Source organism: Aquarana catesbeiana, linkage group LG04, assembly GCF_042186555.1.
Source record: "Aquarana catesbeiana isolate 2022-GZ linkage group LG04, ASM4218655v1, whole genome shotgun sequence".
Classification (NCBI taxonomy): Eukaryota; Metazoa; Chordata; class Amphibia; order Anura; family Ranidae; genus Aquarana; species Aquarana catesbeiana.
In genome coordinates, this window is record NC_133327.1 from 641,246,148 (window position 1) to 641,534,505 (window position 288,358).

The window sequence follows — 288,358 nt, forward strand, 5'->3', positions numbered from 1 at the left end:
CAGCATGTAATCTGGGAGGAGCTCTTAGAACAGTGATTACATCATATCCTCTCTCTCTCTTCTACACTATAATGAGAACCTCCAGGGTCAGGGATAGCTTACATCCTTCTGTATGTAATGGATTGTGAGGCATGGTGGGTGTAGAGTAGTTAAAGTTATTGGGCACCAGACACTTCTTGAATACAAAAGAAAGGTTTTTTTTTTCTCTTAAAACTTTTTGGAGTAGAGAGGGTTAGGGCCAGGACACCCCTAGGTAGTTGCAAGATTAATTGGCAGACTCCGAGACTTCAACAGGACAACAGCCATGCAGGGAAAGGCATCCAGCATAACGCCGCATGTGCAGGAATGCCATCTCCTATGGCAAGTCTTTTTTTTTTTTAACAGTTCCTAACACAAACATAACAGTTCCTTAACATTCACTACAATTGCTCCTTGTAGTTCTTCAGCACACTGAGCTCCCGGTCTCCCACTAGACCCACTAATTCACTGCCACTGAAAGCCTTGAGCTCCTCCAATCTTCACAGTGGTATCGCTCAAGCGTCACAACCGCTTCCCTGCTGGGTCCCTAGCTTGGCACTCCAGATACCTCTCAAGCTTCACCCCCCGCTAGCCTGCTTGGTCCCTGGCTTGACACACATGGCTGCTCTGCAAGCGTCACCTCCGCTGGCTAGGTCCCTGGCTTGATACCCACTGCAGTTTCCCAATTCTTCACCGTCCCCGGTTGGTGAGAATACTGCTTCGGTACTTGATTCAGTTACACACTGTGGTCCCTGGTAATTAGGCGGCTAGTCCCTTACTGGCAACAGCTTCTCCTCTACCTCCGACCACGACAGGTTCTCCAGCAGGCAGAACCGTCACTTTTGGTTGGATAGGCCCAATCTCCAGCCTAGCAGCCCAGGCAAAACGACACACATCCACCCAGGCATCCGTCATGGTAGAACAGGACACAGATCACCTAACACCACCCAAATATATAGGTTATCCCAGCAGGCCAAGGGATTCAAGAAAACCCCTGCCCATTGGGTGAGATGCCCCATATACCCATAACCCGACCTTGCCCTCCTCTATCTAGTACCACCAAGTACCCGGCCACCTAGTGGTAGAAAGGAGAAGTGCAACAAGGCCAAACTTGGGGATAAATCAATAGAGCTCTAACAATCAACTAGGATAATTGTTCCTGGCAAGTCAGTTTGTGAGGAGCAACCCTGCCTAAACTCCAGTGTGCTATACTAACTTACTAATCAATAACAAAATAATGGTGGAACACTCAAACGTATGGAAATCTCAACAAGCTTCAATATTACCACAATACCGGTCTCTGTGATATGCAACTTCACATATAATACACATCACACTGAAATAAGACATAAAAAAATGACTGCAAACTCTACAGGGATGGTGAAAACCCCTCTTATGGATGTTTGGCAGTGGACCGTGTCCACTGCTTATCAGTGCAGCTTATCAACGCCCATCAGTGCCACCTCCTCAGTGCAGTTTATCAGTACAGCTTACAAGTGCCTCAGTGCAGTCATCAGGCAGCTCTCCTAACAAACCCGTGCAGCCTGACAGGTGAGTGGATGGTTGGCGAGCAGTTGGCGGGGGGTGTTGGTGGTGACTGGCAGAGAGGATGAGGGCACCACCTCTATGGGCGGTACATCCCTGCTTGCTGTATATAGGTCTGTAAAGTCTGCAGGCTACTACAGAGCTCAGAAGAAGATAGATGGCATAACTGATGAAGGTAGATCAGCAACAAGAAAATAGAAAAAGAAAAAGTTTTTGCCCGGAGTTCTGCTTTAAGCCAGCCATACATGGGTCGAATTCCAAATTTTCTTTCGAAAATCGTAACCAAGAATTTGCATTCAAATTAGGCAGCATTAGTGAGCTGCAGCAACAGCCAATTTCCGTGCAGCCATCAAGTTTGAGTGATCGGGGGTGTTGGAAATTTTTTGAAAAACAAATTCCTAATTAATGATGGGAGAATCGTGCAAAAAAATATAATCGAAAAAGATAAGCGGGTGACCTGGAGAGGAAAGAAAATTCACGGTAAGAAAAGATGATTCACGGCCACAAAAAACTTTTTCTGTAGCAACACGAGGTGAAATTGAAGGCTTGGTTGGTCGAACTTCTAAATCAAGTGTAGCCCCATCAGATCACAAAGAACACTACATTTTTGATTTTCTAAAGAAAATTCTTTAAGAATCTGACCCTTGTATGGCCTGCATTAGTCTGTGTGCATCCAATCCCGAGGTTTTTGTGCACCTTGGTGGTACAGCGTCCAGCCCTGCTGCCTACAGTCTTCTCAAAGTCTATGGCAGGCTGAAATAAGCTGCAGCTGTACATCGCACTGAGCAATTCTCACATTTAGCCCCGGTTTACACTACCATATCGGCATGTGATTCACACAGGAATCTCAACGCATTCCTGTGCAAAGCACATGCGATTCTGGGTGGTGCGATTTGAGCCCATTCAATTTGAATGACTCACATTGCACCGCATCCACATACAAAAAAGGTGTGGGCAGCTTTTTTTTTGGTTTGCACTGGACCTGGATGGCATGGTTCTACATACCCATGCAATCCAGTTCAGGCAAACACACTGCGTCTTGCAAGCTGCTTTTGGGGTGTCAACTTTTAATTCACACCCGCAGCAAATTGCATGAACAGTGTGATTGATATGTAGTGCAATGCGGGAAACGCAATAATTCCTGTGCGTTTCCCACATCACATCATTTTAAATAAGGGCTGAAAGTTGACACCCCAAAAAGCAACTTACAAAACGTGCTGCGTTTGAACTGGATCGCATGGGTATGGACAACTATGCTATCTTGTTCCAGTGCGAGCCAAAAAAAAGCTGACCACACCTTTTTTATGTGGGTGTGGTGCTATTTGAGCCATTCATAATTAATGGCTCAAATCGCATCATACAAAATTGTATGCGATTTACACAGGGATGCGATGCGATTCCCTGTGCGAATCACATGCAGTGTAACATTGTAAACTGGGGCTTGACACCTGCAAATTGTATGACAGCACGATGGCTGTGCAGAAAATGCAGCGATTCCTGTGCATTTCCCACATTGCATCAGTGTGAACCGGGGTTTAGGACCATATGCACGCAAGGGCGTATTTCCAGAACACAGGTGTTAAAGAGTTTGTTACGCCAATACTGCATATTCCTGATATGTACTTGTATGAGAAAGTATCCTGTTCTCTTTGAACTGCTTCCTTTAAGTGAAATCCCACCCCCACAAAAGTTCCTCTCCCCGACCCAAGCCCCCCCCCCCCCCCGCACAGCCATTCACGGGGAAGTTCAGTATGCTGCTGCTTCTCCTCCCCAGCTCTTATGCAGCTGAGAACATAGGGAATGGGATTCACTTCTATATAAAACTAAAAAAAAAAAAAAAAAAAAAGAAGAAAGAAAGGCATTTAATAAATCTATACAACAATATTTTGCCTTTCACTTATTTTATAAACCGAATGGTTTAACAAGATGATCGCTTACAATCACTTTAAGCGTTTTAGGCGTATGTCCATGAAAGCATAGGGCTCCTGAAGCTTGGATTCACACTATTGTATTGCAGCAAGCAGGAAACGCATGTTATGTCATTGAATAGCAACCCAGCATGCCGCAAGGCACGATTAACATGCAATGTGGGAGGCTGCTTTTCTAACATGCACTTTGTGTTCTGGTACGCTGGCAGCCCAATGCACTAGAATGCCATGGTGTGAAAGCACCCCTACAGTCCTGAATATTATGTTCTGCAAAACAACCAAAAACACACAGTATTTAAATGATATTTGTATTTACATGAGTTAATAACATTAAGAAATATAAACAGGAAAATATTAAACATTCATCTGGTGTGTCCAGAGACTACATTAAATAATCTTGGCAACCTGATAAAACTGATAACAAAGTCCTAAAACTAGGATAAAAACAGGAAGGCCATATATTCATTAAAAGTCTTGTAAAAACATCAATGAAAAACATTTTAACTGGGGTGAGTGAGAAATAAAGCCAATAACACAGGCTTCAAACCTGGCAGGTTTTAGTGAAAGGTGAGGCTTCTCTTGCCAGCAATTCTCCTTTAAAGGAGAAAATACATAAAAGCTGCTAGGCTGCGATTTTGAGCTACAGACTTCAATATTTTGATTCAATGATCCATAGATCATTAGATATATGGACCATCAAATATCTCTCAATACAAGTTTCCTTTAAAACAAATGAGAGGTAAAAACTGGCCTTTATGTGTGCCAAAAAATTGTTCTAGCTCTCCCCTTCACTCACTTTGACTGCCTATAGACATAAAACAGAAGCACCTTTGTTTTGGTCAGATCAGGAGTTGAACTCATGTCTATAGAGTGACACAAATGCTGGAAGAGCAATCAGGAGAGTGCAGTCAGATTATACCAGCGCTGGGACAAGGAGTGGGCAAAAGGGACGACTGCCCTTGGCGCAGCATGTATTGTAGGGATGAGGGTGCAAGTTCCTTCTACTGTAAAGCTGACAGGAGTAGCAACAGCAGCATCACTTCTCTTCTCACTGCTTCCAGCGCTGGGCTTTCAGGAGGAGAGAGGCAGGAGGAGGTGCAAGCTGTGCTCTATATCTCTCCCCCTCCTCATAGGCTCACACATAATCAAGAGGAGGGGGTGCAATTTGTCATCTTTGCACTGTATGATCTTGTCCCAGCACCGGATTAGACATGTATCCAACCACTCTTATAACCTCAACACTACCATGGGAGAATCTAATCACTTGATATGGGAATTAGTCTCCCCGACTACATACTTTAATTTAAAAAATCCAGTGACATTAAGGTAATTCTCCACTTTTAAAACCCTGATCCTAGGCCCATGTCACATGGCCTTCAGCTTGTATAAGAGCAGTGTGAACAGCAAGTGTTGACAACGTATTAGCAGAGCTTTCAGCATGCTTTGAGGCTGGGTTCACACTGCCGCACGGAGCAGCTTGCAGCAGGGGGAGTGCATCCCCATTCACCATTTCAGGTCCGATTTCAGTCTGAATCGGGACCTGAAATGGACCAGAAGACGCACAGCACTGTGCAAATCGCTCCCCGCAGCCACTCCAGAGATGTGTGAACCGGCTCCATGGAGAGCCGTCACAATCTCCTGACATGCGAATTTGTATGCGGGTTTCCCTGCATCCAATTCGCATTAGTGCGAACCCAGCCTTAAAGCACCATTCAGCTCCAGTTTATAAATGTTGAGCACAGATCCCAAGGGGAGTGTTTGCCACTTTAAACAAGCTGCTAGCGGGCTTTAGAACTTCTTGAAAGCATGCTAGCAGCTTGTTTAAAGTGGCAATCAGCACCCCCATTGGGATCTATTCTCAACATTTACAAACTGGAGCTGAATGGTAATTCAAAAAGTTTTCAGAAAGCTTTGTTGAATTTTTTTTTAAAGGTTGTTGAAAGCCTGCTAGCAGCTTGTTTAAAGTGAAAGTCAGCACTCCAATTAGGATCTGTGTTCAACATATAAAAACTGGAGCTAAATGATACTTTAAAAGTGTCAAAGCTTGCTGTTCACTGTTCTTATACAAGCTGAAGCTCGCGTGAACAGCCCTAATTGATGCTGATCCAGTGTCTTCAGTAATTTAAATCCCTGACCAGAAGCAAGAATGTAGATCCAGAGTTTTGAATTCACCCTGATATTGCCTGATGCAGGTTTCAAATGGGTAACTATCCATTATGGGGCGTACACACGGTCGGACTTTTCGTCTACAAAAGTCCGACAGACTTCCGGCGGACTTGCGGCAGACTTTCTAACGAACGGACTTGCCTACACACGACCACACAAAAGTCCGACGGATTCGTACGTGATGACGTACACCAGACTAAAATAAGGAAGTTCATAGCCAGTAGCCAATAGCTGCCCTAGCGTGGGTTTTTGTCCGTCGGACTAGCACACAGACGAGCGGATTTCGGGGTCCGTCGTAGTTACGACGTAAAGATTTGAAGCATGTTTCAAATCTAAAGTCCGTCGGATTTGAGGCTGAAAAAGTCCGCTGAAAGTCCGGAGAAGCCCACACACGATCGGATTACCAGCCAGCTTTAGTCCGTCGGCGTCCGTTGGACTTTTGTAGACGAAAAGTCCGACCGTGTGTACGCCCCATTAGTAACAGAAGCTAGGAAAATAAAGTGCTACATTTGGGGAATTTCCCTCCTCCGGATTACTGGATTGTTAACAGAACTGACTGGATGCACTGAAGTGACTTAAGATTTGCTGACATGACTGAGGTTTTTGCAGAAATTTAAGGTCTTAGGCTCCTTTCAGACGTGAAAAAAAGATGTGCGACTTGCAATGTGACTTTACACTCTGGACCAAAGTCGCATCAAAAGTCAGACCAAAGTATTGCAGAAACCTTTTCTGAAGTCGCAGCAACTACTGTAGTGTCAAGAGGAACATCTCTCATAGAAATACATTGAATTTCACATATCCTGCGACTTGGGGTCTCAAGTCAGATCCCAAGTCCCACAAAAGGAGCCTTAGGTCAATGAGCAGATAAGCAGCCTGGTTTTAGCTCATTTATCAGATGCTGAGATTAAAGTTTATTCGCAGGTGCATTTGACCAATATGCCGCGTCTACCTGCCTTTGCATTCCTATTGATTGGTAAAAGGGAGAGAAGCAGTTTTAATGCAAGTAAAAAAAACTGTACACATGCACTGCCAACTTGTTTTTGATAGTGTAAGTTCCATATTTTACATTCTGTTTGTGTCAAAGTATGTAAGCAAGAATGAAGGATGACAACCATACAGTTTTACCACCCTTAAAATATACCAGCCATAGTAGCTTCCATATGCCTATCATGACAGGTCCCCTTTTATGCCAAGTAGAACATCCATTTCCTCAAATTAAAAAATATTCTCAACTGTCAGTGGAAATACATCATTCTAGCGAGAATGAAAACCGGCAACAACTAAACGTGATATGTAGGTTCCCAGCATAGTTTCATTAGAACAAAATACCTGTCAGTGTGGGAAAATACATTTCACCCATTTAGGAACCTTTGAAACCAGGGAACGATAACTGGCAATTGGGCACAATAAACTATCGTTCAGCTGTACAACAGAACAGCAAGGAGGATTCTGGGAAGGATCCAGGATGCATCAGATAGCAGCATGTAAAAATACTCCATTGTACAGTAGCTTACATATACACAAACTATATAGTCCACAACCTTGTGATAGACCAACAGTACTAACATCAGCTGAACTAGGTTTGCTGAAATACTGTATGAGGAAATAAAAATTTCTCTTCCGGATAAGCTGCTTTACTCTGAAGACTTTTTACAGAAATATGTTGAAATCTTTTTTATGGATCCTGGTGTGACGGGAACCTGGAAAGAGAAAAAAAAAAAATTCTGAGAATTAGAATATGCTAGAACTAGCTACAAATGAGTCATAATTCATTTCCAGCGAGGTGTTGCCCATGACCCCCTAGCAGTCACATGTATGGAAGAATGTGAATATTGAGCACGCGACCCCTCCTCTTCCTCAGCAGGTCATTACTGTAAATAGTGGAGCACAGACACAGAACAATGAGTCCCAGAATTCCTTATAGATCCAGGTCAGTGACCCAAAGAACTAAAACTAAAGCATTAGCATGACAGCCAGGGGGAGGAGGAGGAGGAGGAGTCAGCAATTGCAAATCCCATATGTTTACAATAGTCACCTTAAGCCCAGGTTCACACTGACTGCGGGAATGAAATTGTGCGAGTTCAGCTGTCAGTCCCGACTTCGGGGGCGATGTCAGAGACCTTTGTGTGGGTTTCTGCACAAATGTCAATTGAAATTGCACCTTGAAATCGTCAAAAGTAGTACATAAACTACTTTTGGGAATCGGTGCGGCGCCGCAAATGCAGCGTCGCACTGATTCGGACGCTGCCATTGCCGGCAATTTGGCAAAATCGCATCAATGTGAACCAGGGCTTAGAGATGAGCTAGCCAATAAGGCTTCATGGACACAAGTGTAAACTATGCTTTCAGGGGCGTTTGGATCTTTTTGTTTAACCCCTCCGAACACAGCTGTATGTTAACCAATGTGGCCATGCAGGCATTTAAAGTAGAACTATAGGCAACCCCCACTTTGTATAAATCTTCTGTGTGCCACTGGAGAGATTTCCCTGCACTTCCTGTTGTCTCATAGCTAAACAGGAAGTGAGGAATCCATGAAATAAATGGAATCCCTTAAGGGTCCCACAGGTAACCACTATTGTCCCTATCGGAGGATTTCCCCTCTCTTACATTTCTGGGTACAAGCCAAATTTGGGATTTTCTTTTACTTTCAATGATAATGGTAAACAGAACAAATAGAGAGGATGAATCTCCCTAACAGGGGCACAGACCTAAATAAAAACACAGGGGTTCCAATTCCTCTCCACTCTGCCCAAAAGAGCCCCGGAAAGTCCGATTCAGGGACCACCTGATCACCGTGATAGCTACAGATTGGCCATCACAGTGATCACTGTAAACCCTGACCCTGTGTTTTCCATCTCTGTGAATGGACGAGACAGATACATTGCATCTTTCTCTGTACTTGCAGAAATAGATGGGGAAAAAAGAACTAAAAATGTCAAGGTTTGATTTAGGTCAGCCCCAGGGCTAGTGTTTGGGTCAAGGATCAAGGTCAGCATTTTTTTTTTGGACAGGGTTTTTTTTTTTTTTTTAAATTAGTATCAGTGTGTTTTAGGCAAGATGTACTGGTCTGTACTACGGGTACAAACATACACACGTGGTATCACTGTGATCGTCAGGAGCAGGAGAATTTATTCTGGATTGTTATTTGGCAGTAGGTTATAGTAGTAGCAAGAAATATATTTCTAGGTACTATTTTGGGCCAGTTTTCCTTAGATAATAATATGCCTACGTCTCTAAATACAATTCACATGTAAAATGTGCAAAAGCATGCCAAAATTAGCATTTAAGCTGGATTTTACTGCCGGCTCCTAGCAGAAGGATCCAGCATACATAGGAGTATTTTAGTATGCCGGTGTGCATGAGGGTCTTACCCTTCAGGTGGCCCCTCTCAAAAGTGGAAACATTTGGGTTTAGACCTCTCAAAAGCTCTGCTAGACTAGTTTTCAAAGTGGTAATTTTTTTCCAGACGGCAACTTAGACCCCTTTCACACTGGGGCGGTTTGCAGCCGTTATTGCGCTAAAAATAGCGCCTGCAAACCGCCCCTAAACAGCCTCCGCTGTTTGTTCAGTGTAAAAGCCCGAGGGCTTTCACACTGAAGCGATGTGCTGGCAGGAGAAGAAAAAAATCTCCCGTCAGCCGCTTCTTTGGAGCGGTGTATTCACCGCTCCTGCCCATTGAAATCAATGGGACAGCGCGGCTATACCGCGGTAATACCACGGCTATAGCCGCGCTATACGAACGGTTTTAACCCTTTTTCGGCCGCCAGCGGGGGGTTAAAACCGCACCGCTAGCGGCCAAATACAGCGGTAAAACAGCGCTAAATATAGCGCTGTTTTACCGCCAACGCCCCCTACCGCCCCAGTGTGAAAGGGGCCTTATACTTTGTGGGGGCGTGTTTGGATATTTACTCAACGCAACCACTTTTTTTTTTTTTTTTTTTTTAAATAAGAAGACCCAAAAACAAGAATGGATATTCCATTGTCTGTTTGCAATAAAAGCAATTTTACTATATTTTCTCCCGAAAATGTGTTTAAAGCGGTTGTATACCCGCACACACAAAAAAGAAAGGAAAAAAAAAAACCCTGTAAGGCAAAGGCATAATGAGCTAGTATGCACCATATACTAGCTCATTATGAAATACCTTAGAACGAGGTCCCTGTATTGCAGCCCAGTCCACCTTGAGGGAGCTGACATTTTGCCCTCGGAGTTTCTTCCGGGTTCGCGGCTCCGGCGCTGTGAGTGACCGGAGCCGCGATGATGTCACTCCCGCGCATGGGAATATTCTTCCCAACAAGGGCTGGCAGCATCTGCTGGACCTTCAGCCGGACATCGTCACCTGACGTCAGCGGCTGCATTCACATTGAATATCTCCTATACTGTACAGGTTAAGGAGATATTAATATTACCTACAGGTAAGCCTTATTATAGGCTTAGCTGTAGATAAAAAAAAAATAAGAGTATACAACCACTTTAATAAACAGATGCTCAAATATCAAGCACACACCACACACACACTTATTTTTTTTTTTTACATAATGTTCTGTGGGGTTTAAGTAACTTTATTGTGTATATATATATATATATATATATATATATATATATATATATATATATATATATATATATATATATATATATATATATATACACACATACACATACACACACACATACACACACACACATCCATACACTCTAGGGTAAACTAGTTAAGAATTATGTAGCTGCATTAATCTTTTGTCATCTGTGTGGAGCTTTAAAAGATGGTGGGGAGGAAAAAAAAAAAAAAAAAAACATCTGGCACAGCTTCCTCTTGACGAAACAAGGTTGAGTTAGTTGAGAAGTGTCTGCTAGAGCTGAAGTCAGATTAATTAGCACATCTTACAAGCACCTTCATGCTACTGTGTAGGAACAGAACAAGGCAGAGGCCAACCCGATGCATCAGCTCCCACAGGCATTGCTGGCTGTAAATGGCATCAGATAGTTCAAAATTTCATCAAGCACATGCCTCATGGCCATACTGTTCTACCAGGAACTATGCAAAATGATCATATGACAAATGGGGCAGATCCTATCCTCCAGTAAAAGAATTAGAAGTTCGTAGCCAGCATCTTGTGGCAAAAGAAAAAAAAAGTAAAGTTACCAAAAAGGTCACGTAGGCAATTAATACCAATCAACAGGTTAATCATATGATCAGAAATGTGATCTACTCGTTGCAGCCAGTTTTGTCCCCATTTGCACAGCCCTCTACACCTGCCAGCAATGATGCAGTGTAATAGTGACAAGAAGGAACAAGGGAGAATGCAAGAAGCATAGTCAGTGGAAAGGTCTGTCACACAGAGGGGAGCCAAATGGGTCTGAAACAACATTACATGCAGTCTGTTCATTCTGTTTGCATCCCCACAGCTTACTTCGGCATAAAAAAAAAAAAAAAAAGAAAAGAAAAGAAAAGAAAAAAAAGAAGGATTAAGATCCCCTGACAAATCCTAACATTACATTGGTCATCACCAACAGTGCAAAAGCAATGGGTACCGCAGTTGGGTACTTAAGACTGTCATATACGCTTATGTAGAGACTTCGGTTAAAGCCTTTTGGCATGTGTCCCTGCTGGGCACCATCTCAACCAGACCTGCAGACAAACTTCCCCAACAGAGACATGTATGAGAAAACTGATGAAGGCTCCAACCCTTTTCTGCTCTATCCAGAATTAAAGAATACCTTTTAGAGCTGGCTTTTATATAGTGCACCAGTGGGAGCATTTTGAAAACCTCAAAAAGGAAAAGGGCAAGGATACTTACAGGTATAGGGGAACTGGTTATAGTTCTTGGTGGGGCCTTTTTGGCACTCCCACTCCTTGGTGATGGGCGACTGGTAAGGTTTTGGTTTATGGACTTGTCAGATTTCAGTTTGTGTCCAAAAGCAGACAGCCAATTCTTCTCTGGAGTGCTGTTCTCTTTGTTGTGCCTCAAATGACAGGATGTCCCAATGGGGGACTGTGTTCCAAGGGCCTCTGTGGGGAGTTGGGAAGCAGAGCTCTTTTCATGTTCCTTGCTGAGATCAGCCAGACTTAGACAACTATCAGCATTTACATCGTCCTCCATGGAGCCCGGGTCATGCTTGGCCTTCTTTTGCCCGGGTTCCAGCTCGGTCACACAGTTACAGTCACTAAAACACTCATGTTCTGCTTTATCACTGCTGGTATCTAGACGTCTCTTAGCCTTCTTCTCAAACACAGGGGACACCCTAGAACTAGAAGCTGTGGGGTACTGCTCTACTGGGGTGAAGGCCTTTCGAGGAGATGGAGTCTTCATATCCACCATATCTGACCTCGGAGTACGTGTGACCCAGGCCTTAATGGACACCTTAGAAGCAGACATCTGTTTAGGAGATGAAGTGGAAGCTTCGGCTTTCTGCCTTGTTGGCGTGTGGCATTTAGGAATCAATGTGAAAGGAGAAGTTGGGGTGCTGGATGACATTGGGAGGTCCCCAGTGTAACTTGGAGCACAGGTGGCTGGAGTAGGAGAAGCCATCAAGCTGGGGTTTTGCACTGGGGTTGATTTAGCAGGCGTACATATTCTTGAGCCTGTTAATAGAAGACACATTTAGAGAGTATACTGTGATTGCACAAGCCTACAAACATTCTTGAAGTGACTAATGCCCCATGGGGAAGGCACTTTACATCATCAATTAGACCATTATATTCAATTCTTCTAACACATATACAATATAATTTAGCTCCAATCGCATGCTCCTTAGTCTTTCAAGATGTTAATAAATTTGTTTCTCTCAGGGTAAGCCAGCACCATATGAACTGTTCTCTGTGTCTGTAGTAGAAAAAAAAAAAAAACGCCCTTTGCTTAAATCTTGTTTCTCAGCCAAACCTTTTAGTTCCAGAGGCTCAGCATGTAGTCTTGTGGTATTTGAGCCCAGTGCTGCTGGGGCCGGATATGACAGTCACGGCACACTGCTCAATGGACTGATAGCGCGCCGTGAATCACGGGAGAGATGCACATGCGCCGGTGACATCAGTACAGATAACTGGATGGATTACCAGCAAACCGAGCAAGTAAGGTGAGATCTGAGGACAGCAATCAATCATGCTTTTAAAGAGGAGCTCCCATTTTAACAAAAAAATTAAAAGTCAGCAGCTACAAATACTGCAGCTGCTGACGTTTAATAAACCGGACACTTACCTGTCCCATGGTCCAGCGATGCGGGGGATAGAAGTTCCGCTCATCTCTCCCCTCCGCGGCGCGATTGGCCGCTCAGTCATCTGGGACCTGTAATGTGTCCCAGATGATTGACAAGAGGGAGGGGGCAGAGCTGAGCCCTTCCTGCCCCGAGGGGCAGTGATGTCACCAGCCCAGGCACTGAAGGAGGCAGACTACGAGGGACCCCCTAGCAACAGCCATTTAGAGGGGAGTAAAAAAAAAAAAAACACGTTTCCAAATCTTTTTTTAAGGAACATTCAGGTTTTTTTTTTTTTTTCGGTGGAACACCACTTTAGTCAGATTTATATGGGCTAAGGTGATGGGAGAGAGTTCACAACCACTTCAATACATAATTACCGGTACTCTCTGTAGTGGGAGTGACCTGTAACCAAAATAGCTTCCCCAGCTGGCTGGAACCCATATAAACAATAGTAAATGTTTCTACACACTGAGGTTTTACTGTATTGGAGAATTGGGATAATATCTGTGTTATTAATGGTTCTAAAAAAGAAAAATACGGGGTCCAAATGAAAACATGAGATCCGGCACCAATGCAACCAGAAGAGTTACCGCTCCTAAGTGTGCATCCGACTGCACTCTTAAAATATGTTTTTTCTGTGGCCTCGATCCCCATGGGAAAGATGTCATATCATTCACTTTCAATGTAACACTCAGTAACAGGAAGCAAATGAAAATCCTCAATGGGGACAGAGGAAAGAGAAGCCAGACAGACGTGCTAACTGATCCCCCACTCTTCCCAAACGTCAGGCTGGGAATGGGATTTAAATAAATAGTTAAGAGTCAGAAACAGTATAGGGCCAACTGTGACAGCTTCTCTTTAACCACTTACCGACCGGCTCCTGTACATATATGCCGGCACTTTAAAGATGGATATCTTGGTAACGGTAGCAGCTGTTGCCACAACCGAGGTATCCATCTTTTCAGGAGCCGGTCGTGTTTACGATAATGGTGGTCTCTGCGCAAGATTGGCCGCAAGATCATTGTTATCGGCAGCGGGAGAGGTGCCACCCCCCTCTCACGCCCTCTGCCGCTTACAGGAGCCGTCCGTAGCGGCGGAGGCGATCGGGACCTGTCATGTCTGTGGTATGGAGACGAGTGAGGGGAAGATGGCCCCACCCGTCTCCATACCATAGGAGGGCGGAAATGACGTCATGTCAGCTCCGCCCATACGTCTTAAAGGGCCATTTTTTTGCCATTTTTTCAAATGACAATTTTTTTTTTTTTTTTTTTTTTTTTGCATTTAAGTCCAAATATGAGACCTGAGGACCCCAGATCTCATATTTAAGAGGATCTGTCATGCTTGTTTCTATTACAAGGGATGTTTACATTCCTTGTAATAGCAATAAAAGGGATCCAAATTTTTTATTTTTTTTTTAAACAGTGAAAAAATATATAAAAGTAAAATAAATAATAATAAAAAAAAAAAAAAAAAAATGGTTTTTAAAGCGTCCCTGTCCCGACAAGCTCGCACGCAGAAGCGAACACATACATGAGTAGCGCCCGCATATGAAAACGGTGGTCAAACCACACGTGAGGTATTGCCGCAATCGTTAGAGCGAGTGCAATAATTCTAGCCCTAGACCTCCTCTAACTCAAAACATGCAACCAGAATTTTTTAAACGTCGCCTATGGAGATTTTTAAAGGGTAAAAGTTTGACGCCATTCCACGAGCGGGCGCAATTTTGAAGCGTGACATGTTGGGTATCAATTTACTTGGCGTAACATTATCTTTCACAATATAAAAAAAAAATTGGGCTAACTTTACTGTATTACTTTATTCAAAAAAGTGAATTTTTCCCAAAAAAGTGAGCTTGTAAGATCGTTGCGCAAATACGGTGAGAAAAAAAGTATTGCAATGACCGCCATTTTATTCTCTAGGGCGTTAGAAAAAAAAAAAACAATATTTAATGTTTGGGGGTTCTAAGTAATTTTCTAGCAAAAAACCCCAAAAACTTTTAAACTTGTAAACACCCAAATCTCAAAAGGAGGCTGGTCCTTAAGGTGTAACATTTCAGTTGCTGTATGTCCATGGAAAGAACAGTGTTCAAGATGGCAAACTGCTGAAGAGTTGGAAATAACTACAAGCGATTGATTTAATGAAAGAATCACCATTACACAAAAAAACACATTAAATGTCTGACATGACTACTTGGTCCATCTAAGACACTTGCCTATTGGAGTACTATTGCTCTTCTGACGTGTCCAGCCAACACAGTGTACTTGTTGCTCTCCGTTCTGGGTGGAGCTTCTCTTCAACCGCCAAACCCTCACAGTGTTGTCATCAGAGCATGTAACAATCTGCACAACATGGAGGCATACATCAACACTCAACTGAAGCCTAGGCATTACTGTAATGTATTCAAGCTCCATAAACCTTAATAAATTTGGCTTTTAACATATGCTGCAGAAAGTGTTAAAACACCCTGGAGAGTCAGACTCGTTCTTTCGCACACAAGCAGTGGCCTGGGTCTCCAGGGGTCCGACACTCACACCACACAGTGCTCCAATCAACAGCCTCTGCTTAGAGCACCATGAGCTCTGTTAATTGAAGCAGTGTACTGATAAAAAGGTAGCTGTATTAAGGACTTTTACTTTTTTTTTAATCTATAGATCAGTGGTTCTCCTATCCCCGCCAACAGGCCAGGTTTGCAAGAGAACTGAAATGCATCACCAGGCGATATCTTTTTCTGCTCAGTGATTGCAGTATTCTAGTCTGCATCTCCAAGGTAATACTTAAAACCTGGCCTGTTAGTGGGTCCTGACCACAGGAGTTGAGAGCCACTGATCTAGTTTTCTACATATATATGCAGGCCAAGTGACAATGACAGGAGCAACTAGAAAACAGCCAGGGTGCTTAAAGTAAAAGTTGGGGTAGTCTACACACAGATCCATGTGCCATGGGGGGGGGGGGCAATCAGATCATAAGCTGTACATGGACTCCCGACATATTGAAGATGTGGAAGTTTAGCCAAAACGCTAAAGCTACACACTACCACATTCTAATCCCCACTCTATCTAGCCCTGTAAAGAAGAGATTGCTATACTTAACGGTTTTGCAGCCGCGCTGGTCCCAGGCTGATCCATTAGTGGCAGCTTCAGTGTGTGTGTGCAGGAGAGGCAGCCAACATCTTTTCAGGCATTTCCCAGCCGTCGCTGTCTCTCTACACAGCAGCCACTGCTGGAGACCAGACCAGCTTTGGAAATGGTATGTATATCAATTATTTCTTTACAGGGTTAAATAGATTAGGTTTAGAATGTGGCTGCCAGTAGGTTTAGCATTGGGATTTCAGCCAAAATCTAATTTAAGCACTGCCTCTCAAGACACCAAGTGCTGCCCAACGCTGTTCAACATTTGTTTAGAGGAAGATACATCTCTGGCTAATAAAGTTAACAGTACGCATCATGTGGTGCATTATTTTAGGCAAGATTGAATGTAGATGTGCAGTGGACCAATTCTTTCCAATGCATGGTCCATATGTCCCTGGATGGCTAGAGGATGTGAACCTGCTTGGGACATTTAGAATATACAAGCAAAATAAATAAAAATATTAACAAGCAATCGTAATGCCACCTACCTTGGTGAAGTCAGCTGTACACCATGTAACGGAAGTGACCTCTTGACTGTGCCCCTGGAGCATGATCGGCGGAGCCTCAGGAGCTGACACCTGGGGGAAAAAAAAAAAAAAAAGTTTAACTATATGGCATCTACAAAAGACTGGAACTGTAGTTAAAAGGGGTTGTAAACCTCAGACTTGAAACATGAACAAAGCTTATCCCTATGTAGTGTGTACCCGTCTCAGTCCAGAGCACTAAGTGTTATTTTTGTCTGCTGCTTCCTCCCTCTATCAGCACGAGTCACTTCTGACAAGTTTTCCTGACACCAAGTGAAACATGGTAACAGGAGAGGGATCGCCAGCTGATTGACAGCCTCAGCTCGGTTCCTGTGTGCAGGGGGGACATGTCCCTTCCCTCCAATCAGCTCTCCTCACTGTTGTAACTTCAGCTCTCCGCCCCATGCTTTTCAGAGCTGAGGTTTCCTGTGTAAATTTTGCCCTTTGAATGGCTGTACAGCAGATAATCAGGTACAACTTATGTAAGTGGATTAGTTTCATCTGAGGCCAGTCACTTCACTGGGTATATGTAAAGGTTTACAACCACTTTAAGTTTAGTTTTCTGCAATCAATTTTTAAAGACAACCTAAATGGTCTCTCTCATAATGCACCTTTCCAGTTGGTTATATACTGACCATTACCTACATTGAAAAAAGCAAGTTTCCATAGCACTAAATCATGTTGCAAAGAAAGGATAAAGCAGGCTTAATAAACCTTTTGTATTTTGCAGTAACTCTGCTTATTTGGTATAAAAGCATTCTCATACATTTCCAATATGGTGGGCCGGCCAGGGTGTTGACCTGCCCTAAGGACTGGAATAGATTTTTTTTGCCCAAATCCATACGCGAGTGTGAGAGATCGCTAATACAAAACCTTAACAGTTTTAATAAAAAATTAGCATTACATATTTCTGGTTCTTATAGATTTTTAACCCTGTTGTGTTAGGGCTCATGCACACAGGCCTTGTGAAAAAAAACTCCAGTGCTAAAAAAAACCCCGTTTTAATCGTGCTTAGCCGCTTCTTTACATTACTGTTAATGCAAATTTTCCTGCGTTTTTTTGGCATTAGCGGTTTTCATTAAACACCCCCTATAATGTAAAAACGCTTAAAACTCCAAAACGCAGTTTTGGTGTTTTCTGTTTTACATCTCATTTTTACTGCTCCTGGCAGCACGGGTTGTAGTTTTTTTTCCTACTGCCCCTAAACGACTGACAGTTTGTGTGCATGGACACATAGGCTAAAAATTGAGGGGCTTTTAGAGGCAGAAAAAAAAAAAAAAAAGTCAAACGCTCCTAACAGCTGCTGTAAAAACATCCTGTGTGAATGAGCCCTTAGGGTTAGAGCAATGTTAAGAGGGTTAACTGAGAACTTAAGCTGTGTGATGTGGTTACACCTTTGTAGTGGCATAAAGGTTTTATTTTGGAGAGATGTCCGCTTTCCAAAATATGCACACGAGAGCAGTTTCTTCTGCAAAAGGTTATGCATTTCTGCCCATCCAGTCTTAAGGGTATAATGGATACATTTTATTTTTATTCATTTGCCCTCTTTCTGGATTGGAACAGAGGAGCCAGATCCAACCATTCCCCATGCACTGGTGCTGAAAACAGGTCACTTTGATTTTGGGAATTGACGGGAAATATTTATATTTTACATTTAGAAAATATTTAGGACATGACAAGGATTCTCAAAGCACTATGGATTAGCTGAACAGACAAGTACAGTGGAATCTGTTACATTTCACATACTGCCTGTAATGAAGCTGTAGGAATGGTGGAGGAGACACTGAAAAAAGGGGCCACGTGTGTAATTTACTTTAAACTAATGTGCTCTGGAAAGTGTTTTTGTTTTACATTGTGAGGCCTGCACCTGCTTCTGTACATCACAGCTGTTAAGATACTATGCTTATTACACATCAGACCATGTCGTTGGGTAGATCTATTGGCTAAGGTGTAACAAAGCTTCCTGTTTGCACTCTAGACGTACGCTTGTGGTTAGCTGGCAGGTAGTGAAGCGGTTTATATGTGCAGCAGAGAGCAGCTTATCAGAGCATCTTGTCAGGTCTTGTGATTCTATATGGAGATCTATCAGTCTTCTTGCAGAAAACTGATCTTTCAACTGGTTTGGAAATTTAAGGTGTCCCTAATTGACCTGTGTAAAAGCCTTATCTAATAGTCAAGTGTACAAATGTGAATTTAGTAAGCGTCTTAAATACACAAAAAAGGATCAGCTTGGCTTCCAGGCAACTGTCATGGTCAGTAGAAAACTCTATAGTCACCGGCTGATTTTCATGGCACAGCTTTGTTTATTTTTTTTATATTCAGTATTTTGGGGGGGGGGGGGCGGGAAAGAGGATAAAATGTTTCCTCATTTTCAACCATTAGGTGGAGCTTTTGGTTCCCTTTCACAATTTCTATTTTTTTTTTCTTTTTTTATTTGCTTACTGCTAGAGGAATAATAAAAAAAAAAAAAGTTAGTGTTTTAATAAATTAGACATGGGATACTAGATAAACCATCACTAGTTTCACCCTAAAGTTCTCTGAAGAACTGTAGCAATTCAATGTTACGGTGCAGTCTTGTCCTCAAGTTGTGTTTAGCAGGCAACAGAAAACAATTCTGGTCTCAGTTTAAAATTAACTACATGTGGATATTGATAGTACTTTTGGGAGATTCGGTGACAGGCTTGAAGATACTTTAAGCAGGCATGCCAGGATAATAGGGAGGTCTGAAATGCTCTTTTAAAGAATAAAATTGCTTCAGGCACCTTCTAATGCCAGTAATGTGAACACAATTCACTGCATTTGGTCACATGATCTTTGCTGCAGAAGAGCAACTCAATCTGATGAAAAGGGATCTGGAGCAGCATTGAGGGGGGGGGAGAGCTACTCTAGTCATCCCAGCATGTATTAACAGCTTATTTAAGTACAAGTTTATCTTACAAGAACTACTCCTGACCAATGGGAAAGCCGGCCATTTTACAACAAAATTGCTGTAAAAATAAACTCCGAAAGTAAACGTTTACCCAGCATGCATGAAATAAGAGCTTATAAATGCAGAATTTGAGAACCCTGCAACATGTTACTACACACACTGGCATTTTGCCATAGGACATGTAGCAAAGAATGGTTTAATTCGTGTCCACGGGCCATTTATCAGCAGCAAACCAAGAAGTTTTGCTTAACCCAACCTCCAACAAAAGGACTTTTAGGGCTCAAACTTTTCCAGGTCACTGCAGTACGTATTGTTACATGTGCTATTTTAAAGGCAGCCTGTAATGAGTTGCCAACGGCCAGATTTATTTATTTATTGTTTTAAATAAGTGTTGCCCACTGGTGTAAATGCGTTGGGGTGCCAGTCAAAATAAATGACTGTTTTTAGCAGGGTCGGGGGTCATGTAGCCTCATAGGACAGCCAGAGAATGAAAACTCCTCCTACAAGCTTTAACCAGACACTAATACACAAGATTGCTCTGCTGATTGTTGGCCAATTTATGTAGCATATGCTATATCCATAGTTTTTTTTTTTTTAAAACATGAATGACAGATGGGACTCTGAAGGCTGCGGTTGATTGTAATGTTTACGCTGTTGGATTTTGTCACCTGTTGAAAGTATCCTGTGAACTTTGTTCTGTGGGACTCAAATGCATCTCTCTGGATGGACCTAGTTGCTGTGGGACCAACTAGAATTATAATTCTACATCAATACGATGAGAAAAGGTATTTAGCAGTTTATATTTACTAAAATAATTACATTTCCATGTTCTGTGTACTGTGGGAGACCGGATATAGTAAATGCAGGGTCCTGGGTTTCGTAACACTTTAAAGAATCCACACTTTGTACATGTGTAACACATGGTAAAAATAGGCATAGTGTGTGAGCAAAAAATGAAAAAACGCCTGTAAATGAAATGCGGCTAAACACAAGTTACCGCGCTTGGGGTCTCAAACTTCGGCATCTGAACTCAAAAAATAATATAAAAATAAAAACGCAACTGCCTAAAAACGACATTAAAACGAACCTATGTACACATAAGATAACATTGGATGAGTTCAGGGGCAGGTGAAAAAAAGCATCCAACTGCCTCTGAACGTCGGTTTACCAGCAGCATTGTACATGAGGCCTAAGTGAACAGCTTCAACGTTTTTAGGATGTGAACTAGGCATTTGTGAACACACTTTTGTATAATAATTAATGCAATGAAAGTGAAGTTACTCCAAGCCACTGAAGGCCAACTAGACCGTAATACCAGCAGGCAATTAGCCGGTTCCCAGCCAGCACAGCCCAATCAATGTGAATACCTCCGTAAACCTTTTATTATATATCTTTATTACATCATATTTCCACAAAGTTCTGGTTTAGCCTTCTGTTCCTTTAAATCATTAGACTACTATGACAGCCATTTAGGGGACGTGTGAAAGCATTACTATGCTGCTGACATGTGTGGCCGAGTGCAGAAGCCATCTGCTTCCCAGCTGACACACACACACACACACACACACACACACACACACACACACACACACACACACACACACACACTCTCAGTGTTGATAGAAGAGGATCAGGAGACAGAGACCTCAACAACTGCTCAGCTGTCCTAAACCCAGAATTCAAGCAAAACCCATCCATTCATTAAACCTCTTGTGTCATGCTGAGATCATGACAACAGCACATGACTGCACAGGGTGCGCTATACTGTGACGGCGTGCCCCCCCCCCCCACAAAAAAAAAAAAAAAAAAAAAAAAAGAGTTATGCGAGACGTTAACTATGCAGCAACGTTAAGGAGGCAATTCTGTACTTTAAACACTTTTTTTGGTCTACACAATTGGCATCTATCTTAAGACTAAATAAAATTGACTCCAAAAATAATTCTGCAACTTCCACATTTTACATTTCAGGATTCAATTGTTACATCACATAACATACATAGATCTGTACAGCCACCTGCCAATGGTTATCTGTATTTCAGTGCATCCACTAAGCATTCCTAATCAGCAACTACAGAACTCAATCTGCAGCCACACACAGCTTTTGCTACAATACTTTCCTACAATTCAGAGCTAGCCCTGCCGCCCCCGTCCCTGCAGTAATCCTTTTCCACTAGATGTTATCAATCTCCATTTCATCTAGATCGCGTGAACCCAGGGGGTCAAGGACCAGCTGTGTGTACATGCATGCATTTACACCAATCAGCCAAAACATTATGACCACCCACCATAACCAGTCGAGGCATGAACTCCACTAGATCTCTGAAGATATGCTATGGTATCTGGCATCAAGCCATCAGTAGCAGATCCTTTAAACCCTGTAAGTTGTGAAGTGGGGACTCAATGGGATCAGAGTTGCTTTTTCAACACACCCCACAGATGCTCGATTGAATTGAGATCTGGAAGAATTGAGGCGAAATAAACAAAACTTGGACTCGTTCTGTTCCTCAGACCATGCTTGAATTCAGCAGACAAGGCAACCTTCTTCAATTGCTCCATGGTCTAGTTCTGATACTCACATGCCCATTGTAGGTGCTTTTAGCTGTGGACATGGGTCAGAATGGGTATCCTGACAGGCCTGCAGCTACACCACCCCATACACAAACTGATTTACTATTTTTTGACACCCATCAGAACCAGCATTAAACTTATCAGCAATTTGAGCTACAGTAGTTCTTTAAATTGGATCAGACTACATAGGCCAGCCTTCTCTCCCCATGTGCATCAATGAGCCATGGCTGTCCATAACCTGGTCCTCCTTCCTTTGACCATTTTTGGTAGGCCCCGACCACTGCAAACCAGGAGCATCCCACAAGAGCTGCAGTTTTAGAGTTGCTCTGACCCAGCTGTCTAGTTATTACATCTTGGCCCTTGTCAAAGTCTCAAATCCTTACGCTTGCCCCTTTTTTTCTGCTTTCATATCAACTACAGGGACAACATGTTCACTTGCTGCCCAATATATCTCCACCCCGTTTCAGAGGCCATTGCAAGATAATCAATGTTATTCACCTTACCTGTCTGTGGTCACAAGGGGTTATAGATGATCGAGATTGTATAATAGCTCACTCTACCTTCACAGGGAAGCCTATACTGTCTTCAGCCAATAACCAAACCTATTTCTCCCTTCAGTTCATCCCTCACAGTGTTACCTTTTGTTCCACCAGCCCCTCCCTAGTCGATTTTAAGCTCACAGGAACAGGGCCCTCAAGTCTAGTACACATAGGCTGAATGTTGGGCGGCATTGGTCGGTTCAATAGAAACTGGCCGACATTTGGCCCCTGCAGCTGGGCCAGCTTCTGTCGAAGGAGCATGACCGAAAAAGGTCTGCCGATTGGCAACTGATCAACGATCTTAGCCAATGACAGAGCGCTGACCAGAGCCCACCCCCCTGACGGGACACAATAGCACAACAGGGGAGATTGCTGTACACTGTGTGTATTGTTAATACAGCAGCTCCTCCTGAGTTGTCTTTTTAATCCAGGCCTACTGAGCTGAACGAAAAAAACAAAATAAATAAAAGTGTACCAGGCTTAACACTCTTGTATTGAATTGTATTTTTGCTGTATTGCCTCCCTTGTAAAGCGTTGGGCAAATTGTTAGTGAGAATATATATATATATATATATATATATATATATATATATATATATATATATATATATATACATACACACACATACATACACACACATACATACATACATACATACACACACATCCAATTTGTAGCACCTTATAAATTTATCAAGAGTTAAAACCTCATAAGGTTACAACAGTTTCAGATCTGTCAGGATCCCTTATCAGGTAAACCAGCATGAAAGTCAAACTCAAAATATACTCTTTATATATCAAATTTCTCCTGGACTGGAAATAAGCAACACCTGAATCACTTAAAGATATATTTTTGAACTGGATTAAAATTATATAAAATAATATATATATATATATATATATATATATATATATATATATATATATATATATATATATACATATATATACATATACATATACACACACACACATACATATATTTCAAGTTTGGCAATAAAACCTGGAAGCCAATTGGTTTCTATGCAGAAGTGCACCAGTGTGTATTATATGTAATTATTTATATACACAATTACATATAATACACACTGGTGCACTTCTGCATAGAAACCAATTGGCTTCCAGGTTTTATTGCCAAACTTAATTGAACAAGCTGAATTTAGAAGCTGATTGGCTACCATGCACAGCTGCACCAGATTCTGAGGGCTCCAGTTTTAGTAAATAACCCCCACTGGCATCTAAATATCTGTTTAGTAATAAATTCCTGACAGAGGCCACATTTTCAGGACGCCCCTGACAAGCATCGCGTTCTGGAACAGCCCACACATCACATACAGCAAAGATTAATTGAAAAGTACAGCACAGGTGACTGGCTGGAGCCAGTAATCCTGGGTGACTGGCCTTCTGTTATCCTGTAACCATGCCAGACTCTTATGGGAAGGAACTGCTCTCTAGCAACTGTCTCATAACATATCAGTCAAGCCTCCCCTGACTTCTCAGGTGTCCTGAAGTCGTATTGATCCAGAGAAAAGATTGAAGAATTAAGCTCTTGCTTGACAGGATAAACAGATCAGTTGCTACACATACTTAAAAAGGATGGAGTTACACTTTCAGATCGATGTACATTGTATAGAGAGGGTGGGAAGGTAAACTTTCCAGTCAGCAACAAATTTTAAAATGGTACATGAACTTACATAACTGACCTTCTAAAATGCTAGTTATCTGGCTGTCATGTTCATTTCACAATTTCAACACCAGCTTAGTAAAAGAATGCTAAAATGTCCTGAATGTACTCAGACTTTGCTTAGTGCATACTGGCACCAGCTTCAATGACTGAATCCAGAGACAGCTAAGCTATTACCATTATAAGCCCCTTTAATCATGACAAAGTCCCTTTAACTACTTCGACTATCATTTGTACAGAAATAAATGCTAGATTTTTAAACATTTTTGTTAAAAAAGGTCAACTTTTTATTTTTTCACCCAGGGGGATGCAACCCCCATCTCTCCACCACTATAGAGAAGAACATCTGAATTAGTTATACACAGGCTGCTTATAAGCATGATGGCAGTGCTAAGCATTGTTGCATACTCTGCAAACGGACTGCCATTGCAAACGTCTTCAGTAAATGTTCGTTCCCTATTGTGCAGATACAATAAATTCAAGTTTCTGGCTTTCCGGCCTGAACAACTGTGTTAGAGATCAGCAATGCAAACCTGATTGCACCCAGATGGTCAGTGTAACTTATCCAGAAGGGGAGTAGTGGTGGCAGCCCCCCAGGTTTCTCATGAAAAAAAAAAAAAAATTGCTATAAAAAAGGCGCTTCGTGTGTCTGGATACAATGGTGGGGGTGGTCACAAACAGCATGGCTCCCACGGACTGTGAAAGCGGGGTGGGCACAAATCATTTTGGGAAGTCTGGTTTAGGAGACAAATATATGTGAATATGCAAAACACCCATCCTGGCTTCCGAAACAGTCAGCATGAGTAGATTATATTTATATGCCCGCCATGATGTTATAAAATTAAATTATAGAAAGAATTTGTTTAGGCCAGAGATTTTTCCGGGGAAATTTCAGAAGGGCTTCAATAGGCTGGAACAAAACACAGTTTAACGCAAAATTACATTTTCCCAAAGTTCAACAGTAAAGCCAGCCATAGACAGTTCAAATCTCAGCCATTTTATCAAGAACCGGCCGAGATTCGAACCATGTATGGTCGGGCTGATTGTACCCAAGTTCATCAATTTTAGTACAGCCAATCTGTCAGATTTTCCATGCGATGCCAGCGGCTATAGCCACTAGCAATAATCACTATATCCTTCCGGCAGGGATGGCTCCCACCACCACCCTGCTGGGTGAACACTATATATCTCCATGGGAAGTATTCCCCCATCAACACTGACTGTGTTGATGGGGGAATCAAGCAATTTTCGTACCATTTATGGTCGGTCTAAGACCGAGAAAAACTTAATAACCCCTTTGATTCAACACAGATTCCTTCCCCATGCCCACTGTATCAATCATCTGGAGGATGTACAGCAGAATTTACAACACTAACCTGCCAAATGTAAGCACTGTGGTCACTAGAGCCACTGAGCAGGAACTGGCCATCAGGGCTGAGACTGGACTTTATGTAGAAGGTGGAGTTCAGGTGACCACTGAAGACCGACACTAAAAAGTAGGAAAAAAAAAAAAAAAAAAAAAAAAAAGTGTTATTCAGGAACTGTTTTTTAACAAAGTATTAGATAGATAAAAATACAGATATAGAATATATATTATATCTCAGGTGTGTTAAATTCGGTGTTATCGCTCTCATACTGGTCACTGGAAGTTCAACATGGCACCTCACGCCAAAGAACTCTTAGGATCTGAAAAAAAAGAATTGTTGCTCTACATAAAGATTGCCTGGGCTATAAGAAGATTTCCAAGAACCTGAAACCCTAGCTGCAGCATGGTGGCCAAGACCATACAGCGGTTTAACAGGACAGGTTCCACTCAGAACAGGCCATGCCATGGTCGACCAAAAGTTGAGTGCACATGCTTAGCTTCAAATCCAGAGGTTGTCTTTGGGAAATAAACGTATAAGTGCTGCCAGCATTGCTGCAGAGGTTGAAGGGGTGGGGGGTGTCAGCCTGTGAGTGCTCAGACCATACGCCGCACACTGCATCAAATTGGTCTGCATGGCTGTCGTCCCAGAAGGAAGCCTCTTCTGTATCATTCCTGATTTCTGGTGAATGATTTAAACACAGCAGAGCACACTCAGCACTGGAATTACTTTGAATACACAAAAGATTTATTTTAATCAGATCACAGATTATATATTTCAGGGCTATATTTATTCACTACTTAAGACTTTTTTTTGTGCATTTATTATCACCACAAAGCACTGCACACAATTTTTTGTTTTATTGCCCTATCTGCATGCTCACTGTGTAGAGGTGGGGCGGAAGAGCAGAGATGTCCTCCATGCGGCCCCCTTACCTGGCTTGACATGCCACGGCTCCACTCTCCTCCTCGGAGCTCCGTGCTCCACAAGCCGGCCGCCGCCACTCTTAGCAGCAGCAGCTCCAGCCACCGCACAGCGTCGCTCCTTGCAGGGCAGCAGGGGGATAACGTCAGTCAGGGGCAGCAAGCGGGAAAAGCCGGCGCGGCGTACTCCCGCGGCTCTTGGCTCCATTCGGTCACGGAGGCGGGGCATAACGCGGCGCGAGGATGACGTCATCCTTAATAATCAATGCCGCATCGTGGACGGTCGAATGCCAATGCATCGATTCGGCGATTAATTAATTTCAACAGCCCTAATTAATATTATATATATATATATATATATATATATATATATATATATATACACACACACACACACACACACACACATATATATATATATATATATATATATATATATATATATATATACACACATACACACACACATACACACACACACATACACACACGAAATAGTGAGGATTCACTATTTTATAGGGAAACAGCAGCGCACTTCCTGTGCCATTGAGCGCATAGCTGTACATCTGCTCCCCTGTGGGAGATCACATAAGGCACTGTACCTCTGTCTGCTAGTCCTTTGATATTTGGCGAGGTCATTACTCTCCTGCTCATTGTTTTCCTTCCAGGAACAGAAAATAGAGTTAGGTACCTGGTAACTCTTTTTCTAAGAAGTCTTCCAGGGCAGCATCTGAGAGATAGGCTCCTCCTCCCTGAAACAGGAAACACATTAGTCCACCATTATAAATTTCACAGTCTTACCTGCGTGCCTCATTTGTATTAAAGCACCAAAGGAAATCTCAGTAAATCTTAAAAGCTCCCCCGTTGTACTTAGTATTTGTCTTTTCAAGGGTGGGAACTAGTGCTGCCCTGGAAGACTTCTTAGAAAAAGTTACCAGGTACCTAACTCTATTTTCTCGAATCGTCTTCCAGGGCAGCATCTGAGAGGATGTATCAAGCAATACTTACTAGGGTGGGGATAGAAGCTGGAGCACCTTGCGACCAAGTGCCTGGTCTTAGTCAGACAGCTGGTCTATGCGGTAGTGCCTTGCGAAGGTACTGAAGCTCGACCATGTCGCTGCCCTGCAGATCTGCTCCGGAGTTACCCCTGCTTTCTCTGCAACCGAGGTAGGCCAGGCTCTGGTAGTGTGTGCTCTGATCCCACTTGGCGGAGTGAGGCTTTGTGCCTCATAGGTCATCTGTATGGCCATTCTTATCCATCTGCTGATGGTATTCTTGGAAGCCTGTTTCCCTTTGTTGACTCCTGCATAAAAGGACAAAAAAGGGAGATCGTTCTTTGCCAATCCTTTGTTCTTTCGAAGTATGTTTCCTACATCGCGTTTGTTGTGAGTGTGTCTCTTTTCGCTAGCCATAGTTTTTGGAAGCAAAAGTATGATGATATTTTGGGATCTATGGAATGTTGAGGGGACCTTGGGCAGAAAGGCCGGGTCTGGAGAGAGAATTATTTTGTCTAAATGTATTAGGCAGTATGGTTCCATTATAGACAGTGCTTGGATTTCGCTCACGCTTCTGGCTGATACTAGGGCCACAAAAAGTACAGTCTTTAAGGTGAGGTTTTTGTCTGAGCTATCTTCCATCGGTACAAATGGAGGGGAAAGAAATCCTCTAAGTACTGTGGGCATGTCCCAAGTTGGAGTTCTATTCATTTTGGCTGGTCTAGCTCTTTTGAGTGACATCAGGAATCGCTTTATCAGCGGGTCCTCTGCTAGTCTTGTGTCTATGAACGAGGAGAGAGTGCTGCAACATGTACCTTCAGCGTACTTGGGGAAATATTTTTGTCTGCTCCACCTTGTAGAAAATCCAGGATTGTTGGGATTATTCCTCTTTTGGAATATGGTTTGTTTCTGTTCCAGGAGACAAACTTTTTTCTCTCACTTCCTCGTAGATCGCCCTAGTTCCGGGCTTCCTGCTGTTTAGGATGGTATCGATCCCATTGTCTGACAATCCTTTGTTCTGAGGTCTCACCCCTTCAGTACCCAGGCCGAAAGCTTCAGGCTTCTGTGGTTCGGGTGGTTGACTGGGCCCTGCGATAGGAGATCTGGCTGGTCCGTCAGTGTCAGCTGAGGCTGGATGCTAAGGTTTTTCAAGTGGCTGAACCATGCCCTTTGTGGCCAGTGTGGTGCTATTAGTATCACCATTGATCTCTCTCTGCCTTTATTTTTTTGAATCGCCCTTGGTATTATGGCAGTTGGAGGGAATGCATAGCATAGTTGCCATACCCAGCTCTGGTTGAAGGAGTCTACGCCGCTGTTGCTATCTATGGGGTCCAGAGAGAAGAATGTTGGTGATTTTGCAATCGCTTTGGAGGCGTATAGATCTACCTCGGGTACTCCCCACTTTTGAGTGACTTGTGCGAAGGTCGCTTGGTTCAGAGACCACTCCGTCTGTTTTATGGTCTTCCGGCTCAGGAAGTTTGCCAGCGTATTGTCTGTTCCTTTCAGATAGATACCTGATATTGACTTTGTTTGATTCTGCCCATAGTAGGATTTTCTCCGTCAGCTTCATCAAGCTTCAGGACTTTGACCCACCTTGCCTGTTTAGGTATACCACAGTCATGACGTTGTCCGATTGTAACTTTACGTTTCTCCCCTGTATTGCTGGTTTGAACGCATTTGACATTTGGAGGTCAATTTTCCCTGTGAGCAGAGGCCCTCCAAGTGTGCCCCCCCAGCTTAGGGCACTGGCATCGGTGGTGATCCCGATTGGCTTGGATTGGGCCCATTTGCGTCCTTTGATGTATTGAAGTAGATTGAGCCACCATAGTAGTGTTAGTTTGACTGTGGTTGGAACAGGAAAGGACCTGTCTAGGGATGAGTGGCTGCCATCCCACTGGGACAGAATGTAGTTCTGTAGAGGTCTCATGTGAATCTGTGCCCAGGTGATAGCTGGAAAAGAGGACGTCATCAGTCCTACCTTGTCTGAATGTTATGGCGTTGGTCCTTATTAGGAAAGTTACTGCCTGTGTGATTTTTTCGTTCTTTTCTTCCATTAGGAAGGTTTTCGTTAGTCTGGAGTCCAGTGCATATAGCCCAAATATACCACTCACTGGCTTGGGGTCATCTGTGATTTTTCTGCATTTATTATCCATCCCCGGTTTTGCAGATAGGCCATACTTGTGCACAGGTTGCTTTCTAGGGCCTCTGCTGAGTCCACAAAGAACAGTAAATCGTCTAAATATGGTATTATGCCAATACCTAGTTGTCTTAGACCTTTTAACGCTTCTGCCATTATCTTTGTGAAGATTTTTGGTGCAGAGGAGATGCCAAAAAGGAGAGCTGTGTATTGAGGGTGCGGCGTAGTTGCTGGCCCTTGTACTGCGAACCTCAGGAATTTTTGGATGACCCTCCTTTATGGGGACATGTAGGTAGGCATCCTATAGGTCTATGGTCGCCATAAATGTCTCCCGTGGAAGGATGTCATGTCTTTGGAGTGTGGGAGGAAACCAGAGTACCTGGAGGAAACCCATGCAGGCACAGGGAGAACATGAAAACTTCAGGCAGGTAGTGTCGTGGTTGGGATATGAACCAGCGACCCTTTTTACTGCTAGGTGAGAGTGCTACCCACTACACCATTGTGCTGCCCTCCCTAGGTGTGTCACTCTCCAGAAGTTCTTGAAGCTGGGTTAGCCAGATTGATAAAGTCCGGGCTGTGCAGGTGGAAGCTATTGCCGGATTTGCACGGGGGTCACTTAAGGTACCGGCGTCGTCAAAGGCCAAGTCAGATTTATTTGTGACTTTTGCCAGAGAACCATCCACTTTGGGGCATTTAGCCCAGGTTTTGGTGTCCGTCTCTGCAAACGGGTCTGCGTTTGACTGTGGCTGGCATGAAGAGTTTCTTCTCTGGGTCTTCGCACTCTTTTTTTAAATATATCTTTATGAGTTTGTTGTACAGGGAATGTACTAGGCTTTCTGGGTTGTAGCTCTTTATACATCTTGTCATGTATTGTAAGTTCTGCGGATTTATGTTCTTTAATACCTAGCGTGTCCGCTATGGCTTTTAGAAGGCTATTCGTATCTCCTGATAGAAATAATGTTGCCCTCTGAAACCGCATCTTCCTTGGAGTCTGAGCAAAGTTCATTCTCCGATTCGGATTCATCCAAATCCTCTTGTTCTGTCTGTTCCCTGAAGGAACGCATATCCGGTGGTAGACGGGGTATTGGTCTGACTGACGCTTGATGGCGCTTCTAACTTTTTAATAGCTGAGCGTAGAGGCGCCATGGTGCTCTGTATTTCTTTCTTGAAAGAGCTGAGCAGATCTTTCAGATACCCTTGCGATTCTTTGGCCACCATTTTGTCTATACATTTTTGATATAGGGGTTTTTTTTTTCCCATTCTGGGGAAAACCGGTGGCTGCACAAAACACATGTTTTGTTGCTTTCCACTTCCCTTTCCTCTGGGGTCTTTGCCTGAAATCAAGCACAAAAAAGGTCCCCATGAGGTAGGCGGGTAAAGGCTGCCTGTAAGTAGGCAGTTTTACAGTAAGGTTAAGACAGAGGTGACTCTTGAGTATTCTGGCTTACCTTGGAGCTGTCCTGGCTTGCAGGATCTGCAGGGCAGGGTGGAGAAGTGTCAGACATGGTCAGCCACCAGGATCCTCTGCTTAGAGGGGCCTTTTTAACTGCTTCCTGCTTAAGCTCTGGCCCCGCCCCCAGCTGACCCCGTGCAGGTTGGTGGATATACCTGCACATGCCGCTGCAATTGGTATCCTCCCTTCTGGGCCCAATAGGGAGGGGGACTCTGCTGCAGTATGCATGTATATTGATATATTTGCTATTATTAAAAATCTTTTTTTTTTTTTTTTTTAAATTCCCGCCCCAGGAAGTGAGGTAACCGTAGCCCATTCTGTATCCCTGGAAGCAGGCTCCAGGAAAATGGCAGCTAACCCGGAAGTGTCTCTGGCGCCATCTTGGTACACCCCACCAAGCCTCCATGAGGAGAGGCTTGTTTTGCGGTGTGTAGAGGACGTTGATCGCGGCAAAAAAAAACGGCAATCAAGTGGGCGGCGGGTGTGGACATAACGGGGGTAGGAGAGGAACAAAAAATAAGCCGTGAGGCACCTACCGGTCTGGCGCGGCAGCGGCTGTAATCAGGGGGTAAGGCATCCATGCACCCACACCACTGTACGCTCTTCATGTCTGGGAGTATGTTGCCAGAGTTTGCATATGGAGTTCCCTGGTGAAAAAACTGCAGTAGGTCCCTTGAGCAGCAGCATGGGGGAAATGTCAGTGCATTATTGCAGCTTGGGGGGATGATTGCAGACCCCTCTGTAGGGGTGAAATCTCAGGCAGCGCAATACTGCTCAAATATGCTGCCCCTGCTCGCCCTCCCAAGGCCCGCTGGGCTGGATGGGATGCTGGCAGGGAGTCTCCTGCAACTAGCACAGAGACTGAAGTAAAATAAACGTTTCTTTTGCAGCTCCTGTGGGTCCGGAGGAAACACAAACAACTGAGGCACGCAGGTAAGACTGTGAAATTTATAATGGTGGACTAATGTGTTTCCTGTTTCAGGGAGGAGGAGCCTATCTCTCAGATGCTGCCCTGGAAGACGATTCGAGAAAGTTGTATCCAAATACCCGTCTCCGCTTTATTCATATAGTGTAAATCTGTATTCTGCACCCCTCTGGCTGCTGCTTAAAGATGAACTCCAGATATGGGCATTTTACACATAGCTACAGTACATTGGTTCAGCTTGGGTCCATATGACCAAGCAATTACTATATACCCAGCCAATGCCTTGAAGCAGGAAATCAGTGTAGCAGACACTACTACTCTAGTGACCTTCATTGGTTTCTGGGTTTCACACACAGTAGCTGCCCTCCTGTATTCTGAACACAGGAGATCAGATGCTTGGGCACAAAAGCCATTCACAGCTGAATTTCGTCATATAATGTGAAGAGCTCTCTGATTAGACAAGATAGAAAGTGTGAGGTCACCCCCCCAACCTCTCCTTGTCCAATCATAAAGCACTTTGCTTTTATTAAGAAAAAACACAAAGCATTCTGTTAATATCACCCATGCAGAGCGGCCAACCTCCTGTGTTCAGAATGCAACAGGACAGCTGATTGGCATGGGACCCAGAAGCAAGTGGAGATGACTGGAGTAGCAGTGTCTACATCAGCGATTTCCAGCATCCGGGAGCATTGGACAGGTATGCTATAAACAGTACTGGTATTGGTCCAAGCTGGACCAACGTAAGCATGTATAAAAAGAGCCATACCTGGAATTCTTTAATTATCCCTCTATGAAATCACCAGTCATCAGAGCAGCACAAGGAAGCAAAGCCTGGACTCTAACAAGATTGCCTATTCCATAGAGACAAACACCACGCAGAACACGTCACAGTAAAGAAGAATAGATCAGTTGCACTCCGTACTGGTGTCCAGTCCTTTGCCTTATTTTTTTTTTGGACAGAGCTTTCGAAGTTTAGGTCCTTTTTGATTATGGCCTTCCTTGAACTCAGCATAGCAGGACTGTGAGCCATTAAAGGTAAAGCTTTTAGCCCTACTTCTCCTGTGGGTCATTGTTCTAACAGCAAAGTACAAAGTTTAGGCCTGTACACACGATATGAAAATCAGATGGGAAAATTAGTACAACAAGCTGTCTAAACGATTTTCGGATCGTTGGTACGGTGCTTTTGACAGTCAATTTAACTTTTTCATCAGACAAAAGCTGGATATGCAGACTAACATTTTTGTCAGATGTGAACTTAACATCTGATTTTTGTTTTGTTAGTACGGTTATCGTTCGAAAAAAGAAAAACGTAAAAGACTACGCATGCTCAGAAACGAAAGAATACATACAAAAAAACTATTCAACACATTAAGTCACATCTGACATTGTATTCTGTCGTATGAAAATTTTCGTAGTGTTAGTAACCTCTTCACTTTCGACATGAGACTAGAATGGCACAAAAAAACCCCCCAAAAAAACAAAACAAAACAAAAAAAAAAACGTTCGTCGTCTGAAAATCTAAGCACGTGTTCAAGGCTTTAGACTGACCCAACTGTGCCTTCTGACATAAATTTAATATTTTTTTTTTTAGGTTAAAGCAGTTTGCTCCACTCTGCATTTTACAGCTTGTTTCATTAGAGTTCTACTTTACTGTAATTCTTAAAAAGATGCAAATTATATTTCCCTCCACCTTACAAAATTGCTTTTCATAATATGAGCCCCTTTTGAAACTTCAAAAAAATGGATTATGTGCTAGACAGAAAAACAGAAGCTTGCTTTGAGACTTGAGAACTGGCATCATTGATCCTGTTTTGCATGCCTTCATAATCTTCTCCAATCACCATTACAATGCGGATCAGTTTAGTTTTTTTTTTTTTTGTATTTTAGACTGCTGATGAAACCAAAGAAAATTGGCCTGACTCCTGCACAGATCGCGGTATCTGGAGCATTAGAGTCGATGTGTTTACACCAAACCTAAAAAGAAGTTTAAGGATGGCTGTAAAATCAGTTGTGAAATAACAAGCAATCTAAAAATAAGTTGGTAACCAGGGCACACCGCACTCTCCCCTGAGAGCAGGAATTCCTGTGATGCAATAAATCTTCTATAGCATTCACTGCTACATGAACGCCAACCTGCAAATTCCCCTCAACCTTTATTCAGCAATTTGACCTCAAATCAGGGAAGAAAGGGAAGGTTTTGTTTAGGAATTTTCCTAGTGCATATTTAGAGTAGGCTAGAGTGCCATCTCCTGGCAAGAACACAAAACTACATGAATTAGGCAACATGGGTAATAACTAGTTCTAATTTAAAGCAACCTGTAGATCATGGCCAGGTGAATGTTAGATCGCGGTCTGGGCTTGCTGACCCGCCATCCTAGAGCAAACAGAGTGCAATGCATAGGGACTACTTGTAAAGTTGGAGCTGTAGTAGGGAGCAAGAGCTGCATAAGCTGATGCCTCCTCTGTAGTACCAATTTCTGTCCCATGTGGAGTGAAACCAATTGCACTCCACCTCTTATCCCAGCTAGCGGTCTAAAGAGTGGTGCCAGCAGCAGGAAAGAAGAAATATTCAGGTCAATGTGCAGCATTACACAAGGCATAATAGTATAGGGCTCCTTTCACATTGATGTGCTGCGTTTTACCCACACCATGGGTGCAGTGCAATGTACCTGCAGCTTTCCTGCGGGTTAGCCATAGACTTCTATTATATCCTGCAGGTTTGGTGCACTTTCTAAATGCAGGAGTTTTGATGCGCTTTCAGAAAGTGCACAACACCTGCCAGATAGAATAGAAGTCTGTGGCAAAGCTCAGCTAATCCAGGTTCGCCCGCACCCACCCCTCCACGGATACCTCAGCTTCTCCCAGCCAACCCGATTCGTCCCGATTGGCCAGGAGGAGAAACCAGAAAGACGATAGCGAATATTAACTCGCTATTGTCAAAACTCACAAGTAGGTGGATTCGAGGTGGGTGCAATGCTATGCGCCCGAGTCCAACACTTTTCAAGCCAATAAGAGCCTAAACATGTCCATTTACATCAGTCTCTCCATAGAGAACAATGGTTGGTGCGATTGGGCCCGCCTGAAAAATGGACAGGCAGACACGATCAGTGTGCTTGTGTGAAAGAGGCCTAAGGCCTTGGTCTTTCACAAATTCTGAAAGCTGTAAGTTAATAAAAAAAAAAAAAAATATTGCAAAAATGGCCTGGCCATCTGAGTGTACAAAATGGAGCACAGGGCCTGGCAACGAAAGGGTTAACCTATTATATTGCCTCTCAACTATGCCACATTGAAAAAACAGAGAGAAGTGAACCGAATGCCACTCTGCCCACAATGGACACAGCTGACCCCAGATCCACTTTGCACTATTGCAATGGGCACTGGAGGTGCTGAATCTGAGGGAGATCACAAAACTTTTATATCACCTCTTGGTGTATATGAGACCTTGCTTCTATTAAACTAGGGGTGCCTCCACATAATGACTTTACTCCAATTTGGCACACTAAGTCACTCCCTGAATTCTTACTGATTATTAATGCTGAGATTTGGTGCGCAAAAGGAATATTTTATTTGTATCATCTCCCCTCGGATGGAGCTATAAAACCATTTGATACTCTTAAAAATGAGTTCATGCTTCCAAACCATATATGTTTAGATTTCTACAAGTTCGCCATGCCATTGGTTCCCAGTTTCCTCTATCCCTTCCACAACCTACCTCCAATGCCATTATGGAAGTGGTTAAAAGTACAGACCCCCAAAAACTCATCTCTGCTTTCTACAACATGCTGATTACCCCTTCCGCCACTAAATTGGCATATAATATTAAACCACGTTGGAAGGGGGGGGCGTGGCCTGACGCAGCATGGAGTAGGACGCATTGATATAGAGCTCCGTCTATCACTCCTAATCCTCATCAATCCTGCGTATCCTGTACCAGTAATTCGGCTGGATTGTGTCCCTGGGACACCTGGAACAGAACTATCCGGTTCTTGTGGGGAGAGAGCGCGTGACGGCCCGAACGGAGCGGCGATCTCCTGCCCGGCGGCTCACTAAATTTAGACCGCGGCTTCGGCCTACCACCGGAGGTCGCGGCCATCTTGGTCCTCCTCATCTGCGGCCCTGCCTGAAGCCTACAGCACCATACAGGTATCTAGCTGCGGGATAACCCCCTGGGAGAACGCTACTGCACTCATCCCCCTGACTACCAACCTATATACTAATCAAAGGCCCAGAGAAAACGGCCTGGATTGCGGCCTAGATCCCTGTGCTGAGACCGGCGGCCATTTTGGTACACCTACCTCCTCTGCCTGTACTGTAACATAGCCTGCGGTCCTGCTCTCCCCCTCCACCGCTGCATACTCGGCCCTCTGTGTCCCACAGGGCATAGCTCCAGTCTGCCAATACCGCTGAGAGAGGAGGGGTAATACCCCACATACGGACACAACAAGATTAACTCCTGTCCCCACTTTCCCAGATACCCTAACATCTGGGCAAAAAAAATCATGTCGCCATCGAAATCTCAGAAAGCTGCCGTATCTAAATTGGACCAATACCGCCGTCAGGACAGGGAGGAACAGGCAGAAAATGATGGCGGCAATACACATGGCGAGGAGCGCACAGCGGGAGACACAGAAAAGCTGCTGGAAGCAATAAACCTCTGCAGAACATCACTTGCCTCACAGATAGAAGAAGTCAAGGTAGACATATCCTTGATCAGACAAGACTTCCACAAACTTCGAGACCGCGTTAAAGAAACTGAAACCCGCATCAGCGATATGGAAGACACCATTCCCCCAATGAGAACGGAGGTGCACCACATGAAGCAGCAAATCCAACAACTATTCTCCAAGCAAGAAGACCTTGAGAACAGAAGCAGGAGGTGTAACCTCCGCCTCATTGGTCTGCCGGAGGGGGCTGAGGGTAAGGATCCCACGCTTTTCCTGGAGCAGTTGCTCATCAAAACCTATGGTAGAGAGGCCTTCTCCCCCATGCTGGCAGTTGAAAGAGCCCATCGCATGCCCGCCAGACCGCCGCCACAAGGAGCCCCACCACGTACTTTTATAGCCAAAATGCTCAACTACAGAGATAGAGACGCTGCCCTGCGACTTGCAAGGGAAAGGGGCAACATCCCCCTAGGCAACGTTAAAATTGCGGTGTTCCCTGACTTTTCGGCGGAGGTGCAGCGACGCAGACAAAATTTCATGGAAGCAAAGCGCAAACTTAGAAGCCTCAACATGAAATATGCCATGCTGTTTCCAGCGCGACTCCGAGTGGAACACGACGGCCGAGTTTCCTTTTTTGAAGATCCTACTGAGCTGGTGGCCTGGTTGGAACGCAGAAACAACCTGGAAAAGGCGGATTAAAGTGTCTGTGAGTATGTAATCATGCGTTAATCTTCCACATGCACACCTCTGACACAGATGCAACAACAATCCACTATTATTCTCCACTGAATACCCACCCCTATTTACTTCACCAGTTGTTACCGTTGTGAAGAACAGCCCAAGGGGTAGAGGGACACAGTGCCTACACAAATATTTACATATACTCCCCTCTTGTGGGCTTAAATCCAGTTTGTACTCTGCGGAACATTTCTGTTACACAATGCTGGAACTTTTCTGGGACAAATCCCTAAATGATCGAACTACACACATTACTTTTTACATCTCAATGGAGCTCTGGACTACTGTAGTCCTACAGTCCACAAGCAGAGTGCAGCGTACTCAGCCCCCATACAAGTCTGAACCTGGCGGCCCAAGAAGAAAATACCACAACAACACCAATCTTGATAATGTGCAAACTCCGACTACACACCTGAGTGAAGAGAGGCTAGTCCTCTCTGTGTTTTTTCTTCCATGGAAAGAGAAGTTTGGAGGGGCACAGACAACCATCCTACTTCAAGTACTTTACTTTCATTATTTTTTGCCTCAATATGCCGTCAGGGCCGAGACTATACAGAAAGTTTTGTTATGGGTGAATGCTAGCATCAGTTGGGGAAGATGCAAAGCAGGGAGGGGGGAGGGGGGAGGGGAAACCTACAAGTTAAATTTCAATGTAAGTGTTTTAATGTTTAAGCGTATGGTGCTGACATACCTTTTGTTTCACTGGTGTTCAGATGTTGCATATAGTGAGTTACATCACACAACCAGAAAGAATATAATCATTTCTGTTTTCCTCCAATTAAGGAAAGTAGGGTATAGATTGAGATCACAAAAGCATAGTCTATTACAACTCCCGTTCCTATATAAATATGTTACCCTTCAATATAGTGTCAAGTCTAGGTTTGTGGGGAAAGCATTGTCATGCATACACACCGAGACCAATTGGAGAGAATATGTATCAGGGGGGGGAGGAGGGGGAAACTAAAAAGCCAGATCCAACTGCACGTGCTCCGGTTAACCTGTGTGTGACAGTACTGTATCCCACGTTTAACTGGTGCTCAGTCGTTACCCATAGCATGTTATACCGCAGATATATTGGAAATCCGACACTTTCTGTTCTGTTTCTTCTAAGGAAAGGGAGCCTCAGGCTGGGTGCACAGAAATCCGTCTCATTTTATTTATTGCCCCTTTATTATCTCTTCTTTTATCACGCTATTAGATGCAAAAACATAAAGAAAAATCTGTTACTGATACAGGCTGGCACTGACTGGATGGGGGAGGTTGCTGGGAGGGGGGAGCGGAAAAGGGAAGCTGAAAAACTAGGCTTAAACGTGCACACTTTAACTGCTACGTCCACAACACCAGCGCGCCCCGGTCCCATCGGGTGCTTACTGGACAAATATAATATGGTATATCACACATCCCTGCTGTTTAACCTTCCTACATCGTCCCGCTACAATGGGGCTAAAAGCTACATTAACATACTAAAATATAAGCACAAACAACAATGCCTAAAATATCACTGAAGTTCCTTACATGGAACGTGAGGGGATTACGTGATAAAATTAAACGGGCGGCAGCCCTTACATTTATTAAAAAACAAAGAGCGGATGTGGTGACCCTGGTGGAGACCCACATTGAGGGTAGACTTCAGATGACACTGCGTCGCCCGTGGGTGGGTTGGGCATTCCACTCAACTCATACATCACACTCGAGAGGTGTCTCGGTACTTATCGCAAAAACAGTGCACTTTGAATTATGTGAGCTACACACTGACCCACAAGGTAGATTTATATTTATATCCGCTAAATTACACGGGGAACCCTTTTTGATCTTAGCTGTCTATGTCCCTCCCCCATTTTCCACTTCCATACTACTAGAGGGAATCTCCTTTATAGCAAAATACCCAACAGCTCAGATAATATGGATGGGAGATTTCAATAGTACACTCAATGAGGAGCTGGACAGACTGAGACCAACTTCACCTGCTACAAACCCCCCCAGAGATACTAAACTTGCCAGGCTTTTCTCACCTTTTCACTTGATAGACACCTGGAGGCATAAACACCCGCACACGCGTAAATACTCCTGCTTCTCAGCAACACACAATACCATGTCAAGAATTGACTTTATTTTTATATCCCAAAATCTGTTAGCACGTCTCCTTGAGACAGAGTTTGGTCCTAGACTGCTCTCGGATCACGCTCCATATTGGATCACCCTCACCTTCCATATAGATAAACCACCAATTTCATGGCGCCTTAATCCGTTCTGGCTGACGTTGTTGCCAGAGGATGACGACTTGTCGGCCGAATGGGAGACCTTCTTTCTGGAAAACACAAGCACTGCCTCTTTTCCGATAGTATGGGAAACTTTTAAAATACACGCCAGGGCTACCCTAATAACTCGCATCAACAAGATCAAAGCAAACTCATCAGATATATATGAGAGGGCAGAGACTGAATTCTCACGCATAGAACACATATATCAAAATGACCCATCCCAAGCAAATGCCTCCCACTTAAAATTACAATCCAGGATCATGAACCAACTCCAATACGAAAAAGCAAGACAGAAATTATTTTTTGCCAAACAGAAATATTTTGAGCAGGGTGAGAGAGCTGGAAAACTCCTGGCGTTTCTAGCTCGGAATGAGGACAAACCCCCAGTGGTAATTGCACTGCATAGCCCAGAGGGGCAAAAAATCACAGATCCTCCTGTTGTGTCATCCAAATTTAGGGAGTTCTTTGAGGACTTATACAATTCTAGGACCCAGGAGGGACCAGATGATATGATCTCCTTTCTGGAAGGAGTAACATTCCCGCAACTTACGCCTGAACAAAGGGAACTTCTAGAGGCCCCTCTCACTAAAGAAGAAATAGACGCCGCAATTGCAAGTTTCGCCAAATCTAAATCCCCTGGCTCAGATGGGTTACCCATAGAATTTTACTCACATTACAATGAAATAATCACCCCCAAACTGCTCACCCTTTATAATGTCATGTTTCAACAATTCACCCTCCCACCCTCTATGGGTGAGGCCACAATTGTCTTGATACCTAAACCGGGCAAGGACTTGGGTCACCCGGAATCCTACCGCCCTATCTCATTACTACAGGCTGATATTAAGATTCTGGCCAAAATTCTAGCCATGAGACTCAATCAAGCGATACTCAACCTTATACATGCTGACCAGGCTGGTTTTATGCCGGGACGTAACACTTCCTTTAACCTACGGAAATTATTTATAAACCTGCAGGCCACACATGAGAATGTGGGCACAAGGGTGATAGTCACCCTTGATACTGCCAAGGCTTTCGACTCGGTTGAGTGGGGATACCTCTGGTGCTGTCTTGAACGATATGGTTTTGGTCCAAACTTTATTCAATGGGTACAATTACTGTATCAGAACCCCACGGCCAGGGTGGTGGCAAATGGATGGCCGTCTCAGAAGTTCGACCTCCACAGAGGCACGAGACAGGGCTGCCCATTGTCCCCACTGCTGTACGCTCTGGCTGTGGAACCACTGGCTGTTTCTATCCGGACAGACCCAGAGATCATAGGATTAAAAACCGGAACCCTCACAGAAAAAATCAGCATGTACGCTGATGACACACTACTATATCTGGCGGACCCAGGTCCTTCCCTCCACCGGGCTCTCCAGACAATTGAACGTTTCGGGAAATTCTCGGGCCTCAAAATAAATTGGGGGAAATCCCAAGTTTTACCAATAGACACTTTCCCACCCACGGAATTCCAAGCCACCCTACCATTACAAAGAGTAGACACAATTAAATACTTAGGAATAAATACCTCCAAAAATCCAGCAGACTACATAACACTAAACATTAAACCATTATATTCCCTTATTAAAACTAAAACACAATCGTGGACTAGACTACCCCTAGGAGTGTGGGGTCGCATTAACCTTATAAAAATGATATTACTCCCTAAAATATTATATATACTCTGGCACACCCCAACATACATACCTCTAAAACACTTTAAAATAATGGAGTCCCTTCTCAAGCCCTTTGTGTGGGGAAAAAATAGACACAAGATTGCATGGCAAACCCTCAAAAACCCAACAGACATGGGGGGTACAGCACTGCCGGACCTTAATCACTACTATATTGCGTCCCAACTCTCCCAACTTTACCATATAGATAAGGTGGACAGTGAAAGATTCCGGATGCTAATCTGCCCACAATGGGCCCAAGAAACCTCAGATTCCATATATGCTATCACTGTGGGCACTAAGACCAACGAAGGTAACACACACAAAACATCCCTGTTGTATCAATATAGACGCATCTGGGAACTCGCAAACAACAAACTCAATATACCCAGACACAACGACTTCACTCCCTTATGGTGCAACAGAGACCTACCAGAGCTCCATAATATTCATGACCCGAGACCTTGGTTGGAGAGGGGTATACTCTACTTACACCATGTCTGGTTAAACGGAACCCTTAAAAACTTTGACACCCTTAAAGAGGAATTCCATCTAGCCAACAACATGGTATTCAGATTCCTCCAATTGAGACATGCAATACAGGCACAATTTCCGCAACCCCCACCACAGTCAGCCCCCAATCCTCTAATAGCAATCATAAAAGACACAGACCCAAAAAAATTAATATCCTGTTTCTACAACATGCTCACTACCCCAATAGCCACAAAAATAATATACGGCCTCAAATCCCGCTGGGAAAGGGATCTGGGTAACCTAGAAAATGAGGAATGGGAAGAAGCACTGGATACATGTAAAGAGGTATCTCCCAAACTGTCAGACAGGTTGACACAATTAAATATAATACACCGTACATACCTAACCCCGCATAGGATAGCCAGATACAAACACAACTATCCAGCAGTGTGTCCAATGTGTAAGTCCACAGAGAGTTCGTTCTACCATCTTCTCTGGTCATGCCCTCAGATACAGGGCCTATGGAAGCAGATAGTAACCTTTCTTCATGACAACATGGGTTCACCTGTGACACTGGACCCCAAACAATGCCTGTTGGGTGTGTTCCCAAGCCCAATGGAAAAATACACCAAGGTATTTCTGCAGGAGACCCTGTTCTCATGCAGAAAGTTAATAGCTAGGAAATGGATGCGTCCCTCACCACCCGAGATTAAAGAATGGAAAGCAGAGGTAAATGGGACACTCCCATATAAACGGGTGATATACATAAATAGAGGATGCCCAGACAAACACAATAGAATATGGGATCGATGGCTACAGGACTCGGAAACTTGCTCATGACCAATATAAATTTCTATGTACTGGAGAAATACCTCTCCTCAATGAAAATACTATAATTATACCCTATATTAAACGATAATATCAATAGAGAACATCAGAAGAAATGTACTACAGACCATTCATGTATGTAACCATCTTTATAACACGTACAATTACATTGCAATGTATACATGTATAAATACGTGCAAATGTTATGACTTGTATGTATTCTGATTCACAATAAAAAACTTTGTTGGGAAAAAAAAAAAAAAAAAAACCACGTTGGAAGAGGGAGGTAGGGGGCAATGGAGGATGAAGCAAGGCATAGCATACCTGCAAGGCTGTCTCACCCAAACTTTGATAGATTGTCCCAGATTTATATTCTACACCGTGCATACCTCACCCCTTTGAGACTAGTTAGATTTCGGAGGGGGCAATGCACCACTTGTTTGATGTGCTCTCAAGAAGTAGGCACGTTCTTTCATTTAATATTGGCTTGCCCACAGATGCAGGGCTCTTGGAAGCATATTGTGGATTTCCTTCAACATCATGGGCTCTCCCCTTACCTTATACCCGAAACAATGTTTGTTAGGGATATTCCCAGACTCAAATAAATTGATACGTTTACAAAGTTTTTTTTGAACGAAACTAGTCTCTTATAGGGAAATCATAGACAATGGAGGAGACAGTTACCTCCCCACTTTAATGATTGGGTGATAGACAAAAATTCATCCAAATACAACAAAATTTGGGACCGCTGGTTACAAGCAGCAGAAACTTGTATATGAATAGCGCCTTAGCCTTCTTGGAAATGTTATACTTAAGTTTAATTTAAGCCTCACCTCTACTGATGCATGGGAATTTATATATTTTCCTGATAGGAGCTTTTGTTCTAATGTTGTTCTTAGGGACTGATCTGTATCCCAGACGTATTATTGTTTTTTTAATGTATTTGATGTATTGCATTTTGAATACGCATTATGTTGCTTTTGTATATTGTTTAATAAAAACCCAAAGAAAAAAAAAAAAAAAAAAAAAAAAAAAAAAAAAGGGAAGGGCAAGGGTTTTTTTTTTTTTCCCAAAAACACAGTATTTTGTAGTTTTTGCTATAATAAATATCCCATTTTTTTTTTTAATTAAAAAAAAAAAAAAACACAAAAAACACAAAAAACAAAAAACAAAAAAAAAAAAACAATTTTTTCCTCAGTTTAGGCCGATATGTATTCTACATTTTGTTTTTTCTTACAAAAAATAAATAAATTGAGCAATAGGTGTATAGTTATTGGTTTGCGCAAAAGTTATAGCGTCTACAAAATAGGGGATAGAATTTATGTCATTTTTGTTTTTTTACTAGTATTGGCGGTGATCCGCGATATTTATCAGGACTGATGTTGCGGTGGTCAGATCAGACACTTTTGACACTATTTTGGGACCACTGGCATGTATACAGAGCTAAAGATATTATACAGATCAGAGTTAAAAATAGCCATTGATTACTGTATAAATGTCATTGGCAGGGAAGGGGGTTAACACTAGGGGGCGATCAAGGGGTTAACTGTGTTCCCATACAAATATACGCTTATTGGGATTTTATTTAAAAAAAAAAAAAAATTATGTAGCAGAATACATATTGGGCTACATTGAAGACATTTGATTTTTTACATTTTTTTTTCTTAAATTGGATGAGTTTAAAAGCAGAAAAGTAAATATTGTAAATCTTCCAGAGCTCAAGTGGTTAAGATAAACTAAGAACCTTGCAGTGAAACGGGATCAATTATACCCCACAAATCACAAAAGAGATCCCACAGATGTAATGAACAAATATGACTCTACAAATAAAATGGGCTGTCCACAAGGTCTACCTACTTGGCCCATCAGGATCATTTGTTTCTAAATCATGTCATCATCACAGCTTGCAAGTCATTAGAATTTAAGTATATGATCAGTCTCTTACCAGGATCCCTCTTCAATCCAACGACATTAAACATATAAATGTTATCATCAGTGCAGCTGGCAAATAGGTTAGTTCCCGTGGAATCCAGAACCAGACTGGAATACCCTGAAAAATTGACACTATGATGAGTGAAACTTATCAGCATGTTCTCTTTTTGTATAATCGTCTAAAAAAATCTCAGTACTACAGAAACGCAAGTAAACATCTTAGTTAGGCTGTATAAGGTTTAATGGATGTTATCCTAAAATTCCTTTATTTCAAAAACTGTTCCATTAAACATCTCCCAGTCCCATCAAGGAAAGCGTCAACAAGTGGTCTCCATATTCCTTTGGCATAGCAAACATCCCTGGCTTCAACATAAATTGATCACATTGCCCAAAATATAGGTAAGAGCTGGTGCTCCTTGATGGGGCTTTTTACCAGAGAGTACAGAATTATTGATAAGTTCCACCATACTTCTAAAAAAACAATGGTTCCAACTTGAAAATCTTAGGACTCCAGCAGATCTTTTGGCTTTACCTTGGATTTTTCCCTCAGTTTGATCTTCTACAGAATACCTTCCTGATATCCTGAAGCCAACGGTTTTTGTTCGACCAAACGGTTACAGACTTGTGGAGATCAGTATTGTGGTCCCATGACACCCCTTCTTTGATAATCCAGCCTTTCCACTTGCCTTGCACAGCAATACTTTTGGCTCTTGGGCCAAAAGAGATCACCACAGAATACCTCAAGGTCTTTAAGCGGATCCCTCCCTTCTACAGTGGGTATAGAAAAAAAAAAAAAAAAAAAAAAAAATCACCCCCCTTTAAAATAATCATATTTTGTTTGAACATATTAGAACACCGGTCAGGTTTTTACTGATGTGTGTGTCCCTGTTATAAACAGTCAACTGCTCTATTTGTTCTGTTTACCATCATCATTGAAAGAGAGTCAAATTTTGGTTTGTCTCCAGAAAATAGAGGGGAAATCTTCCAATGGGGACACTGGTTCTGGTGACCTGGGAGTCCCCAAGGGATTTCCTTCATTTGCAGAGAATTTATCCCACTGTCTGTTTTGGCTGTGAAGGTAAATCTCCCCAATGGCACAACTATGGCAAACAGACAGGAGTTATTGCTTCTTTAAAAAATATCTAGTGTTGACTGTGCTACCCCCAATGATATAACATCAAAACCACCACTTTACCTAAATAGGTCATAAATGTGACATAAATAAATCTACATATAATACATTGATATATAATCACTATTGCTCAATAACACCAATTATAACTTCCAATATCTGTGTATTAAATTCTATTACATATAGTCCAATTGTGTTAGTGTGCCAATTGGACTATATGTAATAGAATTTATTACACAGATATAGATGTCACATTTATGCCCTATTTAGGTAAAGTGGTGGTTTTGATGTTATATCATTGGGGGTAGCGCAGTCAACACTAGATTTATATTTTTTCACCTATTGGAGGAATTTGTTTTTTGACTGCAGCAACTAGTTTATACAGATTTTTAGGTTTGCTTATTGAACCATAAGCTTTTTTTTTTGCGCCGGTGTCACACATACACATTATCCCTTCTTTACTCGATATAAAATGGAAAAAAAAATAAAAGGTTTTGTCTTTAGTTCTACTTTAAAGCTTTCGCAAATTAAAAATGCAAGAAATCGCATTCAACACATACCAAGTTTACGTGTACTGCTCCCAGGATACGGAAAGGCTTTTGCTGGTATCGGATCCTGTCGGTAAGCAGTGTAATTCTTTCTCAAATCCCACATTTTGATAATACTACAAAGAGAAAAAAAACCTTTACAACCAACTTTCATTAAGTCTGCAATGATAGTACATCTGCTTCAAAAAAAGGGAAAACAGATTGCCACCCAGTGCTAAATTTGCCTACAGTAAAGTGGTTCTAAAGGCTGAAGGTTGTTTTACCTTCATGCATCCTGGGACTCCCTCATTGGCTGAGAGAGCAGCAGGAGCCAGTGGCAATCACAGCCAATGAGAAGAGAGTGGGGGTGGGTTGTGTCATGAATGCACAGCTAAAAGTCAACTTTTAGCTGTGTAATTGACCACTTGTCTGGAGTTGTGTTGTGAAATACAATTTATTTTTGCTTACCCATCAACAGCTCCTGCTGATATGATCGTGTGTTCGTCCTGAAAGAGGACCACAGTCACACTCTGTTGGGAATCCTACAAAAGAGTAATTTAGTGTTGTGTCATTATATGGAGAATTATCTGGTCCCCACCTAACTGTACATTTATTTTCTCCATCAGCACATCCCTCCACAGTTATTACCTCTTGAATCCCTTGACCCTCCCTCTTAGAATGTAAGCTCTAACAAGCAGGGCTCTCCGATTCCTATTGTTTTAAAAAGTGTATTGTAGTTGTACAGCCTACCCTAAAGTTGTAAAGCGCTGCGTAAACTGTCGGCGCTATATAAATCCTGTATAATAACTTGAAGAAGCAAATCATTTGTAAAGGCAGTGCCTGTATAGTATGCCAAAAAAAATAAATAAGAAAAGAAAAAAAGAATCCACAGCCCACACATTGTGTTCAGAGAAAATATGGAGGCCACCACTCCTGAAAATGCTGTCATGTTGACCATTTTTTTTTTTTTTAAAGTACTGGAAAGCTTCACTTCTCTCAATCGCGAGTTACAAGCTGTTGCAGGCATTTGAAATGCCTGTGAACATCCGTCCTGAGAGCATTTTTTTGCTTTACAAAAAATGCTTCTAAACTCAACTGCCTAGAAAAGACCCTGTGTACATGTACTGATACGATAACATCGAGGAGAGTTCAGGGGCAGCTGGAAAAAAATGGGGGCTGTGATTCAACTAAACGTGCACTGTTTTAGGCAACCCCTAGTTTGGCGATTTCCAATTGTTTTCCTAATATAAGCTGTGACACCACAATGAAATGTTGAAAGTAGTAAAAAAAAATAAAATAAAAAAAAATAAAAAATTGCTTGGTTATGTTTTCAATTTGACCATGGTGGTCTAAAAATTAGGGGGCTAGAAGCACCAATTAAAACCATGTCAGATGCTCAGGCATGAGCTTCTATTTCTTTACAAACTTGTCCCCAAGAGATAGAACTGCAAGTTACCACAGATGGGGCAAGTCCTTTTACAGCAGGTTTCTTCTTCTTCATCTTCAGTGGGGTTTGTTTATCTGGTGCATTGTGAGCTCCAGTGATCTGGTTCACTTGCCTATAGAAACCATCTGAAAGAATAAAGTGTGAAAAAGTAAGATAAAACTCTCTGGTGCTCTGAATCTATTGCCCTATGTCAGTATTTCTCAACCTTTTGTTAGTCAGGGCACCATTTAAAATTATGCACAATTTTCGAGGCACCACATTCTAAATTGTAAAAAACTAAACTAATAGTTTTACATAATGCAGCAAACTTCCACATATCAGACACTCAACGTTAGAGGTGATTTTTTTCTTCAAAAAAAAGAAAAAAAATACACCTTTATACAGTGGTACTGACTAGTATTGCAATGTTTTTCTCACTTAGCTAATGTGATCCCAGCGCTAACAGAGAAGGGCAAACAAGTGTGCTGGGCAGGCACCAGATGTCCTTATCACTCAATGTCATTGTAATGGTGCACAATAAAAACCTGTGGCTTGATCCAGTCGGCTTGCATACAGTTTTTGGGCAACTTAAGTATTTTGCCACCCCTGAAGAAACTTGAAAGTACCCCGGTGTGCCTAGGCACCCTGGTTGAAAATGGCTGCCCTATGCAAATCAACAGCTCTCAAAAATGAAACCAACGGGAAGATATCCCCTCGCTTCCTGTCGCACTGACCACACACGTAGTACAGAACAAAAGAATTTGTAAAGTTTTTTTTTTTTTTTTATTGACCACACAAGTAGTAAACCTGTACTCTGTCTCATCTGGGACGCGACACCAAAATACAAAAAGAATACTCAACGACAAAATGTAACCCTTCCCTACTCCCATTAAAAATGTAGTGCTACCATGCTCCATTCGGAAACCTTCTGATCATATAACTCATTGATCATTTGTCTCAACACATTAAAATGAAATACAACTGCCTGTGTCAACTTGCTTTAAAACCTGTACTAAATAATCCTGTCTTCTGCACAGACTCACACTAAAAGCACATGTTTGAAGCAGCACAATTACCTTTCTTGCTGCATCGGGTATCCCAGACCATGACATTTCCATCCCGACCTCCAGTACTGAACACAGCTGTGTAGAAGAAAAAAAAATAGAAAGTTTTAATCAAAACCAATTTCTGAAAAAAAAAAAAAAAAAAAAAAAAAACACACACCACACCACACACACACAAAAAATAAAATGCAACACATTTTTTGCAGATTAAAGGAAGCTTGTCATGAAAGAAATATAGAGGCTGTCATTGCTTTACAGCAGCTTTACTCAGATAAGTCTCCAACGAAAAAAAAAAAAAGCCTATTATTACACTGGTATCAGCACCATAGCCCAGACTCAAAAAGAATACAAGGCGTTCAGAGGATCATCAAGTCATATACATAAAGAAGTCATAAAATACCTTTTTCAAACTTGGAGAAAGAAACCGACTTGAGGCTGCACTGGTGGCCTCTAAATTCACCAATCAGCTCTCCAGCCTTAACGTCATACAGCTTAGCTGTCTGGTCTCCTGAAGCTGTAACCTGCATTAAACAAGCATATTGTTATCAATAAAATGTAAGCCCTATCAATGTGAAGCCATTATACCTCATTTTTGTTTTAGATCCTGTACTGGTTTAACAGGCCCTAATACCCTATGTGATTAAAACCATAGGAGACAATACAGGATAAATTCTCCTTTGTACAAAAAATGCTGCCCTGGAAGACGATTCGAGAAATATATATTATATAAAATGCACATCTTTTTGCAGGTAAAACAAACAAACAATGTGCATTACTTGTATTAGGAGCCTGTAAAGCATTGTACCAGCGATCAGCAGATTAACAATGCCATGCAGGTCTCCTCCATACTGTCAGTGTATCTGCTCCCCGTACAGGTAAGGAGATACTCACTGACAAAGACACAATGAACTACCACAGCGCCATGGTAGTTCATTGAGAACTTTAAGTGGATAGCTGACTGTCGGGTCTTGTAGCTCATTCATACAAATTCAGAGCTTTGTGTATGAATGGCGTGCCTGTGTGGGCGGAGGGGTGGGGTACAGCTCCTGCAGCACTGGGAACAGTTACATGTTCCACCCAAGATTCTGTATGTTATTACTGCAGGCCTTAGAATACTGTACTTTAACATTTGTCCCTGCCCTCAGTCTAGGTTCACACTGCTGTGATGCAATATTGATCCAACTTTCAGGGCAATTATGTAGTGCTACTTGGATAAGGTTATTATACTCTATGGGGCCAAAAATTGCACCAAAGTAGTACAGGAACCTTTTCCAAAATCACTTTGTGCTGAGTCGCACTGACTTGAACAGACAAAACAATGCGATTTACCTTGTCATGCGGTTCCTTGCGACTCAAGTCACATTGGAACTCAGTGTGAACCAGGACTCAAGGAGTTTAGGTTTTAAGGTCACAATCTCAAATGGATACATAAAACCACTACAGCACTTCTGTATGGGCAATCATTGCAGAGCTGTAAGGTAGTATGAATGAGCTACAGGCGTGCCGAGGAGCACGCTCGCAGTTCATTCAAACTACAAGCACGACTGGTGCTCCGCCTGGCGATACTTGTTAACTCATTCACAAGAAACTGAATGAATTTTGCAGCAGGGTGGGGGAGAGGAACCTCCGCTTGCTGTCACAGGGAGAAGGTGATCTTATCCTTTAAATACCCATCTAACTAGAACTTGTAGAATGGCAGTGGCAGCCCCTGAATCTTGATCATGGCAGTTTTACTTCATACACGGCCTAAAACTCAAGTTTAGATGGATTACACAAAAGATAAGAATCATTACCACCCTATTGCTTCAATCGTGTTCAGCTACAAACTAAACACAATTTACAACATAATCACTGTACTGATGAAGCTTACAACAGAAAGAAGCCACATCGATTCATTGGAGCCATATTAAATAGTTGTTTGCTCTCACCTCCTGGGTTAGTGGGAAGATCATGATTGCTTACCAATTTGTGCTCCCCTGGGACCCAGGCAAGGTCAAATACTGCATTAGAGTGTGCTTGCCAATCTATAAAAAATAAATAAAAAAAATTACATCAGAAAAGCAGTATAGCTACAGAAATGTATTGTCTTGGGAAAAATACCCCAAGGAGTACACTTTGGACAACTGTACCTTCATACAATTGCCTACAACAAGCCCCCTCCTCCAAATGCTGCCCACTAGGTGAAATCCCTATATGGAGACACAGTCCAGCAATTTTCACTATGTGGCTCATCTTGGAGCCACATAGCCTTTCTGCCAAAAATGGGAACGTCATACTAATGGTAGACTCAATTGATCGGTTTGTTGGGGAGGTTTGCCTTCACTTCCAAGCAAGAAATCCCTTCAGACAAGTGCCACTGGAACAGGCGCCCCAGTTAGATGTTCCCCCACATGTCGCAACTTTAAATTTCCCATCACCACTGCACCTGAGACAATGGTCTCCAATAAGAAAGGAAGGTGAATCTTCCCAGCTTTGACACAGAGAACAATAAACCTAACAGTTTTGCAGTCTGTAGTGGATTGCTTCATTCAGCTTTATTTTAAGCATCAGCAGACAGCTCCTATCTTATTCTGCCAAATAGAAATTGAAATATCTAAATATTTTTACATTAATGATTATGGTGGTAATAAAGCATGCATACCATTTTACAAACAAAGATGAATAAAAAGGCCACAGATAGAAAAGCTTACCTTTCAGGATTTGTCTCTCTGTGTTCTGACATTCTGTGTCGTACAACTTGACTATGCCTTCCTCATTGGCCACTGCAAGCACGTGCGGTAAATCCGCAGCTGAAAAAGGCACCAGCACATCATTCGAGTTAGTATTCAAGAAAGGGCAGAGATTGTACTTGTCCCAGAGGTAACAAGAGGTCTGGGCTTTGGCTCGCCACAGGGTCCTACAGGATAGACGCTTCTTTGAGGCAAGGCGATGAATATGTACAGTTAGAAACACTAATAACTTAATGCTTTATGTTACAGCGAGTATGGCTATAGCACATCAAAGTCAAATGCCTTTTCAAAATTTCCTAGGGGAAAATTCATAAAAAGGAGATTAATGTCAGATGGTGAGGTGGTGTCAACCACCAATATAAACCAGGGAACAAAACACTACATTATGCTAAAACAATACTGTCCATAGGTAAACATTCAGCTGGTGGGGCATTCATGTAGAGGTCTAAAGCAGCAAACCCGTAAGCTTTTGAAGAGGATTATTTGCATAGGTTTCCCAAACAGCACTTTTAAATTTTAGTGAAGACAATGCAGTTACACCCCACGTGCTGACCATGAACACCAACCATGTACTGATGAAGACCACTAATGGGTAGGGTAGAATAAAGACTTTAAAGACATGTCCGCTGACACCCACCGCCACCCGATCTGATCCTGCCCGCAAAATCCAGATGGATGGTGGTCCTATTTTCGATCCGTTTGGCGCGGGGGTCAGCAACCTGTAGATCGCAAACTACCAGTAGATCACGAACAGGTGACTGGTAGATTGCGGTCTGGGCTTGCTGACCTGCCATTCCAGACCACCAAACAGAGTGTAATGCAGAGGGACTACTTGTAAAGTTGGAGCTGTAGTAGGGTGGAAGAGCGGCATAAGCAGATGCCTCCTCTGTAGTGTTGGCTTCCATTCCATACTGAGTTATACCAACTGCACGCAGCCTCTTATCCCAGCTAGTGGTCTCCACAGTGGTGCCAGCAGGAAAGAGGAGATCTTCAGGTCTCCATAGTTGAGACGTGTTTTTGTCACCACTGCCCCAACTCAGCCCCCTTTAGCTGTAGTGGCCAGGGGTGTACACATATCACAGCCGCAGCAGGAGTTATGTGCCCTGTCATGGTTGGTGGGTGTAGCACATGTCCAGCATGACCCATTCAAGTGAATGAGGCCACTCTGCAAGTGCCCTGCAACCTTGTGCAGTACAGCAAACAAGGGGTTAAAGCGGGCAGCGTTGTGCTGCTTTCTCACCACCTGCTTTAACCTTTTGGACCCCGCAAAAGGACGCAGTTGTGGAGCACATGCAGAGTGGTTGGCCCCATTTAATTGAATTGGTCGTGATTGGCAGCCATGTACACTCTGCACAGGGGAGCGGTCAGGACTTGTCACTTACCTGCTCAGTGGGGATCAGCGGAGCATTCTCCCGCTGAGCAAGCAGAATCCCCAAGATGGAGGCACCCATGTGAAAGTGGCCTTACACTGCTACATAGGCGTGAAGATAACATGGACTGCGATAGGGTGCATTCACCAATCAATAGGAGTGGAAAAGGAAACTGCTCTATTGCAAGCTGTATTCAAGACAAGTCTCACCTGTACTGAACGAGCAGCCAAATGGTGGTACTGGCATCCCAACCTGACCATAAGAAGTATGTTCATCCTGTCTGACACACTGGAAGCCTGGTAGCAAATTCTGGAGAGGGTACTTCTGTGACGCTACAACAAAAGAAAACAATAGTAAAGAAAAAGCACCAGCAGCTATCCAAACAAATAGAAATCAAACACGGTTACATCAGTCCTGATTTAGAACGCTGGAAAAAATAAGAAATTTACACTACCAGAGGCAGCCAGTTGCCAGCTGACATTTTTCTACGGTGGAATAGATGAAGAAAAGAAAGAAACAGATCTGCTTCAAGAAGGGCACCGCTGGTCAAAGGCCAACGGGTGAAGACAAATGCTATGCTGCAGCTGGACAGCAAGAAACCATCTAGACCAGTCATTCTCAACCAGGGTTCCACCAGAGTATGCTAGTGATTCTTTGAGCTGTGGCTGTTTGACCTCTCATCTGATGGCCAATGCCACTTAGCAAAGCCAGTCAATAATGATCTTGCTAGCTGTCTGATAGGGTGGCATCCTAACCACCACTGGGGGAGGGGCAAGTCTTCCCACTGACCAGTTATGCAAGAGGCATTTCCCCCACTGACACCCAATGAATTTTTGAAGGCATTCCCTTAAAAATGAATTTATAAAAAAGGGGTCCGCAGGGGTAAAAAGGTTCAGAAAGGCTGATCTAGATTCCAGGAAAAGGTGGTGAGAGGGGTTCTTCAGTAACCTCCTTAGTGTTTACTGTAGGAGGGGGGAACCAATCATCTCATATGTTGCTGTCCTGGAAGATGACTATGGAAAGAATGAACTGAACTGGCTTGTAGGCAAGTTGCCTAGTGTGTTCATTTTAGCCAGACTAGTGTGGCTGCCCAGGTTAAAGCAGAGCTCCACCCAATAGGAGAACCTCCGCTTGTTCACATCCCAGACGCCCCCCTCCTCCACTGCCACATTTGGCACTTTGACAGTTAACCACTCCCACTTTTGGGCAAGATTGGCCTACGGCGATCTATGACATATCCGGCCCATCCTCCTTGCCCCCGCTGCCTTCTAGGACCTGGCGGGACCATTCAGAAAGTGCAGCACGACTGGCATGTGCAGTAGGAAACTGGCTGTGAAGCCTGAAGGCTTCACTGCCAGTTTGCCTTACCTACAATGCCAGCCCTGCAGCTGAAGCTGATGGACGAATCTGCTTGGGGTGCCGACATTGAAGGATCCCTGGACAGGTAAGTGTCCTTATGTTTAAAGTCAGCAGCTACAGTATTTGTAGCTGCTAACAATTCTTTAATTTTTTTCCCCAGATGGAGCTCTGCTTTAAGGGGGAAGGGGTTTATGCTGCTTAGCATTTCCGGCTCACATTTGCAGGCTTTTTGGGGTCCAGCCTCTTGTCCTGTGACATATAAAAGGCGGAGGTTCAGGTCTCAAAGCGCGGGGCTGCGGGCTAAAGAACAAGAACCTTGCGGGTAATGCTTAGACTGTTAGTCTACAAAGCACCAGCCTCAAAAAAACATCCTAGCCATGCCAGCTATGGACTTCACCAATAAAGACTTTACTTACCCAGGTACTCTGGGGCAGCTGCTGTTAGTAAAAGGAAATTTTACCATGCCGAACTTTCAGTTAAAGTTGTTATACTGCACAAAGCTTGGTCTGAAGTTACGCAAGGGGTGCATGTGGTCGATAAAAGGGATGTGTCTACAACCGCACACAAATGGTTCTGGTAACATCACACCAAGAGGTTACACAGCAACCAGTGTTTGGCGTGGTACCCGGTAAGGTGACAGGTTCTATGGTAGCAAGAGGGTTCAGTGTTACGGCTCCCTCCCTAGCAGTCCACTCTGTCTCCATCGGTCCCCCGGAGCAGATTAGCGTTACAAAGATTTATGGCCTGATCACTAGGAACCAAGAGTTAAATAGAACACGTATGAGGTCCGTGCTGTGTGCTTGGTGAGACCCCATTCTGGTTCTGGGAGTGAGGTAGCAGAGGAACGCTGACTGGTGGAGTGAGCATAGGCTCTGAATGTTCCTAATGCAACACAAGCACGTGTTCAAGTGTGTAGGACATGGGACGCTATCTTTTGGGGGAACTCCGCATACACTACACACAAGTGGCTCATCTCCGAGTTGGGGGACTGCCTTAATGTTTGACTTTTACATGACCGCTAACCCCTTGCCTGGTCCTGGCATTGATGAGTACGCCTTGGGACAAGGTGTAACCCCTGTGCTATAATTAATGACTGTTCGTCGCCCAAAAGAACCCACCCTGGGGTAGGCCTCCTGTGTGAACCACACTTGGAGCCCAACATATGAGAGGAGATGTAATTTGCTTATTGTAATACAAGTCCTACCCTTAACCCTAATAAATACATACCATCAGTCTTGAACGAAGAAAAAAAACCAAAAAAAAAAAACCAAAAAAAAACCAAACGTTGACTGGGGAGTCGGTTGGCTGCTGGTTTTCCAGCATGCTCATCCCACAGAAGCCGAGTGGACAGCTTCTGGCACACAGGCCGAAGCGGCCGATGCCACCTGGCATTTGGCCAATGTGTACTAGGCTTTACAGGCTGCTTACCTAAAAAGGTCTGAAGAGCATTATATGAAGTGCAAGAAAAACTATTCCTCTAGCCAAGGTTCGAAAAGTGCAGCATGGACCCGAAAAAAAAAAAAAAAAAAAAAAGGAAGTACCTGATTGATCACTACAGGCAACAAGTCCTATCAAAGATCTTAACTACAAGGGCCCATTGTGTTTATAGGATTTCAAACAGGTCTAACCGCATAAAATGCCAAAACAGACATCTGCCTCTTGGCCAATTAGAAATACTCTTCCACCCCCTACTTGTCAAAAAGTTGTTTGGGATTTCAGTCGGCAGCAACTTTATCAATATTCAAGAAATGGAGGCCACACCAAAATAGAACGTCTAATTTTACCTCTGGCAACAGACTAAAGCTAGTCATAGACAGAGAATGGTTGGACATGCTGATAAAGTTTGACCTTCTTCCCTCAAATTTAACACCAGGATATTACTCAATGCAAGTAAAAAAAATAAGCAAAGGGTTATAAAAATTAGCGGTTTAATAGTACAAGTCCTGCTTCTGGAGAACAGTTCTAACTTGTGCCAGCTTTTCTATCCTTATTCAGATTCTGCTCATTTCCTCTTGAAGATGTATCCCTACTGTCACATGACCGTAAAAATAACACTAAACAAAAAAAACAAAAACCCGACAAGCCCTTCCATAATTGCACGCAGTCAGTTTCTTCAAACAGCACAGCCCAAAAACACTTCCATAAATATTTATAAAGTCCTCAGCATCTACTTCCTTGATGAGGGCAGACATGTTTGTTCACCATGATCCTTCTGGAAATGTGAAAATTCTCCCCTGCAGTGGGGCTGTCCCCACATTGTTAAAGTTCACTGCCACTGTGGGACCCGCAACCACCCACACAGAGAAATGCGGGACCCACAGGAGGGTGCCATTAATAGTAATGGCACGCTGCGCGCAGTGAAAAATCACAACTGTACTAGGAACTGAGGTTCCTGTGCGGGCTGCGATTTCAAAAATAGTGCAGGGACTTCTTTTCTGCGTGTCTTGGGGCATGGCATCCCATTCAAATAAATGGGCTCTTGTGGCCACACAGCTGTGAACCTAGCCTGAGTGTTAACTGCTTGTTTAATCTAGGGGAGAGTAAAAACTATTCACCTAATCCTCTGCAACCTCAGCAGATGGAGCTTGCCTATACTCCAGCAGTGGACAGTCCCTTGGCATCATCTATGGACCCTGCATCAGTCACGATGACGTCACAACCTTAGACAGCAAGAGCATAGTGTATTATATGGTTTGGGGACGGACTAACGGCATGGACAAGCAGAGGATCAGGTTAATAAATCTTTTCTATTTCCCCTAGAGCTAAACGAGCAGCTAACCCTTGCAGCGCAAGCGCAGCCTCTCTGCAAAAGAGAATGTTGATGTTTCCGAGTCGGGTTTTAAAGTAGTAAAGCCAGCGGATCAGCAAAAGTGACTAATATTTTCAATACGTGAGACATAACACCAGCCCACTAAAACATGTACACACGTTTTACAAATTTCTGAAGCAGGCAAATTTCAACCCATCTATGGCCGGCTTAAAGTGGTTCTAAAGGCTTTTTACCTCCATGGATGAAGTAAAAAAAAAAAAATAAATAAAAACCTGTGTGTAGCACCCCCCCGCCCCCCATCCTTACCTGAGCTCCCTCTGATCCAGCGATGTTTACGATAGCCTTAGCTGTCCCGGGACTCTCCCCTCCTCATTGGCTGAGACAGCAGTGGGAGCCAATGAGGAAAGAGTGTAGGGGGGGCTGGGGATGCAACCAAGCCGTGGCTCTGGATCTCTTATGCGTGCATAGAGCAGCAACTCAGGAGCGAGCAGGCAGTGGTGCTCCCAGGGCAAGCGGCTTTCTCTGGGGGCACTGCTCGAGAGGGAAGAGCCAGGAGCGCTGGCAGGGGACCCCAAAAGAAGAGGATCGGAGTTTCTCTGTACAAAACCACTGCACAGGAGCAGGTAAGAATAACGTTTGATATTTAAAGGAAAAAAATAAACAAAGCGTTAATACCACTTTCACATTTTTCCAGAGAGGTTTCTGTTGCTCCTCCATCAGAGAAGAGGCACCCTAAGAAAGGAAGTGTGTTACAGATGGATCACAGAGTTAAAACAAAAAAAAAAACAAAAAAAAAAAAAAAAAAAAAAAAAGGGGGGAGCACACAACTTACCTAAAAAAACTGGTGAGAGGACAGCGTGAGTAAATCAGCACTGTTGGGGACTGACAAGGGGGAGACTGCCACATGTAGCCAGTCTCACTGAAGACAGCGGTGTGCTCAAGTCTTCACCCTTCCCTGAAAAATCTCAAGACACACAGCCGGGCGGGCTGGCGAAGAGAGAGAGACACACAGCCGGGCGGGCTGGCGAAGAGAGAGAGACACACAGCCGGGCGGGCTGGCGAAGAGAGAGAGACACACAGCCGGGCGGGCTGGCGAAGAGAGAGAGACACACAGCCGGGCGGGCTGGCGAAGAGAGAGAGACACACAGCCGGGCGGGCTGGCGAAGAGAGAGAGACACACAGCCGGGCGGGCTGGCAAAGAGAGAGAGACACACAGCCGGGCGGGCTGGCAAAGAGAGAGAGACACACAGCCGGGCGGGCTGGCAAAGAGAGAGAGAGAGACACAGCCAGGCGGGCTGGCAAAGAGAGAGAGAGAGACACACAGCCGGGCGGGCTGGCAAAGAGAGAGAGAGAGAGACACACAGCCGGGCGGGCTGGCAAAGAGAGAGAGAGAGACACACAGCCGGGCGGGCTGGCAAAGAGAGAGAGAGAGACACACAGCCGGGCGGGCTGGCAAAGAGAGAGAGAGAGACACACAGCCGGGCGGGCTGGCAAAGAGAGAGAGACACACACAGCCGGGCGGGCTGGCAAAGAGAGAGAGAGACACACAGCCGGGCGGGCTGGCGAAGAGAGAGACACACACAGCCGGGCGGGCTGGCGAAGAGAGAGACACACACAGCCGGGCGGGCTGGCGAAGAGAGAGACACACACAGCCGGGCGGGCTGGCGAAGAGAGAGACACACACAGCCGGGCGGGCTGGCGAAGAGAGAGACACACACAGCCGGGCGGGCTGGCGAAGAGAGAGACACACACAGCCGGGCGGGCTGGCGAAGAGAGAGACACACACAGCCGGGCGGGCTGGCGAAGAGAGAGACACACACAGCCGGGCGGGCTGGCGAAGAGAGAGACACACACAGCCGGGCGGGCTGGCGAAGAGAGAGACACACACAGCCGGGCGGGCTGGCGAAGAGAGAGACACACACAGCCGGGCGGGCTGGCGAAGAGAGAGACACACACAGCCGGGCGGGCGAAGAGAGAGACACACACAGCCGGGCGGGCTGGCGAAGAGAGAGACACACACAGCCGGGCGGGCTGGCGAAGAGAGAGACACACAGCCGGGCGGGCGGGCGAAGAGAGAGACACACAGCCGGGCGGGCGGGCGAAGAGAGAGACACACAGCCGGGCGGGCGGGCGAAGAGAGAGAGACACAGCCGGGCGGGCTGGCGAAGAGAGAGAGACACAGCCGGGCGGGCTGGCGAAGAGAGAGAGACACACAGCCGGGCGGGCTGGCGAAGAGAGAGACACACAGCCGGGCGGGCTGGCGAAGAGAGAGACACACAGCCGGGCGGGCTGGCGAAGAGAGAGACACACACAGCCGGGCGGGCTGGCGAAGAGAGACACACAGCCGGGCGGGCTGGCGAAGAGAGAGCTGCAGCCAGGTAAATTGGAAGTGCCTGAAGAGATGGTGCTGGGAGCATTGGCCACAGAAGAGAAGTGACAAGCTGTTTCACTACAATTTTGCTAAACAAAGGGCTCCGAGTTCCTGTCTGTAAAGGTCTATAGCTACAATCGGACTGGGGGCCTGTCAGATTATCTTACAGTGTTCAGCTGGAGCAAACAAGCATGTGCAGAATGCAAGTGAATGAGACTGTATATAGGAAGATGTCCCTAAAGTTGTTTAAGTCAAGTGGGCATCCCATAACCTCCCATCCCTATCCATGTTGTTAACCCTCTAAAACAAAAACAAAGTCACGGACTGTGCTCCGACTCTGGGTGCTTGTGAAAACCCTAGTTAGACTTACCGGTAACGGTATTTCTACGAGTCTTTCAGGACAGCACCTGGAGAGAGCGCAGCTCCACCCACTTTCCCAGGAAACACTGCAGTCAGTTTCTTTAAAGACCGGACACTTCCACCATGGCCTCAGTTGTTCATAGAGTACCTCCAGCCATGCTGAAATTAGATAAGCAGAACACAGCAATAACACATCTTACAACCTCAAAACTTAGGGCGGGTCATCGGCGCTGTCCTGAAAGACTCGTAGAAATACCGTTACCGGTAAGTCTAACTAGGGTTTTCTCCCTTCGTCTTTCAGGACAGCACCTGGAGATGATAAAAGAGTACTTACTCTAGGGTGGGACCACCGCCTGCAGGACCTTCCTGCCAAACGACTGTTCCGCTGCTGATAGCAAGTCCAACCTGTAGTGGCGGGTGAAGGTGGAGAAACTTGTCCACGTGGCCGCTTTACAGATCCGACCCGGGGAAGCCCCTGCCCTCTCCGCCCAGGACGTTGCTACTGCCCTTGTTGAATGGGCTACTACCCCCTTAGGGGGCTCTGCTCCTGAAGCTTTATAAGCTTCGCTGATGGCCATTCTGAGCCATCTACCTATGGTGCTTTTGGATGCTCTATACCCCTTCCGTGGACCAGAGAAGAGAACAAAGAGCGAATCTGATCTTCTAAAATCTTTCGTTATCTCTATATAATGTAATAAACACCTTCTCACGTCCAGGGAATGGAAAGACCTCTCCTTAGCACTGGACGGGTTAGGACAAAAGGTAGGGAGAATTATCTCTTGTTCCCTATGAAATGCTGATGCCACCTTTGGCAAGAAACCCGGGTCAGTTTTTAGCACTACCCGGTCTGGAAAAATATAACAAAAGGGTTCTCTTATGGAAAGAGCTTGTAACTCGCTTACTCTCCTAGCTGAAGTTACTGCTACTAACAGGACTATTTTTAACGACCATAGCCTGATTGACGCTTCCTCTGGAGGTTCAAACGGCCCTTTGATTAGACCCCGCAGAACCACAGACAGGTCCCATCTAGGAAAAAACTTAAAAGGTATTGGCCTAGCTCTGGCCAATGCCTTGAAAAACCTAATAATAAGCGGCTCCCTTGATAACTGCCTCTCAAGAAAAACCGATAATGCAGCTACCTGCACTTTTAGGGTGCTAGCTGCCAACCCCATCTCCATTCCCTCATGGAGAAACTCTAGCACTGAAGCGATTTCCTGTGGCGAAAGTATCCTAATCGCACACCAGCTATTAAATCGTTTCCACGTTTTGAAGTAGATGGCCCTGGTAACCTCTTTACGACTGTTCAGCAGGGTAGAGACCAGTTTATCTGAAAGGCCCTTATTTTTTAACATCTGCTCCTCAGTAACCAACCTGTCAACCTGAGATGCTGGGTATTTGGGTGATGAAGGGGGCCCTGCGTTAGGAGGTCCTTCCGAAGCGGAAGCTCCCAATAAGGTTCCACCGCCATCCCCTGTATTGTTGCGAACCAAGCCCGTTTGGGCCAGAAAGGAGCCACCAGAATCATCGTCGTGTTCTCTTTCTGTAGCTTTCTTAAGACCAAGGGGATCATCTGAAAGGGGGGAAAGGCGTAGCACAACTGGAATTTCCATGGCTGCGCTAATGCATCCAATCCCTCTGCCTGATCCTGCCTGTTCAGTGAGAAGAAGGCCTCTACTTTTGCATTCTTTTGGGATGCGAAAAGATCTATTTGGGGCATTCCCCATCTTTCTGTTAGTTGTTGAAAAGTCTCTACATTTAGACTCCATTCTGCTTCCAGTACTCTTTCTCTGCTCAGAAAGTCTGCCATAAGGTTTAAATCTCCCTTCAGATGTATCGCTGTTATGGAGTTTAGCCTGTCTTCTGCCCAGGCTAGAATCTGGAGTGCCAAGGATAGCAGAGCCCTGCTCCTTGTTCCTCCCTGCCTTGATATATAGGCCACCGCTGTGGCATTGTCCGATAGGACCTGAACATGATGGCCCCGGACTGTTCTTTCGAAGGCCCATAGACCCAAGAGAATAGCCCTCAGCTCTCTCCAATTGGAGGACTTTCTGGCTTCCCAGTCTGTCCAACTCCCCTGAGCCATCTGCTCGTCCAGGTGGGCGCCCCAACCCCAGGAACTTGCGTCTGTTGTTAATCTTTTCTGCAAAGGAAAACTCCAGAGCAGACCCCTGTTCAGGTTTGAGTGATTTCTCCACCACCAAAGCTTCCTCTGAACCCGCGCAGGTATCCTTATTAATTTTTCTAGGGACTCTCCATAGGACCAACTCGTTAAAATTGTCTGCTGGAGCTCCCTTCCATGTAGACGTGCCCACTGCACCGCTGGAATAGTCGCAGTGAGTAGCCCTAAGACCGACATAGCTGCTCTTATGGAGATTGGCATATTTGTCTGCGTCTTCTTCACTGCCTCCTGAAGCTTCTCCCTCTTCCCTTCGGGGAGAAAAATTTTCTCCTGGATGGAATCTATCGTGTAACCCAAGAATAGTATGGTCTGAGATGGAATCAAGTTTGATTTCTCCTCGTTGATTATCCATCCTAGACCTACCAGGTGTCTCATTGTCTTTTCCAGATCTCTCACTAACAGGTCCCTTGTTTTGGCAAAAATTAGTAGATCGTCCAGATAGGGCAGGACTGATACCCCCTCTACTCTGAGTGGGGCCAAGGCCTCCGCCAGGACTTTTGTAAAAATCCTCGGAGAAGATGACAGCCCGAAAGGGAGAGCTCTGAACTGGAGATGAAGGGTAGATTCCCCCAGTTTTATCGCAAACCTTAGGTGTTTCTGAGATGTTGACGCTACTGGTACATGCAAGTATGCATCTCTCAGGTCTATGGAAGCCATAAAACATCCCGGGGTCAGGAGATTCTTTACTGAGAATATTGTGTCCATCCTGAACTTCTTGTACCTGATAGCCTTGTTTAGAATCTTCAGGTTCAGGATGAGCCTGAATTTTCCCGACGGTTTCTTCACAAGAAATATGTGTGAATAGCACCCCTGTTCTAATTCCCCAGGGGGTACGTTCACTATCACTTTTTGTAGCATCAAGTCCTTCAGGATAGCTGTCATTGCTAGTGACTTTTCTGAGTCTCGGGGAGCCTGGGTTATGTAAAAACGCACAGGAGGAGGTTGAGAAAATTCCAGCCTGTAACCCTCCAAGATGGTCCTGAGGATAAACTGGCTGCTTGTTATAGTCTTCCACTGTAAAAAGAAGGTCTGTAACCTTGCTCCCACAGTTGGCTGACCGTCACTGGGTTTTTGGGCTTGTGGTTGGGGGGCGAAAAAGTACTCCTGACTTACCCCTCCCTCTTTGAGACTTCCAAGGCCTTTTGTAGCCTGCCTCTTTGGTATCTGGGGTCTTTCGAAAAGCACGAAAATTTCTGTTGCCTTGCGGAAGTACCTTCTTCTTTATAGGGAAAGCCTTCTTTTTGTCAGCTGTTCTGTCAAGAATAGCTTCCAGCCCAGGGCCAAACACTAGATCACCTTCAAAGGGTAAACCGCATAATTTTGTCTTTGAAGCAGTATCCCCTGTCCATGTCTTGACCCATAACGCCCTGCGAGCTGAGTTTATCAGAGCTGTGGATCTGGCTGACATCCTGATTGACTCCGCTGAGGCATCTGCTATATACCCTACCGCCCTTGATAACACCGGTAGCGTATCTAGCAGATCCTTACGAGGCGTCCCTGCCTCAATGTGGATCTTCAGCTGCTCCAGCCAGTGTTCCAGATTTCTGGCTACCACAGTTGAGGCCATGGCAGGCTTCAAATTTGCTAAAGAAGAATCCCATGCCTTCCTTAATAGGGAGTCTGCCTTTTTGTCCATGGTATCTTTAAGGATACCCATGTCCTCAAAGGCCAGGTCAGTATTCCTAGATACCTGGGAAAAGGCTGCGTCTAGTCTTGGCTTTTTATTCCAAATATGCGAGCTATCCTCATCAAACGGAAACCTTCGCTTGAGGGATTTAGAAAAGAAGGGGGCTCTCTCTGGATCCTTCCACTCCCTTTTAATGGTCTCTGATAGGAATTTATGTACAGGAAAAACCCTGTGTTTTTCCTCCCCGAGGCCTTGGAACATCTTATCGTGTAGGGATAGCTGAGCCTTATCCTCTGTGATGTTAAGGGTAGTATGAATTGTTCTTAGTAAATCATCTACCTCCTCAAGGGATAACTTGTACCTAGAAGAAGGAGAAGAAGCTTCATTTACTTCTTCTGCTTCCTCCTCCGAATTTAGTAAAATGTTACTTTCCTCCTCCTCTGAGTCGCTGCCCCCTCTGGATGCTGAAACAGAGGATTGAGAATGTGGCACCACACTGCTATGCGCCGTTGGACGCCTATCTAGGTAGGACCTGAAGGACTCAAAGGTGTCTGCCAGTTCCTTCCTGAAAGAGCTTAGCAATTCGCTTTGTTGAGCTGCAGGACTAGCAGGAGCTGTCTCCTCCTTAACTATGTCCGTAATGCAAGATTTGCATAATACTTTGGGCCAGGAATCCCTCAGTAACCCCTTACAAGAGGGACACTTCCTTTTAACAATAGGGGAGACATGCTTGGTCTTCTCCTTAGCCTTCTGCAATATCCCAAGGGAAAAAAGACAATAGCTGAACCATATTTCACAAACAACAGTTTACATGCTGTATAAGGAACACAGAAAAAAACACCACCAAGGAAGTTAACCCTTTAACACCTATGATCTGTTCCACAGCCGGTGAATCACCCCACAGATCCACCTTAAAACATAATTAATCACTTATCCCTCCTTTAGTACTCAGGACCAAGTGATCTGCAGGCTCCCCACTTTTTTTTTTTTTTTTTTTTAGGGAAGGGATAATAACTAAACATTATAAATGCCCATAGAGTAAAAGACAGAGACCAGTATCCCTGCTTACCTGAGCCTGGCTGATTGTTGTGGCTCCTGCTCCTGCCACCGCCGTCTGATCGTCCTCCATTATTGACAGGACACACAGCGGCGTTTGTGCTCTTTTATTTGATTTTCCCGGGCCGCTCACCGCTGTGAGGGCCGGAAATGAAATCAGCCATGGAGACCGCCCCCCCCTCCTGCGTTCCAGCGGCCGGAACCGGAAGCCGCGTCGCGCCGCTCGAGGCCCCGCCCCCGGTCGGAAATGACACGCTTGCCATCCGAACCCGGAAGGCGTGCGGCCCGTGGAATAGACGCCGCTCTACTCCACAGCCCTGCCACCGGTCTGTAGGAGCGGGACCCTCGCAGCCTGGCTCTCGCCGAGCATGAAGAGGAGGAGGCACCGGAGAATCCCCCACACGTCAGGGAGGATGCTGGGCTGTCTTTGGAAAAGAAGAAAAACGATCCGGTATGCCCTAACCTTCACCACCTGGAGAAAGCGCAGCACACCCCTGGTTCCCTGCAGCGCTTCCACCATGGCGGAGGAAACACTACAACTGAGGCCATGGTGGAAGTGTCCGGTCTTTAAAGAAACTGACTGCAGTGTTTCCTGGGAAAGTGGGTGGAGCTGCGCTCTCTCCAGGTGCTGTCCTGAAAGACGAAGGGAGAAAATTCGGTATGCCTTGTTGTGCAGGAAAGGGGGATCAAAGTTCATCCGCAGCTCCTGTGAAGGTGCGCTACAGATGCATAAGAGACGACTGTAAGCAGTTGCGAGAGAGAACCGAACATACACCAGAACACATGTAGGTGCTATACATAATCCATGGCCGCCTAATGCAACTCAATGGGTTGCTGTACCTGGTCGCAGCGGGTAGCAGGCTCTGCATGTGTCAGCTCTGTCAGCTCCAGTTTTTAAGATTTTATTGTTTTAATAAACTTATACCTTTTGGATTTACGCTATGAGGCTCCTTTTTTCTCATCACATATGGATATATTCCGGTGGAGACCACTAAGGGGACAACAGTGACATACGGGGAAAGGAGACCAGGAAATCACAAAGAGGAACACCGATCGATAAGGAACATCGCTACTGGATTCACATTCACATGCCTATTACCCCTGCAGGGGTTGGGCGCTCTGGTGAGTGAGGGCACAAGTGGGGGTACAATAGAAGACGGATAGCACCAGTCACAGCAGTAATCAAGACCTTTATGGGATTATTTGGATGCACACACCGTTATTTTATCGCAGACTTTTTCACATTCATAGGACAATTTTTATTGGATTATTTGGATGCACACAGATTTTTTCTATGGAAATTTTTTTTTTCTTCATATTTAAACATTTTTTGTTTTTCATTTCACATACTTTTTTTTATAATTTTTGGGATTTTTTGCCATTACTAGAGGATAAATAGATGTCATTTTGATATACGGTGTCACACTGTTTTGAACATTTATTATTTGGACTTTCACAGTGGATGCAATGTTTAATTTTCACTATTTTTTGTGGTGTTTTGCATGATTATAGCTTATGTGGCACACACATTCCATAGGTTCCAGCACCTTTATAGGATTTCTATTTATTTTGTTGACGCACCTTCATGTACACACACCTTTTACTTTTAGTATATACAGATTTTTTTGAACAGCGCCAAAGGCTCTGCATTATGTATGGCTGTGTTCATGAAGACAAAAAAATGTTAAAAATGCAACCGTCACTTTAAGGATTGGTAATTTACATTATATTCATTGGTTTTCGGATTGCGATACACTAAAATTCCTTGTAAAAGACATTCCATACAGTATGTATACAATGATCACACACATCTATATAAGACAGGGCACTTAAAATATAACTAAAGGCAAAATATTTTTTCAGTTTTGGATCGAGTAGAGATGGATTAGTGTGTTTGTCAGTGCCCCCATTTGGGAGATTCACCTCTCTATTTGTCCTGTTTACCATTATCATTGGAAGAAAAAAAAAAAAACAAACAATAAAACAAAAATATTTTTTGGTTGTACCCAGAAAAGTAAGATTCTGTCAGTTTTGTCGGTGGACCTGAACGGGCGCTCCATGCTTGTCTATGGAACGACGGATATCAGCGGTGACATGTCTGCTGACATCCGTCCCGGATGAAAACGGACATGCTGTCCCATCTCTCCATAGAAACCAGTGGCGCTCGACAAGCCCCGCCCCTCAGTGAGCAGAGAGGGACCTGTCATCCGCCAGCTCAGCGGAGATCAACTGAGAAATCTCCCACTGAGCCGGCGGACCGAGGCGGACTACGAGAATGAGGCCTTAAAAAGGAGGTCCAGAATCCTTCAGAAAAGTACATACTGTAGCTGCTGACTTAATATTAGGACACTTACCTTTCCCTGGATCCAGCGATGTCGGCACCCCAGCTGATTTTTACATTGGTAACCAGCAATGAGGCCTTGCAGCGTCACAGCCGATTCCCTAGTGTGCATGTGCAAATCGCAGTTTCTGAATGGCCCAGCGGGGGGAAGGAAGAGGGGAGCCAAACTTCCACAAGTTCTGACCGCAGTAAGGTCTCTTGGAAGTGGGGACGGGTACATGTCAAAAACAGGTACTGCCCCCCAAAAGTGGCACCAGAGGGGAAGGAGGAGGCAAATAAGTGGAGCTTCCACTGTTGGGGCGGAACTTCACTTTAATTTGCAGGGATTTCCTATCACTTCCTGTTTGGCTATGGAACAGGAAGTGAAGGGAAATTTCTATAATGGGACACAGATGACTGAAAAAATTCTGACAGCGGATAGAACCCTCCTTTGCTCTATCCAAAATGGAAAAAAAAAACAGTTTTGCCTATAGTTCTGCTTGGAGGTGTTATTTTGATTACATGTTGCACACAGCAACCAACCAATCGCTTCCTCACTTATTTCTGCAGATCGGAATTATTTATGAAAAAAGGATTCTAATTGGTTGCTCTGGGACACAACATGTGATCTTACTATCTCTTGGCAGCTGTTTTAGTCTCCCACGTTCATTCATAAGGGGACTTACCGCGGTCCGTCCAGAGGGCCCGGTGCTGCAGACTCATGAAGAGAGACATGATCGGTGAACGGACGATAGATAAGATCCGGTACAGTCCGCTCCTCTCCTCTCTCACAATGATCTCCCGCGAAACAAGGCCGACCTGCAGATAATTCTCCCGCGAAATGCCAGCCGCGTCGCACATTGGTCAGCGCCTCCTCCAACCACAGCTCACCTACACGAAAGCGAGCGCCAAAACCGTGCTAGCCAATCACAAGTTGCTCCCAGGACTGCAGGGAGCAGCGGCCCGCATGGAGCATGCGCTTTGATACTGTCATGGCGGCTTCCATGTTAATCCGTACAGCCAATCTACATTGAATTGTGTGGGGAGAGCCGGGGAGAGCCCGGGAGGGATAGAACAGCCATGGCGACCGCCGGGGTTGGAAGCAGGTCGTTTCTGGCTGATGCCGGTCATGGGGAGCAGGAGCTGGACGCCAACTCCGCCCTGATGGAGCTGGATAAAGGTAGAGGAGAGTATGAGGCCTGGTCTATGGATGGAGGAGAGAGAGCAACACAGACAGTCCTCACTTCATACATAGAGAGCAACACAGACAGTCCTCACTTCATACATAGAGAGCAACACAGACAGTCCTCACTTCATACAGAGAGAGAGAGAGATCAACACAGACAGTCCTCACTTCATACATAGAGAGCAACACAGACAGTCCTCACTTCATACATAGAGAGCAACACAGACAGTCCTCACTTCATACATAGAGAGCAACACAGACAGTCCTCACTTCATACAGAGAGAGCAACACAGACAGTCCTCACTTCATACAGAGAGAGCAACACAGACAGTCCTCACTTCATACAGAGAGAGAGAGATCAACACAGACAGTCCTCACTTCATACAGAGAGAGCAACACAGACAGTCCTCACTTCATAGAGAGAGAGCAACACAGACAGTCCTCACTTCATACAGAGAGAGAGAGAGCAACACAGACAGTCCTCACTTCATACAGAGAGAGAGATCAACACAGACAGTCCTCACTTCATACAGAGAGAGCAACACAGACAGTCCTGACTTCATACAGGGGGAGAGAGCAACACAGACAGTCCTCACTTCATACAGAGAGAGAGATCAACACAGACAGTCCTCACTTCATACAGAGAGAGCAACACAGACAGTCCTCACTTCATACATAGAGAGAGAGAGAGCAACACAGACAGTCCTCACTTCATACAGAGAGAGAGATCAACACAGACAGTCCTCACTTCATACAGAGAGAGCAACACAGACAGTCCTCACTTCATACAGAGAGAGAGAGATCAACACAGACAGTCCTCACTTCATACAGAGAGAGAGAGAGAGAGAGAGCAACACAGACAGTCCTCACTTCATACAGAGAGAGAGAGAGCAACACAGACAGTCCTCACTTCATACAGAGAGAGAGAGAGATCAACACAGACAGTCCTCACTTCATACATAGAGAGCAACACAGACAGTCCTCACTTCATAGAGAGAGAGCAACACAGACAGTCCTGACTTCATACAGAGAGAGAGAGCAACACAGACAGTCCTCACTTCATACATAGAGAGCAACACAGACAGTCCTCACTTCATACAGAGAGAGAGAGAGCAACACAGACAGTCCTCACTTCATACAGAGAGAGAGAGAGCAACACAGACAGTCCTCACTTCATACAGAGAGAGAGAGAGATCAACACAGACAGTCCTCACTTCATACAGAGAGATCAACACAGACAGTCCTCACTTCATACATAGAGAGCAACACAGACAGTCCTCACTTCATACATAGAGAGCAACACAGACAGTCCTCACTTCATACATAGAGAGCAACACAGACAGTCCTCACTTCATACAGAGAGAGCAACACAGACAGTCCTCACTTCATACAGAGAGAGCAACACAGACAGTCCTCACTTCATACAGAGAGAGCAACACAGACAGTCCTCACTTCATACAGAGAGAGCAACACAGACAGTCCTCACTTCATACATAGAGAGCAACACAGACAGTCCTCACTTCATACATAGAGAGCAACACAGACAGTCCTGACTTCATACAGAGAGAGAGAGAGATCAACACAGACAGTCCTGACTTCATACAGAGAGAGCAACACAGACAGTCCTCACTTCATACAGAGAGAGAGAGAGATCAACACAGACAGTCCTCACTTCATACATAGAGAGCAACACAGACAGTCCTCACTTCATACATAGAGAGCAACACAGACAGTCCTCACTTCATACAGAGAGAGAGAGAGATCAACACAGACAGTCCTCACTTCATACAGAGAGAGCAACACAGACAGTCCTCACTTCATACAGAGAGAGCAACACAGACAGTCCTCACTTCATACAGAGAGAGCAACACAGACAGTCCTCACTTCATACAGAGAGAGAGAGAGATCAACACAGACAGTCCTCACTTCATACATAGAGAGCAACACAGACAGTCCTCACTTCATACATAGAGAGCAACACAGACAGTCCTCACTTCATACAGAGAGAGCAACACAGACAGTCCTCACTTCATACAGAGAGAGCAACACAGACAGTCCTCACTTCATACAGAGAGAGCAACACAGACAGTCCTCACTTCATACAGAGAGAGCAACACAGACAGTCCTCACTTCATACAGAGAGAGCAACACAGACAGTCCTCACTTCATACAGAGAGAGCAACACAGACAGTCCTCACTTCATACAGAGAGAGAGAGAGATCAACACAGACAGTCCTCACTTCATACATAGAGAGCAACACAGACAGTCCTCACTTCATACATAGAGAGCAACACAGACAGTCCTCACTTCATACATAGAGAGCAACACAGACAGTCCTCACTTCATACATAGAGAGCAACACAGACAGTCCTCACTTCATACAGAGAGAGCAACACAGACAGTCCTCACTTCATACAGAGAGAGCAACACAGACAGTCCTCACTTCATACAGAGAGAGCAACACAGACAGTCCTCACTTCATACAGAGAGAGCAACACAGACAGTCCTCACTTCATACATAGAGAGCAACACAGACAGTCCTCACTTCATACAGAGAGAGCAACACAGACAGTCCTCACTTCATACATAGAGAGCAACACAGACAGTCCTCACTTCATACAGAGAGAGAGAGAGATCAACACAGACAGTCCTCACTTCATACATAGAGAGCAACACAGACAGTCCTCACTTCATACATAGAGAGCAACACAGACAGTCCTCACTTCATACAGAGAGAGCAACACAGACAGTCCTCACTTCATACATAGAGAGCAACACAGACAGTCCTCACTTCATACATAGAGAGCAACACAGACAGTCCTCACTTCATACAGAGAGAGCAACACAGACAGTCCTCACTTCATACAGAGAGAGAGAGATCAACACAGACAGTCCTCACTTCATACAGAGAGAGAGAGAGCAACACAGACAGTCCTCACTTCATACATAGAGAGCAACACAGACAGTCCTCACTTCATACAGAGAGAGAGAGAGAGAGAGCAACACAGACAGTCCTCACTTCATAGAGAGAGAGCAACACAGACAGTCCTGACTTCATACAGAGAGAGAGAGCAACACAGACAGTCCTCACTTCATACAGAGAGAGCAACACAGACAGTCCTCACTTCATACAGAGAGAGCAACACAGACAGTCCTCACTTCATACAGAGAGAGAGAGAGAGAGAGCAACACAGACAGTCCTCACTTCATACAGAGAGAGAGAGAGAGAGAGCAACACAGACAGTCCTCACTTCATACAGAGAGAGAGAGAGCAACACAGACAGTCCTGACTTCATACAGAGAGAGAGAGCAACACAGACAGTCCTCACTTCATACAGAGAGAGCAACACAGACAGTCCTCACTTCATACATAGAGAGCGAGATCAACACAGACAGTCCTCACTTCATACAGAGAGAGCAACACAGACAGTCCTCACTTCATACAGAGAGAGCAACACAGACAGTCCTCACTTCATACATAGAGAGCAACACAGACAGTCCTCACTTCATACAGAGAGAGAGCAACACAGACAGTCCTCACTTCATACATAGAGAGCAACACAGACAGTCCTCACTTCATACAGAGAGAGAGAGAGATCAACACAGACAGTCCTCACTTCATACATAGAGAGCAACACAGACAGTCCTCACTTCATACATAGAGAGCAACACAGACAGTCCTCACTTCATACATAGAGAGCAACACAGACAGTCCTCACTTCATACATAGAGAGCAACACAGACAGTCCTCACTTCATACAGAGAGAGCAACACAGACAGTCCTCACTTCATACAGAGAGAGCAACACAGACAGTCCTCACTTCATACAGAGAGAGCAACACAGACAGTCCTCACTTCATACAGAGAGAGAGAGCAACACAGACAGTCCTCACTTCATACAGAGAGAGAGAGAGAGAGAGAGCAACACAGACAGTCCTCACTTCATACAGAGAGAGAGAGAGCAACACAGACAGTCCTGACTTCATACAGAGAGAGAGAGCAACACAGACAGTCCTCACTTCATACAGAGAGAGCAACACAGACAGTCCTCACTTCATACATAGAGAGAGAGAGCAACACAGACAGTCCTCACTTCATACAGAGAGAGCAACACAGACAGTCCTCACTTCATACAGAGAGAGCAACACAGACAGTCCTCACTTCATACATAGAGAGCAACACAGACAGTCCTCACTTCATACAGAGAGAGAGCAACACAGACAGTCCTCACTTCATACAGGGGGAGAGAGAGAGAGCAACACAGACAGTCCTCACTTCATACAGAGAGAGAGAGAGAGCAACACAGACAGTCCTCACTTCATACAGAGAGAGAGAGAGCAACACAGACAGTCCTCACTTCATACAGAGAGAGCAACACAGACAGTCCTCACTTCATACAGAGAGAGAGAGAGCAACACAGACAGTCCTCACTTCATACAGAGAGAGAGAGAGAGCAACACAGACAGTCCTCACTTCATACAGAGAGAGAGAGAGAGCGCAACACAGACAGTCCTCACTTCATACAGAGAGAGAGAGAGCAACACAGACAGTCCTCACTTCATACAGAGAGAGCAACACAGACAGTCCTCACTTCATACAGAGAGAGAGAGAGAGCAACACAGACAGTCCTCACTTCATACATAGAGAGCAACACAGACAGTCCTCACTTCATACAGAGAGAGAGAGAGCAACACAGACAGTCCTCACTTCATACAGAGAGAGCAACACAGACAGTCCTCACTTCATACAGAGAGAGCAACACAGACAGTCCTCACTTCATACAGAGAGAGCAACACAGACAGTCCTCACTTCATACATAGAGAGCAACACAGACAGTCCTCACTTCATACAGAGAGAGAGAGAGCAACACAGACAGTCCTCACTTCATACAGAGAGAGCAACACAGACAGTCCTCACTTCATACAGAGAGAGCAACACAGACAGTCCTCACTTCATACAGAGAGAGCAACACAGACAGTCCTGACTTCATACAGAGAGAGCAACACAGACAGTCCTGACTTCATACAGAGAGAGCAACACAGACAGTCCTGACTTCATACAGAGAGAGCAACACAGACAGTCCTGACTTCATACAGAGAGAGAGAGAGCAACACAGACAGTCCTCACTTCATACAGAGAGAGAGAGAGAGAGAGCAACACAGACAGTCCTCACTTCATACAGAGAGAGAGAGAGAGCAACACAGACAGTCCTGACTTCATACATAGAGAGCAACACAGACAGTCCTCACTTCATAGAGAGAGAGAGCAACACAGACAGTCCTCACTTCATAGAGAGAGAGAGCAACACACAGTCCTCACTTCATAGAGAGAGAGAGCAACACAGACAGTCCTGACTTCATACAGAGAGAGAGAGCAACACAGACAGTCCTGACTTCATACAGAGAGAGCAACACAGACAGTCCTCACTTCATACAGAGAGAGAGAGCAACACAGACAGTCCTGACTTCATACAGGGGGAGAGAGCAACACAGACAGTCCTGACTTCCTACAGGAGAGAGAGAGTTGTGACTTCCTACAGGAGAGAGAGAGTTGTGACTTCCTACAGGGAGAGAGAGAGAGTTGTGACTTCCTACAGGGAGAGAGAGAGAGTTGTGACTTCCTACAGGGAGAGAGAGAGAGTTGTGACTTCCTACAGGGAGAGAGAGAGAGTTGTGACTTCCTACAGGGAGAGAGAGAGAGTTGTGACTTCCTACAGGGAGAGAGAGTTGTGACTTCCTACAGGGAGAGAGAGAGTTGTGACTTCCTACAGGGAGAGAGAGAGTTGTGACTTCCTACAGGGAGAGAGAGAGTTGTGACTTCCTACAGGGAGAGAGAGAGAGTTGTGACTTCCTACAGGGAGAGAGAGAGAGTTGTGACTTCCTACAGGGAGAGAGAGAGAGTTGTGACTTCCTACAGGGAGAGAGAGAGAGTTGTGACTTCCTACAGGGAGAGAGAGAGAGTCGTGACTTCCTACAGGGAGAGAGAGAGAGTCGTGACTTCCTACAGGGAGAGAGAGAGAGTCGTGACTTCCTACAGGGAGAGAGAGAGAGTCGTGACTTCCTACAGGGAGAGAGAGAGAGTCGTGACTTCCTACAGGGAGAGAGAGAGAGTTGTGACTTCCTACAGGGAGAGAGAGAGTTGTGACTTCCTACAGGGAGAGAGAGAGTCGTGACTTCCTACAGGGAGAGAGAGAGTCGTGACTTCCTACAGGGAGAGAGATCGGGAAATAAAGTTGAAAGAGAAACCGGAGCAAGGACCTCTCCAATCGGGTCCCGCCTCTTTCATGAAAAAGAGAAGGACTATTACGGTACCATAAAGAAAGAACTTTGTTTAAAAATGTATAAATTTATTTCAAAAGTAGTAAAAAGGTCCTACAAGGGACATATATTGTACATGTTCGTGATTTAACACACATAGACAATAATAATTGTTTACAGCATTGTTGATACTACGTTGGTACAGCCAATGTCCATAACAGTACATGGACAGAGGTTAAATAGTATGATACTTGCAGACGTGGCCTCTACGGTTTCGCGGTCACAGCCGCTTCTTCAGGAGGCGTCTGATAGTATGGTCTATGAAGATGAAAAGCAGAATAGTATCAACATAACAAACTGAATAACATGATTAACATTGCAAAAAAGTACACAAATAGTATTGGAGAACATATTTGAGGTTTGGAAGTTGCACTCACCAGACTATAACCTATGACGGTTCTCTGGAGCGATACAGTGAGACGCCCACGAAAGGCGATCCCCTCCCTTTTGCCTCTTCCTTCCTTTTTTCCCCCCTTCCCTGTCTTCCCTCCCCCCCTTTCCCCCCCCCTTCCCCTTTCCCCCCCCCCCCTCCCCATTTTCTCCTCCCTCCCAGCATTCCTTGGCACTTCCCATTTACCACTTCCGGGTGACTCTTCAATAGAACATACTATTTGAACCCCTTTTTTAAACAAATTTTCTTAATCTTTACAATAGTACTACTCTATTTGCCTCCCTGGCCCGCCCCCGGGGGATCGCCTTTCGTGGGCGTCTCACTGTATCGCTCCAGAGAACCGTCATAGGTTATAGTCTGGTGAGTGCAACTTCCAAACCTCAAATATGTTCTCCAATACTATTTGTGTACTTTTTTGCAATGTTAATCATGTTATTCAGTTTGTTATGTTGATACTATTCTGCTTTTCATCTTCATAGACCATACTATCAGACGCCTCCTGAAGAAGCGGCTGTGACCTCGAAACCGTAGAGGCCACGTCTGCAAGTATCATACTATTTAACCTCTGTCCATGTACTGTTATGGACATTGGCTGTACCAACGTAGTATCAACAATGCTGTAAACAATTATTATTGTCTATGTGTGTTAAATCACGAACATGTACAATATATGTCCCTTGTAGGACCTTTTTACTACTTTTGAAATAAATTTATACATTTTTAAACAAAGTTCTTTCTTTATGGTACCGTAATAGTCCTTCTCTTTTTCATGAAAGAGGCGGGACCCGATTGGAGAGGTCCTTGCTCCGGTTTCTCTTTCAACTTTATTTCCCGATCTTATTCATAATCAGGATGATGGTACCCCTTAATGTATTCTTATCCCCCTGTGTAAACCACGTGGCATACCTATAAACTTTATTACAGGGAGAGAGAGTCGTGACTTCCTACAGGGAGAGAGAGAGTCGTGACTTCCTACAGGGAGAGAGAGAGTCGTGACTTCCTACAGGGAGAGAGAGAGAGTCGTGACTTCCTACAGGGAGAGAGAGAGTCGTGACTTCCTACAGGGAGAGAGAGAGAGTCGTGACTTCCTACAGGGAGAGAGAGAGAGTCGTGACTTCCTACAGGGAGAGAGAGAGAGTCGTGACTTCCTACAGGGAGAGAGAGAGAGAGTCGTGACTTCCTACAGGGAGAGAGAGAGAGTCGTGACTTCCTACAGGGAGAGAGAGAGAGAGTCGTGACTTCCTACAGGGAGAGAGAGAGAGAGAGTCGTGACTTCCTACAGGGAGAGAGAGAGAGTCGTGACTTCCTACAGTGTAACACATGTAATCTGCGCTAACCCCAATTATTATCTTTTTACCTGAAGTGAAATAACAATAAAGATAAACAATATTGTTACAAAAAAATATTATGAAACAAAAGGCAAGATATCTATATAAACAACGTTGCTGTTTTTAGATAAAATTATCTAAGGAAAAACATTGAAACAAAAGACTAAAAGTGCTGCAACTTTACAAAAACCAAGAATTTTCAGTTTTGACAATATAATAACGGGGCTCAGGTGCGCTACTGATGTCTGTCCCACCTGACTACAGAAAAATTGTGGCCAAGGTGTATGTGTAAATAGTGTCTTATAAACACATATGCAAAACAAATTAATAAATACAAGTAGGTGATTATTGTGACAAAGTGCCCTTGAGGAATGGGTGATAGAAAACCAATTCAAACAGTCCTATGATTCAAATAGGTGCTTTTCCTAGATAGAAACCTTCTATCAGAAGGTACTAGGACGAAATGAAAAAGGGCGGCCGCTTACCAGATGCGTGGGACCCCTATTACGGGGGTCTTACAGGCTCAGATTCAGTGGATCCCACAGGCAGGAACAGCTAAAGACGGTCCCCCAAACTCAGGTATCCATCTGCCTGTGAACTTCCACTGGCATTGGCGATGTCCCGCAGACTGAAACAGCTGATCTGTGTGCACAAACTGCAATCCTTCACATGCACTGTGAAATCGAGGTAGCCGGCCGGCTTTGGTTCCGCATGTATGAGAGGGGATTAGAAGAACAGAAAAGCCTCCATGGTGCAGTAAAATAAAACTTCTTTATTAAAAACCACGAACGGCATCAAAGCATTTGACAAAGAATCCAAATAAAAAAATGGATGCTGGAGCAGTATTCTCTATTGAGGCTAGACTGCTATTGTGTGGTGACGTCAGGCTTCATAGCTCCACCCTACGCTGGCGTTTCTCCGTAAGAGGCATCGGCTGGGAAAGGAGCCTCCTACAGAGAGAGAGAGAGAGTCGTGACTTCATACAGAGAGAGAGAGAGTCGTGACTTCATACAGAGAGAGAGAGAGTCGTGACTTCATACAGAGAGAGAGAGAGTCGTGACTTCATACAGAGAGAGAGAGAGTCGTGACTTCATACAGAGAGAGAGAGAGTCGTGACTTCATACAGAGAGAGAGTCGTGACTTCATACAGAGAGAGAGAGAGAGTCGTGACTTCATACAGAGAGAGAGAGAGAGTCGTGACTTCGTACAGAGAGAGAGAGAGAGTCGTGACTTCGTACAGAGAGAGAGAGAGAGTCGTGACTTCGTACAGAGAGAGAGAGAGAGTCGTGACTTCGTACAGAGAGAGAGAGAGAGTCGTGACTTCGTACAGAGAGAGAGAGAGAGAGTCGTGACTTCGTACAGAGAGAGAGAGAGAGTCGTGACTTCGTACAGAGAGAGAGAGAGAGTCGTGACTTCGTACAGAGAGAGAGAGAGAGTCGTGACTTCGTACAGAGAGAGAGAGAGAGTCGTGACTTCGTACAGAGAGAGAGAGAGAGTCGTGACTTCGTACAGAGAGAGAGAGAGAGTCGTGACTTCGTACAGAGAGAGGGAGAGAGTCGTGACTTCGTACAGAGAGAGGGAGAGAGTCGTGACTTCGTACAGAGAGAGGGAGAGAGTCGTGACTTCGTACAGAGAGAGAGAGTCGTGACTTCGTACAGAGAGAGAGAGTCGTGACTTCGTACAGAGAGAGAGAGTCGTGACTTCGTACAGAGAGAGAGAGTCGTGACTTCGTACAGAGAGAGAGAGTCGTGACTTCGTACAGAGAGAGAGAGTCGTGACTTCGTACAGAGAGAGAGAGTCGTGACTTCGTACAGAGAGAGAGAGTCGTGACTTCGTACAGAGAGAGAGAGTCGTGACTTCGTACAGAGAGAGAGAGTCGTGACTTTGTACAGAGAGAGAGAGAGAGAGAGTCGTGACTTCATACAGAGAGAGTCGTGACTTCATACAGAGAGAGAGAGATTTGTGACTTCATACAGGGAGAGAGAGAGAGTCGTGACTTCATACAGGGAGAGAGAGAGAGTCGTGACTTCATACAGGGAGAGAGAGAGAGTCGTGACTTCATACAGGGAGAGAGAGAGAGTCGTGACTTCATACAGGGAGAGAGAGAGAGTCGTGACTTCATACAGGGAGAGAGAGAGAGTCGTGACTTCATACAGGGAGAGAGAGAGTCGTGACTTCATACAGGGAGAGAGAGTCGTGACTTCATACAGGGAGAGAGAGTCGTGACTTCATACAGGGAGAGAGAGAGAGTCGTGACTTCATACAGGGAGAGAGAGAGAGTCGTGACTTCATACAGGGAGAGAGAGAGAGTCGTGACTTCATACAGGGAGAGAGAGAGAGTCGTGACTTCATACAGGGAGAGAGAGAGAGTCGTGACTTCATACAGGGAGAGAGAGAGAGTCGTGACTTCATACAGGGAGAGAGAGAGAGTCATGACTTCATACAGGGAGAGAGAGTCGTGACTTCATACAGGGAGAGAGAGAGAGTCGTGACTTCATACAGGGAGAGAGAGAGAGTCCTCACTTCATACAGAGAGAGAGAGAGAGTCCTCACTTCATACAGAGAGAGAGAGAGAGTCCTCACTTCATACAGAGAGAGAGAGAGAGAGAGAGTCCTCACTTCATACAGAGAGAGAGAGTCCTCACTTCATACAGAGAGAGAGAGAGAGAGTCCTCACTTCATACAGAGAGAGAGAGAGAGAGTCCTCACTTCATACAGAGAGAGAGAGGGAGAGTCCTCACTTCATACAGAGAGAGCGCGCAACACAGACCGGGGTGATTTACTAAAACTGGAGAGTGCAAAATCTGGTGCACTCTGCATAGAAACCAATCCGCCTCGAGGTTTTATTTCCAAAACTAAACCTGGAAGCTGATTGGCTACCATGCACATTGCACCAGATTTCACACTCTGAAGTTTTAGTAAATCATCCCAAGTGTCTTCACTTCATAAAAGGGAAAATTGCCTTCAGTGTTAAAAGTGAACTCCTGGTTTCATTTCACTTTAAACGGTGTGTTTGGATCAAGTTGGTTCGCTTGAACTATTTAATTTAGTAAGGCCCCATTCACACCTGAGCGTAGCGTTTTCGGGCAGAAAGTTTTGCCGCGACTTTGTACAGGTCAAAAGGTCACCAATGTAAAAAGCAGAAAAACGCCCAAATCTGCCTAAAAAAAAAAGTTCCGGAACTTGTTTTGAGCTTCAGGCGTTTTGGATTTTCTAGTTTCAGCCGTTTTGGAGTGGAGATGTGAACCATCTCCATAGAGGCTACAAGCTACAAAACGCTCAGGTGTGAATGGGGCCTAACAGATGCGGTGGCTGTGAGCTCTGTATAAACTTTATGTAGCTTCGGCTGTATACAGAACACAGCAATGTGTTCCTGCAGTGGGATGAGAGCTTCCTATCCTACTCCCGCAACAACATTCACGTCAAGCATAGCGCTGCTCAGCCATATAGTGGAATACTTGTGTTTTATGAATCACTACAAAGCTTCCTCTGTTTGGCTGAGGTGGAGTTTGTGATGTCTTGGCCTCAGCCAATCAGAGAAAGCTGTTAGTGCTATAAATAGTTTGTTTGGACCAAACAAACTATTTAAAGGTAAATGAAACCTGGAGCTCAGCACGAAGGCTTGGACCCTCAGCAATGACACACATTGTAGTACTGTATTATTAACCACTTCCCACCCGACCTAGTATAATAATATAGGTAGGCGTCATATGACGTCGTCCTGCACGCACACCCACAGGACCCATTGGAACACAGATCGTTGTACTGTTCAACAGTGAGTGGCCCTGGCACCATGTAATCACTGTGACCAATCACAGTGACTACATCAGTTGCTAACAATGGTGTGTCATTCATAGCCATTGTATGCTATTGTGATCCCTTTGATTGGCCACAGTGATCACATGGTACAGGGCCAATCACAATGGCACATGAATGGATGCAATTTACATTGTAAAAATGATTGCTATTACAGTGATCACTGTAATAAGCAATCCTAGTGTAAAAAAAAAAAAAAAATATCCTGATCAGTGACGACGCTGCTCTGGTGACAGCATGTAAAAAAAAAAAATATATATATATATATATATCTCGTGTGTGTGTGTGTGTGTGTGTGTGTGTATATAATTTTTATTTTTTTTATACATACTGTCACCAGAGCAGTACAGTCACCAGCCATGATCACCGCCACACCAGTCATATAGTGACACTGTACTGCTCTGGTGACTGTATGTGAAGGAAATAAAAAAAACTCACAATGCCCCTTACTAAATACCTTGGTGTATCTACTTTCAAAAAAGGAGTCCTTTGGGGGCTTCTTTTATTGTCCTGGCATGTTAGGGCCTCAAGAAATGAGAAAGGCCGTCAGCACATACAATAGTCTGTAGACTATAACTTCCACACAGACTAAATACTGTACACCGATTTGGGTTATTTTTTTTTACCAAAGAAATGTAGCAGAATACATTTTGGACTAAATTTATGAATGAAGATTATTAGCAAAATTTCTATAACAGAGACTAATGCCGCGTACACACGAGCGGACTTATCCGCCAGAACTCCGAAGGACTTTTCAACGGAGTTCCAACGAAACGGACTTGCCTACACACGATCACACTAAAGTCCGATCGTTTCGAACGTGATGACATACGACCGGACTAGAATAAGGAAGTTCATAGCCAGTAGCCAGTAGCTGCCCTTGCGTCCTTTTTTGTCCGTCGGACTAGCATACAGACGAGCGGATTTTTCGATCGGACTCGAGTCCGTTGGAAAGATTTGAAACATGTTCTATTTCTAGGTCCATCGGAATTTTCGGCAGAAAAGGTCCCATGAAGCCCACACACAAACGGTATCGTTCCGTCGGATCTTTTCTGGTGGACAGTCTGCTCGTGTGTACGCGGCATAAGAGAAAATGTGTATTTTTCCCAAATTTTTGGAATTTTTTAAATTTATGTAGCAAAAAAAAAGAAAAAAAAAAAGCCTGAGTGCGGATGAAATTTTAACATTGTTATTTGGTTACAGTGTTGCATGACTAAGTAAATAAAAAATGTTCAATCTGGAGTACCTTCTGAATTTATTAAGAGAGTAAAAAAATCACAATGTTTCGTATCTATCAAGATCCTTCATCAGGTATGGCAAGCATGAAAATCAGGTTCTGATCACATTCATTTTATACAGTGCCTTGCAAAAGTATTCAACCCCCTTGGCTTTTTACCTATTTTGTTACATTACAGCCTTTCGTTCAATGGTTTTTTTAATCTGAATTATATGTGATGATCAGAACACAATAGTCTAAGTTTTGGAAGTAAAACTATATACATAAAACTATTTTTCAGAAATAAAAAAACTGATGATTGGCATGTGCGTATGTATTCAGCCCCTTTGTAATGAAGCCCATAAAAAAAGCTCTGGTGCAAACAATTACCTTCAGAAGTCACATAATTAGTAAAATGATGTCCACCTGTGTGCAATCTAAGTGTCACATGATCTTTCATTACATATACACACCTTTTTGAAAGGCCCCAGAGGCTGCACCATCTAAGAAAGAGGCACCACTAACCAAACACTGCCATGAAGACCAAGGAACTCTCCAAACAAGTAAGGGACAATGTTGTTGAGAAGTACAAGTCAGGGTTAGGGTATAAAAAAAAATATCCAAATCTTTTATGATCCCTAGGAGCACCATCAAATCTATCATAACCAAATGGAAAGAACATGGCACAACAGCAAACCCGCCAAGAGGCGGAAGCACACCAAAACTCACGGACCGGGCAAGGAGGGCATTAATCAGAGAGGCAGCACAAAGACCTAAGGTAACCCTGGAGGAGCTGCAGAGTTCCACAGCAGAGACTGGAGTATCTGTCCATAGGACAACAATAAGCCGTACGCTCCATAGAGTTGAGCTTTATAGCAGAGTGGCCAGAAGAAAGACATTACTTTCAGCAAAAAAACAAAATGAAACGTTTTGAGTTTGCGAAAAGGCATGTGGGAGACTCCCGAAATGTATGGAGGAAGGTGCTCTGGTCTGATGAGACTAAAATTGAACTTTTTGCCCATCAAAGAAAACGCTATGTCTGGCGCAAACCCAACACATCACATCACCCAAAAAACACCGTCCCCACAGTGAAACATGGTGGTGGCAGCATCATGCTGTGGGGATGTTTTTCAGCAGTCAGGACTGGGAAACTGGTCAGAGTTGAGGGAAAGATGGATGGTGCTAAATACAGGGATATTCTTGAGCAAAACCTGTACCACTCTGTGTGTGATTTGAGGCTAGGATGGAGGTTCACCTTTCAGCAGGACAATGACCCCAAACACACTGCTAAAGCGACACTTGAGTGGTTTAAGGGGAAACATGTAAATGTGTTGGAATGGCCTAGTCAAAGCCCAGACCTCAATCCAATAGAAAATCTGTGGTCAGACTTAAAGATTGCTGTTCACAAGCGCAAACCATACAACTTGAAGGAGCTGGAGCAGTTTTGCAAGGAGGAATGGGCAAAAATCCCAGTGGTAAGATGTGGCAAGCTCATAGAGACTTATCCAAAGTGACTTGAAGCTGTGATAGCTGCAAAAGGTGGCTCTACAAAGTATTGACTTTAGGGGGGTGAATAGTTATGCACATTGACTTTTTCTGCTATTTTGTCCCATTTGCTTGCTTAACAATAAAAAAAAAAACTCTTCAGAGTTGTGGGCATGTTCTGCAAATTAAATGATGCAAATCCTCAAACAATCCATGTTAATTCCAGGTTGTGAGGCAACAAAACACGAAAAATGCCAACGGGGGTGAATACTTTTTGCAAGGCACTGTAGCAACTTCTCTCATCAACTGAAAATTGGCATCACCAGGATAATCTTCACTTAAGGCTGGGTTCACACTGGTATGACAAACGCTCCAACATTGAGAGCACAAGTCGCACGATGTGTATAAATGCAATGTTTCCCTATGAGAGCTGTTTTAATTGGTCCGACACAAGTCGATCCGACTTTGAAAAAGGTTCCTGCACTACTTTGGTCCGACTTTGATCCATCTTATCTAACTTCAGCCCATTGAATCTCTTTGAAGTTGGATCATCGACTTTGGCATGCAACTTGTGCATGTCAAATAAGGGGGAACCCTGTGCGGTTTTTTTTGTTTTTTTTTTAATTGGTGTGGAGTTTATTTTAGTTTTTCATTTTTTTACACAGTCACCAGTCAGTGTCTCTAGTCACCGCCACACCAGTTGTATGATGATGCTGTACTGTGCTGGTGACAGTATCTAAAAAATAACATGCCATGCCTCTTACTAAATTTTTCAGACTGTCTCTTTTCCAAAAGGGTCATTGTGGGAGGTATCTGTACTGTCCTGGTGTTTTCTGGTCTCAAGACATGAGATGGGACGTCAGTACATCAAAATTGATCCATTTTCAGATATATATATATATATCCCACAGTTTGCGGGCTCTATAACTTTCCTACAGACTAAATAATATACACCGATTTGGGTTATTTTCACCAAAGAAATGTAGTGAATACATTTTGGCCTAAATTTATGAAGAAAGATTATTTATTTGCAAAATTTTATAAGATAAACAAAGAAAAACACGTGTATTTTTATTTATTTTTTTTTTTTCAAATTTTTTTTTTATTTAGCAAAAAATAAAAAACTCAGTGGTGATTAAATACCACAAAAAGAAAGCTCTATTTGTGAAAAAAAAAAGGAAAAAATTCATTGGGGTGCAGTGTTGCATGAAAATCGACTGTGCAGGAATGGGTAAAAGTGCCTGGTATTGAAGTGGTTAAACAAAACATTTGAAGGTGCATGCTTTCTTTTACACTTTATCAGGGTGTTGTATATGTTCTGTATTTTAGGGTTGCGATCTGGGAAGCTCGGGGAGCAGTGTGAAGCCGTCGTCCGTTTTCCAAGACTGTTTCAAAAGTATCCGTTCCCCATCCTCATCAACTCTGCTTTTCTCAAGCTGGCTGATGTGTTCAGAGTTGGGTAAGTGGCTTCTGAGCATCTGTAAGATGAACTGCTATTCATCATCATTATGTAGAATTTTTATGAGAAGATTTATAGCGGAGTTCCAACCTCCGCGATGGTCGCAACTTATATAATACATTCCGGCATATATAGTAAATTAACTCTTTTTGGTTAGATAATTCTCTCCTCCTTAGCAAGTACGCTCCCATCTTCATTGTGGGTATCTGAAGCCCGCTCGTAGCTCCCTTCGGGATACGGTGCTGCTGGATACCCAGCATGTCCCTCCAGATCTCGTGCATGCTCACTGCATACAAAGCACTGCACACTTGTATTGCAGAAGCTGCCCATTGACTCCTGGGATTGATGACTCTTCTATCCCAGGTACCAACGGGTGGCTGGATATGACCGCAGAAGTGCGCCTGTCTAATGGCCAAAAAAGGTAATAAGCTTTGAAAGAAAAAAACAATATTCCCATGATTGATAGCAGTGATCAGTGGGGGGGGGGTGAACTTCAAAAAGTAGGTGGAGGTCAACTTTACCTAGTTTTTGAATGATTGGGGGCTGCAAGTTTAGTATTTAAACTGCATTTAGAATGTTCATAGTCCCAGATACCACAGTTACATGACATCTGCGGATCTCTCCCTGCCATGCTCTGAAAGCTGGTGGAGGAGCAAGCAAGCCCAGCTAGATCTCTGCCCTTCTAGATGAGAGAATGATCATGTAGGGCAGCAGGGAGAAAGCGAATATGCCAAAGTGTTCTAGCTGCCCCTACACTAGCACCCAGCTGTATTCCCTATTCTTGTACACACAGCTGCCGGCTTGTTTATTCTGGAGCTGCACTGGCAAGAAGGGGGAAAGAGAAGACAGCCGGAAACCTTCTCCTCTCCTGATCACTTCAGCTCTTGGCTGTGCAGACTATGTTCTTTCTCCCCCTCCCTGCCAGTGCAGCTTTTATCCCTATACACTCACAGTTGCTGGCTTGTTAATATAAGAGCTGCTCAGCTGGGGCAGGGGTGAATGGGAGAGGACACAGCCTGCACAGCCGAGGGCTGAAGTGGCCAGGAGAGGAGAAGAGAGCCTGGAGGAGTTGCACTGTCTGCTCCCCCCCCTCCAGCTTTTCCTTACTGTCAGTGCGGTCCTTTAGTATTAACAAGGCAGTCACTGGCAGCTAGCTGTACAGGAATACAGGAGCTGCACTGTAGAGAGAACACAGTTTGCACTCCCTCCCTGCTACATGACACAGAAATCAGGCAGGACAACAGGAGAGAGGAGAACATGCTGATCTAAGTGCTCTAGCCACCCCTCTGGCTACTGAGGAGTCACATGCGGTGGTGTCAGGCTTCCTCTGAATACAATTGCAGAGCATGCACATGAGGCAACAATTAGCTGGGAGAATCAGCAGATATAAGGTTGCCACCAACAATCAAGCAGTAAAATGGCAAGATCAACCAGGTATTTACAAATGTAGAAAGCGTGAATAATTGCTAGCTTCTGATAAACCGTACACTGCCTACTTTTATAGATAAATACATTAAAAAAAGTTTAATGACACTTGGGAAACCATGGTGTGTATGTGAAACGCTCAGGCTGCAAGGAAGGAAAGAAGTGTTGTCCTGTGCCTGCTGCTGAGAGTGCTGGCCGGGAAGGATCGCGCCTACGCTCCAGACAATAGTAGATGAGAACTGAAGGTCCCGGGAGAACAAGACCCGCTGTGTGTGAACAAGTGGCAGTCTAAGCCTGACCTCCACCAGGCCATGCCCCCAACTTGTTTTACTCTGTCCACCAGCAATCCCCATGAGTAAGCTTTGGTGGGTGGAGTTAAATGCATTGGGGGCGTGGCCTGGTGGGTGTTTGTAACTCAATTTTGACATGTTGTTTTGTGTTTTTTTTTATTTTTTTTGTGTGTGTGTGTATATATATATATATATATATATATATATATATACATACATTAGGAGTACCTTCTCCAACTGTATTTTACACTACAAGTTGTGTGTTGCTGTCTAATGTATGTGGCTTCTGATGTAAGATATGTTTTATATGTATCCAGTTTTGTGATATGCATATTGTTTAATGTGCCTTATTTACATGAAGCAATAAAATCTTTATAAAAAATTGTCAATGCTCATTGAGAGAGTAAAGTTCTGCTTGAATGAACCAAATGCCTCTTTGTGCAGGAATAATTTTCTCCGACTGTGTGTACTGAAAGTGACACAGCAGAGTGAGAAGCACTTGGAGAAAATCCTCAATGTGGATGAATTTGTCAAGAGAATCTTCTCTGTCATACATAGCAATGACCCAGTGGCTCGTGCGATTACATTGCGGTAAGTTTGAATGACTTGTGTTTCTGTTCATACAGGTTCAGAACCAGTGCTACATATATCAGAGGAAGACTACTTTACTACTTTATTTTATTTATTTATTTATTTTTTTAAGGCAAACAGTAACATTTTTAGGTTTATAGCAAAAAATAAAGATGTGTGGGCCTGCTAAATAAAGCTACTAAACTGGCTACAGTATTATCAGTGCTGGGACAGGATCCTTTAGTATCCATGGCCTGCTTCCCTTAATTCCCTATTGGCTGCAAAGTGTGATGGGTTGTCTTAACAGCCAATTAAAAGGTAAAGGCACCAGGAAGAGGTAACTGCAACATGACTTTGAGAGCTTTGGCACTGTTTGCACAATACAGAGTTGCAGCTTTTTCGGGTACTAGGTCACTAAGTGAACTAAGCATGAGTGTGAGCACTGGAGCATGCCTACGTTTATAATCCTGTAAAACTGGTTTCTCAAGCCCACAGGTACACTGGAAAACAATTTTCGAGGATGTCATGTGGTATGCAGCCACTCTACCAGTAGTTGGTATTATTAGGCCTTGATAGTGATGGCATTGCAAGCTTACAAACTGCTTTAAGTCTTTATGGGGAAGCAGCCATATTGTGCAGAGTACACTGATAGAATCCCAACTGGTTCCTTCTATGGTTGCACCGATACCAGTATTGGTGCCAATACCGAGTATTTTCACGAATACTCATACTTGTCAAAATGCTTCGATACCCTTGCCATGCAATTTGAGCCCATAAAAAATGAAGGGGCTCAAATTGCACTGCAAAAAATTGCATGCGATTTTAACAGGAATGCGGTGTGATTCCTGTACAAATCTCATGCAGTTTTCTGGCACTGCTCCTGTTTGAACCCAGGCTTGTCATAGTGATGTCAGCCTGGGTTCACACAGGAGCGGTGGGGAAACCGAATGCGTTTTGGACAGGAATCGCACAACATTCCTGTTCAAATCAAATGCGATTCTTTGCAGTGCAATTTGAGCCCGATCATTTTGTATGAGCTCAGATCGCGCCGCAAAGGTATCGGTACCTGTGAGTACTTGACCAAAAGTACCTGTACTTGTACTCGCCGATAAAAATCTGATATAGGTGCAACCCTAGTTCATTCACCTCTTTAAAGAAAACTTTTTTTGTGAGAAATATGAAATCTGCAGTTGCTGACCTCTCATTCTGCCATTTCTATTCTGTTATTTTCTATTTTTAATAAAGAGAAGAATGGCCAAAGCTTTTGCACTTATTTTTGCAAGTCCTGTGACCCAGAGTCAGCCAACAGTGGGATAAAGTCGGCTGACATCACAGGGCTGCTCCAATCTCTGGATGTATCCGGACAATAATGGCAGCTCAGAAAAACGCTGAGAGCCTGAGCCAGCTGCTCACACCCCCTCCATTGCCTGGCACTCCAGTGAGCGCTGGAGGGGCAGAGCAGAGAGCGGTAATGAACAGCTGTCACATAATCAGCCAGTTCTCAGGCTTAGAGCCGGCTGGGGACAACTGCAGCATCGGACTGATGCTGCAGCCATATAGATGAGTATGTATGTATGTATGCATTTCTTTTTTTACTTCCTGCACTTCTACTTTTAATATAAATGTATAAATTATACATATTCTCTTCTTTATTCGTGCCAGGATGCTGGGCAGTCTGGCTTCCATAATTCCAGACCGAAAGAACGCTCATCACAGTATACGTCAGAGTTTGGATTCACACGATAATGTGGAGGTGGAGGCTGCAATATTTGCTGCTGCCAATTTTTCTGCACAGTCAAAGTAAGTGTTCATTTGTTGTTCTGTATTAAAGAAGACTTGTACACAAATCTCAACATTAGTCTATGCTAAAAGATTCTTTTGCTTAAAGAAATATGACAGCTGCCATTGTTGACCTCTTAAAATGCTAGTTACCTGGCAGCCTTTGTCTTCAATATATTCTGACCCGATGATCTCCGTTAGAGAGCTGGAGGAAGTGCCAATGGACTATGAGTGCAGTAATCATTGCACTTGTGTTCTCCTGATAACTACAAGTCTGCCATGGCAGTGTTTTTTGTTTTTTTTTTTTTTTTTTTAAATTCAAATCTCTCTGTGAATGAATGACGCAGCTCTGTGGGAAGAGCTACACACACCAGCGCAAAATTCAATACCAACAGCTGCCTCCAGTAGGACGTGCTGTCAGGGGGAATTTGTTTGTGAGTGGGGTGATCAGCTTGGCACCATGTTACCTGTCACACCCTAAATATGGGTATAACATACTCTATACTGTGAAGTTTGCTATGTTTCAACATAGGTTCATTTAAAAATTAGAGAGGAATTCCATTTGAAAACTTTTACTACTATTGAAGCCGGTGGGAATAAGTTAGAGCATCTTCCAGATATTTATTGGTGTCAGTGTCCACTTTTGGGGAATTTCTCTCTTAATTCCTGTACAGGAGACAGAACAGGATATTAAGGAAAATCTCCCCTAGGTGGAAGCAAATCTTTTTTATAAACAGGGGAAGCAATTGGAACATTCGGTAGGGCTTTTTTTTTTTTTTGTTTTTAAAATTAAATAGTTGTATTTTTTGATTTTCACAATTCGTAAAACAGTCCATATTCTTATAACTTACAAGTTCTGTAAATCATGTCATGATATTTACCCTCAAAGCAACCAAGGCATATCGCTATTAATAGTAACTTATTGGCATTCGAAGACTACATCTTCATGCTAAGTATGAGTATACAGTATAAGTACAGCAGGTAAAATAAGTATCGAACACATCACCATTTTTCTAGGTAAATATATTTCTAAAGGTGCTATTGACATGCAATTTTCACCACATGTCGGTAACAACCCATGCAATCCATACATACAAAGACACCAAAACAAATCATTTAAGAAACTAAGCTATGTGTAATAAAATGGAATGACACATGGAAAAATTATTGAAAGCATAAATTAAGGGAGGTGTAAAAAGGCAGAAACCAATCCTGTCCCTTGTCAGTGCAAATTAATATCAGCTTGTTCAGTCCCAAGTGATGGCCTATAAAAATTTGTCTCATTACCAAGGTAACACACAAGAAACATCTCATGATGGGTAAAAGCAAAGGGTTTTCTCAAGACCTTTTCAACCTTATTGTTGCAATGTTTACTGATGGCATTGGTTACAGAAGTATTTCTAAACTTCTGAATGTTCCAGTGAGCACTGTTGGGGCCAAAAGTGGAAAGAACCTAATTTCACCATAAACCGACCATGACCAGGTGCTCTTCGCAAGATTTTTGACAGAGGGGTGAAAAGAATTATCAGAAGAGTTGTCCAAGAGTCAAGGACCAGTTGTGTAGAACTTCGAAAAGACCTGGAATTAGCAGGTACAATTGTTTTCAAAGAAAACAAGAAGTAATGCACTCATCTGCCATGGCCTGTATGTACACTCACCACGCAAGACTCCATTGCTAAAAAAAAAGCATGTTGAAGCTCGTTTAAAGTTTGCTGCACAACATTTAGACGAGCCTGTAAAATACTGAGAGAATATAGGCTGGTCAGATGAGACCAAAAATTGAACTCTTTGGATGACATAATACACACCATGTTTGGAGGTCAAATGGCATTGCACATCACCCCAAAAACACCCCCCATACCAACAGTGAAGTTTGGAGGTGGGAACATCATGATGTTGGGCTGGTTTTCAGCATACGGTACTGGCAAACTTCATATTGTTGAAAGGAAGAATGAATGGAAAATGTACCAAGACATTCTTGATAAAAATCTGCTGCCATCTACCAGGATGATGAAGATGAAACAATGGTGGACATTTCAGCAAGACAATCATCCCAAACACAAAGCCAAGGAAATTCTCAGTTGGTTTCAAAGAATGAAAATAAAGCTGCCAGAGTGGCCCAGCCAATCACCTGACTCGAACCCAATAGAAAATCTATGAAACAAACTAAAGATCAGAGTTCATAGAAGAGGCTCATGGAACCTGAGCAATGCATGCCACTAGTTTCTCCATACAGGAGGCCCCTTGAAGCAGTCATTACCAACAATAAATTTCATTTAACATGTTCAATACTTTTTTCCTATGTCATTACATTTTATTACACATAACGTAATTTCTGAACTTATTTGTTTCTGTCTCTTTGCATGTATGGATTGCATGGGTTGTTAGCAACGTGGCGAAAATTTCATGTCAATAGCTCCTTTAGAAATCAATTTACCTAGAAAAATGGTGAAGTGTTCAATACTTATTTTACCCGCTGTATACAGTTATACACCCATGTATGTACATGCTCACATATATACATATAGTGACAGAATAAATACTATCTCTGTGGGAGTCCAGTTACATGACTTCAAACTGTATTTATCAAATCTACTGACATTGGCTTTAAAGACTTCAGCTAGCATGGCCAATTTAAATATTCTTTATGCAGTTAGTGTCATGGGTATTGCCTGTCATGGGTATTGCCTGTCATGGGTATTGCCATGGGTATTGCCTGCCGGGTATTGCCTGTCATGGGTCCCATAGTTTATTACAGTTATGTGGGCAATCTCTATGTTGGAAGATATTTTTTTTTTCTTTCCGCAAAAGAGAGTAAGCTTAATTTTTCTGATTCAGCAGTTTGACTCTCTGACCTTGATGCGGTTTGCAAAGGTGTAAATATGACAAGCCGATTGTTGACTTTCAGATGGGAGCGATCTGGTGACTGTACATTTACACCCAAGCACTTAAACCCCCACCCAAAAAAATTTTGAGCCCATCCCACCCCCACATACATTCACATACGAACATTTAGCACTCCAAACTGATGACTGATAAGGGCTTTTAAAGCATATTAAACCCAAAGCCAAAAATGTAATATATTGCAGCTTACCAATCCTTAGATGTGGTGGTGGCTGCATTCGTTTTCTTTGTTTTAGACTTTTTTCCTCTGCTTTCACTTGATGATCTGGCCAGTAAAACACCTTTTGAATTAGTGCCCCCACTCTGGATGAATGAGCACAGGGGCATATTTGGACAGCAGCATTGTTTTTCTGGGGGGAGGGGCGTGTTGGATGTACTAGCAGATTTAGATACACTAACAAATTGAAGCCAAACTCCAACTCACATTTAATTTACAGCAACAGTTTGTTTCTATCTTTTGAGATAGAGGGTTTACAGGAATAAATAAAACAATCATTGTAAGCACCCCTGTCATTGGTAAATGGTTTGTCTCAGCACTCTAAAGTGATACTTTTTTTAAGAACAAACTTATTGGTTGGATCACCGGGTGAAAATCAAAGAGAGTCATAAAAAAAATGAATGCAGCCATCAGTATAATGGCTAATGCAGATATCAATATCTACGCTCCAATATGGTAAATATTTGCTTTTGGGTTTAATACCACTTTAAAGCGTCACATATGGAAAAAATTTTTTACACTGTTGGCATATATTTTATTTTAAGAGTGGGAGGATGGAGATTGTTGAAGTGTTCCATTGGGTTTACCAGTGGTCATAACTATACATGTGATATGACAACTAATGCAGTTTAGTGATTTCTTAACAAGTCTACATTAAAGTGATACTAAAGGATATTTTTTTTTTCTGTGCTAAAAAAAAGAGGTTATACTTGCCTACTCTGTGCAACTATATGGCTTAGAGCGGTCACCTTCCTCCTCTCTCTGCTCCTTCTTCCTCTGTGTGCCCTCATAGCAAGCCATGTGCAATGGGGGCACTGGTGTGTGCGCTCCCGAGCCCGGTTGTGTGCGTCCATAGACACACATAGTGTTGGTAAGCCACACCCCTGCTCCCTCCTCAAAGGAGTTTGACTGACCGCAGCGGAAGCCTATCAGTGTCTCCTGTGAGATCAGGAAATTACAGGATCGGTGCTGAAGCCTGAACAGTATTGGATTGGTGACAGTAAGTGTTGGGGGTGGGAGGGGGTGCGGGGGCTAGAACAGGTAGTGGGGTGTTTTAGGTTAGAACAGGGAAGCCAGCATGTCATGTAAAAATGGTGTAACTTGCCACTGCATATGCTGCTGTTTAGTAATCAATATTTTTAACTTCTCCTTGTAGAGATTTTGCTGCTGGAATCTGCAACAAAATTGGTGAAATGATTCAAGGTTTGTTCATTTTTTTCTCTTTTATCCCTAACTGGTTTTAGCTTGCTGATTTTTTTTTTTTTTTTTTTCTATTGGAAAAATAATACATTTTGCTCCATAAAGATGTACTCGAGGTGAAATAAAAGCTGGACTCCAGGCAAGCAGTGAAATATAAAGCTGAAATGCATACTGTATATGCGGACTGTTGTACCTGCCAATGGACTTGCATTTCTGTGTATTCATGTGTGTCTTTTTTTTTTTTTTTTTGTATATCCAAAAAGAATTTTATTAAAGATTTAACACCTTACATTGCCATGCTTATCAACACATTACATAACCAATTTTACACAGATCCGTCTGAGTCAGCCATTTATACAGATAAACCGAAACAGTTGTAATTGTAAAAAGTCTTTATGTCACTGAGACCCGGACCTCCAGTCGTTGACCAGACTTGCCCTCACGATGTGGAATTGCCTGTTCTCACTATGAAGCTGACCCCTTACACAGCATTAAGTCCGAGCAGTCGACCCATGATCAGATCCACTGGGGCAAGCCCAGGGACAGCCAGCAAGGAGCCCACAGTCTCTCATATTTAAGTGTACAACCCCTGTGTTGGTATATAAATTTCCATTCTCAACATATTGCCTACATTCTTAACCCATTCACCCACCCGTAGGGGGAGTCTTCAGACTTCAAGTGCATCATAATTTTCTTGTCTGAAATAAGACTCTAATTATGGCCTCTCTAGTGTACCTTTCCCGGTCATATTCCTCCAGTATACCAAGCAAGCAAGGTTTCGGGTCTGTGGGTAAGGACATTTGAAATACAGACTTATCCATAAATTCTGAATAAGGTTATACGTCGGATAAATTTTATGCTGTTTTCCAAAAGCCTGAGGATGGGGCCCCTACGAATAGAATAGAATAGAATATCATAGCTGATGAGGAGCTGCACACCATACTGTCCAATTCCTCCACAGCTGGTATATTACCAATGAGATGCTGGAACTGACTTACCAGGTAGTACAACCATGGATTGGGCAAAGCTAGCCCACCATCATCCTTAGGCCTCTGCAAATGCTCTAATTTAATTCTAAGAGTAGGATCTTTCCAGATTTAAGGTACGGAAAAGGGAGTTGACAATGCGAACAATCATCAATGGGATCACTGTGGGGGTATTATGGAGAAAATACAGCAGCTGGGGCATGAGTATCATCTTAATTAAATTGTCTTCCCTGCTACAGATAAACAAAGGGAATTCCATTTTTTTAAAGCGGTCTCTAAAGCGCTGTCGAAGAGGAGAAATATTTAGCCGACCCAAATCCCAGGGGGCAGGGGGTTACCTGTACCCCCAAATATTTAAAGGAAGTGGGAATAGGGTACGCAGAAGCCACAACTTGTGTGACGTCTCCATCTATCAGCATTAGAGCGGACTTTGTCCAGTTTACGTTAAGGCCTGAGAATCTACCAAATTTCGTTTAGAGTATTCATAGCTTCCCGCAAGGAATTGTCAGTATCTCCTAACATGAGCAGTGTATCATCCGCATAGAACATCACCACCTCCCATATCGTGCCATAACAGAAGCCGACAATGTTAGAATTGGACCTGATCCTAATCGCCAGGGCGAACAGGAGAGGTGAAACCCTGCCTGGTTCCCCTCCCTAATTTAAAGGTATGAGATAATTTATTTATGTGTGCTATTACCACAGATATAGCACACAGCACAGCCCTGTCTACTAGAGCCGGGCTACAGCTCTCATCCCTTCTCCAGCTTGTAACTGGACAGTGAAAGGTGAAGCAGCAAAATGGCTCATCTGTCAATCAGCTCTCCCCTCCTATTAGCATGTTCCTTGCTAGTATATGAGTACTGGCTGACTCCCTGTGCTGTTTCTTCCTTTTGGAGTCTGAGCTGTGCTGTACAGCAACTGCTGGAGGCTGATAATACAGTAGGTCAATTTGCTTATACTGCTTGCAGTAAAAAATTTTAAATAAAATCGCAAAGCAGAGAAAAGGGTAAGGAGGCCCCCTGTTAATTATATAATCTTCCTCCTGACTGGAGTTTGACCTTTAATATTTATGTATAAGATATAAACTATTTTGAACACAAATGGTGCTTAGTATTGTGCTTTTAGGGCATTTTTAAAGTGATTGTAAAGCATTTTCATTTTTTTTTTTTTTTTAAATATAACAAACATGTCATACTTACCTGCTCTGTGTAAAGGTTTTGCACAGAGCAGCCCCTATACTTCTTTTCTGGGCTCCTGGCTCCTCCTCTGCTCGAGGGCCCCCACAGATAGCCGCTTTCCATGGGGGCACGCTCCTGAGTCCTGCTGCTGTGTCCTTTGACACAGACAGCAGGATTCGGCCCTGCCTCCCCACTCCCGTGTCACTGGATTTGATTGACAGCAGCGGGAGCCAATGGCTCCTGCTGCTTTCAATCTATCCAATGAGGATTCGAGTCAGCGGCTGGAGCTGCTGTGCTGGTACCTGACACTGGAACAATTAGGCTCAGGTAAGAAAAAGAGAGGGAGGCGGACTGGGGGGCTGCAGCACAAGGTTTTTCACCATGGTGATTAGAATGCATTAAGGTGAAACACTGTGAGGTTTTACAACTCCTTTAAAGTGGGGTTCTACCCAAAAAAACAAAAATACCTGAAAAATTCTAAAAAAACAAAAAAACATTTGGATATTTTTTTTTTTTTTTTAATTACCTCTAAATGCCTGTTGCTAGGTGGTTCCTCGTAGTCTGCCTCTTCCTTTGCCTGGGCTGGTGACATCACTTCCACCTCGGCACAGGAAGGGCTCGGCTCTGCTCCCTCCCTCCTGTCAATCATCTGGGACCCATTACAGGTCCCAGGTGATTGAGCGGCCAATCACGGCGCGCGGCGCCGCTCGCACATGCGCAGTGGGTGCCAGGCTGTGAAGCCACAGCCCGGCGCCCACAGTTGAAACGCCGGCGCCGACGAGCAGAGGGGGGGGACGAGCGGGGCTTCGATCCCCCGCATCGCTGGACCCTGGGACAGGTAAGTGTCCAATTAAAAGTCAGCAGCTGCAGTATTTGTAGCTGCTGACTTTTAATTTTTTTTTTTTTTTAATGGAGCCCCTGGGTGGAACTCCTCTTTAAGTCCAGCCACGACCCAAATCTATCCCTGCATTTCTAAAGTGTACTTTCCCCACACACAGTATGTTTGGCAGGTTCTTGGTGAAAGCAGCAGCATTTTTTTGCTGAGAAACAAATTAATCTCGGCAGGGATAAAAAAAAAAAATGGAAAAAATTCCATGTATTGAAGTGATAAATTGGATGTTTTATTATTTTTGACATCCACTTTAAGGAAAGTCTGTTAAGCTGATATCATTTTATTTCACATGTTGTCGTGTTTGTCTATACTTCTTGTAGGTTTGGCTACCCCAGTGGACTTGAAGCTTAAACTCATCCCAATACTCCAGCACATGCACCATGATGCCATTTTGGCCTCCAACAGCCGTCAGCTTCTACAGCAGTTGGTGACATCGTATCCATCTACAAAGATGGTGATTGTCACTCTGCATACCTTTACCCTGTTGGCTGCTTCTTCACTGGTTGACATTCCAAAACAGGTATATTGACTTAAATGTAATTCTTTTATTAATGTGTTTTACTGATATTTTAAAGCTGATCTCCAGTTTTCCTGCGATTTTAAATAAATTCTTTGGACCAAGCTAGCCCAAAAGTGCTCCATGCAGTGTGTGAACTGTATGTAGCTTCAGCTTCAGACACAGATTTCCCGTCTCTCACCCGGAACAAAACGAGAGTTGGTTTGAGCAGCGCTCAGCCATTCGTAGCCAGTTTTGTATTCTATGAAAGAATACAAAGCTTCCTCTGATTGGCTGAGGTGGAGAGGCAGGCCGATGAAGCCACGTTCTCTGATTTGGCCAAAAAGAGGAAGCTTTGTATTCATTCACGGAATACAAAGCTACCTATGAATGGCTGAGCGCCGCTTAGACTGACTCTGTTTTATTCCAGGTGGGAGACAGGTAGTCTTCTGTCTCACAAACGGTACCCAGCACTGTGTACTGTATGTAACTGAAGCTACACACAGTTCATACAGTGCTAAGAGCCAGTGAAGGAAATGGCTTGTGACCAGCTTGGTCCAGCAAACTAGTTTAGGCCTTATGCACACAGGGCATTTTCCTGCCACTTTTAAGAAAAAGAAAAAAACGCCTCTCCATGTTATTTTATGTGTCCATGCACACACAAGCTTTTGGAAGCTGTAAGTGGCATAGGTGTTTTCAAGTTGCAAAAAAATTAAACAGAGCCTGCGCGTTCTGGAGAAACAGCGTTACAGCTTTAAAAATGCCTGATGCTGCTGTATACAGCGTTAAGCTGCATGAAGCGTTTTTAAGCTTTAGTAATTGGATTTGGCAGTGGAAAATAGAAGAGCACCTTTTTCCTAGCGTCGGTACTGGCTTTGCAACTTGTTTTTATTTTAACGCCCTGTGTGCATGAGGCCTTAAAGTCACAGGAAACCTGAATATCAGCTTTAAGAGCAGAACTAATTGTAGATAAGAGAAAGTTTCTGAATGATTTAAGTAAAGTAATTCACTAATCACATTAACATCCAAAGTATTCATAACTCTCTTAATCTTACACTCGCTCTCGCTCTTAAGACCCATAAACACGATCCGAAAATCGGATGGAAAAATTAGTATGACAAGCTGTCTGCCGATTTTCGGATCGGTGGTACGGTGCTTTCGACAGCCGATTTTGCTTTTTTGTCAGACAGAAGCTGGATGTGCAGAATATAAATTTTTTGTCGGATGTGAACTCAACGTCCAATTTTCGTTTTCATTAGTACGGTTTTCGTACAAAAGAAATCGTAAGAGCAAGACTGTGCATGTTCAGAAACATAAGAATACATACAACACTATTCAACACATTACGTCACTTCTGACATTGTATTCTGTCGTGCGAAAATTTTTGTATTATGCGTAACCTCTTCACTTTCGACATGAGACTAGCATGCAACAAAAAACGGACGTTCACTCGTCCGAAAATCTAAGCGTGTTTGCAATGTATTACTTTTTCTCTCGCACTCTCTCTCACACTCTCTCTCTTTCTCTTTGTTATGTGCTAGTCTCCACAGATACCCCAATCTATTTGGAGGAGATACTGCACCACCAGCAGAGGGACTGTGACTGATAGTTGATTCTTCATTGAGACATGAGCCAATGCTGAGAAAATGCCAAGACTGTCACTAATACGATTGTGCTCATAAGTTTACATACCCTGGCAGAATTTATGATTTCTTGGCCATTTTTCAGAGAATATGAATGATAACACAAACTTTTCTTTCACTCATGGTTAGTGTTTGGCTGAAGCTATTTATTATCAGTCAACTGTGTTTACTCTTTTTAAATCATAATGGCAACAGAACCCCTCATTTTCCTCTTCTTGATTACAGTTTGAACACTGCTGACTGGCATTCTCAATTCCTTGGATATCTTTTTATATCCCTTTCCTGTTTTATACCGTTCAACTACCTTTTCCCGCAGATCCTTTGACAATTCTTTTGCTTTCCCCATGACTCTGAATCCAGAAACGTCAGTGCAGCACTGGATGAAAGATGCAAGGGTCTGTCAGGAGTCCAGAAACTCATTGACCTTTTATACGCACACTAATTACAAGCAAACAGATCACAATTGAGGATGGTTACCTTTTAATAGCCATTCAAACCCCTTTGTGTCAACTTGTGTGCATGTTATCAGGCCAAAATCACCAGGGTATGTAAACTTTTGATCAGGGTCATTTGGGCAGTTTCTGTTGTCATTATGATTTAAAAAGAGTAAACACAGTTGATTGATAATAAATGGCTTCAGCCAAACACTAACCATGAGTGAAAGAAATGGTTTTTGTGTTATCATTCATATTCTCTGAAAAATGGCCAAGAAATCATAAATTCTGCCAGGGTATGTAAACTTATTTGCACCGCTGTATTTCCTTTAGAAAATCCTGTCACCCTGATTTTCTGACATCAGTACTTTGCTTCACTTGCTTTTAGCGACCCCCCCCCTGTGTGCTTGTTGCAGGTATAGAACGCAAAATATTAACGTTGAAGGATCAGCATGAAAGCTCACATTTTACAGAAGCAATGGCGGCCTAAATATATTTCTCACAGCACAATTTTGTTTTAAAATAAAGGGATGTTTTGCATATCTTGTTCCTATGCATATTTATGCGGTGCCTTTTTTTAGATGCATAAGCATCTTCATTTAGATGTGTATCAAAGTGTAACTGGATTATACATTTGCCAATGCTTGTGTTGCCCCCACATTTCCCCTCCCCACCACAGCTTAACTCTGCTATATTTATACAGATTCAGCTTTTGCTGCAGTACCTGAAAAATGATCCCAGAAAAGCTGTGAAGAGACTTGCTATTCAAGACCTGAAATTTCTTGCCAACAAAACCCCTCATACCTGGAGCAGAGACAATGTTCAGGTGTGTAATCCTATATTTTTTAAAATTATTTATTGGTGAATTAGGAGACAGCCCCAATGAAGCGTGTCTGTTACTCCTTATGTTCAATCTCTTTATTGATATTTTCAAGTAAAAACTTAACGCATATTTGCAGCACCCAGTGACAATGTACTGATGCAGCTTAGCAGGGCAATACAATAGCATTTTAGATACTGAAAAACTTGTAGTCATCCATAAATCATAATAAAAGAAAACTACCATGTGCAGCAGGTATGAGACCTGTGATAAAGTTTAGCTAAAGATTATTCTCACTAACCACTGTTCTTTACATCAAAATCTGTCACAGAGATAATTAACCTAAAGATAAAATGAAAGTGAAGAAATATAGAAAAGGAAAAGTAAAAAGAAAAAAAAAAAGGAAAAGCGAAAAAAAAAACTCCTTAAAGGACAGTAAAGCCCCATTTGACCTATGACTAGACCTCCAAATGAAGAGTGAAACTAGGGATGCAACTAACGATTATTTTCATAATTGATTAGTTGGCCGATTATTGTTTCGATTTATCGGTTAAAGTGGAGGGCCACCCTGAAAAAATAAATTGCACCAAATATCCTAAAAAATGTTTTTTTTTAAATTTGAAAAAAAAAAAAATTTAAACTTACTGAACCCTTGTTGCTAGGCAGTCTTCCTAATCTGCCTGTTCCTATTCCGCGGCGTGTTCTGCTCCTAGCTGAACGGCCCCGTTGCCTTCTGGGAACTGTGTGTGTTCCCAGAAAACCAGGGGCCATTCACAGATCGCCGCGTTGCTCGCACGTTTACAGTAGGAAACTGGCAGTGAAGCCGCAAGGCTCCACTGCCTGTTTCCCTTACCTAGGATGGCGGTGCAGGGACCCAAGGGCCGGGTCGGCCTCGGGCGCTCGACATCGCAGGCACCCAGGACAGGTAAGTCTACCTATTTAAAGTCAGCAGCTACAGTGTTTGTAGCTGCTGACTTTAAATTTTTTTTTAGCTGGCCAGAATCCTGCTTTAATAAGCTTAAAAAGAAGTGTGGTGTATAATTTAGTTAATATGTAAAGTTTAAAAAAAGGCAATTTATTCTTAAATATCTCTATGCAGTGGTAAATGTAAATAACCAACTATATGGTTAGGAAGCAAAATCTCTAATCCACTCTGAGAATAACAGACAGAAGAGATATACTGCATATACTATTAGAGGAGAGATATACTGTATATACTATTAGAGGAGAGATATACTGTATATACTATTAAAGGGTGAATCTGGTAAATATCATCACACTCAGAGATCACATTTTTTTATTTAAAAAAAAAAACAATGTCTTCCTTCAAAAAAATTAAATTTTAAGAATGTTAGTTTGATTTTCTAATCGTTAGATGAGTTAAACTGACGTTCATTTTTAACCACAGTGATGGGAAAATTTGGAAATAATAGAAAAATCCTTGGTCAAAGGAATTTTCAGACAGTGTATGTGGCTTTCGTTCGGAAATTACATTTGTTTTAAAAACAGAATGTTAAAAAACAAGTGAAAAGTCAAACAACATTCTTTCAGCGAATGTACAAAGATTTTTCAAATATTCTCATCTGAAATTTGATCCGTGCGGCCAGCATTAGGCTCGGTTCACACCTATGCAATTTGCTTTTGATCTGTTTCCGCAGTGCTTTTTGCTGTGCATTTTGATTTTTGCGGACGTGATTTTGCTGCGATTTGCATTTTTTTTTGGCCAATTTGTTGTTGGGCAAATTTAAAAAACACAAATTGCTGCAAAAACGCATTACATGTTTTTCCTGCAGCTTCTCCATTGAAGTATATTGAACCAAAAAAGCACCGTTTTGCGTAAAAAAAAAAAAAAAAAGTCCCTAACCCTTTCCAAATATGCAGCGGCTGAAAAAAGTATAGATGTGAACATATCCCATAGGAAACCATGTAAATGAACTGTAGTGCGTTTCTGCAAAAAGCACCAAAAAACACATAGCTGTGCTCCAGGTCTAAGACATTTAGTAACATAATGGGGTTAAAAAAACTAAAAATAGCCCTTTTTAGTATAAAAAAAAAGCAGATAATCACTACTGTAAGGGGTTCATTATTTTTACTGTAGAACTGTCAAAGTAATATTTACAGTAGAGATTATTTGCTTTTTTGTACTATAAAGGGCTCATTTTAGTTTTTTAACCCCATTATGTTACTGGCCGATTAATTGATTATGAAAATAGTAATCGATTAATTTCATAATCGATTAGTTGTCGAATAGTTGTTTCAGCCCTAAGTGAAACATTTACATATTGGGCCCCTGGGATTCCAGACCATCTCAAACTGCCTCTTGGTGTCATTCACAATATTAGTAATCTGTTCATATACCATAAACCATGGTACATGGTAGCATGGAATGAGACACTGTGGACTTCTTCCATGATCTGGCAATAGTGATTTTGGCTGCCAAAAGCATAAACAACTCTAATTGTTGCTGATATGTGAAACGGTTGCAGTAGGATTATCAGGTAATGCAATTTGTGGAAATTACTGTACAGAAGCCCCAGTGACCCTTCGTATCAAGGGCACTCCCACAAAATATTAACTAAATGATCACATCACCTAAAGCATAGGAGAGGAAGTCATCATCTTGTTAAAACTTTGAGATGAGCCTCAATTAACATTATACTAAGTCTGCCCACAAAGGAGGTATGATAAAGTTTATGCCATTTGCTCTACATGGGTATCATCTGAGAGGTCCTTGTCCCTTTCCAGCATATACAAAAGCTTAATGGGTGTACTGAGTAGTAGCCCATAAATTATAGCGATATCTCCCTTCTGACTGTGATTCTGAGTACGCCATTTCTCATAGGGAGTGAGACTTAGGGTTTCAGACTGGTGGGGGAATTATTTTTTTTTTTGCAGCCAGACAGTTTGTTAACATTGGAAGTCACATGTTCCATAACTAGCAGAATAGGCCGACCTCATAAATGAAAGGATACTTTCTATGCTACATGCTGCATTTTACCCCACCACATATCACACCAGTGTTGTGCTATGAACAGGTCACATAGAAAACAATGTTCCCTAGCAGTGACCTGCATTTAACCAGTGCAGAAAAAAACACAGGTCTCTGCACACAGTGTGAACAAGTCCTTATTAAAAATATTACATCATTTTTTTGCACTTGCAGCTCCATGTAACTTGACCAGTATGAAGATAAGGATTTTTCCTATACAACATTTTCTTAATAAAGCATACATTGAAAAATAAAAATAATTTTTTTTCTCAGCAATATCTACTATAGAAGATCTGGGGGGGGGAAATCATTAGAGAATGGGATGGATAGTACAGGAAAAGTAAGATAGTGTGATAGAAATAAGTGTAACCGAGCGTGTCAAACTCTATTTCATCATGGGCTGCTTTAGCATTATGGTAGCCCCCAAAGGGCCAGTTGTAAATGTAATGCCGCGTACGCACGAGCGGACTTTTCGATGGACTAGGTCCGACAGACTTTCCGACGGACTTTGCAGTGTAGGTCCGCCGGACTTTCAAACGAACGGACTTGCCTACATACGATCACACCAAAGTCCGATGGATTTGTACGTGATGACGTATGACCGGACTAAAATAAGGAAGTTGATAGCCAGTAGCCAATAGCTGCCCTAGCGTCGGTTTTAGTCCGTCGGACTAGCATACAGACGAGTGGATTTTTCGACCGGACTCTAGTCCGACGGAAAGATTAGAAACATGTTTTATTTCTAGGTCCGTCGCTGACTTTTAGGGAAAAAAGTCCGCTGGAGCCCACACACGATCCAGTTGTCCGCCGGAGTCCGCTTGTGTGTACGCGGTATTAGACTATATAAATGTAACCACTCTTTATCATATTAATTAATTTCCTCTGTATTTGATTATTACTGGTTTTAGTAATAATTTAAGGGGGAAAAGGCCAGGTGCAGACCACCATGGAACCCTCTAACACTTCTGTGGCAGATGCTGCAAGTCTGAAAAGGAGGGTCGCACACTGCTTGTATCATCCAAGAAACTTTATTGGAGACTGCTCAGAGCATGGTTCTGTCATGTTGTTCTGTCTAAGTGGTCTCCAATAAAGTTTCTTGGATGATACCAGCAGTGTGTGACCCTCCTTTTAAACTGGCATAGTATTGTAGTATTCTCATAATTATAAGCAGTTGTTTAGAGCACCGCCCCCCCCCCCCCCCCCCCTTTTACATCAGATGTCAAAAGCCCCCCACCATTTTCGTCAAGAGTCCTTCATCCTCCCTTGCATCAAAATGCACTACCCTTGTTCTGCTGCCAGAAAGAAAATGGGGCAGAGCTAGGAAGCAAAGTACAGGGTCCAGAGGAGGACCACAGGAGGGCTGGAGTTAGCTGTCGGAGTCTGCTGAATACTGAGACCAGGGGAGGCGGAGACGAGAGGTGCTGAGAGGTGCAGGATCTGTAGTTAGAGTTTCGTCCTCCCTTTTGCCTGCGACTGATGAGACGTGAGGGGAGCAAAGACTAGCTGGATCTGGCAGAGGAGTCCTGTCCTCTCTGCTGCTGATTGCTGAGACAAGGTGGGGGTGGAGGTGAGGGGGGGGGGGGGGTGCTGCAACTGCAGGAGAGATGCGAGGGCCACATGAAATAGCCTGGAAGGCTGGATTTGGCCTGCGGGCCTCGTGTTTGACATTTGTGATTTAAATAATGGAAACCAGTCTAAGAAATATATTTTTTCTTCACCGGCTTTTTTTTAAAGGATTTTTTTTCCTGTAGGATCCCCGTGGACCGCATAAGTTCCAAAGCGCCTCATATGATGGGTTATAGAGTTGGCTGTGATGTGTGGGGGGGCGCTCTGCTGGTGAATTATAATTTCTGACTGCACTGATGTGCTCTGTTGCATTGCATGACTATACTGCACAGGTTAAATTGAGGCCCCAGTCTAAAACTGTGCAATATGTTAAGCAAATACATTTTTAAAAAAAATATAGATTTTTCTGGCATAAATGCTGGCATGGCTAACTGCCATAAATTAAATTTGATTCTGGCATCTCCTGCCACTTGTAGACCTGCTGCTTAGCCGCTTGTTAAAATGAAGATCATTTTACGTGTGTGTATTGATTTTGTGTGACATACGGCCACAAGATGGCGCACTTTCCTCCATTTTATTTATGTTGCAACTGGTATGGGAAATATCAGTTTGTATGTAGACTGGTATGGGAAATATCAGTTTGTATGTAGCCAGGACTTTTTAGAAAGAAGTTTTATTATACAGGAGCAGTAACATGTCCAATTTACAGTGAAATTCTGATTGGCTAATTTTTAACTTGTTACAATGCAGTGGCTTGTGTACTGTGCAGTCCGGCAGGGTTGTAGCAGTGCTGATGCACTGATCTTGGCACATTGCACAGTTTACTTTTTTTTAATGAACTTTAATGAAATGTCACAGAGACAAATTTCATTAAGCTTAAATGCCAGTCGCACAGTGCAAGACAGTGGATTGCCTCGCACTGTGCTGGAAAAACATACTACATGCAGTAACTTTTTTTTCAGCGCACACTACCCCCACCCCTCCACAGCACAGTGGTGTGAACCATTGACACAGGAGACAGGGCTTCTTGCCTTGTCATGTGATGGGACTGCACTGGAATAGCAGCCCTATGCAGTCCCCCCACGTGTGGTGTGAATGACCCTTTAATCTGTCAGACGTTTTTCTCTTGATGACCATGTACGTGTTCGATTTTAAGTTTGTATTTATTTATTTATTTTCTTGTTGGTTGAACAAAAAAAAAAAAAAAAAAAGATTAATGCATGGGCTGCTCTCTCCATGTAAATGCGTAGGAATCACACTTTGGAAAAATCTCCCCCTGGTGGCTGCACTTTGTGTATGAATTGGGATATCCTTGCAGCAGATGAGCAGATTTATATATTTTTTTTCCAGGCCCTGTGTGAGTGTGCCCTGCAAACCCCATATGACAGCCTGAAGCTGGGTATGGTCTCCGTTCTGTCTACTCTGTCTGGGAGCATCTGCATTAAGCAATACTTCAACACGACACAAGGTACAATCTTCCCATTAAGGGTACAAAACTGTATTATAATATTGCAGTTTACAGGGTGTGCAAAGGAGGAGTGTAGATAAAATGGGACAACATATAAAGTTAAATGAGATGAATAATGAAGTTTTTAACTAAATAAAAAAAAGAAAAACATGTTTTCTCTACAGTTTAAGTCATCTCTCACCTGTAATGAAGTATGTACCACGTTGTGCAGACAGCCAGGTCCTGGAGTAAATCTTCACTGCAGGGGTGCCTGTCCTCATCCTGTCTTTGACGTCCAGTGCGATAGTTAACAGCCTTGGGTCTTCAAGCATAACATCAGTACAGTTGGTCCGATTGGGACACGCCCCAATCTCCCTCCTCCACTGAGAAATGTTCTTCCACTGATTACACTGCTTGCAACAAGATCTGTGAATGGTAGAGGCAATCCTGTGACTGATCAGACTCTCCTCCATTCACAGATCATATTACCCGCAGTGTAATCAATTAAATAACTTTTCTCAATGGAGGAGGAAGGAGGGGACATGTCCCCGTCAGACCATCTGTACTGCTGCTCTGCCTGAAGTACTAAAGCCATTAAGCATTGCAGCGCTGGAAGTTCAGAGACAGGACAGGAATCCATACAGTAGAGATTTCTCCAAGGCCTAGCTGCCTGCACGACTTGGGACATATTTCATTATTGGTAAGTGATGCCCTAAAGCTTTAGGGATATTTTTTTTCTTCTGCTAAACTTTAGCTTTAAACGTTAAGGGCTAAAAAATATATTTTTCAAATGTTTGAGCTTCTGTCGGTCTTTTATTGCTGCTGTGACTCTATTAGGGATCTATTAAGCATACTATCCGATAACATGCCTACTTTTATCTTTCAAGGCTGTTTGCTATTGAAGGCTTATCTCAGGGTAACAGTAATGACCTTGCGTTCAGATTTCTCAAGTAAATCCCAACCAGAAATAAGGCATTGAGTCATCCTGCCTTTTTATTAGCTCGCAGGGATGTGCCACAATTCATTGTGTGACTCAACCAATGAGTGGAGGCAGCAGAAACACAATTTAGATCTTCCTTCCCTCCTCTTAATAAGTAAAAGGAAGGGCAGGCCCTTATTATTTTCCATTACATTAAGGCTTTGTTCACACTTAGGCGTTTTTTTGGGTGTTTTTCTGCTGTAAGCCTCAGCTCTAAAAACACCCAGCAAGACAAATCCCATTCATTTCAATGGCCCCTCTTCACATGTGAGCGTTTTGTCATCTGAAGCAAAATGCCTGAAGCTCAAAGTACATGAGCTTCTTTTTTGGGAGATTACAGGCGTTTTCTGCGTTTAACATTGGTGACCTTGTGACCTGTACAAAATCGTGCCAAAAATCGTGCGACTTTCTGCCTGAAAACAAAACGCCTAGATGTGAACAGAGCCTAAATAACAAATATCACTTACACAGAACTGGTCTGTGAATACACCCCCCCATCTCTTTCCTCTTATGCCTTGAGAATTATGGTGTGAACACCCAGAAGCACAATAGTGCTGATAATTGTCTACTTTACTTAGTAATGATGTAGATGTACTTTGTAATATTGACATTGTTGTGACCCTTCATCTCTGAAGTGCCCTTACTCTGCTCTAAATGGATGACCTGCTACATGAAAGGTTTGTTTCTCCTTTCTTCATAAAAATAGATGTTTTCCTGCATGTATGAAAAACCCCTTATAGCTGTATAGTTAATCCTATGTTGCCAGATCACACAAGTCTATTGCATGTTAAGGTACGGCTGTGTAGACCAGCCTTTCTTGGCCTGAGCTCCACAGAAGTTGCTAAAGGGTTCCTTGAGCAATTTCTGCCTCTCTGATGATAAGTAACCACTGACACTGATCTTTTTAGCTATCTGTAAAGGCAGCATACTTTCCCCAACCATAAATGTAAGGCGAATTCTTCCCAATGACCCCGAATGCCAGGAGCATTCTTCCCAATGTCCCCATATGGCAGGAGCATTCTTCCCAATGACCCCAAAAGGCAAGGAGCATTGTTCCCAATGACCCCAAATGCCAGGAGCATTCTTCCCAATGACCCCATATGGCAAGGAGCATTCTTCCCAATGACCCCAAAAGGCAAGGAGCATTCTTCCCAATGACCCCAAATGCCAGGAGCATTCTTCCCAATGACCCCAAATGCCAGGAGCATTCTTCCCAATGACCCCAAATGCCAGGATCATTCTTCCCAATGACCGCAAATGCAAGGATCATTCTTCCCAATGACCCCAAAGGCAAGGAGCATTCTTCCCAATGACCCCAAATGCAAGGAGAATTCTTCCCAGTGACCCCAAATGCCAGGTGCATTCTTCCCAATGACCCCAAATGCCAGGAGCATTCTTCCCAATGACCCCAAATGCCAGGAGCATTCTTCCCAATGACCCCAAATGCCAGGATCATTCTTCCCAATGACCGCAAATGCAAGGATCATTCTTCCCAATGACCCCAAAGGCAAGGAGCAACCTACAATACCACCCCACAATTGGGGTGTATTTTCATAAACGTGATGGATCTACTTGGCCAATAATTAACTTTTCATCTCTTCTAGGGGCCACTCCTGGTACCTCCAGGTACACAGATTTGCTAAAGCTGGCACAGGAGTGCAGTTACCACAGTAACCGCAGCATTGCTGCACATGGAGTGACGGTTCTCACTAATATTGTCTCATCTTGTCAAGATATAGGTAAGATTGCAACTTCTTTTAAAGAGGAACTATAGTGATGTTTTTGAAACTCTTACATATGTGTGGAAATATATTTATGAAAGTAATTGTAGATTGTGTTTTATCATGTCCTTGTAGAGCAGGGCTCAGAGGGAGCAGCACAAGGAGCCAATCAGGTGTGGTGCAGTGTAAGGGGGAGCGTGCTGATAGGAGGAGAGAGCAGACTAAAAGAGAGATGAGCTCATTGGTGTGCTTCTTCTGATTTCACTGTCCAATTACAGAGTCTGGGTGGGAAGTAATCTTTTGAGTGTTAGGCTACCTTCACACTGAGGCGTTATGACGCTAAAAATGGTGCTGGTAAAGCGCCTCTCCTGTCACTCGAATGTGAAAGCCCTAGGGCTTTCACACTGGGGCGGTGTGCTTGCGGGACGTTAAAAAAAAAGTTCTGCAAGCAACATCTTTTGAGGCGCTTTAGGAGTGGTGTATTAACCCTTTATTCGGCCGCTAGCGGGGGTTAAAAGCGCCCCGCTAGCGTCCGAAAAGCGCCTCTAAAACAAACGTAAAGCTCCGCTAAAACTAGCGGCGCTTTACCGCTAATGCCCCTGTGCCTCGGTGTGAAAGTGCCCTTAATGAACTGCAGAAAAATCAAGTATCCTGGACTCCAGACCACAGGACATGGTTCCAGTAATCCATGTCATTAGTCTGCTTGTCTTCAGCAAACTGTTTGTGGGCTTTCTTGTGCATCATCTTTTAGAAGAGGCTTCCTTCTGGGATGACAGCCATGCAGACCAATTTGATGCAGTGTGCGGCGTTTGGTCTGAGCACTGACAGGCTAATCCCCCCCACACACACACACACACACACACCCCTTCAACCTCTGCAGCAATGCTGGCAGCACTCATACGTCTATTTCTCAAAGACAACCTCTGGATATGATGCTGAGCAGGTGCACTCAACTGCTTTGGTCGACCACGACGAGGCCTGTTCTGAGTGAAACCTGTCCTCTTAAACCGCTGTATGGTCTTGGACACTGTGCTGCAGCTCAGTTTCAGGGTCTTGCCAATCTTCTTATAGCCTAGGCCAGAGATGGCGAACCTTGGCACCCCAGATGTTTTCAAACTACATTTCCCATGATCAACTACGCTGCAGAGTGCCTGAGCATCATGGGAAATGTAGTTCCAAAACATCTGGGGTGCCAAGCTTGACCATCACTGGCCTAGGCCATCTTTATGTAGAGCAACAATTCTTTTTTTCAGATCCCCAGAGAGTTCTTTGCCATGAGCTGCCATGTTGAACTTCTTGTGACCAGTATGAGAGAGTGAAAGCAATAACACCATATTTAACACACCTGCTCCCCATTCACACCTGAGACTTTGTAACTAACGAGTCACATGACATTGGGGAGGGAAAATGGCTAATTGGGCCCAATTTGGACATTTTCACTTAGGGGTGTACTCACTTTTGTTGCCGGGGGTTTAGACATTAATGGCTGTGTGTTCAGTTATTTTGAGGGGACAGCATATTTAGACTGTTATACAAGCTGTACACTCACTACTTTACATTGTAGCAAAGTGTAACTTCTTCAGTGTTGTCACATGAAAAGATATAATAAAATATTTACAAAAATGTGAGGGGTGTACTCGCTTTTGTGAGATGCTGTATTTGATGTAATGATATCAGGAAAAAAAAGTTGATATGTGTTCTTTATTTTCTCTTCGTATGACCAGATCAGCTGTCTCTGGAGAAGGATGCTGTGTATGGTCTGGAATCTCTGCTTGTTCTGTGCAGTCAGGATAACAGCGCAGGTGCTCAGCATACACTAAAGGTATGTGGTGTTCACTTTTGTTTTACAGGGAAAATCTAATATTTGTAGAAAATCTTTATTTTCCAAATTTACATTTATTGCATAGTTTATACATGACCCTGTGTTTTGTAATGCAATTAATTCAGTGGCTGTGATTTCACTATTCACAATTTTTACATACTTATATTGCTCCAATCTGGACCAATGTAATTATGTATATACCATCCCTGTGGGATGCCCGTGGGAGCTGGTAATTTCTTGTAGTAGACACTGCTTCCCTGAGTAATGCCTGTGCTGACCAAGCAACCTCCTTGTTCACAAACATAGCAGGGCAGCTGTTCAGCAGGGACCTGGAAGCTTTTGGAGATCCCTGGAGTAGCGGCGTCTACTACACTGTTTTCCATCTTCCACAGGAATCCCACAGGTATGGCATGTATGTAAAAACTGCTTTGCCAACCTTGCTTTGCTCCCAACATGCCCGTCTCTACACCCATCCATTCCAAATTATTTTTAGGGACCCCACAGCCCCCTGCACATTGGGAAACCCCAAAGGCTTATTGTATACTCATTGCAAAATATGGGCAGTGGTGAGACGCAGATTAGCTGTACCGCCCACGCATTCACACACGCCATTATGGGACAACCCTAGTCCAAAGGAACTAATATCTTTACCAGGCCGCAGTATGTGGCTTGCTCGGGGGGTGAGGATTCTTTTAGATGTTTATCGTGACAATACCCTGAAATCCTTTCAACAGCTCAAGGATGAATTTATCCTTCCTAACTCTATGCATTTTAGATATCTCCAGCTCCGTCATGCTCTTCAGGCCCAGTTTCAAGATAATCTGCCTAATATAGAACAATTGGATATTCTTCACATTATCAAAGGGCAAGACTCCTCTAAGCTCATTTCAATTTTTTACAACTCTCTGCTCCGTCCTACAGCCGTGACTCTTGCTTATGGGTTAAAAAATCGATGGACTAGAGATGTGGGGGAGCTGGAAGATGATGAGTGGGAGGACGCGTTGGATAGTTGCAAAACTGTATCTACCAGACTAGCAGACAGACTCACTCAGTTATATATCTTGCACAGATCATATTTGACTCCCACCCGACTGGCTAGATTCAAGCCTAACCACAACCCTCTCTGCCCCAGATGTGACAGTCCCTCTGGTTCCTTCTTCCACCTTATATGGACGTGTCCAGCTATACAAGACTACTGGTCCCACATGGTGCAATTCATACATGACAAGATGGGGTCCCCCCTTAGGCTTTGCCCCAAACAATGTTTACTAGGAATTTTCCCAGATCCTGATTCAGATAAATTCCATGTTATATTTCTTAAGGAGACATTGTTTATAGCTAGGCTGCTTATAGCAAGAAAATGGCTAAGGATAGAAACACCTACACTTCAAGAATGGATTGCTGCTGTTAATAATGTTTTGCCCTATAAAAAAGAAATATATGCCCACAAGGGGCTGCCCATCCAAATACGGGAAAATATGGAACTCCTGGTTGGGCAATTCAGCCATGTGCAACTCTATGGATGAAAACACCCCATGAGGCTAAACACCCACTCTATAGGATAATATAGTGCCACAATATCCATTAAAAAGCTATGAACAGATATATGGTAATGCTCACAAGAAAATATTTACACATGTCATCTGTAACTAGATTGTAAAGGATAAGTTGATTGTATTGTTTATTCTGTTAATTACATCATTCTTTTACATATGTCAATGTAATGCATGCCATGTAAATGTGTACTCTTCTCAAATAAACAACAACGAGGTTTTTTTTGTAAAAAAAAAAAAAAAAACTGCTTTGCCATCTATGCTGGTGGTGAAGAAAGGAAGGGGGTCAGTCATTCAGTCTCTGGTTAGCACAACAGCTGCTTTTTGAGACTTCAGCTCAGAACTCAAGTGGTAAACATGAAATCGCTGTGTCCAGTCCAGTGTCCATGTGCAGCTTATTAAAAAGCATAAAGAAAAAAAATTCCTTAACCCTTTAACATATTCTTTACGGTTTTTAAAGGTTATGTCCTGGAATTACCCAGATTTACCCCCAAACCTCTCTTCCCTCTTCCTCTAGAGCAAGAGTGTCAAAGTACAATTCATCACAGGCCACATCAGCATTATAGTTGCCCTCAAAGGGCCAGTTGTATCCATAAGACTAGATGTCCAGAGCACCCCACCATCAGAAGTCAAGAGTCCCCCACCCTCCCTTACATCACAGTGCACTCACTTACCTTGTGCTGCTGCTGGGAAGAAGCTGCGGGTGGAGCTGGAAATCAGAAAGTGCCAGGGTCTGCAGGAGAACCAGAGGAGCGCTGGAGTCTTCTGAATGCTGAGACTAGGGGAATCGTAGAGGATTCAGTGAGAGGCACAGGACCTGTAGGAGGAGTTCTGTCTTTCTCTCTCTGCTGCCAACTGTTAGGAAGGGGAGGGGCGTGGATATGAGTCTCTCTATGGCTGCATGAAGAAGTGCAGGATCTGGTGGAGGAGTCCTGTCCTCCTCTCTGCTGCTGAGACAAGGTGGGGGCAACAACTAGGGGGTTGATCCAGCTGCAGAGGAGGGGTGCAAGGCCCACATGAAATGGCCTGGAGGGCCGAATTCAAGCCCTCGGGCCTTGTGTTTGCCACACGTGCTCTAGAGCATGTCCCAGAATTTTTTATCTTTTTTTTTTCTTTTACTTTGTTCCTGTGGAGAGAAACACTTTTATTTCTACCTGTGACGTCACTAGGCTTTTGATAAATCCTGCATCAGACGCTGGAGGTCAGTTCATAGAGGCACACCCCCCCAGAATGATATCATCTTCCACACACACACTGTTTGGGTAGGCTGTTTTGGGTAAAGGCTTTGGCATTGTTTTGCCGGGAAAGAAACTAATGTATACAAGTGTGTGGTTAGGTGGAGTTCTGTAGTCCAGCAGGCTGAGCTGACCATTCAGCTTAGGATTTAGTGTAGTAGAGGCATTGGGGTTAATTTACTAAAATTGGTTCACACAGAATCTGGTGCAGCTGTGCATTGTAACCAATCAGCTTCTAGGTTGTATTGTCAAAGCTTAATTGAACAAGGTGACGTTAGAAGCTGATTGGTTACTTTGCACAGCTGCACCAGACTTTGTGTGCACCTTTTTAAGTAAATCTCTCCTACGTTGTTGGCCTAAAGCCGGCCATAGATGGAGCAATTTTCTTTCCTGCAACCACAGGTTGCTCGATTCCCCCATCAACACAGTCAGTGTTGATGGGGGAATCCCTCTCATGGAGCCATTGTGTTCTCCCAGCGGGGACGGCCAGGAGAACACAGTGATTACTGCTAGCGGCTATAATAGCCACTAGCAATAATCACATGTAAAATCTGACAGGCTGGTTGTACCCAAGTTGATCGATCGATCAACTTGGGTATGTTCAGCCTGCCCGTACATGGTTCGAATCTTGGCCAGTCCCTGCTGATCCAGCCAAGATTTGAACCGTCTATGGCCAGCTCAAATGGCAGGTTAGGTGCACACTGATTTTCTGACAGATCCACACGTATTTTTCTGTTCTTGCACCGTTTTGAAAGGGTCAAACGGAGAACTGTACACGTATTGCTGAAATGTACTTAATATTTTTAATTCTTTTTCCCTGACATAGCTTATTCTAATCCATCCATCCATGTAGTGGCTTAAAAAAATGTAAGCTGGGTTTGCAAAGAAAGCACTGTTGGGTGCTACAGTAAACATTTTGCCTGGTAGCTTGACCTCTTCATAGACCACCTCAGAGCCCCCTGAATTTCGATATGCATAGACTTTCTTTCTGTTGGTCAGTATTTGCATAGCCTTGGTGTAAATGGGTTATGTGACTTTAAAGGTGCTGACTAAGCACATTCGTTATAAAGTTCTCCCCCTGACATCTCTTATCTACTATGATCCATGTTACATAGTAGGTGAGGTTGAAAAAAGGTCCAACCTATGTGTGTGATTATCTGTCAGTATTACATTGTATAACTCTGTATGTTGTGGTCGTTCAGGTGTGATCTATTAGTTTTTTGAAACTATCGATGCTCCTCGATGAGACCGCTGACTGTGGAAGGGAATTCCACTTGCTTGTGTTCAAGTTGTTGTGATAGCAGGTTACTAATTTGTGCATTTGTGCCTTCAGACTGCCTTGTCCTGTATGGTGAAGCTGGCAAAGTGCCGGCCATACCTGAGTCAGTCCGTAGTGGAATCTCTTCTGACCCAGCTACACAGTGCCCAGGACTCTGCCAGGATCTGTCTATGCCATTGCCTGGCCTCTGTCGCCATGCAGCTGCCAGTGCTGGGGGACGGCATGCTGGGAGATTTGGTGGAGCTCTACAAAGTCATTGGGAGATCAGCGACTGACAAACAACAAGAGCTTCTGGTGAGTTATCGAACATCCTCATTTTGCATTATGTTAACGCATTCAGTGGAACTTTACAGAATGTATAAAACAATTTGTTGATATCCTGTGGATCTTGCAATTCATTCCCTAGTTCTACACTCGCACTCATACACCATCAAGTTGGCAAAATATGGTTAACCATCAATGTTTATTTTGTCTTTGACATGAACCAGATCCACCCACACAAACCTAGGGAATAGCGTTTATTCTACTTGCAGGTAGAGTGTCTGGTGGGACTCCCCACACAGGACATAAGCACTGCAAGAGAAGAATACTAAACACTTTTTAGAGCAGAGGGTGGATACCGCTGTCCACTCTGCACTGCAATCCACAAAGTTACTGCATGCTGCGCCATGCAATTTATCTTCCATTCATATAAAAGCAGGCCATGATAAGGAGCTTAAAATGAAGGGTAGAGTACTAATGCGCTACCAAAAAGTGTTAATGACAAGAGAAGTGCTTAATGTAAAGTGCTTAGTGAAAGATTGTAAACAGCATCTAAACTTCTGTAGTGTTACCAACACCAGTAAGTATGTATATATGTAGTGAAGCAGCGCAAATTACTTAAAAAAACAGATATAAAGTGCTAATGAGCAAAAGTACCAGAAATACTTCACAAAGTGTATCTTGACAAAAAAACATTCATATAGATATGTTCAATGAAAATAATTCAAAAATAGTAAAAAATTCAAAAATAGAAATAATCCGATAATAAAGTGTGTCACATCATAATAATAATCAAATTAAATCAATTCAGTGAAAATAGTCCAATAATAAAGTGCATCCAGAAAGAATCTAATGATTCAGAGAGATAGTCAGTCTCTTGTTCAAGATTTAAATCAATAAATTCCTATGGAGATGAGGGGAACGGGGACAGGTAAGGGAGTCCAATTTACAGAAGTAAAAATGATGATATATAAACAATCCTTTCAGAATCCTCCCCCAGTGGTGCTAGCCTCTCACCTTATGGATAGACCCCAACGGTCTAGTGGTGATTCAATGAACGTCAAGATGGTTCATTTATCCACCTTGGTGTATCCAAGACAGGGAATCACTGCAACTTTTCCTCCAATCTCCACAGTCTTTTTTCCTAGAAAGAAAAAAGTCTTCAGGTCCACAGTATCAAGAGCAGAAAAGAAGATTCTCCTTAGTGTAGTAAGTTTTAAAAAAAGGTTCTTGCATTTATTTTAAAAAGTCATCACAGTTATAACGGCATAACAAGCCAAACAACAAAAAAAGTGTCTAAAAAGTAAGAACTTCTGGTCACGGCCGTAACCGGAAGTGACATCACTAAGCTCCTCCCGACACGTTGCGTCACAACACATGACTTTATCAAGGGAGATTTGGTGGAGCTCTACAAAGTCATTGGGAGATCAGCGACTGACAAACAAGAGCTTCTGGTGAGTTATCGAATATCCTCATTTTGCAGTGTGTCACAGATATCTCTGAGTTACACTCAGAGAGAACTCAAAATTGGAGGAGAGACTGGTCCATGACTGACCGGTTGAAAAAAAGCACATTTATAAAACACAGTGATGTGCTTTAAAAATGTGATTAGCACTGACCTTGTTTTAGGACTCCAAAGCAAGTGGAACCCTAATTACATGTTGGTTTTGGAGGGCCAGGAGCAGTATGGCTGCGGTAAGGTGATGCTTCTGCTTTATACATGGGGCCTTTAGTCACTGCCCATGTTTAGGTAAAATTTAGGGTTGCCACCTTTTTAATATCACTTTTACATCGTTTGGAAAAAAGAAAAAAATATATATGTTCAGGTACAAGTAAAAATCACAACTAATCCAGAAAGCCTAAAACCTTATTCATATTGCCTTAAAGTGATATTAAACACACACTGTTTAATTTTCATGATCAATTCTCTTTCTGTATATGAATGATGGCACTGTAACTATTTTAATAAAAAAAAAAAAAATCGTAGTTCTTTTTTCATAATCGATATTTAGCTGTCACATGACCCAGATCTTTCCCATCCTGTCTGCAGAGAAACATAAGCAGGAGGAGCTTCTAGTCCTCTGCTGGTCACATGTTCAAAAAAAAAAAACGCCTTTGGAATAAAGAGTAAAAATAGATATTAATAAACTGTTTTTTTAAATTGTCATACAAATATATATTTTAAATCAAATCTTTATTATTTTTTTGGCCATGACATGGTCTGGGCTGTTTTCTGACAGTCACAGGCTGTGTCACGCCCCTCCAGCCTGTGTCTTAGAATAAGTGGGAGGTGAAGCCTCCATTAATCCTCATTTAATATCCCGCCCCCCGTTGTGTTTAGCTGATTAGTGGGCATGGAGGAGGGAGGGAGTGGGCTGTCATTTACCGCTGTGTATACGCCCACATCTGTGACTTTATAGTCACATGGGCTGCTCAGATGTGAGAGGGGGAAAATGCTCAGCATAGAAAAACTCACTGAAAACTGAGCATGTGCAAAGTTGACACCACAGGTAGAGCTGGGCGATTTTCTAAAAAAAAAAAAAAATGCGCTTTTTTAAAAAAAAAACTCAATTCACAATTCGAAGTTTTTGTTTTGTTTTTTTTTTGTTTTTTGTTTTTTTGATGGACACCGCGCCGGTCCTGAGGAGCTGCGGGCAGGAGTTTTTAGGCGAGGCCACGGCTTCGGCCCAGTCTGCGACGTCCAGCCTTGCGGACTAGGCCAAAGCCGCGGCCTCACCTAAAAACTCCTGCCCGCAGCTCCTCAGGACTGGCGCGGTGTCAGCGCCTTTCCTGGGGAGCTGCAGGCAGGATTTCAAATCAAGTTTTTTTTTTTTTTTTTTTTTAATTTTGATGGACACCGCGCCGGTCCTGATGAGCTGTGGGCAGGAGTTTTTAGGCGAGGCCGCGGCTTCGGCATACTCTGCGGCGTCCGGCCTCGCGGACTAGGCCGAAGCTGCGGCCTCGCCTAAAAACTCCTGCCCGCAGCTCCGCACCGGTCCTGGTGAAAAAGAAATAAAAAAATCGATTTGCTGAAAATTTGAATCGATTTGACCTCTCAACCTGATTCAAGATTCAAATCGATTTTTTTCCCCAGCCCTAACCACAGCTGCAAAATTCCTAGCTGAATTGGGGACTTGGATAGAAGCCAGAGATAGAGAACAGCAGGACACAGAAAATTAAAAAAATCTCATAGTGAGTGAGTATGAAGAGCATGTAATACACAATTTATTGATAGTTTTTTATGATGTGGGTTTAGTGACACTTTAAAGCTTAACTCTGGGCTGAACTAATTTTGTCTGATTACAAGAGGTATGTGTGTCTGAATCTTGGGGGCATATTTATAAAGCCGTGATTATGAAATTGCCCAATCAATTACCGCAGAGAAATATTCAAGTTGCATTTTGTTCTTTAATGACAGTGGTTCACACCAGAACTTGCAAACAGGCAAAAAATTCAGGCAAACATGTGAACACCGTTAAAGTCTATGGGACATGAACATGAAAAAACAAAAGTGCTAATTTTAAAGGCTTATATGCAAGTTATTGCCATAAAAAATGTTTGGGGACCTGGGTCCTGCTTTAGGGGACATGTATCAATGCAAATAATGCTTAAAGTGAAACAATAAACATGAAATATTCCTTTAAATATCATGCCCGGGGGGTGTCTATAGTATGCCTGTAAAGTGGTGCAGTTTTGCCGTGTTTAGAACGAAAACATTTAATTTAAAATTGATCGGCTGTAAGACCCTTCCGGTCTGGTATGGATTTTAAGGTGAACCCTGCGCCAAAATTTAAATAAAAAATGGCATAGGCCCCCCCCCCCCAAAATCCATACCGGACGCTTATCCGAGCATGCAACCTGGGCAGGCCGTAGGAAAAGAGGGGGGGACTAGAGAACGCCCCCTCCTGAACCATATCAGACCACATGCCCTCAACATAGGGGGGTGCTTTGGAGTCACCCCCAAAGCACCTTGTCCCCATGTTGATGGGGACAAGGGCCTCATCCCCACAACCCTTGCCCGGTGGTTGTGGGGGTCTGCGGGCGGGGGCTTATCGGAATCTGGAAGCTCCCTTATTAAAATCACTGCTCCTGAAAAAAACTTTCTTTTTGCATTGATACATGTCCCCTGGGGCAGTACCTGGGTCCTCATACACTTTTTTTTTTTTTTTTTTTACAATAACTTGCATATAAGCCTTTAAAATTAGCACTTTTGATTTTTCATGTTAGTGTCCCATAGACTTTAACGGGGTTCCGCGGCTTTCGAATTTGCCACGAACACCGCATAATATTTGTTGTTCTCCGAACAACCAAAGTTCGGCCCCAACTTATGCTCAATGTATCAATGCAAAAAAAAGATTTAAAAACGGACGTTTTTTCAGGAGCAGTGATTTTAATAATGCTTAAAGTGAAACAATAACAATGAAATATTCGTTTAAGTATCTTGCCTGGGGGGTGTCTATAGTATGCCTGTAAAGTGGCGTAGTTTTCCCGTGTTTAGAACAATACCACAGCAAAATGACATTTCTAAAAGCAAAAAATTCAATCCAAAACTGATTGCTGCTGTAATGAATTGTTTGATCCCTTCAATATAGATAAAACCCAATTAGCACTTTTGTTTTTTTCATGTTAGTGTCCCAGAGACTTTAACTGGGTTCTGCGGCTTTCGAATTTGTCGCGAACACCGCATAATGTTTGTTGTTCGACAAACAACCAAAGTTCGGCCCGAACCGTTCGCCCATCCCTATCAGTGCCATTGAGTGTTTGGTGAAAGTCACATTCACTGCTTAAGGGTTCTTGGTGTACTAGAGTACTTCCTCAGTCTATGCCTTAATCCAGCATAGAAGTGCTGCATTTTGCCTCTTCCGAGAGCTCCCTGTAATAAAGACCGGTCACTGCTGCTCTTTCCTCCTGTGCAGGGTGACTGGTATTGTATTTGCTCCCCTCCTGTAGTTTTCTGCAGACAGCTTCTAGTGATGGGCCTGCTGGGCCTTTCCCACAGCTCTGCGCTCTGTACAGTCTATGTGCAGCACAGTGATTTTACTAATACTTCTATATACAAGGTTTACAAAGTTATTTAGTGCACACAAAGTGAATGTATATTGGAGAGACCTTTTCTTTCCTACCCCCTGATTGAATAAATTCCCAGGCCAAAGTGGTATATTGGCGTCATAGCTTTTGGCGCAAAAAAGTAAACGGAAAGCAATTCTCAAATAAGGCAAATCTTGTTCTTCAACAAAAGGAAAAAAACACGTCTGCTTTATCCCATACATTGCAATCCAATTGGTAACCCAGGAACACTTAGAGCCGCTGCCCAGTTAGGAGAGTATGCCATTTTTAAAGAATAGCAAGCCAACATCTAAAACCTACTTTTGATGCTCTGCTCCTGCATGACTGGCTTGATGTGTTGGAAGTGGGTGGACCCATTGTTTACCCTAGTGTTCACTGGAGAGGCTCAGATTGCATATTCATTGCTCTCCTGTTGTAAGGAATGGGGGTAATAGTGTTAATAGGTTGCTTTTAGTAACTTTAACCATTTTTAATTTAATATTATTTTTCTTGCATTCTTTACCACCTTTTTATAATTTTACCTGCTTGTTGTTGCCTATTTTTTACATGGTTTTGTTTTTCTTATTAAAAATATGTCTTGTATTTGTTTTTGGCTTTTTTCAGGTTGCCCTTGCCACTGTTATTTTTGTGGCAAGTCAGAAAGCTCTGTCTCCAGATGTCAAAACTGTAATCAAACAGCAGCTAGAGAATGTGTCTAATGGCTGGACTGTGTATAGGATTGCCAGACAAGCTTCCCGAATGGTAATGCTTAAGTCTTTCTACATTTTTTAGATTTTTAACCACTTCAGCCCCGGAAGATTTGGCTGCTCAATGATCAGGCCATTTTTTGCGATACGGCACTGCGTCGCTTTAACTGACAATTGTGCGGTCGTGCGACATTGTACCCAAACAAAATTGATGTCCTTTTTTTTTTCCTCAAATAGAGCTTTTTTTGGGTAGTATTTGATCACCTCTGCGGTTTTTATTTTTTGCGCTATAAACAAAAAAAGAGCGTCAATTTTGAAAAAAACACTGTATTTTGTACCTTTAGCTATAATAAATATCCCCCCCTTTTTTTTTTTTTTTTTAAAAAAAAGCACATTTTTTCCTCAGTTTAGGCCGATATATATTCTTCTACATATTTTTGGTAAATCGCAATAAGCGTATATTGATTGGTTTGCGCAAAAGTTATAGCATCTTCAATATAGGGGAAAGTTTTATGGCATTTCTATTAGTATTTTTTTTTTTTTTTTTACTAGAAATGGCGGTGATCAGCGATTTTTATTGGGACTGCGACATTATGGTGGACAGATCGGACATTTTTGGCATGTTTTTTGGACCTTTATACAGCGATCAGTGCTATAAAAATGCACTGATTACTTTGTAAATGTCACTGGCAGGGAAGGGGTTTACACTAGGGGTTGATCAAGGGGTTAATTGTGCGTCCTAGGGAGTGACTGCCTGAGTAAGGAGAGCGATTCGTTGTTCATACTTAGTATGAACAAAATATCGCTCTCCTCACCCCTGATAGCACGGAGATCTGTCTGTTTACATTGACAGATCTCCATTCTGTCTCTGTGTGGGGCGATCGCGGGTGCCTGGTGGTCATCGGGACCGCCGGGCAAGCGCATCAGCTCCGACGTCGCGACCCCTAGTGATCAAAAGGCGAACCGACGTAAGGTAACGTTGTTTCACCCAGGGGAGCGCAGTATAACTGTGTCGGCTGGTCAGGAAGGAGTTAAGGTGGGTTTCACTGAGTGTAGCTGGTGCACCCACCTATGAGCAGGAATCAATGCTTCCAGCAAAGTCCTTTCTTGAAACGGTCACAAATCACAATTGTAATGATTTTGCTAACATACTAAGGGGTTTATGTACTAAAGGTAAATGGACTGTGTAAGTGCAGTTGTTCCAGAGTTTAGTAAATTTATTTTTATTTTTTTATTTATTTCAGGTACTTATATAGCGCCATCAATTTACGCAGCGCTTTACATATTCATTGTACATTCACATCAGTCCCTACCCTCAAGGAGCTTACAATCTAAGGTCCCTAACTCACATTCATACATACTGGGGACAATTTAGACAGGATCCAATTAACCTACCAGCATGTCTATTGGAGTGTGGGAGGAAACCGGAGTACCCGGAGGAAACCCACGCAGGCACAGGGAGAACATGCAAACTCCAGGCAGGTAGTGTCATGGTTGGGATTCGAACCAGCGACCCTTCTTACTGCTAGGTGAGAGTGCTACCCACTAGACCACTGTGCCGCCCAAATGAGCAAAAGCTCTGCTGACTTCCATCATCCAATCATTTACAAGCAAAAATTTTATTTTTATTTATATATTTTTTTCCTTGCATGTGATTGGGTATTCTTTGCAAAGTGAACCTTTTCCTCATTTACTAAGCTCTGGAGCAACTGCACTTGCAGAGTGCACAGTCTATTTGTTTTTAATAAATCAACCCCTAAGGCCGGCCATAGATGGTTCGAATCACAGCGGGTTCAGCAGGAACCGGCTGAGATTCAAACCATATATGGGTAGACTGAATGTACCAAGTTGCTTGATCAACTTGCGTACAACCAGCCTGACGGATTTTACATGCGATTATCGCTAGCAGCTGGTTTAGCCACTAGCAATAATTACCGTTTTCTCCCGGCGGAGACGGCCTCCACCGCCACCACCCCCAACGCTGGGAGAATACAGTTGTTCGGCAGGAGGGAGTCACCTGTCACCAACTGTCTGTGTTGATGGGGGAATCGAGCAAATTTGTTTCCTGAAACCCGTGGTGGTAGGAAAGAAATCCGCTCCATGTATGGCCTGCATAAGCTTACAAAAAGACCGAAGTTCATCCAATTCAATCTAACCCCTCTCTTGTTTTATTCCCTCCTATTTTTTGCCTAAGACAATCGGCCTCAGTTCACGCTAGATGCAGTGTGAATTCGCTGTGAATTCCACACCGCATCAAAATCACAACCGATTCATGCGAACCGATGACGGAGTGTATGTTAAGTTAAGGACACCCCGCAGTGCAATTTACAGAATCAGATCGCATGGGTGTGAACACTCATACAATCTGTTTCTGGTGCAGACAAAAAAGGGTCCTGCACGAGTTTGGTGCGCATGCTGTGCGATTTGAGCCATACAAATCCATGGCTCAAATCGCACACCAGCGACACAGCATGCAATTCGCACAAGAACCCAGGCTCAATGAAAACACATCATTGAGATAAGCTACTCTGATATGAAAATTGTGTTACACTGCAACTCTCAAATGTTTAGAGAAAGCTCTACCTGAAGAAAGGGATATCCTGCATGATGTTAGTTGGGGACAATGACTGTATTTGTTTTGCAAATCAAGTTTGTCTTTGGTGCAGGGGAACCATGATATGGCTCGGGAGCTGTATCGGAGCCTGCTCACACAGGTGGCCTCAGAACACTTCTATTTCTGGTTGAACAGCCTGAAGGAATTTTCCATGGCGGAGCAGTGCCTGACTCAGCTGCAAGAAGATGACATTGGCTCCGCCCTTTCATCCATTGCTGACTCCCTGAAATCCTACCATAAAGGGATTGCCTCCCTTACAGTGAGTACCAGTGATCACTATTGTGTCATAGTACAGATATTTTATTCATTCTTTATCCCTGATAGTATATGTGACATGCTCCCTGCAGGCTGCCAGTACACCCATGAGCCCTCTAAGCTTCCAGTGTGACTTTGTGAAGCTGCGTATAGATCTTCTTCAAGCTTTCTTCCAGCTCATCTGCACATGTAACAGTCTGAAGACCAGCCCTCCTCCAGCCATCGCCTCTACCATGGCCTTGACTTCCGGCAATGATCTGCAACGCTGTGGGCGCATTTCTACCCAGGTATTGTAGGAACACAAGCAGGGACTACAGTTTAATATTCATTGTATAGAAGTATATTAAAGAGGAACAAAAATTGAAGGTCTGCTTATCTTTTAGAGCACCCATGGTGAAATCCAGGGAAATTTGTGGGTCCTGTGAGAAGAGACCCCAGCACAGGGCAGCTCACCAGTTTTGGGATCTTTAGCTTGGTCTCTTATAAGGTGATTTTGGTTTGTATTGCTGTCTGTGTCCCATTAGTGGAGGATTTTCTTTCCTTCTTGATCTGGTGATGGTAGTCACTGTGACAGGATGTTGAAGGCAATGGGGCACAGACAACAGTTAAAGTATATCTGAACCCAAGAACAGAAATGTAGTATATTGTAGCTTACCAGTCCTTGGATGTGATGGCTGCATTATTTTTCTTTTTTCAGGCCAAGTACATTTTCTGTAGAATAACTGTTGATCCTGTCAGAAATCAAGTGTCCTTGTCACTTCCTGTGCACTGATTGAAATCTCAATCCATTTATTAGTTTTCCAGCTATCTTTGGTGAAATACAAAAAAAGCTCATCTCTGTGTAATGGATACTGAAAAACAAAACAAAGCCGGAGTGCATCTAAGATTATCCACTTGCCGACCGCCTAACATAAATGTGCGGCGACAAAGTGGGCTCCCTGCACTGAATCGAGTACGTTGTTGTGCGATCCACCCAGCGCGTGCCGCCACAGCACAAGCCGATCTGCGGGTCTCCGCCAATGATTGGCCACCGGCACCCACTGATCGGATCCGTGATTCACAGAACAGATCTCTGTGATTGTAAATAATACAGAGCTCTATTCACTAACGGGATCCTTAGTAAAAGCAGCACATATCACCCACATTACACATAGTTAGGCACACAATTAACCCTTTGATCGCCCTAGATGTTAACCCCTTCCTACACAGTGTCATTAGTAAAGTGACAGTGCATATTATTAGCATTGATGTCAGTGGCAGTTAGTTCGTTTCCCTCAGTTGTCAGATTGCCCTGCGCAGTCTTATTATAAGTTGGTGATCACCGCCAATAGTAGTATAAAAAATAAAAAAATCCCAGTATATACCATAGTTTGTAGACGCTGCAATTGTCAGACAAACCAATCAATATACACTTATTGGGTTTTTTTTTTTTTTTATAAAAGAAATGTAGCAGAATATGTTTTGGCCAACACTTATGAAGAAATTCGATTTTTTAAACTTCTTTATAATTGTATATAAAAAAATGTATTTATTTATTTTTTCAAAATTGTCTGTTTTTTTCATTTATATCACAAAAAATAAAATTCCCGGTGGTGATCAAATACCATCAAAAGAAAGCTCTATTTTGTGTAAAAAAAAAAGACACAAATTTTGTTTGGATACAGCGTTGCATGACCGTGCAATCGCCAGTTAAAGTAGCGCAGTGCCGAATTGCAAAAAATGGTCTGGTCATGAAGAGGGTAAAATCTTCTGGAGCTGAAGTGGTAGGTAAACAGAAGGCGAGTGATTGAGAAAACACCAATTTGTGTCCCAGCTGACAAGCTTACATAGCAGGAATCCACATTTGACTTCCAAGAGGTCTTCAACGACACATCCCAAGGTTGGGTGTATCACACTCAAAAAAAATGCTGTTGGATAATGGGTGTCCACATGGTGCAGATTAAGGAGGGGGATCACAGTAATGTTGGATAAACAAGTTTTCCTCCTGAAGGTGCAATGTATGCCTCGAAACATGTCGAGTTTTATGGATTTTACTAAATTTGGGACTTTTGTTACCCAACAGCATTGCTGTTGAGTGTGGTACGCCCAACCTTGGGATGTGTTGTTGAAGACCTCCTACAGGACTTTTTTATGCTGGATTGCCTAGCTCCTCCTTACTAGTTTGGGGTACCGGAGTTTGGATTGCTCTATGTAATGTAATTGGAAAGGTGTTGGAAGTCTAAATTTGGAGAGTAACCTAAGGTGACACCGCTGGGTGAGCTTTGTCATCTTAGAACAGGAAATTATTTACTGACAGGTAAAAATAAAGGAAATGCCACCAGCCAGGGATGCACTGATATATCTGCCGAAAATAGGGTTATTGGCGTTTAGTGCTGATAATGGCATGCTGCGTTTCATTGACTTCAATGCAAAATAACGACCCATTGACTTCAATGCAAGAACTCCCCCCTGCAATGCAAAATCACATGTATCAAACAAATTCCGTCCGGCAACTGTGTAGAGAGGGTTGTATTAGCGTGCTGACGTATGTGGTGTAGGCTACATCCTTTTTTCACAGGATTTTTTTAAAATTTGACATAGCATTGTCTATGTCCATTCTGCGTATATATTGCACGTTTGGAACTTCTATTTATTTTTGTACATTTGTTTTTTGTTTTTTTCATGTGTGTTTTGCACTTTTGTGATCTGTAAGTTTTATATTTGCATTTTCACATTAATTACATTTTAGTTTCTAGATACGTTTTTAAACACTTTCATAACCGCAGAGTTATGAGAAAATATTCTCCTCCACTTCATGACCTAACAAGGAACTAGATCGCATTAAAAACTTGACAGAGGTTCTAGTCATTCCCCACACCTTTTGGCTGTTGGCTGACACCTTAAGGCCTCATGCACACAGGCCTGAAAATGCCATTTCCAGGGTTGTCTGCTGTTGTTTTTTTCTATGCCTTTGAATGCAGCTGCATGTTAGCTATTGTGCCTATGCACATGCAGGCATTTACTTCAGCTCTTTGGACGTACTTAATATGTTCAAAGAGTGAAGAGTTAAGCACAAACTGATGGCTGCAGTTGAATGGTTAGATTGATTACCTGTTTGTAATGCAGAGGAAGCATTTCCATACACTTTTCAAACCCATTGCAATCCTTTTTTTAATGTCTGAGTACCATGTGACTTCCCTGGTTTGTTCATTTGCAGGGCAATCTGCCATCCAGGTTGTGTTTCTCCAATGACTCTCTATTGCTGCTTTTTTAAATCTAGTCAAAAATTGGATTCTTTAAAGTGGTTGTAAAGGCAGAAGTTTTTTTACCTTCACGCATTCTACACAAGAAGTTAAAAAACCTTCTGAGTGCTCCCCAGCCCCCCTTATTCTAACCTGAGCCTGATCACGATCCAGCGATGTTCATGACAGCTGAGGCTCTCTCACTTCTCATTGGCTTCTGCTGCTGTCAGTCACAGCCAATGAGAAGGGGACAGGGCTGAGCCATGAGTCGCGTGTCTTATGGATACACACAGGGAACGAGCCAGCATGAGTACCCCCATAGCAAGCCACATGCTATAGGAGCACTCGAGAGTGGGGGGAGGGGAGCCAGGAGTAGAAGGATCAGGGCTTCTCTGTGCAAACCATTACACAGAGCAGGTAAGTAAGTTTATTTTAAAAAGCATAACTTGAAAACCTAGTTCTGTTTTTATTGCTAGAATTCTAACTTCCTGAACTGAGCTACTGTCCCGATGTGTCCATGATATATGCCTCAGGTGCTATTTTGTCTGTCTTGCAGATGAAGCTGTCTATGGAAGAGTTCAAGAATCTCGCCACTCGTTATGGTGATCTGTATCAGTCTTCCTTTGATGCTGATTGTGCAACTTTGAGAAACATCGAGCTGTATCCATGAAACCTATAATGTGTACAAGTATTGTGTTTGCATGCATCACCCTATGCAATGCAGATAAATAGCCAAGTAATAATTTTTTGTAAATAGATGAAAAACGCATGAGGTGTGTAACACTCATTGACGTGTAACCACTTGTTGGATTGTAAAATTGCATTACTAGACTTTGCATATAGTCATTGCTTTTCCATTGGGTTAAAGTGGTTCTAAAGCCTGAACATTTTTTACTCTAATGCATTGCTTGCATTAAGGTAAAAAATGTTTAGGCATTAGCAGCCACCCTAATACTTACCTGAGCCCTCATTCAATCTGGTGCTGTGCACATCTGCAGCTCTTCTCTCCCCTCACTTCTCACTTCCGGGTCTTGCTGCCTTTTCTGGGGCACTGGGAGCCATTGGTTCCCAGTGTTGTCAGCCAAAGCCAGTGACATGGAGGGTGTGGGGCCGAGTCCCGCTGTCTGTGTCAGTGGACGCAGCAGCAGGGCTTAGGAGCGAGTACGCATGAGTGCCCCCATGGGGGCACTGAACAGAGAGAAGGAGCCAAGGGCGCTGGCGGGGGACCTGAGAAATGGAGGTTCGCGGTCACTCTGTGCAATTCAGTTGCACAGAGCAGGTAAGTATCGACATGTTTATTGTTTAAAAAAAAAAAAGTTGCCTTTACAAAAGCTTTAAGTCCACCCAAAACTGAATATTTGGGCTTTCACACTGGGGCATTGCGCTGGCAGGACATCCAAAAAAATCCTGCAAGCAGCATCTTTGAAGCGCTTTAGAAGCTCCTAAAGCTCCCCTGCCCATTGAAATCAATGGCAGCGGCGCTTCGCTTTACCCCTGTAAAATAAAACCAAAGAATTTCCAAGCTCAACTTACCAACCAGCTTGCGACCAACCGAATTAACCTGCCTAACAGTATGCATTAAAAACAGGGGTTTAGTTGCACACATTTGCAAATACATGCGTAAGCTGCAGGCCACGGCAAGGCACCCTGTATCCTGCAGACCCTAACTCTAACTTTAAAGAGTCTCCACAGTGGGAGCACATGTATTCTAATGGATAGATGAAAGGCAGATGACTGGAGGGAGCACCCCACTAGCGGCCGAAAAGTGCCTCTAAAACTACGTTAAAGTGTTGCTAAAACTAGCGGCGCTTTACCGCCAACGCTCCTGCTCTGTCAGTGTGAAAGGGCTCTTAGTCTTGTATATCGATCCTTGCTTGGTCACGTGTCAGCATGCCCCACACTTCCTGAATCTGCATATAACGATCTCCAGCTTGATAGCTCAATATCTCCTGTAGATTGGTTTAAAGTATATGTAAATCCTCACCTTGTAAAACAACCCATTCAGTTTAAAATAGAAATGAAAGGCAAAACGTGTGTGTGTGTGTGTGTGTGTGTGTGTGTGTGTGTGTGTGTGTGTGTGTGTGTGTATATATATATATATATAATTTTTATACAGTGAGGGGAAAAAGTATTTGATCCCCTGCTGATTTTGTACGTTTGTCCACTGACAAAGAATTGATCAGTCTGTAATTTTAATGGTAGGTTTATTTTAACAGTGAGAGACAGAATAACAACAAAAATATCCAAAACAGCACTTTTAATTGCATTTTATTGATTGAAATAATTATTTGATCCCCTATCAATCGGCAAGATTTCTGGCTCCCAGGTCTTCTGTACAGGTAACAAGCTGAGATTAGGCGCACTCTCATAAAGCGAGTGCTCCTAATTTCAGCTTGTTACTTGTATAAAAGACACCTGTCCACAGAAGCAATCAATCGATCAGATTCCAATCTCTCCACCATGGCCAAGACCAAAGAGCTGTCTGAGGATGTCAGGGACAAGATGGTAGACCTACACAAGGCTGGAATGGGCTACAAGACCATCGCCAAGCAGCTTGGTAAGAAGGTGACGACAGTTGGTGCGATTATTCACAAATGGAAGAAACACAAAATTACTGTCAATCTCTCTCGATCTGGGGCTCCATGCCAGAGATGAGAACAGTGGGGAATCAGCCCAGAACTACACGGGAGAATCTTGCCAATGATCTCAAGGCAGCTGGGACCATAGTCACCAAGAAAACAATTGGTAACACACTACGCCGTGAAGGCCTGAAATCCTGCAGCGCCTGCAAGGTCCCCCTGCTCAAGAAAGCACATGTACAGTCCCGTCTGAAGTTTACTAATGAACATCAAAATGATTCAGAGGAGAACTGGGGGAAAGTGTTGTGGTCAGATGAGACCAAAATCAAGCTCTTTGGCATCAACTCAACTCGCCGTGTTTCGAGGAGGAGGAATGCTGTCTATGACCCCAAAAACACCATCCCCACCATCATACATGGAGATGGAAACCTTATGTTTTGGGGGTGTTTTTCTGCTAAGGGGACAGGACAACTTCACTGCATCAAAGGGACGATGAACGGGGCCATGTACCTTCAAATTTTCCCTCAGCCAGGGCATTGAATATGGGTGGTGGATGGGTATTCCAGCATGACAATGACACAAAACACATGGCCAAGGCAACAAAGGAGTGGCTGAAGAAGAAGCACTTTAAGGTCCTGGAGTGGCCTAGCCAGTCTCCAGACCTTAATCCCATAGAAAATATGTGGAGGGAGCTGAAGGTTCGAGTTGCCAAACGTCAGCTCGAAAACCTTAATGACATGAAGAGGATCTGCAAAGACGCGTGGGACAAAATCCCTCCTGAGATGTGTGCAAACCTGGTGGCCAACTACAAGAAACGTCTGACCTCTGTGATTGCCAACAAGGGTTTTGCCACCAAGTACTAAGTCATGTTTTGCTTACTCATTAAAATGCAAATCAATTTATAACTTTTTGAAATGCATTTTTCTGGAGTTGTTTTTGTTATTCAGTTTCTCACTGTTAAAATATGTGTGTGTGTGTATATATATATATATATTATATCTATATATTATCTCTCTCTCTCTCTCTCTCTCTCTCTCTCTCTCTCTCTCTCTCTCTCTCTCTCTCTCTCTCTCTCTCTCTCTCTCTCTCTCTCTCTCTCTCTCTCTCTCTCTCTCTCTCTCTCTCTCTCTCTCTCTCTCTCTCTCTCTCTCATATATATATAGATAGATAGATATCTATATATATATATACACACATATTATAAATTATTTCCTCTTTTGTATAAGTGATCACATAGCCTCTGTTCTCAGCTGCATAGAGAGCTAGGGGAAAAGTAGCAGGACCCTGGTCTTCCCAGTGAGGCTGTGTGGGACAAGTCTGTCATTGGAGGAGAGCAGGCCACACTGTGCTCCTATGCTTAGTGTGGTCAGTTGTTAATTGGAAAGCAGGGGGACTGGCAGGAACACCAGGGATTTCACTCAAAGGAAGCAATACAATGAGAACAGGATACTTTTTCATGCAACTACATGGTACAGCAGGCATATATCGGGAAATTTGCAATGTTGGGTTTACATTTTCTTTAATTAGACTTACTAAGCAAAAAATACAAAAGCTACACCCTGCCAAATTTGTGGGGGATTTTTTTTTTTCCTTTTAATTAACTTTATTGACTTACATTGTACATCAAGCATAATGCCTCCCACAAGACTATGCTTCTTGTAACATGTTTCACCCCAATAGATATTAAGATGGAGACGTTTTACTGATCCATTTATGTGACTCTAGAAGAGCGTACATTGTGTGGCCTGTATTAGAAAATTCCTTTGGTTTTCCTTAGCCCCTCTTCTGTCAGACAACAACAAAGTTGCCTTTTAATATCTCACACCATTGAAGCTCTAATCTTGGATGCGGATTCTTGCAGGTAGGACAAAATCGATTGCCTTTTTTCCATATGTACGTGGAGTGCCAGCGAGAACTTTTTTCCTAGTTCTGGATAGAGCTGAACAGGAGTTAGAAGCGTTTTGTGTCTTTGCCTTCACTTTCTTTCCAGTGACTAAATGGGAGGTGGGGAAAAATCTCCCACAAAATGTAAAAGCAAAAATGGTGCAATGCTTTACAAATATTCTCAGTACCACATACAACAATCCCCATCTCCAGTGAATTTGTGGTGTATGCAGTACCTGCTACTACTCAGGGCAGAAAAACTTTGTGCAAATTTTCTAAAGTGCTCATAAAAACTTAAAATTATTATTCGCATCCCCAAATATAAATGATATAGTCCAACTACAGATTTATAAACAAACTGCTCACTTTTCTGTGTGAGTGATTGCAAGTGCTTCTTAATCAGTGCTTCATGTGCCATACATAGACTACAGTGCTGTGATCTTCATGTGCTACTTACAGTCCCCCTTGTGAAGATGCACTCACCGGACTGTATGACCCCTTAACTTAATAAGTAGGTCTCAATGTGCTTTTTGATATTTGTGCCAACTCCACAGGGCTTCCTCCCTACCCACTCTGTCCTCTGGTGCCAGCATTCAATACCAGCCTCCAACTCCCTTCATGTCACCATAAGAAGAATTTTGGAAAGATCTGTGCATAGTGTAATCTAGTTTTAGCCAATACAGCCAATTGTACATTGGATGGTGTCACAGTACTTTGCTTTGTAACAATCCCGACACTACCAGCCTCATAGGATGAATGTCACAGAAAACGATGCAAAATCTGTTTGGGTTACAGCAGTCTATGAAAGCAATTCCTCTCATTTCCTGTTTTGTCTTTGGGATTTAGAAGTAAAAGGAGCCCAACAGACATTAAAGTGCAACTCCAGCCCAAAACTTCGTTTTGATTATACTTGGGTAGTGTTATGTCCTTTGTCAGGTTTTTTTTTTTTTTTTCTCTCCTGCTATCCTCAATTTCTGTTCCATTAACCAGTAGCTACAGGGATAGGAAATGTCATCCTATCTCTCCAGAGGGGGAAAAATAGAGTGAGGCAGAGGTAGAACTTCTGTCAAGTGTTAAATTATTTAATATGTCAATATGTAATTGTCTTCCCTGCACTGCAACTGTAAGTTTCATCTATTGATCCCTATGTTGCTGCTGTGTTCTGTAGTGACAGAAGTCAGAGGATGTAACCACAGCGTGCAGAGGGGGGCACAGACATCAGACACATCCTGAAATATTGGATGCCAGAGAGTCTTACGGAGGCTGCAACACTGGAATGGAAAGAAAGTTGGTGATACGTGCATACAGCTGCTCTATTGCAGGGACCTTTCATTAGGATTTTTTTTTTTTTTTTTTTAACTGTGACATGGTGGCTTTAATGTCTTTTTTAGAAGCATAGAGAAACCAGCAGATTGTGAGGCCAGTTTTCTGGGGATAAAATAGTATAGTTTATCTGCAAATATGAAACTAAATACTAAGAAACACAGTAGTCAACGTTGACTGAAGTAGTTCAAATCTTATTTCCCAAGGTTACTTTCAAAGTGCAGCTCTCATGAGATCCAGTGTGACCCTGTTCTCTTTATTATTGTTAGACTGTATTTAGAATCCAGTACATCTCTAAAGTTGTTTGTTGCACAGGTTAACTATCTGTGACCTTACAGTTTCCAGGAATGCAGTTTCAGTGGGTCCATACAAGCGGATAGTGAATATGAACGCAGAATAGTGTCTGTCTTCAACCAGGTTCTAGAGGAAGTTGAGCTTCTGGGAAGAAAAAACCCTCCAGTATCTTATCTGGTAAGTAAACCTTGATAGAGGTATGTCCATTTTTAAAGGTACTCTGCTTTGATGTTAAAGTGTTACTAAAGTCTCGTTTTTTTTTGTGTTTCAAAATAACAAACATGTTATACTTACCTGCCCCGTGAATTGGTTTTGCACAGAGCAGCCCAGAATCTCTCCTTCTCGGGTCCCTCTTCGGTGCATCTGGCCCCTCCCTCCTGTGGACTGCCCCCACAGCAAGCAGCTTGCTATGGGGCCACCCGAGTTGCAGCTAGGCCCCACCCCCTCTCTCTCCTCATTGGCTCACTGACTGACAGTAGCAGGAGCCAATGTCGCTCCGCTGCTGTCTCAGCCAATCAGGAGGGCGAGTCCTGGGCAGCCGAGTCTCTTCTGCAACATCACTGGATAGAGATGGCCTCAGATGATACATAGAGATGAAACAAATAGTCCTACATAAGTTTTGCATGTATATCTGCTGCCTTCAGCTTTCTATATTCTTTAGAATGTGAACATCATGTTAGAATTCTTCCTCTTTCAGCAGTGGGAGGGGAGTCTTGGCATACACCGTGTGACAGCTGATTGGAGGAAAGGCACACACCCCCCACCCTCCACTTAGGCAGTGGAAGAAAGAATTTTGCAGAGCTGTGCTGTGAATAGATCAGCTCTCTGCTAATCTATTCATAGCAACCTCCTCAGTGTCAGAGAGCTTGTCAGAAGTTATGCTGATAACAGAGGAACGAAGAAGCAGAAAGACATGGGACTTAGGGCTTTGGAGAGAGATAAGAAAACACTACAGGTATGTCCCTAGGTCAAATTTCATGAATCGGGTTTACATCCACTTTTAATTCCTAGAATACATTAAGATGATAAACCTCCTGACATTACAACCACTTTAACCACTTACGGACCGCCCGCTGTCGTTATATGTCGGTTGTTTGAAGAGGGATATCGTTGTTATGGCAGCATTTTAGTGTAAATATGAGATCTGAGGTTTTTTGACCCCAGATCTCATATTTTAAGAGGTCCTGTCATGTTTTTTACATTACAGGGATGTTTACATTCCTTGTAATCGGAATCAAAGTGACATTTTTTTTTTTTTAAAGAACAGTGTAAAAATAAAAGGTAAAATTAAATAAGAAAAGAAGATTTTTTTTAAACGCCCCGTCCCGCCGAGCTTGTGTGCAGAAGGGAATGCATATGTGAGTAGCGGTCGCATATGAAAACGGTGTTCAAACCACACATGTGAGTTATTGCCGCGATCGGTAGAGCGAGAGCAATAATTCTTCCCCTAGACCTCCTCTGTAACGCAAAACATGCAACCTGTAGAATTTTTTAAACGTCACATATGGAGATTTTTAAGGGTAAAAGTTTGTCGCCATTCCACGAGCGGGCGCAACTTTGAAGTGTGACATGTTGGGTATCAATTTACTCGGCGTAACATCATCTTTCACAATATAAAAAAAATGGGCTAACTTTACTGTTATTTTTTAATTCAAAAAAGTGTATTTTTTCCAAAAAAAGTGCGCTTGTAAGACCACTGTGCAAATACGGTGTGACAAAGTATTGTACAGACCGCCATTTTATTCTGTAGTGTGTTAGAAAAAAAATATATTTTTGGGGGTTCTAAGTAATTTTCTAGCAAAAAAAAAAAAATTTTTAAATTGCAAAACAAGTCTGAAAAATAGGCCCGATCTTAAAGTGGTTAAGCCCCGCTCCTTATACCCTTCATGTATGCCATATATTGATGGTCACGTGATTTATACACAAACATAACCCTATATAGCCAAAAGAATATACACTCCACATTTTTAAAGGGGTTGTTAAGTCAGAAGGTTTTTTTATCTTAATGAATTCTGTGCATTAAGATAAAAAGCCTTCTGTGTGCAGCAGCTGCCCCAGCACCCCCTAATACTTGAAACAATAAAACCTGAGCCCAATCCCTCTCACGTGATGTTCGCGTGAGAGGGATTGGCCCTCCGGGACCCTCCTCCTGATTGGCTATGAGAGAGAGGGGGTGGGGCCGAGCTGGGTCTCTGTGTCTGTCTGACTCAGCTCGGGTGCCCCCATAGCAATCTGCTTGCTGTGAGGGCACTCCGCAGGAGGAAGGGGCCATGAGCACTGAAGATGGACCCGAGAAGGAGAGGATCTGGGCTGCTCTGCGCAAAACCACTGCACAGAGCAGGTAAGTGTAACATGTTTGTTATTTTTAGAGAAAAAAAAAAAAACGAGACTTTACAATCACTTTAAGGTTAGCAGATGCCAGTGAGAGACACTGTTAATGCTACAGCACATAAAGACATTTTGGATAATTGTTCGCCTTGTGGAAGCAGTTTGGGGACGGCCTTTATCTGTTCCTGCATGAATGTGCCCCTGTGCAGCAAGCCGGCTCCGTAAAGACATGGTTTGACGCATTTGGTGTGGAGGATCTTGAGTGGCTTTCACAGAGCCCTGACCTCAACTCTACTGAACGCTTGTGTGATGAATTGTAACATCATTTGAGAGCTGCTCTGTTGGCTGCATAGGCGCAAACTCCGTAACCTTGTGGAAAGACTTCCCAGAAAAGCTTGTCTGCAAACTTTTATTGATATAGTGTATGTTTCCTTGCTTAGTATCTTTACAGTTTTCTTCACTTTTTTTCTGCAATCTGTTTATTTTAACCACCTCAATACCGGAGGCATTCACCACCTTCCTGCCCAGGCAGTTTTTAAGTTTTCAGTGCTGTCACACTTTGACAATTACTCAGCTATGCAACACTGTATCCAAATTAAATTTTTAGCATTATTTTGAGACAGCGCTTTCTTTTGGTGGTATTTAATCACAACTGGGTTTTTTACTTTTTGCTATATAAATAAAAGCATACTGAAAATTTTAAAGAAAAAAACAAATTTCTGTTAGAAAATTTTGCAAATGAATGATTTTTCTTCATAACTTTATGGTACAATGTATTCTGTTATACTGATTTGGGTTACTTTCACCAAAGAAATGTATGTGGACGACTAAGGGCGCCAAGAGAGGGCACACAGTCAGACCACGCGATAGCTGACGTGTGAGCATTTATTGGGGAACGGGAAGACACAATAGGGGTAACCAGACTCAGTACAACAAAATAGTCCACCTGGTAGCAATATAACACCACACAGGATGCCGAACAGAGTATAGCGTAGCAGGAGTAAGTCGAGTACACAGGTCAACGATCTGGGCAGACAAGGGTTAAATCCAGCAGACAGGGCAGAGATCCAGGCAGACAAGGGTTAAGTACAGCTTGCAGGGCAGTTGTCTGGGCAGACAGGGTTCAGCACACATTGGCAAAGATCAGGGCAGAGAGGGGAAAGTTTAACTCGCAGGGCAGCAATCTGGGCAAACAAGGCTTAAGTCCAGCAGGCATGGCAAGGTATGGCACAGCACGGGAAAATCCAGCACACAGGGCAGGGGTCCGGGCAGACCAGGGTAGGATGTAGCAAGGATTAAATCCTGCAGACAGGGCAAAGATCCAGACTGGCCATGGTTACGTCAGCACACAGGGCAGAGGTGCAGGCCAAGGTTGAGTCCAGCATAGAGCAGAGCACACAGCAGGGTTGGCAGAACTCTGACAGCGTGGCGGTTAAGGAACTCACTAGCCAGCAATGGAGAGCCTAGGGCGGAGGGAGCTAGAAGCCAGTAGCAGAAGCAGGTCCTAGAAAGGGGGCTAAAGGGTCTGGCAGGGGGATCCCTGGTGCCTGGGTCCTGCTTCGGCTATTCTCTCTGAAGTGGGGCACATTCTCTTTGTCTAGGTAACCAAAGACTTGGTATCAGGTTACCCTGGCAAGAGGGCCGGCCCCGCACAGGGAGTGTGGCCTTTGTCTCTAGCGGGCACAGAGCACGGGAAAAGTGGGATCGTGCTGTGCACACAGAGACAGGGGGGAGGGGGTGTGTGGCGACAGCAATGCAGCCTACATGTGGTGAATCCACATGCAGGTGTTCCATCAGATTAGGCGACCCATTCGATTTTGTAACAGAAGTGACGTTCTGTCGCCGCCATCTTGGTACACCCTGCACTCGGCCACAATAAGCCTACACTCTGAGATCAACAAGTGGACATCTTTTTACACCCAGCAAAATCTTTCATTTCACACTTATTTTTACCACTAAACTGAGCTTCTATCATGAAATACATTATTTAGAAGTCCGTGACACCGTTTTAATGTTGAATTTTAAAAGCAGCGACAAGCCTGCCGATCTTATAGGTTTGATAATGTGACAGAAAATTAAACCTGAAAACAGTGTCACGGACTGTATTTTTGTTATACTGTATTTCAGGATCTAAGCTTAGTTAAGTGGTAAAAATAAGTGTGAAATATAAGATTTCGTTGGGTGTACAAAGATGTCCATTTGGCGACTTCAGACTGTAGGCTTAATGTGGCTGAGTGCGGGTGTACCAAGATGGCCATGATGGAACGTCACTTCCGTTACAAGATTTTTAACGGGTCGCCTAATCTGGCGGCACACCGGGGAAGCCGACTTGGCCTCAAGGACAGGATGCAGCCTCAGCAAGGGGCAGTCCTCTGGAGGCAGCTGAGTGGGGGGAAGCCCTGATGCTCGGCCGGCCAGAGGGACAGGGTGCAGGGCGGTAGTCCTCTAGCTGCAGCTGATTTGGGGGAAGCTGGGGGATAGTGGCAAGCAGGGAGAGGGGACTGTGACAGTATATAATCATGAGGCCATAAAATGCCAGGACATTACAAATACCCCCCAAATTACTCCTTTTTGGAAAGTATAGTCCAAGGTATTAAGAGGCATGGTTCGTTTTTTAACCAGTGGCGCCAGACCCGGAAAAGATGACGATGTACAGGTATGTGATTTCTTGCTGAAGGACCGCCCTGACGCAGTACATGTACATGTGGCGGTCCGGAAATGGTTAAAGAGGTAATTTTTGGTCATTTTTTGGAAAATTAAGAAATTAAAATGTGTGTTTTTTTTTTTTTTTTTTTTTTTTTTTAAACAAAGTTTTAACATGTTTTGTCTCATACACAGCATAAGCATACTTCTTACACCCCAAAACACATTCTGCTATGCTTCCCGAGTATGGGGATACTCCATGTGTGATTTATTTTCACATCCTAGATGCATAGATGAGCCCAAAATTCAATGAGCACCTTTGGGCTTTCAAGAAGCATAAATTATCTAATTTCCTGACTACCTAGCACATTTTTGGAGGCCCTGGAGCACCAGAACAGGGGAAACGCCCACAAAATGACCCCATTTTAGAAAGCAAACACTCCCAAATTATTTTCTAGGAGGCATAGTGAGTCTTTTAAAAATGTCAATAATGTTTTTTTGCCACAAATTTTTGGAAAATGCAGGAAATAAAATGAAAATGTATATTTTTTTTTTGTATACAAAGTTGTCAATTAACCACTTCGATACAGGGCACTTTCGCACCTTCCTGCCTAGGCCAATTTTCAGCTTTCAGTGCTATCACTTTTTAAATGACAATTGCGTGGTCATACTACACTGTACCCAAACTAAATTGTTATCTTTTTGTTCCCACAAATAGAGCTTTCTTTTGTGGTATTTGATCACCTCCTGCGGTTTTTATTTTTTGCTAAATGAATAAAAAAAGACAGAAATGTATTTTATTTTTTTTAAAGTTTTTTTTTTTTTTTGTTTTTGTTATAAAATTTTGTAAATAAGTAAGTTTTCTCCTTCACTGATGGGCACTGATGAGGCGGCACCGATGAGGTGGCACTGATATGCGGCATTGATAGGCGGCACTGATGGGCACTCATAGGTGGCACTGGTGGGTACTGATGGGCACTGAAAGGCGACACTGGGCACTGAAAGGCTGCACTGATGAGTACTTATGGGTGGCACTGATAGACAGCACTGAAAGGTGGCACTGATGGCTGGCACTGGATTTCACTGATAGGCATCACTGGCACTGGCAGGCATTTTTTAATGGCACTGATTGGTATTTCCCTGGTGGTCTAGGGTGGCATACCTGGTGGTTCAGTGTGGTGGCCATCCCCGGTGGTCCTGAGTGGGCATCCAAGGGGGGGCTGCGCTGATAAACAATCAGCACCGACCCCCCCAACAGGAGAGCAGCCGATCGGCTCTCCTCTACTTGCAGCTGTCAGACGCGAGTGGGGAAAAGCCGATCAATGGCTCTTCCTGTTTGCATCGTGATCAGCCATGATTGGACACGGCTGATCATGTGGTAAAGAGTCTCCGTCAGACTGACACACCGCAACAACGATCACCAAGATGCGTGCCCCCGGGGGGCGCGCAGTGGCTTGATATCCTGGCGACGTCGTATGACGTCCGGTCAGGATATCGCAACCACTTTGCTGATGTCATTTTGCTATATGGCGGGCGGCAAGTGGTTAACCACTTCCAGACCCCCACCGCACATATACTGATGCAGGGTGGCACGGCTGCGTTAACCAACGCACCTGTACGTTGGTCCGTGCATGAGATACAGTGGGCACGCCCACGGGAGTGCCGACTTCCTGGCAGGCTCTACAGGTGTGGGTTGCGAACACACCTGAGCTCATCCTTAATACTGAGGGAACACGAGTAACCCTTTAATCGCCTCCTAGTGTTAACCCCTTCCACGCTAGTGTCATTTATACATTGATCAGTGCATTTTTTTTTTTTTTTTTTTAGCACTGATCACTGCAATATTGTCACTGGACCCCAAAAGTGTCACTTGGTGTCAGATTTGTCCGCCACAAGTCGCAGTCCTGCTAAAAATCGCAGATCCGCGCTATTACCAGTAAAAACAATAAAGAAAATAAAAGTCCATAAATCTGTCCCATATTTTGTAGACGCTATAACTTTTGCGCAAACCAATAAATATACGCTTATTGCGATATTTTTATTATTATTATTATTATTTTTTTTTAAACAGAAATATGTAGAAGAAAACATATTGGCCTAAACTGATGAATACATTTTGTTTTTTTATATATATTGTTTGGATATGTTTTATAGCAGAAAGTAAAAAATATTGTTTTTTTTTTTTTTTTCAAAATTGTGAGTCTTTTATTGTTTATAGAGCAAAAAATAAAAACCGTAGAGGTGATCAAATACCATCAAAAGAAAGCTCTATTTGTGGGAAAAAAAGGACATCAATTTTGTTTGGGTACAGTGCTGCATGAACGTGCAATTGTCAGTTAAAGCGACGCAGTGCCGTATCGCAAAAAATGGCCTGGTCATTAAGGGGGTAAATCCTTCCAGGGCTGAAGTGGTTAATAGAGATTGCTAACAGGCATACTTAGAATCACCCCCCAAAACACACTCTGCTACACCTTCAAAGATACTTTCAAGCTTGGTTCTTTGAGCTGTCAGTGGGTCTCCTCTGTTGACAGCTGAAGCATTGAAGTGTAATTGGAGCTGTCAAAAGAAAAAAAAAAAAAAAAACAGCTGCTGAAACACTAAAATTAAAGAGAAACATTGTTTCTTTTTGTATCTTTCTATTTCTTCATCTGCAGATTAAAGGGATGAACAAATTATTCCTTTGTTTAACCCCTTATTAACCCTTAAATTTCTCTAATCAGCCTCAATTAACTCCCTATTGTCCTCCATTTAATTATTATTTTCCTGCTTTTTTTTTTTATAAACGATAAACAATTAACTTTTTTGTTTGCTTTGTTAGTGAATATTTTTACACATATATATTAACATTTATTTACACATTTCACATTGACAAAGCACAAGATTAAAAAAAAATCCATTTATTTCATTTGTAAATAACTTTTCAATGCTTTGTACCATTGCTGACAGCTGGAGTGAAAACAAAACAGTTGCGTAGGTATCGGTAATTGGTATCGGCGAGTACTTAAAAAAAAGTATTCGTAGTATTCATAAAAATGGTATCGGTGCATCCCTAATTATAACTATAGACAGCACTGGATTTTAGGCAGGATCAATGAGTATTTTGCACTTCTCAAACATATGTAATATAATGTTTTCGTCAGTATATTCAGCGGGGTAAAAGTGTGCAAATAAAGGATCGTTGTTAAGATTTAAAAATTATATTATACTTGAAAATGTATACTGTAACTGCAAGTATCAGAGTTTGACTTAGTGTCAACCTCTTGCTGTTCCTGAGTACAGCAGAGCTCAGGCTGGGAGGAGGAGAAGCAGCATAATAAAGCCAGTCAATTGTGCTGCAGTGCTTTTGTGCTTGAAAGGAACATGCAGTTCAGAGGAGATAACAGAATGACAGGGATGAGCTCATCAATCTGCTGCTTTCTTTTCACTTTCCAGTTACAGACTGGGAGAGTGATGAGGTCTGTAACTGCAACAAACAAAAATCAAGTCTCTTCCCCTGCCAGACAGGGCTGTGCTGTATAAATCTCAGGACTGGTTGGACAGAAACCCAAATCCTCTGGAAGTAAAACGGCTCTCTTTTATGAATTTCATTTGTGTATTCAGCTGTTTGCCTGCAGTTCAACTGAAAGAAGACTTAATACCTTTTGGCTCCTTCATCCTAATTCTGAGACCCACCCCCTCCCCTTCCTCCTATCAAACTGCAATATAAAATGTGTTACCTATAATGTTAATTTGGACTTTACACTGCCCAACCTGTATTGTCTGCCATTGACCTACACTATTATATTTTATGGTGTCTCCCAGGACATGTGCCAAATTGAACAGCACTAGGAGTCCCGGAGGATGAAACGCGATCCCATCCCTGCATAGGTTGGGCACGCTAAAGTCTTACTAATCAACATTTTAGGTAATAAATTTTATACCTCGAATTGTTGCAGAAAGGTCAAGGACACAATTTGAATGGTGCATTTAAAGGTGCACTTATTCCCCAAACACAGCTGTTTTCTTTTGGCTTTCTTGATCTGTCAGAACAGAAGAGTTCTAATGAAGCAAACAGTAGAGGGACAATGGCTCACTGTGTTACACAAAGAGCCTTTCCAGGGTAAAACAGTGGTGAAAGTGAGGGTGGAGGCCAAGGCATTCCAACATTTGCTTACCGTATATATTTGTAAGTAATCTGTCACTGAGTACAAAAACTAGCTTGGCCATATGACATTAAATATTTAGTTCACGCAAATAATTATGATGCCAGGAACAAAGACCAGGCCCCTACTTGCAAAGAATCCACAGCTTTAATGTGCAAAAAAACACAAATGTTGGCGCTTGGAACACTGATGTAATGTCTCACGACCAATATCATTGGGAGATATATTAATACAAATAATTGAAATAATAATTATGAGAGAACAATAATAAAAAAAAGTCCACAATGATTAAATGAAATAGGAAGCATCCAATTAACGGTGAATAGTGCAGAATGTTTAAAACTGAAGGGATGAATCAGGAGGGTATATTCACTGTCACAAAGGGCTGCTCTTCTCTGGAGTGAAGTCAACTCAAAATCAACATGAAAAAGCAAAGCTAGAAAAGCGCCTTTGAGTAAAGTGTTTTATTAAGTAATATAGACAAAATAGTAGACACTTACATGTCAGTAAGTACAAAAATGCTCTTCACGAGTCGGCATAGTCATGGGAATGTGGCCGGTGTCAGAAGCATGTTTCCAGGAGATTACAAATCCAGGCTGCGAAAACCTCAAGGAGCCAGGGAGGAGACCTATAGAGGAGAGTAACAAACAGCTCATGGAAACAGCGTGTGACGTCAGCACTAGGAAGGGAAACACAGGATTAGGGTGTTATTGCTCCTGTTCCTGTACTAGAACAGTTTCAGGGATTTTACACTGACCTGTTTACGGTTTCCAAATCCAAAGGGGGAAAATGTCCCATCTTGGATCACAAAGCACTGAATGTCATCATTTTAGCTCAGAAACGACATGGAATCTACCAGGTCTTTCATCGCTCCCATCACAAGGGAGGTTTCTTGGTCTTTGTGGACAGCAAGATCGCATACCTAAAATGGCCCAATATTTCCAGCACACCAGTGTTGGTGTTTCCTACACTTTGCGGTGGTTCCCTTGACCTTTCAGTTTGTGGATGTGCCCTTCAGCCTCTTTTACTCCTCAAGTTTTTACCAAGGTGCTGCCTCAGTGCCAGCCCAGCTGCACTTTTGAGACTTCCCCATTGTGATTTACTTAGACAACCTCTGTTTTTTTGGGAACAGTCGGCACAGGTCGAACAGTGTAGCCATGACTGCCCAGATATTACTGGTTCTTATGGACCCTGAACCTACAGAAATAAGTCCTAGAGCCAACTCGTCGCTTTTTTTCCCCCTCAGGAAAAAATTTCAAATACTCTGCTTACAGAATCATGATCTACAGTCCTGAAGTTTTCCTGTTCTCCATTTTTGCATGAAAGTTCTGGGTCTGAGGGTAGTCTTCTTCGAGGCAGTTTGGTTTGCCCAGTTTCACTCCAGACTACTGCAACAGAATATTCATTCATTGTGGGACAAATCAGTCCAGTTACTGAATACAGTGATTCGCCTGGTGCTGTACACCAGGTTGTCTCTGGCCCAGTGGCTCAGAAATATGGCTCTAGAATGTAGTAAAATCCTTCATTTCCATCTTTTGGAAGACCCTCACAATGGATGCCAGGCTGTTGGGCTGGAAAAAAAGTCCTGGGCATTCTGCAGGAGACTTGAATATCAGGACAATCTCTTCTCCCAGTTAACTTCCTTGAGCTTCGGGTGATTTGGCTGTCCCTACAGCTTTGGACTATCTGACTGGAGAGTCTGGATTCAGTCATACAATGCTATGTTAGTCACATGCAGCAAAAATCAGGGAAGAACCAGAAGTCTTACCATGACAACAAAGGTAGAGCAGCCCTAATCTGCACTGCATTGTGAATTTATGCTTTTTTTTTTTTATATTCTTATATTTCCTGAAGAGAATTTTTGCAAGTGCCTTCCATTTGTATCTCATGGACATTGTTTAATAAAACTTTATTCTTTAAAAAACCAGAGGTAGAGCAGATACTGCCTTGGGTGTACCTTCATGTTCCAGCCATGTCCATCATTTACATCCTAGGCGTATACAATTGGCGGTGGGGGGGGGGGGGGGGGGTGACCCTCGCACCTAAGGTATTCAGAAACTTGCATCACAGGCGAGGTATGCCGAATAAGGAGCTCCTGGCCTCCAGGTCCAACAACAAACTCCAGAGCATTGTTTACCAGCCCAGGTACTGTTTCTTGGGCAGAAACTGATACTATTTTGGCTCCATGGGATCAGTACATCCTGATCTGTTTTTCTTCCCTTGAAACTTTTTCTTTGTCTCCTTTGCAGGATTAGGATAGAGGGCATCTGGTGATCCTCATCTGGATTGGCCCAGGTGGATTTGATACTTTGACCTGATAAGACTTTTGGTAGATGCTCCTTGGGCTCAGATTATCTGGATCTTCTGTCTCAAGGACTGATCTACCAATCTGCTTCATGTTTACTGGCTTTAACAACATGGCCGTTAAATCCCAGACTCTGAGAGATGAGGGCATCTCTGAATTGGTGATTCCCTCAGTGTTAAAGACCAAAAAGTCTACTTCTTTTAAGGTCTTTCATTGCACATGGAATGCATACTTCACCTGGTGAGTGAATGTTGAGGCTTCCACTTTAGGATACTCTCTGTGTGATGGATTCTTTCCCTTCTGCAGCTGAGAGATACTGTTTGGGTCCCAGCACCATTAAGGGTCAGGTTTCTTCTTTTGCTATCTTCTTTCAGAGACTGCTGTCTCTTCGTTCTTTGTTTTAAAGTTTATGTTAACCTAAAACTGAAGATTTCTGTTGTGTGTTGGTTTAAACCAGGGGTCTCCAAACCATGGCCCTCCAGTTGTTGGGGAACTGCAATTCCCATCATGCCTAATCATGTCTGTGAATGTCAGAGTTTTACAATGCCTCATGGGACGTGTAGTTTCCCAACAGCTTGAGGGCTGTGGTTTGGAGATCCCTGGTTTAAACCTATAAACTTTTAGAAATACTGCCTGAAAAAAATGTATTGACTCATTTTGTTGTGTATATACCAGGTGACCCTGCCAGTTTCCCTTGGTTCCATTATTTAACTGACCATGCTAAGCACAGAAGCAGATCTGTGCTAGCATGGTCAGTTTGCATCCCTGGAACTACTGCTAGAAAATACAAGCATGCCATGCCTGCGCACGGCATCCCTGTATCAACTGTTGTCAGTTTTTTTTGGTCATGCCCCCGTCCAGCCCTGTGTTGTGACCACTCCCCCTTCCCAGCCTTTCTGTGTTGTGGCTACAGCGCATACAAGCATGGACCTGGGAAAATTCCCTATTCTATGTGATGTCACCCATGCCCATCCACTAGCTCTAGACACATCCCCTGCTATAGGGAGGGAGGACATCAAGGGGGCTGTTTGGTGTGACTGCAGGATTAAGGAATTAAAAATAACATAACTGTTCTTTTGTTTACTATAAAAGCAAATTCAGAAAAGTATTTGGCTGCCCTGTATTATTCCCATCTTTATAATTACTGGGTACATGAATACTTTAAAGCGGATTTTCACCCCCCCCCCCTTTTTTTTCGTTTATCTTCGATTACTGTGAGGTGGGATCTGCACCCGTTGCCATGATGTTTCTGAGATCATCAAAGGGCCGTCGGCTGTTCAAGGTTCAGCGGACGGGCCTCCTAATCAAGTGCCACTAGGCCCGCCCCCCCTCCTCCTCTGTGAATGTAAGGGTAAGGCACAGTGGGCTCAGTATTTGTCATCCCCCTGGGTGAATTACATGTATATGAGGTGGATCCAAACCCTTTTTCTAAAAACAAAACAAAAAGCCACTATACAGGTAGCAGGGTGGAGGAAGGGTGGGTAGAAGGCATTTTTCGATTTTAGGCTGAAGATCTGCTTTAAGACCCATGTTCAGGGGCGTGGCCTAGTGATGGCGGAGAGCGGACGCTGATCCTGGAGCTCCGCAGGGATTGGCCCTGAGAACAGCCTGGAGACTTAAGCTGCTCTGCTTTCTTCGTATGCATGGGGACCGGAGACTGTCGCACACTTCTGGGGAGGCAGGGGGCACCAATTTTTCACATTATTTCCTCCGCCAGCACGCGGCTCCTCCCGTTGCACTACCCAAGATGGCGCCGCCACGCACTAACCCTGCTGGCTCTGCCTCATCCAAGAAAGCCTCACAGCAGCAGGTGTCTGTTCAGGGTGACGCCGCAGCAGCTCCTTCGCGGCCGGACTGGCTGATACTGTCACCAGCGATCCCGCGGGCGGAGTCCCCATCCAGGACTGCTGACACACACACAGCACTGATGGTCACACTGAGGTCGCCATCCGGGAAATCGTGGCAGACTTCCCCACCAAACATGATCTACAGGCCATGGCTACATCTATAGTGAATACGCTCTCTAAAGAGCTGCAAGACATCCCCAAGCAAGCAGATACCGCGGAGGAGCGGATGACGTATCTGGAGGAAGCCTCTGCCACCACAGATACATGCATCTCTGCGTTAGAGGCTGACCATCAGTCACTCTGCCACCAATTTATTGATGTCCAGCTGTGTTTGGACGATGGCGAGATCTGCCGCCAATTTATTGATGTCCAGCTGCGTTTGGACGATGGCGAGAACTGTATTGGACAGAATTACTTGCGCCTGAGGGGGATTCCAGTGGCCACCATGGGCCAGAACCTGCACCACACAGTGGTGGCACTCAATCCGCTTCTGGGGAAACCTCCTACGGCCGAGCTGGAGTTGGACCGTGTCCACGGGTGCAAGGCCCTCGTGCACCTCCATCATCCCAAGAGGCTTCTGGCCCCAATGCTCCCCCCGCGTGATGTTCTTTGCAGGGTCCATTTTTTCACCATCAAGGAGGAAATCCTGTGCCAAGCCTGGGCCAAAGGTCCCATTGATTTTGACAGGGCCCTTGTTCGAATCTATCCGGATGTATCCAGACAAGCCCGCGCCAGGAGGGGGATGCTTCGTCCTCTGCTTGAAGTCATACAGGAGGCGAACGCAACTTTCCACTGGGGTCATCCCTTCCACCTCATTGTACGGAAACAGGGGACTGAATTCTATCTGCGCTCTCCTGACCAGCTGCCTGCATTCTTTGGCTTCCTAGATAAACCTATGGTGGCAGTCCCCAACTGGTTTGACTTTCTGCTCTGCCCAGAGGCCTTCAACTGGTCCGTACCAAGACCGCAGCAGCTCCGTCGTGCTCGCTCTCGAGCCACCACCTGGGAGCCACGTAGATCCACGCCAGCTACCTCTGAAGACTGATAGCACCGGCTTTCTCTTTTGAGAACTTGCCATACCCAGCTTGTCATACCCATACTCCATCACCATTTATTAACCGTTTATTACACAGTTGCCTGAGATATGTTGGCTAATTTCCTGACAATATTGCCTTTTAATATTCCTCTTTAATAGTTTTCATATGTGCTGTTCCTTTATCACTCTGCTGCATGCGACACCCCTGGGCTCTGTACAGATTCCCATTCCCTACCTCAGTTGTCATTTCTGTCAGGACCTAGATGGTCCTTGCATATAGCCGAGGGAGTAGGGTGGGAATATATTTAGTAAACTGCCACCTGTGTGCTGGGGAGGGGGGGCTGGCTTAGGATTTTGGATGTTTGCTTGCCCACTGCCACGTCGGTGGTGGGCAACCATTGACCGTGCAAAGGGATTGCAGATTTGAGGGCAATGGACAGATCCCTTTTCCTCTCATATTTTTGTGCCCGCTGGGCTGGACAGTACTGCCGAGTCAGCTCTCATCCCTCTAAAGTGCCAGGGGAATCTGAATATCGGGGTTGTGTTTTTTTTTTTTTTTTTGTTTTGTTTTGTTTTACCCACGATAACTGGGATGTGTAGGCTTTTGGGGCGGGGGGTGTTAAGGGATCCGTACCGTTGCCGTATGTAGATATTGGGCTCAACTGGTCTCTTCAGGGTCTACCTGTACTGGGTTTCAGTTTTTCACTTTCCCTTTTTGCTTGGTGCTTCCGGGCCAGATGTGGAGGGCAATTGCTCTATCTCTCTTGTTTGTTGTGTTATCTCCTCAAGACCGGGCCCGAACATCCGCCTGAGGCAGCAACCTCATCTCACATGTGCTGTTGTGCTGTTATGTTTGCTTTACATTTTTAGGCTGTTTTATTTTTAAATTATTATGGTCTCTCAGGATACCCGATCCCTGCACCTTCATCTCTGACTGCTCCTTAGCGTTCCTAACCACCCCTGTTAGGGTGGCTCCCTGACTGGGCACCTCGGTGCTCAGCTAGGGACCCAAGTGTTACGTACTTTGTAGACTACTCCCACTCTCCCCTCTTGCTTGCTCTCTCCCTTGCCTCTCCCATAATCTTCTCTCCTTCCCTCCTTCCTCCCTACTCTATTTGTGGTTTCTGTCTCTCTCACCCGGGGCCGCCCCGCGAGAATATCTCCTGTTCGACTGCCTGCTCTATCAATTTTATCGCAGTCTGTCATGGGTCGCCTTCAGGTCACCTCCCTCAATGTGCGGGGTCTAAATGTCCCAGTGAAACGCTCCCAGCTGCAAGCTGATTTACAAAAGTGTAAAACCCAATCCCATTGGCGTACCACAGTCCCTCACCTTTCACGAAATCCAAAGGGGTCAGCATTCTGATCGCCAAGTCAGTGCCATGGTCTCTTTGTGAGGTGCGTTTGGATGCTCAGGGCTGCTTTCTCTTACTCAAGGGGAAGATTCTGGATGTGCAGGTCACCTTTTGCTAACGTATATTTCCCCAATGTAGTTCAACCCGTTTCTGCAAGACCCTATTCCAGTGCTTCTGGCTTTCTCGGAGGGGATTCTAGTCTTCGGAGGGGATCTGAATTTCGCAATGGACCCTTTGTTAGATGTGTCGCGCGGTACCTCTCATCTTTTTGTATTCCCGTTTGAAGTGCTTAAAAGCAGACCTGCAACTTCTGCATCTGGTTGACCCCTGGAGGTTACTGAACCCTCAGGAGCGGGATTAAACTTATTTTTCTTGGGGCCATCACACGAGTTTGCACCTTGATTTTTTTCCTGGTCACACATAAGGATCTGCCTAGAGTTGAGTCCACCCACATTGATGTCATTTCGTTTTCTGATCATGCCCCAGTCCACTTGTCGTTTCAAGTGGGTCCAGTTACACCAAGCGCCCCATCCTGGAGGCTGAACGAGGCTATGTTACAATCAGAGGATACGATGGCTGAACTGCGGACTGCCCTGACGGAGTACTTCTCCCTTAACCAGGACTCAGGTGACAACCCTTTGATACTCTGGGAGGCACATAAACCAGTTGTCCGAGGGGTTCTGATCAGGATTGACCCGTCGGACAGGTGAGCTTATATCGAAGCTGCACAGCCTAGAATTCTCTCATAAAGCGAGCCTTGCGCAGTCCACATACCAGGACCTCATCAGGGTTCGAGAGGAACTTCGGTCTCTTCTTTTTCATAAAACAAAACAGAAATTAGCATGGGCACGTTGCACTATGTATGTATGAATATTCTAACAAACCAGGCACCTTATTGGCTAGGGCTCTACGTGGGCTCCCGACTAGAATCTTTATTCCCTCCATCATGGGCTCTACAAGGCAGAGGTTGCCCACATCCTCTGCCATGGCGGCAGAATTTCTTGCCTTTTATCAAAGACTTTACAATCTCAGTCGCACTTCCGTGGTAGATCCTCCAACAAATGCAGAAATTCAGTTTTACATAGCATCCTCAGGAATGTCATCTCTTTCTTCAAAGGTGCTGGAGAAACCTATTATGGCGGAGGAACTGGGAGCGGCCTTAGCGGGATTCAAACCTAGAAAAAGCCCCTGGCCCAGGCTGACTCACCCCGACTTATTATAAAGCCTTCTTTGAGGCTCTGTCCCCCACTTTTGCAGACTATCTGATCTTCTTTTTGACCGACCCATTGGTGTCTTTGCCAAAGTTCTTAGATTCATTACAGACATATGGCGTATTATCCAATTTTCAAATCAACTTATCGAAGTCCTCCGCCCTTCCCATCTTGCTAGACCAGGCCATGGTTGATAGTCTCCGTCCCTCCTTCCCTTTCCGATGGACGCCCGATGCTATCCGCTACTTGGGCTACTTATCTCAGACCTGACTGCACTGTATTCAGATAATTTTGATCCCATGCTTTCCCGAGTGAAGACTGATCTACTACAATGGCATACACTTACCTTGACTTGGTTTGGTCGCTGTAGTGCCCTGAAGATGACTCTACTACTTAAGATCCTGTATTTGATGCAGGCGCTCCCTATCCTTCTGCTCCCCACTTTTTTCAAAAGCATAACTTCCCTGCTCCGTGAGTTCATTTAGTCCCAATGGACACCGCTACAGCTTCTCCATCTCCCTAAAAGTCGAGGTGGAGTTGGACTACCTGATGTGCGGGCCTAATACAGAGCGACCGATCTTACTAGGCTGGTCGACTGGTATTGTCATGCTGAGGCTAAGCTCTGGGTGGCTATGGAATCGGATGATTCAGGCGGCACGGCCAAAAGCTGGCCATGAATTTCCTTGCTGCTCACCCCACGCTGGGAAGTACCTTACAAGTATCTAGGGCTACGTTCTGCAGCACAACGATCTCTCCTCTGCCCTCACCTATGATCCCTATTTTAGGCAATCCGGAGTTTGAGCCGGGTCTTCGGAACTCCCAATTTCTTTGGTCGCTATCAGGCGGCCGTGCTCGTCTTTGGGATTTCTTGGTGTCAGACGGCAAACTCTCCCCAGCTGCACTCGCCTCCGCACGCAGCTAACCCTCCCTTAGATTTTAGGAGTGGTTCCCAGCTTCAAAATTTTCTTTGTCAATGCTTCTGTGCTCCAGCTATCTCTCGCCAGCTCACTGAGCTGTAAAGTATGTGCCATAAGGGGGGAACCGATTCGCCACAGCCTCTCTATAATCTAGGCTGCCTTGATCCGACCGGCGCCTGACTTCTCCCCTACATTCCTGATGGGAGTCCGACCTTGATATGCAATTTATCAACTCGCAAAGGGGAAAAAAATCCTTTACTTTGCGCATAAATCCTCCATAGCCACGAAGGTGCAAGAAACCAGCTACAATATCTTGACGAGATGGTATAGGGTACCCACGACCCTTCGCCGTATTTTTCCTGCAAGTGCCTGACATATGCTGGCGATGTAATGCTTGGCCAGGTACTATGCTACACATCTTCTGGGGCTGCCCTAAAGTTAAACCATTCTGGCGAGAGGTGGCTTGCACTATCAAACATCTGACCAATGTCGATCTAGCTAATAATCCCGCGGCATGCTTGCTGCACCTCGCGCAACGGGCCATTAAAAAATACAAGACCTCTCATACCATCCAGCTACTAAATGCGGCCAAGGCATGTATTCCTTTGTGCTGGAAGTCTGTGAACCCGCCTTCAGGGTCTCTTTGGTTCTCTAAAATCAACGGACTTTGGGACATGGAAGACCTTACAGCCACCTTCCACAACCGGGAGGAGTCCTTTTCGTGACACATGGAGACCATGGCAACACTTCATCTTCACAGACGCATATCAATATAACACATCTGATTTTCTCTCTGGCTTTTGCAAGGCTCTGGGTGAGAGAATCTGCCTCACTGGTGGCACCCAGTGCCTCCCTTCTATTTGTTTTCCATACTCTTCCCCATCCAGTTTCCCCTCCTGTCGCTCCCTCCCCTCTACTGTGAACACATTCAGCATGGAGACTTCCTTGCTGTAGTCTCCTCGCTGTTTTATATAGCTGACCACATAAGATGGACTTTGTCCGCTTAACAAACTTTGTTGGCCACCCGGGGTCTTCTCCAGATCCCGGTATTTCTTACTTCGTATTATATTTGACCACACAGGGCTGCACTACTGTGTTAGGGCTTTCTATATAGGCCTGGACAAGTAGAGATGCTTATCATTACGCCCTCCCAGTTTAGAGCATTTTTCATGCGTTAAATGTGTTACTCTAAATATGCCTTGAATCTATTAAGTTACTGCTAAAGCATATATTCAATATGTGCCTCTAGTATATGTATGCTATTGTAACTTGCTTGACTCATGCCTTAAATTGTATATTTTCAACTGTTGGTTCAATTAAGGAATTACAAAAAAAAAAGGACCCACTTTCAGGCTGTCTCCCATATGGCTCCCACATATGCTTGTTCCCCTGTGGCTCCATGGGATCTGAATCTGCTTTACAAACCACCATTTGAACCCATTAGAAACATTCCCCTGTCTACTGTTAATCAATGGGTGGTGTTTCTTGTAGACCCCTGTTAGGCGAGTGTTTAGGCTGGCAGCCTTTTGTCTTGCAAATAACCCTTTCTGGTTTTGCACAAAGATAATGTGGTGTTGAGGCCCAGAATTTCCTTCCTTCTCATGGTAGTTTCAGCCTCTCGCATGAATCAGGACATCATTCTTCATCCCTCTGTCTGGCTGACGGTCTCAAGAATTGAGTTCCACCTTTTTGTGTCAAGGTCCACTCTACTAGATATGAGCTGCAAGCAGTCCCCAGTTCTTTTTTGTTTTTTGTGGGCCTGTTGGCAGTTTGTTTGCTTTTTCTCACCCCTCAGTTGGACTGCTTTTGGACATACAAAACCTTATTTGCTTATCCGCAAATAAAAATTGGACATGCACTGGTTTTTCCTCAGCGCACTGCACCACAACCTACAGCTGGTCACATTTGTTTGCTCTGGTGTGCTAAAACACTCGTGTGTTGGCGTGCTTTTGAGTGCCATTCAGGCTACAACAGCCCACGTCATGAATTATAAACTACCCCCCTTTTATTTACCCGAGCCCTTATTTGATTCAGCATTGTGCCTATCTGCAGCTCTTCCCTCCCCTCACTTCCTGGTCTCTGGCTTTGCTAAGGCAACGGGAGGCATTGGCTCCTGCTACTGTTAATCCAAGCCAGTGACGAGGGAGTGGAAATTGGGAGGCTGAATCCCACTGTCTGTGTTAATAGATACAAACAGTGAGACTCAGGAGCGAGTCCATAGAAAGTCGCTTGGCTCGGCAAAGAGGAGGAACCAGCAGCACTGGCAGGGGACCTGGGAAGAGGAAATTCAGGGGCCGCTCTGTGCAATTCCATTACACAGAGCAGGTAAGCATAAACCTGTTTGCAAATGCTTAAAAAAAATAAAATAATCACTTTTAAAAGCTCTCTTGTTATACAGAAATTTGAGTCTAGAAATCCCAGAAGGCCATTCACATGAGGAGACCTTAGAACTGCATTACCTCAATGCATAGGTGTAAAACCAGCCTATAAGGATCATGTTGCAGTTTACTTTTCTGGGATTATTGGATTGGAAGTCCCCTTCGGTTAAATGCCGTTTTAGAGTGCTATGAGAAAAAACACTTTTATCAGTTATGGTAATATAACGTGAAATGAAAAAAAAAAAAAGAAGTGCAATAAAGAATACAGACACCGGTAGACGTGCAGAATGAATTCACTTGGACGTGCTGTTGAGGTTTTGTGTCCGGTTACCTCTGTTTATGAATATTCAAAACTGTACTTCTGCATGGATATCTTCATAACATGACCTAATCCTAATGCAAATCATCATGCACTGCTCTGAATAGGGGGAAAAAAGCAGCGAAGACTTTGACTTTCCATAGTTCTAATCATAAAAAGGACACAAAAAACAATACTAGTGAAGAATTATATGAGCATGTTTTCAACCGTTTCTTAATTCATAGAATTTTATTACTGAAATCCAGGTTGCTGAGATTTAAATTGCGTAAATTGCACATTTATTTATAAATGAAATAACAATTCTTTGAGGACATGTAATGGTCTCTTGTTATAGGGGTAATTGAGTCAAGAAACCCCAGTAGACCTTTCCTGAGCGGAGGCATTGGAGATTAGATGCACAGCATAGTTCCTCCTGGGACTTAGATATGATTGCTTGTTTTATGCCCGGAGCACAGGGAATCACACCCATTAATCTGTAAATTGAATTACAACTATGTTGTTAGGATCATAAACCTTTTTGTTGCATCTTTTGTGTAGAGAACAACTTTAGGCAAATTAATATGAATCACCATTCAGTTCACTTAGGCATTCTTAAAAAAATTCAGCTCATAGTTTTTAATTTCATCTAACATCGTTGCCTAAAATTTGCATCCCTAAGTTCCAGCAGAACTCAGGCTTGTGATGGATGTTTGTGCTCTGTAAGTTGATGAACTGTCTCTCTCTTTTCTTTTTTTTAACGCACATTAGTGGAACATTTAGAAATGTTGTGCTTAATAGAGAAGCATTGACTTTAAAAAAAAAAAATGTATACTTACATAGGTGGATATGGCATCAGTCTGATGCTGTATCTGATCCCCGCTGGCCCTGCAGTAAGAATTGAGCAATTAAACACTGCTAATCGCTCAGTTCTCCCCCTCCACTCTGAGCAGAGAGCTGTGGCTGTCAGGTCACCGGCTCTGCTCTGCCCTTTCAGTGCTCACTGGAGTGCTGGGCTGTGGAGGGGGTGCCAGGGGCTGACGATCCACTAAGAGCCTGAACCAGGTGTCGGTCCAGGCATCTGGGTGAATTCCAGCCATATGGTCATGATCTTTCCTGAGCTTGGACCAGCTGAGTGACGCCAGACAACAGCGGATTTTATCCTGCTATTGTCTGGAAACGGGTCACAGAAGTGCAGGAAGTTCTGCCCTCCTGTGACCTACAGGAGAAGTATGGCCAAAATAGCTTTGGCCATACTTCTCTTTTAAGCAGTACCCTAAAAAGTTCTGTGCCTACAGCCTCATAGCTGTATATTTGCAGCAGATCTAAGGTTTTGCTGTCTGACTACTCGCTTTTAGGAGATGGTCAGTGCTATTGGGTGATGTCACCACTGTGCTGCTCACTGTACTCTTTGCTGGAGATCCTGAGATGAGGAAGCAACGCTCTACCTCTAACAAATATAGCCTTCCTATAAACAGACAGAACAAGGCGTAAGCCATTTATGGGGCTGGGTCTCCTGTTCTCATCTTCCTTTTTATGTCATCGAGAGCCATCTGTCCCCTAATCAGTCAGGCCCCTGATGACACACTGCCAGGTCTACCTTTCTCTGACGGCTGTATGGAACCTGAACTATGGCTTCATAGCAGAGGAGACTTCATCCCAATCTAACTGAAAATGGGAGTGGGGTGGCGTGCAAAAAATATTTAAAAAATCATATTTTTGGCCTTTTTTTTTTTTTTTTTTTTTTTTTTTTTTTTTTTTTTTTATTCTGGGGGGTGGAGGCGAGTAGTGCATTGACACCTTTTGCATCTAATGAGTGAAGGTCTCCTTTGAAAGACACCTCTCATAAGAGAAATACAGTATGTTGGTTGCCATTGCTGGTTCCCTCCTTTAAAATCCTTTTATTTTTTATTCTGGGGGGTGGAGGCGAGTAGTGCACTGACACCTTTTGCATCTAATGAGTGAAGATCTGCTGTAAAGGACACCTCTCATAAGAGAGATGCAGTATGTGGGTTGCCATTGTTCTATTCCTCCTTTAAAATGCTAGTTGCCTGGTTGTCCTTGGTTTCTCTACTTTCTGACTCACTGACCCAAAACAAGCACCCATCCATTGAAGTTCTGCACTTCTTGTTTCTGGTTAATGATTCAAAAAACAGTGTATATAAAGTATCCGCATGACAGTCAACTAGCGTTTTCATAAGGATGTCAGAAAGTTTAGCATTTTCACATCTTTATTTTATGTCTTAGCAAATAATCATTTGGTGTACCATCTGTTTTTCAGCACACCACCTGCCTGTGCAACGCGGTCATAAGTCTGCTGAAAGTTCCCCTTTCTTTTCAGAGATATTTCTTCCAGAAGCTGCAATCTACAAGCATCAAAGTAAGTACAATAGTGAGTGTGCGGTCTGCTGCAGAGCCATGTGTAGAAAAAGCAGCTCAGGGAACTTCTATATATATGTTAATGCATTGAAGTAGGCTGCATATTTTACAGGAGAGCTATAAAAGCAATTCTTGCAGCAATAGGCCCCTCCTTTTTCTGGAAATGGAAAGCGCTTCTTTTGATCAGAAACTCCTCAGATCCATCTCTGAATAGAGAGAGAAAAGTGTGTGTTGATTATATCTGTAAGACGTGCCTGGTTTATTTAATAGCGACATTAAATCAGCAAATGCATTCTATTTTTTGGGGGGTTTTTTTCCCACTTGCCAGTGCAGACTGTATTAGCTTCTGTTGCCTGGAAATCCATACGTCATATGACAGGAGAAACATCTAAATTGTTGGCGGTATTTTTAATGTAAATCTGTCAGTGATCAAACTGACATCAGGGTTAAATTCACAGTCATTTCTTACATCTGCAATTTAGTTTAATTCTGAACTAGCTTTTATTTTGACCTGGGGAGTCTCTAGATCTCAGACCTATACTTTAATAGGGCCTTGAGTTGAATCCGAGTCAAGCCCCACCTCCCGCCAATCTAATAATGTGAGTCTTGAGTGGCAGCGGGTGAGGGTATTTGTTCTGAGCTGATAGAAGTCAGGACCCTAAGATCAGTGTGAGAGTAAAGCCAGCCTTGGACGAACCGTCTTTGGCTGGCTTTACTCCCAAATTAATCATAGGGTCCTGAATATTGGCTGGTCCCCGCTGAACCATTCAGCAGGGAGTGGCCAAAATTCAAACCATGTATGGGCAGGCTGATTGTATCCAAGTTGATCAATCAACTTGGATACAACCTGCTCGGTTTTTTCATTTGATTATTGCCAGTAGCTATAGCCACTAGCAATAATCACTCCTGGGCAGGATGCTTTCTCCTGCCTCCCTGCCAGGAGAGCACGATGGCTATTCAGGAGGAATTCCCCCATCAACATTGACTGTGTTGATGGCGGAATCAAGCGGTTTTCTAGGTTGCAGGAAAAAAAAAATCACTCCATCAATGGCTGGCTTAAGATCTAGGGCAGGGGTCTCAAAGTACCAGCCTGCAGGCCATTTGCGGCCCGCGGACCGGTTACAAATGGCCTGCAGGCAGGGCCATCCTGGGCGGGTGGCAGCGGCTGGGAGCTTTCTCTCTCTGATCCTCCCTCCGCTGCTGCAGCCCAGCGCGCACAACACAGGAGAGGAGAGCAGAACGAAGGGAGGATCCGCCCATCGCCCCGCCCACCTGTTCTGTTGAGAAATGCCCCCATCGAATAGTGCCCGGGCTAAAGGCGCATGTGCCGTACGTAACATCACAACAGCTGATTTTACCATCAGATGTTGAGAAGGCGCAGGCGCACAATAGCCAACAGAATTTTTTTTTTCTGTCAGATTGTGCTCCGCACTCACCTGCGCTCCCATGGCGAGTTCATGTCCATAGTGGGTGGATTTCTACACTTTGTGGGTGGATTTATGGGCACTTGGGGGTGAAATTACATGGCCAGTGCTGCAAAACTTTGTGATGGGCGGATTTCTACATTTCTTGTGGGCGGATTTATGGGCACTTTGGGGCAGAATTAGATGGCCAGTGCTGCAAAAAAATAAAACTTTGTGATATTCCGCCCCAAAGTACCCATAAATCCGACCACAAGAAATGTAAAAATCCACCCATCAGAAAGTTTTAATTTTTTGCAGCACTGGCCATCTAATTCCGCCCCCAAGTGCCCATAAATCCGCTGACAACGTGTAGAAATCCGCCCATCATGGACATGAACTCACCACGGGAGTGCGGGCCACTATCTGACAAAAAAAAATTGTTGGCTATTGTGCGCCTGCGCCGTCTCGCCTACACAACAGCTGATGGTAAAATCAGCTGTTGTGATGTTACGTATTGCGCATGCGCCCTTCAGCCTGGGCACTATTCGATGGGGGGCATTTCTCGACAGAACACCTGGACGAACTGCGCATGCGCCGTACGTAATATCACAACAACTAAAGACATTTTTCAGTCATATTGTGCCGAGGTATGTTCATGTAGGTGAGGGGTGGAATTTTACATGAAGGGGGCGGATGTTTTCATTGATGGCCACTGCTGCAAAGATGGGGGAAGAATTTTAAACGTTTAGCTAGCTAAATAGGCCTTCCAGGAAGAATAGCAGATAAAGATTTGTTTAGCAGATTTGTTTGGGCATCGTTAAAATTTCTGCCCCCATCTTTGCAGCACTGGCCATCATTGAAAACATCCGCGCCCTTCATGTTAAATTCCGCCCCTCACCTACATGAACGTGCCTTGGCAGCGCGAGGCACAATCTGACTGAAAAATGTCTTCAGTCGGCTATTGTGGACAGGCGCCGTCTCGCCGACACAATAGCTGATCATAAAATCAGCTGTTGTGCTATTACGTACAGCGCATGCGCAGTTTGTCCCGGGCACTATTCGATAGCGGGCACTTCAACAGAACACTGGCCCCGGATCCAGGGTCCTGCTGCCACCTCGGTGCGGAAGATTGTGGCGTTCTCAGGGTGCCCTGCCACTAGGCCTGTGATGAAACCAGGACCTGACAGGAGGAGAGGACTCGGGAGGAAGAAGATCAGGCCATCAGCTGACTGCTCAGCCTCTGTGTATTGGCTCACTTACCTCTCCTTGTGGCAAAGTCCTTAGTTGTGTGACTGGGGTTAAAATTTGTGAAGAGGGGGTATTTGTGGAGTGTGTGTTTTGGGGGGTGGTATTTGTGGAGTGTAAGGGGGGATTTTTTGTGAAGTGGGGGGGGGGTTATTTGTGGAGTGTAGTGGGTAATGCTGGGGTTTAATATTGCATCCGCTGACACCAGTGCTGTGGGTTAATATTGCGCCTACTGACACCAGTGCTGGGGGTTAATATTACGTCCGCTGACACCAGTGCTGGGGTTAATATTGCGTCCACTGACACCAATGCTGGGGGAAAGCACAGTTTGCATGCGGCCCCCATTGGATGTGAAAATTTGTCCTGTGGCCCCCAGGTAATTTGAGTTTGAGACCCCTAAACTAGGGGGCTTCCAAAGCCACAGACAGCTAGATGGACACTAATATTGTTTTATTAACTTTGATTACCTTTACCTGCCCAGATCACCAGAAGTAATACTGGTATAATAAGCCAAGTTCTTAGATTATATTAAAGCAGATGTAAACCTTAAAGTATTACTAAAGGCAAAACTTTTTTTTATCGTACATCATGGAACACAGAGCAGCCATAGTATTTACTATGTGGGTTATACGCCACCTATAGGTGAATGGACACTGGCACACCCAAAGACAGGAAGTCCCCCTCTATATAACCCCTCCCATACAGGAAGTACCTCTGTTTTTTTTCGCCAGTGTCTTCAAGGTGATAGTCACGGATTACATGTGCTCTTGGAGCATTCTTGGAAGTCTGGACGGTTCTATTAGGAATCGTGGACTTCAGTCGGATCCATTCGAAAAAAGCTGTCAGCCAAAAATGGATGGTACCCAAGCTTCATGGGAAGGAGAGAAGATTCCTCAAGGTTTTTGCCTGTAATGCAGCCTTACGGCGCTGGACAATGCATAATAGAACCCTTTACAGTGTTCTGACCAAGGTGCTTTCCTGAAGGGTGCTATACAGGTCCAGGGGAGTGGACCCAACATTTAGGGGGACCCAGTCTCTGAAGGTCTTTTTATGACAAAGCTCGCCGTGATGGGTGAAGATTGGACTCCTGTTATGTTCAGAGTCCTGCAGCAGGAATGCTAAGTCTGCATTTATTTTCAGTTACTCTTTTAAAAAAAAAAAAATAGAGCGTTCTGACTGTTCTCTCGGTGGCCACTAAGAGCAGTGTGCTGTTTAATCATGCACTCTTGTACTCTATGTACTCTTACTCTTACTCATGTGGGCTGCTGTTTCTCCTCCAGCCACTAGAGGGCGCAGGCTTGCTCAGTATTGCCTATTTTTATATAGTCAGGAAGTGAAAGGGCAGCCATGCCATGTGGCAACAGGTTTAGTTGGCCTCTGGAGACATAGCAGCAGCCTAAGGATACTAACAAAGTGTGAGTACTTGCTATGGGAGAACTGTTTGAAGACAGGTCATGATTATATGCTGCATTTTTACTGCTTATCCAGGAGTACTGTACAACTGTAAGTTAAAACACCCCTGGATGGTTAGCAGTTCACTTTAAAGTGTTGGCTGCTCTATAAGCAGGTGCAGCATAGTATACATGCTTGCAATCTTGTTGCTTAAATGCATGTTTAACCACTTCCATACCAAGCCTATTCTGGCACTTCTCTCCTACATGTAAAAATCATATTTTTTTTGCTAGAAAATTACTCAGAACCCCCAAACATTATGTAAGTTTTTTTAGCAGACACCCTAGGGCAGGGATATGCAATTAGCAGGACCTCCAGCTGTTGCAGAACTACAAGTCCCATGAGGCATAGAAAGACTCTTGACAGCCACAAGCATGACACCCAGAAGCAGAGGCATGATGGGACTTGTAGTTTTGTAACAGCTGGAGGTCCACTAATTGCATATCCCTGCCCTAGGGAATAAAATGGTGGTCATTGCACGGTATTATCTCGCACGGTATTTGTGCAATAATTTTTCAAATGCCTTTTTTTTTGGGAAAAAAAAGGTTTCTTGAACTAAAAAATAACAAAACAGTAAAGTTAGCCCAATTTTTTTTTGTATAATGTGAAAGCAATGTTATGCCGAGTAAATAGATACCTAACATGTCACGCTTTAAAATTGTGCACACTCATGGAATGGCGCCAAACTTCAGTACTTAAAAATCTCCATAGGCGACGCTTTGAAAATTTTTACAGGTTACAAGTTTACAGTTACAGAGGAGGTCTAGGGCTAGAATTGTTGCACGCGGCGATACCTCACATGTGTGGTTTGAATGGCGTTTACATATGTGGGCGGGACTTGCTTGTGCGTTCACTTCTGAGCGCAAGCTACCGGAGACGGGGGCGTTTTAAATTTATTTTTATTTTTTTTTTACACTTTTTTTTTTACATCTTTATTTTTTTTATCACTTTTATTCCTATTACAAGGAATGTAAACATCCCTTGTAATAGAAATCTATTGTGACAGGTCCTCTTTATGGAGAGATGCAGTGTCAATAATACCCCCACATCTCTCCTCCAGGCTGGAAAGCATGAGATTAAGCAAAAAAATTCATCAATCTCATGCTGATAGCCACGATCGCGGCTTTATCTACATCTGAGCCTTCGACTGTCATAGAGATGACTGGTCACCAGAAAATCTCTATCGTCGTCATCCGGTGCTGGCCAATTCTTTCTCCGGGCCCCCGATGGCACGGGAGAGCCCGAAGAAGCACCGAATGGCGGCGGGATCTTAAGATCTCAAGCGGCTGAACATCCTTCTGTTTTCAGATAGGCTAGACTGTTCAATGATGACCTCTCTGCAAGAGGTAGATTTCGGAGTCCATGATCATCAATAAACCCTCATCTTCATGTGGCGGTTTGTTTCCAGGCTCATCAAAGATTTCTGTAATTGCAGTGGAAAGCCTTTTTTATTTTTTGTGAATCTTCCCTTTGGGTTGGCCACAGCTCCGGGGGGGTCTCAAAGCATCTAGCCCCAGTGCTGGGCTTGCTGGAGACACCTCAATAATCTTTGCTCAAGAAGCAGTCAATTCCAGGGGTTCCTTCAATATATTATCTCTCGCCTTGACTATTGCAACTCCCTTCTCATTGGCCTACCGCTCCATAGGCTATCCCCTCTTCAGTCTATCATGAATGCTGCTGCCAGACTTATCCACCTTACCAACCGCTCAGTGTCTGCCAACCCTCTACTTCAATCCCTACACTGGCTCCCAATCACCCAGCGAATTAAATTCAAAATTCTAACCACAACATACAAAGCCATTCACAACTCTGCCCCAAGCTACATCACTAATCTTGTCTCCAAATATCACCCAAATCGTCCTCTCCGCTCTTCTCAAGACCTCCTGCTTTCAAGCTCTCTCATCTCCTCCTCCCATGCTCGTCTCCAGGATTTCTCCAGAGCCTCTCCCATCCTCTGGAACTCGCTACCTCCATCTATCCGGCTAGCCCCTACTCTTGCTACCTTCAGGCAATCCCTGAAAACTCATCTCTTCAGGAAAGCCTATCACGTCTCCAACTAATCTCCTACCACTTCCACCAGCTCATTCCCCACAGTTACAACCTTTTGTACCACCTGCCCCACCCTATTAGATTGTAAGCTCTTCTGAGCAGGGCCCTCTTAATCCTATTGTATTGTATTATATTATAACTGTATTGTCTCCCTTTTATATTGTAAAGCGCTGCGTAAACTGTTGGCGCTATATAAATCCTGAATAATAATAATAATATATTTCCACAGGAGGAAGCTGTGTTTAGGCAAAACACGTTCTCTACTTACAGCCCTACTCCAGGTCTTGGTAGAGGTTCATTCTCTGACTGGAACTTGAGGATCCAGGCATTGCATTGCCGGAAGTCTCTATTTCCAGGGTGTTACAGAGCAAAAATTGGTGCTTGATATTCTTCCTTTTCAGGAATTTGGAAAATAACCACTGATGCCAGTCTATCTAAGTTGACTTGAGGTTGGCTACAGTTCAGTGGGCTTGCCTTGCTATGGATTATAGGACAAACCTGTTGTAGGTCCAATCTATAAATGCCTCTGCGGGTATGTATATCTATCTATCTATCTATCTATCTATCTATCTATCTATCTATCTATCTATCTATCTAATCAACCACCAGGCCAGCACCGGAAGTCATGCAACCCAGAGAGGTGTACCACATTCTGTCTGGGACAGTACAAAAGCTATCTCCAGCAGGACCTGATGGTCTCGAGTCCTGTATCTCAGCACTATTGAGCCCCTGGAAACCAGCTTCAGGGATCTTCAATTACAGGACTTGAAAATATATTTTTTGCCTGGCGTAAAGCCAGGAAGTGGCACCCGCAGAAATATGTGGGTGGGAGATTTTCTTTTTCCATTTTTTTCCAGGGGCCGTGTTTCTCACACCTTGTTTCATACCTCATACAGCATGTAACTTTGATAGTCCTGCCTGTCAAAGCCATTCTTGGGACTTGAATTGATCTTGTCTGTCCTTACAGAGGCCACTTTTTGAACCAATCCGGGGATTCTGTTGGCCTTTTTATCTCAGAAAGTGGCTTCTTTGGTTGCTATCACTTCACGAAGTGGCGTGTCAGTAGAGGTGGCTCTTTCATGCAAGGAGCCATTCTTTGGTCTCGCATCACAAGGTGATGTTGCGTCCTCATCGATTTTTTTTTTTTGCTTGAAGTGGTTTCTAGTTTTTCACTTGAATCAGGACAGTGTTTTATTTTTCTCCTACATCCACAATCGGCAGGAGAAAGATCGCTACCTACTCTAGAGGTAGTTCAGACGCTCAGGCTCTACTTGAGTTGTCGTCATAAGTCAGGAATCCTGGTTGTGCTGCCAGAAAAGCCCAGGAAGGGGCAGGCGGCATCCAGGTCGAATATTTAGCAGTGGATCTGCAAGGTTATCAATAATGTCTATGGTTTAAATGGCAAAAAAATCATTTTTTTTTCTGGGGAGAGATTCTCTACCAGGTGTGGGAGTATCTTGGACCATCCATCATCGGATGTCAGTGGCCCAGGTGTACAAGACCACTATTTGGTCTTTTTGTTTATACATCTACAGGGTTTTAACCATGTCGATGTCAGTCAAGTAGAAAATACTGCCTTTGGCCTCAGCATAGTACAAATAGCGGAGTAGGTCTTTGGTGGCAGTTTCTATAATAGTGTCTCCCTCCCCTCAGGGGCATTGCTTTGGGACATCCCACATAGTAATTACTGTGGCTGCTCTGTGTCTCGTGATGTACGATAAAGAAAATAGGATTTTTAATACAGCTTACCTGTAAAATCCTTTTCTTGGAGTACATCACAGGACACAGAGGTCCCTCCCTTCTTGCTGTGATATACATTGCTTTGCTACAAAACTGAGGTACTTCCTGTATGGGAGGAGTTATATAGAGGGGGACTTCCTGTCTTTGGGTGTGCCAGTATCCATTCACCTATAGGTGGCAGATAACCCACATAGTAATTACTATGGCTGCTCTGTGTCCCGTGATGTACTCCAAGAAAAGGATTTTACAGGTAAGCTGTATTAAAAATCCTATTTTTTAGTTTTGGTAGAATTGAAGGGATTAGAACACTTGTCAGTTATTATTGCTGTCTGTGCCCCAGTTGGGGAGATTCGCCCTCTCTATTTGCCCTGTTTACCATTGTCATTGAGAGTGAAAGTAAAAGAAAATCCCAAATTTGGGTTGTCCCCAGAAAAGTAATAGAGGAGAAATCTTCCAGTGGGGACACTAGTTCTGGCGAGCTGGGGGTCCCCAAGGAATTCCTTTTATTTGCAGGGATTTCCTCTCACTGTTTGGCTATGGGGCAGTAAATGAAGGGAAATCTCCGCAATGGGACAAAGATGGTGAAAAAAAAAATTTGACAGGGGTTATAACCCTCCCTTACTCTATCCAATATCAGTGGGTAGAGGTGTGGTCTATGAAGAGAACCTATTGCAATGCCCTAAATTGGGTAAAGTAACCGATCCTGTTTACAATTTCTGTCCATACAAGAAATCTTGAGATTATGTTAGAATTTGTGCTAATATTAATCTGTTAAGTAATTACTCTGCATTTTAATGATTTGTAAGGGTAACTGCACTGTAGGTTTGTAATAGATTCTCTTAGCAGAGGGAAAGTTGGGGATGGGCTGGTCTGCTGTTAGATGAAAGTGTAATGATTACATTTGAACCCCAACATACAGCAGCATTACAATACATGAGTACATGGAAAAAGTACAAACAAAAATCAGTTAAGACTAAATAACATTTAACTTTTTAGATTTCTTGCTGAACTGTGTGTTGCCTGGATTCCCGTTTTATACATCACGGCAGTATTTTTTTTTTTTTTTTTTTTTTTTTTTGCTTTTTTATGTTGTCTGTGAGGTGGTTCATTGGATCTCCTCTTCGGGTCGATACTACCTAATGCCACGTACACACGATAGGATTTTCCGACGGAAAATGTTCTATGGGAGCTTGTTGTTGGAAATTCCGACCATGTGTAAGCTCCATCGTACATTTTCCATCGGAATTTCCGTCACACAAAATTTGAGAGTTGGTTCTCAAATTTTCCGACAACAAAATCCGTTGTTGTAAATTCCGATCGTGTGTACACAATTCTGACGCACAAAGTTCCACGCATGCTCAGAATCAAGCAGAAGAGCCGCACTGGCTATTGACCTTCATTTTTCTCAGCTCGTCGTACGTGTTGTACATCACCGCGTTCTTGACGTTCGGAATTTCCAACAACATTTGTGTGACCGTGTGTATGCAAGACAAGTTTGAGCCAACATCCGTCGGAAAAAAAACGTGGATTTTGTTGTCGGAAAATACTATCGTTTGTACAGGGCATAAGCCTGTGCTCTCATTAAGTGAGGACATGAAAGCAGTTTCCTAGCTGGTCATCTCTTTTCATCAGCTGAACTTGCTGCGTTTGAAGTTAAAATCTCCTGACACCTCGAATACATGGCCACCAGCTAGTTCCCCAGCCATGACAGGCCTCAGGAATTATCTGTCAGATCACATAGAAAATGACCTGTTCAACTCTGCCCTTCACTCTGGCTATATATTTTATATACGCAGAAAAAAAGAGTGTGTATATGTGTTTTATATATATATATATATATATATATATATATATATATATATATATATATATATATATATATATATATATATATATATATAAATGTGTATTAATGTGCATAACGAAGCCAAGGAAAGATGGAAAAATCTCCAAATGGCATCAAATTACAGATTAGACATTCTTATAATATGTAAAAAAAAGTTAGATTTTATTTCCATTATTTACACTTTCAAAATTACAGAAAACAAAAAAATGGCGTCTGCAAAAGTTTGGGCACCCTGCAGAACTTATAGCATGCACTGCCCCCTTTGCAAAGCTGAGACCTGCCAGTGTCATGGATTGTTCTCAATCATCGTCTGGGAAGACCAGGTGATATCAATCTCAAAGGTTTTAAATGGCCAGACTCATCTGACCTTGCCCCAACAATCAGCACCATGGGTTCTTCTAAGCAGTTGTCTAGAAAACTGAAACTGAAAATAGTTGACGCTCACAAAGCTGGAGAAGGCTATAAGAAGATAGAAAAGCGTTTTCAGATGTCAATATCCTCTGTTCGGAATGTAATTAAGAAACGGCAGTCATCAGGAACAGTGGAAGTTAAAGCAAGATCTGGAAGACCAAGAAAAATATCAGACAGAACAGCAGGATATCAGACAATCCTGCTTCCTATCAGAAGCAGGATTGTGAGAAAAGCAATTCAAAACCCACGTTTGACTGCACGATCCCTCCAGAAAGATCTGGCAGACACTGGAGTTGTGGTACTCTATTCCACTATAAAGAGATACTTGTACAAATATGGTCTTCATGGAAGAGTCATCAGAAGAAAACCTCTTCTACGTCCTCACCACAAAAATCAGCATTTGAACTTTGCAAATGAAAATATAGACAAGCCTGGGGCATTTTGGAAACAAGTTCTGTGGACCGATGAGGTTAAAATAGAACTTTTTGGCTGGAATGAGCAAAGGGACGTTTGGAGAAGAAAGGGCACAGAATTTAATAAAAAGAACCTCTGTCCAACTGTTAAGCATGGGGGTGGATCAGTCATGCTTTGGGGTTGTATTGCAGCCAGTGGCACAGGGAATATTTCACGAGTAGAAGGAAAAATGGATTCAATAAAATTTCAGCAAATTTTGGATGGTAACTTGATGCCATCTGTGAAAAAGCTGAAGTTAAAGAGAGGATGGCTTCTACAAATGGATAATGATCCTAAACACACCTCAAAATCCACGGGGGATTACACCAAGAGGCGTAAACTGAAGGTTTTGCAATGGCCTTCCCAATCTCCTGACCTCAACATTATTGAAAATCTATGGATAGACCTTAAAAGAGCAGTGCGTGACAGACAGCCCAGAATTCTCAAAGAACTGGAAGACTTTTGTAAGGAAGAATGGGCAAAGATACCTCAAACAAGAATTGAAAGACTCTTGGCTGGCTACAAAAAGCTTTTACAAGCTGTGATACTTGCCAAAGGGGGCAGTACAAGATATTAACTCTGCAGGGTGCCCAAACTTTTGCAGACGCCATTTTTTTGTTTTCTGTCATTTGGAAGTGTAAATGATGAAAATAAAATCTAACTTTTTTGACATATTATAAGAATGTCTAATCTGTAATTTGATGCCATTTGGAGATTTTTCCATCTTTCCTTGGCTTCGTTATGCACATTAATACACATTTTTACCTTGGGTGCCCAAACTTTCGATCCCCACTATATATATATATATATATATATATATATATATATATATATATATATATATATATATATATATATATATTATAAAGAAGAATTTTACAAAAGTTCTGGTACATAAAACTATTTTGAAGGAAATGTATAGGGTTTTGTATATATTTTCTTTATGAAGTACAGGGCTAAATGTTCTTTTCAGCCACAATAAAATTCTGCGTATGAATACTTGTATAGAGCATTTTTTGTACAAAGTTTAGAAGAATTTTTTTTTCTGCCAGTAAGCTCCAATCAGAACTGCAAACCAAAAGGTTTTTTTTATTCCTGCCTCTAACGTTGAGTTTATAATATGCCTGTAATCATCCTAATGTTAGGTTCCCGCATCACATCTCCCCTGCAGGCAGTTCACACTGCCCTCTGCGAACCGCTGCGGGTGTCAATACAAAGTTAATGACATGGATCGGTCCACAGATCGCAGTGCGAACTGTGAATTCGGACAGGAATCGGATCGCATGGGTGTGAACACCCATGCGATCTGATTTCAGTGTGGGGGGAAAAAACGCTCCTGCGCCTTTTTTTTTGTACGAATACAATGCGAGTTCAGCCATACAACTGTATGGATGAATTCGTATTGCACAAGCATTGCATGAGATCAGCATAGCAATACGGTGCGAATCACATGCGAGGTCTGTGTTCCCATATGTGTGAACCCAGGCTTAGGGAGTATCTCGCCAAAAATTAACTTTTTGTTACAGAGAATGCTTAAAGTCCAACTTGTATCTTAGTGCCAACTTAAGGGAAAATCAGCGAGCCAATTACACAAGCAGCAAATGATGGTGTGTCCTGATATTGTCCGTTTTTCTGCACATTACCACAATGCACAGGTCTGAAAAGAGCCTCAACAGTTTGTCTCTACGTATTACTGGGCTGCAATTCCATTTTAAGATGCAATAATGTTGTTGAAGGTGTGGCTAGATCCCAAATTGCCAATACAGGGAAGAGCAGAGGAAGCAGGCACCACCTATGACCTTTGCTCATAATCTGTCCCATTGGTATCTATGCTGCAGCGATAAACATAGGGCTGTAGTGTTTAGGGTTTCTTTTTTTTTTTTTTTTTTTTTAAACACCAAGGTGCGCAGGGTTGCTGCCCCCCTAATCCATGTGCCCGGCCCCTAATCTACATGCAGGGCGCAGGACGCATGGATTCCAATGGTTTTTTTTAGGGCTGCTACTGATTAAAATTTTCGTGTTCGATTAATTGATTTTTTTTTTTTTAATCGATTAATCAACTAATTTCGATTCAATTATAACGCACATACAGATCCAACTACTTTTAGCTGATCTCCTTGCATTGCAACTCTGCATTAGTCAGTGGTAAATGTGGTATACACTATATACAATCACCCAACACTAGTTAGTTTCCACAATCCATGACTTACCTTCACAGTTCAAACAAATACGTTTTAATTTACCATCACTGTCCAGGCTGTCCGGTGACGTCGACGTCACCGGACTCCTCCCCCCTTCCCTTCGTTAGCAGACGGAAGCACTTGGGGAAAGGGGAGGAGTCCGGTGACGTCGATGTCTGTGACATCACCGAATCTCCGTCGGAACTCCCTGAATACCCGGAACCCGGCGGAGAGGTGAGTACCGATCAAAAGAATTTTGATTGATCAAAAAAATTAACGATGAGGAATTAATCGTTAATTTCCGCAGCCCTAGGTTTTTTTGTTGGTTTTTTTGTTTGTTTTTTTTGTTTTTTTAGAGGCACATGATTAGAGGGTGAGCTCGGGGAGCAGAGCACTGCTCCCTGGGCCCACCCAGTTGTGTGACAATAGCGAATTAATATTCGCTATTGTCTTCCTGATTCCTCCCGGCCAATCAGGAAGCAGGCCCTGAGACCCGATTGGCCGAGAGGAGAAGCGCTCGTATTGGAGGAGAAGAGTTAGAGGAGGAGATACCGGGTGAAGCCACCACCTGCTGCCCGGAGGAAGCGCTGCCTGCGACCTAGATGGGGTAAGTGTGGGGCTGGTGACCCACCGACGGAGGGGGGTGGGGTGGATTTTTTGCCGCCACTCCCCATAAATATAGCACCAGCCGCCACTGACCTGGTATATATGCCTGGAACAAAATACAGGGATATAACAAAATATAATGGTGGTTTTAATAAGCATATGAATTACCCACTTTATTTTCTCTTCACATAACATAAGAGGATTCAAGCAGATGGTTTCTTTCAAATATGCTGCTCATGCAAAAAACAAGAGACTGTGGAAAACAAAATGTTCTGGACAGTACTGTGTGCTACAGAGACCAACTCCTAAACCTTACCTAAACGCTCTTAGATATTTTTTTTTTTTTTTAAATCCCATTCCAACAATCTGAAAATGTAACTGAAAGACAGGTAGAAACACCATAGGTAAAGTGGACCTGTACTCCATTTTAAACTTCAAGGTGTATTTCTTGGCAAAAAAAAAAAAATAAGTACATCTCTGGAATACATGCATGAATCCCCCTATTGCCTCTGTATAAACACCACTGCAAATATAGAAAAATATCTGATGCTGCCAGAAATCCAGTGAGTTTCTAACTTCCTGTAGGGCAGAGGTCCCCAACCCCCGGGCTGCGGACTGGTGCCAATCCATGGCCTGTTGGGGGACCAAGCCACACAGCAAGGGGTGGGTGGTGAATGAGGCTCTATCTTCATTGGCAGCCACTCTCATTGCCGCCTGAGCTCCGCATCTTGTAAGAGGTGGGGGCCTGCTGTGGGCTACGCATGCAGGGGATCCAAGTCCTTGTGTGGGTTTAGTGCACTGCACTGAATCCCTCCCGCCACCAGAAGGCGCCTGCTCCCCTTTCTCTCAGCAATATCACTCCCCACCTATCACTCCGTGTGTATGTAAAATATACACTCACCGGGCCACTTTATTAGGTACACCTTGCTAGTACCTGGTTGGACCCCCTTTTTTTTTTTTTTGTTTAATATCTTTTTATTGATGACAGGAAGTCCAGTGCACAGAAATAGGTGCCCATCACATGCTTGGGCATAATAAACATACATAAAATGTTATACATTCCATCTTATACTGGGGTACAATGTAAGGGTATGCACGCAGGGCATGAGCACTCACAAAAGACCTAAACCATAACATTTGAAACAGAACCTGATCCTGACATATTTTTCACTTATATAAACATCTAGACATTACAAGTAAAAGAGGGAGATAGAGAAGAGAAGAAAAGAACAGGGATAGGGCAGGAGGGAATGGGGGGGTGAGAATGGGAGAGGGATGGGAGGGGTGCCCACCTCAGCCAGGGCATTGCATTTTAATATACAGGCACTTTACGTGTTCGAAGCCATAATTTCCGCGTACGCCGCGGAGTACTTGAAGGCGAACCACTGGGACCATATTTTCCTCCCTAAGTCTGATTTGTTTCTGAGGGAGAAGGTTAAGTCCTCCATATAGTACGTGTAGTCTACCTCACATAACCATTGGCGCAGGGAAGGTATTTTTGGAGTTTTCCAGAACCTAGGTATGAGGGTTTTGGCAGCGTTTAATAAATGTGGTGTGATGGATTTTTTATATGGTCCCATTGGCTCGTCTGTACAATGCAGTAATACCTGCCAGGGGTCATTAGGAACCTCCGAGCCCTGGATTTCTTTTATCCAATGGAGGATGGTAAGCCAAAAGGGTCTAATAAGTGGGCAGGACCACCAGATATGAGCATGCGTTCCTCTCTCTCCACATCCCCTCCAACAGAGGGGTGAGACCTGAGGAAATAGCTTGTTGAGTACAGCAGGAGTGTAGTGCCACCTGGTCAAAAGTTTATAATTAACTTCGGCTGATTTCGAGGATATAGATGATGCGTGAGAGAGTTGAAGAATAGTAGACTTCTGGGTTTCCGTAAGGGTCTTAAGGAGATCCTTCTCCCAGTTGCGAAGGAAGCTAGGATATCCTGCGGTGCTCAATGATCTTAGTGATTTATAAAAATAGGATAGGGGTTTCTCCACTGGGTGGTCATCAACAAAGGCTGCTTCTATCACCGTTAGGTTAGATACATTGCGCAATGGCTTAGGAAGGGTTTTAATGAAATCAGATAATTGCAAATATCTCCATAGGTCCATAAGCGGTGGGTTCGGAACCGTTGTGAGCATGGACATAGGTAAAACGTCAGAGTCTTTGGTGACTTGATGTAGCAATACTGAGTCCCCAAGATTCCAGGAGTGTAATCTGGGATCAATGTTACCGGGGGGAAATACATGTGACCAGTTATTGGCATGAGGGGGGAGTTGCATTGCCAAGCGTGCCTTTTACAAAGTAAGTCCCAGACCCGTAGGGTATAACACGTGAGAGGGGATGTTCCCCCAGCTAAGTGCCTGGTTTTCTTCGGGATCCAGATTAATGGGTAGAGGTCAGTGCCCCCCAATGCCACCTCCAGTGATACCCAGAGTTTTGAATCTTTATGATCTTTCCAATCTGAGATTCTGGATAAAATGGTTGCCAAGAAATATTGTTTGATGTCCGGGAGGGCCAGACCTCCCTCCGCCTTTGATCTAGTAAGAAGCGATCTGGTCAACCTGGGACGACGTCCACCCCAGACATATCTGCAAATCATAGTTGTTATGCGTTTAAAGTACTCAGCTGGAATTTGAAACGGTATCATTTGGAACAGGAAGAGCAGCCTGGGCAGTACGTTCATCTTAACCACTCCTATCCTCCCCAGCCACGGATGTGCAAGTTGAGACAATTTTTGGAGATCAGATTTGATCGAGTTTAATAGAGGCATAAAATTGGTTTGGAATAAAGAGGACAGTGTGGGAGTAAGGAATATACCTAGATATTTCATGGCTTTTTTTTGCCAACTAAAAGGGAAAGATTCTTGTAGGTGAGTGGCGGTTTCTTTGGGGACTGAAATATTTAGGATTTCAGATTTTGTCATGTTAATTTTAAAGTTTGAGATTTGGTTAAAGGTCGAAAAGGCCTGCATTAAGTTGGGAAGAGTAATTCTAGGCTGTTGAATGTAAAACAAAATATCGTCCGCATATGCGGCATACTTATGTTCAAAAGAGCCCACAGTAATGCCGTGAATGTTTGGGTTGTGTCTTATAGTTGATAGGAAGGGTTCTAACGAGAGGGCGAATAAAATCGGTGAAAGGGGGCATCCCTGACGAGTACCGTTATGTAGAACGAAGGGGTCACTAAGAGTGCCGTTAATTCTGATTTGGGCTGTAGGATAATTATAGAGGGCTGCTATTTGGTTCAGGAAAGAGGGGCTCAGCCCCAGGTGAGCCAGGGTTGCCATTAGGAACTCCCAGTCTACCCGGTCAAACGCCTTCTCGGCATCCGTTGACAGCAGCAGGGTGGACTGGGAGGACCCACGCACGTGCGCGATCAGGGAGAGGGTACGCAGAGAGTTATCGCGTGCCTCTCTACCAGGAATGAAGCCCGTTTGTTCATTCGAAACCCATTTTGGGACTAAGGGTAGAAGTCTATTAGCTATTAGTTTTGCGTATAATTTAGCGTCAATATTCAAAAGGGAGATGGGGCGATAACTACCACAACAACTCGGGTCCTTTCCTACTTTGGGGATAATTGTGATGTGTGCATGTAGGGTTTCTGGTCTAATGGGGTCTCCGGAGGGAATTGAGTTAGCATAGTTAGCAAGTCTTGGGAGCAGAATGTCCGCAAAAGAGCGATAATAGGAGACCGTAAGCCCATCCGGGCCCGGAGCCTTGCCCGATGCCATGGCCTTGAGAGCTCTACGTAGCTCTTCAGAGGTGAATTCACCGTCTAGGGTTGACAACAGATCATCTGCTAATCTTGGGAGTTTAGCTTTTGCAAGGTAGTCTTGTATAGCATGTTTGCGGGTAGCTTGGTCGGGTATATTGTGTTGCACGTGGTATAATTGTTGATAAAACATTCTAAACTCGGCCGCTATAGCAGGGGTGTGGTGAACTAGCTCGTCAGTTCTAGATTTAATTTTAGCAATGAAAGTTGCAGCTTTTTTTTGTTGCAGAGAGCGAGCCAGCAATCTACCAGGTCTATTGCCCCATTCGTATGAACGTTGGGCTATAATGCGAAATTGCTGTTTTTGTTCGATATGAAAGAGATTTTTCAGATCTTCTCTCTTTTTGGTTAGGGCCTCAAACACCTGTTTTGCTAGGCCCGCTCTGTGCTGTCGTTCAAGGGCGCCTATATCTCTGAGGAGTTCTGCTTGCTGTGTTGTTTTCTCTTTTTTTTTCCTAGCCCCTAGTTCAATGAATTTTCCACGTATGAAGGCCTTATGGGCCTCCCAAAGTACTCCCGGGGAGATCTCCGGGCAGGCGTTATCCCTGAAGTATTGTACCAGTTCCTTGGAAATAGCGGTAGTGTCTATGTCTTCCATGAGTAAGTGGTCGTTTAGTTTCCAATTAACAATCTTAGTTGGGATAGATGGGATTTTTATCTGAAGGATAATTGGTGCGTGATCTGATAATGTGGAGGTTTCTATCTTTGAGCCAATGATAAGGGGGAGATGAAAGTGATCAATAAAGAGGTAATCGATGCGCGAGTATGAGTGATGTAAGTGTGAAAAATGGGTGTAGTCTCTCGCCTTAGGATTGAGGATTCTCCAGACATCGATTAACTGGGCGTCATGCAGACGTTTGCGTATGAGTGTTAATCGTCTGTGTGTGATACAGGATGTGCGTGTGGATGTGTCAATAGGTGGCTCCAAGGGGGCATTAAAGTCTCCTGATAGAAAGACACACCCCTGGGCAAAATCCGTCAATTTAGTAAGGGTGGCGGTCAAAAAGCCAGTTTGGTCTCGGTTGGGAGCGTATAGTGTGGCGATAGTGCATAACATACTACCCAGCTTGCCCCTAAGAAATAGAAATCGCCCCGAAGGGTCGCTTACCATAGTTTCGAACGAGAACGAGGTACCCTTGCGAAAGCCAATGGCCACACCTTTGGACTTGTGAATATCAGAAAGGCTGTAGTACCATGTGGGGTACATTGGGGAAAAGAGTTTCACTGTTGTTGTGTGTGTCAGATGGGTCTCCTGCAGGCAAACAATGTCAGCCCGCAGGCGATCCAGCTCTCTAAATAAATTGTGACGCTTACCTGGAGCGTACAGTCCTCGGACGTTGAGTGAAAGTATGTTGAGCTTAGCCATTGACTCCGTCAGGGGGAACCCGCTCCATCCATTCCAAAAGCCCATTGAATCTGAGGTGGACACCAATAAGAAGGTTAGGGATGGGGTAGGGTGGGGTAGGGGAAAACCAGGAGAGGAAGGAGAAGAGGATAAACAGGGAGAAAGAAGATAAGAAAGAAGAAGGTAGATTACCAAATTGCATCGTCACAGTCACCACCCATTCTGTACTTAGGCGGCAATCAGCACGCATAACACTGCAGTGCATAATGGGGATAAATCGCGAGCCCCGCACACCCGGGGCCCCAACCCCAACCCCAAGGGGGACGGGCCCACGAGTGCACGGGACCCCCCGACATCCCCGAGGGGACGGGTCCGCCGCTCGGAACGACAAACAGAGGGCGCTCAATGTGGCGCATCTGTCCGTCCCAGAGCTCCGGAGCCGGCACAAACAAAATGTTATAACGCCACACCCAAGAGGCATTTGCCCAACACATCAAATTCAAATTTAACCTTATAAAACATTAAACCAAGTAACTCCGGTAGGGTTACTGTCCCGGTAGCCTTTAGCTATGTTTCTCTAAACCAGGTGTCCAAAGAAGAGAGCGAAAGAGATAACAACAAATAAGAAAGAACAAGATCCGTTATATCAGATCAAATATCTTAATACTTGCGGCCACCACTGAGGACACAATGTTGCTGGCCATAGCCAGGGTCCTTTTGCTTTCGAATAGGAGTCACCCAACTTGTGGAGGAGGAGATCCAGAAGAGCCTGATCTGCGCTTGTGATCTACTTTCTGCCACCGTGGTTCTGCAGAGGGGGTAGGGGATGGGATGAGATCTTGCCATCCTGGGAGTTCTGGTATAGGTATATTGAGATCTGTGCAGAACTTTTCCAGGCCCTCTGGGAAGCGAAGTGTCACTGTTTTGCCCTCCTTGTGCGCGATGAGTGACGCAGGGAACCCCCAGCGATAGTTAATCGATGCTGCACGGAGCTGTTCAGTTAAGGGACGCAGAGCCCTGCGTCGGTCCAGCGTTTCCCTGGCTAGGTCTGGGAAGAATAAGAGGGAGGCCCCGTCAAAGTCCAGAGGTGATTTTTCTCGGGCCTTCTTCATGATTATTTCTTTCTCTTCGAAATAATGCAGCCTGCATATCACGTCCCGTGGGACTTCCGATGACAAGTTGCGGGGGCGGAGGGCCCTGTGAGCTCGGTCTATTTTCAGAGGAAAGTCCGCGGGCTGACCGAGCAGGCCGTTAAATATACCTCGCAGTGAAGGGAGGAGGTCGTCATCTCTCGTTGCCTCTGGCAACCCTCTTATCCTGATGTTATTCCGCCTATTGCGGTTCTCCTGGTCCTCGATCTTGTAGAGGGCCATTCTATGCGCAATAGAGAGGGTGCGGGTGGTGTTCTGCAAGGCCCTAATGGCGGTCGCGTGGCGATCCAACCGTAGCTCGGTCTCCTCCACCCGCTCCAACACGTGCGAAAGATCCGATCTCACCGCGGAGAGCTCCTTTTTGATCGAGCGCTCCAGCCCTGCGAACAAGGAGGCCAGCTCTGTCTTGGTGGGGAGATCACTCACGAGCGCCGCAACTCCAGAGTACTTGGAGGCGCCCTCCTCTCCTTCTGAGCAGGCCGAAGTTGCTGGGGAGTGTCTCCCGGGCTCAGATCTGTGGCGGGAGGTGGAGCACGCACCGCGAGGAGAGCGGCCTAGCTCATCCATATCAAGAGCGTCCTCTGGATCGGTGGCCAGGTATCGTTTTATGGATCCCGAAGGGGTTCCTTTTTTAGGTAGGGACTTGCCCGATCTCTTCCGCATGTTGTGGAGGTTCGAGCCGGGCAAAAATCTTGGGTTAAGCCGATGAATAGTAGTGTCAGCGCCGGAGCTCGAGGAAGACACGTCTTTACCGCTGCATGCCGAAACCACGCCCCGTGGGTTGGACCCCCTTTTGACTTCAAAACTGCTTAATTCTTCGTGGCATAGATTCAACAAGGTGTTGGAAACATTTATCAGAGATTTTGGTCCATATTGACATGATAGCATCACACAGTTGCTGCAGATTTGTCGGCTGCACATCCATGATGCGAATATCCCGTTCCACCACATCCCAAAGGTGCTCTAGTAGACTGAGACCTGGTCACTTTGGAGGCCCTTGGAGTACTGTGACCTCATTGTCATGTTCAAGAAACCAGTGGTGAGATGATTTGATCTTTGTGACATGGTGCATTATCCTGCTGAGGGAAGACATCAGAAGATGGGTACACTGGAGTCATAAAGGATGGACATGGTCAGCAAAAATACTCAGGTGTTTAATCAAAGCTCAGTTGGTACTAAGGAGGCAAAAGTGTGCCAAGAAAATATCCCCCACATCATTACACCACCACCAGCCTGAACCGTTGATACAAGGCAGGATGGATCGATAATTTCATGTTGTTTACGCCAAATTCTGACCCCACCATCTGGATGTCACACCGAAAATCGACTTATCAGACCAGGCAACGTTTTTCCAATCTTCTATTGTCCAATTTTGGTGGGCCTGTGCGAATTGTAGCCTCAGTTTCCTGTTCTTAGCTGACAGGAGTGGGACAGTCCTACTCCCCATCCCCAGTCCCCATTGCCATCGGTTTAGACATTAATGGCTGTGTGTTGAGTTATTTTGAGGGGACAGAACATTTACACTGTTATACAAGCTGTACACTCACTACTTTACATTGTAGCAAAGTGTCATTTCTTCAGTGTTGTCACATGAAAAGATATCATAAAATATTTACAAAAATGTGAGGGGTGTATTTACTTTTGTGAGATACTGTGTATTCATTTTTTGCCAGGGTTACCTGAGACCGGAAAGTTATTTCAAGGGTTCCTCTGTGTCGAGAGAGACTGCTCTAACTGCTGCTTTGTCATGACAGCTCGCTCTTTTGAAAAACAACAGACTTACTGGCTGGATCACCAGCTGAAAATAAAAGCCTAAAAAAGAAAATGAATGCAGCCTGTACAATAGTTTTGCACAAAACAGCCCGAACCTCCTCTTCTGAGGTCCCCCTTGCTCTGTCCGCTCCTCATATCTGTCACCATAGCAAGCACTTATGGGCTCGCTCCCATGCCGGTCTGTGTGTGTGTCCATAGACGCAGTGTGGCTCGGCCCACTCCCTCCTCACTGGGTTTGATTGACAGCAGTAGGAGCCAATGGCACCCACTGCTGCCTGTGTGCCTGTGAGGAGAGAGAAAGCGAGCTTGGATTGAAAGAAGAACCAGATAAGTATTGAAGGGGAGGGGGGTGGTTTGGGGGAGAAGAAACTGGAAGATTTTTTTTTTTTTTTCCCTTGAGCCTTTTGAACCACTAGAAGAATTTGGATACTGGTATAGAGAGGGAGGTAAGTGGAGAGTCTACTTAACAATTAGGAACAGGTCAGTGGTTGGTGGCACTTAAAGTGTTTCTAAACCCAGGACCCTGCAGTCACTATATCTGGTCTCATCAGCAGTACAGTATATAGCAGTCTTCTGACTTTTATCAGAGTCCAGTTAAAGCTTGTAGGAGTGGTGATTCTACTCTGACTGTCCTATGAGGCTGCATGACCCCTAACCCTCTGTCTGGACAGTACTAATTGGCCATGTGCTGATCACATGCACACTTCCAAGAAAGAAAAAAAAAAAACTCTAGCAATACAAACCAAACTGAGCATGTGCAGAGTGACTCCAAAGGCTCTGTCATATTAGTAGATGGATTGGGGACTGTGGAAGAAGGGGAGGATCAGAGAAGACAGGATCAAACAGTCTTTTTACACAATGCTGAGGATTACCCCTTAGGTTCCACTGTAAGTATTACTGCATATACAGACTGATTTTACTGTTGTGGGTTTAGTAACAAAGTTTAGAGATCCATTTTATTCAAAAAAATTTCAGTTCCAAATGCCCTGCACAAAGAAGTTCTGTAGCAGACTGCTAGTGCCAAAAGATAACATACCACCGGGCTTTAAAGAGAAGGATGAAAACTTAATGTACATTTATGAAGCCTGCTAGTTTTTGCTGTAAACTTGACATGACATATTATCTCTTTTTGGTTTAGCTCGCCTTGTCTCCATCACCTCGCAACCCCACAGAGCCAATAGCTGTACAGAGCAACCAGCAGATGGCGCTCAAGGTTGAAGGCGTGGTACAGCATGGATCCAAACCTGGTCTATTCCGGAAGATTCAGTCTGTCTGCCTCAATGTCTCTTCTACACTGCAGAGTAAACCAGGCCAGGACTATAAGGTAAACGTCTTGTCTGCCAACACTGCAATACAGATGTATTCTTTTTTTTGCCTTAAAAAAAAAAATAAAAAAATTTTTATTTAGTTTTGTACAAACAAAAGTACAAAGGCACACAGCATAGCAAACTGAATAAAAATGACAAAAAAAAAAGAATTACAAAGAAACAGGAGTCCAGCAATACATCACTGCCGTCTAGAGCTAAAATAAATGTTTTTTCAGATGTCTCACAGTATACAACATATAGTTCAGTACAGCAAGGTGCACTTGGGGCGTCAAACCAATCCCATTAGCTCACAGCTCCATGACATGACATAAGGTTATAGCTGTTTAATCTAAAGGGATAGTGGCTTGTGTGTTTAACCAGGGAGACCAAACCTTTTCAAATTTCTTAGGGCAGCCACGGGCCTCATATGTTAACTTATGCATTGGGATAGCCTGATCGACACGTCCAAGCCAATAGGTCAAATGTGGGGGCAGCAAGTGACTTCCATAATTTTTTTTAGCTTAAAAAAACAATTGAGCAATACAAAAACTAGCCATGGATGGTTTGAATCTCGGCCATTAGCAGGGACAGGCTGAGATTCGAATCATGTATGGGCAGGCTGATTGTACCCAAGTTGATCCATCGATCGACTTGGGTACAACCAGTATGTCAGATTTTTTAAAATGCGATTATTGCCAGTTGGCTATAGCCACATTACTCATTTGCTGTTTCATATTTTCAGGATACTAATTCTTTGGATTTGTAGATTCTCTTTCTAGTGAACTCATTTAAGGCAGTGCAGTCAGCATACTGTCAGAAACCATGAACCAGACCGAGACAGAAGTACAGTAAAATCACACTTGTTTATTAATACAAATAAAAAGGTAAATAGAGTAAGCGTAGTCAAAGCATAGCAAGAGTCCAGTAACCGCATCAGGTAGACAGCCAAGCCAGAGTTCAGTAACCAGATCGGGTAATCAGCCAGGCCAGAAGTCAGGGATCCAAGTAGAGGAACAGCAAAAAGGATGAGGAGCCAGAAGGGATGTCAGCAAAGCCAGTCTTTAAACAGGAACGTAGGAGATGGTTTCTTGTGATGTGACCAAGGCGAAGGCAGGAATGAAGTTAGCTGGAGATCTTTAAGTAGGCGGGACTGACGAGCAGATCCACAACAGCTGGTTAACTGTGGAGAGAGATGAGAGCTGGCAATTAGCCGACAGCTGAGCGGCCAGCTCAGAGAAGGAAGGGCTGAGCCCAGCCCTGACACATACTTGCCAAGTACAGGAGTGACTAATCAGAAAGGCCAGCACTGTCGACTCACTCATTGAAAACTCTTTCAAATGAATATCTGTTATTGGAGAGATGTGAGAGGTGTGTAACTGCATCTGACCCATTTAGTTACGTGTGTGTGTAATGTTATTTCCTTTTCTTCGGGTCTAGTCTCAAAAAAATGCTGTTTGATCTGTTTATAGTGTAGCAGTAATTCACTGCGCAGAAGTTCTAGAGGATAACTTTAATTTGTCCATACTGAATATCCCTGTCTCTTTTATCTACCTGTCTAAAAGCTTAAAATGCTCATAAAAAGAAATTATACAAACCTACTGTAGATTTACTTTTAAAATACTTAAGAACAGCAAATGGAAACATTTGTAACAAATACTGAAAAGATTGACATGAAGCTGACTACAGTCACATATGTATATAGGGTTAAAAAGTGCTTATGATTCCCTTTAAGTAGGCTGGATGATGTCATCTGTTACCTGAGTTTTATATTACAGCATGACAACAGTTAATCTTATTGTCTCTCTGGTCAGTTATCAGTTCAATAAAATTCAAACTTCCTCTTTTGGTGACTAATTTGGATGGTTTCCAGGGTATGTTTGCATTACTACATGTCCTTACATTACATGCCCGGTCATAATTAAAGGAGAAGTACAGCCAAAGCTTGTTTGGCTGTACTTCTCCTGTGGATTACAAGCGTGCAGTTCGTTCTGCACAACTGTGACCTGCTTTCAGCTGACAGCGGACTGAAGCCCGCTGTCGGCTGACGTCACAGAGCTGGTCCAGGATCGGGCAAGATCCCAACAATTCATTTGGGTTTCACCCAGATGCCTGGACCGGCACCTGGCTCAGCCTCTCGGCAAGCTTCTGAGACCCTGAGCCGGCCGCTCCCGCCCCCTCCACAGCCCAGCACTCCAGTGAGTGTGGGGGGGCAGAGCAAAGAGCTGGTGATTGACAGTCAGTAGCTCTCTGCTCAAGGAGCTGTGAGAACCAAGCGATCCACGGTGTTTGATCACTCATTTCTCAGTGTTACAGGCGCTGTTGTATCCACCTAGGTAAGTATGATTCTTAAAAAAAAAAAAAAGTCTTTTTAAACCCTTTTTATTTTTTTGGGAAGGGTTGGAACTTATGTTGGAGTTGTACTGCCCGCCATCTGTGTCTCCTTGTGGGGATTTCCCCTTGCTTCTGTCTTTGTGACAACAGGACAAGAAAAGGATGGTGACATCACCAGGATATGAAGAAACCGACAGTTTTTACTCGTCTCCACTCTGCTAGATAATGCTTTATTCCTGTTGTTGTCTACTTTGCAAGTGAAGAGATGTCTCAATACTTCCTATCCTTGTGACATCTTGTCACATGGACAGGAAGTGAGATTAAAGGCTAAGTTGTTTCGATTTTGAAAAAAAAAAAAACACTTTGTCATTTAAAAAAAAAAGAAAAAGATTCCCTTTGTACCATTATACTATTAATGTACTTCTGTTGCAGGAAAAAAAGGTTTATTTTTAACCACATGACCTCCAGAAGGTTTTAACCCCTTTATGACCAGAGCGTTTTTTGCTTTTTAGCACTGCGCTACTTTACTTGGCGATTGCACAGTCATGCAACACTGTATGCAAATAAAATTAGTAATTTTTTGCACACAAATATAGATTTCTTTTGGGGGTGTTTGACCAGTACTTAATCATCAGTGTTTTATTATATAAATGAAAAAAAGACCAGAAATGAGGGTCTTATTGGTCAATATTTTTTACTTTTATGCTATAAAACGCATCCAAAAAAGAAAAAACATCTAACTTCATAATTTTAGGCCAACATTTATTCTGCTCCATGTCTTTGGTAAAAAAAATAACCCCAATAAGTGTATATCAATTAGTTTGCATGAAAAATATTGTGTCTACAAATGATGGGATATATACTGGAATATTTATTTATTTATTTATTTTTTTATACTAGTAATGACCGTGATCAGCAACTTATAGTGGGACTGTGATCGTGTGGTGGGCAATCTGACACTATCTTTTGGCACTGGCTGGGAACTGACTAACTGACACTGAAGTGATCAGTACTAATACTATACACTGTCATTGTACTAATGACATTATACACTGGCTGGGAAGGGGTTGACATCTAGGGGCAATGAAAGGATTAAAGGTGTGCCCAACAAATGTGTAATGTGTGCAATATGTGTAGCTAGTATATGGGAAAGATTTTTCTCCCTGCTTTGCAGGGAGCAAAAAACAGCCACATCGTTGCTCCATGTACAGAGCCCTGTGTTAGTAAACACAGGGCTCTGTACTGTGGTTCGCTAAGCCGATCAGCAGGTTCCGGCCATAAATCATTGGCTGGGATCTGCTGACCGACTTATGCTATACCGAATCACAGCACAGATGGGGTGTGCACACCCTGCCTGAAAATCCTAGATCACATACATGTATGTGATCCGGCTCAGAGCGGCCACCCCATCACTGTAAATATGCATTGAGCAGTCCGCAAGTAGATATTCCAGGGCAGGCCTTACCTCAGCCTACAGTGTCTCCTATTGAAAGCTCCTCTATTACTTATTGGTATTCCTCCTTTGGGAAGTGAAAACCGTTAAAAGGAAGTACTTCAGCAGCTGACCTCTTTAACACATGCCCTGAACCTGCCCCCCCCCTTCCAGGAGATTGCTCCTTTCACCTGTGCAGTTACATGCTTTTCCAATGCAGTCATTATCAGTGCGCACTATTCTCATTGAATTCACAGCCAGTGTTTTCCTTTGCTGATCGATCATTTGTACCTTACCTTCTTGCACATATCGTTCATTTGGCAGAGTGCGCAAGAGTTGAGCAATCACATAATGGCCTATAAGGAGCAGAGCTGTAAATATTGAAAACAGAAGTGTGCCCCTGGAAGTTTGTAAAGCTCACTATACACTATATAAACTGATTGTACAATCTCCTCTAGATCTACCATCAACTATTTAATGCAAAGGCCTGATTGGATAGGTGTGTGTCTTCTTATTATATATATTATATAGTCTTGATAAATCTAAAGGAGATTGTGCAGGAATCAGATTGTATAGTGTATGGCCACCTTTATACGTCTAAAACGAACTATTCGCACTGTCCGTTCCATTAATTGTTAATGGCACCCCAAATGCCGACACAAATATGCATTATGCTGCATGTGCAAATACCATGGACTAGGTAAGTGAGAGATGAGCACATTGGGATTGCTTGGGCAGAAAAGACATTAGAAAAGGCTTCTACTTATTATGAAAGGTGAAATTCTGCCTGAGAAGGTGAGCTTAGCCTTTAAATCTCACCAGTGGGTAAATGGCAACAAAGACCTAGAAAAGTAAAAGGTGTGGGGTGCTGGTAGTGTAGGAAGGGAATGGTTGTTGAGTTGTTGTGTTCTTGTACCCCAATCCACCTCAATATCAGTCCTCATGTTACATAATGAAACCCACAAAGGGGCATAAAGAAGGGGGGGGATGGGACTTTGCGATACCAAAATAATGTAGAAAATATAGTATTATACTTAAATGCAGTACTTATTAAAATAACATTCAAATGCCTTTGAACCAGGGAAACAGTACAACAGTTATCTAAGACCTAAAAGGTCTAATACATGACACTTGGGTAGTGCAAGTTGATTTAAAGCACATTGAAGAGCAGTGATCCCAGATGCATGAGACTCAGAGCACCAACGTGTTTCAACTAAGTCTTCCTCAGAGGGATGGCATCCGATAACATATTAACCACTTGCTTCCCAAGCCAATTCTGACACTTTTCTCTCCTACATGTAAAAATCATCATTTTTTTGCTAGAAAATTAATTAGAACCCCCAAACATTATTTGTTTTTTTATAGCAGAGATCCCAGGGAATAAAATGGTGGTCATTTGGAAAAAAGTTTCATGCATTAAAAAAAACCCCACCAAAGTTAGCCCAATTTTTTTGTATAATGTGAAAGGTGTTACGCCGAGTAAATAGATCCCTAATATGACGCCAAACTTCGGTACTTAAAAATCCCCATAGGCGACGCTTTAACATTTTTTAAAAGGTTACCTGTTTAGAGTTACAGAGGGGGTCTAGCACTAGAATTATTGCTCTCGCTCTAACGCAGCAATACCTCACATGTGTGGTTTGAACACCGTTATCATATTTGGGCGTGACCTACATATGCGTTCACTTCTTTAAAGCGACGGGGGCACTTTTTTTTTGTTTGTTTATTTTACTTTAATTTTTCTATTATGACGCTTTTCTTTTTACTTTTTTGTTCTTTGATCACTTGTATTCCTTTTGCAAGGAATGTAAACATCCCTTGTAATGGGAATAGGTCATGATGGGTCCTCTTTACAGTGAGATATGGGGTCTTTAAGTCCCCAGATTTCGTCTCTAGGCTGGGAAGCCTGAAATAAAAAGATTTCAGCTTCCCAGCCGAGGCATCAACATTTTTTCAAATACAGAGGCCAGGCGTTATTTCGTAACATTGCGCCCGGCCTCTGAAAGGTCATAGAGACTTCCAGGGCCTCGTGGCCCACAAGATTCTCTATTGTAAAACTGCCGGCGGATTCATTCTCTGGCTCACCAATCGCACGGACAAGCTAGTAGAAGCACCCGAGGGTGGCAGGAGGGGGGACGTCCCCTCCTATCGTCTGTAAGAACAATTAAGCGGCTGAACGGCCACTAAGATTGTTCTTATGGTGCAGGAAATCGCCGGCTTAGACAAACAATATCTGAATGATGCCTGTAACTGCAGGCGTCATTCAGATATCACCACTGAAAGTCTGCAAAGTCATATGATGTCGCCCCAGGGAGAAGTGGTTAAAGGATCTCTAGAAAACATAAACATGTCAGTATATCAAAAACAAAAACAACATTATGCATTCAAGTATCAAACATTAGTAAGAATATTGGTGTAATACATTTACATTACAACAAAGCACGAGGGATGCCATAAAAAGACTACTCTAGGGGGACTGCCAAGTCCTAGTAATGAAATATGTATCTATAAAAAAACAAGATTTAAAGTATATCCGAAAAAACTGTAACTATGCCGATAAAATACACTATAAAGAGTGTGATCTAAAACCTGAAATGAACTACTTTTGTCGGAGGTAATGGTTACTACTAGGCAACTTCTGCAAGCGTGGTGGCCAAAGGTCTGCTTTTAACATCAGTAAGGAATAGATGTGCCAAGAGGAAGGAGCCAGAACTAGAACATGTAACGTCCACATGAAGTTTTATTAAGACTTTTATATCTTCTAAATCGAATGCACTTTGGAGGTTCAAAAGGTCCCCCGTCATATTAATTTGGCAATGCTTAATGTTTGATGTCCTGTGTGCATGAGGCCATACCCTTCCTCACTGCATCCAAAAACTAAGCAGTTTTGTCTCTAGTTGAATTTTTAGGAGAGAAAATTTTGAGCAACATCTGTTACTGTCCCTTCCTGTATTTGACCCCCCACCCCACTTGATGGTAGGTCATGAAGAGCAGACTCTTTCCTGGCCTCAATAAAAAGTTTACTGATAATTTCCTCCTCCTGTAAAATGTAGTTGCCTGGCGTAGAGTGATATTAAAGGTGTTTTGTTTTTTGTTTAGTTTTTCTAAATAACAAACATACATGTTATACTTACCTGCTATGTATTATGATTTTGCACAGAGCAACCCTGATCCTCTTCTTCTCGGGTCCCTGACCCCTCCCCCTTGGCCACTGCCCCCAATAGCAAGCCGCTTGCTAGGCGGGCACTGGTGCATGCTCGCCCCACTCTGTGTGTCTATAAGACACAGCGCCACAGCTCGGCCCCGCTTTCTCCTCGTTGGCTCACTAGCTGTAATTGACTGGCTCCCACTGCTGTGTCTCTTCCAATGGGGGGGGTGAGAGAGACCCAGGACAGCCGAGGCTCCCGTGCACATCGTTGGATCGAGAAGGGGCTCAGGTGAGTATTAGGGGGGCTGTGGGGGATCAGCACCCAGAAGGTTTTATTACCTTCTTGCATAGAATGCATGAAGGTAAAAATCCTTCAGCCATTACAACCACTTTAAAACCTGATTCGCTGTGTTTTTATACTTTTGATTCCCTGACCCAGAACAATTATGTGGATAATGAATGGCACAGAAAGTCAGAAGTTGTAATATGCATCCTTGTTTTGGGTTTTAGGGCTCGTGACAGGTTTATGTTAATATGCCAGGAAGAGGAGCTTTTTAAGCCCTAGGCTCAGCATGACAGCCAAGCAAGTAGCTTTGTTAAGAAGGAAACGACAGCCTCTCTGTCACAGAAGGGTTCTTTTAAAAATAATTGCATGGTTGAATATGGTGCTGGTAAAAAGCATTGGCCTCGCATATGCTAGTGTCTGAATAAGGAACTACCTGTGTTCCTTTTATTCCCCCATCTGTTTCTAGTGCAGGATGGAGAATGAATATATTACGATGCTGTATACGTGCGGTAGTAACAGGCTGAGAGTCAGAGGATCACATTATTAGGTCAGGCACATTATCGGCGATGTTAGTCTTTTATTTATGGCTCTGTTTTAGACATCTGGGCTTTTTGATCAGCTGATGTTCTCCTGAATGGTCCAGCGACTTTGCACAGATGGCAGAGCTCAAAATTTCTGCTGCAGAAAAAAAAAAATATATATTTGTTATGATCTCCTGCATGAATGGGTAAGATGCTGTTTGCCTGTGAGTGAGTCACAGAGGATTGGACAAAATGGACAGAGAGCCTTAATGTTCTTTCTGGATGCTAAACAGATGTCAGTAACTGGAGTTCGTTCTCTCTGGACTTTGAGGACAAACTTAATAAGAAAAGGAACGAAATGTAACTCAAAGCAGCTAATCAAAAATCAGCACTTGACCCTTCCCTCAAAGAAACCTGAGTTCTTAATGGTTGCTACGGGGGACTTTGTAGCTCTAAGGCTGGCCATACAATTTACAATTTTCTTGTACAATTTCCCTTTAGATTTACCAAATCCATATACTTTAAGGGTCAAACCTAAACACTTTAAATTTGTATGCAATCAGGCAGGCCCTTACACTACATAGTTAAAGGTAAATCTACAGGTAATTGAACAAGAAAATTATGTAATGTATGGCCAGCCTTATTTTTGAATTGAACTAAGACTCTAAAATGATAGTTTTGATCGATCTGGATAGATAGATTCAATTAAATACCATATTTATCGGCGTATAACACACAGTTTCTTCCCCTTAAAATCAGGGGAAAATCGCGGGTGCGTGTTATACGCCGATCCCCCGCTGACTGTGAGCGGAGGAGCGATCGCCGACAACATTCATACATAGCCGAGTGTACTCGGCTAGGTTCGGCTAGCTCCGCTCACAGTTACACCCAGTCCCGCCCTAAGATGGACATAACACAGGGACTGGGCGTGACTGTGAGCGGAGCTAGCCGAACCTAGCCGAGTACACTCGGCTATGTATGAATGTCAGCGGTGCTCGGCTCCGCCCACAGGACTGCGGGAGGAGCCAAAAGCAGCCGAGAGCCGCCGAGAGACACAGGACCGGCTCTGTGTCTCTCTGCGGCGCCATATTTAAAAACTGCAGTGACGCTACAAGGCTGCAGTGTCACTGGGCAAGGCTGCAAATGACACTGAAAGGCTGCAGATAACACTGAAAGGCTGCAGATGACACTGAAAGGCTGCAGATGGCACTGAAAGGCTGCAGATGGCACTGACAGGCTGCAGATGGCACTGACAGGCTGCAGATGGCACTGACAGGCTGCAGATGGCACTGACAGGCTGCAGATGACACTACAAGGCTGCAGATGGACACAGGTAAGGCTGGGCATTTGAATGTAAGTTTTTTCCTTAAAAAGTTTTTTCCTTAAAATTCCCTCCTAAACATGGGGTGCATGTTCAATTCAAAGAGTGAAACTTATATATTTTATGTGGATGCGTTACACACAGAGTGATATATTTCAAGCGTTTATTTCTTTTTATTTTATTGATGATTATGGCTTACAGCTAGTGAAAACCCCAAATTCAGGATCAGTAAGCCAACATTTCTGTATTTAAAAATCCTTTTTTTATTAGCCTTATGTAATAATCTAATTTTTTGAGATACTGAATTTTGGGTTTTCACTAGCTGTAAGCCATAATCATGAAAATTAAAAGAACAAAATGCTTGAAATATATCTCTCCAGTGTGTAATGAATCTATATAAAATATGAGTTTCACTTTTTGTATTACTGAAATAAATGAACTTTTTGATATTCTAATTTTATGAGATGCACGTGTGTGTACATATTAGGGTTTCACCGATACTAGTATCGGTACCGATACCAAGCATTTGCACGAGTATCGGTACTCATGCAAATGCTCCGATGCTTTATCTGATACCTCAGGCATCAACAGTGTAGCAGGGAGGGTGGGCAGCCCCACATGTGATCAGTGCGGTGGTGAGGGGAGGTACAAGCACCGATCTCCCTGTGTGGCTTTCAAGAAAGCATCTGAAAGCTGCTTCTCCTCTCCCTCCCCCAGCTGTCAAACGCTTTACTGAAAGCCACACAGGGAGGTCTGTGCTTGTACCTCCCCCACCACCGCACCGATCGCCCCCTGGGTCGTCCTCCCCTGGCTCTCCAGGTCCCCCTCCAGCTCCCCTGTATGGTCCTCTCCGACTCCCCCCGGATAGTCCTCACTCTCTGGGTCCCCCCTGCCCCAGATCTGTCAGGATGGAGAGCGCAGGAAAGAGCCGGTAAATGTAATTTATTGGCTTCTTCCTTTTCCGAATGGACAGTCAGTGATCACTAACTCTGTCCATTCATAACTGAGCAGAGTAAATTGTGTTCACGATGCTTCCGTTTATGAATGGAGAGGAGCCTTTCCATTCATTTTCAGTGCAGCTGAGGCTGCAGAGAAAGGGACTGGGGAATCTGTGTCCTCAGTCCCTTTCTCTGTCTCAAAGGGGAGATGTCAGGGATTTAGACCCCTGATATCTCACCAAAGCCTTCCAACAGGGCTGATAAAAAAAATGAATTATAAAAAATATTTAAAGGTTAAAAAATTAAAATGAAACAAAAAAAACACTGAAACCATCCACTCCACCCCCCCCCCCCAAAAAAAAAACAGCATTGTAAAAAAAATAAATTAAAAAATTGTAAATAAAAATAAACTACTGACACAGTCCACACCTCATCAGTGCCCATTAGTGCCTCCTCATCAGTGACCATCAGTGCTGCATATTAGTGCCACTGTTACATGACATTAAAAAAAGTATCGGTAAACGGTATCGGGGAGTACTTGGGGAAAAAAAGTACTTGTACTCTGTCTTAGCAAAGTGGTATTGGTGCAACCCTAGTATGTGTGTGTGTGTGTGTGTGTGTATATGTGTGTGTATATATATATATATATATATATATATATATATATATATATATATATATGTATATTAACATTCACAGTGCATCCGGAAAGTATTCACAGCACTTCACTTTTTCCACATTTTGTTATGTTGCAGTCTTATTCTTATTATACCCATAATGACAATGTGAAAGAAGTTTGTTTGAAATCTTTGTAAATTTTGTAAATGAAAAAATTACATATACAGTATCTCACAAAAGTGAGTGCACCCTTCACATTTTTGTAAATATGTTATTATATTTTTTCATGTGACAACACTGAAGAAATGATACTTTGCTACAATGTAAAGTAGTGAGTGTATAGCCTGTATAACAGTGTAAATTTGCTGTCCCCTCAAAATAACTCCAACACACAGCCATTAATGTCTAAACCGCTGGCAACAATAGTGAGAACACCCCTAAGTGAAAATGTCCAAATTGGGCCCAAAGTGTCAATATTTTGTGTGGACACCATTATTTTCCAGCACTGCCTAAACCCTCTTGGGCATGGAGTTCACGAGAGCTTCACAGGTTGCCACTGGATTCCTCTTCCACTCCTCCATGATAACATCACGGAGCTTGTGGATGTTAGAGACCTTGTGCTCCTCCACCTTCTGTTTGAGGATGCCCCACAGATGCTCAATAGGGTTTAGGTCTGGAGACATGCTTGGCCAGTCCATCACCTTTACCCTCAGCTTCTTTAGCAAGGCAGTGGTCATCTTGGAGGTATGTTTGGGGTCATTATCATGTTGGAATAATGCCCTGCGGCCCAGTCTCTGAAGAGAGAAGATCATGCTTCCGTATGTCACAGTACATTTTGGCATTCATGGTTCCCTCAATGAACTGTAGCTCCCCAGTGCCGGCAGCACTTGTGCAGCCCCAGACCATGACACTCCCACCACCATGCTTGACTGTAAGCAAGACACACTTGTACTCCTCACCTGGTTGTTGCCACACATGCTTGACACCATCTGAACCAAGTGACCATCTGAACCATGAGAACAGTTTATCTGGGTCTCATCAGACCACAGGACATGGTTCCAGTAATCCATGTCCTTAGTCTGCTTGTCTTTAGCAAACCGTTTGCCGGCTTTCTTGTGCATCATCTTTAGAAGAGGCTCCCTTCTGGGACAAGGCTAATCAGGCTAATCAAGCAAATTGAAGAGTAGTGGGTTGGTGGGGGAGTATACCACTATGAAGAAACCTCAGGAGCTGGACATACTATTGGTTGATGATCTATGCCAGAGATATGCAATTAGCGGACCTCCAGCTGTTGCAAAACTAAAGTCCCATCATGCCTCTGTCTCTGGGTGTCATGCTTGTGGCTGTCAGAGTCTTGCTCTGCCTCATGGGAGTTGTAGTTCTGCAACAGCTGGAGGTCCGCTAATTGCATATCCCTGATCTGTGCAACAAAAGCAGGCAAAAAGTAATAAACACTAGATGTGAAAATACTCATGAAACAAGTGAGATAGGAGAAAGAAAAAACAGAAAAAGGGAAAAAGAAAGAATAGGAGTAGAAAAAAAAAATTGAAAATAGGAAAAAGGAACAGTAGGGGACACAGAAGACAAAAAAAGGAGAAAAAGAGAAGACAACAATATACAGTAGTAATAGCTCAAGATATTTAGCAATCCATACATAACCATATAGTATACTGATACATGTGAATAGTCGGTGCAAGTTTACATACTGTATTTATTGGCGTATAACACTCACTTTTTCACCATTAAAATCGGGTGCAAATAGCGTGTGCGTGTTATACGCCAATACTTTAATTTTAGCTGCCTCAGAGGGGACAGTGAGGGGAGGCAGGACGAGCGCCGTCAGATTACATACAGCAAGAATCTCCTGTTTACTTGGCGGCATCTGTAATAAGAAGTCCCGTCTCTTGGGCCGCCTTTGGACCACTGTTTTGTCTATCATAGGAGATTCTCACTGTATGTAATCTGACAGCGCTCGTCCTGTCCCCCTCCCTGTCCCCTGCAGATGGGCATCGATCAAGCTGCACTGATGGCAATGGTGAGGCTGCTGCACTGATGGCAATGGTGAGGCTGCATTGATGTGGACCGATGAGGCTGCATTGATGGCACTTGTGAGCCTGCAGATGGGCATTGATCAGGCTGCATTGATGGCAATGGTAAGGCTGCAGATTGGCACTGACCCTTATTTTGCTTCAAAGTTCCTTATTTAAAATTTAAGTTTTTTTCCTGAAACTTCCCTCTTAAAATGAATGTGCGTGTTATACGCCTATAAATACGGTAATTGAAATTCAGCATACTAGTATGGTTCCTGCCTGTCGGACTACAAGTTGTGTATAATGTGTAGACCATAAATTTATTGCATATTATAGAGCAAGCATTGTATTATTTTTAAAAAAAGGTCTACGTCATACGTATAGTTCATACCAGTGGGAATTCTAGTTTGCAATTTGAAAATCCAGCACACCTCTCGTTCAAGCAGTTTGCGATGGACACCACCTCCCCTCCTTGAGCCTTTGACCCTTTGACCCCCTCCAAGCTAAAAATTGAAAGGAACTAACATTGCTATCGTATGTTTGAAATGTTTTGAGACGTTTGACAAACCTTTATCACTACTGTAGGAGGCTCCGTGGTAGTGCTCACTAATTCTAACCTGTAATGGGTGAGTAGTGTTACCTACCTTGCATTTTACATGTCGTGCATTCGATAAGGTAAGCTACATTTGTTGTGCTACAATTGATGTAGCTTCGAATGTCAAACTTCTTGCTTTTAGTACAGGATACTACACTCTTATGTTCCTTACTATGCCTGGCACAAAAACGGTAAGTGTTTAATCCACATGTATATGAGCCCTGGACATGTAACCACACCTGTTAAACCACTGTATGGTCTTGGCCACCATGCTGCAGCTTAGTTTCAGGGTCTTGCCAATCTTCTTATAGCCTAGGCCTTTATGTAGAGCAGCAATTCTTTTTTTCAGATCCTCAGAGAGTTTTTTGCCATGATGTGCCATGTTGAACTTCCAGTGACCAGTATGAGAGAGTGAGAGCGATAACACCAAATTTAACACACCTGCTCCCCATTCACACCTGAGACCTTTTAACACTAACGAGTCACATGGCACCGGGGAGGGAAAATGGCTAATTGGGCCCAATTGGGACATTTTCATTTAGGGGTGTACTCACTTTTGTTGTCAGCAGTTTGGACATTAATGGCTGTGTGTTGAATTATTTTGAGGGGTTAGCAAATTTACACTGTTGTACAAGCTGTACACTCACTACTTTACATTGTAGTACGGTGTCATTTATTCAGTGTTGTCACATGAAAAGATGTAATAAAATATTTACAAAAAATTGAGGGGTGTACTCACTTTTGTGAGATACTGTACAAAAGTATTCACAGCTTTTGCCATGACGCTCAAAATTGTGCTCAGGTGCATCCTGTTTCCACTGATCATCCTTGAGATGTTTCTACACCTTGATTGGTGTCCACCTGTGGTAAATTCAGTTGATTGGACATGATTTGAAAAGGCACACACCTGTCTATATAAGGTCCCACGGTTAACAGTGCATGTCAGAGCACAAACCAAGTCATGAAGTCCAAGGAATTGTCTGTAGACCTCAGACAGGATTGTATGGAGGCATATATCTGTGGAAAGGTAGTGAAATTTTTTTTGCAGCATTGAAGGTCCCAATGAGCACAGGGGCCTCCATCATCCGTAAATAGAAGAAATTTGGAACCACCAGGACTCTTCCTAGAGCGGGCCGCCTGGCCAAACTGAGCGATCGGGGGAGAAGGGCCTTAGTCAGGCAGGTGACCAAGAACCCTATGGTCACTCTGACAGAGCTGCAGCGTTTCTCTTTGGAGAGAAGAGAACCTTCCAGAAGAACAACCATCTCTGCAGCACTCCACCAATCAGGCCCGTATGGTAGAGTGGCCAGACCGGAAGCCACTCTTCAGTAAAAAGGCACATGACAACCTGCCTGGAGTTTGCCAAAAGGCACCTGAAGGACTCTCAGACCATGAGAAACAAAATTCTCTGGTCTGATGAAACAAAGATTGGACTCTTTGGACTAAATGGCAAGCGTCTTATCTGGAGGAAACCAGACACCGCTTATCACCTGGCCAATACCATCCCTACAGTGAAGCATGGTGGTGGCAGCATCATGCTGTGGGGATGTTTTTCAGCGGCAGGAACTGAGAGACTAGTCAGGATCGAGGGAAAGATAAATGCAGCAATGTACGGAGACATTATTGATGAAAACCTGCTCCAGTGTGCTCTGGACCTCAGACTGGGACGAAGGCTCATCTTCCAACAGGACAATGACCCTAAGCGCACAGCCAAGATAAAAAAGGAGTGGATAACAGGGCGACTCTGTGAATGTCCTTGAGTGGCCCAGCCAGTGCCCAGACTTGAACCCGATTGAACATTTCTGCAGAGATCTGAAAATGGCTGTGCAATGACTCTCCCCATCCAACCTGTTGGAGCTTGAGAGGTCCTGCAAAGAAGAATGGGAAACACTGCCCAAAAATAGGTGTGCCAAGCTTGTAGCATCATACTCAAAAAGACTTGAGGCTGTAAATGCTGCCAAAGGTGCAAAGGCTGTGAATACTTATGTACATGTGATTTTTCGTTTTTTATTTTTAATACATTTTCAAAGATTTCAAACAAACTTCTTTCATGTTGTCATTATGGGCTATTGTTTGTATAAGTTTGAGGAAAATAATGAAGTTGATCCATTTTGGAATAAGGCTGTAACATAATAAAATGTTGAAAAATTTGTAGTGGGCATAGATAGCGGTTAGACCAAAGTTAATGTGCACTGCACACGTCAAACAAAGGGAAACGAGTTGGAAAAGGAATATTTATAAGCTCACTGAGAATATTACAAGGATGCAGAAAAACACAATAGGAAATGATTTTAATGAAAAATAGATTATAGTGCCATAAATTAATGGTTGTCTATGGATTATTTTTGAAAAATAAAGATATAGTTTGGTGTCACTTTAGGTTCCATTTTAACAGTAGTGACAAGCAGTTGTTCTGATTGTAAGACTTACCATCAGCTTCTGGTCCAGTTAGAGCTGTCAAAGTTTAAAATGATTGTAAATGCATTTTTTAAAATGAAAACAAGCACCATGTTTATCTTACCTGCTCGGTGCAATCACAGCTAGTGAGGAGGGAGGGGGGACGGGGCCGAGCTGTGCTCTGTATGTCTTAAAGACGCACAAAACCGGCAGGGGAGTGAGCACGCATGAGTGCCCCCACAGCAAGTGGCTAAGTGCCCCCATAGCCAGCCACTTGCTGTGGGGGCACTCATGCGTGCTCAATCCCCTGCTGGTTTTGTATGCGTCTTTAAGACATACAGAGCACGGCTCGGCCCCGCCCCCCTCCCTCCTCACTGGCTGTGATTGACAGCAGCTGGAGTCAATGGCTCCTGCTGCTGTCACTCAGCCAATAAAGAGATAGGCCTGAGAGATCCTCAGCTCTCGTGCATATTGCTTGATGGAGATCAGGCCCAGGTATCTTGAGGGGGTCTGGAAGGGAAGCTGCTTGCAGAAGGTTTTTACCTTAATAAACCTTCATATACCTTCTATAAAAACCTTCTGCCTTTAGAACCACTTTGATCAGCACTTCCTTTTTTTTTACAGGAAGTAGGAACTGGAACTGGAGGAGCAGAGAGGAATAACAGAAAGACAGAAATAAACTCTTACCTAACCATTCCACACTCTCCAAAGATATCTAGATTTACATTTAAGGCTGCAGACTGATCTCCTTTTTTTAATGCAAAAGTGGAAGAAAAGTGCATGGCCATGAAAGCCTATGAAACTCTTCGCACTGATCAGTTGGGGGTCCATTGTATTGTATAAAACCCTGCTTGCTGTATTTTTGGCGCATGTTTGATGCGGTAAATGAAATGCACCAAAAGAGGACTAAGATATAACCACGCCAATGGTGCAGCATAAAACATAGCAAAGTGAGGAAGGTTTGTGGTCCAGGATGATAGGACAGTCAAAATTAGAAGCTGTGCTTTATGGGGTACTAGACTAATTTGCCTCTCAGCCCATTTCGCCCTATAAGACTGGCACTACACTAACAGTGTAGTGCAAGCCGGTGGGGACTCTTTCCCTGCTGCCCCCCTGCAAAGTGCTGCCATAGGCCAGGATACAGCGTTGCTCATGTGTCACATTGTCTAAGTAGGTTTAGCTGCCAGTAGAATAGCTTAGCCTGGGCAACCAGGGCATTTTGCCCACTCCACCCTATTGGTGGTACAACTAATTCACACTGACCTCAGTCAAATCGCAGAACAGCCAGAGCGATACAGCTTTCCTGCTGCTCTACGTTGCCGGCTGGCTAGGGGGAAATGTGGTGCACAATTTTTTTTACTTTTGGATTTGTAAAAGTTTTATTTGAAGTGTACAAAACTTACACTTCATTGCAATGTCGGACGGCGCGATGCGCTGTCTGACATTTCAGTGCGATTCAGGCAAGTGCACTGATATAATGCAGCATGTCTGAATTGTTTAGCAGCACGCTGCAGCACTAGGCTGCGTTGCAGTGTGTGTCCCTGTAGTGACAGATCTTTTACCATATAGTAAAACATCTGTCTCGCATATAGTGTGAAGTAAACTGCTGTTTTTTTTGTTTTTATTCTGACCTGCAAAGTAAATGCATAATGTGTTGGTATGCATCGCATACTAGCATATTATGTGAAACTTACCTGCAAATGAAGCCCTCGTTGTCACCACTGGAGGCCGCATCCATCTTCACCTTCATCTTCTTACTTCCGGGTCCGCGGCTGTGTGACTTGCCAGAGCCGTGTGACTGTCACGACACAAGGCTCTGAAGAAACAGCACGGGTGGTCGTTCCGTCAGAGCGCATGAGCCGATGACATGATCGGCTGCATATACAGTAAATATCTCCTAAACGGCGCATGTTTTTTTTATTTTGTTCAATCTTGTAGAAATCTACCAGGTTTTTGTTATTGTCCAAAAGCTTATGTATATTTCATCATCTGCTATATTTATTTGGCCAACTTTACAGCAAGAATTATCAAGATACTTTGCAGAATTGTAGGTGGACAAGCCTAATGCCCCGTACACGCGATCAGAAAATCGTACGGAAAATACCGCTTTCGAGGCGATTGTACGATAATCGGATCGTTGGTACAGAGTATTCTATCGGACATGCAGGAAAATTTTTTTCGTACGATGCCAGATCGTACGATTTTTGTTTAATCAGTACAGCTATCGTTTTGAAAATGCAGTACAAATGCATTACAACACATGACATCACTTCCGAATTTTATTTCTGTCGTGCGGGAATTTTCGTGACTTTAGTAAACTCATCAGATTCGATCTGAGATCAGCATGCAATAAAAAATGGACGATCATTCGTTCGATAATCTCATTGTGGGTATGGGGCATAACCCTGCCCTTCCTCTGTTGTATATAATTTTCTTGAACAGCTCTTATATCTTCAACTTTATTTTAAGGAGGCATTTCGCTTTAACATGCATAAATAAACATCAGTCTAGTGATTTCCAAATCAGACTGTCACCAGCCTCCAATGTGGAGAAGCTTGATTTCACATTCATATGTATCATAAGGTCACAGCTCAATGGCCTTCGCAGACAGCTTACGGCGCAGCCCCATCACAAGACCTCAATGCAGAGCAGGCACAGTGCTGATAGCGCCTTCACCCTCCAGTGCCCTAGGAATATGTCTGGAAGCTGTGTTCATCGGTGGTGGCTTTGCACAGCCATCGCACAGTGTGTTCTTGACGCTGTGGCTAATTTATTTGTTTGCGTTTTTTTTTTTTTTTTTTTTTTTTTTTATACAATTTTACCTTGGCTGTGTGGCTATCAGTAGAAGCCACATGTGTGGCTATCAGTAGAAGAAAACAAAACTAGGCTTGCTTAGCAGAAGATATTTCTGGAGAATAGAGAATATAAAGTCAAAGTCATGACATCCTATATTTTGTTACTCTTAATGCTATTATCATTATCCGCATCCTACAGCTCGGTTGCCCTTTGTTGACAGCCCTTTTAAAATTACCTGGTTGGCTTAATGTAGTTAAAAGGAAGAAAATAACAATGCTTGGTGCGAAACTAAATTCTAAAATTAGTGTATCTTAACAGCTGAACTCACAATATTGTACACACCAATATTAAACAACTAAAAGGAAAAAGTAAGTGTTTGGGCTGTCACTAATCATATAGTAAAGTGCATATAGTGAAATTAAAAAATCATCCATGACACTTAATTAAAGCGTTAATTTAACAATTCATATCATCAGTGGCATAGTGCAAAAAGACATAAGACAGTCCCAATGTATGATTCATAAGGTGATATTTAAAACGTGCTCTTCAAATTCCTTAACGCTGCAAGTGATCACCACCAAGTGCTCCCCTCCGAGTTAAGCATAATCTGCTTCCTACCAGAAAAAACTAGACCTTATCCAGGTCTGCAATCACCTAAGTGAGCTCACCGCTCACTCTTGGTATATAGTATCTTTCCTTTCCAGCCGCCCTCTGATATTATTGTTTAAAGGTATTATTGAAATTCTTCACTATAGATGCTCGGACTGGGTAATATGGAGCATAATAAAAAAAAAAAATAAACGCTCAAGATTAAAAAGCTATTAAAAGTCTACTCACAAATCCACAGAAATATACAGGCATTTAGTATGTACACTTGTCCTGTGCCCCATTGATGTCTGTTATGACGAAACGTGTGTCGGGCGGAGGAAATGGCGGTGACTTCAGCATGCCCGCTGGGGCGCAGGATGAGTGTACATACTGAATAAATAACACTACTGGCATTTTTTATAATGTTCAGTGTGCATGAGGCATTAGAAGTAGTCTACTGCTATGACTCCCATGTTAAAAAAAAAAAAGAAAAGAAAAAGTCAATTTCAGCTCCGATTGATGCAATGCACACCATCCTTAAACTAGAGAAGCAGCCTGTTGCTTCTACCATTTCAAAATTGGGGTCATAAAGGGCCATTTTCTATTTCTCAACCACTTTTCTAACCATTTATTGATAAAGATTGGAAGTGCCCTGATAGATTGTGTGCTTCCCCTAACCCCCTGCTGGCTTTGTGTTCATTTGGTGTGAATTTTGTTAAGAAGTGGTTCATTCCCTCTGTGGATCCTGCCATATCTCACCTTCTCTCTACTGCTTTTGGTGAAGAATGTACCTAACTAACCGCAGCTATTTGCAGAGAGTGGCACTGTAACTCCTCTAAAAATTGTCACCTCTTTTAAATATTTGGGAATATTTATTACATTGTCCTTGTCTGAGGCAGAAGATCAATGTGGACCCTCTGATGCGTGTAATTAGGACTAAACCTAACACATGAGCTAAACTACCTTTATCAGTGGCAGGTAGAATTAACCTAATTAAAATGGTCCTCTTACCAAATTGTCTGTACGTATCTTCCCATATGCCAGTGCCGATGCCCAGGTTCTATTTTACAACCCTGAACACCTTGTTCAGCTCCTTTTAATATGGGCCCAGAATAGAAGGAAGCTTAAATTCTCCACCCTGCAAACGCCTAAAACAGAGGCGGCTATGGCACTTCCGACTATGTACCACTATTTTACAGCAGGACAACTATGCCATTTAACTGATTGGCTGTCACCTGTTTCACCTACAGTAGTGGAGTCACATTTAACATATTTCCTTAAATTGAATAACTTGTTGATACTTTGGAGGCACCAAAGACGGTCCTAAAAAAGTGTGTTTGCCGATTCTGAATTTGGCCAGAGTGGCGTGGAGAGAGTCCAAACGCATTGTAGGATATAAGGACACTGAAGCTGTACTTCCTACTTGGCATAACCCCATGTTTGCTCAATTGCTACATTTTTACGAGTTACTCTTTCTGGGAACAAAAAGGTTTAACTACTCTAGATGATATCTATAATGGCACTGTTCTTTCATCCTTTGTTGACTTACAGCAGAAATTTGGCCTCCCCCGTACAAACTAAATACCTTCAACTCAGGCTCGCATTGCATGCTCAATGTGGGACTAACGTCTCAAAATTTCTAATCGCCCACTCATAGGCATATTAAAGTCGCAAGGTCCTGGAGGACTCCTATCTGAAGTCTATACCTATCTTTTAAATGCTACTGTTAGCAAAAATCCACTGATAGTGCAATCCAAATGGCAACAAATCATACCAGATTTAACAGAGGAGAATTGGGAAGAAGCTTGTTCCTCTCATTTACAGGTGTCTCCAGCCATTAATAACAAGTTAACACAACTATACGAGATATACCAGGCTTGCCTTACTCCGGTGAGGTTGCATGCTATGTATCACATACCCATGTCTAACTGTATGAGATGTAATCACACAAAAGCTGATTTTGCACATGTAATTTGGGTGTGCCCTGTCATAGCTGGTTACTGGAAGCAGGTGACGGATCTTCTGTCCTCAGTATTGTCATTACCAGTTCCCAGTACTCCTAGAGTATGCCTTGGGTATTCTGGATGAGGAACAGTGGCATCACAGAGCTCTACTGAAAGAGACGCAGTTTCTGGCTAGGAAGGCCATTGTACTTAAGTGGATTCAACCCAATCCTCCTCCTGTCCGTAAGTGGATAAAAATGGTAAACCAAATACTGCCATAGGAAAAACTTGTATATGAACACAGAGGGTGCCCAACAAAATATAAGATTTGCGATGTGTGGTGCGCATCTACCCTCATCATTTGCATTGACTCGGACATAAAGTATAACAACTGTCAAAATTCAAACCTCTTAATGTTTATTTTTCATACCCAGGGAAATAACGGTGACTCATTGAAAGCTTTATATATCTTTTATTTTCTGATCCAAGCAGGCTGTATATACATTTTCAAGTAATCTGATACATGTTGATTCAAATGTACTTTATCTGCTATGGTGAGCATTTTGTCAAACTTGTTACTGTAATGCACTTTCGTTAATAAAAAGTGTTAAAAAAAAAAAAAGAATATACCTAACTTAAGGATCTAGCATAAAAGTGGTTGAAAGCCCTCTCCAGAACTCTGATTGGTGGGTTCCACCTTGCATCTGATTCTGGCTGTGATTTCACTTTGTCAGACAGTGTCTGACTGGGCAAAATACCCTAACATTGAAAGTAAACTTTCCTCCTCCTTTGCCTTGTTTCTCGCATTAGCCTCCTGTTGGTGCATATGTGTTGGGCACTTTGAAGTGCTGTGCTGCTGTGAATGGTGGTAAGAAAAACTTATCTTCTCCACTGAAAGATGCCTAAGCAGCAGACTACTAAGTCATTTGACTCTGTTTATCAAGAAATTTTCCTTTCATTTCTCCACTCCCTCAACTTCAACATTGAGGCCCCCCAAGCCTGGCTCCCTGTTCACTTGCCAAGCCGCACATTTCAAGTCTGCACTCCAGCTTCTCAGACAAGGCTTCCTCCGCATGTGCCGCCCGTCCCCCCCCCCCCCACACACACACACACACTTTTTAGAAAGGGAGATACCGGTTAGCCTCTCAGAATACCTGCTGCATCCTTGCTTTCTTCCTGAGAACCTTATTGTGTCTCCCCGTGGACTGGCATATCTCTGGCTCTTTTGTACCTTCTAGAGCAAAGTGGGATAGCTCTGGTACCTGCAGTAGAGCAGCCCAAGGGTTTTACACCAACCTGTTCATGGTCCCAAAAAAGGACATTCACCCTATCCTGGACCTCAAAGCCTGGAATATCTTCATTTTGGTCCACAAATTCTACTGTATTTAGAATTGACAAGATCTGTCATTGCTTACCTTCATTAGGGGCTTTCTGGCTTTTTTGGCTATAAAACATGCGTACTTGCATGTATCCATCTTTCCAGCACTCAGTTGTGTTTTCTGAGGATTGCTGTAGGGCCTCTACCCCCTGGGTGTTCACAATGTATCGTCTACAGTGTTAACCCTGTTGCACTCTTCTGGAATCTTCGTTTTGGGACACTTAGCCGATCTCCTGTTGAGGGTTCTGTTGGCGAGGGCTCGGTCAGTCAACATATCTCTGATTGTCCAGATGTAACAGGGGTTCAGGTGGTAGCCTGCTTTAAAGCAGTTCCCTTTTGCCTAATTTTACTCCAGATCTTTGCAACACAGTTTTCTGTCATTGTGGAACAAATAGGCCCTGTCTCTGGACAGGCCGATTCGAGGGACACCAAGAGTGAGGCTGTCCTTGGCTTGGTAGCTCAGGAATCTCTGGAATCTGAAGGTTTGTGTCCCTTTTGTTTCTCAATCAACTCCAAAAAAGCAATTTTATGGCCAGTATAAAATTCTATTATTTTTTTTTTTCAGGATTTGGCCAAAAAGTCGCCAGTTTCAGTTGTAATTTTTTACCATCGAATGCGGCTGGTGATGACTCTGGCACATCAACCATTTACAACTGCCTAAATAGACATTACTGTCTGCTATAGCAACAACTCTGTGTCCAGATACAAATTACTAGAGAGTACAAACCGATATTGTGGCTGCTACAAAGTTGCTAGTGTGACTTGACCCGAAGGCCTCATGTTGGGGATAGTAAAAATGCACAGCTGAGCTGCATTTTTACTTCCCCCTTAAGCTGCAATAGGCAGTGGGCAGGGTGTAGGTAAAAAATATATGCATGGGAGATCTAAATATAAATATATATATATCTATATCATATCCCATACATATAATTTATACCTACATAGGGGTGTTTATATGCTGTGGGTGCAAAGCAAACCTACCCGACATGTAGTTATCGGTCACACGTAACCCAGGTGGGTGAACGAAGAAGCAATGCAAATTCCCTGCCACCGTGTGCATTGCTCTCGTTGCAGCGTATTTGTCCGCAAACAAGGGGTTAAAACGGGGTGAGAAGGCATCACATTGCTTCCTCACCACCTGTCAGTCGCCTCTGAAAAGCGATCTGAAAATTGATTGTGCTTTAGAGGACTGGTAGATTTAGATGCACGTATAAATCTACCAGGAGGAGGAGGCAGGAGTTTAGCCTTTACATTACAGGTACAGTACAGGTTCTTTATAAACATAACAAAAATATAAGGAATTTGTCATAGTAAAGGCTTGTTAAAGCAATTGCCTTTGTTCTTGCTTAGATCGTATCTGCTGTGCTTTTGTACTATGTATGTTTTAGTAATTCATCACCAACCTCTTTCCTGCTTATTTTCAGATGCCTCTGGAAGGTATAAGGAGCGAGATAGAGCAGAGGGTGGAGCCTCATAATGATTATTTCAGTACACAGTTCCTGTTAAACCTCTCCGTGTTGGGGACACACCAGATCACCGTTGAATCCTCTGTGGTGGACTCCAATGGCGTGCTCTGGAAAACTGGCCCCAAGACCACAATCTTTGTCAAATCATTAGAAGATCCGTACACTCAGCAGGTACGGCTACAGCAGCAGCAACAGCAACAGGTCCAGCAGCCTGCCCAGCAACAGAGAAACGCCTTCTCCCGATTCTAACATTACTATCTGATAATATGTTTTATGTCCAACTACGACTGGTTTTGTTGTTTTTTTTTTTTTTTATTATAAAATGTCAATAGAAAGTACATATAGTGTGCCTTTTTTGTGTGTGCTTGTAATAATTTTTCCCTTTTGACCTGACTACGTATATATTCTAAAGAAAACTTACGAGTACTTGCTGGGGGGTAATGCAAGGACCCAGAAAAAAATGATAAAGTGCGCCACGTCCCACTATAAAGCAATACAACTACTTGGCAAAATCCATAGTTTTTATAGGCACAGGATTATAGCTATATACAATTTAAATTCCACCTTTATTGATACACATTTAAAACCAGGAGATCAGTGGACAGTGAAAATGCATTAAAAGCACACTTAGGCCCCTTTCACAGTGGTACGACACGAGTATTCCAGGCCCTTCGGGCTAGTATGGATTTTAAGGGGAACTCACACGTCGAAAAAAATGGAATGGGGCCCCCCAAAATCCGTACCTGGACCCTTATCCGAGCACACAGCCCGGCAGGTCAGGAAAGGGGGTGGGGACAATTGAGTGCCCCCCCTCCTGATCCGTACCAGGCCGCATGCCCTCAACATGGGGGGGTGGGTGCTTTGGGGCTGGGGGGCCCTGCGCCCCCCCTACCCCAAAGCACCTTGTCCCCATGTTGATGAGGACAAGGGCCTCTTCTTGACAACCCTGGCCGTTGGTTGTCAGATCCCGGCCCCCCACCCTATGTGTCAACAATAAAACGCAGTACACAGATTTTTAAAGTAATTTATTAAGCAGCTCCGGCGTCTCTTCCAACTTCTTCTCCCTTCCCTGGCTCTTCTGCATCCTCCGCTGATGTCTTCTAGCCCTCTCCGGTTCTTCTCCCTCTGTCCGCTGTCTTCTGACTCTGCTGGGTCTTCTCCACTGTCTTCTCGCTCTTTTGCCGGGTTTTCTCCGCTGTCTTCTCCCTCTGTTCTTCTTCCGATGTTGACTCGACGCTCTCTCCCGCTCTAATGCTAGGTGCATGGTGTGCCACTACTTGTATTGGCATGGGGCGGGATCACCAGAGGCCCCCCCTTATGACGTCATCTCCCATCATGCCCCATGTGGTGACGTCATAAGGGGCGGGCCTCTGGATGACGTCACCCGGTGACCCTGCCCCATGCCAATATAAGTAGAGGCACACCACACACCCAGCATTAGAGCGGGAGAGTGTGTCGAGTCAACACCGGAAGAAGATCAGAGGGAGAAGACAGCGGAGAAGACCTGGCAGAGGCAGAAGACAGCGGACAGAGAGAGAAGAATTCGGAAGCGACACCGGAGCTGAATAAATTACTTTTAAAAACCTGTGTACTGTGTTTTATTTTTTTACACACTTTTTTTTTTTTTTTCGGTAAATAGGTATGTGTACAATGTAACTGAGACCCATTCACAATGGGGGGGTCCGGGATCTGGGGGCCCGCAGACCCCAACAACTAATGCCCAGGATTGTCAGGAAGATTCCCTTGTCCTCATCACCATCGGGACAAGGTGCTTTGGGGGGGCCCTGCCCCAAAGCAACCACCTCCCCATGTTGAGGGCATGCAGCATGGTACATACGGGGGGGGGGGGGGGGGGGCTCGCTTGTCCCCACCCCCTCTCCTGAACTGCCACGCTGTGTGCTTGGATAAGGGTCTGGTGTGGATTTTTGGGGGGGGGCCCCCACGCAGGTTTTTTCGGCGTGTGGGTTCCCCTTAAAATCCATACCAGACCTAAGGTCCTGGTATGCTCTTGGAGGGGGAACCCATGCCTTTTTTTTTAAATTTTGCGTGGAGTTCCCCTTCAAGATCATCAAAGCACAACTCGCATGTCAAAGTCAGATCAGTTAAGACGGTGATCCGACTTTGGACCAAAGTAGTGCAGGGACTACTTTGAAGTCGGCACGACTTGAAGACGGACTAATATGAATGGTTGTCGTTGGAAATCATGGGTAACGACTTGTCCATGCCTGACATGTTTGCTATCTTATTACCATAACGTCATCTTTTATATTGTACCAAACATTTGGGTATTATATTGTGCTTTTGTGCATTAAAATTCATTGTGTATCTTTTCCAAAAAAATTTGCATTTGAAAAACCACTTTGCAAATATTGTGTGACATAAAATCATGCAATGCCCACCATTTTATGCTCTGGAGCCTCTATTTAACCCCTTCACGCCTAAGAGTAAGGCTGGATTCACACTGATGCAAATTGGATGTGGTTTTCTCCACATCCAATTCGCATGACAGGAGAGTGGGACCGGCTCTCTATGGAGCCGGTTCACACAGCTCCTTGGAGGTCGCAAAGCGGATTGCGCAGAGGTCCTGTTTGTCTTTGGCTTCGTTTTTAGGTCCAAAATTCAGGCAAAAATCTGGACCTGAAACAGAGAATAGGTTCGCACTGGACCCCTGCTGTGAGCTGCATCTGAAGACAGTGTGAACCCAGCCTAAAACAAATCTTAATGCATAAACACAATTTGCAATTTGTGTTGGTAAAACCATACATATCATCACAACTACTTTGTGCATCCAGGTGGATTATACTGCGTTTTTTTTTCTTTCAGGACAAATTGAGTTCTCGTTGGGTGGTAAATGGTAATGGATAGCTCCTAATTTTTTTTTATTATTATTATTATCAAAGCAAAACTGACCCAAAATAGTAAAAAAATAAAAAAATTAAAATTTTTTTTTTTAAATTTAGCTGTATATTTATTGCTACTACTATAACCTTCCACCAAAGGACAACCCACAATAAATTATCCTGCTTCTGAGGACGCAGCGATACCACATATGTTTATGTTAGTTGTTTTTGTACTCGTTTTTTTTTATCCTGCTTTGAAACACACTGATTCTAATTCAAAATAAAAATAAAGAGTCCCATCCAAAAAAAATACTGACTCTGACCTTGACCCAAACACTAAGGTTCGAATTTCATAAGAATTTTCTTTCGAAAATCGTATGAAAGAATACTCGTTTGAATTTCGCACTATTAGTGGGCTGCAAAGACGGACGATTTTCCTGCGGCAATCAAATTTGAGGAATCGTACATGTTGGAAATTTTTTGAAAAACTAATGATTTTCTAATTAATGATGGGAGAATCATGCGAGAAATGTAATAAGAAAAGAAAATTTACGTAGAGAAAAGAAGATTACCGCCCACGAAAATTATTTTCTGTAGCAACATGAGGTGAAATTGAAGGCTTGGTCGGCTGAATTTCGAAAATCAATGGTGGCATCATCGGATCACAAAAAAAAGAACTTTCTGATTTTGAAAAGAAAATTCGTTCGAAATTCGACCATGTATGGCCTGCTTAACCCTGGCACTGACCTAGACCAAACCTTGATTTAGGTATTTCTTCTTATTTTATTTATTTATTTATTTTTTTTACACACCCTTTTTTTTTTCTTCAAGGAAAGAGAGAGATTCGATGTATGTCTCTCCTCTATTCACAGAGAAAAAAAAAAAAACATGGGGTGGGCTTCACAGTGACTGATCATTGTGGTAGCCAATTGGAGGTTATCACAGCGATCATGGTGTTCCGGGTCACAATCTTTAGTCCGGGGCTCTCAGTGAGACCCCGTTCTCTGTGTTGGGCAACACACAAATATGTGGCCCCACAGAAAAAAAGCTCAGTCTAGTGAGGCCACATATTTCATGTGAGATCAGCTTCCAGTTGAAAAAAATATATCTAATGTTTGGGGGTTCTAAAGTTGTTTTCTAGCAAAAATGTCTTTTTTTTTTTAATGTAAAAGAGGAATGTCAGAATTGGCCCCGACTGGAAATGGTTTAGAGCTGTGTCAAGAGGGAGGGAGCAATGAACAACTTACTACATCCCCTATTCACAGATACTGTTAGATTGGTTAGCAAAAGAATAGCGAGGGATGTTTTCAGCAGCACTGGAAATAATTAGAGGTACAACCCAGCAGTGCACAAGGTCTCTGTTCAGTCCTTTGGGTTGGGGCAGGCATGTCCAAAGTCCGGCCCGCGGGCCAATCGCGGCCCGCGGTCCGGTTTCGGACGGCCCGCCTGGTAATTTTGACATATATATCTTTTGTGGCCCCCAACGAATCCCCGAGCGCCGGGGGCCATAAAAGATAGATATGCTGGCTGCCTTGGAGGGGGCGGGACAAGCGCCGTACAGGATACAGGAGAATTTCCTGTTTACACGGCGTCCTGTGTAAAAGGAAGTCCCGTCTCCTGCGCTGCCATTGGACAATTGTTTTGTCCATCATAGGAGGCGGGACTTTCAATTAAAGAGGCCGCCGTGTAAACAGGAATTTCTCCTGTATATCTGTTGGCGCTCGTCGCGCCCCCTCCCTGTCTCCTCCAAGGCTGCAGATGGACATGAATCAGGCTGCACTGACAGCAATGGTGAGTCTGCATTCATGTCAATGTGGTGGGGGCTGCCGTATTTATGTCAATGTGGTGGGGGCTGCATTCATGTCAATGTGGGGGCTGCATTCATGTGAATGTGGTGGGGGCTGCATTCATGTCAATGTGGGGGCTGCATTCATGTGAATGTGGTGGGGGCTGCATTCATGTGAATGTGGTGGGGGCTGCATTCATGTCAATACGGTGGGGGCTGCATTCATGTCAATGTGGTGGGGGCTGCATTCATGTCAATACGGTGGGGGCTGCATTCATGTCAATACGGTGGGGGCTGCATTCATGTCAATACGGTGGGGGCTGCATTCATGTCAATGTGGTGGGGGCTGCATTCATGTCAATACGGTGGGGGCTGCATTCATGTCAATACGGTGGGGGCTGCATTCATGTCAATACGGTGGGGGCTGCATTCATGTCAATACGGTGGGGGCTGCATTCATGTGAATGTGGTGGGGGCTGCATTCATGTGAATGTGGTGGGGGCTGCATTCATGTCAATACGGTGGGGGCTGCATTCATGTCAATACGGTGGGGGCTGCATTCATGTTAATGTGGTGGGGGCTGCATTCATGTTAATGTGGTGGGGGCTGCATTCATGTCAATACGGTGGGGGCTGCATTCATGTCAATACAGTGGGGGCCACATTCATGGCAATGGAGTGGGGGCCGCAGATGGGCACTGATTAGGCTGCATTGATGGGCACTGACCCTTAGGCTCGGTTCACACATGGGCGGCACGACTTGCAGGTCGCCTCAGCGAGGCGACCTGCAAACGACTGCCGGGGCGACTTGCGAGACGACTTCTGCATAGAAGTCTATGCAAGTCGCCCCAAGTCGCCCCCAAAGTAATACAGGAACCTTTTTCTAAGTCGGAGCGACTTGCGTCGCTCCGATTAGAACGGTTCCATAGCACAGAACGGGAGGCGACTTGTCAGGCGACTAGGTCGCCTGACAAGTCGCCCCAGTGTGAACCGAGCCTTATTTTGCTTCACAGTTCTTTATTTAAAATTTAAGATTTTTTTTCCTGAAACTTCATTTTTAAAGTGAAGGTGCGTGTTATAAGCAGATTAAATCCGGTATATCCAAATAACACGCCCAAGCTCATCTATTCACCACACACAGCACAAAGGCAAGAGAATTCTTGTTGGGCCGTGTATTAGTGCTCGGATGGACACACTTAGACCAAATTTTAATGGTTTAAGAATGTCAGGCAAAATGGTCGGCCCTCAAGCATGTTCTATTCATCAAATCTGGCCCTCTTGGAAAAAAGATTGGACACCCCTGGGTTGGGGTGTCACTTTTTAAAGCTGAACTCCAAGCAAAAAATCAAATACATATATAAGAGCGGTCTTACCTGTCAAAGAATATACTGTATATTTATATCCAACCAATTATGAGATTTGCACAATTGTAACAGGCAGCATAGACAGTCTGATGATTTAACTTTTCTCTACTGCACTTAAGTGACACAGCTAGGTCACCTTCCTGCCCCCAGACTGTTATTTGACAGTAAAGGAACAGCAACAGAATGATCAGGTCATCTCTCTGCTGGAGACCTGATTAGCCCTGAGTGCTCCCACTCAGTCAATCAAATTCAGGTACTTACAAGAGTTGCATTGAAAAGCATGTCTCAGGATTTTACAGCACGTAACTGCATTTATCAGGGTTTTTATTACATACAGCGGGTAAAATAAGAATTGAACACATAGTTAGGTAGAATAAAGACACAAGTCCATCTAGTTCAGCCAAAAAAAAAAAAAAACACCCATATAATCCCATATACACAATCTTAAACCCACAGTTGATCCAGAGGAAGGTGAAAAACTCCAGCAAAGCATGATTCAATTTTACTACAGCAGGGGAAAAATTACTTCCTTATCCCCCGAGAGGCAATCGGATATTCCCTGGAACACATCATTTTTCTAGGTAAATATATTTCTAAGAGCCCATTCACACAGGGACGACTTGTCAGGCGACCTAGTCACCTGACAAGTCGCCTCCCGTTCTGTGCTATGGAACCGTTCTAAGGGGAGCGACGCAAGTCGCTCCGACTTAGAAAAAGGTTCCTGTACGACTTCGGGGGCGACTTGGGGCGACTTGCATAGACTTCTATACAGAAGTCCTTTTGCAAGTCGCCCGGGCAGTCGTTTGCAGGTCGCCTCGCTGAGGCGACCTGCAAGTCGTGTTGCCCCTGTGTGAATGGGGTCTAAAGGTGCTATTGCCATGAAATTTTCACCATGTCGGTAACAATTCATCCATACAAAGAAACCAAAACAAATAAGTTCAGAAATGTAGTTCTGTGTAATAAAATGGAATGACACAGGGTAAAAGTATCAAACTCATGACTGAAATGTATGTATTACTGCATACAAAATCCTTTGTTGGTAATGACAGATTCAAGATGCCTCCTGTATGGAGAAACAAGTCACATGCATTGCTCAGGTGTGATTTTGGCCCGTTCTTCCACACACAACAGTCTTCAAATCTTGAAGGTTCCATGAGCCACTTCTCTGATCTTTAGTTACATAGTTACATAGTAGGTGAGGTTGAAAAAAGACACAAGTCCATCAAGTCCAACCTATGTGTGTGATTATGTGTCAGTATTACATTGTATATCCCTGTATGTTGCGGTCATTCAGGTGATTATCTAATAGTTTCTTGAAGCTATCAATGCTCCCCGCTGAGACCACCGCCTGTGGAAGGGAATTCCACATCCTTGCCGCTCTTATAGTAAAGAACCCTCTACGTAGTTTAAGGTTAAACCTCTTTTCTTCTAATTGTAATGAGTGGCCACGAGTCTTATTAAACTCTCTTCTGCGAAAAAGTTTTATACCTATTGTGGGATCACCAGTACAGTATTTGTAAATTGAAATCATATCCCCTCTCAAGCGTCTCTTCTCCAGAGAGAATAAGTTCAGTGCTTGCAACCTTTCCTCATAACTAAGATCCTCCAGACCCTTTATTAGTTATTTCCATAAATTTTCTTTTGCATTCAAGTCAGGTTATTGGCTGGGCCATTCTAGCAGCTTTATTTTCTTTCTTTGAAACCAATTGAGAGTTTCCTTGGCTTTGTGTTTGAGATCATTGTCTTGCTGAAATGTCCACCCTTGTTTCATTTTCGAGAGAATGAAAAAACGTATAACTGGAAAAATTAACTTTATAGGCACCACTAATATAAAATAATACATTTCATTAAACACATCACATAAATATAAAAACTGGATTAAAAAAACGTAATTGAGAAAACACACAGTAGTCGAGTGTCTCCAAGACAGTCTACATTGGGGTGTACTGGTGATAACCCCAAATATTGTCATAACGGCTAGTTACAAGGTATGAGTTACAAGAAGCTTGTTTAATCTTCATCATCCTGGTAGATGGTAGCAAATTTTTATTAAGAATGTCTTGGTACATTTTTCTCAGTCATCCTTCCTTCAATGATATGAAGTTTGCCAGTACCGTATGCTGAAAAACAGCCTCACACCATGATAGTCCCACCTTCACACTTCACTGTTGGTATGGGGGTCTTTTTGGGGTGATGTGCCATTTGACCTCCAAACATGTATTATGGCATCCATAGAGTTCAGTTTTGGTCTCATCTGACCAGCCTATATTCTCTCAGTATTTCACAGGCTTGTCTAAATGCTGTGCAGCAAACTTTAACCGAGCTTCAACATGCTTTTTTCTTCAGCAATGGAGCCTTGCATGGTGAGTGTGCATACAGGCCATGGCAGGTTTTCTTTGAAACAATTGTACCTGCTAATTTCAGGTCTCTCTTAAGCTCTCCACAAGTGGCCCTTGGCTCTTGTACAACTTTTCTCATAATTCTTTTCACTCCTCTGTCAGAAATCTTGTGAGGAGCACCTGGTCGTGGCCGGTTTGTGGTGCTCACTGGAACATTCAGAAGTTTAGAAATCCTACTGTAACTAATGCCATCCTGTTTTGCAGCAATAAGGTTGTGAAGGTCTTGAGAAAACCCTTTGCTTTTACCCATCATGAGATGTTTCTTGTGTGACACCTTGGTGATGAGACACCTTTTTATAGGCCATCATTTGAGACTGAGCCAGATGATATTAATTTGCACTGACAAGGGGAAGATTGCTTTCTTTTTTTTTTTTTAATTTATATGTTCTTTATTAAGTTTTTTTTACCCATTTACAAAACATCATATAAAAACATTACAACATCATTCTTCCCGGTGAGGTTTTCTTTATAAATTACAATATCTCCGAACCTTTGCCCCTTCCAACTTCCCCTCTCCCCCTCCACCCCAATTAACCACCCATAAAATCTTCCATCCAGTTCACCTCACCAATCTATGATGTTTGCTTTCTAATTACTGATAAATCTCACCTGGTGTCTTGGATTTCCATGCCTTTTTACACCTCCCTTACTTCATGTGTTCAATACTTTTTCCCTATGTCATTCCATTTTATTACACATAGCTTAATTTCTGAACTTATTTGTTTTAGTTCTTTGTATGTATGGATTGCATGGTTTGTTACCAACATGTGGTGAATATTGCATGTCAATAGCACCTTTAGAAGTATATTTACCTAGGAAAATGGTGATGTTTTCAATACTTATTTTACCCGCTGTATATGCCTGCAGTTCAGCCTTAAAATGATTAGAAGTATGCTTGGATTAACTTGTTAAAGTACCTACAAAAAAGATTGATATAACCTGCACTGCAGCAGTCCCACCATGTATTTATATTTGTACATTGTGAAATAATCATATGAGCCTCCTAAAAAAATTGCTGCTTGTGAAATATAGATATCACCCAGTTCACAGGTAAATCTGTAACGCACTGTGTCATAGAAGGTAAAACAGAAACTGGCCTGGGAGCTACTCCAAGCTAATAAACAATCACCTGATAATGTTCAATCATTGTTTGCATACTGTCTGAGGCTGGTACACATTATTCTGTACTGATGAAGAGAGGTGAGAGTATGAAAAAATAGAAACCTCAAATGTTACTGCTTGTGAAGACTGAAAGCTGAACTTCAGGCAATCTGCTAAATACACAGATGAAATATAAATGGGAGCTGTTTTACCAGCCTAACGATATATGTATTAATGTTCATCCATTCCAGAGATATATACAGCTCTGCTACTCCGCACAGCCCTTCTATTGTACCTGTACCATCTCCCTTTATGGCCTCATTCACACAGACATTGTTTCGTACTCCTGTGCAGAGGGCTGTGTTTGCCCGCATAGGAGGAGGCACCAGTTTTTCAAGCAGGCCTCCTGGCAAAAATTAAAGACAGGTGGATGGCTGCACGGATCTCTAAGCACATTACTGAGTGTGCATGCCTTGAAAAAGTATTCGTATTCATACCCCTTTCGAAAATTGTCCACATTTTGTCATGTTACAACAAAAAAGGTAAATGTATTTTATTGGCATTTTATGTGATAGACCAACACAAAGTGGCACGTAATTATGAAGTGGAAGGAAAATGATAAATGGTTTTCTAAATTTTTTACAAATAAATATGTGAAAAGTGCGGTGTGCATTTGTATTCAGCCCTCCTGAGTCAATACTTTGTAGAATCACCTTTCACTGCAATTACAGCTACAAGTCTTTTTGGGGATGTCTCTACCAGCTTTGCACATCTAGAGAGTGACATTTTTGCCCATTCTTCTTTGAAAAATAGCTCAAGCTCTGCCAGATTGGATGGAGAGCATCTGTGAACAGCAAGTCTTGCCACAGATTCTCAATTGAATTTAGGTCTGGACTTTGACTGGGCCATTCTAAAACATTAATATGCTTTGCTCTAAACCTGTGTTTCTCAACTCCAGTCCTCAAGTACCCCCAACAGGTCATGTTTTCAGGCTGTCCATTATTTTGCACAGGTGATTTGATCATTTTCACTGCCTTAGTAATTACCACAGCCGTTTCATCTGAGGGAAATCCTGAAAACATGACCTGTTGGGGGTACTTGAGGACTGGAGTTGAGAAACATTGATCTAAACCATTCCATTGTAGCTCTGGCTGTATGTTTAGAGTCGTTGTCCTGCTGGAAGGTGAACCTCCGCCCCGGTCTCAAGTCTTTTGCAGACTCTTAGCAGGTTTTCTTCTAAGATTGCCCTGTATTTGGCTCCATCCAGCTTCCCATCAACTCTGACCAGCTTCCCTGTCCCTGCTGAAGAAAAGCATCCCCACAACACGATGCTGCTACCACCATGTTTCATGGTGGGGATGGTGTGTTCAGGGTGATGTGCAGTGCTGGTTTTCCTAGTGGAAAGTGTCCTTCGCGCTCGTCGGATGGTAGCCGTAAAGAATATGTAAATATTCTCTATACTACTGTAAAGCGAAAGCTTGAAAATCACATAAAAAATTAATAATAATATTGCAGCAAAATGAGGGTGTTCACACCAACACTTAATCAAGTAGATAACGTAATATATTTCGCGCAATATTATAAGACATCAAAATGGTGAAACGATAAAATAAAAACAAATGAATCAGTGACAATAGTGATAGTGGTGGATGTAGCCTTTACTGCAAGGACCAATTGTCTCTATGTTGCAGTTAATTGCTATGGCCACTATCTCCTAATTGTGAAGATGTAGAATACAATAAAGTGCATCCAGGTGAACGTGTTATATATTTAAAATTGATTCGTAAAACAATAATAGTGCAAGTGGCATAAGCAGCCTATATTACCAGGACCTATTGTCTCTGTTTTCAAATGTAATCCTGTAGCCACTAGTATCAAATGGTGATGGTAGTGCAAGTGGTGCAATCAAAATGTTATCAAAAATGAAAACCATTATTTTCTGCGGTCATTGATAACAAATTGTTAATGATGAATGCAAATGGTGCAATAAATAATATCATAAAACACCAAAATCATATAAAATACGGACATATAAATTAAGAGTAGATTCAAAAAATACACATTGGTGCTAAATTATAGTGCAGATAAATAGGATAAAGTCCACTGGAGAAATAGATGGGGTAAAAATGACAGCCAAAGAGTCTGTAGACATGTAAGGGATTCTTCTAATCAATACTGGCACATGTAGTGTGATGAGTATGTGACCCTGCTGGTGGTGTCTCCTGTGTGTGGTCTCACAGAACCCTCACCTTCAAACTGTAGTAAAGAGGCATTATGGGGTTGTGGATTTCTGGTGTAGACGCTATCAATGAAGTCCTTGCATTCTTTTCTGTTAATCCTTCATCGCTCTATACACCTCTGGTCTTGTTGTCTGAGCGGTGGGGGAGAGGAAACAAATGAGGGGAGGGGGAGAAAAGAAGGCTCCACTAGCGTGATAACGTTTAAAAAGGGGGGAATATTTATTCTTTCTCTAGGTAGTGCTCTTACATGATAAACATTAAAAACAGGCAGAGTAATGAGAAAAAGTTCTGGCGTTCTCAGCGCCCTCTCACTTGTGCTTCTATCGTGTGTATCGCTCCAGCCATGTTTTATGATATTATTTATTGCACCATTTGCACTCATCATTAACAATTTGTTATCAATGACCGCAGGAAATAACGGTTTTCATTTTTGATAACATTTTGATTGCACCACTTGCACTACCATCACCATTTGATACTCGTGGCTACAGGAATACATTTTAAAACAGAGACAATAGGTCCTGGTAATATAGGCTGCTTATGCCACTTGCACTATTATTGTTTTACGAATTAATTTTAAATATATAACACGTTCACCTGGATGCACTTTATTGTATTATACATCTTCACCATTAGGAGATAGTGGCCATAGCAATTAACTGCAACATAGTGCTGGTTTTCCACCAAACATAGGGGTTGATTTACTAAAGGCAAATCCACTTTGCACTACAAGTGCACTTGAAAGTGCAGTTGCTGTAGATCCGAGGGGGACATGCAAGGAAAATAAAAAACAGCATTTTAGTTTGCACATGATTGGATGATAAAATCAGCAGAGCTTCCCCTCATTTCAGGTCTACCCCTCAGATTTACAGTGACTGCACTTCAAAGTGCACTTTCAGTGCAATTTCAAGTGCACTTGTAGTGCAAAGTGGATTTGCCTTTCGTAAATAACCCCCATAGTGTGTTGCTTTTATGCCAAAAAGTTCAATTTTGCTCTCGTCTGAGCAGAGCACCTTCTTCCACATGTTTGCTGTGTCCCCCACATGGCTACTCGCAAACTGCAAACTGGACTTTTTATGGCTTTCTTTCAACAATGGATTTCTTCTTGCCACTCTTCCATAAAGGCCATATTTGTGGAGTTACCATGGGCCTCTTGGCTGCTTCTCTGCTTAATGCTCTCTTTGCCCGACCTGTCAGTTTAGGTGGACGGCCATGTCTTGGTAGGTGTGCAGTTATGCCATACTCTTTCCATTTTCGGATGATGAATTGAACAGTGATCCGTGAGATATTCAAAGCTTTTTTTATAACCTAACCCTCCTTTAGACCCCTTTCACACTGGGGCGGTATTCAGGCGATTTACCGCTGGAAATAGTCTCTGCTAAGCGCCTGAAAACCGCCTCCTATTCATTCAAGTGTGACTTTTTTACACTGGGGCGTGCACTTGCGGGACGTTCTGAAAAGTCCCGCAAGCAGCATCTGTGGGGCAGTTTGGGAGCGCTGTATTTAGCGCTCCCAAAATGCCCTCCCCATTGGAATAAATGGGCAGTGCTTCCGAAGCGCCACAACACGGAAGTTCTTAACCCCTTCTTTGGTTAAATGGGCTTAAACAGTGCTAAAGTGCTGTTAGAACAAGAGGCGCTTTAGCGCTAATGCGGCCGAGGCCCAAGTGTGAAAGGGGTCTTAAACTTCTCCACAACTTTATCCCTGACCTGTCTGGTGTGTTCCTTGGCCTTCATGATGCTCTTCGTTCACGAAGGTTCTCTAGCAAACCTCTGAGGGCTTCACAGAACAGCTGTATTTATACTGAGATTAAATTACACACAAATGGAATCTATTTACTAATTATGTGACTTCTGAAAGCAATTGGTTCCACTAGATTTTAGTTAGGGATATCAGAGTAAAAGGGGCTGAATACAAATACACACCACACTTTTCAGATATTTGTTTGTAAAAAAATTGGAAAACCATTTACCATTTTCCTTCCACTTCACAATTATATTCCACTTTGTGTTGGTCTATCACATAAAATCCCAATAAAATACATTTACGTTTTTGGTTGTAACATGACAAAATGTGGAAAATTTCCATACAGCCGTCCACGTATCGTTGATTACAACAGAAAACATGTGTCTCCCATACAGTTAAACACAATCCTTTGCACGGGTGTACGGAACAGTATACCCGTGTGAATGAGGCCTATATTGTAAAGAATGGAACAAACTGGTGCCATTATATAAATCCTGTAAACTATTTATAGTAATAGGTACTTCCTGCAAGTTACCTCTGTTATCTTCTAGAGTCTGTTACAAGACCAAAAACCTTGGTAGCTTTAATATCTAATAAATGGTAGGCTAGGAAGAATATTTTGAACTAAGAACTTGTCTTATTGTTTTCTATATTTTATTTTAAATATAGTGAAAGGAGGGAATATACAGTGGGTATAGAAAAGAATCACCCCCCCTATTAAATAATAGCATTTTGTTGCTTTGCAGCCTGAAATGAAGACAGGTGCAGGATTTGTTTTATCGAGCTGAATTTACTTAATGCAACTTATAACATCCATATAACAAGATGAAAGATAGAACACCAACATATCAGAAAAAAATCAAAACTTTTAAAAACAGAATTGGAAAAAGTTGGAAAAAAGATCACTATCCTCCTAAAAATGACTTTTAAAGTCAATCAGGTATAGCTAATCGCCTTCTCAATGGCACACAAGGCCATTTGACATTCAGCTGTGATCAGCTGTGGTCATTTTGATTAACTCAGCATGAAAAGAGTTTTCCTGGAGCATTTCAGACTCTGTAGTGCAACTGAAGCAAACAATCAACTATGGGTGGCAAGGCACTGTCAAAAGATTTCTGGGATAAAGTTGTGGACAAGCACAAATCAGGAGATGGATACAAACTAAAATGTGAAAGGCTTTATCAATGCCTAGAAGCACAGTGAAGTCTATCATTAAGAAGTGGAAGGTATTTGGTACAACACAGACCCTCCCTGGATCCCTGGATCAGGACCTCGCTCCAAGCTGGATAAAGGAGCCAGGAGGAAACTGGTCAGAGAGGTTACCAAGAGGCCTACAGCAACTTGGAAGCAGTTGCAGGAATTTATGACAAAGAATGGTCATTGTGTGCATGTGACAACAATATCACAAATTCTCCACAAATGTGGCTTGTATGGGAGGGCTGCAAGAAAAAAGCTACTCCTCAAGAAAGGCCACATGCAGTCACCACTGAGCTTTGCCAAAACGCACCTCGAAGATTCTGAGGCCGCATAAAAAGAAAAAAAAGGTGTTATGGTCAGATGAGAAAAAAATGTATATGTTTGGCGAAAATCCAGTACAGCTTACCATCCAAATAACACCATTCCCACAGTAAAGCATGGAGGTGGTAATATCCTGTTATGGGGGTGTTTCTCTGCAGCAGGAACTGGAGCACTTGTCAGGATAGAAGGAAAAAGGGATGGGGCAAAATACCATCAAATTATTGAGGAAAATCTGTTGCCCTCTGCCAGAAAGTTGTCAACAGGAAAAATAAATACCTTCCAACATGACAATGACCCAAAGCACACAGCAAAAATGACAAAATGACCACACAGTGGTTGAAGGAGAAAAAGGTGAATGTCCTTGCATGTACAAACTATGTGAAAAAATAAAGTGACAAAATTAAAAAAGGAGAAAGTTATTTCACAATTAAATAAAGAATATCCGTATCTAGTCTCCAAATTACATAAATTGGAGAAATGAGTCCCAAATGTGTAATCTAATGACATGTGAAACACACATTCATCAGTGATAGGAAAAACATAAGGAAATGTAAATAGTGGAAAATGATAATTGAGACAAATAAAGTGATGACTTAATGTGTCCGCATTCCTAGGAGGAAATGAAATATAAATGACAAACTTAGTAATAATAATAATAGAATGTCCACAATTTAAATGGGAGGTGTGGCCACCAAATGAGTCTGGAAATGATCTAGTCCCAGTGAAATATCATGTAGATAAAGCGAATTCCATACAGTGCAGATGGTACATTAATATCTCCTCCGTAATGATCCGAATCAACATAAGGGATAAGGTACTCTTACCGACTTTGGTGGACTCACAGGCCGTTGGCGGTGAGTCAAAAAGGCTTGCACTGTCTTAAGATGGAAGACAGTATAGGAGTGGACCATGCGCTGGTAAACCTCTTCCTTCTGATGGGGGATCAGGATCCTGCCCAGATGGTCTAAACGATCACCGTCCTTGTCAGCATTGGTAAACCATGTATAAAGAAAGAAACAAGGAGCCTCCACATGGTGTAAATCCAAAAATTCAATTGGCATTTATTTGATCAGTCACGATCACAGATAATCCATAAAAATATGAAAATATAAAAGAAGCATAGTAGAATCGATTCCAGTAATAAAAAAGGCAAGCGTGGTGTGGGTGGCTGGGTACAGCAAGGAAACCCGACGCAGGGCGTGGCCTGGACATGGCTGAGTGAAGCTGCTTTCTCTGTGAGCTCCCGGCCTAGGCCTCCTATCCCCAAACTTCTAGACATCAGATCGGCATGAAATCAGCCAAAAAATATAAAACGAGAGCGACCACTAAAGGGACTCCCTCAAACAAGAGCTCCGGAGCAATCCATCGATACCTCAGAAGCCCACAAGATCTCGCCCCCGGAGCTAGAGTTGTGGCGCCACGAGGATCCCCACGTGCAGCCATAGAGGAGGATCCTACCAGCCTAACTGTGGACCCCTCTGAGACACCTGGAGCGACACCAGAGACACCGAGGACTCCAATACTGGGAACTATGGAACCAACACACTCTCCAGAACCGGCTCCGGTGGACCGAGAAATACGAGCGCTATTGCAAGCCCTCCCCACTAAAACCGACATTGAGGCGATGATCCTCCGGCTAGAGGAGACACACCGCTGAGATATACAGGAGGTGCGAGGGGAGGTATCCAGCCTCTCTGACAGAGTAACTACAAGGGAGACAGCGGTATCCTCACTGGAAGACAGAGTGTCGGCACTAGAACGTTCCCGGGATCAATACAAAGATAATGCAATAGCCCTTCAATTACATCTTGAAGATATCGAGGACCGGAGCCGCCGGAACAACCTGCGGCTCAGGGGGATCCCGGAGACTGTAAACCCTGAGAACCTTGCGGAGGCAGTCACAGGGATTTTTCAAACTATTTTGGATGACACAGATATTAACATTGAACTTGACAGGGTGCATAGAACCCTGGGACCGAGACCGACAGACCCCAAACAACCCACGCGATGTGGTGTGTAGACTACACCGATACACCCAAAAAGAGAACATTCTCCGCCGCGCTTGGGAACATGGAGATGTTGACACAAATGGTTCACAAGTTCGTGTTCTGCCTGATTTATCTAGGGCCACCCTGAGACGCCGAGCCATGCTGCGACCCCTCCTCGATCTGGCGAAACAGAAGGGCTTTACTTACTGATGGGGCTATCCTCTGTCAGTGACATTCCGCAAGGATGCTGCTGCATTCACACTACAGACCACAGCGGACCTCCCGCTACTCTTCCGCTACTTGGAAGTGGAACCGATCCAGATGCCAGATTGGCTGCAAATGCTACCACGTCCCCCGGGCAGATCGGGCTTTGCAGCCGCTCGCGGTCCGCTCCCACCACGTCAGCGAGGCAGGAGAAGACACCGATCCGCCTCAGGTGAAGTCCCACGTGAGTAAACTCCAGGAGGGGGGTCCCGGTTAACCATCTCACCCTTTCTTCAGGGCGCTTGCAAACGTTTAACTCTGCCGCCCCCCCCCCTCCTCCCCCCGGGAGAGTTACATTGTCCCCGTACAGTGACCCGGTTCCGGCAAATGGTGACACACGGCAGCAAGGGAGATATCTTGTGACCAGCCCCCCCCTCCCCTCTCATGCTGCCCGGTTATAGGGAAGGGTCTTAATACCTAGTCGTGGTCAGGGAGGGCGGGAATCCGACCGGTGTTTTATATTACGCTCTTCTAGCCCACTCTGCTTGAGGGAGAAACCTGCCTGGACTATAGCCTCTGCGGGAGACGGAAGATCGCTGCTTTCAATTACACTTCCCTACATTGTCACAATGCTTCTAACCTGCAGAGACTGCGACAGATTGGAAAAGAAAATCTCCCGAGTGAGACTAACATGGCACATGCTTAACGGCGCTCTGTAGGTAACATGAGCAATCACGGGAGACCAGCTACCCAGACTTTGGGATTTGGCCTGAGGGCTGCGGGGGAGGGGACGGCTTCTTATGAGGCCCAGGAGCCACATGTTACTTTTTTTTTGTTGATCACTTGGACACCCTGGGGAGTTAAACTCTCGGTCATCGAGAGATCTATAAAATGCAGGTCACTCTGGAGCAGGGCCCGGTTTGAGAAACGGGTTAGGATGAGAGGGATTTTAGATGGGATATGGGTCCCCCTAGTTATACTGGACGAGAAATGTTATCTGAGATTACACCTTGTTGTTATTTTTGCACTGTTACTTTCGTTTGCATAAACCATATCTGAGCCAGTTGGTACCTTTCAGGTAATTTATTGGTTGCTAGATAAAAATTGTTATGCCGATTTGAAACATGACTCTTACATCTGCCGGGGGTGGGCGGTTGGGCCTGGGGGCTCCTCCCTTGGCTAGGTTTATCCACTCCCCCACTTAGGACGGTGCTGTACACCCAGATTATTTGTGGGTAGCGCTCCAGCAAGGATTTTTCTTCTTGCACTATTAGTACCCTCCTACGCTGCACAGCCCTGTGTCGGCCTCTAACCTTCTGTTACTTTTATCTATTTATTTTTAGATTTTACTTTTTGCTACTCTATATTTATTTCTTTGTCTTTAACTGACCCACCACCTATGGCTTTAACTCTCTTCCCCCCCTATCCGCGAGCACGGACGCCTTAAACATTGTGTCTTTGAATGTAAAGGGACTGAACACACCAGAAAAAAGACGAATGTTGCTCCATGACATGAGACGCTTAAGAGCTGACATCATCCTATTGCAGGAAACACACTTTGGGGAAAACACCATACCTATACTCAGAAACAAATATTACCCCACCGTTTACCTTTCCACTAACATCCAAGCAAAATCTAGAGGGGTCTCGATCCTAATTTCAGCTAAAGTACCTTGGAAATGCCTAGATAAGAAGACAGACTTAGAAGGACGATACTTATTCCTGAAAGGTCAAATAGGAGACATTAAGGTGACCCTAGCTAATCTTTATGCCCCAAACGACCATCAAGATACGTTCTTAGCGAGATGCCTAAAACAGCTTACACCTTATACTGAAGTACAATTAATCATAGGGGGGGACCTAAATACCCCCCTAACACCGACTGAAGATACGTCCTCAGGCAGGTCTTCGACCTCCCGAGACTCGCGCAAACGCATCAGTACAGCTTTACACTCAGCGCAATTGATAGATACATGGCGACTCTTCCATCCAGGAGAGAGGGACTACACGTTCTTCTCTCGGCCTCACCAGTCGTATTCCCGCATCGATTATTTTTTAGTCCCCCACAGAAACTTACAGGCAGTCATAAATACCACAATAGATCCCATCACATGGTCGGATCATGCCCCGATCACAATGCGATATGCCATTGCAGGAATATACAGAACACAGCGCCCACCATGGAGGTTAAATGAGAGCCTTCTGTCGGACCCGTTGGTCCTAGCAGATGTGACAAAGGAGATTGGACATTACTTTGATACCAACAATACCCCCGACGCTGATGTAGGCTTGATATGGGAGGCACACAAGACCGTAATCAGAGGGACACTTATTAAACACGGCGCCAGATTAAAAAGACAAAGAACAGAACAATTAACTACACTCCTCCAGAAACTTCAGACATTAGAAATGAAACACAAATTGACCCCTACGAGAGAAATAGGTACCGAGCTTGACATCATCCGAAAACAGGTCACGGACCTGCTGCATTATAAGGCCAAGGCAGCACTTCAGATCTGCCGGACAAAATCATACGAATCCGGTAACAAATGTGGGAGGATGCTGGCTCGGTCCCTACAACAACAGAAATTAGCGTCATATATACCGCAAATTGTTACCCCTTCTGGACAGAAGGTGTCCCTACCAAAACAAATCACCGAAGAATTCAGAGCTTATTATAACTCTTTATATAATTTAACCACAACGCAACCCATTATAGACACTACATCAGAATACATAACTTCATCACAGATGCCGACCTTGCCTGCGAAAACAAAAGACATACTTGAGGAACCCATTACTTTATCCGAAATTCAACTAGCTCTCCGGGGCACTAAACAAGGAAAGGCTCCAGGTCCAGACGGTTTGACTATAACATATTATAGAACATTCCTACCCTCCCTAGGACAACATCTGACCAAATTATTTAATGACCTGGGATCAGGCTCAAAACTACATACCTCCACACTACAAGCACAGATATCAGTAATACCAAAAGAAGGTAAAGACCCAACCCAGTGCGGCAGCTACCGCCCGATCTCCCTCTTAAATACTGACCTCAAACTCTTCACAAAAATCATAGCATTACGATTGCAACAACACCTCCCACATCTAATACACTTAGATCAAGTTGGTTTCATTCAAACAAGGGAGGCTAGGGAGAACACCACTAAGGTCCTAAACCTACTCCACATAGCAAACACCAATAAAACACCCTGTGTCTTTCTCAGCACCGACGCTGAAAAAGCGTTCGATCGGATTCAATGGCGCTTCCTATTTGAGACACTGAAACACATAGGAGTGGGTGTTAAAATGTTTAATTGGATCTCAGCAGTATATACAAACCCGTCCGCCAGAGTCAGGGCTAATGGTGTTGTCTCAGAACCGTTCCCAATTTCCAACGGAACCAGACAGGGTTGCCCACTCTCACCCTTACTTTTCGCCCTCTCACTAGAACCCTTTTTATGCCATGTGAGATTAAACCCAGACATCACAGGAATAACGGTTCAGGGCTTGCAACATAAAGTATCCGCTTACGCGGACGACCTGATGTTCTCCATCACAAATCCAATCATTTCCCTCCCTAACTTAATGAAAGAATTCGAGATTTATGGACGCCTTTCCAACCTGAAAATAAATTTCAATAAATCTGAAGCAATGGGAATAGGTATACCGCCACCTCAAATTACAAATCTTAAAAACAGTTTTAACCTGGGGCGTGGTTTCGGCATGCAGCGGTAAAGACGTGTCTTCCTTGAGCTCCGGCGCTGGCACTACTATTTATCGGCTTAACCCGAGATTTCCACCCGATCCAAACCTCCACGCCATGCGGAAGAGATCAGGCAAGTCCCTGCCTAAAAAACGAACCCCTTCGGGATCCATTAAACGCTACCTGGCCGCCGATCCAGAGGACTCCCTCGATATGAATGGACTATTCGTGCCCCGCCTCCCACCATAGACCTGAGCCCGGGAGACACTCCCCAGCCACTTCGGCCTGCTCAGAAGGAGAAGAGGAAGCCTCCAAGTATCCCGGGGTTGCGGCCCTCGTGAGCGATCTCCCCACCAAGACAGAGCTAGCCTCCCTGTTCGCGGGGCTGGAGCGCTCGATTAAAAAGGAGCTCTCCGCGGTGAGGTCGGATCTCGCGCATGTGTTAGAGCGGGTAGAGGAGACAGAGCTACGGCTGGATCGTCACACGGCCGCCATTAGGGCCTTACAGAACACCACCCGCACCCTCTCTATTGCACACAGAATGGCCCTCTACAAGATCGAGGACCAAGAGAACCGCAACAGGCGGAATAACATCAGGATAAGAGGGTTGCCAGAGGCCATGGGAGATGACGACCTCCTCCCCTCCCTGCGGGGTATATTTAATGGTCTGCTTGGTCAGGCGGCGGACTTTCCTTTGAAAATAGATCGGGCTCACAGGGCCCTCCGACCCCGCAACATGTCATCAGAGGTCCCGCGCGATGTCATATGCAGGCTGCATTACTTTGAGGAGAAGGAGATAATCATGAAGAAGGCCCGAGAAAAATCACCACTGGACTTTGACGGGGCCTCTTATTCTTCCCAGACCTAGCCAGGGAAACGTTGGACTGACGCAGGGCTCTGCGTCCCCTAACTGAACAGCTCCGTGCAGCATCGATTAACTATCGCTGGGGATTCCCCGCATCACTCATTGCACATAAGGAGGGCAAGACAGTGACACTTCGCTTCCCAGAGGACCTGGAAAAGTTCTGTTCGGATCTCAACATACCCACACCAGAGCTTCCAGGATGGCAAGATCTCATCCCCTCCCCTACCTCCTCAGCAGAACCTCGGTGGCAGAAGGTGGACCACAAGCGTAGATCGGGCTCTTCAGGATCACCCCCTCTACAAGTGGGGTGACTCCCATTTTGATGCAAAATGATCCTGGCTCTGGCCTGCAACATCATGTCCTCTGTTGTAGCCGCAAGTATTAAGCTATTTGATCCGTTATAACGGATCTTGTCCTCATCTGTGTTTACCTTTATTGATTCGTATAAAGAAGTGTTTTTCTGGTGCTTGCCTACTAAAAAACCCTTCTTTTTTTTTTCTCTCTTAATTTTTCTTAATTTTTCGCGCATTTTTTGATATTATGAAACCTTTTTGGCTCCCTCGTTCAGAGAAACATAGTTGAAGGCTACCGGGACAGTAACTCTAACGGGTTTACTTGGCTTACTGTTTTATAAGGTTAAGTTTGAAGTGTATAGAAAATGCTTCTCGGGTTTTGTATAACAACATTTTGTTTGTGCTGGCTCCGGGGCTCTGGGACAGACAAGCGCGCCACATTGAGCGCTCTCTGTTTGTCGTGCCGGGCGGTGGACCCGCCCCCCCAGGGGTGTCGGGGGGTCCCGTGCACTCGTGAGCCCGTCCCCCAAGGGGTCGGGGTCCCGGGTGTGCGGGGCTCGCGATTTACCCCTATCATGCACTGCAGTGTTCTGCGTGCAGATTGCCACCTAAAAACAGGTTGGGTGGTAATTGTGACGATGCAATTTGGTAATCTACCTCCTTTTTTCTTATCTTCTTTCCCTCTTTCTACTCCCTTCTCTCTCCTCTCCTGGTGTTCCCTTGTCCCGTCTTACTCCCTCCCTACCCTTTCTATTGGTGTCTGCTTCAGGTCCGATGGGCTCGTAGAATGGATGGTGCGGGTTCCCCCTGACGGAGTCAATGGCTAAGCTCAACTTACTCTCACTCAACGTCCGAGGACTACACGCTCCAGGTAAACGACACAATTTATTTAGAGAGCTGGATCGCCTGCGGGCTGACATTGTCTGCCTGCAGGAGACCCACTTGACACACACAACAACAGTTAAACTTTTTTCCCCAATGTACCCCACGTGGTATTACAGCCTTTCAGATATTCACAAGTCAAAAGGTGTGGCCATTGGCTTCCGCAGGGGTACCTCGTTCACGTTCGAGTCTATGGTAAGCGACCCTTCGGGGCGTTTTCTGTTTATTAGAGGCAAACTGGGCAGTATGTCATGCACTATCGCTACGTTATACGCTCCCAACCGAGACCAAACTGGCTTCTTGGCCGCCACACTTACTAAACTGACAGATTTTGCCCAGGGCTGTATCCTACTGTCAGGGGACTTTAACGCCCCCTTGGAGCCCCCTATTGACACGTCCACAGGCACATCTTGTATCACGCATAGACGCTTAACACTCATACGTAGGCGTCTACACGACGCCCAGTTAATGGACGTCTGGAGAATCCTCAACCCTAAGGCGAGAGATTATACTCATTTCTCACACTTACATCACTCCTATTCGCGCATTGATTACCTTTTCATTGATCATCATCATCTCCCCCTTATCATAGATTCAAAGATAGAAACCTCCACACTATCAGATCACGCACCAATTATCCTTCAGATAAAAATCCCATCTATCCCAATTAAGAATGTAAACTGGAAACTGAATGATCAGTTACTCACGGAAGACATTGACACTGCTGCTATTAGCAACGAGCTGGTACATTACTTCAGGGACAATGCCTGCCCGGAGATTTCCCCAGGAGTACTTTGGGAGGCCCATAAGGCCTTCATACGTGGAAAATTCATTGAACTAGGGGCCAGAAAAAAAAAAGAGAGAGCGACACAGCAAGCAGAGCTTCTCCGGGACATAGGCGCCCTTGAGCGACAGCACAAAGCGGGCCTCGCAAAACCGGTGCTTGAGGCCCTGACTAAAAAGAGAGAAGATTTGAAGAATCTCTTTCACATCGAACAAAAACAGCAATTCCGCATCATAGCTCAACGTACGTACGAATGGGGCAATAAACCCGGTAGATTGCTGGCTCGCTCCCTGCAACAAAAAAAAGCTGCAACTTTCATTGCTAAGATTAAATCTAGAACAGATGAGTTAGTACACCACACCCCTGCAATAGCGGCTGAGTTTAGAATGTTTTATCAACAATTATACCACGTTCAACATAATATACCCAACCAAGTATCCCGCAAACAGGCTATACAAGACTATCTTGCCCAGGCCAAACTTCCAAGATTAGCAGACGATTTATTGGCAACCCTAGATGGTGCATTCACCACGGAAGAGCTGCGTAGAGCTGTTAAAGCCATGGCATCAGGCAAGGCTCCGGGCCCGGATGGGCTTACGGTCTCATATTATCGCTCCTTTGCGGACATTCTGCTCCCACGACTAGCTAACTACGCTAACTCAATTCCCTCTGGAGACCCCCTTAGACCAGAAACTCTTCACGCACATATCACTATTATCCCCAAAGCAGGGAAGGACCCTAGTTGTTGCGGTAGTTATCGCCCCATCTCCCTTTTGAATATAGACGCTAAATTGTACGCAAAACTAATAGCTAATAGACTTCTTCCTCTAGTCCCAAAATGGGTTTCAAACGAACAAACAGGCTTCATTCCCGGAAGAGAGGCACGCGACAACTCTCTGCGTACCCTCTCCCTGATTGCACATGTGCATGGGTCCTCCCAGCCCACCCTGCTATTGTCAACGGACGCTGAAAAGGCGTTTGACCGGGTGGACTGGGAGTTCCTAATGGCGACCCTGGCTCATCTGGGACTGGGCCCCTCTTTCCTGAACCAAATAGCAGCCCTCTATAATTATCCAACAGCCCAACTCAGAATTAATGGCACTTTAAGTGATTCTTTCATACTACATAACGGTACTCGTCAGGGATGCCCCCTTTCACCAATTTTATTCGCCCTCTCGCTAGAACCCTTCTTATCAACAATAAGACATAACCCGAACATACACGGCATTATTGTGGGCTCTTTTGAACATAAATATGCCGCATATGCGGACGATATTTTGTTTTATATTCAACAGCCTAGAATGACTCTTCCTAATCTAATGCAGGCCTTCTCGACCTTTAACCAAATCTCAAATTTCAAAATTAATATGACAAAATCCGAAATTCTGAATATCTCAGTCCCCAGAGAAACCGCAATCCACCTACAGGAATCTTTTCCATTTAGTTGGCAAAAAAAAGCCATGAAATATCTAGGTATATTCCTTACACCCTCATTGTCCTCTCTATTCCGAACCAATTTTATGCCTATATTAAACTCTGTCAAATCTGATCTTCAAAAATGGTCTCAACTTGCACACTCGTGGCTGGGGAGGATAGGAGTGGTAAAGATGAACATACTGCCCAGGTTGCTATTTTTGTTCCAAATGATACCATTTCAAATTCCCGCGGAGTACTTTACACGTATAACAACTATGATTTGTAGATATGTCTGGGGTAGACGTCGCCCCAGGTTGACCAGGTCGCTTCTTACTAGGTCAAAGGTGGAGGGAGGTCTGGCTCTCCCGGACATCATACAATATTTCCTGGCAGTCATTTTATCCAGAATCTCAGACTGGAAATATTACAAAGATTCGAAACTTTGGGTGTCGCTGGAGGTGGCATTGGGGGGCTCTGACCTTTATCCCTTAATTTGGATTCCAAAGAAAACCAGGCACCTATCTGGGGATGCGTCTCCTCTCACATGCTATACCCTACGGGTCTGGGACCTACTTTGTAAAAGGCACGCCTGGCAATGCAACTCCCCCCTCATGCCAATAACTGGTCACATGTATTTTCCCCCCGGGAACATTGACCCCAGATTACACTCCTGGAACCTTGGGAACTCAGTCTTACTACATCAAGTCACTAAAGACTCTGACATTTTGCCTATATCCAAGCTCACAACGGTTCCGAACCCATCGCTTATGGATCAATGGAGATATTTGCAATTATCAGATTTCATTAAAACCCTCCCTAAGCCACTGCGCAATGTGTCTAACTTAACGGTGATAGAAACAGCCTTTGTAGATGACCACCCAGTGGAGAAACCTCTTTCTTATTTTTATAAATCTCTACGATCATTGGCTACTGCAGGATATCCTAGTTTCCTCCGTAACTGGGAGAAGGATCTCCATAAGACCCTAACGGAGACCCAGAAGTCTTCTATCCTTCAACTCTCCCACGCATCATCTATGTCCTCGAAAACAGCCGAAGTTAATTATAAACTTTTGACCAGGTGGCACTACACTCCTGCTGTACTCCACAAGCTCTTTCCTCGGGTCCCACCTCTCTGTTGGAGGGGATGTGGGGAGAGAGGGACGCATGCACATATCTGGTGGTTCTGCCCACTTATCAGACCCTTTTGGCTTACCATTCTCCATTGGATAAAGGAAATCCAGGGTTCGGAGATATCTAATGACCCCTGGCAGGTATTATTGCATTGTACAGACGAACCAGCGGGATCATAAAAAATCCATCACACCACATTTATTAAACGCTGCCAAAGCTCTCATACCTAGGGTCTGGAAAACTCCTAAGATACCTTCCCTACGCCAATGGCTGTGTGAGGTAGACCACACGTACTATATGGAGGATTTAACTTTCTCCCTCAGAAACAAATCAGACTTAGGGAGGAAAATGTGGTCCCGGTGGTTCGCCTTCAAGTATTCCGTGACTGTCCGGCTCGGCGACGGTGGTTGGAGACGGCATAAAGCCACTGACTATACTACAACATAATACTCGAGACAAGACTTTGTATTGTACGAAGCTGCTATTTCTGACAACTCGTGGAACTGCTCTTGCTCCTGAGGGACATCTGCTCCCCCTGCTTGCACATCGGGGACATCTATTTACACCTAATTTTCACGTCCCTCATACACCAGCATTGGGGATATAAAATTTTTTCCCCCCCCTCTGGTTCTTTGCTTGTTGGGCCCCTTTGGGATAGTGCTGTCACTCCTGGAATCCCCTCCTGGGGTGGCACATTGGGACCAGTGTGGAAGAGGCGGGGCCAGAGATACGCCCGTTTCCTTTTTTGGATTCCTGGCGTCCGGTTTGTTTTTGCCCCGAGAATTACTCCGACAGTCAGCCTCCCTCCCCGGTTATACTTGGGTAGTGTAAAGTCTGCCTACAATTTGCCCTTGATGAAGGGACTCCTGCAGTCCCGAAACGCGTAGGCTCAGGTGGAAGACTACACGAATATACATTTGGTTCGCTCACCAGTATAATCCTGATTTTATTGTTAAATTGACCATTCTACATGATTGTAGTAGATTTTTCTTGATATGTATATTTTTTGTATATTTGTATTAATAAAATTGCTTTTATCTTTACTCCGTTGCCTTTAAAGTCCCACCATTTTCTGAGGGGTTATTTCTCTTTTTTCTTCATTCTTGGTTTGGCCGATGTAACATACTGAAAATGATGATTTTGCCCAAATTCTTATATCTCCTACAGGCTATACCAATTCACATACCCGCAACCTACTTTAAACAAATTCATTCCACATTCCTCTCTTTTCTGTGGGCCGGAAAAAAACCCCGAATCCCTAGGAAAACGCTTTCAATGCCAAAACAATATGGAGGACTAGCCTTGCCGGAGATCAGAACATATTACCACGCAATACACCTGAGTAGGCTTGTTGATTGGTGCCGACATAAGGAGACCAAATTATGGCCACAAATAGAGCAAGCACAAACTGTGGTGCCGCTTCACAGAGCCCCATGGTGCGGCTCGATTCTCCCTTCTCACATTAGCAGCCATCCCCTGATTGGCAATACCGTAAAAGAATGCTCACGCCTTCTCACACAAGCCTCGCTCTCAACCAAAAACTCACCATTGAGACCTATCATAGGTAATCCCCAATTTGAACCCGGCTTGACAGACCCTAAGTTCCTTAATTTGAAAGAATCAGGGAAACACCAGGCCTCCCACTTTAGCACTTTGGGCAGATGGGTTACACTCACTGATCTATTAGATCCGAATGGCCCATTTTGTCTGGACTTTTTAAGAGCACGACAACTCTCACACTTTCTCAACGGCATGACTCCTCCGACCACAAACAATGACCCTCTCACTACTTTTGAAGAACTATGTACAGAATCCGGAGTGATATTACACACGCTCTCCCTGACGTATAACTTGTTAATTACACCTCCTGAAAACTACCAACACCCCAGTTTTAACAAGTGGGAAAGGGACTTAAACCGCCACTTTAATACGCACGAACGAACACGTATCCTCCAATTTATACATAAATCATCCATATGTTCCAAATTCCAAGAAACCAACTACAAAATCTTCACACGCTGGTACAAAACCCCAGCAATACTACACAAAATATTTCCTGAGGTCACGGACCTATGTTGGAGGTGCCAGCAAGATACAGGCCCATTACTTCATATCTTCTGGTCATGCCCCCAGCTACGGAACTTCTGGAGAGAAGTTTGCCGAATAACTCAAAAATTTACAGATCGTGATGTTCCGGACGATCCGGCATATTTCCTTCTACATGTCAATAACACCCCTTCACGCATATACAAAAAGTCAATAATCCGCCATTTACTAAATGCAGCCAAGGCCTGTATCCCTCTTAATTGGAAATCCCCACAACCGCCCTCCATTTCTCTCTGGCTCAAAAAAATTGATGAAATCAGTAAATTTGAGGATTTGATGCTCTCGAACCAAAACAAGAGTGAAACGTACTCCAAGACATGGCAGCTATGGAATATGTTTCAATATTCAGAAGAAGGACAAATCCTCAGAGGAGGAAACCTGAGTGTCTGATCAATGCTGACATGGTTAATAGTGGGTCTTTGCTCCACAACGTTATTCACCTACACAATACACTGATTCGAATAGATGACTTGGATGCTCCATGCTCGCGAATACCAGTACCCCTCCTCCCCTTCTCCCCCTCTTTCCCTTTCCCCTTCAACTTTTACTTTAATACTCTTTTTGGTTCTCTCTCCGAACCGAGGGTCTTTATAATCGGTTCGATTTCTCTTCTATTTGGTTATCTGTTCTATAAGAAAATATGAAAATAGAAGGAGACAAGGTATTTGGAGCTACATCTCTGAATAATGATACATCTTTCCTAATCAGTTAACCACTTTACCACAGAAACACATGCCAGACACGGTGGATATCACCTGGAATACATACTTTTATATTTCGAAAGCCTCTTCTTATATAATTTCGAGATAACATTCTAACTCCAACTAAAGAGGATCCATACCTGACAAGGACGGTGATCGTTTAGACCATCTGGGCAGGATCCTGATCCCCCATCAGAAGGAAGAGGTTTACCAGCGCATGGTCCACTCCTATACTGTCTTCCATCTTAAGACAGTGCAAGCCTTTTTGACTCACCGCCAACGGCCTGTGAGTCCACCAAAGTCGGTAAGAGTACCTTATCCCTTATGTTGATTCGGATCATTACGGAGGAGATATTAATGTACCATCTGCACTGTATGGAATTCGCTTTATCTACATGATATTTCACTGGGACTAGATCATTTCCAGACTCATTTGGTGGCCACACCTCCCATTTAAATTGTGGACATTCTATTATTATTATTACTAAGTTTGTCATTTATATTTCATTTCCTCCTAGGAATGCGGACACATTAAGTCATCACTTTATTTGTCTCAATTATCATTTTCCACTATTTACATTTCCTTATGTTTTTCCTATCACTGATGAATGTGTGTTTCACATGTCATTAGATTACACATTTGGGACTCATTTCTCCAATTTATGTAATTTGAAGACTAGATACGGATATTCTTTATTTAATTGTGAAATAACTTTCTCCTTTTTTAATTTTGTCACTTTATTTTTTCACATAGTTTGTACTTTAGCGCTACACTGTTTATGTTTATGTACTTTGCACAATTTGGTCGTTTTGGAGTGTTGGCTGCTACTCAATGTTTCTGATTGGCGCGGCATTTTCTAACTTTTTTTGAATGTCCTTGCATGGCCTAACCAGAGCCCAGACTTAAACCCCATTGACAATCAGTGGAATGACTTGAAGACTGCAGTCCACAAACGGTGACCATTAAATTTAACTGAACTTGAGCAGTTCTGCAAAGAAGAGTGGGAAAATATTGCAAAGTCTAGATGTGCAAAGTTAGTAGAGACATACCCCAACAGACTAAAGGCTGTAATGAAAGGTGGTAAAGGAGTAAATACAGCTGGATAAAACAAAAACTGTCTGTCTTCATTTTAGGCTGCAAAGCAACAAAATGTGATTATTTTAAAGGGGGTGATTCTTTTCTATACCCACTGTATACTGTATGTATTGTGCTAGTAGTTGGGGTACTGGGCCACCTATTTTCCGGTATAGCATAGAAAATTTGGGCAAAAGGGTTAATTGGCTACATTTGGCATCCTCTTAATTTTAAGGATTCATGCACACCGGATGTTTTTTCAGCTGCTCCTAGGGGTGTCTAGCTGTTTTTTTCCCCTGCCTCTAAACATCCCTGCATGATAGCCTATGTGTCCAGGCACATATAGGCTTTCAGAGAAGTTTAGAGGCAGGAAAAAAAAAAAAAAACAGTGCGTCCAGGAGCAGCAGAGTTTTGGCAGAAAAAACGCTTGACGCTTGTATACACGCGTTAACGATAGGCACGTTTAGCACTTGAGCATTAAAATTTTTTTATTGGCCAGAATAATGTTCTGACCAGGGAAATTAAATAAGCCAAAACTCGTTACAGACTTTTACAGATATAAAGCGTTTTTTTTTTCTGCCAAAATGCCTCCGCTAGAAGGAAAGACTTCTAGGAGAAATAGGAAAACCTCCAGTGTCCATGAGGCCTAAAACTGTATTTTGTTTTTAATTAGATTAAGATCTTCAGTTACAGAAGCATATAGATATGTTGTAGAAACCAATAAAAATTGATTGTGTGCTGCTTTGACTTTACTAAAATTGAATCTGATTGCCTTCTGTGTGTTACTACACTGACACCTCCTTGGATGAATGGAGGAATGTTCATACGGCAGGAAAGCTGTAGGCATGAGATGAACATTGCCTGATTCTTCAAGACTGGGTGATGATCTTATGCTTGTTGGACCTGCTCATGACTGACCACTATCAGGTAGAACAATGAACTTGGCAGGTTAGGAAACCTGTCCTAATGATATATTCCCCCCCCCTTCCCAAGATAAGCAGTGCCAGCTGCATGTCCTGGCACCACTCTCTTCCTTGCCCTCTCCACTGACATCATGAATATGAATGATTACTGAGCTGAACATTCCAATTCCTGTTTATGTACGTACCAGACAATAGCAGCGGCTGGGGATGGTCAGATAAGACATGCATGTCTAGGCACCCCCAGAACTCTATGGCCAGTTTTTTAATCTGATTTCTTTGACCTTTATCTGTACTTTCACCCACACGCCTAACTGAAGAATGTCAGTATCTGTGGCTAACATAATTTCCTGTAAAGTTTACATTTCTGATGCAGGTCCAAGATACAAAGTCTGTGGTTAGGAGGCTTATCAGCATTTATTTTAAGGTGTGTTCTTATTACACCAACCACCTAAATACTCCTGCGAGTAGGAAGGATGAAGAGTAGTAGACAGTAGACATTTCCAGGCACAGTTTACTGTAAATAGCAGGAGTTTAAAGCATAAAGTCACTATGTCATGTTAGCAGATTGCTGGACATATTTGTAATCCATGGGCGCTATCACCCCCCGTGGTTGCCACGGGTGACAGCACTTGGTAAAGTTTACTGAATAACATGAAATAATGAAAGTGTCCGCCCCAGCCGCAGTTGGGGCAACTGGGTAAGCAGGGCAGAAATAACTCGACAGGCAGCTCCCGCAGGTTGGTATGGGCAACGGCACTTGATTTTTGGAGTAACAGTCACAAACAGAGCACAAAAGTGCTTCCCTTGTTAACCCCTCCGGTGGTCTTTGGAACAAGGCACAGTTCCCTGGCTCGATGAGAAACTCCGGTTGCTAGGAGCAACGGCCGGCTGGTTGACCGTGGGCAGATATACCGGACGAGCCCCCAAATGTAGCTCTACCCCCGCAGGAGCCTCTGGTAAATATGGGTATCTCCCACCCTGCACAGCCAGGCATATAAATTCTCCATTCACTCTGTAGACAAGAAACAGCCCTTGCAGCTTTGTTTTGTGTTTTTTTTATTTAGGAGGATTAAACTTGGATGGGGTAAGGGTTACTATGGGATGCCCATAAGAACCCTTCAGGGACACTAAACTATGCCCATAAGAAATTCTTCAGGGACACAAACTATATACATCCGGTATATACACATTATTTTCTTCTACCTCCAGCACAGACTTGTTTGTATAATTGCAACTCCCAGGATCAGCTAGCACTGACAGTTTGATCCAACACAATCTCATTTGGATTCTTGTAAATGCCCTTTGCAGGCAGGGGCCACGGGCCCCTTTAGTGGTGTAGAAAAAAGAGAGGTCTTTAGTGCTAGCTGTCCTATTGCTGTGGCCACTGTGCCACCACCTCTTTAGGCACTGCCAGCCGGCCTGGCTGCAGCTGCCCCTTTTACTACCCCTCTTTGCTACTTCTCCACAGTCCTCCCAGACTGACTCTGCATCCATTCCAGACTGCTTGCACCCAGTCCCTTCAGGTATGCCTCTCAGTCCTCTGACTGTGCACTCACCAGCCCTCTTGGCTTTCTTCCTCCCTGGAGATTTGCCTGGCAGTGTCCTCCTGCTGTCCACAACTTGCTCCCGTACCTCCTGGTCAGGATCCCCCTGTGTGTCATGAAGAGGGGTCTCTTCCGCACCCAAGCCCAGGCCTGAATCCACCCCCCACCCCCCCCCAGACTGGAAAGCTACTCTCAAAAGCCTCCGACAGCCTGACACTCCATCTTCCGCCAGAACTCCACACTTCCCCTGCTGGGCTGATCTTGAGTATTTCAAGGGGCCTGCCCCCTAAAATACTCATCTGTTGGGTATTGGTCGGGTCCCTCAGAATACTCCAGCCAGTTCCTCCTAGACCCCTCCCAACTGCTTCTGGAACCTTTTCCAAGTTTGCTCCAGTGACGAGGAGGGAGGGGAAGATGAGGTCACTGACTGTACTTGGGTCCCTGATAAAAGAGAGGAGGAGGAGGAGGCACAACTCCAACGAGGCAGGATGTCCTCTAGGGGGCAGCTTAAGGCCAGCCACACTATTGTATCACACCACAGAGCTCAGCAGGTGCAGGGCGCTGCTGACTCCCCGCTGACTTTTAAAAGTTTCTTGGTGTGGGCCTTTTTTGACACGTGTGCAGCAGATTGCACTGTTTGCAACATATGTCTGAAGCGGATCAGGCGTGGCCAGAACAGCAGCCGCTTGGGCACCACATACTTGACTAGACATATGATGACCTGCCATGCAGTCCGTTGGCAACAGCACTTGAAAGACTCACATTAAAGAAAAAGGCAGACTTCTCCTTGCTCCTCATCCGGGATCTCCAACCCTACTATACCTCCAATCCTCTCAAAAACCTGCACTGAGAGGAATGAAGGTATAGTAAAAGGTGTCCCAAGTACTTGCAGCCAATCTGCTAGCAGTACACCACATCTGATTTTAGCAGGCAAATTTCCCAACCCCAGTTACTGAACCGTAAAAAGAAATTCGGTCCCAGCTATCTACGTGCTCAGCATCTAAATGCTAGCTTGGCAAAATTGCTAGAACTGCAACTGCTGCCTATTTAGCTGGTAGACTCTGTCCCCTTTCGTGAATTTGTGGACCTCAGTGACAGGTTCCAAACGCCATTTCTTTTCACCTGTTCTCTACCGGCATGTGGAAGGCAATGTTTTGGCCTGGTTGGACAGGGTGGTCAGCAGTAAGGTTCATATTACTGCTGACTCATGGTCCAGCAGGCATGGGCAGGGACGTTACTTTTCCTTTACGGCGCATTGGGTAACTCTGCTGGCAGCTGGGAAGGATGCAGGACAGGGTTCAGTGTTGTTGGAGCTTGTTCCGCCACCACGCCTCCAAAATGCTAGTGGTGATTCTGCAACAGCTCTCTCCTCCACCCCCTCCTCTTCTTCTTCCTCCATGGCCTCTTCTGCAGATTTGTCCTCTGAACCAGCGCTGCTCCGTAAGCGTTCAAGGGGCTACACAAGCAGTCAGGCTAAAAGATGCCATGCGGTGCTTGAGTTGGCCTGCCTAGGGGACAGGAGCCACACTGGGGCAGAGATTCTGTCAGCTGTGCAGGGGCAGGCTCAGAGATGGTTGACGCCAGGCCAGCTTCAGCCAGGAATGGTTGAATGCGACAATGGCCCCAACCTTCTCTCCACCCTCCGACAGAGACACTTGATTCATATTTGGCACACGTCCTGAATTTGGTGGTGCATCGGTTCTTGAGCATGTACCCAGGCTTACAGGTTCTCCTGAGGCAGGCCAGAAAAGTCTGTGGTAATTTTCGCTGGTCATACAATGCCAGTGCTTGGCTGGCTGACATTCAAAGTGAATGCAACCTGTTCACCAACCGCCTGATTTGTGACATACCCACCCAGTGGAACTCAATGTTGGCAATGATATAGCGGCTGCACACGCAGCAGAGAGCCATCAATGAGTACCTGTGCGAATATGGCACCAGGACAGGGTCAGGGGAGCTTGGCTTCTTTTCGCCACGCCAGTGGCTACTGATCAAGAATGCATGCACTGTCCTGTCACCATTGGAGGAGGCCACAAGGATGGTGAGCAGCGACAATGCATGCATTAGTGACACTGTCACTCTAGTCTTTCTGTTGGAGCACACGATTTGTGTAATTATGGACAGGGCACTTGAGGCAGAACAGCGGGAGGAAGAGGAGGACTTCCTTACCTCTCAAGGCTCCCTTTATCCAGATAGAATTCCTGCGGTCACGCCAAACACACAGGAAGAAGAAGAGGAGGGGGATTGTGTCAGCACAAATGTAGAGGATAACACTCAGCAGCAGTCTTCAAGAGATGGTTTTCAGTCCCCAGAAACCCAAGGAGTTGTACGTAGCTGGGTGGAGGTAGTTACGGATCATGTGATTCTTAGTGACCCAGAGGACTCAGAATCGAATGCCTCTGCAAACTTACACTGCATGGCCTCCCTGATTCTGCAAAGCCTGCGAAAGTACCCTAGGATTCGTGGTATCAAGGAGAGGAATGAAAGATCTTCAAGAGGCCTTGAAGAAAGGTTTGTGCAATGTATTTCCAGATCCTGGGAGGTTACAATTTCCTGGTGCTGGACAACGTGTTGCTGTTGCTTCGTTCACTCAGAGGAAGAACGGTGGAGAAGGTGGCCGGCTGACCGATGCTTTAAACTATTTTTCAGTCCTCAGCACCAAGGTCTGATCGGTTCAAACAACCATCGCCACTGTCTGCATTACATGGTGCAGGAATATCTAGGGGCAAGAGCAGACTTGGAGACCTTTCCAGCAGAGCAGCCACTGGGTTACTGGGTCTTGAGGATGGACCACTGGCCAGAACTTGCTCAATATGCAATTGAGCTACTGGCCTGTCCTGCATCCAGCGTGCTTTCTGAACGCACATTCAGTGCTGCTGAAGGGCTTGTAACAGATCAAAGTGTGCGCCTGTCCACAGACTCCGTTGATGTTTAACAGGGGCATGTAATTACAATTTTTGATCTAATATTTCACAGCAGGGCCCGTTCTGCACCCAACAAGAGTAACTGTGAGGGCTTACAGTGTTGTAGCACCACCACCACCCAAGGCCCAATTTTTCTGACCCTGTTTAACAGGGGCATGTAATTACAATTTTTGATATAATATTTCACAGCAGGGCCCGTTCCTGCACCCAACAAGAGTAACTTCTGTTCAGAGTACATAGGGCCTGGGGGACCCCCACGCCATTTTTAAAAAAATTTAATATCCATACCAGACCTAAAGGGCCTGGTATGGATTTTGGGAGTGACATCCACGCCTTTTTTCTTTTTTTTTGGTATTTTTATCTATATTGCCGGGATCCAACAATACATTAGAGTCGCGAACAGTTTTAAATGACATTTTTTTCCTTTAGAAATGTGCTTTGGCACTGTTATAAACATGGGAAAGATGTGCTACTTTACGCGCACACTAAGGACACCCCCAGGCACAATATTTAAAGGAATATTTCACTTTTATTGTCTCACTTTAAGCATTATTAAAATCACTGCTCCTGAAAAAACGTCAGTTTTTAAAATCTTTTTTTGTATTGATACATGTCTCCTGGGGCAAGAGCCGGGTCCCCAAACACTTTTTATGGCGATAACTTGCATATAAGCCTTTAAAATTAGCACTCTTGATTTTTCACGTGCGTGTCCCATAGATTGTACCCCCTTCCTGACCGGAGCACTCTTTGCGATTCAACACTGCGTCGCTTTAACTGACAATTGCGCTGTCGTGCGACGTTGCACCCAAACAAAATTGACGTCCTTTTTTCCCCACAAACAGAGCTTTCTTTTGGTGGTACTTGATCACCTCTGCAATTTTTATTTTTTGCGCTATAAACAAAAAAAGAGCAACAATTTTGAAAAAAACACATTATTTTTTTATGTTTTGCTATAATAAATATCCCCCAAAAATATATAAAAAAAACAATTTTTTTCCTCAGTTTAGGCCGATATGTATTCTTCTACATATTTTTGGTAAAAAAAAATTGCAATAAGCATATATTGATTGGTTTGCGCAAAAGTTATAGCGTCTACAAAATAGGGAATAGTTTTATGGCATTTTTATTATTCTTTTTTTTTTTTACTAGTAATGGCGGCGATCTGCAATTTTTATCTTGACTGTGACATTATGGCGGACACATTGGACACTTTTGGCGCGATTTTGGGACCATTGGCATTAATTCAGCAATCAATGCTATAAAAATGCATTGGTTACTGTAAAAATGTCACTGGCAGTAAAGGGTTTAACACTAGGGGGCGATCAAGGGGTTAGTGTGTTCCCTAGTGTGTGTTCTAACTGAAGGGGGAGGGGACTGTGCAGGGGAGATGACAGATTGCTGTTCCTACTCTGTAGGTACAGACGATCTGTCTGTTCTCCCCTCAGAGAACCGGAAACTGTGCGTTTATCAGCGATCGCGGGAGCCTGGCGGTGATCGGTGATTGTGACCGCTGGGCACTTGCATTAGCTCAGGGGGCGTGCGCGCGCCCCTAGTGGCCACAGGGTGAAGCAACGTTACATAATGTTGTTTCGCCCAGCCGTGCCATTCTGCCACAGTACAACTGCGGCGGCTGGTCGGCAAGTGGTTAACGGTGTTCGCGTGTTCAAACAAATTTTTTGCCTGTTCGCATGTTCTGCTGCGAACCGAACTGGGGGGTGTTTGGCTCATCCCTACTGCTGAGTCATCCAGCCTACCTGAGTCCCTCACAACCCTGACCCAGAAAAACACACGGCTTGGCTGCCAGCCAAGCCTGAATTTACCTACATTAACAAAAATCTTAACCTTACTGTAGAACTCTAGCCACACTAGGGGGTGTTACACTGACAAGCCAGGATAAGGGAACCAGAAATCAGTGTTGTCAGGGGCCAAAAATCAGGAGTAGGAATCAGAAGTCAGCCAGGCCACATCATACACAGGAACACACTGGAGATGTTGACCACACTAGGGCACTGAGGAAATGAGCAAAGCTGTTTAAATAGCCAAAAGGGGGTTGACTGTAGGCTGGACTAATGAGGCAACTAATGATAACCAGGTAAGTCACTGTGGAAACAATGAGTGGTTGGTAATTAACTGACAGCTGAGCAGCCTCTGTGCACTGAAAGAAAGAGCTGCTAGTAAATAGCAGGAGCCCAGCCCTGAGAACTTAACTAAGGCTGGCCATACATTATACAATTTTCTTGTACAACTTTCCTTTAGATTTACCAAAACTAGGGATGTCCCGATACCACTTTTTTAAGACCGAGTACAAGTACCGATACTTTTTTTCAAGTACTCGCCGATACCGATTACTGATACTTTTATTTTTAATGTCACGTGACAGTTTTTTTTTTTTTTTTTGTTTTTTACAATTTTTTTTTTGTTTTTTTACAATGCTTTTTTTTTATTTTATTTTTTTTTTGGGGGGGGGGGAGGGGGTGGACGCTGTCTGTGTGTTTTTTTTATTTACATTTTTATTATTTTTTAAAATTATTTTTTTTTATTATTTATTGCAATACTTTGTGTTTTTTTTTTTTTTAAATCAGCCCTGTTGGGGGGCTTTGGTGAGATATCAGGGGTCTTAACAGACCCCTGATATCTCCCCCTTGAGACAGAGAAAGAGACCGAGGATAGAGATTCCCCAGTCCCTTTCTCTGCAGCCTCAGCTGCACTGAAAATGAATAGAGAGAAGACAGCGGCTCCTCTGCATTCATAAACTGAGACATCGTAATCACAGGAGGTTACAATGTTTCAGTTATGTGAATGGACAGAGTCAGCTGACTCTGTCCATACACAAAGAAAGGAGGAGGACATGGAGAGAGACAGCACAACAGAGGGGGACAGCAGAACGGGGAGGGACAGCACAACTGTCAGGAGGCACAAGCTGCCTCCGTCCGCCGGGTTCCACGGCGCATGCGCGGAGGACTCACGCTGCGCCGTACACCCGTTCGCGGCCCATTGGTGCGGCGCGCGCGGGTGCACGGCGGTCCCCGTGTGCGCGCCGTGACCGTGCGGGTGCACGGCGGCGCGTCACGGTGACGCGCTCGCCGGAGGGCTACTTCTGACGGCTCCAGCACCCAGTCGGGTTGCTGGTTTGTCGTCAGCTGTACCCTGTCCCCTGTGCCTGTCATTCTCCTGCTTCCAGTGTGTTACCAGTACCAACCCCTGCTTGTATAACGGACTACTCTTTGCCTGCCTGATCCCCTAGACCTCTGCTTGTATAACGGACTACTCTTTGCCTGCCTGATACCCCAGACCTCTGCTTGTATAACGGACTACTCTTTGCCTGCCTGATACCCCAGACCTCTGCTTGTATAACGGACTACTCTTTGCCTGCCTGATACCCCGGACCCTTGCTTGTTCAACGATTACTCTCTCTGCCTGTCTGATACCCCTGATCCTTGCCTGAATAACGGACTTGCCCGAGCTGATATCCCGGTTCCATTTAACCACTTGTGTTGCAGCTTCTCCAGTGCCCAGCGGCTACACGGACTTCCTTCAGGAATTCAGTCACCACCGGAAGCCCGTGCCTCCGCGTGCCCCCAACTCCCTGTATCACCTCCAGGGGTCGGGTGCGCGTGGTCGTAAGGGCGAGCCGCTCTCGGCATCTCGGCCTCGGTGAGTATAGTCTTTGACAGTACAAACCAGCCAGATGTCCGAGGCCGACAGAGCGCGCTCTCCTCTGGAGATCCTATGTCAACAGGTCTCCACCTTGGCCGACTCAGTCCAGAAGTTACAAGAGGGGTATACTCAGATTGACAATCGCCTCCAACAGATTGCTGGAGTACTTCCCTCCGCCGCTGCAGTTCCGGCACCCGGCAATGAAGGTCCGCTTCCCCAGGCCACCGCCAGCCCTACGGTCGTCATGGCGCTTCCCGAGCCTAGGGTCCCTACGCCTGAACGTTTTTCAGGGGACCGTAAAAGATTCAGAGCTTTTAAGAACGCATGTTCTCTTTACTTTGCCCTCCAGCCCCGGACATTTGCATCAGAGATCGTCAAGGTGGGGTTCGCTATCTCGTTGCTGTCAGAGGAACCTCAGGCTTGGGCCCACGGCTTAATGGAACAGGGAAGTCCTGTGTTAAATTCCATAGATACCTTCTTTGAGGGTATGTCCAAACTTTATGATGACCCGCAATGGAAGGCTACCGCTGAAGCCACTCTACACCACTTGTCCCAAGGAAGGTGGCCCATTGAAGATTACACGGTCGAGTTCCGTAAATGGGCGGCCGACACGAACTGGAACGAGCCGGCTCTTCGCTACCAGTATCGTCAAGGCTTGTCTGAACTCCTTAAGGATGAGCTAGCCAGGATGGAGACCCCGGAGACCTTGGAAGAACTCATTCAGGCAGCCACGCAGTTGGACAGGCGCTTGCGAGAACGCCGCTCGGAGCGGTTTCAGGGTCCACGCCCTTCGTGGACGCCATTCAGAGCCCCATCCATGCCGTCAACCTCCTCCATCACACCTCCGGAAGCTGAACCCATGCAGCTAGGCCTGGTTCGGGCCCCGCTAACATCAGAGGAGAGACAACGCAGACGGCAGTCCAATCTGTGTCTGTACTGCGGGGGAGCGGGACACTTCCTGCGCGGTTGTCCAATAAGGCCCAGTAAGTCCTTTCAGCCTAGATTGATGAATTACCAGGATAATGATGCTCCAAAATCTTATGTGATGTTGTCTGTTTCCTTGCAGCTACCGGAAGGGGAGTCTCGCCTACCCGCCATCATTGATTCGGGGGCTTGTAGCTGCTTCATGGATGCAGCCTTGGCCCGCAGCCTCCGTATTCCCTTGCAAACAAAGACCCAAGGGCTACAGGTGCATCTAGCTGATGGGTCTCTTCCTAGTTCCGGTCCAATCACCCAAGAGACCCAGCCTATCCTAGTAACCACCGACTCCGGGCATCAGGAACTCCTACGGCTCGACCTCATCCAGTCTCCCATCTTCCCAGTCATCCTCGGCCTGCCCTGGTTACAAGCTCATGATCCGCAGATCCAATGGAGCACCAAGGTGGTGTCCTTCTCCTCTCCATACTGCTCGGAGCATTGCCTCCCTTTAACCTCGAAGGTTTGTGCTACAGTTACAACCTCGTCCGACAAACTGCAGCAGATTCCCTCTGAATATCTGGAGTTCCAGGAGGTCTTTAATAAACAAATGGCTGATCGCCTACCACCTCATCGGCCTTATGACTGTCCGATCGACCTGTTGCCAGGATCAGTGATCCCGTTCGGTCGTATATTCCCTCTCTCCGAGACCGAACTGGAGGCGCTCAGACAATACATCGATGAGAACCTGGAAAAGGGTTTTATCCGTCCTTCGTCCTCACCTGCGGGAGCAGGGATATTCTTTGTGGGGAAAAAAGATGGGTCCCTTAGACCTTGTGTGGACTACCGGCAGCTCAACAATATTACCATTAAAAACAGGTACCCACTACCACTCATCCCGGAGTTATTTCAACGATTCCGATCTGCCAAGGTCTTTTCCAAATTAGACCTGCGGGGTGCCTATAACCTTATTCGAATCAGAGCTGGAGATGAATGGAAGACAGCGTTCAGGTCCAGGTTTGGGCACTTCGAGTACCTGGTGATGCCATTCGGGCTATGCAATGCTCCAGCTACTTTCCAGCACCTAGTTAATGACATCTTCCGAGAATACCTGGATGACTTCCTTGTTGTCTATCTAGATGACATACTCATTTTTTCTCCCACGATGGAACTACACAAGGAGCATGTCAAAAGAGTCCTCTCCATATTAAAACAACACAAGCTTTATCTGAAAGTGGAGAAGTGTGAATTCGAGAGGTCAGTGGTACAATTTCTGGGGTTCATCATATCGGCTGGCGGGATCGCAATGGATCCCCAAAAGATACAAGCTATCCAAGATTGGCCAGCTCCATCTGATAAAAAAGGGGTCCAACGATTCATAGGATTTGCTAATTTTTATCGGAAGTTCATTATCGGATTCTCGACCATTGTAGCACCTATCACCCAGCTAACCCGTCAGCGCAACCCTTTCCGGTGGAGTGAGGCCGCACAAGAGGCCTTCCTAAAATTAAAGGATCTGTTTAGTTCGGCTCCAATTCTTCGCCACCCCGATCCTTCTCAGCCATATGTTCTGGAGGTGGATGCTTCGGAAATTGCCACAGGGGCCATTCTCTCTCAAAGACAAGGGCCCAAAGCCATCCTTCACCCCGTTGCTTTCGCTTCTCGGAAACTCAGCCCGGCAGAGTTAAACTACGACGTGGGTGACAGGGAGCTGCTGGCCATAAAATTTGCTTTAGAAGAATGGAGGTATCTGCTCGAAGGCGCATTACATCCGGTAATGATCTTTACAGATCATAAAAACCTCGAATATTTACGGACAGCAAAACGACTAAAACCTAGACAAGCCCGCTGGGCTCTCTTTTTCTCTCGCTTCAACTTCCACATATCCTATAGACCTGGCTCAAAGAATGGAAAGGCAGACGCACTCTCACGGATGTTCTCAGCAGAGTCCCAAGCTTCAGAACCTGGAACAATCCTCTCGTCCCAAAACTTCCTTGGGGTAACACAAGTGGATCTGATGTCATCCATTAAAACAGCGTCCAACTCTTGCATGGAATCAGAGGTGCAATCCTTGAAAAGAAACGGTAATTTCTTTTGGATCCGGGGAAAAATCTTTGTACCACAGGAGACACGGTCGCTAACCCTTAAGATGTGCCATGACCATAAACTCGCAGGGCATTTTGGAGTAAGGAAAACGTCCGAACTAGTCTCTCGTTCCTTTTGGTGGCCTGGGTGGAGACGGGATTGCAAAGAATACGTGGCATCCTGCCCTTTGTGTCAGCGAAACAAGGGTCGAAACGCCAAGTCTTGGGGTTTACTAAGACCTCTACCTATCCCCGAACGACCATGGTCTGACGTCTCTATGGATTTTATAGTGGACCTGCCAGCCTCGGGGGGTTTTACCACTATTTTTGTCGAGGTTGACCGTCTCTCCAAGATGGCCCATTTTTTGCCCATGAAGGGCACCCCCTCGGCCCTAGAGACTGCCAATATTTTTTTGAAGGAGATCATCAGGCTCCATGGAGTACCAAAGAACATCGTATCAGACAGGGGTGTACAGTTTACGTCCAAATTTTGGAGGGAGCTCTGCAAAGCCTTAAATATCCAAGTCTGCCTCTCATCAGCTTATCACCCCCAGAGTAACGGCCAAACGGAAAGGACGAACCAGACTCTAGAGCAATACCTGCGGTGTTTCTGCTCGGGATCTCAAGATGATTGGGCAAGTCTTCTCCCATACGCAGAGTTCGCGTATAACAATTCCGTTCACGCTGCTACTAACCAAACGCCCTTCTGGGCGAATTGTGGATTCCATCCCACCTTTCTGTCCAACGAGGTTCCTGAGATATCAGTCCCTGCAGTGCAGGACAGAATAGCCTCTTTATAAGCAAATTTCCAGAGGATTCAAGATATGTTACAAAGGGCCCAAACGGATTACAAGGAACAGTATGATCGGGGCAGGAGGGAGAATCCAACCTTTAAACTAGGAGAAGAGGTCTGGCTATCCACTACCAATCTTAAACTATCTGTGCCTTCGCGGAAATTGGGACCCAAGTTCATAGGTCCTTTCCCCATCAAAAGAATTATCAATCCTGTGGCTATGGAGCTAGCACTACCAAAGACTTACAAAATCCATCCTGTTTTCCACGTGTCCTTACTGAAGCCCGTAGTGGACAGCACTTTCCCGGAAAGAGGGGAGCTTCCTCCGCCACCAGTTAGGGTGGATGGAGAAAATGAGTTTGAGGTGGAGTCCATCCTTAACTGTAGGAAGAAGGGCAGACAACTGCAGTATCTGATCCAGTGGAAGGGTTATCCACCTGAGGACAACTCTTGGGAACCCGCGAAGAATCTACATGCACCACGCTTAATTCAAGCCTTTCACCGAGACCACCCGGAGGTGATGTCCAGTCTGGGCGTCCAGTGTCCGCCCTTAGGAGGGGGGCACTGTCAGGAGGCACAAGCTGCCTCCGTCCGCCGGGTTCCACGGCGCATGCGCGGAGGACTCACGCTGCGCCGTACACCCGTTCGCGGCCCATTGGTGCGGCGCGCGCGGGTGCACGGCGGTCCCCGTGTGCGCGCCGTGACCGTGCGGGTGCATGGCGGCGCGTCACGGTGACGCGCTCGCCGGAGGGCTACTTCTGACGGCTCCAGCACCCAGTCGGGTTGCTGGTTTGTCGTCAGCTGTACCCTGTCCGCTGTGCCTGTCATTCTCCTGCTTCCAGTGTGTTACCAGTACCGACCCCTGCTTGTATAACGGACTACTCTTTGCCTGCCTGATCCCCCAGACCTCTGCTTGTATAACGGACTACTCTTTGCCTGCCTGATACCCCAGACCTCTGCTTGTATAACGGACTACTCTTTGCCTGCCTGATACCCCAGACCTCTGCTTGTATAACGGACTACTCTTTGCCTGCCTGATACCCCGGACCCTTGCTTGTTCAACGATTACTCTCTCTGCCTGTCTGATACCCCTGATCCTTGCCTGAATAACGGACTTGCCCGAGCTGATATCCCGGTTCCATTTAACCACTTGTGTTGCAGCTTCTCCAGTGCCCAGCGGCTACACGGACTTCCTTCAGGAATTCAGTCACCACCGGAAGCCCGTGCCTCCGCGTGCCCCCAACTCCCTGTATCACCTCCAGGGGTCGGGTGCGCGTGGTCGTAAGGGCGAGCCGCTCTCGGCATCTCGGCCTCGGTGAGTATAGTCTTTGACAACAACGGAGGGGGACAGCAGAATGGAGGGGGACAGCGGAACGGAGAGGTACAGCAGAGGGGGACAGCGGAACGGAGAGGGACAGCGGAACGGAGGGGGACAACGGAATGGAGAGGGCATGGAGGATGCGGTGACAGTCAGCGGTGATCGGGAGTTACAAGCACGATCACCGCTGTATAGATTTCACTAAAGCAGCTGAAAGCCGCTGGAGGAGAAGCTTGTAACTCCCCCACGCGCCAATCACTGCTGACTCTCAAGGTATTGCGGGAAGCATCGGGAGCATTTTCCCGAGTACAAGTACTTGGGCAAATGCTTGGTATCGGTGCCAATACTGATACTAGTATCAGTATCGGGACAACCCTAACCAAAACCATATAATAGGAGGCCAAACCCAAACACTTTCAATTTGTATGCAATCAGGCAGGCCCTTGTACTACATAGTTGAAGGTACATCTAAAGAAAATTGAATTAGAAAATTGTATGGTGTATGGCCAGCTTTAATAGAGTATATCAAAAGCTGGAGTTCATCATTAAATCTAGCAAATCGCTGGGGGAGATTTACTAAAACTGGAGCACTCAGAATCTGGTGCAGCTGTGCATGGTAGCCATTGCCAATCAGCTTATAAACTTCAGCTTCTTCAATTAAACTTTGACAATAAAAACTGGATGCTGATTAGTTTATATGCAGATCTGCACCAGATTTTGAAATCTCCATTTTTGGTAAATCGCCCCCCACTGTGTTTAGTGAAAATAAATATTGTATTTTTTGGTCCATAATACGCACTTTTTTCCCCCCAAAAAATTAGGGAATACTGCCATCTCCCATGAGCGCCGGGTGATCCTGTCATCCTGAGCCTGTCACCTTTTACTCGGCTTTGCATGTCACAGACAGAAGACAGGGCAGGCTGCATGGAGTGCGGCCGCAGCGCCGGCTTGGGTTGCTCTGTCGGATGTGATGATGTCCTCGCCAGGCACAGGCAGGCTGCATTGTATGGCACAGACAGGCTGCATTGTATGGCACAGACAGGCTGCATTGTATTGCACAGGTCAGGTTGCATTTCATGGGCACTGGTAAATATTTTAGTACGCCATTTGGTTCAGAATTTTTTTTCTTGTTTTCCTCCTCTAAAACCTAGGTGCGTCTTATGGTCAGGTGTGTCTTATGGAGCGAAAAATACAGTAGTTTGTGGAGACACTGCAGGGTGGAATTGTTAATTTTATAATTTTGTGACTTGTACTGTAAATCAATTTTACCTTCAGTTCTTGAACATACACATTTTGCACACAGGGTCATAACTACAGTAGGGTAAAAAATTATTTGATCCCCTGCAGATTTTGTAAGTTTGCCCACTTACAAAGAAATGAGGGGTCTATAATTAACAGCTCAATCTCTGTATTTGCGGACGACACTACGCTATGCAGGGCAATAACTTCTCTGCAGGATGTGGAAACCTTACAAGAAGATCTGAACAAATTAATGGGGTGGGCAACTACATGGAAAATGAGGATTAATGTAGAAATAATTAGGGAGGACCCTCACCATGCCAACATCCAAAATTTATATTCAAGGATTGACCAAGGCCAAAAATTAACGGACTTTGTGGGCACATAATGCAAGAGAAAATCAGTAAAGAAATATAAATTTTATTACAACATAGTTAAAAAACATATAAACAACATACAAACAACACCCTGTATGGACACAGTTACCATTTACCCAATAATGCAGTTATAGAGGACTGGACCTACGGTACAAAGATTCATTTAATACTGTATCAAGGTGAAAGAAAAATTTCTGATCCAGTAATGCCTCCAAAAACGTGCTCGTCGACGCGTTTCACTAAAATATTTACTTCCTCATGACAGATATTGGGTAGGTGCTGGTATATTTAAAAACAAAAGAGTACAGGTGTAAGTATTAAATGTAGTATATATCTATATAAGTATGAATTATGATTGTTACAACATTTCTCAAGGAGGAATACATATACACAGAGACTGATTACATATAAACATAACAACATGTATTCTTGCCTGGTAAACTTGTGGCTCAAGGTGTGGGAGAACTTGACCAAACTGACAAACAACCAAAAAAACTAAATTGCACGTGTGTGTCTATAGTAGTGGGATACACATATATCATGCAGAAGAAAAGCTCACTTGAAGAAATCTGTTGAAGAAAAGTAACTGTAAAAAAAAAAAGATAGTCTATGTACATATTCAATGAGAATGTCAAAAGTTTATAAATTAAGTTATTTACATATGTGACCTCTCTCTGTAGTAAATTTACGTAATCCCTTGGCATGCCTACCCCCTAAAATAACAGATAATTAAGAAACCTTATAGAAAATAATGTGACATTGTAACATATGATGAGGTTGCTTTACTGAAGACAAATAGACTGTTTACTTTGCAATGGAATTTTCCCCACAGCTTAGTGAATGAGGTGAAATTCTGTTGACTTCCATCATCTAATCATGTGCAAGCACAAATGTTTTTTTTATTTTTATTTTCCTTGGGTGTGATTGGGTATTCTTTGCCAAGTAATATTTTACCACATTCACTGATCCCTATAGAAAAAGTTCTAGGGTTGCGCCGATACCGGTAAGTATCGGTACTCGTGCAAATGCTCCGATACCTGAAAGCAATATTTTCAGGCTTAGTTCTTTCAGCTGTCAGCGGGATTCCCCTTCTGACAGTTAAAATGTAAAAAAAAAAAAGCTGGCAATTATTGGTTGTTAAGGAGCAGGTCCTTAACAACTGCTAGCTCATTCAGCTGTGGGGTTCCTCTGTTGACAGCTGAAGTGTAAACGAAGTCCCAGCAATTGGAGCTGTCAGGAAAAAAAAAAAAAGCAGCCGGGTAATGTATATCAACAACATTGCTCAGCCGCTGAAACAGAAAGATAAAAAGATAATAATAATTTGCTTACTCTCCTTCTCCATTTGTTTGCTTTGTTCGTTAATATTTTTACAACTTTAACACATATTTAAACGTTTTACATTGAAAAAACGCAAAATTTAAAAAACAAATGTGTTACATTCGTAAATAACTTTTCAATGCTTTGTACCATTGCTGACAGCTGAAGTGTGAACAAAACAGTTTGCGGTAGGTATCGGTAATTGATATTGGCGAGTACTTAAAAAAAAAGTATCGGTACTCGTACTCATTTTTTTTTAAAATGGTATCGGTGCATCCCTAAAATTTTCCATGCAAAGTGCAACTTTCTCTGCAAGGTGAACACCTAATTGCCTATTATTCAAAACAAATATCCATGAAATGTCAGACTATGGACTGAATCCCATAGCCATTGTGGTTATTAAAGTTTCTAATCCCAATTTTTTGTCTGTTGTGTCTGCAGAAGAGGAAGCGAATGAAAATCTCCTCAATTAGACACAAATGGCAACCCTCCTTTCCTCCAAAACATGGCATGGGCTTAATAAAATTAAAAAGAATAGTTTTGGCTTTTCATATACAAAGAAGAGGATGTTTTCTAGCTAATTTTAAATCAGTCTTCATTTTTATGATTTTGTAACTGATTTTTTTAAATATTTATAGAAAATCTTTATTTTGCAATATAACATTAAATAGAGGAAGAACCCATGATATGGGATTCCCAGAAACCCATGGGTTTTCTAAATAAAGAGTACAGCAGAAATTGTTTGTTTTCAGATTAGGGTTTACTTCTAGTTTAACAACAACTATTCAGTTGATTTCTTTTTTTGTGGTCTTTATTTTCTGATGCTGACCATAACAGGTTTCTGTAAATAAATAAATGTCTGCATATGGAGTATTTGCTGGTCTGCCTGCTTTTTATAAATCTGAAAAATATAAGTGTGGTCAGAGGTGTGACAGTGGCTTGTGTGCTACCAAAAGTTTGTGCTAAAAATAACCCTCTTCCAGATGCAAGGCAAGTGTTGGGATGTTTAAACCCCATGTGGGTTTGGCAGTATACCGTGGGGAAAATAATTATTTGATCCCCTGCAGATTTTGAAATTAAAGGTCTAAAATTTTTATCATAGGTGTATTTTAAATGATAGAGACAGAATAGCAACCAAAAATCCTGAAAAAACAAAACCACAGGAAACAAATGTTATAAATTGAGTTTCAGTTCAGTGAGTAACATAAGTATTTGATCCCCTACCAACCAACAATAATTCTGGCTCCCACAGACTGGCTACAGTATGTGCTCATGTGGTACACAGATTAGTCCTGTCAATTTAAGAAGGTGCTCCTAACAACAACTCATTATGTGTATAAAAGGCACCTGTCCACATAATTTCTTCATTCCATTCAAACCTCACTATCATGGGCAAGACCAAAGAGCTCTCAAATGATGTCAGGGACAAGATTGTAGACCTGCACAAGGCTGGAATGGGCTACAAGACCATCAGCAAGAAGCTGACAGCAAGAAACTGTTGAAGCGATTATTCGCAAATGGAAGAAATACAAAATAACTATCAGTCAACCTCAGTCTGGAGCTCCATGCAAGATGTCACCTCATGGGGTAAGGATGATCATGAGAAAAGTGAGGGATCAGCCCAGAACTACACAAGAGGAGCGTGTGAATGATCTCAAGGCAGTTGGGACCACAGTCACCAAACAAACCATTGGTAACACAAAACGCTGCCATGGTTTGAAACCTTGCAGCGCCCACAGGGTCTCTTTTCTCAAGAAGGCACATGTACAGGCCCATCTGAAGTTTGCCAATGAACATCTAAACGATTTGGAGAAGGATTGGGAGAAAGTGCTGTGGTCAGATGAGACCAAAATTGAACTCTTTGACATTATCTCGACTTGTTGTGTTTGGAGGAAGAACAATGCTGACTATGACCCTAAGAACCCCATCCCTACAGTCAAGCACGGAGGTGGAAACATGGTGCCATGTATTATAAAATCTTGGATGAGGACCTTCTTCCCTCAGCCAGAACGCTGAAGATGGGTCGTGGATGGGTCTTCTAGCATGACAATGACCCAAAACATACCCTCACGCAACAAAGTAGTGGCTCAAGAAGAAGGTCATTAAGGTCATGAAGTGGCCTAGCCAGTCTCAAGACCTTAATCCTATAGAAAATTTATGGAGGGAGCTGAAGCTTCAAGTTGCCAAGGGACAGCCAAGAAACCTTAAAGATTTAGAGAAGATATGAAAAGAAGAGTGGACCAAAATCCCTCCTGAGATGTGTGCAAACCTGGTAACCAACTACAAGAAACGTCTTACCTCTGTGCTTGCCAACAAGGGTTTCTCCACCAAGTCCTAAGTTATGTTTTTCTTGCGGATCAAATACATATTTTACGCACAGAACTGCAAGTCAATTTTTAACATTTGTATCATATGTTTTTTTTCTGGATTTTTGCTGGATATTCTGTCTCTATAATTTAAAATACACCTATGATAAAAATTATAGACCCTTCATTTCTTTGTAAGTGGGCAAACTTACAAAATCTGCAGGGGATCAAATAATTATTTTCCCCACTGTATATGTGATGGGTACTCACAGCGCACTCTATACACTGTGCTATATGTTACATACTCTTTACCGCTGAACTCAATTTTACCTTCAGTTCTTTAAAATACAAATTTTGCACATAATTATATGTGATGGGTCCCTGCCATTATTGGATCCTGTTGCCTCTCTAATCTCCATCTCAGAGGCAGTTTCCCTAGTGATAGAGGCAGGACCAGGCCAAGGCAGAACCAGAAGAGGCACCTGTCTTGGGTGCAGTGATGTGGGTGGCGCAGCTGGGATAAGAGCCCCTCCTGTCTGCATCACTCAGTCATGTCCTGCACTGTGCAGGACTGAGCTGTCAAATTTACAGCTTAGTCCTGCAGATTACACTGGGAGATCTGTGCACTTCCTATGTAACCAGTGGGACTTCGCTCTGCTGTCAGTGTTACAGCAGCCCACTCTGTATTAGGAGCTCTGTGTGCTCATAATGAAGTCACACTGTTCATCCCCGCTTTGGGTGTCAAAGGACCTTTTAGGCACTGCCAACAGGTTAAGTGTTCTCATAACCATCCTAGAGAGGGGCCCAAACTATGTACACATTTTATCCAAAATGATTTGTCAGATGTTGTTGGGTACCCACATAAACCATCATGTAGCTAGATCGTGTTGGCCCCCTGGTGTTCTCAGGCCCCATACCAGTCGCATGGTCTGCTATAGTTACATCATTTTGGCACATGTACCTGGCAACGTTCTGAGATAAGAACACCTATTATCAAAAGTATGTAGGCAAAGGACATGCCCCCCCTTAAAGGAGAATTGTACCAGAAAAATTATTGGGTAAACCCACAAGTGCTTTTTTACCACGACTATCCCTTTATACCAGCTTTTGGAATTTACAAATGCAACAATTTAGAAATTGGATGAAAGTTTTAGCACTGGGAAACACTTTTTGAAAGATAAATAGTGCATTTTATATACAACTCTATAGATCAGACCAAAATGAGAGTCAAACGATGAGGAAAGAAGGACAGAGGGAATGTTTCAAATCAGGGACAGTCCCTGGAAATCAGGGACAGTTGGGAGCTATGCTATAGTATATTTGGTATATGTTTACATTAAGAATTGCAGTTTATGTGGGGAGAGGAGATTTCATGGGGTTTATATAATATGGCCATTTAGATACATACAACACTCGAGCGCTCCAGTGGTGGCCTTTTAAAGATACCGATCACAGTATGAGAAAGCGTTTATGTTTTTTCAGTTCAGCGCTGTGAATATTTTATTTGCTTCACTTATAACATGAAACATTCATTAGAAGCATTCTATTATGTAGCTGGCCAGGCAAGGCTTTGTTTCAGCTTCATACCGCCATCACTCACTGATCGGCCTGATTGTTAGTGGCATCATCGCCCTCGCTGTGCCTTCCAGGAAATGGATCTGACATTGCAATACGGATGAATTAATGACGTATTCCTTTGTGGTAAAATTACGTTATTGCCCTATGCTTTCAGGCACAAAGAGTTCATGTTCAGTAATAAAGGGTGTCACCTGGACAGGAAGTGAGGAACAATCTTCCCAACGGTGACACAGCAATGTAAATCTAACAAAGATTTTAACCCTTACCCACTCTATCCAAAACCTAAGGGAAGGTACAATAATCTTTTTAATGATTTGTACCATGACCAGCTTCTGCTAGTTCGTGTGTCAGCCTACTGATTTAAAACAATGCTGTCCCTGTGCGGCTGTAAAGCAGTTAGGCAGATTAGTTGTAGTAGCCCATCTTCTCTGGTGTCTAATTTATAACTCTGCACAAATGTCTACATTTAATACAATAATACAAATCTATTCCCATGCTGGGCATTACAAACTCCGGACCACTGGACTCTGCACTCCATGCTATACTTTGCATAATTCTTTATAATGCATCCTGTATGTCAAGCTGTAAATTACACATGGAGCGCACTCTGTATGCTGTGCTATAGGTTACATATTCTTTAGCGGTAAACCAGTGGCAGCTGGTGGGTTCTTCTTTTGGGAGGGTGGCAAACAAACAACAACCCCCCCGGTGGCGCAGGGGCAATGAAATGGAGCCCCCCCGCAGGTAGTCCGGCACTTACCCGTTGTGGCTGGGGTGTCCTCTCCTGGAGTGTGGGCAGTGGCCACGGCAGCTCTGCTCCTCCAGCTTCCTCCGCCATGTGTCTCCTCTTCCGCCAAAGTGCTAGGCATCCAATAGGATCGCCTAAAGCTTTGGCCAATCGGGAAACAGGTCTCACAGACCTACCTCCTGATTGGCGGGGGAATTAATTCGCTTATCGTCACACAACTGGGTGGGCTCGAATCGCAATGCTCTGCGCTCCGAGCCGACCTTTTTTGAAGTCTATTAGAGCCTCTGGCTCCAATCAGGTGCTTCAAAAAACACCCCCGCATTGGAATCCATGGTCCAGCACCACTGCTATGTAGATCAGGGGGCCGGACGCATGGATAGGTGAGGCGGCGCCCGTGCACCCTCTATGGAAGGGCGGCTGCCATTGCGGCTGAACTTAATTTTACCTTTGGTTCTTGAAAATACAAATTTTGCACCAGGGTCATAATTATATGTGATCCTGGGTTCCTGTAGTAAAACCATTATTGGATTCTGTTGCCTCTGTAATCTCCACCTCAGAGGCAATTTTCCTGGTGATAGAGGCAGGAGCATGCCAAGGCAAAACCAAAAGGGGCACCCGCCTTGGGTGCAGTGATGTGGGGGGAGCAGCAGGGGTAGCAGCCCCTCCTGTTTGCATTACTCAGTCATCTCCTGCACTGTCAATGATGACTGTAGACTAGAGTTGCCACCTTCTCTTCCAGCCAAATTCAAACACTTTATCAGCGCATTTTTTATTTGTTTTTGTAGCATACACTACAAGGTTGTAAAAGACTTGTGACAATCCCGGACATGCATGCAGCTGCCGGATTAATGAGAGCGGGACGAGGTCTGCGTCAGCTGGCATGCTAGTATGTGAGTGAACAGGGCAGAGGGAGGGAGCCTTCGTGGTGAGCAGCCCCTGTTTTAAAGGGAGAAGGGTGGCATTTGTACACTATACTGGCCACTTCCTGTCAGCCTCATCCCTCTGCAATCGATTGACTCTCTCGCAAGTCTGCATAGAGGGAGCCACAGTCCAGTTTGAATGTGTCCGTGTTTTTTTTTGTAAAATCTTTATTTAGTAACATTTGTAGTAAAAGGCTACACACAATGAAGATTTGTAGTACAAAACATGTAAGAATTCTACATTGATACAGGTTATCGTAGATGACCAGTCCATGTACAAAACAATAGCACAATTAGTAGGCCTTGTCCTCGTGATAAGTCTGGAATGGCCATGGGGGGGTTCAGCCATGTGACTGCCCCAGCCCCCTTTAGGTGCTAATTGTTCAAGAGGGCAGGGAGACGTCAACCCCCACCGGCAATCCGGGTAGAGGGGGGCAATATGCCTCCATCAGCCTCACCCAGAACACCATATCGGCAGGGAGCGTCTTCCCTCAGTCCTCTAGCCCAGAAGGAAAAACACGTAGACCCTCTCCCCAAAAAGAAAAAGGGAGAGGGATCTCCATCCTCCAAGTTAATTGTTGCAATCTTAAGTCTGCACATTGTAGCAAGTAAATGTTATATTTTAACCTGAGATCTAGGAATCTTGTGGTAGTAAAAAAAAAAAAAAAAAAACAAAAACAAAAAACCAGTAAAGAGAGAGAAGAGGAGAAAAGAGAGAAGAGAAAAAAGACAAAAACAATAAGAGAGGGAATAAGGGAGGAGGGGGGGGAAAGGCAGGGAATAGGTAAGGGTAACAGAGGAGCATACCTTATGGTCTGGAGAAGTCATGTAGATCCGCGCCGGGCGAGTTCCGATCAGAACAATCCTCCCTCTAAGTAAGTAGGGGTGGGGGACGTCTTTCATTGAGCGCCATTACTCTTGTCTAAACGGGATCTTAGGTATGGCTCTGCCAGTTCTAGTAGAGCCAAGTCTAGGCTGGTGGATTCCTGGTCAGGGTCGGATCTATAGTCTTTCCATGGGCCCCATATGTATTCAAAACGTTCAAGTTTTCCCTTACAGGTCGCTATCCAGTGTTCGGCCTCTCTAATATCATTCACCTTTTGGATCCAATCAGCCCTGGACGGGATCTTGGGTTGTTTCCAGTAAATTGGGAGGAGGCGCCTAGCCGCATTTAGGAGATGCGGCAGGACACTTTTTTTGTATTTGCTTATCGGCATCTGTGGGACATGTAGGAGGAAGTGGGTTGGAGACAGGGGTATATCAAGATCTAGGATTTCCCTTATTAGAGCTTTAATGTCAGCCCAATATGGCTGTATCAGAGGGCACTCCCACCAGATATGAAGGAGTGTTCCCCTGAGACCACATTTCCTCCAACATTGGTCCGACACCGAGGGATAGATGCGAGCTAGGTCAGCCGGGACACGGTACCAGCGAGACAAAATCTTGTAATTTGTTTCTTGGGTTTTAGATTCTATAGAGCTCGAGTGGGTAAGTTGATAAAGATGAGTCAATTGGGTTGTAGAAAAATCTAGCTTTAAGTCCCTTTCCCATGCCCTTATATAAGTTGGCCTGAGGTTGTCAGTACTGGAACTTATTAATCGGTACATCTCCGAGATCATGTGGGGAATCGGGTCCTCTTCTACAAATAACTGTTCAAAGGGTGTAAGAGAGGAGGAGTCTCTGATAGCCTTCCCATTTATTTCAAAAAAGTGATGGAGCTGTCTATACCTCCAAAAATTCATTTTGGAGCCCCCGTGTCTAGTCTGTAGGGATTCATAATCCATTAGTTTACCATTGTGCATTAGTTTTCCACAACTGGCGTTGCCATCACCCAACCAGGGTCCAAAGAAGGCCATTTGTTCACCTGGCGGGAACCAAAGGAACCCTCCTAACGGAGCCAGTGGGGACACGGGGGGAGACAACCCGAAAATCGAGTTTATCCTGTCCCATGTGGTGAGTGTGTGTGTCGTCAGAGGGGAAGTAGTATCCGATAACCCTCTATATTCACGGGGTAACCATGGTGCATAAGCTAAGTTCCTGCCCGCTAGCCCTTTTTCTAATGAGACCCACAGCTTGGATTGGGTGTGGAAACGCCAGTTGAGGATCCTCTGGAGCACGATGGCTCTATAGTATTTCAGGACATCAGGGATCCCTAGGCCTCCTGTGAGTTTTGAACGCTTCAGTACTTTTAGAGCTATTCTGGATTTCTGTGCATTCCACACAAACCCAGATATGATGCTATTAATCTGAGAAAAGAAGGTGCGCGGTAAGGGTATGGGGATCATTTGTAAGAAAAAAAGTATTCGGGGTAGAATGTTCATTTTTATTATGTTAACGCGACCTGTCCATGTAAATGCAATCTTGGTCCATTGGGAAAGATCTTTCTTAATTGCGTGAAGTAAGGGGGGGAAGTTAGTGGTATATAGGGTATCGAAACAGTCTGTTAATTGTATACCTAAGTATCTAATGGACGACTTGGCCCAGGTGAAGGGGAATGCAGCCTGTAAATTACTCATCAGGGAGGGAGGCAGATGGACAGGTAAAATTTCGGATTTTGAGAAATTTATCTTAAAATTTGAGAGCAGCCCGAATGTCCTCAGCTCTTTCATCAGGACTGGCAGTGAGATCAGGGGTTCTGTTAGATGAAATAGAACGTCGTCTGCATATGCTGACAGTTTGTGTTCAGTGTTTCCCACCGTTAAACCCTTTATATCCGTATTTGCTCTGACCGTACTTAAAAACGGCTCAAGAACAAGAGCAAAGAGGAGGGGGGAAAGGGGACACCCCTGTCTCGTGCCATTCCGGATCGGGAACTGGGAGGAGAGCACTCCATTCACCTTAACCTGTGCACAGGGAGTGGAGTATAGTGCTAAAATAGAGGTCAACATGCGCTGTTTAAGTCCTAGAACCTCTAATACCATTTTTAAGTATAACCAGTCGACCCGGTCGAAGGCCTTTTGAATGTGTCCGTGTTTAAGGCAGACTGAAACCTTGACTGTCCGGGTGAATCCCGGACAAGTGGCAAACCTACTGTAGACCATGCAATACACTGCATACACCAGATCGCTGCCCTCTCTATGCTGAAATGTACATTACAGGCCGCTGCATTTTGTATGCCATATGGTATGTTAAATATTCTAGACTCTAGTATCTTGTATGCAGACAGTACTGTATATTACATATTCTGAGCATCTACCTTCTGTATGCTGTACAGTATGTTACATACCCTGGAATGCTGCACTCTGTACACTGTATTAAACATTGCATATCCTAGACCAGTAGTTCTCAACCCTGTCCTCAAGTACCCCCAACGGGCCATGCTTTGGGAATTTCTCTTAGATAAAATAGCTGTCCAAATTACCAAGCCATTTACTTTGATTTAAAGCACCTGTGCAAGATAAAGGAAAACCTGCAAACATGGCCTGTTGGGGGTACTTGAGGACAGGGTTGAGAACCACTGCTCTAGAGTACTGCACTCTACACACCATGCTATATGTCACATACTGTTTAACACTATGCTCAGTGTGTCATGATGTATTTTACATACCCTTGGCCACTGCACTCGGTACACTGAGCTGTATGTTAGATATTCCAGACCACTGCACTCTGTATGCTGTGCTATATGTTATGTATTCTCTACTGCTGCACTCCATATGCCTTCATGTACATTACATAATCTGGAATCCTGCACATCGTGCTGCATGTTACATACAGAATACCATTGACTCAGTATATTATGCTGTATGCTACATAGCACGGATTGCTGTATTCTTTATGCTATGCTGTATATTGCATACTGTGGTCCGCTTTAGTCTGTTTGCTGTGCTTTGAAATATGTACACTAAACTGCTACACTGTGCTGTGCATTACATGCCCCAGGCCCCTAAAATCTTACCTTTAAAACATTAAGACTATTTTTTTGTAAATTTTTTATTTCATCCCCGTTCAACACAATGCTAATACAACATAAAAAATATACATTTTAAAGTGGAAGTAAAGTCTTATTTTTTACTTGTACCTACAGGTAAGCCTATAATAAGACTTACCTGTGGGTACTGTGAATATCTCCTAAACTTGTACAGTTTAGGAGATATTCAGGGTGCATGCAGCCGATGATGTCATCGGCGCATGCGCTCTGAAGGTCTGTCTTACCGTGCCGGACCTTCAGAGTCCGTGCTGTAGACGGCAGCTCCTGCGCACATTCGCGGGAGCGACGTCATCGCAGCTCCGGCCACTCACAGCGCCAGAGCCCGCGAACCCAGAAGAAACACCGGGGAAGATGTCAGCTGTCTCAGCGGTGTTCCGGTGTCTTGCCGAGAAAGTTCCCCTGGCGGATAAGGATCCCCCTGTACTGCACAGGCGCAGCGCTTGCACAGTACGAACAACTAGGAGCCGCCGAAAATAGCCGAAGATGAAAAACTTCAATCAGCTGTACACGGCGCCTGCGCCCTGGGTCCAGGTTGAAGCCCCACCATCCAAGTGGACCCAGAGGGAGAATAAAAAAGTGCCAAGCGAAGCGAGGCCGTGCTGGAAGCATGGCGAGCGAAGCGAGCCCGCGAGGGGCCCTCTTACAGGCGCCGTGTACAGCTGATTTCTATTCTATTCGGCTTCGGCTATTTCCGCCGGCTCCTACTGCGCAAGCGTTGCGCCTCCGCAGTAGAGGGAGGTCCTTATCCGCTGAGGGGAACTTTCTCGGCAGAACACCGGCACCGCTGGAGGGCTTCGTTTAAAGTATTTACCTTAAAACCTTGTTAACCCCTTCCCTGCCAGTGACATTTATACAGTAATCAGTGGGTATTTTTATCTCTGATCACTGTATAAATGTTACTAGTCCCAAAAAAGTGTCCGAAGTGTCCGTCGCAATGTTGCAGTCATATTCCCTTGGGTTGTGGATCATGGGAGCAGTTTCACACACACTACTGGGACTGGGACTGGAGTGGTTGTTGTTTTTGTTTGTTTATTTTATTCTTGTGTAAATTTACTGAATTGTTTGAACAGTATATTTTGTTCTGAGGTGTATTGTTAACTTTCTCGGGGGGGGGGGGGGGGAACAGGAAAAAATGGGAAAAAAAGGTGGTAATTACTGGACTCTGAGGTCTATTACTAAAAATGTGTGGCCTTTAAAGAGGAAGTAAATCCTGATGGGTTTTAGTTCCTCTTTGTTTCCCTGCAAAGGTAAAGCATAATGGGCTACTCTGCATCGCAGAGTAGCCCATTATGTGTCAATTACCTGACACAGGAGCCTGCGATGTCACTGCTGTCCCCTCTTCCACGAAGCATCCATCTTCCTTCTGGGTATCGCTGCTCCGGCGCTGTGATTGGCCGGAGCCGCGATGACGTCACTCCCGCGCATGCCCGCGGGAGCCGCCACTAAGGGCACGATCGCCGTTAGAAATGGCAAGCTCAGTGTGCCTGTGCGCTGTTGTCTAGCCGTAGACATCGGTGCCTGTCTTTTGCAAATATCTCCTAAACCGTGTAGGAGATATTTCTTGCACCTACAGGTAAGCCTTAATCTAGGCTTACCTGCAGGTAAAAGTGGTCTGTAAGGGTTTACAACCACTTTAACATGTATAATAGGGTATTTTTTTTTCTTTCTGGTTTGGTGAATAATACTACCCTTGTATGTTCTTGTACCTTCATGGTTACTTTTATGTATGGGTTCTGACATTGTCTGTAACCCCTGTTTTCAGGTAATAAAGAAAAAAAATAAGTAGAAAATATATGTAAAGGCAAAACTTGTTTTTATCAGTTTTCGATGTAGGAACATGTTCGAACCTCTGCCAATTTTTTGATTGCAGTCTATATCCCATTGGGGAGATTCAACCTCTATTTGTACTTGTGACCTTTGTTACTGACAGAAAGGAAAATCCTACATTTTAATGTAAGTTCACACCGATGCACTTTAATGTGCATTTTCCGTTTTTCAGAAGCACACTACAGTCCATTTAACACGGTTACCCATGGTACATGTTCACATCTACCAGTATGTGTTTTTCAGCTGGTGCGTTTTTGGAAAAGGTTTGGGACTTTTTTTCCTGCAGCAGATTGCATTTTGCATGTAATAGACTTCAATGGAGTCGCACCAGAAATGCAAGTGTTGTGTTTTTGATGCGCTTTTTAACCACTTCCCGACCAGCCGCCGCAGTTATACTGCAGCAGGTTGGCTCCCCTGGGCAAGCTGTCGTAGCTGTACGTTGGCTCTTTAAGACGCTGTAGCCAGAGCCGGTGCACATGCCCGACAGGCACGATGACCGCCGGGCACCCGCGATCACTCGTGACAGAGCGAGAACCGGGATCTGTGTGTGTAAACACACAAATCCCGGTTCTGTCAGGGGAGAGGAGAGAGATCATTGTTCCTACTAAGTAGGAACAACGATCTCTCTCCTCCTCTAGTCAGCCACATTCCCCCCACAGTTAGAAATACAAATAGGGAACACAGTTAACCCCTTGACCATCCCCTAGTGTTAACCCCTTCCATGCCAAAATAGTATATTTTTTGTATTAATGTCACTGGTCCCCAAAAAAGTGGCACTTACTGTCTGTTTCGTCTGCCGCAATGGCGCAGTCCCACCATGTACATGTTGAAAGAGTAAAGATTGGGCGTCCATAGTATAAATTCATAGTGTAGGAAGCGCTTGTAGCTTGGGAACAAGCAGTTTTATATGTGAGTAGCTACTTGTAATGTATTTTTAATCGAATAAAATGGATTTACACTATGTATGCCCATGCCTAGTCTTTACTCTTTCAACTTGTACATGGAGTGGAGAAGTAAATATGAGGCTGACCCAATCTCCTATTTTTCACAAGGCACAGATATTTTATCAGTGAGGACTAGAGATGGGCTCGGGCGTGTTCGAAACCCCACATGCCCGATCCCGCCAGGAAGCCGACACTAAACACGCCTAATCACAGGCAGTGAGACATTTCCCGGTCTGCAGCTGCACAGATCAGGAAATTACTCACTGCCTGTGATAAGTGCTGTGCAGTGTCGGCTTCCTGGCTGGATCGGGCATGTGCGTTTTCAAACACGCCCGAGCGCATCTCTAGCGAGGACACATAGGAGGGGAGCACAGAGTGTGACACCTGTCCTGGAGCACTGGAATAATGCATACAGAGGCACTGAGCACTTTCATATCACAGCTTATTATTGTATATAAATGATGTATTGATTATAGCATGGAGCACTTTGGAGCATATGAATTTTCACTGAATGTTGGCTGTTGAATGAATTAATTTGTAGCACGGGGTACTTTATTGCAGTATCTGTACATTCATTTTGAATGCATATTGAGCACTTTATAATTAATTGATCCTATTGCTATATAATTACTTGCCTAGTAGGTAGGTAGTAGGTAGCGCCGCACACCTATGAACTTTTTCAAAGATAGAAAGCAGTTGTTAATGAAACGCAACTGCTCTTGTTGAGCACAGAAAGAAGAGACATGGTGCTTTCTATCCTATCTATACTCTGCACTGTATTATATATACACTTCATTGACTACACTATATACTCTGAACTGTATTACATATATACTACACTGACTGCACTATATACTCTGAACTGTATTATATATACTATAGGGACTGCACTATATACTCTGAACTGTATTATATATACTACAAAGACTGCAGTATATACTCTGAACTGAAAGACAGAATGTTGGTACAGTTGAAGTTTGTTGATGAATTTAAAGATGAACTCTGAGCACAAAAATGTTTAATAAATATATTCCGCATTAGCGGCAAAGGTAGGGAAAATAATTATTTGATACCCCTGCAGATTTTGTAAGCTTGTCCACTTACAAAAAAATGAAGGATCTATAATTTTTATCATATGTGTATTTTAAATGATAGAAATGATACAAATGCTATAAATTAAGTTGCATTTCAGTGAGTAAAATAAGTATTTGATCCCCAAATAAAACATGACTTAGTACTTGGTGGAGAAACCCTTGATGGCAAGGACAGAGGTAAGACATTTCTTGTAGTTGGTTGCCAGGTTTGCACACATCCCAGGAAAGATTTTGGTCCACTCTTCTTTATAGATCTTCTCTAAATCCTTAAGGTTTCTTGTCTGTCTCTTGGCAACTTGACTGACTTGACTATGGATTGTTGGTTGATATCCTGTCACTATCATTTAAAATACACCTATGATAAAAATTATAGACCCTTAATTTTTTTGTAATTGGACAAACTTACAAAATCTGCAGGGGATCAAATAATTATTTTCCCCACTGTATGTATACTTTGTGTGGCACTAGTAGCTGCACAGAAGTATGCAAACAGTGCTGGTCTATAATATAGTCACATAGTTGGTAGGCCTGAATAAAGACACAGGCCAATCACTTTCAACCTCAAAGCTCCTAACTGTCCCTGATTTCGAGGAACTGTCCCTGATTTCCTTCTGTCCCTCTTTCCTCCTCATTTGTCTCTCATTTTGGTCTGATCTTTATAGTTGTATATAAAATGCACTATTTATCTTTCAAAAAGTGCTTCACAGTGCTAAACCTTTCACCCAAATTCTAAATTGCTGCATTTGTAAATTTTAACAGCCAGTATAAAGGAATAGTAGTGGTAAAAAAAGCACTTGTGGGTTTAACTAATTTTTTTTTGTATAATTCTCCTTTAAGGGGGTGTGACAGGGGGTGTGTCCTGCTTTTGCTAATAAGTGTCCCTCGTTCCCATCTCAGAAAGTTGGGAGGTATGCAACCTGTGTTTGTATGCGTGTGTATACTTCATCACTTCGGATTCTCGTATCCAGTGGCAGCCCGTCCTTTAGGGGCGACTGGGCGCCGCCCCCCATCCATGCATCCAGCCCCCTGAACCACATTCAGGGCGCCGGACGCATGGATTCCAATAGGGTTTTTTTTTTTTTTTTTAGAAGCACGTGGTTAGAGCCAGAGGCTCTAATAGGCTTCAAAAAAGGGTGAGCTCGGGGCACAGAGCACTGCGCCCAAAGCCCACCCAGTTGTGTGACAATAGCAAATGAATATTCGCTATTGTAACACTGATTCTTCTCCCGGCCAATCAGGAAGCGGGTCCTGAGACCTGTCATCCAATTGGGCGAAAGGAGGAGGAAGGAGGATACACAGGGGAACTGAGAAAGCAGCCGTCCGCAGTCCCAACTACTGACTGACCGACCGGGGGGGGGGGTTGGGTGTGCCGTTTGTGGCCCCGGTGACTCGGCTGGCGGGTGGATTGTTTATTGTAATCGCTGAGAAACTCATCTAAGAACTTTTTGAAGTTAACTATGCTCTCCGCTGAAACCACTATCGAAAGGAAATTCCACATCTTTACCACTCTGACTGTAAAGAACCCGCGACACAGATTAGGATTAAATGGCTTTTTGTCCAACTGCAATTTGTGGCCACATGTCCTTAAATTGAATGGCTTATTTCCAATACTGCAGCCACCCATTAATAAATTTGTATATTGTTGCCATATCCCCTCTTAAGCTCCTCTTTTGCAATGTTTAGGTAATCTTTTTTCATAATTTAGGTCCTCCCCCCCTCCCCTCCCCCCCGCCTTACTAATTTCATTACCCTTCTCTGAACTTTCCCTAGTTCTAGGACATCAATTCTGAGGATTGGTGACCAAAAGCAAACCACATACTCGAGATGAACCAAAGTTTTGGAAAGTGGTAGAATCATAGGTTTATCTTGAGTACCTTTATATTTTTGGGATGACAACTTCTATAATGTTTTTTGAAAAAAAGATTGCAGAAAAAATAGTGATCAAAATTAAAAAGAGTAAAAACTGGGAGAAAGCCATGGCGATGTGATTTATAAATGAATGTTACATTTTTGATTTTAGGTTTAATACCATTTTAATTGGTTTTTGCCCACGTTCATGGGCGACTTCCCATGAGTGCAAATTTGGACACAGCTAATCACAGATCGCGCTAAAGGGCCAATCACAGCGACCCCTTACTATGTGATCATCTGTGTCCAATCACAGCTGGTCACATGTAAACAGACTTGCCAGTTATCGGCATTCCTTTCCTAACACGCTGTCTCTGTGTGAGGAAAGGAGAGCCAATAACCGGCAATACTGACAGGGCACAGTGAGTACATTGTTTACACTAATAATTAGTGCCCTGATTATTAGTACAGCCTCATCAGTGCCAATCAGAGCCACCTCATCAGTGCAGCCTAGTCAGTGCCTTCTCATCAGTGTAGCTTATCAGTGCCACCTCATCAGTGCTCATCAGTGCTGCCTCATCAGCGCACATCAGTGCCACCTCATCAGTGCCTATCAGTGCTGCTTCATCAGCGCACATCAGTGCCCATCAGTGCTGCCCTCATCAGTGCACATCAGTGCCGCCTCATCAGTGCCCATCAGTGCTGCCCTCATCAGTGCACATCAGTGCCACCTCATCAGTGCTTATCAGTGCTGCCTCATCAGTGCCGCCTCATCAGTGCCTATCAGTGCTGCTTCATCAGTGCCCATCAATGCTGCCTCATCAGCGCACATCAGTGCCGCCTCATCAGTGCCCATCAGTGCTGGGTGCTGGCTCATCAGCGCACATCACTGAAGAAGAAAAATTACTTAGTTGCAAAATTTTATGACAGAAACTAAGAAAAATGTATTTTTTTTCAAAAATTTCTGTCTTTTTACGTTTGTTTAGAAAAAAAATAAAGCCCCCCAGTGATGGTTAAATACAACCAAAACAAAGCTCTATCTGTCTCAGATATCTGTCTCTGTCTCAGAAAGTACCCGGTATTGAAGTGATTAAAGCGGAGTTCCACTCAAAAGTGGAACTTCCGATTATCCGTCTCCCCCCCGCCCCTCCAGTGACACATTTGACACCTTTCAGGGTGGAGGGGGGAACGGGTACCTGTTTTTGACAGGTACTGTTCTCCACTTCCACTTTGCGCATGCGCAGTAGGGAACTGGCTGAAAAGGCTTCACTGCTGGGTTCTCTTACCAGGAATGGCGGCAGCTGCACCTGACAGCCGATCCGCAGATCGGCTGGGGTGTCGACATCGCGGGCTTCCCTGGACAGGTAAATGTCCTTATATTAAAAGTCAGGAGCTACAGTATTTGTAACTGCTGACTTTTAATTTTTTGTGGGGGGGGGGGGGGGACTGGACCTCCTCTTTAATCATAGCTGTGAGAAACAGCAAAAGTTCTAACCCTTCCACACTTTATCTAGATTTTTTCTTTCAATTCGTTTTCTATTAGAGAATAAAGGAATTGCAGAATCACAATCACATAACATTTTTTTTAGAGGAACCTGCAGGAACCTCTATATTAAACACACAGAAAGAAAACAACACGCACATATATTCAGGAAATACGGATCTTCTATACCATATCCACTAAATGATAAGTAATACATATCTCTATCATGCTGTACATGTCCGCTAAAAGTGTGGACATGGCAAAATAGTGGTGTAAGCCTCTTACAGAATAAATATGCAGGAAGAAGATAACATAAAACAGCTAATAACAAGAACAACCTGCACCGTTGCTCTTAGGCCCCTTTCACACTGGGGCGGTAGGGGGCGTCGGCGGTAAAACAGCGCTATATTTAGCGCTGTTTTACCGCTGTATTCGGCCGCTATCGGTGCGGTTTTAATCCCCCGCTGGCGGCCGAAAAAGGGTTAAAACCCCTCGTATAGCGCGGCTATAGCCACGGTATTACCGCGGTATAGCCGCGCTGTCCCATTGATTTCAATGGGCAGGAGCGGTTTAGGAGCGGTGAATACACCGCTCCTTCACCGCTCCAAAGAAGCGGCTGACAGGAGATTTTTTCTTCTCCTGCCAGCGCACCGCTTCAGTGTGAAAGCCCTCGGGCTTTCACACTGAACAAACAGCGGAGGCTGTTTAGGGGCGGTTTGCAGGCGCTATTTTTAGCGCAATAACGCCTGCAAACCGCCCCAGTGTGAAAGGGGTCTTAAAGAAGTCCCAGTAAGTCAGTAAAACTAGGAATCTATATAAACATGCTATTACATGTTTGATTTTTTTTTTTTTTAAAGCCAATTTCGTGCAAAACACACCCCAAAAACTTCCACCCGGTGCCAAAAAAAGTGCACACACATAAAGAGTAAAACACAAAAACGTGCAATTGGGTGTTCAGTGTCCTCCACTAGGGAAGGACCTTACCCTGATCCCCCGGGGCGTTAGGCTCCAGACAGGGACTGAGGTACTTTACAATGGGTCCATCTGGCCGAAATCAGGCAGACCCCCGTTCTCTGGAAGGTCTGCCGAAACAGACCCACCCAAGTACTAGGTGGGGCTCCCCCGAAGGGAGACCCCCAAGGGAGAGGGCGAACCAAGCCAGAAGGCCTTTGTCCACCCCTTCCCAAGACTTTCAGAGTAGGCCCGAGGACCCACACCCTACTCATCACACAGTGACAAACGTGTATACACATCAAACAAAAAAATACAAAAAAGTGACAAACAGGGGAATAAATAAAAAGAGTGGGGAGATAGGGAGGTGGGAGAGTGAAAGTGACCATTGTGTAATACAATGGTCGGCCCTCCGGCCAGGATTAAAAATTTCCCCTGGTCCTAGCCAAAAGGCTCGGCCCAAGAGGCAGGTATGAAAAATGCGTGTTGCGGTGAAGTGACCATGGTGCCATAAATCAAGTGTCGAAACACAGTGACTGTACGGAACCCCTGAACTGCCACTTCAGGAGCACATTCACCACTGGCTTTTCGTGCAACCCTGACCCCCAGCCCAGACCACAGCAGCCCCCACCCCAGCCAGGAAGGCCTGGAGTTCAGGAAACTTGGTGAGAGCCCTTTACCATCAGGCCTCACCATCGTTTCATCCCTCCTGCCTAATTACATTCGGGAAATACTGACCACTCCCCCTGAAGGAGGAGTAAGCGTTCTCTCCCGAATAACTGACCGGAGCTAGAGCTACCACAATCCAGGCCAAAAGGCCAGGATCCCGACCCTCCGGATCAGACCCTGTGATTCTACGAACCGTTCCAGGTCACCTTTACTCCAGCAGGTTTTGCATAGCAACCACCATCCCATCTCTACCATCGCTATTACATGTTTGATAATTTAATTATGGAATCCCAATAGTTCCACTTACAGATTCTTTAATTTCAATAAAATAACTTTCCCTCTGTTTTCCTGGTCTAATTTATGGAGAAAGTATCTGCCCTCCTTTTGGAACTTTTTAGCAGGACTGCAGTGTCAGGAGTCATGTCCCCATTTTCTGGTTGGCAGCATTGGGGGTGAGAAGAGCAGTGGTGGGCTCCAGGGGTTGGTGTGGGTTCCTGGGAGGTCATGTAAAACAGAGCTGGGGTGAGAGCGCAGGGTGCCATAGGATGACATAATCAGCGTGATGATAAAGCCTTTGGACCCTCAGGGTGCAGAATGCAATGAGACCTAAAGAAGACTGAAAGTCAAAGGTTCCACCCAGAGCACCAGGTTACTAGAAGCAATGCCATTTTCTGCTGTGGAGACAAAGCTCTGCAGTGTTCATTATGACATAACTGTGCACTGTTAATGATTTTATGTATTAAAAGAAAAGAGAGCAGTGACCCTTCTGCCCTCGCTGATGCACACAGGAAACTGATAATGTGAGCAACTTTCCGGTATTCTCTCTTAGGAAACCTTTTTAGTTTGTAATGCTGGCTGTCATAGTGAAAACACAACAGTGACTAGACAACTAATGAAAAGATCTATTTCAAGTGTATTTTAATTCTGCACAGTTTACTGTAACCAGTTACTGTTTTTTTAAAATTCCATTGACACTAATTCTAGGCATTTATTGCTCAAAGCAAATTGCTTACTATGACTTGTAAGCAACACGATGCCAAAATCATAAAAGCAGAGGTCTTATATTTTCATCTATACTGAAACCTCCCCTTTCACTGAAACAGAGTAAGGGGCAGGTGCTTAAAGTGGTGTTCCGGCCGAAACTATACTTTTTAAATAAAAATACCCCTATAATACACAAGCTTAATGTATTCTAGTAAAGTTAGTCTGTAAACTAAGGTCTGTTTTGTTAGTTTACAGCAGTAGTTTGTTATTTTATAAACTTACAGCAGGCTGTGGCCATCTTAAGTGTGGGCATCTGAAGCCAGCCTGTATTTCTTCCTGGATCTCGCACATGCTCAGTGCAGCACAAGCAGTGTAATAGGTTTCAGGTCAGGTTTCCATAGCAACGGCAGTTTCAGAGGAAGTTGCTGCCCCTTTCCAGAAGGCATTGCAAACAGGAAATGATGCGATGGGCCGCGGCCAGGGAGGAGGAAGTGAAAAATGAATACAGCAGATATACAGTAGGTGCTGAGAAAAAAAATAAAAAAATATCCAATTTGTTTACAGTGCACAGTTTAGTGAGGGATGCTGAAGAGTTGTAAAAGTGGGTGGAACTCCACTTTAAAGCGGAGTTCAACCCAAAAGTGGAACTTCCGCTTTAAGCAATCCTGACCCCCTGATATGCCACATTTGACATGTCATTTTTTTTCTTTTTGGGGGGGGGGGGGGGGTACCTAGTTTTGACAGGTACCCAGCTCCCACTTCCACACAGGCCGACTAGACGGCCCCTCCCTATGTGCAATCTTCTGGGACACGTCCATTTAGGACGTGCAGCGCGACTCACACATGCGCCCATAAGCCGCAAGCTTTTACAGCCGGATGCCCACAATAGGGATGCTGGCGCCGCGGAGCGAAAGGGAGAGAAGCGAGGCTTTGGCCGGCCGCATTGCTGGACCATGGGACAGGTGACTGTGTGTTTATTAAAAATCAGCAGCTACACATACTGTAGCTGCTGACTTTTAATAAACACAAAAAATGTCTGGAACTCCGCTTTAATCCTTTCACTGCCAGAGCTGTTTTTGCATTTTTTGACAGGTTTAAAAAATTTTTTTAGGTCTGAAGATTGACCAGTTCCTCTAACAGGGACAACAATGCTGAGGCCTTCACAGGGTCCTTCAGAGCAGATGTGAGAATAAAATCTTAAAGGGGCCTGTCCGAAAGCTCTTGGTGGTAGCATTCCCCTATGAGCCTCTGAATGTACAAGTTTGGGGTAACGTTTTTGGGGTAACGTTTAGCCACGGTAAAAAGGACCCCAATCTTCTTCCTCCTGGGACCAATTAGTCATTGAAGCTTGCTGGTTTGTCCAGGGGTAAATAGAATTTGTCCTTCACCCAGCTAATGCTTTTTCTGGTTCGCTTCCTTGGATAAATCTTAGGCACTGGATCTCCCGACCAGAACGTTAACTATAAAACTATGCAAGAATTAATCAAAACAGGTGATTCTGCTGAAAGTATGACTGATCCAGCAGAGGTACATATCATAAATCCCGCTGCCTTAAATAAAATGAGAAAAGACTCCAGGATTAGTTGTCTTGGGGTACCCATCTCCAGAAGACTGGATCTGGAAAAGCCAAGTTTCAAGGTTATGTGTCATGTTGTAGCCATTGTTGGCTTGAGATAGGTAACTGCTCAATCCTAAGCATGTGTCCATTCTTTTGTCCATAGCATCCTTAAGAATACCCATGCCTTCAAAAGACAAATCTATGGATTTGGACACTTGGGAAAACGCTGCATCAAGCTTTGGCATTTTGTTCCAAGAAAGAGCCAGCTCCTCGTCAAAAGGAAATCTGTGCTTTAAAGTTTAAGAAAGCAATTTTTTCTCTAAAGCAAGACATTCTATTAGACCCAGAAAGAGCACAGGAATAGCAAATACATGCCCTTTGTCCTCCTTATGGGTATGATACGTACAATTATGAAGGGATAAAGACATCTGCTCCTGAATAGCTTGGGTCTAATCAATTGCCTTCAATAGATTGTCCTCGTTCTCTAAAGAAAATGTCCTTGATCCCCATAGATCTTGGAACCAATGAGTTGGTCCTAGGACTACAACCTGACCCATGTAGCTGGACCAGGGCTGCAATAATGGCAGATGCAATCCCCCTCCTCATGAGAGTTCACTGTTAAGACATTTCCCTTCTGTGGAGGAACCACAAATACTGACCAACTAGGGTGGGGACCACTGGCTGGATATACACTATATTACCAAAAGTATTGTGACACCTGCCTTTACATGCACATGAACTTTAATGGCCTCCCAGTCTTCGTGTGTAGGGTTCAATATTGAGTTGGCCCACCCATCGCAGCTATAACAGTTTCAACTCTTCTGGGAAGGCTGTCCACAAGGTTTAGGAGTGTGTCTATCGGAATGTTTGACCATTCCTTCAGAAGCGCATTTGTGAGGTCAGGCACTGATGTTGGATGAGAAGGCTTGGCTCGCAGTCTCTGCTATACTTCATCCCAAAGATGTTCTATTGGGGTTGAGGTTAGGACTCTGTGTAGGCCAGTCAAGTTCCTCCACCCCAAACTCACTCATCCATGTCTTTATGGACCTTGCTTTGTGCACTGGTCCAAATCAATTGCTGGAGGGGGGATTGTTTTTCAGGGGTGGGGTTTGACCCCTTAGTTCCAGTGAAGGGAACTCTTAAAGCATCAGCATACCAAGGCATTTTGGACAATTTTATGTTCTTAACTTTGTGGGAACAGTTTGGGGTTGGCCCTTCCTGTTCCAACATGACTGCGCACCAGTACACAAAGCAAGGTCCATAAAGACATGGATGAGCGAGTTTGGGGGGAAGGAATTTGACTGGCCGGCACAGAATCCTGACCTCGACCCGATAGAACACCTTAGGGATGAATTAGTGTGGAGACTGCGAGCCAGGCCTTCGTCCATATCAGTGCCTGACTTCACAAATGCGCTTCTGGAAGAATGGTAAAACATTCCCATAGACACACTCCTAAACCTTGTGGACAGCCTTCCCAGAAGAGTTGAAGCTGTTATAGCTGCAAAGGTTGGGCTAACTCAATATTGAACCCTACAGACTAAGACTGGGATGCCATTAAAGTTCATGTGTGTAAAGGCAGGTGTCCCAATACTTTTGGTAATATAGTGTACATTTTTGGGCCCCTTTCATGCCTATTTATGTTGTGATAATGCACATACTACAACAAGCTTTATTGTATTGTACCATTGTCCATTTATTGTTAGCGGGCCTCAACAAAGAAAAAAAAAAAACAATTGCTCCTGATTCAGTATTTTGAACTTGAATGGTGGTGTGCTATAACACAACTGTGTTCAGAAAATGTATTTAAGCACATGCAAAATGAATGGCAATGCAGTGCATTACACCCTGCATAGTTGCCAACATTGTAAAAAAAAAATGTGGGACACTTTTGTGGCTGTAGGCGGAGCTGTACAATAATTAGGGGGCGGGGCATTCGTTTGTAGGCGTTGCTCGGGGAAAAAACACAAGTGCCGCGCGCCGAAAAATGGGCGTGGTTTACGCGTCATAGTGGGCGTGGCTTAAATGGGCGTGGCTCAAGAGGGTGTGGTTAGAGTCTGAGATGAATGAGGGATGGAGAGGGAAAGGGGGAGAGGGGGAGAGGGAAAGGGGGAGAGGGGGAGAGGGAAAGGGGGAGAGGGAAATGACGGGACAGCAGCCCCAGATCCTACACAATAAAAATATGTGTATTCTAGAAAGTTTAACAATCAGCAGATAAAGATACTCCAAACACCTGGTGTTAGCACTTCAATCATCCCAGCACCATGATTGTTATGGTGTCAGGATGATTGAAGTGCAGTATTTCTATTATTACATTGTAATATAAAATGAAATCATTCAACTCATCATAATGCAGAATCAGTGGGAGCCCTGAGCGTGTCACTAGCCACGTCGCCTGCCCCCGGCAGAGCCCCCCCTCGCATCAGGTGTCCCCGGCAGAGCCCCCCCTCGCATCAGGTGTCCCCGGCAGAGCCCCCCTCGCATCAGGTGTCCCCGGCAGAGCCCCCCCTCGCATCAGGTGTCCCCGGCAGAGCCCCCCCTCGCATCAGGTGTCCCTGGAAGAGCCCCCCCTCGCATCAGGTGTCCCCAGCAGAGCCCCCCTCGCATCAGGTGTCCCCGGCAGAGCCCCCCCTCACATCAGGTGTCCCTGGCGGAGCTCCCCTTCACATCAGGTGTCCCCGGCAGAGCCCCCCTCACATCAGGTGTCCCCCAGTGGAGCCCCCCTCACATCAGGTGTCCCCCAGTGGAGCCCCCCCTCACATCAGGTGTCCCCCAGTGGAGCCCCCCCTCACATCAGGTGTCCCCCAGTGGAGCTCCCCTTACAAATTCCCACAGCGGCGTGCGCCCCCCCTCCCCTACCTCAGAGGTGTCCGCCGGTCTTTTCGAATACCGCATGCATGGCAAAACCCCCGCCCCTTTCCCTGGCAGCGGGGCGGGGGTAGGCGGAGTGAGGCGGGGCGGAGCGGGGCGGAGGGTGGGCGGAGTGAGGCGGGGCGGAGGGTGGGCGGCGTCGGAGGAGCTCCGTCTAGCCCCCCCCAGCCGTCTTCAAGCTTCTTTAAGATGGCGGCCGGCGGAGACAATGTCTCCGCCGGCCGCAGACCTCTAGCGGCGGCGGCGGGCGGCAAAAATCAAAAACCGGATTTTTCGGGACATTTCCCGGGACACAAAAAATTTGTGAATGGAGTGTAAGTCCCGGGAATGTCCCGGGAAATCCGGGACAGTTGGCAACTATTCACCCTGCATGGCTCCAAGCACACCAGTGATGCACATGTTTAAGAGGAAGTAAACTCTCCCACTCTGATGCTGCTTTTCATTTAGTCCATTATAATAAGTAATTATCAAACTATAGCCACTGTAATCCAGCCCAAATCGCATAAAACCTTTAAAAAACTTGTTTCCAGGGGTTAGGCAGCACCATGTTAAATATTGTTTTCTGAGTCCACAGTAGAGTGTATTTCCGCCCTTACATTGAGCACTTCCTGTACTGTTAACCAAGCCTCCTTCTCAATCCAACGTTTCTATGGCAATCCTGATTCACTGCTCATAGTTGACTTGTTTGATTTCATAGTATTTACTTGTGCCGATCATCTACTGTTTGCCTTTGTCAGTCTTATCAGCTTCAGCTGATAAGGCTGCAGTAATGCTGTTCAATGGCCAGGTTTACACTGCATGTGATGTCACATGGCAGTCTCCTGGGATTTCAGAGTTGTGCCATAGGAAGATCTGATAATAGATAGACAAGTACACAGAGTGTGCCGTAAATCAAGGGAGATCTGGGCATGTTCAGTGAAGTCATTCTAAAGAACAAAAAGGATTACAACAATACTAAGCAAGTAAGGAGATATCTACAGGCAGTGTTCATTAGGGTTTTTTATGCTAATTTACATGGGACAAAGTTGTCGGGGAGAGTTTACAAGCACTTTTAATCACTCATTACCTGGATGGAATGGTGTGAACTAAATCTAAATCTGATATTTGTGGGCCCTGGCTCTTATTGTGCACTGGGTCTTAGGTGTTTTTAAGCTATGCCTCTGCTCTGCTGATTCTGGTGAAATCTCACTTTTATTCATTCATTTTAACATTTTAGGCTGACTTCAAATGCCTAACATCATGACAGGTTCACTTCAAATCTGAGATTACAAAGCCAAACACAATCTCATTCTTGAAAATGAAAAAAAAAAAACTCAGTAACACAATAGTCAAAGGATCATTGTACCTACTGTAAGTAACTCTAGATAAGTGATTTAAATCCCGTCATGGAAAGCCTGGGTATATCCCTCCTGGCTATGTACCTATCTGTTTCACCACCTGCAAGTTTAATGCTCTTACATGTGTCTGACAGATCTGTGCCAGGGAATTCAGTTTCTTTTATCAGTAGGAGGAAGTTATAAACTTACCTCATATCATTAACACAGCACTCTAGACTGGAATCTGAGCTTAACATTACTTGTTCGTTGATTGACTGATGGACAGTGAAGCTTGTCAAGTTTAAATGAGAATTCTCACATTATCTCAGTTAATGTGGAACTGAACTCTGTAAACTAACAATTTGCTATCGTATAGGGAATTTAAAGATATGTTAATTGAGCACAAGCAGTACTCTAAAAATTGACTTTTTCTCTTGCATTTCTCCTGAAAACTACTGTAGCAGTGCACTTCCTGTTCCTAGCAGCTCTTGTTCTGTAGCCTCATAGCTGTATATCTGCAATGTGAGATCATCTAATGTGATGTGTAATGTGATATCACTACTGTTCTCCTTGCAGGAGAGGAAGTTGTATCTTTGGATCAGCAGTGCAAGGATCTCCCTGCTTCTTTCATTATGTGGATCAATTTTTTCTCTACCGCTCCTGCTGCTTTTTGATCGGTACTCCAGCATCATCAGCTTAACAGGCATCAAGGAGAAAACTATGACATGAAAAAAAACCAAGCTTCTCTACTAAAATGGCTGTCTTCCTTTACGACAGAACACAAACTTTGTCTACTGGGATGGCTGGATGAAGAGTTATATACTCCACATAAGTATGCTGCTATTACAACAGTCCTTTTCATAGCTAGAAAACTTATCGCACAAAAATGGCTCTCCACCATAAATCCACAGCAACAAGGAATGGATTGCTGCCTTTAATGCAGTCCTCATACGAGAGAAACTAACTTTTACACATAGGGGAAGCCCATTTAAATTTGAACGTATCTGGGATGCCTGGTTGGATACTCCTGGATTGACCCCATTACAACTGGTCCAAGATAGAATTTTAGGAGGAAGCAATTCTTCTACCTTCATCCTTACCGTAGTCTAAAATACTAGATAAGGTTCGCACTGACTACCAGCTTATTAAAGTGGTTGTATTCTCTTATTTTAAAATTTTACCTACAGGTAAGCCTATAATAAGTCTTACCTGTAGGTAAAATGAATATCTCCTAAACTTGTACGGTTTAGGAGATATTTACCTTGCATGCAGCCACTGACATCAGCGGCGCATGCGCTGTGAATGCCCGGCAGAAGTTTCCCACGCGCATGTGAGGGAGTGACGTCATCGCAGCTCTGGCCACTCACATCGCTGGAGCCGCGAACCTGGAAGAAACACAGAGGGCAAAGTTTCAGCTCCCTCGGCGTGGACTGGGCTGCGATACGGGGACCTTGTTCTAAGGTATTTCATAATGAGCTAGTATGCGGTGCATATTGTTCATTATGCCTTTGCCTTACAGGGTTTTTTTTTTTCTTTTACATGTGTGGGTATACAACCACTTTAATGATGGACCCAAGGTCCTATAGGATTATAAATATATACTCAGGTAAAAGTGACATGCAGTGGTTACTTTAGATATATGATTTTTGTTTTTGCTGAGTTCAATTTTTTATTTTTTGTGGTGTTATTTTGCAACCCAGATTGAAGGGTTTAAGATACTCTCTTCTTGCTCCCTGGGATTTCTTTTTCCTTTTTATTTTTTGTCCCAGGAACAAGCATAGGGACATAAAAGAAGTGGAAACACAGCCAAACTGGTTAACATAAGTCTAGAGGTATACCTAGGTTGGACAAATTTCTTATAAACAACTTACCAGTATACTTCTACTCATGACAAATTTCTCAAGATCTGAGATCCATGGAACACGTACTGTTACACTAATCTTGTTGCATAATACTCACTTACTTGTGAGGAGCCTGAGAGGTGGCCGGGGGTCCATTATGCCCTGCAATCTTTACCCCGTCCCCTCCCCATATCTTTATACGTAGTTCTAACCTTCTTGCTCTGCATTCTTCCTCACTCCTTTTCTTTGATACTGACCGTCGGCTAATTTTAAGCTGATGCCACTTCATTGACGACTCTCTGTTTATTTCATTATGGAGAATGTACAATGTTGCTCTACACACTCCTGTATCCAGGTTTTCTGTTTTTTCTACTGCATTTTGCTATGTTTGCATGACTGCATTTTTTCTGGCAACTTGGGGCTGTGACCCCTCATTGTATTACCACGCCATCCTGTTTGTTATTTAGTTTAACTTTAAAACAATAAAAATATTGAAATGTAAAAAGAGAAGTTTGGGAGTGCCGAAAAATAAAAAAATCATACTCACCTAGATGGCTGCAGCACTGATCCCAGCTGTGGCTGTGCCCTGTCAGCTCTACCTGCTGACTGCTCAGTTCGCACCTCAACTCTGAGCAGAGAGCAGTGACTGTCAGTCACAGCTCTTTGCTCTGCCCCTCCAGCGCTCACTGGAGCGCTGGGCTGTGGTGGGGGTGGTAGGGCCTGGCTCAGCCTCTCAGCAACATGCTGAGAGGCAGAGCCAGCTGCCAGTCCAGGCAGGGATCTTTCCCAAGCTTTGGCCTGCTGTCGGCTGAAAAGAGGGTCACAGGAGTGCAAAATGAACTGCACTCCTGTAAACCATAGGAGAAGTATAGCCAAAAAAGCTCTGGCTATACTTCTCCTTTAACTCAGAGCCTTAGTGAAAATAGGACATGGTAAGTCAATAATGAAGGAAGAAGCAAGACTAGTGCTGTGTCCTTTGTTTGCCTTTTATGGGCACAGATTCCACGGCTAAATTACAGTTTCCAACTGTCCATGAATTTAAAAGACACTCCCAGGTTTTGACAAATTATATGTTGTTGTCTTGGTGGTGGATCTCAGTGCAGGACATGAAGCTTTTTGTGCCAATCCCGGAACAGGGTGGCCTACTACCCTTAGTGTCATGGACATGAAGATTTTACATACTGCACATAGAAATATATATATATATATATATATATATATATATATATATATATATATATATATATATATATATATATATATATATATATACACACAGTATCTCACAAAAGTGAGTACTCCTGTACTCCTCTCACAATTTTGTAAATATTTTATGATATCTTTTCATGTGACAACACTGATGAAATGACACATTGCTACAATGTAAAGTAGTGAGTGTACATCCTGTATAACAGTGTAAATTTGCTGGCCCCTCAAAATAACTCAACACACAGCCATTAATGTCTAGACCGCTGCCAAACAAAAGTGAGTACACCCCTAAGTGAAAATGTCTAAATTGGGCCCAAAGTGTCAATATTTTGTGTGGCCACCATTATTTTCCAGCACTGCCTTAACCCTCTTGGGCATGGAGTTCATCAGAGCTTCACAGGTTGCCACTGGAGTCCTCTTCCACTCCTCCATGACGACATCACAGAGCTGGTGGATGTTGGAGACCTTGCACTCCTCCACCTTCCATTTGAGATGCTCAATAGGGTTTAGGTCTGGAGACATGCTTGGCCAGTCCATCACCTTTACCCTCAGCTTCTTTAGCAAGGCAGAGGTTGTCTTGGAGGCGTTTGGGGTCGTTATCATGTTGGAATACTGCACTGCGGCCCAGTCTCTGAAAGGAGCTGTTTTTAGCAGTAGACTTTTTTTTTCTACAGTCATTAAACTCTCCATGTTTTTAATGTTTGTAATGTTTTAGATCCATTGGAAAAAAAAAAAAACACGGAAAAACGCTATTGCAAAAAAGTTGAAAAACTCACTGCAAAGCTACTGGCGTTTTTATAACGTTATTTTAACTTCCAGTGTGCATGAGGCCTTACCCTCAGCTTCTTTAGCAAGGCAGTGGTCGTCTTGGAGGTGTGTTTGGGGTCGTTATCATGTTTGAATACTACCCTGCGACCCAGTCTCTGAAGGGAGGGGATCATGCTCTGCTTCAGTATGTCACAGTACAGGTTGGCATTCATGTTCCCTCAATGAACTGTAGCTCCCCAGTGCCAGCAGCACTCATGTAGCCCCAGACCATGACACTCCCACCACCATGCTTGACTGTAGGAGTACTTGTCTTTGTACTCCCCACCTGGTTGTCCCCACACATGATTGACACCATCTGAACCAAATAAGTTTATCTTGGTCTCATTAGACCACAGGACATGGTTCCAGTAATCCATGCCCTTAGTCTGCTTGTCTTCAGCAAACTGTTTGCGGACTTTCTTGTGCATCATCTTTAGAAGAGGCTTCCTTCTGGGAGGACAGCCATGCAGACCAATTTGATGCAGTGTGCGGCGTATGGTCTGAGCACTGACAGGCTGACCCCCCACCCCTTCAACCTCTGCAGCAATGCTGGCAGCACTCATACGTCTATTTCCCAAAGACAACCTCTGGATATGACGCTGAGCATGTGCACTCAACTTCTTTGGTCGACCATGGCGAGGCCTGTTCTGAGTGGAACCTGTCCTGTTAAACCGCTGTATGGTCTTGGCCACCGTGCTGCAGCTCAGTTTCAGGGTCTTGCCAATCTTCTTATCGTGTAGGGCCTAAGCCATCTTTATGTAGAGCAACAATTCTTTTTTTCAGATCCTCAGAGAGTTCTTTGCCATGAGGTGCCATGAACTTCCAGTGACCAGTATGAGAGAGTGAGAGGGATAACACCAAATTTAACACACCTGCTCCCCATTCACACCTGAGACCTTGTAACGCTAACGACTCACATGACATCGTGGAGGGAAAATGACTAATTGGGCCTGGCGGGCCTCTCAATGTTGTCAGTGTGGGGGCACTCAACAGAAGTAGGGGTCAGGAGCACCAAAGTGGGACCCGAGAAGAGGAGGATTCGGGCTGCTCTGTGCAAAACGAACTGCACAGGGCAGGTAAGTATAACATGTTTATTTTTAACGAAGTAAAAAACAAGACTTTAGTATTACTTTAAGGACACAGTGGCCGGCTTCTCGGCCCGCTCCTTAAAGCGGGGGTTCACCCACACCACCAAAAAAAAAAATATTAAAAGCCAGCAGCTACAAATACTGCAGCTGCTGACTTTTAATACATGCCCACTCACCTGTCCCAGGGTCCAGCGAAGTGAGTGAGTGAATCAGGAAGTGAAGCGTTGCGGCTTCACTTCCCGGTTCCCTACTGCGCATGCGCGAGTCGCGCTGCGCTTCCCTAGTGGTCCCCGCTCTCTCCTGGGAGCTGTGTGTTCCCAGCAGACAGCGCGGTCGGGACGGGAAGAGGCATAAACTCCCATGGGAGTCTATGCCGGAAGTGGGTGCAAATACCTGTCTTAGACAGGTATCTGCACCCCCCTCCCCCCTGAAAGGTGCCAAAAGTGACACCGGAGGGGGGAGGGTTCCGAAAAGCGGAAGTTCCATTTTTGTGTGGAACTCCGCTTTAACAACCAGCTATTCACTATGCCCTGATTGGGCAAAGCTTTACCCAATCAGGGGTTAGAGTGCACTACTCAGTGCGCAGTACATTGTGGGGTTCTCAGCGGGCGAACATCCCGCTGAGTGCCCTGAAAATTTGGGAGTTTGCTGAATGGGCGATGTTTGGGCTGAACTTTTGCTTGGCGCGAACCGTTCGCCCAACACTACAGATAGTTATATTACACTCCCCTTTGCCTTATCTTGATACTATTGATCATATGTTTAAAGATGCCCAAATATGCTGAAAAAAAACTTTTTTTTCCTTTCGGATAATTAATTCAAATAGATCGAATTACTGTATTTATCGGCGTATAACACGCACATTCATTTTAAGAGGAAAGTTTCTGGAAAAAAACGTTTTTAAAAAAAAATTTAAATAAGGAACTTTGAAGCAAAATAAAGGTCATTGCCCATCTGCAGCCTCACCATTGCCCGTTTTCAGGGTAAAAAAGTGTGTGTTATACGCCAATAAATACAGTAATTTAAGAAGGAACGCAAGAAGTTAGTTAATGCCACAGCCTTCTTAAAGTGATATTAAAGTCTTCTTTAAAAAAATAAAATAACAAACATGTTATACTTACCTGCTCTGTGCAGTGGTTTTGCACAGAGCGGCCCTGATCCTACTCTTCTTGGGTCCCACACCAGCGCTCTTGTCCCCTCCCTCTAGCTTGCTCTGGGGGCACTCAAGCAGGCTCACTCCCAAGCCAAGGCACTGCATGTCCAATGGCTACCGCTGCTGCCCTAGCTAATGGGGAGTGAGAGCGCCAAGAGCCAAGGTGCTTGTGCACATCGCTGGTTTAAGAGGGGGCTCAGGTAAGTATTGGGGGGGGGGGGCTGCACACATGAGGTTTTTTACCGCCATGCATAGAATGCATGAAGGTAAAAAACCTTGAGTCTTTAGAACCACTTCAATTTCACTTTCCCAAAGACAGATAAATCTTAATAATAAATCTTAAAGTCAGTAAACTACCTGCAGGGAGGACAGAGATGTCTCCTTTCATCCCCTATCACAGGTGTGAGGGATTTGCATGCCTCTAGGCACAAAAAACATTTCCTTTATCTTTTCCTCTGAGATAAGAGCAATGAGCCTTTTCTTGAGGCTACTACTCCACCTATACTACTTTTACAGCACACCCTGAGGACATTTGTTGGGGTATTTATGCTAATCCACTAATATACAATCAGTGATTTGTAAAGGTGGATGACTGCCAGTCACTAAGGAAAACAATGAAGAATTCCTTTGAGTTGAAAACCCCCAGTTCCCATCTACCAATTCATATCTTAATCTCTCTATCTATACACACCTATATACAGTATACCATATAGCATAATATATACTAGAATATTTTTAAATAATAGGTATGGTATATATCATATGCCATTTATAGATTTAGGTGTGAATGTATAGAAATAAAAAGCCTAGGGTAGGGTGACCCATGAAAAGTGTTTAATAGTTAATTTTTTTATCAATTAACAAAATGAAAAGTAAATGAACAGAAGAGAAATCCAAATAAAATCAATATTTGGAGTCACCACCCTTTGACTTCAAACCAGCATCAATTCTTCAAGGTACACTTGCACACAGTTTTTGAAGGAACTCGGCAGGTAGGTTGTTCCAACATTGTCTCTTCATGTAATCCCAGACAGACTTAATGATGTTGACATCAGTGCTCTGTGGGGGCCAAACCTTCACTTCCAGGACTCCTTGTTCTTCTTTACGCTGAAGATAGTTCTTAATGTCATTGGCTGTATGTTTGGGGTTGTTGTCCTGCTGCAGAATACATTTGGGGTCAATCATATTCCTCCCTGATGGTATGGCATGATCGATAAGTATCTGCCTGTATTTCTCAGCATTGAAGACACCATTGATCCTGACCAAATCTCCAACTCCATTTACAGAAAGGCAGCTCCTGCTACAGCCAAATATTGGTTTCAATTTTGACTCAGCAGTCCAGAGCACCTGCTGCCATCCCAGTTCCTATGTTTTCATGCATAGTTAAGTCGCTTAGCCTTGTTTCCACGTCAGAGGTATGGCTTTTTGGATGCAGTTAATCTATGAAGACCAGTTCTGGACAGACTTCTCTGGACAGCAAATGAGTGTACGTGGGTCCCACTGGTTTCCACCAGTTCTGTGCTAATGGCACTGCTGGATATCTTCCGATGTTGAAGGGAAGTAAGCATGATGTATCTTTCATCTGCTGCATGAAGTTTCCATGGCTGATCACTGCATCTAGGGTCCTCAGTGTTGCCTGTTTCTTTGTGCTTCTTTAAAAGTTTAAACAGCACATCTTGGAACCCCAGTCTGCTTTGCGATCTTTAAAACATTCACAGGGAGCACTAGTCCAAGTGGTATAGTAAATAGGGATGCACCGAAGCCATATTTTTTACAATGAGTATGAGTACCGATGCTTTTTTTAGTACTCGTCGATACCAATTACCGATACCTATTACCGATAGCTACCGTAACTTTTTTGTTTACACTACAGCTGTCAGCAATGATACAAAGCATTGAAAAGTTATTTATAAATGCATGACTCAGATCCTGGGAACTCCTCGGTGATGAACAGGGGGGGCCGGGTGACAAGAGGATGAGGAAAGCTGGGGGAACCGGAAATGACACACTCGCAGGTCGTACCGCTCAGAGACAGGAAATGACGTCAGAAGCTGGCGGAAGTGTTCGACGGAGCTCTGCAATGTGAAGGCACCATAGGATTTGGGAATCGGTCCCAAAGGACAAGGGGCTGCAGGAAGCAATAGTGAATGGATAAAATAATATCCGATAGCAGGGCCAGGGACTACATGTTTCGGGGATCAGCCTCTTCCTCAGGTCACACCTGTAGCCCCTTGTCCTTTTGGGCTTATTCCCGGGTCCTATGGTGCCCTCACATCGCAGAGCCCTGTCAAGCGCTTGCTCCAGCTTCTGGCATTATTTCCATTTTCGGAGCAGGTCAGTCCGGCCCGTGGGTGCGATCTTTTCTAGGTCCCCCGGCTGCTGCGGGCTTTCTCCATGCTCTTTGCTGTCACCCGGCCACCCTGTTCATCACCAAGGAGTTCTCGGGATCTGAGTCATCCATCTGGACCCATGTCAAGGCGCTACACCACATTCAGTGTACTATGAGTTTGGCTTGCACTCTCACCTGTTTCCGCACCCTGGCTATCTGGAATTACCCCTGTGACAGGTTTCATGAACTTTGTTCATTTATTCAATAAACCAATTGTTCAAGTGTATTTGCACTTGCACAATTGAATCTGCCATTTACTATACCACTTGGAATAGTGCTCCCTCTGAATGTTTTTTGGTTGCCTTCTCATATGAGTTAGAATAGCAGCTTTCTGTGTGGTCTTCTACTACTAATCCACCTGAGAACTCATGTGCTTGGCTTCACGGTTTTCTCTGTTTTGAAATCTTTGCCAGGGAGAGACCTTGCTGATTCAGTATAGCTACCTTGTGTTTTGTTGCTGTTCTCAATCTTGCCATGGTGTATGACCTGAGACATGAAACTGTCTTCCATAACCTCACCTTAGTAGCAGAGTTTAGCTGTTCCTCACCCAGTTTTAAGCCTCCTGCACTGCTGTTTCTTTTAACAACCGTGAATCAACCTATATATCAAATTGATGATCATTAGCCCCTACTAAGCAGGGTCGGATCCAGGGGGGCAACGAGGCAATTGCCCCCCCCTCCGAGAAATTAGTGATGGGCCAGCAGGTAGGCCAGTCAGCGGGTGAGTGAGCGGGCGGGTTAACGAGCGGGCGGGCCAGTCAGCGGGTGAGTGTGCAGACGGGTTAACGAGCAGGCGGGACAGTCAGCGGGTGAGCCGAAGTGGGCAGGAGAGTGAGCGGGCGGGTCGGCGGGAGAGTGAGGGGGGGTCAGCAGGTGAGTGAGCTTGCAGGCAGGGCAGTCATCAGGTGAGTGAGCGGGCGGGCCAGTTGGCAGGTGAGCGGAGGTGCTGGCCAGTCAGCATGCCAGCGGGTGGGGGAGCAGAGAGATAACATCATCTCTCTACTGCCTGTCTTCACTCTGGCAAGTGACAATCTGCACCTTATAGCAGGCAAGTGACAATCAGCAACGTGTGGCAGGTGACATGGCAAGTGACAATCAACAACGTGTGGCAGGTGACGTGGCAAGTGGCAATCCGCAATGTGTGGTAGGTGACGTGGTGAGTGACAATCTGCAATGCGTGGTAGGTGACGTGGCAAGTGACAATCAGCAACATGTGGCAGGTGACGTGGCAATGACAATCAGCAACATGTGGCAAGTGACCATTAGCAACGTGTGGCAGATGATGTGGCAAGTGACAATCAGCAACATGTGGCAAGTGACAATCCGCATCTGGTGGCAGGTGACATAGCAAGTAACAATTCACAACTTGTGGCAAGTGACAATCCTCAACATGTGACAGGTGACATGGCAAGTGACAATCCGCAACGTGTGGCATGTGACGTGGGAAGTGACAATCAGCAACGTGTGGCAAGTGACAATCCACATCTGGTGGCAGGTGACGTGGCAAGTGACAATCTGCATCTGGTGGCAGGCAAGTGACAATCCGCAACTTGTGGCAGGGACGTGGCAAATGACAATCCGCATCTGAAGGCAGGTCGATGTGGAAAGTGACATACTCAGGGCTCCCACTGATTCTGCACTATGGTGAGTTGAACCATTTCATTTTATAATACAATGTAATAATAGAAATAATGAGCTTCAATCATCCTGACACCATATGAACCATGGTGCAGTGATGATAAAAGCGCTAACACCAGCTATTGCCCCGATAAATTGCCCTCAAGAAAATGTTTTCTGGCAGTGCCCCTCCCGAGACTAGACTCTGGATCCGCCCCTGCTGCTAGGTATACTTGGTTAAAGCGTTATGTTAACCCAAAAAAAAAAATTGATTCTGTTTCTTTAAAGCATGTTATACAGCACAGTACTTGTTCTGTGTGATCTGGCCCCCTGTAACACCTGGCTGATCCTGCCAGTTTCTGCCCTCCCCCTGCAAACTGACCACGGTGCATTATGGCTGCTGAGCCTGACACTGTGGTCAGTTTACATGCCTCCGTCATCCGCAGCCTGCTATCTGCAGCTCTCCTCTCTGCTCCTGTGTCCTCCTTCCCCCTCCCCTCTCCGCCTGTCAGCTCTGTGTATGAGCTGCCCCTCCCCTTCTACCACCGTTCCCAGCAGCTCACACATTACTGCTCCCAATCACTGCCAGTCCCTCTGCTAGGATTACATGATTTATATACCATATGCCACTTTCTAAAATTCTTCTTATAAATACAGTTTTTCTTATCCCCGATCAGCGGTCACGTAACTGTCCGGCACTGTCTTCCTCTGACATTTGCATTACAGAGGGAGGTCACGTGACCACTCGGCAGACGTCAGAGGGAGAGCTCTGTAATACATACATCAGAGGAAGACAGCGCCGGGCGGTCACATGACTGCTGACCGGGGAGAAAGAAAAACGGTATTTATAACAAGAATTTTTTAAATGGGCATATAGTATATACATCATGTAATCCTAGCAGAGGGGCTGGCAGTAGCTGTGTGCACTGCTTTAACAAACACTTTAATCATACACCTGACTCTAATCCTACAAATTCCCCTAGTTTGTGCAAGTGTTGCTGCTTTGTGCAATTGATGCTGGTTTGAAGCCAAAAGGATAGTCACACCAAATATTGATTTGATTTAGATCTTTTTTTCTGTTCACTCACTTTGCATTTTGTAAATTGATAAAAATAAACTATTTATATATGTTTGAAAGCATTCTTACTTTACAGCATTTTTTCACACCTGCCTAAAACTTTTGCACAGTACTGCATAAAAGTATAGAGAGAAAGAGAGTAATTATGCTTTTCATGGGTCGCCCTAGCCTAGTCAAAAGTGGCACCACAATCTGGCAATATCCTGGATGAACAGTGTATTCCAGATCTCTTGAGATGACCCTGCTGGAGCACCTTTTTCATGCATTGGAATGCATGTTTCCAGAATCTTGTTGGGACGACTGTGATGTTACCCTATCCTGTGTAGAAGTAGGGTATAAATCAGGGGTGCCCAACCTTTTGAAGAGCGAGGGCCACTTAAGCGACTTGGTAATCGGTCATGGGCCACAATGAGCGGAGCGGGCAGATGACAGGTCCATGTCCACTCTGCATATGCAAAGCGGACACGGATACAGCCCACTCTACTCTATGGGCTCTGTTTCGATGTTTTTTTTTAGCGGATCGGATATGCGGTAGTCCGTTTACATCTGCCACTCCATAGAGGTGAATAGATGGTCTGATCTGGTTTGGACCGATCATGTGAAAGTTTTCTGCTTTCACACTGATGCTTTGTGGTTTACCCACACCATGGGTGCAGCGCAGTGCACCTGTGGCTTTCCTGTGGGTTAGCTGCATTTTGCCATAGACTTTCTATTATAAAAGTTACCTTATATTATTGCTTCTCGGGCATTCCCATCTTACTTGTGGGCAGGCGAAGCCCACAAGCATACACTTCCGGGATACGGTGCTGCTGTATTACCAGCATGCACCGCCCGTTCTCACGCATGCGCAATAAGCACATCAAGCGGCGCATGGAAACTTGTCATGTTACGATCACAACGGGTCACTTCCGTTTTTTAAATAACGCGATTGCAGCCCTCGGCGCTGCCCACTGACTCCTGGGAAATGATGACACACATCTCCCAGGAGCACTAGCGAGCACAGGCCCCCAGGGAAATGACGTCAGGTGCCGCGGACAGAAAGGGGCAGATTGGTCAGATCTGACATGGAAGCTGCAGCAGGGGAGCAGTAAAGATATAAGTGAGGGGAGAGCAAACAGGAGATAGTGAAGTGGGGGAGGATCGGTGTGATAGGGAAGGTGTATAGACTTGCATTACATGGAAAGAGGGGAAGTAAAGTTGGAGGTGAAAGGTCCTACTGTAAAGTCAGGACAAAGTGATAATAGCTGGCATAGCAGGTGCCTCTTCTGCCCCCCCTCCAGTCTCTGACCCTGCAGCATGTACTGTACCTAGATATTTCTGTGCGATCCCTCTGTGTGCACAGCTGGGTGCCGAGTCTGTGTTACTGTCACAGGGAAATGGATGGACTGCTGCCTCTGCCTGCTTCACGGACCTATCGCTCCCAGTCTGCCCTGAGCTGTGCTTCTGCTGCTGATTCCCCTCACTTGCTGAAGGAGACAGGCAGCGAATGAGCCAATGATGCCGCTGGTCCGCTAAAAGCCCCACCCCATGGACCCGCCAATCAATTACAATCACAGGAAACCTTATGCAAGTGGTGTAAGGTGGAGTGTTCGGGCGCAAGGATCATAGCCCCAAGGATACTGTAAACTACGCCAATAGAGCTTCTTAGCCCCAATCACGTGTTTACACAAGCGTCATGCCTCCAATAGCACCCCTGTGTCCGGTGCCCTTAACACACACACTTAAAGGGACACTATTAAATGAAAAGTATTTTGTCATGTTACAACCAAAAACGTAAATGTATTTTATTTGGATTGTATGTAATAGACCAACACAAAGTGGCCCATAAATGTGAAGTGGAAGGAAAATGATAAATGTTTTTCAAAATTCTTTAAAAATAAATATCTGAAAAGTAAGACGCGCATTTGTTATCAGCCCTCTTTACTCCGATACCTCTAACTGAAGTCTAGTGGAACCAATTACCTTCAGAAGTCACCTAATTAGTAAATAGAGTCCACCTGTGTGTAATTTAATGTCAGTATAAATACAGCTATTCTGTGAAGCCCTCAGGGGTTTGTTAGAGAACCTTAGTGAACAAACAGCCTCACGAAGGCCAAGGAACACACTAGACAGGTCAGGGAGAAAGTTATGGAGAAGTTTAAAGCAGGGTTAGGTTTTTAAAAAAATATCCCAAGCTTTGATCATCTCATGGAGCACTGTTCAATCCATCATCCGAAAATGGAAAGAGTATGGCACAACTGCAAACCTACCAAGACATGGCCGTCCACCTAAACTGACAGGCGGAGCATGGAGAGCATTAATCAGAGAAGCAGCTGAGAGGCCCATGGTAACTCTAGAGGAGCTGCAGAGATCCACAGTTTAGGTAGGAGAATCTGTTCACAGGACAACTGTTAGTCACGCACTCCACAAATCTGACCTTTATGTTAAAGCGGAGTTCTGCTTAAAAAAAAAATTAAAAGTCAGCATACAAATACTGCAGCTGCTGACTTTTAAAAATCAGACACTTACCAGCCCCAGGGTCCAGCGATGCGGGGGAGCGAAGCCCCGCTCGTCTTCCCCTCCTCTCTGCGGCGCCGGCATTGTAACTGTGGGCGCCCGGCTGTGGCTTCACAGCCGGGCACCCACTGTGCATGCGCGAGCCATGACTGGCCGGGCAATCATCTGGGACCTGTGACGTGTCCCAGATGATTGCCGAGAGGGAGGGAGGAGAGGTGATCTCCCTTCTGGTGCCGCAGTGCGCCGGGAGGAAGTGGGAGCTGGGACCCTCTAAAAAGAGGGTATCCGCTCCCCCCCCAAAAAAAATGACGTGCCAAATGTGGCATGTCAGGGGATCACCTCCCTTAAAGCGGAAGTTCCATTTTTGGGTGGAATTCCGTTTTAAAGTGGCAAGAAGAAGGTCATTGTTGAAAGAAAGCCATGAGAAGTCACGTTTCCAGTTTGCGAGAAGCCATGATGGGGACACAGCAAACATGTGGAAGAAAGTTCTCTGGTCAAATGAGACCAACATTGAACTTTTTGGCCTGAAACGCTAGGTGTGGCAGGAAACTAGCACTGCACATCACCCTGAACACACCATCCCCACCTTAAAACATGGTGGTAGCAGCATCATGTTGTGGGGATGCTTTTCTTCAGCAGGGACAGGGAAGGCGGTCAGAGTTGATTGGAAGATGGATGGAGTCAAATACAGGGCAATCTAAGAAGAAAACCTGGTATGCCCCGTACACACGGTCGGATTTTCCAAGGGAAAATGTGTGATAGGACCTTGTTGTCGGAAATTCCGACCGTGTGTAGGCTCCATCACACATTTTCCATCAGATTTTCCGACACACAAAGTTTGAGAGCAGGCTATAAAATTTTCCGACAACAAAATCCCTTGTCGGAATTTCCGATCGTGTGTACACAAATCCGACGCACAAAGTGCCACGCATGCTCAGAATAAATAAAGAGATGAAAGCTATTGGATACTTCCCTGTTTATAGTCCCAACGTACGTGTTTTACGTCACCACATTCAGAATGATCGGATTTTCCGACAACTTTGAGTGACCATGTGTATGCAAGAAAAGTTTGAGCCAACATCTGTCGGAAATGTTGTCGGAATGTCCGATCAATGTCCGACCGTGTGTACGGGGCATTAGAGTCTGCAAAAGACTTGAGACTGGGGCAGAGGTTCACCTTACAACGACCCTAAACACACAGCCAGAGCTGCAATGGAATGGTTTAGATCAAAGCATATTCATGTGTTAGAATGGCCCAGTCAAAGTCCAGACCTAAAGCCAATTGAGAATCTGTGGCAAGAATTGAAAATTGCTGTTCACAGATGCTCTCCATCCAGTCTGACAGAGCTTGAGCTATTTTGCAAAAAAGAATGGGC

At 44.1% G+C, this 288,358-nt stretch overlaps 2 protein-coding genes across 2 annotated transcripts; one reads left to right on the forward strand and one right to left on the reverse strand.

The window, feature by feature from the left end:
- Nucleotides 1-3,785: 3,785 nt before the first annotated feature.
- On the reverse strand, nt 3,786-67,722 carry DTL (denticleless E3 ubiquitin protein ligase homolog). Its single transcript, XM_073628410.1, has 15 exons — nt 67,565-67,722; nt 53,046-53,168; nt 51,428-51,526; nt 50,700-50,761; nt 49,138-49,258; nt 48,750-48,815; nt 47,704-47,819; nt 46,716-46,789; nt 46,281-46,384; nt 44,602-44,706; nt 25,598-25,710; nt 16,466-16,555; nt 15,062-15,188; nt 11,457-12,241; nt 3,786-7,357 (listed from the first exon to the last, which is right to left on the reverse strand). The coding sequence occupies exons 1-15, from the start codon at nt 67,611-67,613 to the stop codon at nt 7,292-7,294; spliced, it is 2,100 nt and encodes a 699-aa protein (XP_073484511.1). The 5' UTR covers nt 67,614-67,722; the 3' UTR covers nt 3,786-7,291.
- Nucleotides 67,723-67,817: 95 nt separating this feature from the next.
- Nucleotides 67,818-201,383, forward strand: INTS7 (integrator complex subunit 7). Its single transcript, XM_073628411.1, has 20 exons — nt 67,818-68,058; nt 83,948-84,077; nt 86,237-86,383; nt 88,025-88,162; nt 92,419-92,465; nt 95,842-96,041; nt 98,798-98,920; nt 104,820-104,937; nt 107,500-107,634; nt 109,341-109,438; nt 113,560-113,799; nt 119,437-119,574; nt 122,186-122,392; nt 122,481-122,675; nt 126,166-126,269; nt 129,981-130,049; nt 131,734-131,866; nt 154,425-154,523; nt 177,089-177,274; nt 201,004-201,383. The coding sequence occupies exons 1-20, from the start codon at nt 67,959-67,961 to the stop codon at nt 201,292-201,294; spliced, it is 2,898 nt and encodes a 965-aa protein (XP_073484512.1). The 5' UTR covers nt 67,818-67,958; the 3' UTR covers nt 201,295-201,383.
- Nucleotides 201,384-288,358: the final 86,975 nt, after the last annotated feature.

Coding starts and splice junctions, on each gene's coding strand:
- DTL (XM_073628410.1), bottom strand. CDS start 67,613: ATGTCTCTCTTCATGAGTCTGCAGCACCGGGCCCTCTGGACGGACCGC. Junction 44,707..46,280: donor GAGCAGTACACGTAAACTTG/GTATGTGTTGAA, acceptor TCAATTTTTCAG/GGTATTCCAGTCTGGTTCTG. Junction 12,242..15,061: donor GAGCAATAGTACTCCAATAG/GCAAGTGTCTTA, acceptor TTCTATTAACAG/GCTCAAGAATATGTACGCCT.
- INTS7 (XM_073628411.1), top strand. CDS start 67,959: ATGGCGACCGCCGGGGTTGGAAGCAGGTCGTTTCTGGCTGATGCCGGT. Junction 68,059..83,947: donor CCTGATGGAGCTGGATAAAG/GTAGAGGAGAGT, acceptor TCTGTATTTTAG/GGTTGCGATCTGGGAAGCTC. Junction 130,050..131,733: donor TTGGATGCGGATTCTTGCAG/GTAGGACAAAAT, acceptor GTGACCTTACAG/TTTCCAGGAATGCAGTTTCA.